General features: G+C 37.9%; 1 protein-coding gene and 1 non-coding gene across 3 annotated transcripts; one reads left to right on the forward strand and one right to left on the reverse strand.

Annotated features, from left to right (window-relative positions):
• The first annotated feature begins 72,772 nt into the window (after positions 1-72,772).
• Positions 72,773-72,899, forward strand: LOC122482355. Its single transcript, XR_006297141.1, has one exon. It is a non-coding gene; the product is annotated as a small nucleolar RNA SNORA25 (small nucleolar RNA).
• A 41,627-nt stretch (positions 72,900-114,526) lies between these two features.
• Positions 114,527-232,206, reverse strand: GRB14 (growth factor receptor bound protein 14). Of its 2 annotated transcripts, XM_043576915.1 has the most exons (14): positions 231,846-232,206; positions 230,423-230,555; positions 158,794-158,950; positions 142,377-142,498; positions 140,374-140,448; positions 137,341-137,478; positions 132,058-132,168; positions 131,771-131,866; positions 125,467-125,547; positions 120,670-120,786; positions 120,506-120,578; positions 120,258-120,345; positions 117,973-118,066; positions 114,527-116,608 (listed from the first exon to the last, which is right to left on the reverse strand). In XM_043576915.1, exons 1-14 carry the CDS (start codon positions 232,034-232,036, stop codon positions 116,462-116,464), a joined length of 1,623 nt encoding a protein of 540 aa, XP_043432850.1. In that variant the 5' UTR covers positions 232,037-232,206; the 3' UTR covers positions 114,527-116,461. The 2 variants fall into 2 exon arrangements, with proteins under 2 accessions (XP_043432850.1, XP_043432851.1); XM_043576916.1 differs by lacking the exons at positions 230,423-230,555; positions 231,846-232,206 and adding an exon at positions 177,991-178,213 and having other exon boundaries at positions 115,883-116,608.
• Between the last annotated feature and the right edge of the window lie 31,303 nt (positions 232,207-263,509).

A 263,509-nucleotide genomic window follows, 5' to 3' on the forward strand; every position in this document is an offset into this window, starting at 1 on the left:
CTGATGGGGGGGCAGAAGAATTTTCACTGTTGACAGAGGAGAGACGTCATTATGGGGCACTGCGGGTGCTGTGCTGCGTTCCTCTGTGGTTTGGACCAAGCTGCCAATGTCGGGATTAGAATCTGTGACACAGAAATGCAGCAGCAGCCGGACCTCCCTGGGATGCCCCTTCACAGGCTCCTCAACATCTCCTTCATGGGATCCAACAGTTCATTACGACTTTGTAGACTTTGTGGATCAGTCGATGAATCCTCCTGCCCTTCCCCGCCAGACTGCAATAACGTGCTGGCAGAGGCTTTTTTTTTGTTGCTTCCCTCTTGAATCCACGGCTCTTCTGAAGTTAGTATCTCGCCTATGGTAGGCCCTCACAAAAGAGTCATAGGACAAATTTTTAATAGATTTTGGATTTTTAAACATAAATTCTCCTGGAGCCAGCAGAGGTTCACTGATCCTTTGATAAAGACGTTTTTCAGGTAGAGTTCCTTTTAGTCATAGGAATAGTGTATTTAAATATTAATACTTTTCATAGGACTATTGGCTTTATCTGTGGGACTGATTTCTCGTTGTCCTACTATCTTAAACTAAAGAAGGCAAGTGGTCCCTGTTATGGAGGACGAGAGAGAAGGACAAAGATTCCCGATTAGCAAAATTAATATCCCAGATAAACAGAGAATTAAAAGCCAGATATGTAATCGGGTTCTTAAAATATTCTGTTACCTGTTCAACCACGAAGTGTGACTCCCTCTGTTACTAATAGAGTTCATCCATTAGCTCAACAATTATATTAATGGAAGCTCTATTTAAATCACATGAATGCCTAATGACTCATTTTTAAATTTACATGTATTTAAAAAGTAAATATACAGTATAGAAATGCATCTGCATGCAATTAATAAACAGCACTTAAAATTTGTATTTTCTTTTTTCATGTTAGAACATATAACATTTTTCCTATAAGAAATAAAAGCAACTCATCAGAAAATATCAAGGTTTATTTGTTAAACAAAGCACTCAGATACTAAAAAACTGAATACTTCATAAAGAAAATAGGTTGCTCTCTCCTAAAATTGCCTCTAATGTTAGCTGAATATTAATAAAATCCATAAACCATTAGTACATTATAGCTGCTTTGTTCTGAATTACATAGACCTTTTATGTTTATTCCTCAGTGAAAATGCATAAAAAAATGAAATCCACTCTAATTGTACTCTCTGAAGATAGCCGGTAAAATCATTTCTAGCAGCTATAAATCAATTGTAGTATTAAAATGACCTGCCAGGTGCATCTTCTGGGTATCAGACTAATTAAGGGAATGTATTAATTGCAACTATTCATCAACACCACCAACGTTGTTAGGTAACCCTTACAATGAATCTTTTTTTACCATATTATCTAGCAATAAAACCGCAGTTTTATAAAATGTGAAGAAAAAGAGAGAGGCAGAAAGCTGGGAAAGTGGCTTGTGCTTCTGTTCCTACATTTCAAAAAGGTCTTACAGAGTTGCAAGGGGGCTAGAATAAAATCTTCTCCTACATAAAATCTTTAACTCACTTTCCTGCTTGGTTTCAACAGTGTTTTGTTTTGTTTTGTTTTGTTTTATTATGTTTTATTTTGTAAAACACCTCTAATATGTCCTCATAAGTCAATTCTGAATTTTAAAACCCAGTTATTTTGCTGCCTTTATTTTAGCATATTATGGATATACATGTATACATGTGTGTATGTGTATATGTATCCATTTGCACATACACATATGTACGTGTATAAAGCAGCATTGCATGGTTATGTGTACATGTGTGTATGTGTGTCTGTTTATTATATACATGTATATATGTATACATATATATGTATGTGTATGTAATATATATACATATGTATACATATATATGTATGTGTATGTAATATATATACGTATATATACATACAGACACACACACATACATATTTATATCCTTTCCCAGATGGAAGTCAATTAATCTATAATGGTAATTAGTTAGAATGTTAGAAAAACGTAGACTTTGATCTTAAGTAGTAAACTGAGTAGCCTTTTGAAATTACTTTCAAATGACTGCCATATCCGTATTACATTTTCTATTCCTCAAAGGAGAGAAGAAATGGAAAATCTAGAAACTTGTTACAAAACAGGAAGTATTTTTTCTTTCTTAACGAGCCAAATCTTAGAAGGTGTTAAATGGCTCACTAGTTCTAAGACATACATTAATTCATTTTGTCATTATGGTAACATTTTTTGAGTTTGGCTTTCCTTAGTACTCTAAATAATACAAGTGACAAAATGACAAATTCCAAATAGAAGAGACTGCTATTTTCTGCTCTTCGGTGTAAATCACTTGGAGACTCTGAATTGACTGTGAATATCCCTGAAGAAACAGTTCTTAGAAGCTTGTTCCAAGTTTCCAAAAATTTGGTTCCTTTCAGATCAGGTCTTGCCAACCTGCTCCTTCTTTGGAGTTTCTCTGCAAGAAATGCGTTCCATGTTTCGAGTACTCTGAGTCCACAGGATCCAGAGTGGAAGGAGTCGTAAGGTGACCCTGCATTACACTAGCACGTGTGATCCTGGTCTAGTTCAAACAGAGAGAGACTAAGTCACCGGAAGCAATTCTCTCAACAGCACTAAGAGGAGTGTCACTAATGTCCACTGCTCCAACACAAGTTGCTTATTAGTATTTGGCCATGACCAAGTGGCCTCAGGTAATGTTGGCACCTAAAGCTTGTGCTGAGGAAGAGGGATCCTCCTCCTGCCTGGTTGGAATTGTAAGGTGGGACTGGAAATTTGTTTAACAATTGCCCTAAGTCTAAGAAGCTTCTACTACATCCCCCAAAATGAGCACCCTGGAGATTAAAACAAAAACAAGAACAAAAACTGACAGCCGCTGTTTCCAACTTTTGCTTAGATGAGTAAACTCTTCAATCCATTCATGGGGAGGAATCGTCACAAGCCCCCTATCAGTGATTAGAGTCTAAGTTTCACTCTTGCTCTCCATTTCTCAAGGAGCTGAGATAGAAGAATGGCAGGAAAACAAAACAAAACAAAACTGAAGGCTAATGGGGCAAAGTGCCCCCACAAAAGAGCAACTCAAGCCAGAAGGCCCAATAACCATCAAAAAGCCCCAGGACAGGAAGGCAATCATTTAAGTAGCTCTGCCTTCTAGAAGCAGTACTGGGTATCTGAGTCTCCAGGACCAGCTCATAAAGAGATAGTCATCTGGAGTCTAGAAGGGAGAGGGCAGAACACCGATGTGCATTTGCCAAAGGAAATGCTCAGACTTCTGTAGTTCTCTAGTGATGTACACGAGGAGAACTGAGGAGCAGTAAATCCCCTGCCCATGAACACCTGAGATGTTTCTTTTGGTTTGAACTCTCAAAGTTAGGTCTGGAAAAAGAAATGTAAAATTTTAATGCTAGTACCATTTTTGATGAATCACTACGTTAGGTGCCATGCTGAGCCCTTTGCAAACATAATCTATTTTACTCTCACTTCACCTCTCACCATCTTAAATGAAGGAGCTGAGAGTCAGTGAAGATGAATCACTGCCCCGAATCCCATAATTAGTTGCCAAACAGAATTTGAATCTAGTTCTGTTTGATGATAAACCCATGTTCTTAATCAGTAAGCTATACTATCCCTACTTATCTTCATGGAATTTGGAAGCATCTCAATGTTCAAGTCAAAGACATGAATTTCCCCAGATTCCCTTCGCCACTCTGATTTCTGTTACTCATCTAGGCCCATCAAATACCGTCCATTTGGCTATGTCTTCCAAATTTCCTATATACTCCTGGGAATACACTTTTGATCTGAACCATTTTAAATTTTGATCTCTGTCATTAAGGCAGGACTGGCAAGACTGATGCTCCCTTATGTGAAAGTTAAAATCTATTGTGCATGCCATACTCCTTCACTGAAAAAAATAAATGTAGATTTTCAGATCTTTGTTTACTCACCTGGGTTTTCACTTCATGTTATTTCAGGAAGGTTTTTTTTCCCCTTCCAAGTAACAGGGGATTAAAAAAAAAAAGATGTATTAATAATTATGATATGTAACACCTAGGAAAACCAGAAAATTTGCACAACACAGAAAAGCAAATGTGACATGCTTTTCTTTATTCAAAAGTCAGAATAGAACATACCAGAGAAGTGCATATCAGACCACAGCTATGAAATCTATACTGTCAGGACTGTAATGACAATAACCATGACTGTCGTGACAGACTGAAGAGAAATTATTGTCCATGCAATTTAAACAACTACCCCATTTTCAAATATTCTTACTTAAAACGACAAAGAAGTGTGTTATTTTGCAGATTTTACCTACAAAAAGAGTCAGTTCACTTTCTGATACTAATCAAGGAGAGTAGAACAGGGCATAATCCCAAAATCACTATGGGCTCTGAAATAAGTGCATTCGGATTTTTTTCTTTTTTTGATACGGGGATGCTGTATGAAACTCTTTTTATTTTTATCTCCCTGTTCTTGACAAGCCCAAAAAGGAGATTTATCCATTATATCTTTGTGGTTTGTGAGCACTGTACAAAATGAAATAGATCTAATTCAGAAAATGCTTATATACTATTCAATTTTCCCAGTCAGTTCCATTGGTTGACGCCTTCTTGAAATTCTCTCCATGCTAGGATAATTAACTCCCACTCAAGCTGACATTTTGTATGGCTCTTCATCTTTCTGTGTATATATCAAAGGCACGATTATCTCTGACAACATTCAAGCCTGTAAATATAATCTCATATTTGCCATGTCTCTTCTTTTACCTTTGACACAGAGTCCATCATCCATTAATTCTTCCAAATCCATCCATGGCCAGACCCTATCCTTTGCCTGTATAATATAAAACATCATTTTTCAGATATTTCTGCTTCCCCACTCTCTATCCTACAGGTAGAGGAATTTTTTTTCGTTTTTTTTGTTTGTTTGTTTTTTGGGGGTTCAAGGATTTTGATTGTGTCAGTTCACTACTCTGGTCAGCTCCCGAGCTATACATCCTCTGAAATTCAAATTGCAGTTCGAAAAGAAAGTGTAGTTTTAAGCAGTATCCTTCAGAAAAGACTTTTACAGTCTTCTCATGAAAGTCAGCTTCTTCTTGCTCATTGCTACCACTGTACCTTGTACACATCTCTATTTTATAACACTGTCCATGCTGAAGAAATACTGATTCATTATTTGATGCCCCATTAAACTGTGAGCTTCTTGAATGCAGAAATCATTGTTTATATAACATATAAATCCAGTATCTCGTATTTTGACTGGCATAGAGCAGCAGTCATTAAATGTTTTCTTGAATAGATAAATAAATACATAATTGCCATTACCCTGCCACACATACACCACTCCCCCTCTCAAGTCTATCCATCCTGCTCACTGGGTGTTGTAGGTAAGTGATGAATCACTAAATTCTACACTGGAAACTAATATGCTGTATGTTGGCAAACTGGAATTTGAATAAAAACTTGAAGATGGGGCACCTGGGTGACTCAGTTCATTAAGTGGCCGACTCTTGATTTTAGCTTAGGTCATGATTTCATGGTTCATGACTCTGAGCCCCGCATCGGGCTCTGTACTGACTGCTCAGAACCTGCTTGGGATTCCCTATCCCATTCTCTCCCTGTTTATGTACACACTTTACCTCTCTCTCTCTCTCTCTCGCAAAACAAACAAATAAAAACTGAAGACAAAAAAGGTCCTCCACGACATTAAATTAAAATATTTGCCTCCAAGTTATACCACAAATATTTCCTCTAAATTTGAATGTTTTTTTTTTCCCCTTGTCTGTCAAACCTGGCCCTTTCAAAGTGCTAGTCAGTATTAACCTTAACCCTTTAAGAAGGGTAATTATCTCACCTAACTCTACAAGGCACTTTGCAGTTTGGTTGAGGAGGAGGAAGATGATGATGATGATGAAGATGATGTTGAAAAACATTAACTATCTTTAATGCATTAACTAAGAGCCTTTATTAATTTCTGCATACCAATTATCTCTTTTCTTTACAACAGTTCTGAAATGTATGTAGTAAGTGCAACATTATTCCCATTTTACCGATGAAATAACTGAGGCTGAAAGCAGCATATATACCCTGTTGGCACCAACTTTTTGTCACTGAGCAGGACACAGTCCCGTGTTAAATGATGAGCAAAGGCTTTAGAGTCTGGGAGATCTCCCTCCAAATACTACATTAACCATTGATGACCTGCAGGACTACTTAAAGAGTCTGACCTTCACCTTTGCTAATTTATGAGAAGAGGTTAAGGAGTCCAAGAATCAAGTTTCCTTTTTCTTATACCCCAGCCACATTGTATTTTACATGCAGCCGTCAATAAATGGCGTTGATGACAATGATGTTTATAATAGTCTGTGTCTTCTACTCTCTACGTGCACAATACAAAGGAAAAGAAGTGAATTTTTTGTTTTCTTCATCACTCAAAAACACCTATCAAGCTCTCTTATACATAAGCACTATTTTGGACAGGCATTGTATTACTTAATATTTTTTAAAGTTGGAGTTCCTAGTTAATCATGCAGCAACTATCTATATAACTATATCTGCTACTACTACTAAGGAAAAATAATAAGCTGAGAAAAATATATCTGTACTATTGCCAGATGAGAGACTTTCCTCATAGAAAAGTGAGAAAAAAATAGTTTAGAAATCATAACATTATTTCCATTTCATTAGAGGAGGCTGCACCAGGGTAACAGCATTTAAAATAGTTTTCTAATGGAACCTTTTAGTATATACCTGGATGATCGTTTCTCATCCTTAAAATCACAAGGCGAGATTTGACAACCTCAATTTCTTAATGTAGCTGTTTGAAACACTCCTTTGTGACACTCCTATCTCTATGCTTAGTTAAAGCCCTCTGCAGCCTTAAAATGGGAACCAAATGTCTCCTGTCAAGAAAGAGCCTTAACACATAGTAATATAACCAAATGTTACAATTTATCTTTTGACTGCCCTGGAATTTTCCTGTCAGGGTGCTATTTCTAACTGGCCCAGTCACATCCCTTGGTTTTGCTTCTGACACAGTCAGAAGGGGCTCCTGGAAATTATTGATCAGCTGTGGCCCTGCAGTGAGAGTCTGAATGCCATTTAGTCGCATTGCTGCCAAGAAAGCGATAATGCTGCAAGTTGTCGCGAAATTCCCACCATGCTGGTTTCCTTTAGGTTCATTGATGCCTCAAAAGGAAGCCTGAAAAGCAAAGACGTGACTGATGTGGATGGCGAGAGAAGGAAACACAGGTGGGATTTGAGGGTAACATCAAGAAAACATTTGTTAAAAAACATAAAACTCTCTCGGGTGCTTGTAGGCACCCTCTCTAGCACTGCCATTTCGACAACACCCGCTCTCTGCGGTCCTTTATTCTCCGGTCTTCTCAAAGGGCTACTGAGCCCGAAGCAATAACACAACAGGGAGTACTTATGTCAGCCCCCACACGCATTTCTGTGAACTGAAATATGAGGTGTGGCTAAGTAGACCTCACGATCGCCAGGGTCCACATATTTTATCTGCGCATTCACTCCCTAGAATTGCTCTCCTATTACTGCCCTGATTGTGGCTAAAAGCAATAAATGAAAATATGCTGAAAGATGACAGTCTAAAGTCATAATAGAAATTACAGGCCCATAAAGAAGCACTGAGGTGCCTGGATGGCCATTTGACTGGGAGTACAGATGTCCTGCTCATACGTAGCAGAGCAGCCCCTCACTGGGGCCACAGAAAGTACGTTCCAGGCACGCGGAAACCTTGAAACTTTGAGCGTTGGTTTTCCTGGTAGCAACCCCCTGGCACCTCTCTTACTCGAACACGTGGAGTTACTGGGACCTCGTCTGCCACACACAGAAGTCACAACAAACTAAAGGCACTGCCCAAGCTCCCACGACATGAATAGCTAATCATTCCTTATGTCAAACCTGTAACGTTAGACCATACTGGGGGCACTGGGAATGTCGAACTGTCTCTGAAGAGGCTACGGGTCAGCCATTTGTGAACATGTTCATGAAGACTCGGTGAAGGAATGACGGTAATATTCGTAGGAAGAATAGTTCTGTTCCAAAATGTAACGATTGGTACTCTGAGGAAAATTGATTCTGTGGTCAATCCATTGGGGCGGTTCTTTAGCACATCCTGAAGATAGACAGTAACGAAGTCTTGACATGTGTTTTCCATGAAGTGCCATTCCATTTAATATTCCGGGAAACATACTTGGGAAATCGTTTGAGACGAAAGAAATTGTTGGGCCATTCATTTTTATTTGAAGTTTTCTTACCTCATTGTCATTGTCTAACAGAAATGCTAAGTTCAATCAAACTCGGATGTGCCGAGTAATATTAAGCAGCATTGTGTTCAAGGATGGCACTATTGTTTCTATAGGGTGCTCCCTCTGGAGTCCATTATCTGGATACCGTATAACTTAAGGGTCCCTTAGAACTTGAAAAACTAAATTCTTTTCCTGGAGAACAAGACAAATCCACCTCAAACTAGATGCTATTTTTATTACGAGACTTCTGTTGGATGGTGAAAAAGGATTTTTTTTTTTAATTTTACCTGCGTAGAAAAAGGAACCATGTAATTACCACTATAGCAGTATAAGCTACTATGCGAATTTATGCCCCCAAATTCTGCCCAATCTTCACCAGCAACGGTACCCCGCTTGGGCTCTTTGAAGCAAAACAAACACGCATTCAGCAAACTGCTGGTGGTACGGGAGGAGAGTTCTAGCTTATCCACTAATTTACCACATCTCTTTGATTATGTTTACTTTTTAGTGCATTGCTTTCTAGCCACCTGGATTCAAAACTTTCTTTGCGCCTTTGAACATCGATTGGTGAATTTAAAATGCCTCGAGAGTTCAGTTTCTATACTGAAGCTAAATAAGAAATTCTTCACTCTTTTCTTCTCTTATCACACTTTTTTTTTAACCTTCCTTTTGTCCTCTATCTCCTACTTATCCCTTTCACCTTTCCTCCACTTGCCTCACTCTCTTGATCCATCAGACACAGCCCAGCCATCTGTTAGCTAGACTTTAAAGTAATTTTGGACAGAAGCAAAAGGCCTTGGAATCCTTAGTAATCCGCTTCAGATCCAGCTACTGAGAGCTGGTTAGGCTCCTGAACAGCCAACAGTCTTTTCAGGCAACTACCTTGGAAATTGAAAACCTGTTAGAGCACCCACAGAATAACGTCAGCCCTGAAACAAAATCATACAAATAGAAAAGAAAATGTCCCTTCGCGTTGTTAAGTGAAGGCACTCCCAAAACAATTGGAAGGAAGATGGGCTCCAGGTGATCTCTACTGATGGGTCTCAAAGTGGCTGGTGCTTAGAAGCAGACTGGTTGTTTTGCCTGTGTTTCAGGTGTCATTAGGCCTCTGCCCAGAAGGCTGAGCCGCTTACTCTACTGCGCAAAGCTTCCTGGCTGAGAAGGAATCACAAACCTGAGATAATGCATATATGGGGGTTAATCGTGGGGTAAGCAAGCCATACATGCACAGAGCATTCTAGCCCACAACGCCTGTGTGTTGGAGGGACAGCTGCGCAAAAGGCCACAGCTGCTTCCAAGTTTACATTCTGTCCCCAGCCTCCACTCCTCCCTGGGGAAAGACCCCCCCTAAGCTCTCCCCCAGACCCCTCCTCTGACTCCCTATCCCCTGAATTACTTTCCTGCCGCCTCCTTCTCCTTTCCTCTCTTCCCCTGGTCCTGACTAAACTTGCAACAAGCCAAAATGTTTCACAGTGATCTACAAATATGCCAAATACATATGTTTGTGGAGTCCAATTTAGAAGAACTCTCTCGAGGCACCTGGGTGGCACAGTCAGTTTAAGAATCCGACTCTGGGGGCGCCTGGGTGGCGCAGTCGGTTAAGCGTCCGACTTCAGCCAGGTCACGATCTCGCGGTCCGGGAGTTCGAGCCCCGCGTCGGGCTCTGGGCGGATGGCTCAGAGCCTGGAGCCTGTTTCCGATTCTGTGTCTCCCTCTCTCTCTGCCCCTCCCCCGTTCATGCTCTGTCTCTCTCTGTCCCAAAAATAAATAAATGTTGAAAAAAAAATTAAAAAAAAAAAAAAAGAATTCGACTCTGGCTCCGGTCATGATCTCGCCGTTCGTGAATTTGAGCCCCGGGTCGGACTCCGTCAGGCATTCTGCTGAGGTTCAGAGCCTGGAGCCTGCTTCAGATTCTGTATCTCCCTCTCTCTCAGCCCCTCCCCTGCTCTGTCTCTCTCTCTCTCTCTCTCAGAAACAAATAAACATTAAAACACTTAAAAAAAAAAAAAAAGAACTTCTCTCTGCTGAGATCATCTCTGCAATGATTCCTACAATTCAACATATTCATTCCTACCTAACACAAGAGGTATTTTTAAGCAGGTCATTTTATTTTTGTTTGCCAGACTGTCACTATTAAGAGCTTCTAATGTGCCGAGCATGATGCATTTCCAAGAAATTCAAATCGCATCACCCACTGCCTCCTCTTAACATACTCTTCTCTTTCTTATCTCATCCCCTCTCCGTTCCTCACTGCACACCCTCCCAAGCCTCCCTTGTACTGCTTGTATTTTTCAAGCTCCCCTCTGAGCTGTTTTCTTCTAGTCTTCTCCAACTGAAATGGATCTCTCGCCTGGCCATTTCCGGTCATCCTGCTACCATCCCAACAATGCGTGCTGCCTTTCCTTTCCCATTTCCACCCTATTCTTCACCCTGGCTCATCCCCTGGTCCCAGGACAACCAAGTTCCCTGAGATTGGGACAAGGATCAGGGGCAGGAAATTTAACAATGGCAGAGCTGTGACAAGTTAATTCAACTCCTGCTGTTAAATTAACCAGCGTTCCAGCCGAGTTAACGCGTCACCCAGTTTCAAAAGGTTAAGCTCCAAGCTTAATCTTATTCATCATTATGAACTCTTCAAATTGGCTGAAATATTTAAAATTCAGTGAAATGAAAGGACCGCAGGAAACATTTAAGAGCCAACTGCCCGGTCTTCAAAAAATGGAGAAATAATCTACAAAGATTAGGAAAAGAAGGCTTCAGAATGGGTGAATGGAGACACTTGAGAACCAGGTTAGAGTGAATAATAAAAGGACACAGAGGACAAGGGCATCTTATCTTCCCACTATCATAAAGAGATTCAGGCGTTAGGAAGAAATTTAATGGAGCACCCTGAAAATGCTTGTCCTATCTCATCATAAGCAACAGACCAAAACTGAATGCTAATGAAAAGGGCATGTACAATCACACCTCCTGAGCTCTCTGCTTCCCTTTGGACTTTGGACACAGACGGGAGGTGGGCCACAGTGTGCCCCCCACTTATCACTGACTGAGAGAGAGATCACAGCCCCCTGAGTCCTCTCTGCTTGGGCTCCTGTGACAGCACAGAGCCCATATGAATTTTGAGAGAAGGAAATGTGCAGCAGAAAACAACACTAGAGGTGCTGAGCCTAGCACTTCTAACTTAGCAAAATGTTTAGTATACAGTAGGGCTTAATAAAGGTTAACTCAACCATTATTATTATTATTACTCTTATTATACACTTTCAATTACAAACCTCTGCAGACTTTTGAACGGCACAACAACTGGGATGGAGGAAAATGATATTCCACATGCATCTCTGTCCCCTCCCCAGTGTCTCACCGCAAGCTAAAGCGCAGGAACTCATTTAAAAGGTTCTTGCACACAGGCACGACCTCCTGCTACCAAGTCTGCACCTCAGACCTCTCTATACATATAGCCACATTTTGCCCAGGCTGGCTTCAGGGCTCAGTTTCCTCCCAAATATTTCTCAGTTCCTTCCTGCACTTTGCTCTCTACCTTTTGACGACACAGGATGGCCCGAGCAGGCCCTAGTTGGTTATTTCCCTTCTCCCAGGTCAGTTAGGCTCTGATGATGCTCTAGCAGATTAGTCTCCAGTTAACTAGTTTCCCCTGAGGGCAGGCCTTGCTAAGAAGAGCGTGCTTCCTTGCATTTGGCAATGGTTTCTTTTCCTTCCCCCTGCTGGAAGCTTCAGGGGAGGGAGTTTTCTCTGATATTTACTGTGCAAACCAGTTCCAGCTCCTGGAGGTAAATTGCACAACAATGTGCCTCTCCTCCCCTCTGAGGACTACATCCTCCTGGAGTGTGTAATCTCAGAATTGTCCACCCAGGGCCTGAGCAATTCACCAATCACAGGTCAAGTGTTCCTGTGCCTGCCCTGGCTTCTACAGATGCTTCCACTCAGCAGTCTGCTCTCCTGAGCAGAAGCCTTGACCCCTTGTGTTCACCTGCCTGTCTCTCCAACCTTGGGGGCAACCGTTTTTCCTGTGTCCTCTGCTATTTTATAGATCCAAGAAGAGATGATTTTTCTTTTTTTTTTTTTATTTTTTTAATGTTTATTTATTTTTGACAGAGAGAGAGAGAGACAGAGCATGAGCGGGGGAGGGGCAGAGAGAGAGGGAGACACAGAATCTGAAACAGGCTCCAGGCTCTGAGCTGTCAGCACAGAGCCCAATGCGGGGCTCGAGCCCACAGACCGCGAAATCATGACCCGAGCCAAAGTCAGACGCTCAACCGACTGAGCCACCAAGGCGCCCCAAGAGATGATTTTTCAATCGGTGTAGTTTTTTACTTGTTGTGGGAACAGAGTAGCAACTTTCAAACTCCTAATATGCAAACAGGAAACTGCAAATCCTTTTATTTCATTTTTATTGACCTAATTATTTAATTCCTCTGATCATTGCTTCGATGGTATCCCAGAGAACCTGTTATCATTATTATTATTTTTGGAAGTTTATGCTTTACTTTTGACCTAAGAGTTGTTTAATATGGAGTTTTCTAAATTTCTAGATGAGAAGGGCCTTTTAAAAATGTTGTCATTAAATGCCTATTTTTACTGCATTTGAACACAGAACGTTGATCACATTGTTTTTCTTTGTGGCAGTTAGTGAATTGTTTTCCTTTTCTTTTCTTTTTTTTTTTTGATTAGTATATAATCAGAGTTGGTATATAGCAAAGATTCTTGTGCACTTGAAAAGATGGTGTTTTCTCAATTTTCAGGTTCCCAACTTTAGCGTATATCCATCAAATTAAATAAAATTAATTTAAAAAGTTAATTACTATATTAATTTTGTACTTTTAGTCTTCTGTAGGTTTATGTATCTTTTACACTTAAAGGGACTATGAGTGGCACATATAAAAACTGCTTTGTTAGTGTCTTTCTTTGCATGTTCTGCAGTGGCTGTGTTATTTGGTACACATAGGTCTATAATGGTTATGTATGTATTGTGAAAGCTTCTATGTTCTCTATATGTATCGTGTAGCTTCTAGTTCTATAAAAATCCGTTCATGCCTTGTTTAATACTTTCAATCTTGAGCTCAAGTTTGTCAGATACAAAAAATGGAATCCCTGTTGTGCTTCGGTTTTCTTTGAATTTGAATAGTGGCTTAGACCAACACCATAGCCTGAGGCAAACACTCCCAAAGGGCTGGAGCAAGGGAAGAGTGAGGTGAAATAAGGAGAGAGGTAAAGCCAATAAAATCAAAATATATGCGCTTATCAAAGAGGCTATAGTTACAGATACCTGGTTCTGAACCCTACAGAACTATCTTTGGAGCCTTATGAAATTCATCCCATTACCATTCATCCAGGTCCAAGGCATGAAAGGCAGAATCGTTTATCCGTAGGTGCCCGCTGTCCCTTATTCAAGGGTGGCTCCAAGGTGTTAATTTTTGTCACTTCTGGTTTTGTTCATGACTGCTGAGTAGTTGCCTTAAGTAGCTAAGTAGCCACTGCCATGGCATCACGTAATCCCTTCTCCCGGAAGTGAGGTAGATGGCATAGGTTCAAGGTGAGGTACTATCAGGTGCAAAGCCTACTTGGAACCAGTAGCCACAGCAGTGTCTGAAGTTAGAGGAGGACTTAATAGGCTTAGGAATGGTGCACAGAAGTGTACAATATACATGGGAAGCTTTACCAATACTATTTATTTTTAGTCTTCTGAGTCACTGTGTTTCATATACATAACTTGCACATAGCAAAGTTAGGTTTTTCTTTGCAAGCCAATTTTTAAAAGGCATCTTTTTTCAATAAGTGACTAATCCCATTTAAATATATTGATATGACTGATATATTTGCTCTCAGCTCTGTCAGATAGACTGATAGACATTATGTGTACAATTAATTGCATGATAATAATTGCATTTTTCATTATGTTTTCTGTTTTCCTTGCTCTTTCTTTTTTCCACTGTTGATAGGAAGAGATGTAATTTTTTTTTCTAGTGATTAATTTTAAACTGACAGTTTTATATATTCTCCTTAGCTTTCCTTTTCCTTACTTAAGCTTCTCTGATTTGTTTTCTCAGCTTGAAATAATATTTTTTTAGTCCACAATGATAATTACATGACATTTCATTGGCTTTCCTATATGCTACTTTCTCCCTTTTCTCATTTTCTATTTAGTTGCATTATTTCTACTTTGCCAAGCACGTATAAAAATTACATACTTTTCTTCCATACTTATAGCCATCTAAATGTTTCCACTTCTCATTATCAGCCTATTTGCCAAAAATTCCCCTAGCACTGAGAGGTTAGATAAAATTTGTTCCACAGTAGTTAAGTGGAGAAGAGCTTGAAGGTATGAGAGTTTTTGAGTTTTTACCGTTTTAAACTGATTTTGCTTGAACCTAATTTTTAGAAGACAGCTTGACTGGATTTAAAGTCCTTGTCATTCTATCCTTGAGTTTCTTGAAAACATTTCTCCACTATTCATGATTTGTATGTTTGCCATCAAGAATTCCAAGGCCAAGTGAGTTTCTTTTCCTTTTTAAGTGACTTGTGTCTTCTTCTTCCTTTTCTTAAATCTTAAAGCCAGAAGAATTTCTTTTTTTTACTGTATCTTTACAGTCCAGCACTAAGGGGAGCCTGGGTGGCTCAGTAGGTTGATCGTCCAATTCTTGATTTAGATCCGGGTCATGATCTCCTGGTTGGTGAGACTGAGCCTCACGTCAGGCTCTGCATTCACACAGTGCAGAGCCTGCTTGGAATTCTCTCTCTCCCTCTCTCTCTGCCTCACCCTGCTTGCCCTCGCCCTCTGTCTCTCTTGAAATGAATAACCATTAAAAAAATTTTTTAAGTCCAGTGTTTTTACTAAAATATATTTCAGAGTAAATTTTTCCAGCACATGGAGGACTTTCTTCAATATGTAAAGTCAAGCCTTTTATTTCGGGGAAGTTTTCTTAGATTGTCATTTTAACGTTTTTATTTATTTTGGGGACAGAGAGAGACAGAGCATGAACGGGGGAGGGGCAGAGAGAGAGGGAGACACAGAATCGGAAACAGGCTCCAGGCTCCGAGCCATCCGCCCAGAGCCTGACGCGGGGCTCGAACTCACGGATTGCGAGATCGTGACCTGGCTGAAGTTGGACGCTTAACCGACTGCACCACCCAGGCGCCCCAGATTGTCATTTTAAAAATTAGTCCTGTTCCATTGTTTTGTTTTGTTTCGTTTTTCTTGGACTCCAATTATAGTAATCTTTTTTCTCTCTGATCTTTTCCCATATTTAGTATTTTTATCCTTGTGGCTTTTTTTCATTCTTATTTTCTGTATCTTTTACTGTTAACAAACATATCTAATTTCCCTTGGGCATCTTGTAATTAATTTACTACTTTACTACTGGTATGCCCGTCTTTTTCTTCAATTATTTTTTAGTTCAGTCAGCTCTTATATTATTACATGATTCTGATGTTTCTATTTTGAATTTCATGGTTGCCTTTCATATTTGCAATCATTCTAATTTATACTGGAGCATTTACTTGTTTCCATTAGCTCTTTATCTTCAAATGCTTTTTCTTCTTTTATGACCAAACCTCAAATAGATACTTTTCACATCTTCACTGCTGCCCTTCCTTTTGGGCATAGTATCTTCCCAAGACTGCCACCTCCTCTGGTCTCATATACTTTCCAAGTGCCTCCCTTTAATCTCATCTACAACTTACCACACTTCTTTACTGCATTTCCCCATTGGGAGTAGGACTCTCTTTCACCCAGGTTAAAACCTACTTGCAGTGCTCAGAGTTTTGTCCCCACAAAGATCACTTCTCACTCATCTTTCTATTCTATCTTCTTGATTTTTTCTTGAACGGTTGAGAGCCTGCTCTGCTTATTTTGAATGATTATTCACTCACTCAGTGTGAACTATAGTTTGTAGTTCTCTTTGTCTCCTGGTTAATCCTAGCCAAAGGCTACAGATAATGTTATTTATTCTCTTGTTTGTCTGCATGGTTTTGGAGGCTGTTTGGAAAGATTTCATTTCCAAATGCAGCAATTAACTTACAAGAATTACGACATACTAAGTAATATAATATGAATATTGAACTAAAATAGGTCACTTAAAAATCATTTACTGGCAGAAGAAATTATTGAATATTAATTGACTTACATTAGGACTACAAGGGGGGGGAACATCTAATATTTTGAAGTATTTTGAAAAACTGTTGAGCACCAAATTAGCTTAACATGATTACTTTTTTCCATAAGTCGCCAGACAAATTCATAAGTAAAAAAATCGTGAAACTTGGAAGTAACAATAATGTTTTAATTTCATGAAAGCCAGTAGATTAAAACAGTGCATAGTAATAGTGCATAGCTCTCATTTAATGGATTATCCATTGTTTCTATTGACGAATTTGCTCTGAGCATATGATACTGAAGAGATTAAAATTTCCCTGTATTCTTGTAAAAAAATTCCTTTGACTTATAAATAAACAAAAACCACAGGTTTACTCAAGTCTTGGTTGTATAAACAGCAGATCTACCTAAAAAAGGTCCAGCTACTACATAGAGAATGTGATCTTCAGTAAATGTACCATTAATCCATTGAGTATAAATGATGCTTTAGAGACGGCATCTAAATATAAAAGACATAGTTTCTAAATATAAAATTATACTGAGGACAAGTTACCCTATCTTTTATATCTTTTCTAAAACATTTGCCAAACAGTGATGGATTGTTGACATTTCCTAGCTAGTGTTGCTGGAGACTTGACACTCCATTTCCAGACCATGATCTGTTTGTTTCCCCTTCTCCAACCTTTTAGTACAACATACCTTGACCACACTCTGCTGTCTCATTTCCCAGCCTTTGCACAAGTAATTCTTCCTTCCTTGGAATGTCATTTCATTATTGTCCCAGTAAGATCTCATTCGCATCATTTTGGTTTAGATTTTTTTCTTTGATGATGTGTTCCATGTCTAGCACCAACATTCCAAGGTTTTGTTTCTCTACAAGACTCTTGAGACTAATTGAAGTACTGTAAAATTTTGTTGAATGTAGCTGTCTACTCTCAATATACATTTTGCTGAGAAGTACCATTTAGGCAAAATATTATATGTAAACAACATAGATTATAATTGATGTATTTATGCAAAATACATCACACATCAATGCTAAGATCTATTTATAATAACCAATACCCTTTCCTTAAGTAACACTAAGCACAAAAAAAAGAATAGAGAAAAATTGATGAGTATGTGGATATCCATGAGACTCTTAAAAATTTCACAAGAATAAAGTATTGTTGATAGGAAGTGTTCATTGCAAAGATGTAGTTGAGGGCACCGTGTCCTACAGTGGTCAGCACTAATCATTAATTTATCAATTATTTTAAAATATTATCTGTACAATGGAATACAAGATAATCTTTAATGTTCTGGGACAGATTCATATCCATTCCTTAGGCTAGGTGTTATTACCTTCTGTACCTCCCCCTCCTTCTCCCTGAGTAATTCAAGAAGCAGTGTAAGGGTTGAGAGAGTTGATCCCAATTTAAAATAATCCTTTTTTTGTGTCTTAGATCTAACATGCTTTCAAACCTCCTCATTTAATATGTGTCTCATAGGCTTTTCTCTTTGTATTGTTTTGACCATCTGCTCACACTTGCTCACACTTGGTTTCTTTTTTTTTTTTCTTTTCTTTTTTTTTTTGCAAAGATTCCTGACCACATCCCAACAAATTTACATCAAGTGTTATATAAATATGCAATAGACATAAATGGGACTAGAATCAATAGAGGCCAGTGACAAAAGTTTTCAAAATAGAGATTGGCTATCAACAGGCTTATAGGCATAATCTTGAGTCTATCAATAAACATTTAAAATCCAAATGCTCTAAACCAAGAAGGAAATCAATAATCATGGAACTGATATCTTAGAATAAGAATGTAGCTCAGAAAAAAATGGGATAGAGAGAGAGAGAGAGAGACAGAGAGACAGAGAATGTAGCTCAGGAGAATTTCCTGCTTTCAAACAGATAAATATTAGTTTCCTCATTTTCCAAATATGTCCACTAAACTTCAGACATTTATTTATTTTTTTTTAATTTTTTTTTCAACATTTATTTATTTTTGGGACAGAGAGAAAGAGCATGAACGGGGGAGGGGCAGAGAGAGAGGGAGACACAGAATCGGAAACAGGCTCCAGGCTCTGAGCCATCAGCCCAGAGCCCGACGCGGGACTCGAACTCCCGGACCGCGAGATCGTGACCTGGCTGAAGTCGGACGCTTAACCGACTGCGCCACCCAGGCGCCCCTAAACTTCAGACATTTAAATAAAATACCCAAAGTCCCACAGGTAATATTAGTAGTAGAGAAGAAATGGTCCTTTTACTCCTGTGTCTTTTTACAATATTGTGACCACTCTATCCAAATGGTCACCTTAGTTTTATACAGAAATATTTTAATAAATTTATAAAATAGTAGCATTAACTCTGCATTGTAAGTGATGCAATGAGTAAGATTAAAATTGGTCAGATAAAACTCATTTTATCAAAACATACTAAGCATATATTAATGGAGAAATAATGTCCATAATGAGAGAATTGTAAAACAAAAACTAGTTACATAAAAAGTACAAATATTATGTATGAATATGGACAATAGAGTTCAGTCAGGGGAAAGCAAAAATAGATGGAATTCAACTGTGTGGTCAAGAAAGCAAGACTTTGATCTAAAATATATTGAAGTATATGATAACTAATAACTTTAGTTAAGATTAATGTAATTAATAACTCAATAGTTGAAATGTAAAGCGCATAACTCATGATGTAAATACCTAAAAAACTAAAAAGTTAGGACTTTCTTATTTTGAGGCATATTAAGAAAGTCTTCAAGGAAAACTAACAAGGTTGGAATGTGGTTAGAAGACTAGGTTAAGGCATAGTCAATCCAAATGCAGTAAAAAAATAATGTTTTTTGTCCTTAATAATTTAAAATGTGCAATAAGCACAAAGCCTTCAAAAATTGGCAATAACTCAAGTATAATGTATAATTTCAATGAAGGAAGCATTGTTGCTGCAATAACATTTGCTTTATTGTCTCAGAACTAAACGTTAAATGGCATTACATTTAAAGAATAAAATATATTTAATTCAACTCAATAAATACTATTGTTTTGAATCAAGTTCTTAATGTCAAAGATTACCAGCTAGAATTTTTAAAGTATTATTTTTAAAACTTTTGAAGACTGAATTTTCATTTTATCATCTTTGAATAGCTTGCATAATAAGAAATGCAGTTTTACACAAATTTACCACGGACGTACAATAATGTGATGACAAGGAAATGCAGAAAGAGAAAGTCTGTTTTATTTCCTATAATGCAACCTCTACAAAATGAAAACAATGAACTCTGTCTTATGACTATTACGATCACTTTTAAATAAGTGATCTTCCTAGTCAGAGTTACTGCTAAAGAATTTATCAAAACAAGTGACTCTCTACTGAATATAGCCATGAAACCATACACTTTGGAGAGGGTCTGTAATTATTGCTTCCTTTTTAAAAAATGCGATGCCATACTTTAAAAAAGAAGAAAAGAGAGTGCTCATAATTCTCATTCTTAACACAATAGTGAAAACTCACAATTCACAGCATTATTAAGTCTATTGTTGACACTGTGTACAAGGCTGGCACTTCTCCATTTAGATTGATGTCACTTAATCCAGCACCACTGATACTTTTTAGTAATTTGCAAGAAAATATTTGAGATCTACAGCAAGACAAAAGCCTACTGTAGAAATAGAGGAAATGTGCAATAAATTAAATAACATTTCTAAGCAAAATCCAAGGGATGTTCAACTAATATGGCATTAAATTTTAAATGACAAAGGTGGATCAAACCCTGAGAGGATAGGGTTTATGTTATGATTTTAAAATATTGTCCTGAAGCAGTTTTCTAATATCACCTATGTATATAGTTTAGACTTCAAAATGATACCATTTCCTGAACTTTGTTAAGACTACCTCACTGGGACTCCTCCATCCATACACACACATTAACTAAGCGCTCTGGTAGACATGTTACCTGCTCTGGACTTGGACCTAACTCCATGCTTCTAACTCACCCTTTCTCTTCAATGTTCTTATTTAGTTTTGTAAGTACATATTTCTCTTTATTGCACATTTGGCCAGTTTAACCACACTTCCTATTATATTTCATTATTTTTAAACATGATGATTGCAACTCTTTTTTTTTTTTTTTTGTGATAAGGCTCTTTACAAATTCAAACCAAGGTCCGATCCTGGACTCATGGGATGAAAATATAAAGAGTCATGGGTTAACTCCCTAAATGACTGATTGAGTCAAAAGTGGTGCTAGAAGCAATCTGACCTTGTTCCTTAGTTCTCCCACAACTGAGTTCTAGCCAGTGATTGAACTGCTATCTGTTATCTCCAGCTTCCATAAGGAAAAAATTTCCTGTCTTTGAAGGCCAGTTTTATTTTGGAGAAAATTGTATTTCAGACATTGTTCAGAGTTGATCTTCCAGGTTTCTATTACCTCCAGATTACCAAGCATTAGCAAGACCAGCAACCCGTAACTAGATCTAGTGTTAGCTAGGCAAGAATTCGTAAGACATAAAGCCAAAGTATTAGACATAATATTGTGGGCCTGAAAGATGAGGGTGAATATTAAAATTGCCTAAGACAAACCATTCTAAATTAGTGTATTTTAGAATGGCTTCAATTTCTATGTGCTAAGCTAAAAGATTTTCATTATAAGTAAAAGGATAACTTTACTTACTAGGTGATCAGTTTCAAAACTATCCTAAGACTTATAATTTAAAACCATTGAGAAGCAACGATAATGAATATCAAACTGTATTAACAAGATGAAACATAGGACATAAAGGACCTGATATTACTTAGTCTGAAAAAGGTCCAACTAAAAGGACATAACAGTAGCTGTAATAGGTGGGGAAGGTTACTGTTCAAAGCTGGGTAGTAATCAGGTCTCTCCAGAATTCCCTGGGAATAGAATAAAAATAAACCTTAAAATATACCACGCCAGTTCTGCAATTAAGGAAAAGTGGCATACTTTTAGTGTTATTAAATACTGGAGGTGATTCAAACATATTTAGAAACAGTTTTATAAGTTTATAGAGAATATAAATTGCCTCTATTTCACATTTTATAATTTTGAATGCTTGGTGGTATACATTCTCTTGTTTGATCATCACAAGAACCTTGCAAAACAGAAAGACAAATAAATGGGTCCTCATTTATTCAAGGTAGCCCCAGTTTGAGCTTTTTATCAAGAACACATGGCCACAATGTTTCATTTTTAGCATTGCCTGAAGTGCCCCCAGTTTAGACAAAATTATATGGATATCATAGATATAACCTCCTCCACCCTATTTTACAATTTGGAAAATTCAAGATGCTCAGCTGGGATTTTAAAACTAATAAATGGTAGAACTGATATTTAATGGGAAGCTTCTAATTCTTCAATGTTGAAGGCATGGTCTAAACAGGACTAGATCATTATTAGGTGTAGTTTGATTCTTGAAAAGAGGGTTTTTTTCCTAACAGAATGACTGATAATTGATAACCAAGTTTCAAGACTCCAAGTTTTCCAAACATTCACTACAAGAAAAATTTTCCCATACCTCAAGAGTCTCAGTTATTATAGTTCATTGAAAATAGAAATAGGATATTTAGCACATTCAAGATGACCAAAAAGTCCTTGAACTATGCCCATAGGGAAGTGACCTATGATCACTGAACTAGAATCTGAGTGAATTCAGAGACTGCTTTGACTAATAGAATATAGTAGAAATATACCTGAGTAAGTTTCAAATCCAGGGCCTTAAAAGACACCATCTTGAACTTGTCTCTTGGAACATTCCCTCTCTTTAAGCCTTGGGCTGCTGCTGTGTAAACAATCCATCTACCTTGAGACCTCCATGCTAAAGCAGCCAGATATAGGTGATGTGTTCAAAAATCCCAGATGAACTGAGTCATCTAGCCATCCCTGCTTAGGACCAGAAATGTGTGTGAAACCAACCAGACTCTCCAGACCATCCCATCCAGCAGCTGAATACTACCAAGTGGCATCACTGAACATTATATAAAGCAGAAGCATGAGCCAGCTGAGCCCTGTCCAAATTACCGATTCATAAAATCATGAGATACAATAAAGCATTTCTTGTTTTAAGCTTCTAAGTTTGGGGTAATTTATTATGAAGTAATAGATAACTGGGACAGACTTTGGTACCTGAAAGTGAGGTGCTTTGTTAACAAACAAAACACACAAAATGTGTAGGATTGGCTGAAACTGGGTGGTGGGCAGGAGCTGGAAGGAACTCTTGATGAAACAACCAAGATTGGCCTTAGGGAAACTATTAGGGCTTCAAGGACAATGAGGGAAATGTTGTTGAAGGCCAGTGAAAAGGGCAGCTGAGTTATATACAGACAGAACAGTTAGCAAACTGTTGCCTGCAGCAATATGGAAAATAGAAAAGCAACCTAATGATCTCAGAAATCTTGCTAAAGAGACTTGCAGGCACAGATTCTCCTAGCTATCCACAACAAAATGAAAAATGAGAGACAAGCTTAGGAAAATTTTCTTAAGTTTTCTAGCATAATATGGAGGAAATACTCAGGATAGTCTTTCCAACACACACACACACACACACACACACACACAAACTGCTAAAAGTAGGATAGCCTCAGAGGAAGGATCCAATTCAGTTTCCTATTTAGTGAAGTAAAGTCAAGGTAACAGAGTAAAACCTTTTTTAAGACCCCAGAGAGACTTAAGATGGCATTTCATAGATGCTTTCAGCTAGACAAAATGACTTCTAAGGACAAAAAGCCTTCTTTGGCAAGACCTATAGACCTTCTCCTTTTAAATATTGGGATTCTCAGGGATTTGAGGGCCCAGGTAGAGAAGAACGTATTTTGGAGATATTTATGGGTGTGGTGTTGTCTGTTGGAACAGATTGTAGACTGATACAAGTGAAAGTCTATAAAACTTAAAAGGATTATACCACTTGAACTGAAAAAGACAATGATATTACAGAATGGAAACAAAACAAAACAAAACAAAAACATCAGGACTCCTAACTTCCTACAGGCAGAAAGAAGGCTGAGAAAACTACCTAGCTCCAAACATCAGCTATTTATTATAGAAAGGAAAGATAATGCCAATGTCAGACCAAAAGGTGAGAAGACATAGCCAATAGTCATAGGGAATCATTTCTATGGAGCAGTTCTGGGCTCTGATTTTTTTAAGTATGGCAACATGTATGTGATTGGCTTTCAGAATTGCTATGGACTGGAGATCTCCATAACTTCTTGCTTTTCCCCTTTTTGAACAGGAATGTCTATTGCTGTTATCCTGTTCCTAGCTCACTGTTGTACCTTGGGTGTGGGAAACACATAACTCATATATTGTGCAAAGATGAAGATCAAGAGAAACCATACATGAAAAACTGTGCACCAGGAGCCTAATGTACACCTGGATTTGATTTAGAAAAGTGACAACTTGGACTTTGAGATAATAGTGAAATAGGATAAGAGTTTGTGGGATTTAGAGAAAGTGAGTTTATTTTCCATGGGGAAGAAATAGAAACAATTTGTGGTTCAGGGTAGATTGTGGTGAATTAAAAATGGCTGCATATTCTTTGAAACTCTTCCCATTGAGAGTTGGCCCATCATTCTTCTCTTTAAATTAAGTGAGCTCTACTATTTTGTTGACTGAGAATTCTGCAGAAGTCACACTCTGCCATTTCAGTTCAGTAAACCTCTTCAACTCAATAGAGACATTTATAAAAAACCTACAACTAGCATCATACGTGGTGGTGAAAGACTAGATATTTTTCTCCTAAGATGAAGAGGAAAGCAAGAATGTCCTTTCTTGCCACTCTTATTCAACGTTATGTTGAAAATTTTAACTAGTACAATAAGACAAGAAAAATAAATGAAAATAAGAAATAAACTGATGACACAATTTCTTTGTAGAAAACCCTGAAAACCTGCAAAAAAAACCAAGCCCTTGGAACTAATCAGTGAGTACAGCAAGTTCAAAAGATACAAGGTCAATATATGGGCCAATTACTTTCATTTATACCAACAATGAACAATTACAATTAGAAGTATAAAACAATATTATTTATAATGGTATGGACAAATAAAATACTTACGCACAAATAAAAAATGATGTCCAGAGTTGGTATGTGGAAAACTCCAAACACCAATGAAAGAAATGAAATATATTCTAAAAATGATATTCCATGGTCATGTATTAAAAGCTATAAGGCTTCTCTAGATATCCTTTTCTTTTTTATTGAGGTACTGACATTGAACATATTAGTTTCAGGTATATAACATAGCAACTTGACATTTGTATGCATTGTAAAATGATCACTACAATAATTCTAGTCACCTTACAAAGTTAATACAATGTTATTGGCCATGTTCTCCATGCTGTACATCACATCCCCATGACTTATTTATTTTATGATTGGAAGTTTGTACTTCTTAATCCCTTCACCCATTTCTCTCTCCTCAACACCCCTTCCCAACTCTGTACTTATGAGTCCGAGTTTTGTTTTGTTTTGTTTGATTTTTTTAGATTCCATATATAAGTGAAATCACATAGTATTTGTCTCTCTCTGACTTATTTCACATAGCAAAATCCACTTATGTTGTCACAAGTGGCAAAATTTTATTCTTTTTTATGGCTGAGTAGTAGTAGTAGTAGTAGTAATGTGTACCTATATATAATTTTCTTTTGATAGATACCCAGTAGAGGAATTGCTGGATCATGTGGAGGGTCTATCTTTACTTTTTTGAGAAAACTCTATACTGTTTTCCATAGTGGCGGTAACAATTTACATTCCCACAATAGTACCGAGAAGTTCTCTTTTCTCCACTTCCTTGTCAACACTTTATTTCCTATCATTTTGATGATAGACTTTGTGACAAGTGTAAGGTGATGTCTCATCATGGTGTTCATTTGCATTTCCCTGCTGGTTAATGATGAGAATATTTTCATATGCCTGTTGGTTATCTGTACATTTTCTTTGGAAAAATGTCTACTTAGATCCTCTGCTTATTTTTTTGACTGGGTTTTTTTTTAGTTATTACGTTGTTGGAGTTCCTTATATATTGTGAATTTTGCATAGACCTTTTAACAATATTAATTCTTCCAATCCATGCACATAGAATATCTTTCCATTTGTTTGTGCCTTTTTCAAGTTTTTCCATTAATATCTTATGGTTTGCATTGTATAACCTTTCACCTCTTTGGTTAAATTCATTTCTAGTTATTTTATTCTTTTTGCTGTGGTTGTAAGTAGTATTGTTTTCTTGATTTTCTGATAGTTTGTTATTATTGTATAGAAACACAACAGATTTTATATATTAACTTTGTATCCTACAACTTTACTGAATTTACTGATCAGTTCTAACAGCATTTTGGCAGAGGCTTTAGGGATTTTTATATATATTATTGTGTCATCTGCAAATAGTGATAATTTGATTTTTTTCTTTCCAGTTTGTATGCCTTTTATTTATTTTCACTGCCAAATTGCTGTGGCTAGAAGTTTCAATATTATGTTGAATAAAAAGTGGGGAGAGTGAGCATCTTTCTCTTGGTCTTGATCTTAGAGGAAAAGCTTTCAGCTATACTCACTGTTGAGTGTAGCATTAGTTGTGGGCGTGTCATATACGGCCTTTATTATATTAAGGTACACTTCCTCTGTATCTACTTCATTGAGAGTTTTTACCTTAAATAGAAGTTTAATTTCGCCAAATGACTTTTCTGCATCTATTCAGATGATCATATGACTTTTATCTTTCATTTTGTTAATTTGATATACCACAATTGATTTCTTAAGGCTGACCAATCCTTGCATCCCTGGAATAAATCATACTTAATTGTGCTGTATGATCATATTAATGTATTGTTGAACTTGATTTGTTAATATTTTGTTAAGGATTTTTGCATCTATGTTCAACAGGGTTACTAGCTATAATGTGTGTGTGGCAGGGAGTGTCCTTGTCTGGTTTTAGTATCAGGGTAATGCTGGCCTCATAAAATGAGATTGAAAGTTTTCCCTTCTCTTCCACTTTTTGGAAGAGTGTGGGGTAGTATGGTCCCTTTGATATTTTTTGTAAAGCCAGTTTAGCAATGATGAATTCCTTTGGTTCTTTAGTTTTTCTTGTCTGGAAAACTCTTTACCTCTGCTTCAAATATGAATGATAACCTTGCCAGGTAGGGTATTCTTAGTTAAAATGTGGGGTTTTTTTGTTTTTTGTTTGTTGTTGTTGTTGTTGTTTTAGCAAAAATGAACTATTGGGACTTCATCAAGATAAAAAGCTTCTGCACTGCGAAGGAAACAATCAACAAAACTAAAAGGCAACTTGCGGAATGGGAAAAGATATTTGCAAATGACATATCGGATAAAGGGTTAGTACCCAAAATCTATAAAGAACTTACCAAACTCAATGCCCAAAAAACAAATAATCCAGTGAGGAAATGGGCAGAAGACATGAATAGACACTTACAGAGAAGACATCCAGAGGGCCAACAGACACATGAAAAGATGCTCATCACTCATCACCAGAGAAATACAAAATCAAAGCCACACTGAGATATCACTTCACACTGCTCAGAGTAGCTAAAATTAACAACTCAGGAAGCTACAGATGCTGGTGAGGATGTGGAGAAACGGGAACCCTCTTGCACTGTTGGTGGGAATGCAAACTGGTGCAGCTGCTCTGGAAAACAGTGTGAAGTTTCCTCAAAAAATTAAAAATAGAACTATCCTATGACCCAGCAATAGCACTACTAGGAATTTACCCAAGGGATACAGGAGTGCCGATGCATTGGGGCACGTGTACCCCACTGTTTATAGCAGTGCTTTCACAATAGCCAAATTATGAAAAGAGCCTAAATGTCCATCAACTGATGAATGGATAAAGAAGATGTGGTTCATATATAATATACAATAAACTATGTAAAAAAAAGAGTTTTTTTGTTTATTCTTTGGATTTTTTTTTTTTATTTTAGCACTTTGTATATATGATGCCACTCCCTTCTAGTTTACAAAGTTTCTGCAAGAAATCTGCTAATAGCCTTTGGGGTTTCCCCTTTTACATGATGGCGTTGTTTTTCTCTTGCTGCTTTTAAGATTCTGTCTTTAAAGACACAATTAAGATGTTTTGACATCTTAATTTAATGTGTCTTGGTGTGGCTCTTTTCGGGTTATTTTATTTGGAGCACTCATGACCTGGATGTCTGTTTCCATCCCTAGGTTAGAGAAATTCTCAGCCATTATTGTTTCATAACTTCTTTTACCCTTTGTTTCTCTCTTCTCCTTCTGGGACCCCTATGATGTGAAAATTATCCCATTTGATGTTGTTCTAGAGGTCTCTTAAGTTAGCTTCCTTTTTTGTTATTGTTGTGCTGTTTGGGTGAGTTCCATTGCTTTATCTCCCAGCATGCTGATTCCTTCTTCCACTGCATCTATTCTGCTCTTAGACCCTCCAGTTTATCTTAGAGTTCAGTTATTATAATCTTTAGCTCTGTGACTTCTGATACCTTCTTATGTTTTCTATCTCTTTGTTGAAGTTCTCACTGTGTTCATCCATTCTTCTATTGAGGTCAGTGCATATCTTTACGACCATTACTATGAGTTCTTTATCAGGTAGATTACTTATATTTGATCTTATATCATTAAGATCTATTTTTGAGGTTTTGTCTTATTCTTTTTTTCTTTTAAATATTTCTGTTTCATCATTTTGCTTGACTCTTTGTATTTGTTTCTATATTAGGTGAAATAGTTACCTCTCTCAGGCTTGAAGGAGTAGCCTTGTTTGGTGATATATTCAAACTTGTCCTAGCTTTTGGTTGTCTCTCAAACCTTTGTGATTGTCTAAACTGCTTGATTTATTCTTGTTATGGCCCCATTGTTTTAGGGTGTGCTAAGACCTGTTGGTGTTCTAAGGGGAGGAACCTCATTTAGCACCTAGTTCCATGCTGATTGGAAGCCAGACCCTCAGGCAACAGCTTTTAGAGTATGCAAGTATGTTCAGTCCTTTGGGGCCACAGTTATAATCCTTGCTGTCCTCTAAACCAGGAGATCTGGAGGGGTTACCTAGTCAACAGTTGCAAAAATTGGGGTTCCAGATAAGTATATAAGCTCCTTTCTGAGAAGTCTCATCAAGCTGCAGCGAGGCGAAGCAAGTATATCTCCCTGCTTCTGTTCCCTGGGAACACTTCCTTAGTCTCTAGATGTGTGGGAAACCTGAAACCTCTTCCTTAGGCTTTACCTTTAGGCTAAGTAAATAAGCCTTTTTCACAGGAAGACTGGGGCTCTCTTTCAGTCTTCTGTTGTGCAGTGCCCTGGGGGTAGTGGTCTGACAAAAAGTCTTTTCAATTGTTCCAGTCCTGAGGAATTCTAGAATGCCAGCCCTCTTGGCCACCAGGGCTGGGCAATCAAGGGGCATATCCTGAGTGGATTGCACATGCCCCCTGGCTTTAGTAAGGTAGCAAGAAAGTGTATTGGTAGGGTATTCTCATCAGCTTCAATAAAAGTAGGAATAGGATGTTTTGACTGAAACCAAACAGGCTACCTCAATGCAACAGGAGAGTGACTTGCCTGTGCACATTTGCCAGCTTTTGGATGGGAGGTAGAAAATGCCATGACTGCTCTTACCCACCAGCCCCAGTCAGGGGCAGGGAAATGTCATAAGCACCTGCATGTGCAGACTTTAGGTAGGAAATGGGAAAACTCTGCAACCATTGTTCTTACCTATCGCAGCCAGGGAGCGGGGGCTCCCTGCAACTACTTCCCCTCTCTAGCTCAGCAAGTGCTGCAGCTGTTGCTCCACCCATCCCAGCAAGAGACAGGAGTGTGCCTCCCCTGAGTTTACGCACCTGTGTTAGAAAACTATGTGGAGAATGGAACAAAGATGTCCACCAGCACCTCCATCTCCAGGAAGTATCTCCACTGTTCCCACCCCTCCAACTGATGACCCTAGATCAGCAAATTCATCTCCCCTATCTATAATTGAGGCATTTTTCAAACTGCTGGCTTTTTGCTAAGTCTCTGAGTGAGCGAGACTGAACACAAACCCTCCAGAAGGGAAATCCCACCTATTATTATAGTATTTGAGACTCCCAGGTATCAGCTCTGCTGATTTTCCAAGCTACAGGTTGGTGGGCTTGTCTTTCCACTGCAGATCTCAGGCACCAGGGTGCCCAATGTGAGGCACCAAATTCTTGTTCCTGGGGAGAAGTACCTGTCTGGTGATATCCCTCCTTATAACATGTGCTACACTGGGGGCGGGATTTTTTACAAGGCCATTTCTCTGCCTCTCCCACTCATCTTCGGGTGGTCTTTTTATCCTTTGTTGTGGAGAGCAGTTTATCTACCTTTCAGATCTTTTTCATAAGGAAATAATCCATTTGGCTATACATTTGTGTTTCTATTAGAAAAGCTGACTTTCTGTTGCCATCCTAGACCCCTTCCTTATAGATATTCTTTATCAAATTGAAAAAGTTCCCCTTCTACTATAATTTACGGAAAGTTTTAAATTGTGAAAGATGTTGGATTTTTTCAAATGCTTTTTGTGCATCTATTGGCATAATAACGTAATTTTTCTTCTCTAGCCTATTGATTTGATAGATTATGTTAACTTTTTTTAATGTTGAACCACACTTGCATACTTGGTATAAATTCTCCTTGGCCATAGTGTATAATTCTTTCTATGCATGGTTGGATTTTATTTGCTAACACTTTGTTGAGAATTTTTGCATCTATGTTCATAAGAGATGGTCTATAGTTTTATTTTCTTGTAATATCTTTGTCTGATTTTACTATTAGTGTAATGCTAGCTAATAGGATGAATTAGGAAGTATTCCTTCTGCTCCTATATTCTAAAAGAGATTGAAGATAAATAGTATAACATCTTCTTAAATGTTTTGTAGAACTCACCAGTAATCCCATCTGGGTCTGGTGCTTTTTGTTGGAAAGACTATCAATCATTGATTCAATTTACTTAATTGGTATAGGCCTATCCAGATTATGCATTTCTTCTTGTGTGAGTTCTGGCAGAGTGTGTGCTTTAAGGAATTAATTCATTTCATATAGGCTATTAAATTTGTGGGCATTGAGTTGTTCATAGTATTATTTTATTATCCCTCTAATGTTCATGGCATCTGTAGTGATGTCCCCTCTTTCATTTTTGACGATAGTAATTTTTGTCTTCTCTTGTTTTTTTCTTAGTTACCCTAGCTAGAGGCTTACTGATTTCATTAATCTTTTCAAAGTACCAGCTTTAGTTCTATTGACTTTTCTCTATTGATTTTCTGTTTTCAATTTCATTGATCTGCTCTAATTTTTCTTATATGTTGTATTCTGCTTATTTTGGCTTTACTTTACTCTTTCTGGTTTTCTAAGGTGGATGATTAGATGATTTATTTTAGATTTTCCTTCTTTTCTAATGAATATATTCATTACTATATATTTTCTGTAAGTACTTTTGTTGCATCCCCCAAATTCTGATAAGTTGTGTTTCCATTTTCATTTACTTCAAAATTTTTTAAACTTCTCTTGAGATTTCTTCTCTAACCCTTGTTTTCAAAGTTCATTTTTGTGCATTTGGATATTTAATTTTTCCATTACCGTTGGTTAAAAAATTATTATTTCAGGAGGCTCAGCCGGTTAAGCATCCAACTTCAGCTCAGGTCATGATCTCACAGTTCGTGAATTAGAGCCCCACATCAGGCTCTGGGCTGACAGATCACAGCCTGGAGCCTGCTTTGGGTTCTGTGTCTTCCTCTCTCTCTGCTCCTCCCCTGCTCACTCTCTGTCTCTCTCTCAAAAATAAACATTAAAAAAAACAACTTAAAAAAATTCTTTCTTCCTTATCAAATTTGTTGAAAATAAATTGGCCATATTAGTATGAGTAGATTTCTGGATACTCTATTTTTTTTTCATTGCTTTATGTGTCTATCTTAATGCCAATACATACCGTGTTGGTTAATATAGCTTTATAGCCTACATTAAGTTCAATTCACACATTCCAGATTCTCAAATCTTGCTCTTATTTGAAATGAACTTTTATTTAAGGTGGGTTTACATTTACAGAATTATTAAGAAGATAGTATAGAGAGTTCCCATATATTTCATGCTTAGTCTCTTCTTTTATTAACATCTGATATTAGCATGGTATATTTGTTGTAATTAATGAAATAATATTGACACTTTAGAATTAAATAATATTTATGCTTTATTCAAATTTCTCAGTTTTCCATAATACCTTTTTTTTTGTATTATAGGAACTAACCCAGGGCATCACATTGCATTTAGTAGCCATCTCTCCTACAGCTAACATCATACTTAATGGTGACAAAATTTTAAACTTTCCCAGTAAGTTCAGGAAAAAGCAAAGATTTTCCCTCTCAACACTGCTTTACAACATTTTACTAGACATCCTAGAAGATGCAATAAGACAAGATAAGGAAATGGAAGGTACATGGATTAGGAATTGGATTTTATCAAAATTCAAATTTTCTACTCTGTGAGAGACCAGATCAAGAGACCTTGAAAAGACAAGTCACAGACTGGGACAAAATGTATGGGAAAGATACTTCTGATAAGGGACTGTTGTCCAAAATACACAAAGAACTTTTAAAATTCAACAATAAGAAAACAAATGACCTTAACAGACACCTCACCAAAGATATACAGATAACAAATAAGCATATGAAAAGGTGCTCCACTTCATATGTCATCATTAGGGAAATGCAAACTAAAACAAACATTACTTATCTATTAGAATGGCCAAAATCCAGAACACTGACATCACCAAATGCTGTTAGGCATTTGAAGCAACAAGAATTCTTGTTGTAATTTATTGTAGTAATTTATTACTAGTATTGCAGTAATTTATTACTAGTAGGAATGCAAAATCATATAGCCACTTTAGAAGACAATTTGGTAATTTCCCACAAAACACAAAACTAAACATACTCTCACCATACGATCCAGCAGTCACACTCCTTTAGTATTTACCCAAAGGAATAGAAAACTTCTGTCCACACAAAAATCTGCACATGGATGTTTATAACAGCTTTGTTCATAATTGCCAAATCTTGGAAGCAACCAAGATGTCTTTCAGTAAGTAAATGGATAAATAAATTCTGGTATGTTTAGACAATGGAATATTATTCAGTGCTAAAAAGAAATGAGCTATCAAGCTATAAACAGACATGGAGGAAACACAAATGTGCATTACTAAGTGAAAGAAGCCAATCTGAAAAGGCCACATCTTCTATGATTCCAGATATATGACAGTATGGAAAAGCTGAACTATGGAGACAGTAAAAAAAAAAAAAAAATAGTGTTTGTCAGGGGTTAGGGAGAGGTAGGGATGAAAGGCAGAGCACAGAGGATTTTTAGGGCAGTGAAACCTCTCTGTATGGTACCATAATGGTTGCTATATGCCATTATAGATTTGTCAAAATCCATAAAATAACAATACCAAGAGTAAACCCTCATGTAAACTATGATCTTTGGGTGATAATGATGTGTCAGTATAGATTTATAAGTTGTAACAGCCGTACCAACTCTGGTGAGGAATGTTGATAATGGAACAGGCTCTGCATATATGAGAGCATGGTGTATATGGGAAATCTTGTACCTTCCTCTCAATTTTTCTGTGAACCTAAAAGTGCTATTAAAAAAAATCTTAGGAAAAAACAAAAAACTCCACCCTTACTTCATTCACAACTCTAACAAAGTCAACTTGAAATTAATCCCAGTCCTAAACATACAAGCTTGAACTATTAATATTCTAAGATATAATACAGACAAAATATGTGGTTTTAAGCATTATAGGAAGATAGAATGATACTGATCTCTGTAGAGACACATTTAGAGAGAGACAAATAAATTTGGCAAATTGTTAACAACTGAATAATCAAAGTGAAGGGTATGTGAGTGTTCTTTTCACTATTCTTGAAACTTTCCTGTAGGCTTGAGAGTTGGAGAAGAAGATAATAACAGAGTCAACTGAAACTGAAAAATGGAAAACACTACATTATACTCTGGACTACTCCACATGCCGTGAAATAATTAAATTTAACTCTATTAAACATCCCATCTTTAGCAACAAATGACTTTAAAATAAAACAAAAGAAAGCGGCAATCAGACAAATACACAAGAGACTAGAGTCAGATGAAGACTGAATAACAATTTGTTGAATTTAGCAACATGAAGGACATTGGTGGCTTTGCCAAAAGTAGTTTCAATTGGGTATTAGGAGTGAAAACCTAATTTAATTGAGGGGGGGGGCGTGTAAATATCTGTTAGAGAAATAAAAGCAGCCTTGTAATAAACCCTTTTGTAATAAACCAAAGATAGATGCAGGGAACTGCTTCTTTTTTTACAGGAGAAAAGTAGGAGGAAATGGGTTCAGAGGTAAACAGAGTTTTAGGTTATGGTGGGAAAGTGATGGATTTTACATCTATTAGTTTCTGTTTTTTCAATGAGAAATAAAGTAAGATCTCCATCGGAAATTTAGGCTGGGGAAATTGGGAGGCTTAAAGAGTTGGAACATAAACTTCTAGAGCATCATAGTAGGGTTTCTGTGCTACAATTAATGTCCATTTAAGGAGGAATTTGTGTTCACACAATATTCATAGCTACATATGAATCATTGTTAATTGGGTAGCAGCACTATTTTCTGTGCATTTATCAAAGAGAAATAAAAACTATGTTCACTCAAAAACAAACAAACAAACAAAAAACGTACACAAATTGTTAGAGCAGCTTTATTCCTAATTACTAAAACTCAGAAACAACTCATATGTCCTTTAGCTGGCCACTGCATGAGATACATCCAAATAACAGAATACTCCGCCACCATAAGAGAGGAACAAAGTAATGATTGGTATATGTGGCAACGTGCATGAATCTCAAATGTATTATGCTAAGTGGAAGAAACCAGATTCAAAGGAATGCGCAATGCCTGATTCCATGTATATGATATTCTGGAAAGACATAGTTACAGGGTACACAAAACAGACCAGTAGTTGCCTAGGGTCTGGAGTAAAGGAGGAGCAGATGACAAAGGGTACAAGGGAATTTCTTGGAGTGATGAAATTGTTCTATATCGTGATTGCATTGGTAGCTACATGACTGTAGGTGGTTGTCAAATCTCATTGAACTGTACACTAAAAGGGAAGAACTTTACTGGATGTAAATTAAACCTCTTTTTTTTTTTTTTTTGATTAGTTGATAGCAGGTGTGGAGGCTTGGACTTCTGACATTGTCTGAGGTAAACAATTAAAAAACAATGATGAAAGTGGTCTTAACAGTCTCTCAGAGTAGAAATTCCCAACTGACGTAGCAAGAATAGGTTTCAGCTATACCAGGAATCCTTGTCTCTTAGCGCTGAGGGCAGCTGAGCAGGTCCTGGGCCCCAAAGTGCCTAAACTAGACATTACAGCTAGAAGCAGCCTCAACTGTTTACCCCATTGGGCTGTATTATTATATTATTATTGTCTGTGCTTTCTATGTTGTGGAGAATTGTGGGAAGCACTGTCATGGAGGAAGATGGCCCTCCTTAGAGGGAGATGGTGTTGTAGTCTGACTACTTCACTCAGTGGTATGATAGCTTCTAAGAGAGTAGCGCCTCAGTGATTAGGGAGTGCTGCCCACTCCACACTCCTTACAGAAATCTGGTGGAGCCAGAAGAAATCACCGCTACTGTTAGAGACTACACACAAAATAACAACATGAGAAAAGCTCCATCACAAAACTTAAAGGATGCAGTCAAAGCCGTGGTTAGAATTAATGACCCTAAAATGTTCTCATTATTTAATAAGGAAGACAAAAACTCAATGAACTTAGCATTTAATTCAATGGCATGGGCTGGGAGGTTGAGGGACAAAATAAATGTAATTTCACAATAAACAAAAGAAGGTCATTTAATAAAGCAGAAATGTATCCATTTGAAAAACGAAAACTTGACATTGAAGATCTCCCACACACAAATGAGCAGGCAAATGAAAGAAAAAATACTCCCCCCAATCAGAAAATAAATTAACTACAGTTAGAGCAATAAATAAAAATATGAAATTTTCTATAAAAACAATTAAGTTCCGAAGAAAATTTTTAAAAACTACTAAAATCTAAGGACACAAACCTAAATAAACCAATAACCTCTAAAGAAATGAGGTAAGGTGCCAAAAATTAAACTCAACTTTCTCAAGCTACATGAGCTTTTCAAGAACATAGAAAAATTCTATCAGGACTATCTAGTAATAAGGGGAAATTCTCCTCTTCTTTTCCATATTTCCCAAATATGGTCAACATGCATTACTACTGTATTCAAAAACTAAACTCCAAATTTTATTTTTTTAAAGAAATAGTCCAGACTAACTTTCTGTTACTATTACTAATTAATTCCTTTTGGATTTGAATCTGGTAATCCTGACACTTCAATAAATTAAAATGAAAGCCCACATTTTAAAAGTTCATCCTCATTTTTCCAATTTTTTAAAATATCTTCTCAGTGGATACATGCACAATTTGTTAAGGAGTATACTTGGTTGGGAGTAGAGAATGAGTTTAAGTACATTTTCAACTAATGGAACTTCCGAAAACTTGAGTGACCACATGTGGAGATAAAGTGCAGGAATTCTCAAACAGATCCATTCAAAGACCTGCCTCCAAGTTCTCCTGCCATCACTTAACCGTTGCATTAAAAAAACGTTGAGATGACTAGAAGTGTTGACTTACAAATTCTTTTGCAATCTAAGTTGTATTTTTGTAGGACTAAAAGAGCTCCCAAGTTTCTGACAACTAGTGGGAAATTTATTTTTTCTTTAAACAAAATAAAAGTTTTAGGAAAAGATCCTGCTACATTTGCCCCCTCTATGCTGACAGACAAGCCTCTCGTTGTCATCAGTGGGGAACACAGAAACATTATATGACAGAGAAAATAATTTTGAGTCTGTATGGTGACTGTGAAGAAAGAATGAGGATGGTAAGAAGCCATTCTTTCAACAGAAGAAAAAGGAAGAAAAACACAATAGCATGAGGAAAGAGAAAAAGTTGGAATCACCTAAAAGCATCCTCGGTTTTATTTCTTTTCTTCTCTCTGAGAGACTTCAAAGTTATCTAAGACAACAAATACATTCAAGGAAAAACGGACTCCAAAGATGTCTGCAGGTATTGAAGGGGAGAGATACAAACCACAGTAGAGGGAGTAAGGAAGTAACACACAGAGAATCCTCACATCTTTAGCAAATATGAAGTGAGGGACACACAGGAGGGAATGAAGTTTCAGGAACATGAGGAATTTCAATGACCAGACACCGTTTACTGAATAAGTATCCATCATATGTTCTTTACGTCAATTAAATTCTTTCCTGTGATGGCAAAGTAGTGCCAGAAGAATGTCGGTTCATAGCTGTCCGTTTTTCAGATAGGCCTAGAGTTTCTGACTGGAGTCAGAATTAGGGAAATCAGAAAAAAAAAAAAGTACCTATAACTTTGTTTCTGGAAGTCACAAGGAGCAAACTGACATAGACTTATGGATATGGAACTTGATTTTTAGCACACACTATGTTAAAATATTTCATATATATGCTATATATATTGCTTTAAAAATATTAAAAGGAAAATATGTTAGAATCATATGGGGAAAAACAACACAAGCGTGGCCAGATATCACATATAAGAGGAGACCATTTAGAAACTTTTCAAAGTAAGTGCTAATATAAGTTGAGATTTAACCATAATCTCTTTCAGGAAATGGCAAGCAAATGTGATTCTGTAACTACTGTGAGAAATATATACGAAACCGTAAAACACAAAGATAGGTCAAAATATTGGAAACAAGGAGGTTCCTAATTTTTTAAGCAGGGGAGTTTATGGGTTTATTCATTCATGAAATATATATTGAGCACATAATACATATTAGGTTTTTAAAAAATTTTTTTTACATTTATTTATTTTTTGAGACACAGAGAGAGACAGAGCACAAGTTGGGGAGGGGCAGAGAGAGGAGGAGACACAGGATTGGAAGTAGGCTCCAGGCTCTGAGCTGTCAGCACAGAGCCAGACGCAGCGCTTGAACTCACACACCTTGAGATCATGACCTGAGCCGAAGTCGGACGCTTAACCGACTGAGCCACCCAGGCGCCCCACATATTAGTTTTTCTGATAGCTGTGGCAAACAGACAAAGACAGTAGTCTCTTTAGTAGGGGAAAATTAAGACAATCCACTAAGGTTGAAAATAAAATCCTAGACTTTTTCTTCCATATTTTTTTAGCTAGAAATGAGAAAGACACGAAACTGTACTATGGTTTAACATACGGATTGGCAAGGCCATCCTCACTAAGCTCAGTTGTGAGAACATCATATATACTGTATGGTTTATCAAGATATCCTTATGGCAAGTGGAAGTTCAATAAGACAAGTGGCCTTTGCTCATATTTGAACTATTGCAGTTTAATTGCACCAGTTAAGCAGATTTACAGATTACATTGATCAGTTTTAATGAAATTCACCCTCACAAAATGAAGTGAAACTTCACCCTCACAAAATGAACAAGAAATTCAGAAAGACTCTTACAAAGGAGCCATGGATCAAAGGCAATTCTATTAACACAAGTACACCTAAACATTTAGAAAATGGCAGCGCTAAGATCTCTCTTCCCCCTTGGGCAAATTTCTTATCAGCTATTTATGAGTTAAAAGTCAATGACCATCTCATCAGATCTAATACAATCATGCTGCTATCACTCAACTATTATAATTGGCAGTATTAATATTGACTATAATTACTAAAATTAAACGAGAAAAAAATTTCACACCGAAAGAAAAAGGAAATAAATAAAGTAAGCTGCATCCAAATTCATTCTTTTTCAATTCCTATAATTGGTTAAGTTTTGTAATATAGTCATATTTGTATATGATTATATTTATATTTTAATATAAGAACATAATTTATGCACAATTAAGCATATATACGGGTACAGATTCATAAAAATATTTTGCTGCAAGGGGTGCACTATCAAAAACATTTGAAAGCCATCGATCTGGAAGATACAAATTCTACAAATAATAGATCTGTGAGGCTAATATCGATGATCAGGAACATTCTAAAAGAGGTATTCTGAGCGAACATTTGAAAAGAAATGTAAATATAATGAAAAGCGTGTAGTGATCATCAGGAACCACGAATGACTTTTGTAAAAATAACTTGCACCACGGACTTGATTTGTGTTTTTAATAATGTCACTCTGACATTATGGAGTACATACTACCATCTCGATTTGAGCAAAGTACTTAGAAAAAAAATCAAGATGTGAAAAAATAATATAATTTAGATGACACATGCTAGGAGGAATAGCTAATATGATAGATAACCAGAATAATCTTTTCAGCTCACTTCTGCTAGTACCACAAGTCCAAAGTCTTTTAGATTGCTCTGAGAATGAGATCTGCAATCCATCAATCCTACCACCTTCCACTGCCCCCACTCTGCCCTGATGCCCTCACTACTCTCCTTAGCCAGTTTAAATTCCATGATTCATTCATTACAACCATTCTCTTGCCTAGACTCTTAGCTCTCTTGCCTCTCCCTGGCTTCCTTGACTGAACTTCTACCCTCTACAGCTAACCCTATGCCTGAATTGAAACATGACTGCAGCTAAAGTAGTTACAGCCAGGCTATCTAATCTCACTTTAAGTTCATGAGCAAGTAGCCCTTAATACCAGCCAGGATTATATTTCCCTTGTCCATTCCTACTCTGCCCCTAACAAGTGTTTTACAAAGATTTTTGTTTTCCAACATCAGTGCTGTCTCTTCCATCCTCACTATGACTTTGCTTTTAATTTCATTGAGAAAAGTGAAGCCATTGCAGCCACCCACCTGTATCTGAGCCCATCACTTCTACCCACCCTTCTGCTAACATGGAGAATGGCCTAGGTTCCTAGCTATAGCCTATCAAGATTTATGAAGGATGTGAGCTTTTACTCTACCTGCAAGCTTAAAAGTTAGCTTGCCACAGTTTCATGGGTGATACCAAAAGTCATGAGAGTCCTGGGTTGGATACAAAGGATGGTTCATTACTCATGGAAATCACAGTAGTAAAAGTATGGTTATTTGTCTGTAATGGTTCCTGTGATGTGATTTTCTGTGTTAACTTGGCTGGCCCATGGGTGTCCAGATGCTATGGATGAACGCTTGTGTTCCCCTAAAATGCGTATGTTGAAACCCTAATTTCCAATATAATGGTATTTAGAGGTGGGGCCTTTGGGAGGTAATCAGGGTTAGATTATATTATTGGGATGGGGTCCTCAAAATATAATTAATGCACTTATAAAAAGATGAGGAGACGGGCACCTGGGTGGCTCAGTCAGTTAAGTGTTGGACTTAAGCCCAGATCATGATCTCCCAGTTTGTGAATTCAAGCCCTACACCAGGCACTCTGCTGTCAGCACAGAGCCCTCTTTGATTCTCTGTCACCCTTTTTCCCTGCCCCTTCCCTACTTGCATGCTCTTTCTCTCTCACACAAATAAATATTTGGAAAAAAAAAAAAAAAGAGGAGATACAGGCCTCAAACCTCCACCCCTATCTCTCCAAGTACCCAGCAAGGAAGACCAGGAAGAGAGCCCTCCAAGAATTTGACTATGCTCACACCCTAATCTGAGACTTTCAGCCTCCAGAACTGGGTAAGAAATAAATATGTGCTGTTTAAGCCAGAAAATCTACAGCATTCTTTTATAGGAGCCTGAGCTATAACAGATATTTGGTTATGCATGATTTCTGGGTGTGTCTGTGAGGGTGTTACTGAATGAGATTAACACTTAAATCTATAGATTGACTAAAGCAAAATGACCTCTCCAAAATGGGTCGGCTTCATCCAGTCACTGAGGACCTGAACAGAATAAAAAGGCTGAGTAAGAAAGAAGTTTCTCTCTCTGCCTAATTTTGAGTGTGGACATTGGGCTTCTCCTACCTGTACACTCAGACTTGGACTGGAATTTATACCATCAGCTCTTCTGGTCCTCAGGCCTTCAGACTCAGACTATAACTATACCTAGTTCTCCTGTGTCTCTAGTTCGCTAGCTGCAGATCTTGAACTTCTCAACCACCATCAACCACGTGAGCCAATTTCTTAGAGTAAGTCTTTATATATGTATATGGAAAATCTCTTCGGTTCTTTTTCTCTGGAAAACCCAAATCAATAATGTTCCCTAAGTCTTAATTCCCACAGGCAATGTTATGATGATCAAGGAACATCTGCCCCTGTAGTCAGTTGCATTACAGAAGAAGAACTCTGAGCTTAGGAAACCCAGATATTTTATAATGGGATGAGACATTATCTTCATTGTACTGGACAGAAGCAAACCCATCTTCTCTCTAAAGGAGATAGATTCTATCTCCAGTTACCAAGGCTATTTGCCAAACAAACAGCCTTGAAAAGATAGTGTAGAACAAAAAGGCAATAAGTGCCTTTGCTAACAAGACACAGAAATGCCAGAGACACATGAAGAAATGTCTTTTAACACGGCCACCCCCTCTACTTCCTTGTCTATTGAAGTCTGTCCCTTCTTGCCTACTTAAAAATGTTGCTCTAGCAATTTCCCCATCTCTCTCCTGGGGATCTATTTTTCCTTTTTCTATTAGCTTTTTCCCATCTACATAAGTTTTTTCCAGCCTCAAAAAAAAAAAAAAAAAACACACACACACACAAAAACCTCATTTTCGTTTCATTTACCATCCCCATTTTTCTCCTTTCTCCGTAGCAGATCTCAGGGGGGGGAATAACTGTTTATTTTCACTTCCCCCATGTGATCTTCTTCTATTGTCTCCAAATCTCATTCTAATTAAACTTTTCCTTCCCATCACTCCCACCACCACCACCCCCGCTTTGTCAAGATCACTAATGACTTTTATGTTGCTCAATCTGTTTGTTGGTTATCAATTCTCATCTTGACCCATGAGAGCATTTGAAAGAATTGTGTTCTCTCTCCTTTTTGAACACAGTCCTCGCTAGATTTTCGGGAAACTACCCACACCACATCAGCTTTTCCACCGTTCACTGACCACTCCGTATTTTCCTTTACTGGTTTCACATCACCTCTCCAAAGTCTAAATGCTGAAGTTCCCTGGCTCAGTCCTTGGATCACTTCTATATTCTCTCTACACTCATTCTCTTGATAATTACATAGTTCATTGGTTTTACTATAGGCTATTGACTCTCAAAGTTGTATTTCTGGTCCATATCTTTTCCCAGAACTCCAGAGTTATATGTCAAACTGCCTAGTTAGCATTTTTTCTTGAATATTCACTTGGTCTCTAAAATTTTAAAGCTCCTGATATTTTCTCCTTAACTCGCTCTTCTTCCCCATTTAAGTAAATGGCAACCATTCTTTTAGTTGCTCAGGCCCCAAATCCTAAAGTCACCCAAGACTTTCTTTCATATTCTGCATCCAATCCTTCAGCTAATCCTGCCTGTTCTACTTTCTTCTTCTTTTTTTAATGTTTATCTATTTATTTTTGAGGTTGAGAGAGAGACAAAGAGAGAGGGAGACACTGTCAACGCAGAGCCCAACATGGGGGTTGAACCCAGGAACTGTGAGATCATGACCTGAGTCAAAATCAAGAGTCAGATGCTTAACCGACTGAGCCACCCAGGTGCCCTAGCCTGTTCTACTTTCAAAATGATCTAGAAGGAAGTGATTTTCACCGTTTCCTTTGCTACCATCCTGGTCTAAACCACCAATATCTGCAATAGCAACTTCCCTTCCCTCAAAAGAAAACAAAACAAAATAAAAACAACAACAAAACAAAAACAAAAACAAAAAACTCACCCTGTCTTTTTCCTTTTGCTTATGAGCAGCTTTGGTCTATTCTCCATGAAGCAGCCAAAATTACCCCGTTATAAGTCACTCATGTCATTCCTCTACTCAAAATCCTCCAGGGGTCTTCCAAAGTAAGATGCCAAATTTATTGCAGTGACATATAAAACTACCATTTTTTCTCTGATCTCATCCTAATGTCCCCCTTGCTAATTCCACTTGTCTTCCTCCTGTTCCTTGAACACACCAGGCATACTTTCCCCTCCAGACATCTCCTATCCCTTCTACCTGATATAATCAATCCCAAAAGGCCAAATGGTTCATTGTTGCCTTTACTTGGTGAGACTTATTTGACCACCCATCCTAAATTTGTAACACCTTTCTTCTTCCCTCAGATTTCTGATCTTCCTTTCCTTTACATGCTTTCCTTAGCATTTAAAATCATTAACATTCTATATATCTCATGCATTTGTCCTATTCGTTGCCTACCCCCCCCACCTGAATGTCAGTTTCAGTGGAGCTGAGATTTGTGCCAATTTTGTTCATTCCTCTATGCTTAGCACTTACAATAGGGCTTGTAACATGGATGACACCCAATATTTATTTGAAAAATGGATTAATAAGTCATCCAAGGAGACAGAATTCAACAACCAGAGATGAGTTAGATTTACATGCAGGAAGCATAAATGAACCTAGAGCTACGGGAAAGAAGCCAATCACAAATGGACAAATACTGCATGTTTCCACTGATATGAAGTATCTAAAATAGTCAAACTCATAGAAGCAGACAGTAGAATGGTGGAAAGTCTCAGTTATACAGATGAAAAACTTTTAGAAATCAGCCAAACAACAAAGAGCCTATATTAACAATACTGTGAAATGTGCTTAAAAGTTTTAGAGCGTTGATCTCATGTTTGGTGTTCTTACTACAAAAACAAAAGCAAAACAAAACCCAAAAAAAGGGACATAAGGGCATTTTGCAGGTGATGCTGTTTATTAACTTGATTGTGGTGATGTTTTAATAGGTCTGTGCATATATCTGGACTCATTAAATTGTAAACAGTAAATATATGCAGTTTGGGGGCACTTGGGGGGGCAGTCGTGGGATCGAGCCCCCTTGTCAGGTTCCAAGCTGTGCTGAGCATGAAGCCTGCTTAAGATCCTCTCCCTCTCTTTCTATGCCTCCCCCGCTCGCTCACGTGTGCACATGAACTCTCTCTCTCTTCTAAAAAAATAAATATATGCAGTGTTTTTGTATATCAAATATATCTCAATAACGTTGTTAATAAAACCAATAATAAAAATAAATGAAGGAGGACTTTAATTTGGCCCCTCTTGCAATTTCCCACACATATTATGTTGTTTGGAGCTCAGTACCTATGCATGTCATTTTTCTTCTACCTTACATTTCTTTCCTCCTCACCGTGCACTTCAGTTATCAGTTGTTCAGTGAAGCCTCTCCTGTTACAAGACCCCTCCTTTAAACCTATTAAACCTACTTCTGTGCTGCTTCTGTAATATGTTCATACTTCTGTTGTTGGCCCGATTACATTGTGTTGTAACTCTTTGAGTCTTTCTCCTTATAGCCTGTGAGCTACTAGGTGTTTGGATCCACGGGCATGATTTGCTGTATTTGACACCCCCACATCCATGTTATACAACTGATTTTCAAATGTAATTGAATGTGTTTCCAAAAAAGTCTAGAATGATCTAATTTTCCAAAAGCATTAGTATGAGGCAAACTTGTCATCAGTAGATATCCATTATCCCAATCATGAAAAGTGGATCTCAAATATTGTGACAAAAACACGGCCACATGAGAACGTGAGCCTCCCTCACTGGGTGTGTGTCTGGGCAGAGCCTGGATCATCGGTGCTCAAGAGCCCTTGTGAAAGATATTCTCTAATCACACTGGAAGTTACACTAGAAGAGCCCTCAGAACCTGAGAAAATCATTCTCTGATCAAAGGAAACCATTCTCTGATTTTTCCGCATTTTTGTGTAATTTGTAGCAGTCTTCGAGGTTTTTAGCATACTGTATGGTCCTATCTCATGCAGTCCGATTTGGATATATTTTAAACGTGAAATGCAAAATCAAATATAAATCTGTAGTGAACACATTTGTTCAAGTAATCTGAATCATTTTATAGTGAAAACATATTTTCAATTAAAGGCCTCCATCTATTTTCATATACTTTTTATATTTGTAAGCTTAGGTTTTAAGCCACACAAAAATATTTTGCAGTTCAAAAATGTTATTAGCAGTGATATTTTTACTTCGATGTTTACTCCTTATTTCCTTTTCTCTCCCCCTCCCTTTTTTAAAATCTTAATTTTAAATAGTTGTACTTCTGTGCAACTTTTTTTATGATTTTAAGGTGTTTAGAATTTAGAGCCGTTTATATTTAATACTGAATTTTATTTTTTTAAAGGTATATTTAATCATTACAGTGTTAATGTTTCAAGAGCAACAACTTAATTTCAAAATACCTTCGTGACTACCAAAAGCATAAAAAATGTGCTTCTACTGATACTTTTACTATACATACATTTCACAAAGTAGTTCTTACCTTTTTTTATACTTTATCCTAAAAACAAAACCAAACCTAGAAATGACAGATGTTATCTTCATTCTATAATGAGCATTCTAGCACAAAAAGGTTTAAATGACTTGTCCAAGATCATATAGCAAGTCATGGCAGATTTAGAAGTAGAATTTTCTCCTGATTTTAGCCTTGATCTCAAACCGACGTGTCTAACTTCCATAGATGGATACTTCTTAATTATCTTTTAAATTCTTCAAGACAGAAAGGACAATTTGCTTTTGTTTCCTAAATTAAGCAAAGAAAATATATTTCATATTTCTTGAATTTATTATTTATTCATAATTTACTATTTATCTAAAAGGGCAGAATCAATTCTTAGAATACAGTATTTAGTGGGGCACTTGGGTGGCTCAGTTGGTTAAGCATCCGACTTCGGCTCAGGTCACGATCTCACGGTTCATGTGTTCAAGCCTCGCATCAGGCTTTGTGCTGACAGCTCAGACCCTGGAGCCTGCTTCGGATTCTGTGTGTGTGTGTGTGTGTGTGTGTGTGTGTGTGTGCTTGTGTCTGCCCCTCCCCCGTTTGTGCTCTGTCTTTCAAAAATAAATAAATGTCAAAAAAAATTTTAAGAATACAGTATTTGGTACCTGAATTGCAGTTACCCCACTAATATTTTTTTCCTGTAAGTCTCTCTTACCCTGGCCCTCATCTCCAGAATAGTGCTTTCACATATGAGTTCCCATCTGGCAGGAGACCTCTTCTGCTCTTGATTTTAAAGTAATCTGACATAATTTAAAATCATTCAAATTCCAAAAAGCACATTTGGTTTTTGGCTACATTTTTTTGTTCCTTGTAATGCAGAAGTTTGATGTCTTATTTCTTTTACTATAAAATGAGTTACTCTCTGTACATCAGTCACCATTAGCAAGAAAGTCACAAAAATGTGCCATGACTCTAAGTTGCTAGTACAATAAGTCTTCTCTGAGGGATGACATTTGAAGTCCAGGAACCTGCAGAAACCAAGAAAATATTCCTTCAAAGTACACCTTGTGATTTCAAATTCCTTTTGCTATGCTTATGATAAATCCATAATTTTTCTACTTGTATTTGCATCACGCTAATAATAGCTTTTCTTTGTTAATCACATAGTAGAAATAAAGATAGTGACAGCAAAAAAATGAGAATTTGAAACCTGAAATCTGTATATACTGTCATTCATTAAATTGAAATCTCATAAGGTATATACATAGCTATTTGAGGAAAATAGTATGGAAAATGTGAATTAGCCTCAGTAATTTTCAAGGACATATTGTGTGTATATATGTAATATTCTCCTTATCAATAAAAATTGTGCACTGTCTAGGACATACATATGATCTCTTTCAGCTTTTTCTTCTTTATTTTAGGTCTATATAATACCTGATAAAGGGAATAAAATACCTTCTCTCCAGAAGGCAGAGAATAGTTTCCAAGAAAACAAAAATGGTAGATGATAATCCCCAACCATTTGGTAGGAATCTTAATTGTTGCCATGTTAGCCTTCAGTCTCTGAGAGATAAATGAAGACAGAGATGGAGATACATCAAAAAGTGGCCTCATATCTGTCGGGTAAATTTCTACTAAGATTTTCAATAATTGTAATAAGCCCTCAGTCAGCTTCTTAAATGGAAATAACCATTCATGAGACAAGTCAAGTTGGAGCATATTACAGAAACTGTCAAGACATTATCCAAATGAATCAAGCAAAGACTTCTGGTCCTGAACCTGAAGGGAACACATATCTACACCTATGTGGCTAGATATGCTTTAATGATACAAATTACTAAACATTCTAGAGAACCATTAAAGATTACTTAAAGGAAATCACGTCCTTATCCATCTAGCCCCTGAAGTTATAATTTATGTTCATATTAGAATTCATATTCAGAATAACGTTCAATCTATCCAATGGGCAATCCATCCAAACAGGCCCTGTACATGCAGAGAAAAGGGAAGGAAAAAGGGAGTGAGGAAGAGAGAGAAGGAAGCATGGAAAGAAGGAAATGACTGGCAAAATCTCATACTTCCGTAAGCCTGTCTAGAAAGATTATACAACTGAGCTCTAGTATATCTTTTGGTTGTTGTTAAGATTATTTACTTATTTATTTATTTATTTTTTCAACGTTTATTTATTTTTGGGACAGAGAGAGACAGAGCATGAACGGGGGAGGGGCAGAGAGAGAGGGAGACACAGAATCGGAAACAGGCTCCAGGCTCCGAGCCATCAGCCCAGAGCCAGACGCGGGGCTCGAACTCCCGGACCGCGAGATCGTGACCTGGCTGAAGTCGGACGCTTAACCGACAGCGCCACCCAGGCGCCCCTATTTATTTATTTTTAAAGAAAGAGAGAGAGCATGAGCATGAGCAGTGGAGGGGCAGAGAGAGAGGGAGAGAGAGAGAAAGAATCCCAGGTAGGCTCCACATTGTCAGTGCAGAGCCGGTCTAAGGGTTCAAATTCACAAACCATGAGATCATGACCCGATGGGAAATCCAGAGTCAGAGACTTAACTGTGCCACCCAGGCACCCCCATAGTATTCCTAAACTGAAATGTGATTATCAACAAAATAGAAAGCACAGTCATGTGAGTAAGATCTTTGCATGGGAAACGCAACTCAATAGAGTTTTCTTCTTGTAAGCTTATATATATAAATTCGTTATAATATCAAGTTTAGAAAAAATATACAGTTCTCTCAAAATCTTTTGAAAATTTCAGCTTGCTTCCCCATTTATAAAATAATTAACTTCAAGGCGACTGGGTGGCTCAGTCGGTTAAGTGTCCGACTTCGGCTCAGGTCATGATCTAGCAGTTGGTGAGTTCAAGCACTGCATAGGGCTCTGTGCTGATGGCTCAGAGCCTGGAGCCTGCTTTGGATTCTGTGTCTCCCTCTCTCTCTGTTCCTCCTTCGCTTGCACTCTGTCTCTCTGTCTGTCTCTCTCTCTCTCAAAAATAAAGATTTTTAAAAAGTTAAAAAAAAACAACAATTGAGTTCAAAATTCTTGGAGCTTAAAAGAATTCTCAAAATGTTCACTGAACACGAAATATGCACAACGTACATATGCACATATACGACGCATCCCAGATTTGTAAATTATATAGAAGTAGGTGTATGGCAATATCATATAATTGACAATGCAGAATATGTAGATAGTACACAGTTTTCAATTCCTCATGTAACTATGTAAAAGAAATCTAGATTACCAAAGTGACATTTATATGTTGTTTGTGTTTCTTTTTTTTTTTCAACATTTATTTTTGGGACAGAGAGAGACAGAGCATGAACGGGGGAGGGGCAGAGAGAGGGGGAGACAGAATCGGAAACAGGCTCCAGGCTCTGAGCCATCAGCCCAGAGCCCGACGCGGGGCTCGAACTCACGGACTGCGAGATCGTGACCTGGCTGAAGTCGGACGCTTAACCGACTGCGCCACCCAGGCGCCCCATATGTTGTTTGTGTTTCAAGAGTGATGGAAACTGGAAAAGAAATGATGCATTTCTTGGATGTCTAAATCACCCAAAACATACCTTTCTTGTGGTGCATTGTGGCCTGAGTGAGGATGGATATATCCTTAGCTTTGTAGATGTTTGCTAATTTCCCTAGGTTCATTCCTTTCTGTTTTTTTCTGACACTTGCTTTGCACTCTTGTTCCCTCTCCTTCTCCCTCTCCCTCGCTCTCCTTCTCCCTCTCCTCTAATTAGGCCACCTCTTTCTTCCTCTCATTCTTGCTCTAAATATACTTGCTAAGTCCATCGCTGCAATCGCCTCTTTTCCACGTTATCTTTTTTTAGGCACAATGCCAGTGCCATTTTTCTTGTGATTTGTGAAAGTCTTTCTTTCCTCTGTCCCTGCCCAGGCCTCCTACCCCCTGCCTAAGCTTTTCCTTTTTCCTTTATTATCTACTATACTCTCTGTTATATTTCTAGCCCTTAAAGTTCACAGGGCTCATGAGAAAAGAAAACTACAGCTGTGGTGAAACAACAGAGGTTTGTCCAAAACTACCCTTGGTTATTTAGATCTAGTTTACAGTGTTGCCTCCAAACAACAGCTTAATTGCAGGAATTTTGGAGGGGAAAAAAAAATCCTGCAAAAATCAAGCCAAAGCCTTGGAAAAAGCATTTGTCATCTGTTTCCTCTCAGGTCTTAGGGCCCTCTACTTCTCCCTGCCCCTGCATCTGTATGATGAAACAAGACATATCTGCATTTTCCCCTTGTTTACTCAGAACTGGACCAAACAGTTTCTTCTGTTCACCCAGCTACAATGACCTCTCAATAATAATATGGCACAGAATACACTCCATCTTAAACTGTAAGTGGTGAGTGTAAGAATATACATTTGATTCGAGTAGGAGGTTTGCAGTCTTATCCAAAACACTGAGGAAGGCAATCTAGTTCCTGATGCCCAGCTCTTAGCAACATGCAGAGAATATCCCAAGCTAAAGAAATTCCCGAAGGAAAATTGTAGACTATAATCGCCAGTTTGGCCTTCTACATTTGAATCACTCCTTTGCTTAGTTATGCAGTGATTTTAAAGTCCTTCATTTCACCAGTGTTTTTTATGCATTTTTTTTTCCTCTAACATCCTTTCACGTTTATTTTTATGACTAGTTTAGTTGCCGAAAATCATTGCCCTTACTCTGTAGGCACAAGATGCCAGGTGAATTTGCCCCAGTATGGATCAGCATTTTTATTTGCAATTCATGAGTAAATACTTTTTTACATGCACTGAGAAAAGAATAAATATAGGTAAAGTCTTACAGAGAAATTGATCATTACAAATGTAATTGGATAGCTTGCCTTTCTGTTTTACTTCACATGCATCTGCAATAGGTCTCCTGAGCTGCTGACCTATAGAGAAAAAATTTCTGATTATAACTGGAAACATTAAGAAAATCCTATATTTGCAAAATTAAAATTATCAAAATGATAGTACTAGGAATACCAAATTAAGTTCCCTGGAAGTGACAGCCAGAAGTTGACAGTACAGAGGCATGTAATGGAACTGAACGTCTATACAAAATCCTTTCGCAAAACCATGCCTGAATTAGTCTTGGGGGGAAAGCAGGAGTGTAAAAAATATACGGATTCTAAATAGATGATTAGGAAATTAAAAATGAACAGGATAGAGGGAAAATGAAGAGAAGAAAAGCAAAAAGCAGGGATGCTGCTATTTAATTAACACTGATGTATAGCCATGAATACAGTGTAGATAGAAATTCATACTCTAAGAATCTTTTCAAGAGAAATACTGCTGTGATAAGAGAAAAGGAAGCATTAACACTGACCAGCTTTTGAGCAGTGATATTTTTCCCTATGAAGGTCTGTGAAAATTGCACTGTACTAGTAATATTTAATTGTAGCATAAAAATTAAACACCATTTACTTGATATAAAATAGGGATAGTATGTAAATTAAGTAAGTTTCAATTCATGTCTTCTTACTCACATCTGTTGGCAGTTTAAATAGTTTTAGTGTCATTAATTGTTATAAAAGTGCAAGATTTGCTGTATGCTTGCCACTTAGGACCAAAGGCACAAAAGTCTAATTGAACTAAGTAATTAGTAATTTGTCATTTCCTATTGTCAGCAATTACTTTCCATTAGAAATCCTCACTGAAAATTCTAATTTGAAGTGAGGTTTGCATTTTATTGCTGTCCATCCAAATTAGTTTAAAATTGACAGCTACATTTTCATTTAAAATTTTAAAGATATTAAATATGCTTGAAGAAACTGAAGCATACTCAGCTCCACACAAGCCTCTGTGCACAGGTGTGTATGTGTGCGGGTGCACACGCACACGCGCACACACGCGCGTAAACACCACACACACACACACACACACACACACACAAAAGGACACAGCCGACACCAAAGGAGGTGCATTTTATTTTCCCCAGAAAGGACTTGCTGTGCAAATAGCGCATCATTGTTGTTTCTGTGAAATTCCGGGTTTCTGATTCTGGCCTTTGCCCGCAGACCCCTGCAGTGGGGCTCTCACCTGCCCACAGATGGACCGGGAAACGACACACTATTAGACTTCTTTCTGGGGTTCTGAGCTCCCTCTAGGATATGGCTGTTGGATGGTTTTCCATTTGTTCTGTCTTCGTGCTCTACTAGCCAATCAGCACCTTCTCTTCCTTATGTTCTGAGCACCTTATAAAGCGAAGGGGGAATCTAACCCTCAAAAATACTACTAAGGAGGTAATTTATAATTAGCATGGGTCCGCTGATGTACTTTAAACTGAGGGCAACTGGGGAGTCAAAGCTCACCCTTGGTTTCCTTTGTAAAAGTTTGAGCACTGCATGTTATCCCAACTAGATAGTCCTCCTGTATTAAAACTTAACGAGTCTGTTTCCCTTGGAGTACAGCTGGATGTCTTTAACGAAGAGACTGGTTTCCAATTGTTAAAATTAAAACTATAGAAATAAATTTCACATATTTTTCTCTCTGCCCCAGTATTAAAATCCTGAAACTGTGCAATGAATCTTTAACTAAAAGCCTCGAGTTGAAAGACCTATACGCAAGGGCCCAGGGTTTTAGGTGAGGCTACCAAAAGTTGCTTGGGGAAAAGCATGTTCACATGTTTATCGTGATAAAGATGGCAATGTCCATGAAGAAGAGATTTGATTTTTGAACTGAAGTTACAGTCGCATTAAAGGGCAAAAGACAATGAAGTTTCACAATTACATGTCCAATAATTTAATAACTAATAAGGGGGGGGGTATTGAATGCATCTCTGTGTTAATTAACTGAAGTGTGTGGTTTACTAATTTCTTTTTCCTAGGTTACATACAGGCTAAAATTGACTTGTAATACTGAAAATGGTAACGAATTTCTCTCATTTTTAAAAATGACATTCTAATCATTACTCTAAATTCATATATTTTCACAGAACAAATTTTCCACTGTTACCCCTTTGGTGACTAACTAGATATATCACACATCTGTAACACTTAAGTGAACATTAATTAGTGCTAATTTACAATCAAATTCCAATGGAGTAGCAAATTATGCTTTCTTGAATATCAAAAGTCTTTATCATGACCATTATGATGAAGAATGCCGGAACATCTTAATTATTCCTGCTTATAAATAATGTTTTCCACAAATCTTCAAAATGCGCAGGAATGCTCTAGAAAGCAAAAACAAAAACAAAAAAAAAACAAAAAAAACAAAAACAACCCCCCCACCACCAATTAGTCTCATTATAATTTGGTTTTAACTTTGTGCTAATTCAATTCATTTCAACATACATTTGCTCTCTTTTCTTCATCATAATAGAAGAGATTGTGTGCAAGTTCAAGAGCAGATTTTTTCCATTGGGCGTGTTGTTTGAGACCTACTGAAATAGATCGAAGAAATTTTACTGTATTGCCACAAGATTTTGCTACATAAATCCAAGATTGTCTATAATATCCCAGTTTTATGTGAACCAAGAATTAAACTGTGAAATATTTGCCTTCCTACATGTGTTATGTATCATGTCTCAATAGATTCCCATAGTTGTAAAGCAATAGGCTTCACAGAAGAAAAATAAGCAACAGACACTAACACACTCTTAGTCGGCTCATTCTAGAATTGTGTATAATTGCCAATAAGGCACTGAAGAAAAGAGAGAATTAAATTAAAAGTTCAATAAACGCTGATCAATATGCTTGTAAATACCAAGTCTATAAAATGATCTTCCTTTTAAATGTAGTTATACCACAGCTACATGTTCTGTATTTTGGAATTCAGTTGACCATTTTTAAATCTAGTTAAATTTGTTTCTAATAGAAACGTGCCATAAACCTAAGACTGCCCGGCAAGGATTTTTGTTTTTTTTTTAAATAAAGAAAGAAAACGGTAGCCTGGTTTCTTAAACTATTGCTGTCTCTGGGTTTAGCATTAGCCCACAATCAGCTGAATAAAGAAGTCATCTCCGTCTAAGATGTAAATAAATCACAAGCCTCAGTTACTTTACCACTAGCTGTTTGTCATTCAGGAAAATAATGGTTAATCAATGTCTAATCAATGAAGATGTGTAACATATTAGTTTGCAGTCCTTCATCATCCTATTTTCTTCAATTGCCTGGGGGTTTGTGTTCAGTACTTACAGAATCGATTACAATTGAGAGTGATCATTCAGCTCATGTTGAGAGCTGTCAGCTGCGCTTTCCACGAGGCAGTTTTACTCTTGTGTTTAATATGAGATGCTAATATTTAGCTGCGTCTGACAAACTAGGTTCCATGGTGGAACATTTTATGAGAAGTGCTTAAGTAACTAATTGTATCACTACATGTCACTTGATGAAACTAAACTTTTCCTGACTTCACAATAATCATAAGCATTACTGGCTTGCTGTGGAAAATTAAAGGGAAATAGCTGCCTGCTTGAGTCTGATCATGCCTGCAGGGAAGGTCTAAGGAAGGCAACTACCAATGACGCCTTTATAAATAACCACCAGGAGGGTGGGGGCAGGGGGAGGAGATGATCCTTCAATTTTCATATAAAGCAACGTTTTCTGACATAAAGATGGTGTATCCTCATGTGCAGACATCCTCGAATGGCTACAATTTTCCTCAAACACCAGGAGAAAAGTTGGACGGGCAGTCTCTTGATGCTCTTGTTTTAAGAAACAACCTTTTGTGGCTATGTACGTTTAAAGTCCAAAGAATATGTAATTGCCTGACAAGCCCGTTTTCCTTGCCATTTATACAAATGTATCACCAACCTATGCATCCTGAAGAAAGACTGGGAGAGTATTAAAAAGGGTGGGAGAGCAGAATCTTGATTTCATTTCAACAACAAATAATTATCAAGTTAGGGAGCTTTTCGCTTTAATTACGCTTTTGTGATTTGCCTTGCGAGTTGTGCTGATGATATTCACAGAGCCCAGTGTTAAAAACTAATAACAATATAGTAGCTCATTAGAAACATTTTGGGATCCTGATAGTATTGATTCAAGGAACAAGTTCAGGTGTCTTATTGTTACAATCAGTTACAACAGCTCCCTCTAGTGCCCAGCGTTTGGAAGAACCTTGTGGAAAGAGGAAAAACCATTCTCCTGCAGTTCAAGCTCATTGACACTTGCTTTATAGCCAATATTAAGAAACTTTAAAAAGTATATCCATCATCACAAGTGACCTAGATGTGCTCTTAAACTTAAAAATGTTTTAATATAATTCTGTGATCAAGCATACCAGAGAAATTTAAAATGATCTAAGATTTTTTTAAGTTATAATAGTGCATTAACTTTATTAGAGTATTGCTTCAGTGATACATTGTCAGGTTTTATGGATATTTCGGGATATGTTTTAATTGTTTAAATTGCTGGGATAACTGACTTAACTAATGACAACACCTTAAAGAGAAAGGTTGTTTCACACTCGATGCCATAAATGTTCAATGAAATATTGAACTTCCATTGTTTCCAGTAACAGTGGGGAGAAAAAAACTTTATATTGCTCTGAATCCAAATGTTTAATGAATCTGACTTGTTTTTAAAAGTAGCTAATTTTGAGGCCGAGCAATAAAGATCCCATCAAAGATTAAATAATCATTTTGTTTTGTCTTAGTTTTAAGCCCCTTCATTTCACAAATAAATCCCATTATAGTTATAAGTACACTGGACTGCTGGAAAAAATGAAAGAATATCTGCAAAATGGAGGTTTCTATTCTGAAATAGAATTTCATGGTCATGAAGAACAGATACAGGGAAGATATGTGTATTCCATTTGAAAGAATGGATATAGCTTTCTGAGTTGATAAACTAAATGTATAGAGAAGGAATTAGAACTCATGAATTTATACTAATATTTTATGCAGGCATAAACCTTATTCTTATAAACAAATCACTTAGCTAACCTGACCTAAACACACACACGCACACACACACACACACACACACCTCACTTTTTAAGTGAGTTAAAACTGTGTGTGTGTGTGTGTGCGTGTGTGTGCACGCGCGCACGCGCGCATGCACGCGTGTGCACGCTTGGAAATATGATAAGGAGAGACTGAGGACACAATTGCTAGAAGCACTCAATCCCAGAAAGATTCCCAACCACAAAAATGCTAGAATTTTATCAAAATATGCATGATGGTGTTTTTCCTCTATGTCCAAATTCCTTTTTTTTTTTTTTTCAACGTTTTTTATTTATTTTTGGGACAGAGAGAGACAGAGCATGAACGGGGGAGGGGCAGAGAGAGAGGGAGACACAGAATCGGAAACAGGCTCCAGGCTCCGAGCCATCAGCCCAGAGCCTGACGCGGGGCTCGAACTCACGGACCGCGAGATTGTGACCTGGCTGAAGTCGGACGCTTAACCGACTGCGCCACCCAGGCGCCCCTGTCCAAATTCCTTATTAAGAAACTGTTCATACATTTACGTCCTGAGGTACTTCAGCAAACTTTACAGGATTATTTCTTACACATATTTCTAGTGATAATTAGAATATTTTAAAAGAAAAAAAAAACTAGCATTTATGCAGTGCCTAATATATATCAGTCTTCAGGCTGGGCATAAACATATGTGTTACCACATAGAATCAATCAAATTCTGTAGTAAACTTGGTCAATATTTTCCAGAATTTACTCTTTTTCCTATCATTCACATTCACTCAGAATATGAGAAACCTTGTTAGCTGGATGTCTTCTAAACTGGGCTCACATAGCTGTGCAAATATTTGTAATCTTCTTAAATTACACTTTACCATCAGCAGTTCCTAAATCGAGCACACACACCATAAAAGGCCAACCAACAAAGTATGTAAAAGATCTTCATCTATCTCTTTGCACAGCTACCAGGGGAGGTGAGCTAGCCCCACGAATGTCTGCACTTTGATACGAGAGCTGTGATGATGATGAAAAGTTAATAGATTTTTATCTATATCAACCTGATGATCATAGACCTTGTTATTTTTATTATTTTTTTTAAGAAGGGGATTGGTGCTGCATGAATATGAAGGCATATATTCACAGCATTTCTTAGATTTATAGGTACAGGGGCTACAAAGCCTTCTCTCCTTTCTGAGGTAGATAAATTGAGTTCCATGCAGTTTACTATGTAGGGGTCTTTCAAATGAGACCACAAAATCTTAAATCCTTACTCTCCTGTGTGGACATTAAAGATCCCATAATACTTTTCATAAGAGTAGGGGCTTGTCACCATGCCAGTGGGCAAATTCCTGGGACCTACCTTAAAGTCCAACAGCCAGGTTCTCTCCACAGGATATTAGAGTATTAGGTACCCTGCAAAAGTTCAGTATATTTATTCAATTTATTAGAAATGTTATCCTAATGGTTCTGAAAATCTCTCTGTCTCTCTTTTTTTTTTTTTTTGTAAAAAGGAATCAAAGGTCTCCTTAGGCAGAGTTACAGTAATGTTTGTTACATGAAATCAAACTTCGTTCCAAAATATTTGATTAGTCCCTTTTGAACACAAATGCCTACAGTATTAATTTTATTTAAAAAACAAAAACAACCAATATATAATAAAAAAAATCTTATAATCCGTGATCCATGCTTTCTGATACAGGTAATGTAAAATAAATGATATAATCTACAAAACAATGACAAATGAAAAACTTAGAAAAGGTTACGGTTTGACAAGGTAACATTTTTGAAATCTGGACACCAATCAAATTGATGTAACTCTCTGTGATGCAACAGTCTGTGACACTAAAGTCTTTACCACTGTCTAAAACATATAGAAGAGCCTATTGTGATTGCTTAATGTCAGCTTTTGTTCATAAGCTCTTTCATAAAACTGAAACCAGGAAAATGATTTAAAGCAGTTCAATTTGTCTATTTACCTTAATCTTTAACTATTCCCATATGTCTGGCTACATGATGTATGACTCTTCATAAACCAATTTTTCAAAGATATACACGACAGAAAAAAGTCAGGCTCCTAACCTTTTATGTGCTGAACTTTTATAGAGCTCTAGAAAACAAAATGCTTTTAGGTTTCAGAAGGCGGGGGGGTGGGGGGAGCGTGAAAGATTATTTTCTTTCTCTCTCTTCTCAGTAAATATTTGCATTGGTGAAAGCAGAGCATGAACTAATTTCTACGTATGAGAAAAGGCTTTTTGATGGTCCCACCCAGAAGCATAATGGTAAAGGTCTGAGTTTAAGAAAAGAGCTACTTAAAAAATGATGACCCATAAACTAAGATCATTAAGCTCTTATAAATCCTGCAGTTGAGGTAGGATTATTGTGCTAGGTATAATACCATTTAGCAGGGGAAGTAGAAAATAAATGAAGATCAGAGATCTCTCAGCATAAGGAGGCTGGATTAGGATCTGAATGGAACTGCTTTCGCTTCAATCTTAGGAAAAATAGTAATTGGAAAAATTAGTCAGCGTTGAAATAGAATGTTCTAGTTTTTAAAAAATCACAAAAGCATCAAATCAATTTTACTTAACTTACATGCCTTTATAAAGATGGAAATGAGGAAAAATTGTACCCTTTTGCTCTGTCATGTAAACACTATTTACTGAGCACCTCCCGTATGCCTGGACCTAAACAAACAGCTATGAAAAGGCAAACTCACAGCCCTGTACTCTGGCAGCCTGTAATTTATTTTTAAACTAGAAAACCAGCTTCTGGATTATTACTATTAGGTTGTGATTATGAGTCAGAGTAACAGCGAAGTTTCTCTGGTACTTTTAGTTCTTAACCCTCTTGAGCTCAGTCCTTATGCAAATTTTGTTCTAAAGCCTGTGTTATTTTCAAGGTACACTATAACTTCCCAGCTGATCTACCCAAATTAGAAAATATAGTCTTCTCTCACAAAAAAAGGCACAAAACATTAGAATTCTTGTGATGAATACAGAATACAGGGCAGAATTCAGAGAGTTAGCAATTGTTACACAACAACGGTGAGCCCAGCCCAATTCCAGGAACTTTGCAGATTTTTACCACAAAGATGTATTCACATCTTTCGTCAACAGAAGATCAGGTAAATCCTTTTATAGAAGAGTATAGTTGTTACCTTAAAACAGAAGAAAATGAAATAGAAAAACCCACCAATCATTACAACGAACTCCTGTTTCATTGTGTGCAATAATCAACTTATAATATTACTTCTCCACCTGTAATTAGAGAAATAGCACTTGTCTTACACAGAAGTTGTACTAATTGATAAGCCATAAGATGTAACGCAAGTTCCTAAAAAAGTAACTTTTAGACTGAAAAAGGGTAAGCCTGTCAATGTGGGGGAAAAAATAACATTCGAATTATCGTCACCATCATCAAAGCACTATTGAAGTTTAACATAAAATCTGCATGACAAAAATCAATAGGATGCAAGTATACAGTTTATTAAAGAATTTTATTCTCAGAAACATCACAGGATGATTCTATGATTGTCCATGCCATTTGGCCAAATAACCATAAAAGTCAAACTAAGTTTTTAGTACCAGCTTCTAGAGCACATGGAATTTATGTCTTAACTTATACATTTAATAACCCTATGTGAAATACTAAAAGCATATGTTTATGCATGTGTTATGTGCATGCAGACATTATTTATATATATGCAGTATTTACTATTATACATATATTTGCAGTTCTTAACGTGCAATTGTAGCTCTCCTTCTAATTGGAAAATGAGAAGTCTAAAACTTACAAAATACGTGCTAGGGTGTATGTGATGTGAGAATGTGTGTTCTCAATTTACTAACACTGTGAAAAGGAACTCAGTGCGTGTGTGAAAAAGACAAGAAATTTCTGCGTTCCCAAAGTAAGTGTATTCCAAAATAAGTTATTATCTTTTTTCTGCTGGTGGAGTCCTAATTCCTAATCTTCTCCTGATTTCAGAATAACAAAGGTACCATCTTGAAGCAGTTTGGAATAACTGCACAAAGGAAGGCACCTAATAATTAGAGAATCAAAGTTAACATGCATTTTAACGAACATATACTGGCAATTGTCACAATGTAGGAAAAAGCAAACATATCAGTATATTTGGTGGAAGGCTCTGGTCTGTTTGCCTAGAAATCCTGTCACTGATTCTTAATCTACTGGTAAGTAGATTAAGAAAAAATGATTTAATAAAGAAATCAGACAGACATCACAAGGTGTGTGTTTACATGTGGCTGTTTGTTGTTTAACATCAGGAGATTTTAGAAGGATGGAATAGGAGAGCATTTAATACTCACGCAAATAGAAATACTAGTACATAACTTTAAAACGTTAGGTTATTTTTAAAGCCTTAAAATATTATGTTAAGTTATTTTAAAAATAATTTCAGACACATGTAACCTACAGTGAAAATGGTTAGACTTTCTACTTACCTCGTTTAAACTAATACATTTAAAATCAACCATTCCACAAAAAAAAAAACCCTCATTTAAAACAGTTTTTTTTTTCAATTCCAGCTTTTTTTCTAATGGTTCTTTTTAAAACTTCAAGTATGCTTGAGAAACTGACTGTGGATCATGTATACAATGTAGGGTCAATGCTGTATTGAATTTCCAGACCATTTTCAGACTACCTTCTGGCAATGGAAGCATTTTGACCACTGACACTCCCTATGGGTATATCTGACTATCCTGGTACAATGCACCATTCCCCATTATTGAATCTACAACAAACTGCTGTAGGTTATTCATTGATTGAGTGTTTAAGTATATTCTTTAGGAGCAAATAGAGAACTAATCTGTAAGCAATCACATAAAATAAAAAATCAGCAGAATTCCTGCTTCAAAGATGCTCTGAGCTTGAGTACTTAATTATGTGCATCCTTTGATTATATCGTGTCACATTCAATAAAGATGTATAGGAATTCTATTTCTTTATATCACTGTAGATTCTTCTCAGTGCTTTGTTGTACCATGCAAGGAAATTAAGAAAGCCCCTTTCGAACCAACCATACCAAGTTAAAGTGTATCCAGTCTCTTTTTACACTATTTTTCCCCCTGGATCAATCATAATATTCACCAGGAGGTTTAGTCAACCAATAAAGATGCTAACAGTGATGCCATAATTTTATAATACACATTCACCTGAATATAGGGTGGACTGTTTTCGGCCTCAAGACACACATGTGTACGGGTGCACGAGTCTGTATTCATCTTAGCTGGACTGTATTTTAAAAATGAGTTTAAGGAGTCTGCAGTCTTCTTAAACAAGTCAGAACTTGAGAGTGTGCTTGGTGGCATGTGTGAGGGAGCAGACAGCTCTGCATCCATTCACACGGTCCCTCTGTCAGTGTGTATTTAGGACAGCTTTCTAACGTGAAATCAGCTCAGCTTCAGAGTCGATTTCAGGGGTTTTGAAAGAGACCGAGAGCAAGAATACCTCAACTCCTTGAAATTCATCTGCTATTCCTCTTCTCTGAAAACCTGAATATGTTTTCTTAGTTCTCAGAGAAGTGACGTTTTGAGGACGTTATCTGCCATATCAAACTGGTTGCTTTTTGTTGGAGTTGGGCTTGGTAGGCTTGTGATATTTTAACAAACATTTAGAAAGGTTTAAGAATAAAGTAAGATATTCAAAAGATACATGCTTTCAAAAAACAACATAGGAACAGGCGTATTTTAACACCTGGCCTTAAAAAAAAGTGGTGAGAAAATGCAGTGGGAATATTTTTTTACAGTCATATATCATGTGAAGTTTTATTTTATTCTTTTGTAAAACACACTTTGGGTTGGTTCGGTTTTATTTGCTTTGTTCTGTTCTGTTGCAAGCAAAGCTCTCATTGACGCCATCATCTGCACAACAGAGGAAAGCGAAGCTCCAGGTATTAATATCAATAAGCAAAATCACAATCTCATCTCCATTCTTTTTCTGAAATGCAATAGCCGCACCACCTCGATGTTGATGCTTTTTTACTTAACTATTTCCACTTGAACAGCGGCATAGAACTTACCTAGGAGAAGCTATCACGTTGCTGCCTTACTAATGAAAGAGTGCAGTGAAATCTAGAGTTTATTCCAACCAAGGAAATGCTTGGGAATTCTGAGACATTACTAAATGTGGAAACCGTTTATTTTAATAAAACATTTCAATAATATCGCTTTAAAGTGGGAAATAACCAGGGGATAAAAACAATTTTAAAATACAGGCAAACAACAAAAACAGAAAATGCAATCTCTATGGTCAGTGTCACATTACTACTCACTGCTCTGCTCAAGTTTATAGAGTTCTTCAAGTGTAACAATTAATGACCCAGGTCAGTCAATCTATGCGATTGTGCTGCAGGGACCTGTATGTGTAAGGGAAGGTGGCCCATTCACAAAGGACTTTGCACTGTGAAATGAGGACATACAAATGGAAGTTGGTTGCTTATAAAGAAAATATTTTGATGATGAGGGAGGTCGAAACAGACAGATATCGCTTCCCTAGAGTTATTTCCCCTAAATTATGAACAATTTTAAAAGGCTTATTTTTTAAAAAGAGGGGAGGAAATTCAATGCAAAGATTTTTTACCATATTTTTACCGTATCATGGAAAGTTTTATTTTATTCTTTTGTAAATTACACTTTGGATTAGTGAGGTATTATAATGATAACACTTCCCAACTGGAAGTCAAGTTATTACTTTTACATATAATACTTTTATTGTATGGAATATATCAACTACATATTTTATATTCTTAAAAATGCATATAGTTAACCAAGATATGCAAAAGGGCATTGGGGAATATTTTTGTAATTTTTAATAGAATGATTTTGATTCCTGCAGGGAAATGATTTTCTTTCTTTTTTTTAAGTTTGTTTGTTTATTTTTTATTTATTTTGAGAGAGAAAGAGATTGCCTGCGGGAGGAGCAGCGAGAGAGAATCCCAAGCTGGCTCCACACTGTCAGCATGGAGCCCCACGTAGGGCTCAATGCCACCAACAGAACTGGGACATCATGACTTGAGTGAGATGAAAAGTCAGATGCTTAACCAACTGAGCTATCCAGGCACCCTAGAAATGCCTTGCTTCACTTTGAGAAAGACTTATGGTTCACCAATATAGAAATGAACGTATCAAACAAATAAAAAAAAAATTCACCAGTGAATCCCAATGAACAGCATCCTACTGGTATTTTTGCTAACACTCTCTTTATATACTTATATTAAATTATTACCTTTTTTGCATGTATATAGTCCTTGTAAACTCTAATGGTCTTAAAGACTTGAGCCCTAAAAAAAAAAAAGACTCGAACCTTATTTCATTCAAAGCCAAATTCAAGTGGCAAATTTGCAATGAGTATTTGTGGGGGAAAAAAGAATAGGGAAAAAAAAGAAAGGGAAAAATATGGAAGGATGGACAGACTTGAATAAGAAAGCTAAATAGTAGGAAAACCCAAAAGAAAATGAATGGTATAAAATATGTAATAGTATTTAGTTAAGCAGCCTCTGTTATCTGACATGGAACAACATTAATCTGTAATTAAGTAACACAGACATAAATATGGTTGCCAGGCTGACAATCCATTATTGAGAATTTCAACGTGGATTTTTTTTTAGTATGTAAAGCCACCTTACTTCATTATGATTCTCCAAGGACAGCTTTTGTGAAGGTGAGTTTGTTTTTGTCTCAAATAAAGAGACAACATTCCACCCATTGCTGCCTTGTTTCTGCACCACATTGTCATAACTAAGCTGCCCTCTGTGACAGCCACACAAGAACACCCAAGGGTATTCTAATGAACCATCAACAATGGCCCTGTTAAAAACCACTGGACAACAGCAGCAGCCAGCCACACACCTGTGCTCAGAATCCTGCTACCTGGGAAGACTCTACTCTACAACAAGTCTCAGACCAACCTCTAGTCTGAGGGAGAGTTGCAAACGTGGCCAGTTTCTGCAAACAGAGGCCATAGCACGCTCTCCAAGAACAATTTTCACACGTATGCACTACAGAGAGGATTACTCTTTGTTACTTCAGTGAATGCGGTCGTGCTCATGCATTCGTTTTTGAACTACAAAGAATGGCAGGCTCTTCCTAAAGTACTTTTGAAATTTTAAAACTTTGATTTCATTGTCCGAAATTGGAGTCCTATGTGTTGTACTTCTGTAGTGGTAAGCAATCCATTTTCTTCCCAAAGCTGACATGGATTTCAATCCTACCAACCATACTACATGCTTTACTTTATGGTCTAGAACAGCCATCTTTCATTTGGCATAGGTTCTGAATGCATTGCCTAAAACTGTATGTTGTATCAGTTTTAAGTTTTACAAGCTAATAAAAATCAATTCCAGTGTCCTATTATACAGTCAATTTATTATTATGGTAAAAAAGTGAAGATACTACAAAAAATAAAAAGTACGTTAAAGGCTTGAGAAACAATTTTGGAATAATCTTAGCAATGCAGGGAAGGGAGAAAAGATATGAAACTTGCTTAATGCTATGAAAGAACAGCAGAGTCGTGTTTAATTGTATGTCTGAAAAGAGAACGAGGAATATATTTAATTTCTTTTCAATTTGCTAGTTACAGTAATTTTTAGACAGATTGGATAATTTGTAAAATGAAATAATTTATTAAATACTACGATTTATGTAGGTCAGTTATGTGTGACTTAAGAACTGAGCGTATCTTGTCTTTTTCGGTATCAAGTCCTCATGTCATGCAGATGCTCTGTATCTCTTTGAATACCGTTGACTTTATTTGAGTTGAATGGGGCTTTGTGTAGCTCTCATCCAGCTCACAGATGATGGTGATGCAAGCTAAAAATAGTGAACAATATGTTGAGAATTTGTTTGTGAAGGGAGGCAGAAGCTGAGAGTAAACGATTAGCCAAATAAGCTTTAAGCTTAACTGAGGGAACAGTACTAAAAGATTTCATGAAGGTTTATTCGGTATTGACATATACATGTATTTCCCCTCTCGGCTGGAATGACTCCAAAAGGGCTGTCATGGTTGGTCGAGTAAATAATACATGCTTTAAAAACAATTATAAATCTGTATTCACCTGATGGACTTTGTATTCATTCCAGTCAATTGGGCATATAATACTCATTTAAAAAATAAGTACATATAATGCATTAAAAACTGCTTAAACGCCCATTTAACCGGAGGGGCCAAAACAGCTCTAAAATGGAGCATGTGATTAACACTAATGGAAGCTATGCATATGTAATGAGAGGAGAACCCCAAACCCTTTTAAAGAGGGTATGACAAGAGAATGACAGCTGGGAAATACTAAGATCTAAGGCCGCTATTGCTTCTGAAAGCAACTCTGTCCTCAAAGCAACCAATAACTCTCAGGGTGGTGAATCTTGGGGTCCAAGGCAATAAATGCACCTGTATTTTAGGCAAAACAATGCTAAAGGGAACAGCAGTAAAGGCCTGATGGTTAATAATGTAGTGCTATAATTGGGTTGCCTCTCTGTACGCAGCTATTCACTGATGACAGCTCCTCCCACTTCAAGATCTTACCTGAGATTCCTTCTTTATAATGTCAAAGACAAGGAAAACCTAGCAAAGTTTTTAATGAGCATAATGTGGAAATCATTTCCTCATACTTTAGACTCACAATGTTTTCTTTTTTAAAAAAGAATGAAGGACATATGCAACAGTTGGCGTAAAAGCAAATGATTCTGACTTACTTCTCTTTCGGTTGGGGTTTTAAGACAGTATTTACCAATTGGCCACATAGATGGTGAGATTTAGGAAGCAATCAAAAATCGCCTGTCAGCCAATTGCTTCCCCATTAGCCTGAAAAAAAAATAATAAAAAGGTTTGAAATTATCTTTAGAGGTGGTTTGTAGGGTGGTTAAGATGATGGAAAATCCTTCCTAAATTACAAACACAGTATCTGGAGATAATGTGCATTAATCCAGGAGTGCTCTCCAGCCCCTGAGTTAACTTCATAGGTAAACCACCCCTGGCCTAGGGAAACAGAGGGTTCTATATGACACAGGAGGGAGCAGTCTGTTCTATGGGACACAGGAGGGAGCAGTCTGATGGGAGGAAAGGTACAAAACATGTATAGTGTACTTAGAGGTAAAAGGGAGGGCTGTGTGCAATCAATGGAGAGAATGAAAGCGTGCAGCTGCCTCAAGGAGCCCTGGAAGCAAGACCTCAGTGTCTTCATCTGTTACTTTGCTGATCATTTGCAATATAGTATCTCACTGGTAACTGCTAGAAATCTGCCCCAGCCTCAGTCTCTTTTCCATTTCCAGTATTAAATTGCAATAGTTTGAATGTTGCTGGAATGTGATTGCTTCGAGGGTAGGGGCGTCTAATGTGTATAGTATCTAGGTATTATTACACATACCAAGAAAAATGCCTAAAATACAAGAGATGCTCACTATCTGTGGAACAAATTAACTGAATGAATAAACGAGTAAACACAGTGATGCTTGCAGAGGCACGGGATCAGAAATGAAGTTCCAAGTCAAATGAGCTGGTTTCCTATTTAGTCTTATCTTCCAAGATATAATGAAGATAATTTCAGCTATGAACAGGTGTTCTGAACAGATAAAAGCTTTGACAAAAGGGCATACAGAGTAGAGGATAAGTAAAACAGCTAGCAGCAAGGGGAGAAGGAAGAAGACAAGACAAAAACAAAAACAGCCTTGGGAATGTCTTGGGAGTACCATTAATAGAGGAACACAAAAGTGAAGATCCATAAAAGAAAGGTTCCTTAGAGATTCTTGAATCTAGTTCTAATCTCTGCAAAGGCTGCCATGTTATGTTTACTGTTCTTCATTCCCATGAGATACACGCTACCTTCCTTACTGCCAGGTGTAGTCTCACAATAAATCCCCATAACCTGAGCCTGGCAGACTCAAGGTCCCAATCCTCTGAGAGTCACAAAATATTGGATCCCATGCAAGAGGGCAAAGGGTCTCCTTCCAAACTCTGTGCCCACTTTATTACCTAAAGACAACACAGTCCTGAAGAATCCTGCCACTTCTGCTTCTCTCTATACAGTTCCCTAAACCCTGTCCCAGGGATGTGAGTTGGCAGGTGGATTAGAAATGTGACTCCATTTCATTTTCCGTCCTCCTCCATCCTCCCTATGTCACACACGAAATCTCCCGTTTACCAGTAAGAAAATAAAACTCCCAAATGAAAGGAAACAAATAAATACTAAGGAAGTAAACGGGAAAGGGAACTACAATAAAATAAAAATAGCCTGCCAAAAAGTGCTATTACACAAGTATTGTCAGGAAGTCCTCACCACCACCCCCATGTATCTAAGATGAAGTTACCCTCACGTTTGATACATGGAAACAGAGGCTAACTTGAGAGAGTAAGTAATTTGCCCAAGAATGTATTGAATACCTGCAGTGCATTACCACTAGAAACCCAGGTATCAACCAGAAGATATGGCCCCTCTCCTTCTGGAGCTATTGTGTAGAGGGGATGAAAAAACAAATATGAAATTAAATACCGTGGGGGGTGTGCAACAGAACACCTAACAAAGATCTGGGGGTTAGAGAAACTGGCGGATACATTGAAATGTAAAAGATGAATTGGACTCAGCCAAGTAAGACGACAGTGAAGACAGACCATGTAAAAAAATGATATCTACACAAGACCAGAGATAAGATGAACAAAATTGTAAGGGGTGGAAAGTTGCAAAAAAATGATACTAAAGAAATCAATGGAGACTGGCTCATGTAGGACATTGGAGGCCATGGAAAGGAATTTGGACATTATCGTGGGGACAATGGAAAACCATTAAAGAGGGCTAACAAGTGTGATATATGATCAGATTTGTGTTTCTGAAAGATTTCTCGTACTGCAGTGGAAACCAATGAATTAGGAAAACATAAAGGGAAATTATTTAGGTTGAAATACATGAATTATGAATATATGAAGGTGTTGGGTTTTTTTTGTCTAACAAAAATGCCAATTTCCTATGGTTCAGCCTAATGGTTAGGCAGATGTTATTTGCACCAAAGCAATGAGAGAGAGCATAGAAAAATGTAGACGCTTTCCTTACCCTCTGTAGCTATTTTTGAGAAGACGAATATAACATCTGCAGATTGATCAGATATGGCAAAAAGGGAGAAAGAGAGGCATCAAGAGTGACCCTCCCCCAAAGTTTCTAAATATAGCAACTGAATAGATAATGATGGTGCATCTGTCTCTCTAGGAAAAGGGGTGAACAGAACTGGAAGAGAGAGACAAATAAATGGATCCGTTGGAAGAAGTTACTTATTCCCAGAACACACCGTGCAGAGAGTAGAAGGCATGGCTTAAAATAAAAATTCTAATTTTAACAAAATGAAAATGAGGAGTTAAAAAAGGATGATCTTGCGAACAGATCTACCAATACTTATATTTAAGAAATAAAACCTTAATCTAACTTCGCAATCCCTATCTTTCTGTAAAATAGATACTGCTCTCAACCCATTAAAAAAAATAGGCTCTTATTTTTGCATAGATTCATAATCTGACCTTCTCCAGGTTGCCAAAGCCTAAGAAATAGCTCCAAGACTGTAGATTAACCTTTATAGGGTGTACTTGACATGAATTTTTAAGAGATATAGTGACTTCAAATAAATGATCCCAACACAAATTCAAGATTCAATCAGCATTAATGGTGGTATTAGAAATGATAACTTCAATTATAAGCATAATGCATTTTCCTTTGGGAGATCAATTTATGTAGAGTAGGTACTTGGAGTTTGCCCTGGTACAGCCATACTTCAAACCTGCTTGTGACCAAGAAAAGACATTTGTGCTAGTTTGATTTTAGATAATAGCAAATGCTTTAAAAAATTAATGGTATGTAACACATTTTCCAGAAAGTTATTTTTTCCAATCATCTGAGAAAAGGGGTGTGGGCTGAAATTAAAATAGATAAAATATGAAATTAATAAAAGAAATCTACAGTTTTGTCCTCCTGTGAATTTTATATTCAACCTATGGTTTTAAAAGAAGTAGCTATAAAATATCGCACTACATAAAAATAAAATAAGCAATTTTATCTCAGTATTATTTTTTATCATTTCACTCTTTGAATAAAAAAGGTAGCTCTTGAAGGAAATATATGACTAAACTATTAGGGAATTTAAGAATGTTGACAGCTATTTTTAAAATAAAGATTAGGAGAGTTCTCCTGAAAATGGAAACAAAAGTATGTATAACACCAAAATTACCTAAACTAGGGGTTCCTGGGTGGCTCAGTCGGTGGAGTGTCTGACTTCAGCTCAGGTCGTGATCTCACAGCTCGTGGGTTCGAGCCCCACATCAGGCTCTGTGCTGACAGCTCAGAGCCTGGAATCTGCTTCAGATTCTGTGTCTCCCTCTCTCTCTGTCTCTCTGTCTCAAAAATAAACTTAAAAAAAAATAATAATAAAACAAAATTACCTAAACTGAAACTCAGAAAAATTTCTGAGGTAATTTAGAGAAAACTATGAGAAGATTTCCTGGAGATACTGACAAAGTAGAGTAGAAAGACATACATTTCTTAAAGTGGTATACCATTAAATATATGGATTGATGTCCATTTGCAAATCTATAAAGTACATGAAATTCATGTAATTAGAAATTCTTTTTAAACTATACAGCCCCTTGTGGCACCTGGGTGGCTCAGTCTGTTAGCATCCGACTCTTGGTTTTGGCTCAGGTCATGACCTCACTGTTCATGAGACTGAGCCTCGGGTCAGGCTCTGCACTGACAGCGTGGAGCCTGCTTGGGATTCTCTCTCTCTCTCTCTCTCTCTCTCTCTCTCTTTCTGACCCTTGCCCCCAACTTGTCATGCTCTCTCTCTGTCTCTCTAAAAATAAATTAAAAAAACAATAAAAAATAAACCATATAGCGCTAAAGTATGAATAATTATAGATAGCAATCGCTGACAGCTTTTTATATGCCACATAAAATATATCAGATGTGTTAAGAACCATTAGGTAAATACAATTATGAGTCCAATTTTACAGATGAATAAACATACTTGGAATTTAAATTACTCACCTGAGTTCTTTGGACTAAGGAATGGTGAAGCCAGACCTCGATCTACAACCTGTATGCTTCTCAAGCATGAGCTTAACTCCAGTATGCTCTATATTGCCTGATAGCAACGGGCAAGGTGACCTGACACCATTATATTTATTTTATATCAGTGTATCTTTTCATTGGCAATATGTAACTAATGGAGGACATGGCACCAAGAATTGAAAACGGGGGACTGTGTGTGCGAATATCCAGTTACCCTTCTGCCTGCTCATTGAGTTTATAACAACTGAGCCATTTATCTACTCAGTTTTCCATCTGTAAAATGATAATTAGACTAGATTAAACCAGTACATAATTCTGAACGAGTGGTATTTTTGATGTTGTTATTGGTTCATCATATAATGTTGTGATTCATCATATACTGTTAAGTACTTAAACAAGAGACCCTCCATAAAAACTCACTTTTAGGGGCGCCTGGGTGGCGCAGTCGGTTAAGCATCCGACTTCAGCCAGGTCACGATCTCACGGTCCGTGAGTTCGAGCCCCGCGTCAGGCTGTGGGCTGATGGCTCAGAGCCTGGAGCCTGTTTCCGATTCTGTGTCTCCCTCTCTCTCTGCCCCTCCCCCGTTCATGCTCTGTCTCTCTCTGTCCCAAAAATAAATAAACGTTGAAAAAAAAATTAAAAAAAACCTCACTTTTAAATAGTTAGGTACAGTGTTCATTAATTCATCGAACACATACTTGTTATACATTTAAAACACTTTGGTCGTTGGAGAAAAATAAAAGTCAAAGGCAGTCTGCTTTCCATGATACAACAATCTACTCGGAAACTGTTCATTAATTCATCCAACCCATACTTGTTATACATTTAAAACACTTTGGTTGTTGGAGAAAAATAAAAGTCAAAGGCAGTCTATGCTTTCCATGATATAACAATCTACTTGAAAAGATATGAAACACATGTAACCAGCGCAAAATTGCTAAGCAATATAAAACCAGTGCAAAATAATATAGAAAAATCATTCACATAAGTAATGAGGAGATGTGGAATAAAGGCACGATCTGTGTGCACAGGTATAACTAGAAAGACAATTGAAAGGATGGGTTTTGACCCAGAACATCAAAGAAGTGATGAAGATGGATGTCCAGAGAGAAAACGTAGGAAAGCACGAGAATGTACATCTGAGGCTGATAAGGTTGTAGTAGAAACAAGAACCGGAAAGTTGAGGGAGGGTGTTTGACAGATGGCCTCAAAGATCATACAACACGGATTCAAATGAAAATAAAAACAACTTTGTTTTGATGTGGTTCTTCATATTGCTTTTGCAATTTGGAAAACAAAAATTCTAATGCTAATATACTCTTTGACCAAAGTGTTTGCCTAAAAGATCTGTCAAATCAGATCTTTTATTCCATAAATTCCAAATTTTATTCCATAAATTACTCTATGAGCTTCACTCTAAACAAATTAAATGAGAAAACCAAACTCAAATATTTCCAATGCAAGTTGAAAGGTGGTTGTTCTTAGCCCCCAATTTTTTTTTTAATTTTTCAATGTTTATTTATTTTTGGGAGAAAGAGACAGAGCATGAGCGGAGGAGGGGCAGAGGGAGAAGGAGACACAGAATCCAAAGCAGGTCCAGGCTCTGAGCTGTCAGCACAGAGCCTGACGTGGGGCTTGAACTCATGAACCGCGGGATCATGACCTGAGCTGAAGTTGGATGCTTAACCGACTGAGCCACCAGGTGCCCCCCTAATTTTCTTTTAAAAAATATACATCTATATTCTTTAGATTTTCTTCCACCTCTTTTTAATGTCTTAGTGGCAGTTGTGTCTAATGCCCCTTGTGTAACTTGTAATGCTTTCTGCAAAATTCAGCAATTCAGTCTGGAGCCAAAGAAATAAAATCTTGATGACTTTTGAAGAGTTTAAGTTTAATGCATGAAAAATTACCTTGATGAGCCATGTCTATTCTTATTGGCTGACTGTTTGCTTTTGCTTGAAGAAAGTAGAGGGAGTTTGATGTGAAACCAAGACTCAATGGATCATGTTGTATGGTTTGTTTTTTAATCACTGAATTCAAGGAGAAGCTAGAATTTCATTTTGACTGATTACATTGTTGTACATGCTATCAAATAATAGCCAAACAAGAGAGGACATTAATGTGCATGATAAACAGAAATGAACATCATCCTTCTTCTTTGGATTATGTCAACAAAACAAGTGACTATTCCATGGTTCAGAAACAATATAAACACATTTTTAATAGAAATCTACATATAACTGTCATGAGTGTCTTTCCAAATAAGAATACTGTGGGCAGCTACTCAACATCGAGATGTGCATTACATTGGGAAACTTGTAATTGTTCTCTCAGAATATGCTACAAACACTGCAATGTTTAATCAATTAATCATGCAGCTACTGTTTTGCAAAGCTTCTGCCAGGTGAGCTGTGAGTGTATCTGCACAGTGTACATGAACTAAGAATGTGAACACGGGGAAAAAAATGCCATAAAAAAAACCCAACAAACAAAACCCGCTTTCCCTTGTTCAAAGTAACAACAGCAAAGCCAGTTGAAACTCTGGACTAAGAATATTCACACATGGCCCGAGAGAGTAAATGGTATGCCCTAACAATGATATTATTTAATATCTAATAAAAATACTGCCCACATTTTTTTCAATGGGTAAAAATAATATCTAATATCCATTGAGCAACTGTTACATTCCAGACACCAATGCCAAGTACTTTACGTAGAACTTCTTTGTTCCCACTATTACACGTTGCAGTGGTTTTCCACTGGAAATATTTTGATCCCATGGGACATTTTGCAATGTCTGGAGTCATTTTTGGTTGTCAGCACTTGAAGGGGAGGGGTTGTGATATTAGCATCTAGTTATCTAAATAGGCTTCCATGCACGGCAGCACCCACAACAAAGAATTATGCAGTCCAATATGTCAATAGTGCCAAAGTTGAGAAACCCTGCCCTACTTTCATCTCCTCTTGACAGATGAGAAAAAGGAGGCTTAAAGAGGTTAAATAAATTGCCAAATAAGCCAATAAGTGGCTGAGGTGGGACTCAAAGCCAGCACTGTTTGACACCAAAACCCACACCCTCACCACCACGTCACACTCTTGCTGCACTGTAGCTCGTTGGAAAATCATATGCCTCATTGTACACAATGTCGCAGTGCTTTGAATCAGAGGTCTGGAGGTCCTCGGTTTGGGTGTAGATAAGGCTGCTCTCTATCTCCTTGATCTTCACCAGTCATTCCAATTCTTATCCATAATCGGAGAGCCCACACCTAGAGTTTTTCTAAATGCTTCCCCTAACTTTATATGATTCTACCCCGGAGCCTTCTAGCAAGGTGGCCTGACTGACTCTCTATCTCTCCACTGGGTGTTAGTTTAGCCTCCCTTAGGCTTTGCCTTTATCCCGTTCTCTGCTTCTCAGTAAATAGAATTCCCTGGAGTGACCCCTGCTGACATCGCCATCTTCTTTGCGGATAGAGTCCTGCCTCCACTGATGCCATGGATGACATTTTCCACCTCTACACAAGAACACAAACACCACTGGGGAGGTAAGCAGGATTTGGTATTGCCCTTTCCCTCCAACTGTCTGTGGAGCATCAGACATTCCTTAGGGAAGCCACTGAGAGTTGACTCTCTCCCACTCTGAAGTAGTAAAGATTCCTAGGGGAGGGAATCGCAGTCTGACCTCCAAACCAAATTGCTGAAGACCCAATGTATGTTGCTCACTTACCTTCATGCACCCCAGAGACCAATCTGAAACAGCCCAAACAAAGCTAGCAAGCAGCAAGAAGCTAGATTCTCCATGCCCTGGGTCACTGTATCTTCACACCCATTACAGAAGTAACACACATGCCCCCAAAATAGCAGCTTCACTAAACCACAGTATCAGGAGCTGTAATTTGTCTCTAAAAATAGATTTGAAATAAAAGAAACAATGCTTCCTATTATATGCCCTTTTGAAGGACCAGATTTGTTTCTACAGAAAATGAGATACAGAAGAACATGTAAGAATGGACGAAGATATCAAACAGAACTGCCCACTAAAGTGGATTTCATTCCAAAGAATATACAAATGTGACTGCCAATAGGATTTCTGATTCTCAAATTCTGCCTATGCCATACAAAGGTGAGGGGTCTTTCTGCCCCAGTTTATATAGAGATCATTTCAAAGAGGGCTTTTGGAGCTGTGAAACCAAGAGCTCTTAACTCTATGACTAAAGGTTGAAGGTCTCCATAGGATGCCATAGTCATTAAATAGCGCTGTTTTTCTGAGGAAATATAAGATGTAGCCACTCCTATAATCATAAAAGTTCATGGTAGTTCATTCATAATAACCCATGATTGGTGATCCGGGAGAGTAAGCATGTTCCAAAGTTAAATAATATATCATCACTTTCATGCCCCATTACACATACCAATAGTGGATAGGCAGAAGATGGCTGTATCACCATACCTAGATAATTGGGGTTCACATCAGAACCTAAACATTAACAGTTTCTTATCTGTTTCTCTAAGTCACTTCTCAGATGTGCTAACAAAGACCAAAATTGTCCAATGTGGATCACACTTTCCTGTTGGAGGAGGTCATTGAGAAGGCATGACCCCTGGCTGACATTTGACCTGGTTCCAGGCAATAAGAGCAGAGGCTCCCCCGCCTCCCCTTTCCTTGGAAGGTATGTTCCACCCACTGTTCCCACACTAGGAGCCACTACAAGGATGCAGCCTTGAGAGTAATGTGTTATTGAGACCATCTGGACTGTGTACATGACTGAATCCCATTAAGGCCTCTATAAAAATAAATTATGATTCTGCAAGGTGGGTACAAAGATCTCATTTTGCACAGCCCAAGGCAAGCATCAAATGGAAGTTCCCTTACTTCTTAAAACTGCCACCTATCAATCCAGAGAGGCCTGCCTCTGTCTTCGTCCTTGCCTTGCTCTCCACATTCCGAATTTCAGGGGCCAGCTCTGAATTTCACCTGGGGAACTCCTGAGGTTGAGAACCAACATTCCATTATAGCCACCAAGTCAGCTTCTCCCTGCTCATGGCTCTAAGGATGATTAAAGTCCAAGTAGCAGAATGAGACAGAAACAGAAACCCCACAATATCCAGAAACTTGACATTTTCAGTGAAGAAGTACAAAAGAACTGCATCTTAATTATCCATGGCATGAAATCCCCCTTATCCACCCCCCAACCTGCTTGGCTTGGCAGAATTTCTGCTTTATCCCTTCCTGGGGGAGCCCAGGACTGCTCCCTGGAAAGGCCAGCACAGTTCAGAAACACAGGGACAGTTCCCAACAGAAACACAAGCAGGATGATGAGAAGCCCACCTCCAGCCATGTGGTTCCTGGTGTTCAGGTCAGCAGGCTTCCCTGCCTTCCACACACCACATGGTGTTTGGGGGACCAGCACTATAATGCTGAGTGCACTATTTACTGGTTAGATTCTAAGTGGTCTTCCCACTAACTGAAGGCTAATCAAATGCCTTAGAAATAAAGCACTGTGTCCTTCTGCTCTTTAAGCTTCAGATACTGCAGATATGGAGTCAGCTGCTTTGATGGAGACTTGGGCTAATTTGATTCTATCACTATTTTCTGGCCATCTCGTTATTGTGCTCCCACCCCTATCTAGTATCTTACCTGAGCACACGTGCGCACACACACACACACACACACACTCACCCCTTTTCTTTTACTCCATCTATCTCCAAGTGTTTAAGTGGGATGAAAGTGTGCTGGCTAAACCAGGCTGGGGCTGGGACAGCTCAGGCTGTCACAGAGCTATCTCCCCCTGACATATAAGTCGGCCAAATTGCCACAGCCAAGTAGCAATCATCTGTCTGTTCCCTTGTCTCCTCGGAGCAGAGGCTGATGTTCAGGGTGGTTTTAGAATATGGACAGGGGTCTCCACAGCCAGGGAAAGACATCTGACACCTTCCCCTCCCATCCCCCAACCCGTGTTCTGCAGCTGTGACTCCTCTAAGGCTTGAATGCAGGTCTCCAGAGGTGGAGGCAGCATGGATTAGCCATGCCTTGCCCACAGCGCAGTATAATATTAATTAGTCACCTTCCTTATTATTCAGTCAAAATATCCCAGACTGAAATAAATTACATTCTTAGCACATCTTTCACACCCCTGGATCAAGTCTTGCAAGGGTTTTCTTTTATTATTTATAAGATCATGTGCTGTCTTCCTGCGGAAAATGAGATGGTCTGCATGAGGAAAAAGGTAAAAGAAATGCAGAGAAATGAAACAATCAGATATTCCCTAATGATATTTAAAAATAGAAAATTTGCTACTGTTACATACAGCATGTTCCATCTTTTGAGATTTAATGGCTCTCTTGTGGTTTAATGGAGAATTACTTTCAGTAATTGATTATTAAAATTTAAAATTGCTAACCATCTTCATTATTAGATGAGCGAACATGTTATCCTTGTAATTAAAAAAGCCCGAGACTCACTTTCATCCTGTTGACAGAGCGGGCAGACCGTCTCCGCACTCAGACTTGATGGTTTCAGGCTTCTTGTTTGACAAAAATAGCCAGCCAGTCATTTGATGATGAAAATGCAGAACATCCACAGAGACTGAGCAGAAAATATAATGAACAAAAAATAAAATAATAAAAAGCCCTACAAGCTAATTAAAGTTTTCAGTCCCGACTCATTAAATGCTCTGCATCACTTATGTGAGATTTCAGTGTGCTGTGCTCAGGTAGCACGGGGCACTGTCACGTTACTGCAGCCTTCCTCGACATGCCTTCAGAAAGCCTAACAACCTTTCCTTCTCCACCTGCGACAGCGCCTGCCCTCTCGCCTCTCACCTCAACACGTTACCATTACAAGTTGTGGGTTTCGGCGACATGCCACACAGATGGGGTACTGGGAAAATGCACTGAGATTTCCTGCTCTCTCTCCAATGTGTTCGGGGTATTTCTAGACTGGCACAGAGTGCTCCGAGGATGATGCACTCTGCTGAGTCCAAACAGTGGTACCCCACCAAGTGGGACTTGACCGAGTCCTACATCCTAAGAGAGAAGGCTTTATCAGTCAGTTATCCACACACTGGAGGATGTGTGAGGTGAGAGATTTGCCTTTTTTATGGGACTTGCATCTCTTTCCACGTTTTCATCATAGTAGAGTGCTCATTTTGAGAAGGCAGCCCTTAGTGATCACCACAAGGAAATCTTATAACTGTCAACAGAAGAGCCCATCAGAGGGGACGTTGTTCACAACTCAAGCATTAGACAGGTGTCAGTCTTCAGGAGAGGAGAATCCATCAGGCTTGAGAAGCACAAATGTGAGTGCATCAAAGATTTTTGTACATGAAGATTTATTCTTAAAATGAAGGAAAGCCATCTGAATATCAGCATTCCTATACAGTGTCCATTGCTTAGCTCATAAAATCCATGACCAAATGTCAGGTTTTGTGTTTTTTTTTAAATTGACTGATCGATGACTTGCCAATATTTTCTTAAGATTCAGACCCTCAAGGATGTCCTCTCTGCTTCAACCCAGCCAACCTTGATTATTCCTTAACACAAATTACCACCCTACCCTTTGTCCACACTCATGACTATGATGTCACTGGTCAATATTTAGACTCTGCTGTAAAACTGTTCTCATGTACTTGTCCTTGTGTTTGTCTTCCCAATTAGATTACATGAGCCTCAAGGGTAAGAGCAATTTCTTTTATTTCTTTTGCTATTTTCACTTACCTGCATAGCCTTTTACGTGACGTCCAGCTCAGCAGACATCAGGTATACCACTCATCTTATTTGCTTTCTGGGTTAGATATGAGAATTTGACCAGAAGTTGAGATATCTAACACTAATTAACTGTAATCCTGAATTTACAATTCAGTCTTTTTCAACCACGAAACAATTTTCTCAATTCTCCCACCAATGTTACATGGCTAGGTGTATCCTAGATGCATGTGAGATAAGCAAATTAATTACATACAATGAGCATTAGAGCTTAATTCTCAAAACTTCTTGAGAAAGACTGGTCAAGATTGGTTTTCCAGATTACCCACAGTAAGATCACAAGGTCTAATAAGACAATTCCTTTACTCTTCCATAGTCTTTCTGGCTTTGATGGTGTAATGACTTCCCTTTTGGAATGTAAAGAGCCAACCAATTTTTAAGGCTGTCTCATGTGAGAACACCTCATAATCGCTTTGGTATGCCCAAGCACCATGGTACCTTATTTGTGTTAATGACACATACTTTCACCCTCTATTAGGTTATATGCATTCTGGTAATATAATTCACATGTAAACATTTTTCTATCCTTCACAGCACTTTGTACCTTTTAATGTGTGAGAGATTACAGTACATATTAATTAACTAACCAAATGAATGAGTAGATGAAACCAAGAGAATGCACTACTCCTGGATTTTTTTTCCATTTCCTAAAGTTCTTTCTTAAATTTATTTATTTATTTATTTATTTATTTATTTATTTATTTATTTAATGTTTATTAATTTTTGAGAGAGGGGAGGAGCAGAGACAGAGGTACAGAGTTTCCAATGTGGGCTCTGCACCGACAGCAGAGAGAGCCCGACGCAGGGCTTGAACTCACAAACCGTGAGATCATAACCTGGCCAAAGTCAGACGCTTAACTGACTGAGCCACCCTGGCTCTTAAATTTAAATATGAATGAAAGTAGCTACCCAATACTAGTGTACTGATTAAAGATCTACAGAAATTTCTTCCTCATATGGGCCTCAAAGACTTAAGTCCACAAACTTCATCTCAGTTGCCAGTGATTCCTTAGTGTCAGTTTCTCAGGCATCACCTCGGAGTCATCCTGGGCTTCTCTCTTTCTCTCACACTCCTTATTTGATCCATCAACAGAAAGTGTCAGCTCTTCTGTTGGAACAGATCCAGACCATCGCTCACCGTCTCTACCACTACCACCTGTTCCAAGATGCCATCACCTATGCCCTAGATTATTCTATTTGCCCCCGGCAGCTCTGTTTACCACCAGAGATGTTCTGTTCAACGTCATTTGGTTCAAGTCGTTTGTCTGCCCACACCCTCCAATGATTCCTGATTTCATTACAATGGCCTACCAAATCCTACAGCGTCTGCCTGCCTCTCCTCAACTTTCATCTCATCTTCCACAACCCTCCGCTCCCTGGCTGTCACCAGGCATTTTGGCATTCTTGCTCTTTCTCCAACCAGGCACTCTCCAGCCTCAAGAAATGCCCTGCAGTTACTCCTCCTTCATCCTGAATTACTTTGCGCCAACAGAGATGGGAACGGGACCTTGCTCACTTTCTTCAGATTGCAGTCCATATGACACTGCCCTATTAAGACCTTCAGAGAGGTTTAAATCTACAACTAGTTTAACCCAGTTAATTTATCAAGGCAGTTTTAAAGTGGAGAAATTACAAAGATTGCAAACTGTTGATGGAATATCATCGTCGCAGGGGAAAATCAAACACGGGCACAGTTTGGGTGCATGATGTGGGCACATGATGGAGGAATGCTGTGGCTTTCTGCCAGGGGACCACTGAAAATGCATTTCCCGCTGTAGTTTCTTTCTATCTCATCCCTTTATCTTCTACGGAAGGCGAGGATGCCTAAGAAGGGGTCCCACAAGGTTATTGACTACCAATTGAAATGGCTTAGACCATCCAAATTAGCTTCGAACATTGATTCTATTGAGCCTGTTTTTCTATATGGAACAGGGCTCTTGAAGGAAGAAGGAAAGGAATGCAAAAAGTAAAAGAAAGAAAGATATTCTCATTGACTACTTTGTAATCAGACAAATCAGGCTGATGCCAAAAATTCAAAGATTTCACCCACACTTTTGTTTTTGTTTGTGCTCTTATCTTTTTTTTTCAATGGTTCATCTCACACATTATAATGTCCTGGCAGCAATATAGCTGATAACAGCCTGTTGGCATTAAAACAATTTCTGGAATATATTTCAGTTTTTGCCAAATTCTTACGACCTAACACGTTATGGAACCTGGACCAAAGCTAATTTTTGTGGTGGAAGGAAAGACGTTGTAACTTTCCCTGATGAGAGGTTTCATATGTTTTTTTTTTTAAAGGGTTACCCAAGGATCCCTGAAAATTGGATCTGGATGGAATGTTGGCTGAGCCACCCCTTTATTTTAAAGATAAGGGTGGAAAGACTTGGTGAGATTAAATGATTTGCCCAAGGCATAAGATTTGTTACCAACAAGCTGGGAATAAAACTCCATCTTCTTGGCATTCGTTGTTCCTTCTGCCTTGCTGTGTTTGTACCTTTTTGATGATTGTGCCATTCTGGCACTCACAAGGAAAATCAACTAATGTCAGCTGTGCCACAAAGGAAGTTGTAATCCAAAAGTTGAAACCAAATAGATAACATGAAAATAAACATAGTCATAATTATGATGAAATATAATTTTTTAGTTTACAATTTATAATCTTCAAAGTATTTTCATATCTACTGTCTCATTTTATCCTCAAAGGAACATTGTACAAATTATATAATAGGAAACATTGCATGAATATTAATAGATAACATTTGAATACTCCCATGAGCTCCTTGCAGAATGGTCAGGAGAGAGAAGTCACTGTGGTTTCTTACATGTATGAATGAGATGGTTCTTTCGCCATACATGCTGGAAGCCACTAAATTAGTTTTGTGGATCAACTTTTATATCTTTTGTGGCTATAGATACATCTATATCTATCTATAGACATATACACACATGCATATAAGTATGTGTATATATACATATACATGTGTGTATAATATATATATTTATATACGGATACATATAGATGCATATAATTTCTCTTCGCTGTTCTTACAGTCATATTTGGACTCCACTAATGCTCCTTGCTATATTCCGTGTGTCAGCACTGACGAAAGCCGTCTCGGGTCTGTGGAAATGGCAGAGAGTGAATAATTAAGATCAGGCATCAAGACATTGACATGTCATTCACTGGTAACACAGAGGGACGGGATGCCAATAGTACTTTCTAAATATGCCACCAAGGGAGGGATTTCCTAGATCCTTAATAGAATTGGCCCCCATGCATAATGGATACTACCAGCCAGTACCTGCTTTCCACTGCAGAGCTTATGTCAAAATTATGAAGGGAAAAGGGAAGAAAAGGATATTGTTCATTTGCTTATGGAGAGACAACTGTCTATTTTGTGAAATTTGAATGGAGTCAGGCAGGGCCTCTGGCCAAAAGTATATCCCTCAATGCTTGTCACACTGCCTGAAATCCCACCATTATCGACTCAGTCCTTTGTGTCTTGAATCTTTTTCAGGCCTTAAGCAAACCCATTAAAATGCATATACTCTTAAAAGGGCCACAATATTCGCACAGATTAGGCCCTTAATTAATGGAGCTCAGGGTAAGCCAGGGATAAGGAGAGTGACAGTAGAGGAGTGTTTTTAAAATAATACAACACAAATGTATTTCCAGATATGGAAGACTTGCCCGGGGCCATTATACCTATCAGAATGTTGAGTGGGACTTTTCTGTTTGCCTCCAAATGGGCACTCGGGTCCACAGTTCAAAATAACAGACAAAAAATGCTCAAATTGTAAAGGGAATCACCAACAATCGGGGCCAGGGAGTCTGATCCCAGCACTGCAGGAGTTTGGCACGCTTAACAAATAACTGGAACCTGGCTTTTAGAAGGGGACCCAAAGCAGATCCCTTATAAAATTTTAAGCCTGTTTACCTTACTGGTAGGGGGGAAGGTCCTGGGTTTTTGAAAACTTACCTTAGGTCTGAGATATTGCATACCTACCAACAAGTTACAAAAGCTGCTTACACAATGGTGTAACCCCCCTCCCTTTTTTTCTTTTTTTTTCTCCTCATAAAAGTCAATGTCATGATAGATTCACCACCAGGGAAGACCTAATTCTAACTGACTCAGTATCATTGATGCTCAGTTTCCTAAAGTCTACTCGGTGTAACTAACATGTAAGAGCTTAGATGATAGTCAGTTAAATAATTTTCTGTGAGATTAAGAAGGGAAGGTGGAAAAACACTATGACAACCCCACGAGGGGGGACCGGCAGCAACGTGCTCACGAGAGCGGCTGTGACCACCACCCATCCCACACTGCCCCACGCACGCCAGTCCACTGTGCTTTCCAGGACAAGCCAAAAAACAGCGCCCTTTCGTTTTATGTCATCTGTTCATTTAATGACTGTTAAGTAGGGAGGAAAGGGTCACCCAGATCCTAGGAAACTGTACTTATGATTGGATAACACCTCAGCCAGGTTTGAAACACCTCATAATGTCACAGAGTAAAAGGGAGGGGGTAGAGAAAATCCAAAATGCAATGGAACCTAACACGTATTCTTTCTGGCAACCCCCCCTCAGTCAGACGGAGCTGAGATGCATCCTGAGAAGCAGCAGCTCGTTGGAAGAGATGTTCTACGACCCCGAAGGGGACAGTACTGCCACTAGGGACAGATTCTACAAACCTAGATAGACAGAGTGGGGAAAGGCTCTATTTGCTCAGTGGACTTTCCTGACACTTCCATAAATGTCAATAAACACCAGTCTGAGGAGTAGATGATGTTCCAATATATTCTGGTATAAAAGTTGTAACCAGAAGAGTCTTAAAATAAGAGTGCTGGAGGGAAGCGTGGAAGTCTGTTGAGGAAGACCAGGCCATTCTCGAAGGCAGCATGTAGCTGCAGAGGGGGCTTGAATCCCCCGGAGCCCATCAAATCATCTGTTTCATTGACACAATTATTAAATCATTGATTAGTGTGCTGAGTGGTCGGTATCGCTTGTCTTTATTACAGGTGAATTGTAGCCATTGCCAGCTGTTTCCACGGCAAGTTCTTCAGCTACAGAAAAGCTGGCATTGTGCCCAGACGCAGCCTGGGAGCCCCACGGCTTCAAAGTGTTTTTTCTTTCCCCCAGCCAGTGCTTCCCCCTGTCATTACATGGCTTCCCTGTGCTCTCATCATGCCAACAATAGAATCCATAAAACCAAACACAGAAACAAAGAGGTAACTTATTGGCAACTAATGAAACACAGAGAGATTGTTCGAGCAGGGTAAATGCGAGAAGCCTTTGAACCAGTTTAAACGATCTGCTTGTGTTCCATCGCCCCATGGTTAACGCAGGCGTGAAGGCAAGGGTCTCAGTCTCCTAAAAATTACCCCCATCGTTGCCTTAAAGGCCTGCTCTCTCGTTGCTTCTCATCTCAAACTCTTTTTTGGAGTACTGATTTGCTTTCCGGCCACTTGTCCAACTTCTACCCATCTATCAGGGCTGGTTTGTCTCCCAGATTTCTAAGAAACTTTCCCTGACCACGCAGACTCAGCTGAGTTTTCCTTTCTTCTCACTCCTCCATTAACTTAGGTGTGTGCCAGCAGGTGCTGGGGCAAATATGGGAAATTTCGAGAACGTATGGTACATCACAAAAAAACCAAGGCACTCCATTCCTCTGATCCGATATGTCCTGTCTCAGAAACTCTCTCCTTTTTTAAGTTTTTTTAAATGTGTATTTATTTTTGACAGAGAGAGAGAGAGAGAGAGAGAGACAGAGCGTGAGCGGGGGAGGGGCAAAGAGAGAGGGAGACAGAATCTGAAGCAGGCTCTAAGCTGTCAGCACAGAGCCCGACGCGGGGCTTGAACCCACAGACCGAAAGATCATGACCTGAGCTGAAGTCAGACACTCAACCTACTGAGCCACCCAGGCACCCCAGAAACTCTCTTAATCAACACTCCAATTAGCTCCGTCAATTCCTCAGCATCAGCAGGTGAGATGAAACCTATTTGCCATCCTTGGTGCTGAGAAAATAGGACAGACCTTGTGTCAGATGAACCAGGATTCAAACCTCTGATAGGAGCTTTACTAGATATGCAACAATGGTATCTTTTTTTTAATGCCTTGAGACATTAAGAGTTATGCCCAGTGCCTGGTACAGTATGCATCTGACATACAAATATTTCCTAATCCCATCTTCTCTGTCAAGTAGACTGTAAGTTCCTTGAGAACCAGGCTACAGAAGTTTCTCTATGCTAAGGCTAACGCAGTCTACATAAACTGTAATTTGGGGACCTTTTTCCTGAAACAGTAGGCATGTAGACTAGAAGACATTTAGGTAATTTTCTGAATGGAAAGTGGGGATTACTGAGCTAACACATTCAGGTAGTTGGTTCCGGCATTCTCTGTAGATTCTATATTATGAAAAAGCTATAGAATTAAGTAAGGTCCTATCCATTGTGGGCCCAGATATATCACAACTTTATCATCCGCTTACAGATTCCTGTCTGAGAATTCTGATGCATTCTTTTAATGCCAGGAGATGAGCATCCCGGTTTGATCAGGCCCAGCTTTGACAAGTGGTAAGTGAGAACACATCTACCACAGTTAGCTGATGCCTTCTGCCAAACTGTGTTTGAGAACCATTTTGAAAGGGGATTGGAGTTAGCACAGATATCAGGTTGTTCTCCTTCAGAGAAGAACGAACTTATCACGGATTTGAAATTGCACAGAGCAGCAGGATTTTTTTTTTTTTTTTTACTGCTTTCCTGCCAACTCCCACACGGTGTGTCATTAAACGGGCAGGTTACTGTATATGGTCCAAAATATATTAGAGATCAATGCCTTTAGTTCAAACTCTGTCTTTTGAAATCCAGCTTGTGAGACAAATAACATTTCAAAATTTCCAAGTTAAAAGTCCCCCTTGTTTCAACATATAGTAAATGCAAAACCGCCAGTCACTGAGAAACAAATAGATTAAATAATCCTAGAATCATAGAATTTTCAGGGCTGGTAGGGACCTCAGAGATCATCCAGTCCAACCCCCATCATTTTAACAGATGAGGAGACTGATGTTAGTGGAGGATTATAGCCTCAGGGTAAAACAGAGTTCATTAACTATCTTAGAAAGGACTTATTTTTGTTGTTAGGATAAATGATTCAGTGATTCCAGTTTAATATCTCCTTTATTCAGAAAGTTTACCATTCGCCTTCTCTTTTGTCCGTGTAACCATGACAATTGCTGGGAGTAATGTAGCTATCAGTGTAAAAATAGCTTCATTAGCATCAACAAGGAGCTCGCCAATCAGCTTGGACCTATGAAAAGGCTGATAACCACCTTTCCTGTCTCCCTGTTTGCAGCACACGTGCTCTCCTCACTCCTTGCTTAGTCTTGGCTTTTCCCTCTTCTGAGGCTCTGTTCGTCACAGTTTGACAGCTGGGATTTACAAGTGGAATCCTACCTGGGAAAGCCCTGTTCTCAAGCTGGCTCAACTGGATCTTGCCCTGGGATTTCTGGCCTGCCTCTGCTTTCGAGAACCCCTAATGTCAGTCTAAAGTGAAAAAAAAAAAAAAGAAAGCAAGCAAGCAAGCAAGAAAGAAAGAAAGAAAGAAAGAAAGAAAAAAAAAGTGAACATTCTCCCTCTGTGTATACAACAGAGAGCAGAGAAAAGTTAGATATAATTTAGGAATGGACACAGTCGTTAACAGGAATTCTTTAGAGAGGGTTTGGTGTTTGTTTTGGGTTCTTCATTTCATTTTTCTGCTGCCACTCCTCACCCCACCATGAGCGATTTGATGATTTATACTAATTTCTATAGGTTTGTATGAAATAGACAATTTTGTCAACGTATTTTCATCGCATACATCCCTCCCCCACCCCCCCCAAAAAATGTAAACTGGGACACAAAATTAGCAAAGGGTAGAGAGGGGCTTTAGACTCATTTTAGGTCATTGGTGAAATTCATTTTGGCTATATTTCACTAAAAGAAAACTAAACTGAGTTGTCCAGTTGAACCACATGGAAGGAGGCGACACTGATGGCATGGAGCTCAGCAAACTGCGTAGAGATTAAAAGGTTATGAAATATGCCATTGTCTTAAAAGTAGATAAATGGATCAATGGAGCAGAATGGAGAGTCCAGAAATAAACCCATACATATATGATCAATTGATTTCTGGCAAAGGTGCAAAGGCAATTCAGTGCAGAAAAAAGGAGTGTTTTCAGCAGATGGTACTGGGGCAACCAAATATTCGTATCCCAAAAGATGAACGTTGATCTCCATCTTTCACCACATTGCGTAAAAATTTTTACGCAAAACAGATCATAGACCAAAGGGTGGAACATAAACCTATAAAATTTCTAGACAGAAACACAGGGAACAGTTTGAAAACTTGAGTTAGGCAAAGATCCATAAAAGATAAAATTGACAAATTAGACTTCATTAAAATTAAGAGCTTCCCTTTAAGACGCTGTAAAGGGAATGAAAAGACAACCACAGACAGGGAAAAAATATTTACAAAGCACATTTCTGATACAGGATTTCTTTCAAAATATCTAAATCACCCTCAAGATTCAATAACAAGAAAACAGTTCAATATAAAAAGGGGAGCAAAATATTTACATCGCCACTTCATCAAAGAGATTATTAAGGATGTCAGAGAAGCACATGACAATCATTACAGAAATTGAAATCAGAATGAGGTACCACTATATCACTCTTTAAATGGCTGAAATGAAAAAACATTGACCATACCCAGTGCTAGTAAAAATATAGAGCAACTAGAACTCTCATATACTGAGAAAGATAATATGAAATGGCACAACCTCTAAGGAAACAATTTGGTAATTAGCTTAAAAGTTGAACATACCTTTACCATGAGATCTAGCCATTGTGCTCCTCGATATTTCCCCCAAGAGAAATGAAAGCATATGTCCGTACAAAGACTTATATTTTTTAATGGTCATAACAAAGGTCTTTGTAATAGCCCAAACTGGAAACAATCCAAGTGTTCATCGACAGGTGAATTGATTTAAAAAACTTGTGTTAGGGGCGCCTGGGTGGTGCAGTCGGTTGAGCGTCCGACTTCAGCCAGGTCACGATCTCGCGGTCCGGGAGTTCGAGCCCCACGTCGGGCTCTGGGCTGATGGCTCAGAGCCTGGAGCCTGTTTCCGATTCTGTGTCTCCCTCTCTCTCTGCCCCTCGCCCGTTCATGCTCTGTCTCTCTCTGTCCCAAAAATAAATAAACGTTGAAAAAAAAATTAAAAAAAAAAAACTTGTGTTATATCTGTAAAAAAGAATATTACTCAGCAAGAAAAAAGAATAAATTACTGATGTATACAATAAGGTGGATGCTGTCCGGGGAGAAAAATATCTTCATTGGGGTCAAAATGCTTCTGTTGAAATAAGACTTAAAATACTTATGTTGAGTGAAAGAAACCAGATCAAAACAACACCAAAAAAGAAAGAGTACCTATTGTATGATTCCATTTATATAAGATCCTAGAAAATGCAAATTAATCTGCAGTGACAAACAGCAGATCACTGGCTGTTGGGGATGGGGAGGAAGTTTGGTGGGGGTAGAGGGTGGGAGGGTAATGGAAGGGAATACAAAAGGGCACAAGGAAACTTTTGGGGTTGATGGATATGCTTATTATTCTGATTGTGATGAAGGTTTTATGAGTGTAAACAAATCTCAAAATGCATCTAATTTTACAGTTGTTAAAAAGGAGAGGTAATAAAAATAAATCTACCATGGACAAATTTATTGATACGATTCTCTTTAATGATTATAGAATGCCACTTTTGAATACATGAGTCAAGAAGAAGTGTATGAAGGAAACATGGCTAAAGAATCTTGAGTGTAAGGGTCATGTAATATCACCAGTTTAGGTATCTGAGATCCCTTATTTCAGCTTAATTTGGGAAACGCAGCTTCTGAAGGCAGCAATCTTTCCAACTGTTCATTTCTTTTTTATTTTTAATTTTCTTTCCTTTTTTGTGTTTTATTTATTTTTGAGATACTGTAAGCAGGGGAGGGGCAGAGAGAGGGGGACAGAGGATCTGAAGCAGGCTCTGTGCTGACAGCAGCAAGCCTAATGTGGGGCTCGAACTCACGAACCGCAAGAACATGACCTGGGCCAAAGTTGGAAGCTCAACCTACTGAGCCAGCTAGATGCCCTTCCAATTGTTTCTTTCTTTAATTTATCCTCACCACTTAAGCATTATCCTCCACTTGCATTTTACCAAGCACTTTACATGAATTTTCTCATTTAACCCTCCCAGCAAGTGTTACTGTACCCATTCCACAGATGAGGAAACTGGGGCTTGAGTAGTTAAGTAACAGACTCAAAGTTATACAACCAGTAAATGTTTGGTGGAACCAGGATTCAGAAGCAAGTCGATTATAAAACCCCATGCCCTAAAAAGTTGTTACTTATACAAAAGATAGGAGGGGTATGTTGGGTGTGAAAATAACATCGAGTTATTTTCACTCAATTAACCTATACCCTTAAAGGGCTACCTCGCTCAAGTTTACAATCTCTTCTTCACACAGTTCAACAAAATATATCCTACTCTAAAATCCTTAGCAGAGTTGACACTTCAGGGCATGGGTAGACTGGGGAAAAGCTTGCTTCTCCCTGATAACAGAATTGAATGATCTATGAAATAGTGAATGAAGGGAAGTAGAGATAAGTAAATACAGATTAGTAAGATAGAGAGGAGACCTAGAACCACTGAAGGATTTCATGTACAGCTGCGCAGTTTGTTCACTGTACAAAGGCATGTGGCTGAAGAGGTAAATGGGAATTTGCACCCCGACTTCATTCACCAAGCCTGGGCTTGTGTCCTCACCAGGGCTTCACTGACAGAGGAAAGGAACTTTAAAAAACATTTACACAAAGCTGCAACATGAGTTAAGAGTGGCCTTGATAAACAGATTTCCTTTGTTTGTCTTTTGTTCTTTTACTCTCTTCCAAACTCATGGCATTTTATTACCGCTCTGGATTTTGCATTATTCATGTCAAATAATCTGCTAAATAATATGTCCTAGAAGGCACGATCCGAGTCAAGGTAGCCCACATAAAAAAGAAAAAATAATGGCATAAATGATAAATGAAATAAAGATTTTTAAAGAAATTTTATGGTATTTAATTAATCTACCAGTTTTACTAAGTTGCTTTCAAGTGAAATGGCTCTTTACCAGCGCCTTTTGAAAAGGTTAGAAGTGAATTCCCTGAGCTACAATCATTAGCATATAGATGTCTCTAAGTGTTAATTTCTGTTTTCACTGAATGAATGTAATTTAAAATGAGGCCCTTTCAAATCAGTTAACTTCGGCCATTTGAGAAAGATAAGAAAAATGGACTCAAGCATGAACCCCCAGCAGAACCTGCTTCTTTGGGATAAGTACTACATGCCACAGCCACGCGCTACTTTGGGAAATTACAGACCTGTTCAAAAAGAGAAAGAGGGTTTGAGGTGAGCAGGTTAAAAGGACCCCAAACATTTGCTTTCGATTTAGCTAATCAAGAAGAGGAAATTGAAAATGAATGAGGAAATCAATTTTGAAAAATATGGAGTTGTGTCTCTCTGGAAAAACCCAGGAACGTTGCTGAAGGAATCCTTCAACATCACCTTTTTATTTGTGCCCAGCACCTGGCACACGGAAGCTATGCAGCACATTTTTGGTGAGTTGGGTTGTGTTATCTTACGCGGAAATGTACGTCTAATAATGATCTCGGAGATCATTTAGTCCTTTATTTTACTCATAGTCCTCTTACAACCCCTTCTTTTTCTAGCGATAACTCTAAAAGGTAGAAATCGGATCCCGTCAGTCCTGCACTTAACGACACTCCAGCGATTCCCTTGCTTTTTCTTAGAATAAAATTCAAACTCTTTTGCACGGCCCATCAGACCCTCTATGATCTGTCTTTGTGGCCTGCCCTCACTCTCATCCTCACCGGGCCGGCCACACTGGTTTCCCAAAGTCTCTCACACACAGCTCTGTGCTACCTGGAGTCCTACTCTAACCCCTGTCTGAATGGAACGCTCTTCTTCCAACTCTGTGGCGGGCAACTCATCACCATTCCTCTAGGCCTCAGGTCAAATGTCACATGCTTCAGGAAGCCAGCCCCAACCCCCAGTGGGTCTACATCTCATCACTCTCCTTCTATTATTATGCTTTTCCAAATCTGACATTGCAGTTCTTACTTAGTGGCTGTCTTTCTTGCATGTATATAAGGGCTTTGTGAGAGTCGGGAGTTTGTCTCTTTTATTCAAAGCAACATCCCTAGTGCCAGCACACTAGGCACAGTGCCCAATTCTTTCTGGAGATCAAAGAACACTTTCTGACTTAATCAATGAGCGAACAGCAGACAGGTAGATTTACCAGCCCTACTCTAGATTTTTGCAATGGCATGCAGACCTAAATATACACAAAGCCCATTGTCTATACAGAACAGGTTAAATTAGAAAGCCTAGAATCACTGCCTTCAAAGTGCTATTTTAAAAAGCCAACTAGGGGTGCTGGGTGGCTCAGTCAGTTAAGCGTGGCTCAGGTCACGATCTCGCGGTTTCTGAGTTTGAGCCCCATGTCGGGCTCGGTGCTAACAGCTCAGAGCCTGGAGCCTGCTACAGGTTCTGTGTCTCCTCCTGTCTCTGCCGCTCCCATGCTCATGCTCTGTCTCTCAATAATAAACAAACGTTAAAAAGTTATTTTAAGAAAAAGCCAAATACTACCCGTACCCCTCATAGCACTTAGCACACAGTGCTGATCTCTCTACCACGCTTCCGACACTCATTATTCTGCCATAGCAAGGAGAAAAAAGTGAGTCTTAAATTGAGAGATCCTCATGAACATATGAAGTTACTGGTTTGGGGCTCCAATTTGTGTGGCTGGGTGGTCTAATCGATCTCTAGGAGACTAGAGGAGAGCTGCTGACTCCTCCATTCACTCATTCTTCATTCAACAAGTGCTCCGGGAGACCTACCCACACACTCTCTTCTAGACAGTCAGCTGAGCGCTGCCTGTGCAGAGACACAAAGTAGATTAAGGTCCCTCTTGGCGTTTGGTTTTAGGGAAGATGGTGGGGGAGCCATCTCTCAGACACTACTTCAAAGGACAACTTCAAGATGACAAGAGAGCGTTCATGCACACATCTGGAGGAAAAGTGTTCTGGGTAGAGAGAACAGCATGTGCTGCAACCCCAATGTGGGGAAACCAGGAGCACCGAGGAACTTAAAGAGGCCCCTGGGCCTGGGAACATACTGAGAAGAGGAGTGGATGACATTTTGAAGGGAAGCAGTGTCTGCATCATGGAGGACCTTGTAGGTCACAGCAATAACTCTCACAGTGCATTGGACAATGGAAAGCTATTGAAGGCGTTCAAATAGAAGCATGATGGGCTGTATTGTCATTTTAAAATATTATTCTGACTGATGTGTGGAAAAAGATCGGTTGGACACTTATAAGTGTCTCTCCCTCACGTGGTAAAATTGTCTGACGAAATCTTGCCTTAACTAACAGGACCTCACCCAGTACTCTCAGAAAATTCCACCGGCTGTGTCTCACTTATCTGGGTATCGGATCGCACCATCATACTCAGCATAACATGTAAGTACCCCGGGACACTGATGCTGGGAATATTGGGGAGTCCTTGTGCTTTGACACTGGAGCTGTAATGGGTTTCCTTGGGAACAACTTCATTCTGTTGAGAAGAGGTCATTCCTTTTTGGCTTGCTCGCTCGCATGTTTGTTTGTTTACATAGGTTCTAGTTATATAACTAAAGGTCATATTTTTTTAAATTTTTTTAACGTTTATTTATTTTTGAGACAGGGAGAGACACAGCATGAACAGGGGAGGGTCAGAGAGAGAGGGAGACACAGAATCCGAAGCAGGCTCCAGGCTCTGAGCTGTCAGCACAGAGCCCGACGCGGGGCTCGAACTCACTGACCGTGAGATCATGACCTGAGCCGAAGTCGGCCGCTTAACCGACTGAGCCACCCAGGCGACCCTCTAAAGGTCATATTTTTAAAGGCAGAAACTTCAGAACTATGACTCCTACCTCCCACTGTAGTGCTAAGCCAGCTCTCCCAAACCTTATTGACAAAGATGCTGTGTGGGCCATATCTCTGCACATGCAGACACACACACAGACCCACTAGGGGTGATGGATGAAGGGAACCAAGAGTTTTGTAGTTTTGTTTTCCTTTTTTCTAGGGCAAAAGTAGAATAATACCTTGAAGGTCATGTAGCAACTCAGTGGCTCAGATCACCACTCTACAATAGCTTCTTCCCTCTGCTTCAGGAAGCTATTTAAAGGACTCAATTCTCTCGATGTCCATCCTTCCTTCAGTTCAGAAAACACCGGTGCATTAAAAAACATATCTATTCTCTGTGCCCTAAATAATATCCTAGGTAGCCTGACTTGATATGTGAATGGAGATATGATGACAAATGCATTACCAAGAAGGACCCTAAACTGAAGATATCAAAGCCCATATTCCTCAAGAAGGGTGACTTCTCCGTATTGAAGGTTAAGCTCTGGAGTTCACAAAATAAATGTGTCACTAGTTGGTAAATTCAGAATACCGTCTGGCTCATTTGTGCCCTCAAAGCCCTATTTATGCAACAAATATTCATCTGCCACTATGATGGTGATAAATTTAGAAGACACAGCTAATAATTATCGTAACAGCTCATCTATTTTGAGCAACTATGTGTTTAACATATTTAATCCCCCTAATGTATCATTATGACAAAGCAACTGTTATTATACCCATTTTACAGATTAGAAAAACTGAGTTCCAGTAGGTAAATAATTTGCCAAGGTCACATTTTGAGTAAGTGACAGACCTACGATTCAAATTCTGGTCTGTCCAAGTCCAGGTCTAAACTCTCAGTTCTATGTAATGCTACTTAGTGCCACTAAGAATCTCACAGTAGGAGACCCAAAGCAAAATCTATTAATATTCACCTTGGAAAGTGTTGTTTGTAGTGGTGCTGTGGGTACTCAGAAAAAAAGGTAGAAGTAGAGTTTTAAGAGTAAATGAAGTGTACCCTGAATCTGTGTTGCCAGTATAATACAGAGATTATAATATCATTCCCTGGAGATACATTGCCTGACTTTTAATCTGCTTCTTGTGTTCTTGTTTCAGTTATTTAACATTTCAGGGTCTCGGTTTCCCCATCTGTTACATGGGGATGATAATACTACATACTTTATCAGGTCAGTAGGAGGGTTTGATGAGCAAAGTGGTTCCATGTGTTTAGAACAGCGTTGGACAAATAGCGTGCACCAAATGTTGCTAATTCTTATTTTTCTCAAAGAAAACGTAGGAGGTAATCAGTGTGGTTCAGGTGGTGGAAGAGAGAGCATTTTAAGCTGAAGGAACATGTGCAAAGACCTATAAGCAACAAAGACCTATAAGCAAAACAGTGTGACAGAGTCAAAGCATTTTGAGGGCTCTGTCGCTTAGAACTTCCATGTGTGCAGGAAGGAGGCATTATCACATGACAGGAGAGGGAGGCATGCGCCATGACATTAAAATGATCTTGCATGTAATATTTGAATGAGAGAAGAACTTGTATTCGGTTGTCTTCGGTAAAATGGAAGAATTTGACGAAATGTAACCCTTTGCAGCCATAATAATTACCAATTCTTACAATACCATTTTGAAGTTCTTGTGGAATTCATTCTTGCTTTTTTTTTTAATCTAGCTAGCCACCTGACATTCTTTTTTTAAGCTATTTTTTTTTCGACATTTATTTTTGGGACAGAGAGAGACAGAGCATGAACGGGGGTGGGGCAGAGAGAGAGGGAGACACAGAATCGGAAACAGGCTCCAGGCTCTGCGCCATCATCAGCCCAGAGCCCGACGCGGGGCTCGAACTCCCGGACCGCGAGATCGTGACCTGGCTGAAGTCGGACGTTTAACCGACTGCGCCACCCAGGCGCCCCGCCACCTGACATTCTTAAAACAGAATCCTTACCAGCTGATGTAAATTCCTGACTTACGTTTAATGCCATCAAGTCGAGTGGTGCCCATATCCCTGTAAATAGACAATCTTGAAATTTTGGTAATTTGTGTATTTTGGTCAAATTTTGGATTAATTTAAACTTCTTACCTAGATAGTATCAATCCTTTCATGGAATCTTTTTTTCTTTTTTTTTTTTTTAATAAACAAGTCTATGAAAAAATATATAAATCTTCAGAAAGAATAACATAGAGAAACACTAGGGACACAAAATAGTAACATTCGTTAATGCCACACAGTAATATTTATCTAACAAATGTATGCAGCATGCTTGACATTTCCTATGGTATCAATGTTTCTTAGTTATTTTTTTTCACTTATGGTAGCATAAGTGCATTTGAGTAGTAAATATGTTTTGTGCCTAAAACGTCCACATTCCTAAAAACATATACACCTTGCTTTTTAATACCTTCTTGATACATTTTTTGGAGATGGCTCCAGAGCCCAATATCCATCTAAAGGTCTGCTATTAGGGAAATCATTTGTTTCCAGTCAGTCCAATAGCTGCATAAATAGGAATTGCCATTGTTCTGTAGATCACAGCATTATGTTATTTATAAAGTGCCGCTGTGGAATAGAGTGTTACCATCCATCAGGATCCAATCAGCAAGGAAGCTGGCAGGGGGAAGTGGGGTGTGTAAGAATGCATTGGCACAGACTATTTAAACAGGCAGATTCTGGAGGTTGAACCTGGCAGTGGTTTTTGAAACTAATTTATTTGTTATTTGCGGGAAAGGGTTACCACTTTGAAACATACTCGAAAAGTTTCCAATTTCAGGACATGGAAGAGTCAAACACTGCAACTAGCATTCTCATGTGATTTCCTCCCAATACCCCCTTCCCCCCATCCACATAACTGATAAGATGTCATTTCATTCCTTGCCATGGTTACATTTTTTTGCTCATTCCCTATTTCTGTTTTTAAAATTGAATCCTCTCCGAATTCTTTTCCATTTTTAAACACCACCTGCTCTTCTTTCTGAAGTACCTCCAAAACAGGTTCACATCTCTTGAGAGTCCCATTAGATTTGGAAGTGATATATACGTGCTGTTAGTGGCTCAGCATTAAAGGCTAGGGTAGGTACTAGTTCGTTATTCTCCTATATTAGTATTATGTAGACAAGGTCAAAATGCCATGGGCATCTATAAATTCAATGCAATTCCGATCAAAAGCACAGTAGGATTTTTCATACACTTTGGCAAAATGATTTTTAAATTCATATATGGGAATCAAGCTCTAAACCTAGCTAAACGTGTTTGGGGGAAAAAAGCAAAGAACAAAGAGGTCTTGTTCAACTAAAAATAAATATTTTTATATAAAGTCATGGTAATTAATATAATGAGGTCACAGGGTAGAAAAGGGCAAATCGATCAATGGAACTGAATAAGAATCCCAGAATCAGAAGTGTGCATACAGGTGAATTTGTTAAATGGTAAAATATGCATTGAAAACACATCATCAAAAACAAACTATTCCAAAAAATGATATCTGGACATTAGCTTCACTTATTAAACAATAATAAAAAAAAATAAAATCAGACTCAACAAAAAAACATACTCGGACATAAATTCCAAGAGAATTAAAACTTACATAGAAAAAAATAGGATATAAAAAATAACATCTTGTGTCCTTAAGATGTTAAATAATCACGGGGCGCCTGGGTGGCGCAGTCGGTTAAGCGTCCGACTTCAGCCAGGTCACGATCTCGCGGTCCGTGAGTTCGAGCCCCGCGTCAGGCTCTGGGCTGATGGCTCAGAGCCTGGAGCCTGTTTCCGATTCTGTGTCTCCCTCTCTCTCTGCCCCTCCCCTGCTCATGCTCTGTCTCTCTCTGTCCCCAAAATAAATAAACGTTGAAAAAAAAATTAAAAAAAAAAGATGTTAAACAATCAGGAGTTATAAAAGAATAGATGAATTAGTTTTGCCAGATCAAAATTAATACCTCTGTGTACTAAAAACATCATAAACAAAGGATAAAAAGAAACCACACGCTGGGGGAAGACATTTGAAATACATATCAAAAGGCATGAGAATCCAGAAAATTAAAAAAAGAAAGAAGAAAAAAGAAAAAAAAAACCTCTCACATGTGATAAAAACACAACCAAATAGTAAAATGAGCTAAAGATGTGAACAAATACCAAAAAAAGAAAACTTGAATTGCCAATTAACACAACCATTTGGAAAAATGTTGACACATACCAGTATTATTAAAATACTATTTCATACCAATCAGTGTGGCAAAAACAAAAATTAAGTCTGTAACACTAAGTGTTGGTGAGGATTTAGGTAGCCCATTAATTGCTGCTGGGGGTATAAATCATCAGGATCAATTATGAAAGCATTGTGGCAGTACCTTGTAATAAAGAAAACGTACAACACTTAAAATCCTGCAGTTCAATTCCTGGGTATATATCTAACAACAACATAAACTACACAAACAAAACCCTCATAAGGGGACACAAATTAAAATATTTTTGCAGCATTATTTGTAATAGTGAAAACTTTGAAACAACCAAAAAAAAATAGCGTGTAGAGAAATGGATACATTTTGGTATAAACTTTAAAAGCAGTAAAAGTGAAATACACATACACATAGCTAGATAAAATGATATATACCATGATGATAGATAGATCAATAGATTAACATGGATCGATCTCAAAATATAACGTGTAGGTTTTTTTTTATAAAGAAAGCTATAGAACAATATGTATAGGCTGATAACATTATGTAATTTTTTCAAACACATAAGCTGAAAATAGCATATCTTGTTTATGATTATATATGCAGTAAAAGTATAAAAAATACATGTACAATTTGTGAATGTAATTACCTTTGGGGACAAAAGGGAGGGACTATAATGTTTTATTTATTTAAAAAGTATGAAGCAAATATGACAAAATATTATTCATTAATTCGGGATGGGAGTGTTGTCTCCCATGGAAAAATAAAGCTATAAGGAGGGGCTATGTAATATTTCTGCTTCCTACACACTCAAAGAGTTAATGTCATATCTCATTTCACACAAGTTTACCTTCCTGAACTTGAGTTATGGTTATTTTTCACATTAATATTGGAATAAATTTTACTTTAAACAACTTAAAATATCTACATTTAAGAAGCAACTGACTCCTGAGCTTACACAGACATAAACTGGTGGGGAAGATTTAGGTATTTGGAATCACTAACAGTTTTATTAGAACTGCAGGCAAAAATCAGGAGGGGCTCTCACTTGGAATCCTCCTTCCCCTCCCAGTCAGCCACAGAGCTCTGATATTCCACCAACCGTTATTTCCTCCTGACCACCCTCGTTCTTGTCCTCTCATTGCCTTCTTTTCTACTATCAGGGGTAGCTATACCTATTAATATTTTAATATACATGGAATTTTTAACACCTTTCTAATCTAACAGGACATCCAGCTAAGATGCAGAAAGTTTTGATAAGAAGAATGGGAATGAGAAATACCCTGTGTCAGAGCATTTACTAATTAATTTGGACTAAGTTTGGATTAGTGGAGAACAACTCCAAAACAACTTCAAAAGTCTCGATAGTTCTTCGCTAAACTATCTGGAAGATGTTACCTTCTCGGTACCATTGTTGGGTCAACAGCAAATAAAGGCACACAAGCTTTTCACCATCATACCATCTATTGTCCAGGAAAAGTTACAGCGCCCAGGAACCCCAGGGATTTGTTTTTCATTTGCCTGGACGGGGAGAAAATGGAATGTTGGTGACCACTTAGCAAAACCTACCAAGGCGTAGGCCACCATTAAGGCTGGGGCCTAAAGAGGACAGTCAAAAAGGACAGTCAATGCAAGGTTGGAAGGAGGGGTGAGAGGTACAGAGAAGTAGACTTCCCAATCCCTACCTAAAAATATCTCTTAATAGATCCAAATAGTTGTTTGACATATAGAAATTGGGGGGGGGGGGGGGGAGGAGTTTTAGCCTAATGCTTTTAATGTAGACGTGAGTGTAATACGTGCAAGATGCCCTGAATCAGAAACACAGGACGGGCTCATTCAGGACTTTCCCGTGTTTAGAGACAATTCAAGCAAGGTCTCTTCTATTTTGCTGATGCCTGCAATTGACAAATAGGTGCTAGGTCTTTAATGATTTAATATGCTTGTGAGAAAACACAATAAGCAAAGAGGAGTAGTTCATTCCCATTCTTTTACTTTTGTGGATTGGATCCAACATAAGAAAATGAAAATTTGTTGATGTTCCAGAAATACTTTGAGCTGATCTTTAAAAATGTTTTAAGGGCATTTTATTATCTTCAATGAAGCTAGAGCTTTGTGCAATTACACCTAAAATTAATCTCATTAGGATGAGTGTCTTTACCAAATTTATTTATTATACTATGGCCTCCCTAATATATTTGATTCTCTTCTGGCCATCATTTAATTGTAATTATCTGTGCTGGCAGTTCTCTAAGTGAAGTTGTATACTAGATATTTTTTTACGTCCAAGGCAATTTAATGCCAAAATGTATCCATGTTCTGTAACAAGAAATTCTAAACAAATCTTACAGAGCTTGTCTGCTTCTTTTATCTTTTGTAAAAACTATCGGTAGTTGCAAAAAATAACATAATCTTCCTCAAGCATGGTATTTAATTATTGGCTCATAATATTATTAAGTTCAATGCAGCAACTATAATGAGTTTGTGTTCAATTCCGCATTCAGAATCAAGATCTAGGGATTAAGTAATCTTCTTACATTCGTATTCATAACCAAAATCCAAAAGCACTATCTCCATTTGATAAGATGTAAAACCTCAAGGAAATTGCTATGGTCAGCCAGATCTGTAGTTCTAATTTTGATGGTAGAGATAATATGATAAACTTCTGTATGATTTTTTTTTCTTACAGTTCATTTAGACCTACTGCATTTCTTTGCAGGCATGTCTCTGATAGCAAAGCCAGAAGTTGTTTTTCTCCCCCTCATCTTTCCCTTTTTTTTTTTGACAAAGAAAGAAAACAGAGTCAGCGAGTAATCCTTCTCTTAGAACAAGAGCAGCAGAGCCTTTTCAAGAACCTTCATTATTTTATGTAGTAAATGTTCACAGCTCTCAAATTTATTGGCATAGCTGTCAACATGTATATTCAGTTTGATAATAATGTTCCAGCTTAACGAGGCCTCTTGGAATTATTTATTATTAAATTTCATTACTTTCTGCAAATGTTCATGCTGATTAAGCCCACCCTTTCAGGCTCTACCACACTTAGACCAATCATAGTGTGACGAGAGCTAACGTGCTTTCCACAGGACCTGTCTTGTCGAATCTTTAAATATAATTTAATGAAATGTCTGTTGACGTAACTTTGGAAAGTGGAAAAACTCATTTATAAAATCAACCAACCATACCCGAAGAACATTTGCACTCTCTGACATGACAAGAATTACTTCAACATTTTGGACTGTTTTTGAATGGAAAGAATTGCCACGTGTGGCATTTGCCAAATATTCTGTCCATTTTACAGAATGCTACAAACGCAGCTCATCTTTCCTGGAGAACATCACTCCCAAGGCTCAGCTCCCCATAAAAAAATGCTTTGAAAAGTGTACAATGACATAGAAATATATTATGATATCATCTTTACGGATGTTGACAGTCAGAATAGATCTTGCCAAACTCTTGATGATTTTGAAAGGTAATAGGTAAATGCCATAGGAATATACCATATATTATCAATACTGCCATAGGAGGAGGTCTAGAGAGTAATTTTATGCACAGAATGGAGGAGGCCTGCACATGAAATATACATGTGCCCACATACACATCCCCACAAACTTATGTGATATATGTAATTTCCAACATGGAATATGAAAATGTTCAATGCAATAAGAATGAGAGGTGCGGCAACAACAGAAAGAGTGTGGAGCCATTAAAATCTTCATGGGCAAGCTGTGGGGTAAGAATATTCTATTTTGAAAAGAATGACAGTCCAAATCAGGTTGAATTTGGGGTGCTCCCATAGTACCTTTGACTTCTGTTTCTGCACGAACCACATCTTTATACTTGTTCATTACTGATTTGTCCTTCTCACTTTTCCTGAGTTCTTTGGGGTCAATGACCTAGCCTTTTTTCAGGTTTCATTTCCTTAGAACCTAGAAGAGTACCTAAAACATCAGAGGTGATCAGTAAATGTTAAGGAGATGAATTAAAAATATAGAAAACAATTATGGCCAAAAAACAACTTTGGAAATTTCCTTACATACAAATTCGTTTAAAATTATTTTCGTATTCCTAAAAATAAAGGCGGTACTGATGAAGATGGAGACAGAAATGTGTTTTCTAAAATTCTGAAAGATTATTTTATCATCTTTCTTTCTGATATGGTTTGGTTGGAAATGTATCCCTTATTCAAATCAGCAAATATTTGAATGTCTACCTTACTAGGTAGCATCAAGATGATAGAAAGTAATATATGAAATACATTCCCTACTCATGAGGACACATCGTTTGTTTCAAATGCATGCTAATTTTACAAAGCCCATTTCAACATATCCTCAGAAGTGTAAAATTTTGAGAGAACTGCGTGCTGTGAGAATCGAATATTTTTCTCTTGGAAGAGTTCATGGAAAAGGCGTATTTCAAGTTGCGCTTTGAAGTGCAGCAAGATGGTGAATAAGTGAAGGAGGCCTTGGGCGAAAATAAAAGTCTGCTTCTAGGGGAGTAGATATGAAAAGGAGGCCATGAGAGCCTGCCCCAAACAAACAATGATCAGCAAAAGTAGAACCCAGAAAGGTTTTGGAGACAACAGTTTCCCATTTAAGACAATTTGGAATGTAGGACATTAGGAGATTATGATAAAGAATGAAATAATCAAGAAATGGGCTTCCAGGTGATTCAAACAATAACAGTCATTTATCCTTTCAACCAAACTTTACTGAATGATTTTTATGTTCACATAGAGAAGGGGAAAGAAAAGGATTTTAGAAATAGTATTTTTTTAAATGGCACTTGTTGAGCTATTTTGTGCCAGGCCCAGTGATTTGCATATATTATCTCAAGCTTTATGGTAATTCCTTTCGCAAAAGGAAAGTGAAGTACAGAGAAGTTATCTGTCCCAAAGTCACAGAGCTATTAAGTGTACTTGAATCTTTCTGTGCCAAATACCTATGGTCTTTTCATTCCCGATCCCCTGCCCCTTATAGTCTGACATAAAAGACAGACAGAGAGAGAGAGAGAGAGAGAGAGAGAGAGAGAGAGAAAGGGAAATAGGACCATTAAATAGCAGGTGAAAAAGCAAGACACAGAGGCAATTGCAAAATGGAAGAGTTTAATCAAACTCCTGGACAAAACAAACACGCAAAAGAATGCTGGAGAAACAGGAAACAAACTATTTCACTGACAAACTTACACATCCATACATATGTCTACAAATCCAGAGTCTCAGTTAATCATTTAAGCTATTTTGAATCACCTGACAACTGCTATTTTATTCACCTACAATGTTTACCCACAGATATAATTGTGTCATGCTGAGTTTGGGATGATGTTAGAGCACATAACTCAGCGACAATTGGAGTTATACGAATAATCTTCAGAAAAATCTCTCCAACAGACGCAGGACTGATAATCGCCCTCAAACAGGTGGTGTCCAGGACCTACCATAAGAAGAATTGATCAATCCCAGAGTTAAATCCAGACTCTTGACATGGTCTTCAGCCTAATGTTTGCATTCACCATGATTTTTCCATCTCTAACTTAAGGTCCAAAATCTCTTCTTCAGTTTCCTGTCTTTTATGATAATGCACCAAAATTAAACAATAAACATGAATGTTCTATGGGAATCTGACTCCATAGTCTCCAAAAAGTAAGTAACTAGATTCAATCCTATGGGGCACTGGAAGAGGCTTGGCAGGTACTTTCTGCCGAGGAACATAGTACTTTGGCATCAGTGGTGTGTGTTCACGCTGCCAGTCCTTTAATCAACCCGTGGAACATATTCGATGCAATGCCTGGGCAACGCCTGGCCTTAGAAAGCATGGCGGCAGGAGCATCTGCTGAAAGAGCCATGTTGAAAAAGATCTTAGGCCTCTGAATCAGATGCTCTATGGTTTGAAAGCAAGATCCAGTACTTTATTTCTCCTCCTTCTCTTCTGTGACATCAGACTAGCAGAAGTTCCCATCTGGGTTTTTTTCAATGATTTCAATGAGGTAAACCATGAAAGAGCTTATGATTGTACCTGATACTTAGCAGAGCTCCTGCAAATAATAGTTATTCCTGATAGTGTTTGATTTGCCTTGTAACATAGCTAAGAAAGCAGAAGCATGAAGAGTTTAAATGTCTTTTCTGCTATCATACAGTGAAAAGACCTGGACTGACTCCAAATTTGTGTTCATAGCTGAGAAGAATCTCTGATCTGGAGAAAAATGCATTTTAAAAACATGAATTTAGGGGTCAGAGTTGCTAGGGCAATTTCATAATTTTATAATTAACTAAAAATAGCTTTATTATGTGCCAAGGGATCTCAACAGCAGTCCCAATTTGATCCGGACATCTACGCTTCACTGCTTATACTTCACAACAAACCTTCAAATTGGAAAATTCACTGAAGTAATTAAGATTTTTAATTGGAAGAAAAAGTATACAATTTGCAAAATGTATATAATTAGCCCTCAGACCACTTACTGATCCAACACATAATTTCCCAAACAATTGCACAATTCTATACATAGTCTTTGCTAAAAATGGAACCATATTATTAAAACAAAACAGCCAGAATTAACTTATAGGGTAAATGTGTCCTGATCGAATTATATTCCTACTTCTTGGCATTTAACCCAATTCCCTTTAATGTTTCACTTCTTTCTTTAATGCTTTCAAGCTTGTTTTTTTATTAATTATACAAATCATTAGTATTAAAAGACAATATAACGGTTTCAAGAAGTAGCTTCACAGACTATCTGCATATTTAATCAACTGCCTCTAAATTTTTAATCATTTGAGTCCAGGTTCTTGTCTTGAAGCTTAACTTGGTAACAAACCTACCAACTGGTAGAACTAATTGGTACAGAATCAGTCAATAATTTATAAGGAAAGGAAAAAAATATTGGATGTTACGAAGGTATAAGACCACCAGCAGCAGTTATTTCTAAGAGGGGACAGCAAAAGAGCTCTTGGTTCCACAAATTCATGGCGCACTGGTGACATCCACTGGCTGTCCTTTGACATTGTCCAGATTCTTTGGATTTTTAATCTAAGACTGGGGGTGAAAATCCGTGGGTTTTACATACTTATGCCTTTCTTTAGTGTTCACATTATTTGGATTAATATGTCCGTTACATTTAGGACATCATGGGTTCTAATTTTTAAAAGCTTGAAATTCAATAATCCATGAGAATCACTCTGTATATTTTGAGTTAGAGGACACTGATGAAGCTCCTTACCTCTGTGAGTTTGAAAGAAGACAAACTAAAACATAGTGACAGGAGAAAATATCTTCACCTGTTGTATGATCGGTAAATATCAATATTGTCATTTTATACTGAAAAGAATTTGGTAAATTGCCTTGCTGTAATTTTGAAAGCAGTGAAACATTTGACAAAGACGAGCACTAGGGAGGAATGGTCAAGTGCATTAACATAGAGCCTCTGAACGGGTAATAAGCATCAGAATCTGGATTGCTTATTACAGATGTAGATTTCTGGACTCCACTGCAGAACTGCATCAGAATCTTTGAGAAGTTTCTAATGCAGTTTGTTCAAAACTGCACTTAGAAGAACACTGCACTAAGAGAGAGACTGTCTTATTCCTAATGCTCCAATTCCATACAGCACGCAGATCATGTACTATTTTGGTCATCCTATCGGGGGCAACACGGAAAAGAGGTTCAACTTTGTCAGTGGAACAAATTCTTTTTTTTAAATTATTTTTATTTTATAGAGAAAGAGAGAGCACGAGCAGAGTAGAGGGACAGAGGAAAAGAGAGAGAATCTTAAGCAGGCTCCACAAACAGTAGGGAGCCCAGCGCCGGGGCTTGACCCCACAACCCTGGGATCATGAACTGAGCCCAAATCAAGAGTCAGACACTCAACCAATCACCGAGGCACCCCTGGAACAAATTCTGTAAATATTTTTTTTGTATTATGTTACTTTCTAAAATATGATCATCAAACCATTAAAAAAATTATTATTTTTTAATTTCTTCAAATTGTCAGGCAGGGCATATAAGACAGAAATCACTTATGATTATATACAAATAAAAGTCAGATGCCCAGAAAAAATGAGGTTAAATGGGTGGAGGATAACTAGTGTGAAACACTCAAAGGCAATGCATAATTTATACTCACTATACATATCAATGTGTTAGCAGTACTATATTAGTGGTGGTAAAATTATAGGTGATTTTTCTCTTTTTTTCCCCTACTGTCATCTGATTTTCCTCTAATGAAGTTGTGTTATTTGTGATATTTCTTTTAAGTTTAGGTAAACATCCCTTACATGTTCTGGGGAAATTATGGTTGTGCAGGAAGGAGTCAGGGGCGAATTCAGCAGTCCTATGATATTTAATCAATCGTCCTCATCACCATTATTTTCATCATCGTCCCCCTAAGTCCCATGACTAAACCTTCAATCAATCAGAAGCTCTGAGGATGATTTTAAGAATTGAATTAGTGCACAAAGAGTTTGGCTATTTACTTGGAAGCTATGATTTAATAACTTTAAGTTAATAATTGTGACTTGGGGTAAAGAACAGTTTTGAGAAAGACCAAGAAGTTAAGAGATGTAAGGGCAAGAAAGGCGAAGGCTAAGCTGTTTTCTATGAAAACCCAGGAAAAGGTATTAGAGACACGGGGTTATAAAATGGTACGAGCAGGAGAGACAGCATCTCGTACTTAGCATCTAGTACTAGCAGGAGAGACAGCATCTAGTACTTAGTTAAAAGGAAGAAAACTATTATTTTCCATTTGGGGAAGAGACTGAAAATTAACCAGGGAGCTTGCAATTCTGGGTAAGTTATTTCTTTTTACTGTAGTAAAATGTCATAATGTTACAATGCATAGCAACACCGAAAAAAGGAATGTCCTTTCAGAAAACATGCTCAACAACCTGCAGGCTCCCAAGGCCCTGGGTAGGATTCCTGTGTGTTTGGGATAATGTTGCTGTAAGAGGACTGAGAAGTTTGATGCTAAAGCTGCTTTGGAATCTTTACTAGTCCTTCAGGATAAAAGCTGAAAGTTAGCCTAGACTTGGAAGATACAAATAGGTCTCTTTTAAAAAAATTTTTTTAACGTTTATTTATTTTTGAGTGACAGAGAGAGAGAGAGGATGAGCAGAGGAAGAGCAGGGAATGGGAGACACAGAATCGGAAGCAGGCTCCAGGCTCTGAGCTGTCAGCACAGAGCCCGACGCAGGCTTTGAACTCACAAAATGTAAGATCATGACCTGAGCTGAAGTCAGACACTTAACCGACTGAGCCATCCAGGCACCCCCAACCAGGTCTCTTTTAATGAAAATTCTCTAGTTCTTTGAGTTACAAAGACCAGAGCCTACGGAGAGAGCTCAAATGCAGATTTCTCTTCTTTCCTTCAGAAATTGGCAGGCAGGCATCCCACATGTTTTGACAGAAGAGTAACATGCTCAGATTGAAACACTGGATGGACATGACACCCAATTATCCACATGTGTACCTTACTCTATAGACAAAAATGCCAGTTCACATTTAAGCAAACTGAAAAAAATAGTATAAAATGACATGCCTTTTTGACTCTAAAATTAAAAGAGATTTATCTTTCTTATTATAAAAAGTATACCCATGCATAAAAAAATTATAAAGAAAAAAAATAAAGCCAAATGTAAAGTCACCCCAAAATCTCACCAATGTTATATTGTAGGCAGAGCAGGGTCAACTACTTGCACTATCATTTTGTGAACTTCCTTCCAGCATGTGCACGTGCACGCACACACACACACACACACACACTTTTTTTTCTCAAAAATTGTGGAGGTTTTTTTTCCATATCAGTGAATATAGATAAATGATCGTTCATTATGATCATTATGACCAATCCCCTAGGTATTTCTTGTTTCCAGTTTTTCACAATTATAAATGATGCTGCAATAAACAATTACTCTTGCCCACCTTCCAATCCATTGTCTACATAACCTTAGAATAAAACCCAAATCCTTCTCCTTGGCTTCAAAGGGCCTGGATGGTCTAAACGGTACCTATCTCTCTATCTCCCCCGTTACACACCATGTTCAATCATTGTGCTTCTCAGCATGTTGTATTATATTTTGCTTTGGGATTTCACACATATTCTTTTCACTGCTTGGAAAGCTCTTCTCCACAGGATTTTTACATGGTTACTTTTTAAACTGTTTGTCTCTCCTCAAGTGATACTTCCCTACAGAGATCTTCTCTACCTATCTTATTAAACGTACAGTACCCATCCTCTTGTTCTTGTTAGTAGCTCCTTCCAAGTATCTTGAAAACATTTTTAAAATTTGCTTTCCTGTTTTTGTCTGTATTCTCAAAGAGAAGAGACACTCGACAAGATCAGTGGTTGTGTCTTTCATGTACATCAATTCATAATCAAGTATATAGTAGACACTAACAAAGTATGTATCACATGAATGAATAAGTGAACAAATGGATTGATGAGTACATGTTGATGCTCTACTTGACAAATTTTCTCCTTAGAGTAAGTTTCTAGAAATAGAATTTCCAGATAAAGGGGAATGAACATTTTCTATTTTTTTTATAAATATTGCAAAATATTATCCATCTATAAAAAGAGAAGGATATTTGTGACCACATGCGTGAACCTTGAGGACATTATGCTAAACAAAATAAGTCAGACAGAGAAAGACAAATACTGTATGATCTCACTTCTATGTGAAATCTAAAACACACACACACACACACACACACACACACACACACAAACTGAACTCCTAGATACAGAGAACAGATTGATGATTGCCAGAGGTGGGGGGTGAGGGATGGGTGAAATGGGTAAAGGTGATCAAAAAGGTACAAACTTTCAGTTATAAAATATATGTAAGTTCTGAGAATGTAATGTACAGCATGGTGACTATAGTAATGAGTAGATCTTAAAAGTTCACATTACAAGAAAAAAATTGTAACTATGTGTGATGATGAATGTTAACTAAGGTAATCGTGATTATCATTTCACAAAATATAAATATAGCAAACCATGATGTTGTACACACGTAAAACTAATAAAATGCTCTATGTCAATTATTTCTCAATTTTTTAATCACAAAAAAATATATATATCACCTAACTCTTCTACCAAAGTATGGAGTCCTCGAAATTCCCACCGGTAACACGATAGGAATGTTTAACTTCCCCCACATCCTTGACAACACTCGATACCAATCTGTTAGGAAAAGAAATAACCGATTAAAATTTAAATTTTAGTTGCTGAATGCTAATGAGACTGAATATCTTTTTATAGGTTTACTGGCTATTTTTCATAACGACCACTTGACCATTCAATAAGAGAAGAAAAATTATTATTTTTTTATTCCAATATCCACATCCTTCACTTCTTAACTATATTAATCTCTAACACTGTGAAACTTATTTTTCTAAATGTTGTATTTTTCCTGTCTTTTTATATTTAATTTTTCATGACATTTTATATAATTTTCAAAATTTTATTTTTATTATTTTTTAAGTATTTAAATTCTAGTTAGTTAACATATAGTGTAATATTTGTTGCAGGAGTAGAATTTAGTGATTCATCACTTACATATACCACCCAGAGCTCATCACAACAAGTGCCCTCCTTAGTACACATCACCATTTAGTCCATCCCTTCCTTACCTCCCTAATAACATTCATATCATAGGAGTCCCAGAAGAAGAAGGGAGGGGAAAAGGGGCAAAAGTCTTATCTGAGCAAATTACAACTGAAAACTTCCCTAATCTGGGGAAGAAAACAGACATCCAAATCCCAGAGGCACACAGAACTCCCATCAAAATCAACAAAAGCAGATCAACACCAAGACATATCACAGTAAAAATTGCAAAATACAGAGATAAGGAAAGAATCCTGAAAGCAGCAAAGGAGAAGAAATCCCTAACCTACAAAGGAAAACAAGGTTAGCAGCAGCCCAGAAACTTGGCAGGCCAGAGGGAGAGGCAGGAAGCATCGAATGTGCCCAATGGGAAAAATCTGCAGCCAAGAACCTTTATCCAGCAAGTCTGTCGTTCAGAATAGAAGAGATAAAGACTTTCCCAGTAAACAAAGACTAAAGGACTCCGTGACCACTAAACCAGCCCTGCAAGAAATATTAAAGGGGACTCTTTGAGTGGAAAAGAAAGAGCGACAGCAACAAAGGCTAAAAAAGGAACTAGAAAAAATCTCCAGAAACACCAACTTTACAGGTAATACAATGGCACTAAATTCTTATCTATCAATAACAACTCTGAATGTAGATGGACTAAATGCTCCAGTCAAAAGACATAGGGTACCAGGATGCCTATCTATTTGTTAACTGCCATTTCATTTCTTTGTTTTTTGTTCGATTGGAATGTATGTCTTACTTACTGATATATGACAACAGTATCAATATTTTATCCAAATTTTCTTTTGTTACCATGCCCTACACATAGTGGTATCCTTTTCTTTTATATAGGTTTTCATTTTGTATGTGTCAGTGCCTTTTTTTATTTCTGGCTTTAATACCATGATTAAATACAACCATGACTTTACAAAAATATTCCCCCATAATTTTTCTGATGTTTTATGATTTCATATTTTATGTTTAAAGGTTTTTGAACTATCTGAAATTTATTATGGCATAAAGAGAGCAGTAAGGAGCCATGAGATGCTAGTTGTCCCATTAAACCTAAAAAAGCAACTGTTCCCTCATTGATATCTGCTTCCATGCATATTCTTGATTCTTTCTCTGGTTTCTTATCAAAGAGATACAAATTTGCTCAATGATACTTGAGTGCAACAGACCTCATCTTCATAGAAATTCAAGGCATGGTTCTAGGCAATGAGCGTTGTGGCTTGATCTGGTGGTTAGTGCCATTTGATCCTCTAGCTAAAAATGTTGCTGTGAAATGGATCTTCTGACATCAGAAAAAAGGCCCCTTGGTGCTCTGAGAAGTCTATTCCCAACTACAGGTTCTGCCACAAAAGCCCTCATCTCTGCTGTCAGAGGTAAAATGCTTCAGTCTAGTGTCCGAGGCATCCTCCACTCACCCACCCGTCCGTGGAGCTGTAAAAGGAACACACATTTCTGCTCCTCAAGGAAAACCCCAAACAATCATCTCCTTCCTAATTTAAGCTAACCTATATTTCTCTCTCCTTTGGTTAGGCCATTTCTACTTCTTGCAACATAGAAATTCCTTTTCTCCTCTTTGGATAATCTATTTTTACTACCCTTCAATAGTCAAGATGTTAGCACCTTTTTTTTTTTTCCAGATGTGTAGGATACAATGTATAAGAGTAGCTTAGATGTTTACACTTACAAGGTTGGTCTCTGCTTCCTGAACTAATAATAGGAAAATTAGTAGCTTTCTTCTTCTCTGGTGAGGCTTCAGCAAAGACAACAAAAATAAGTGGGATTAACTAAATTATACAATGATCACATCAGTCTATTTAAAAATTATTCAATCACTGTTACTTTATGGTTTAATATCTGTTGTAGTAACTAACACCTCACCATTTTCTAAGTGTTCCTGGCTATTTCTTGTATGCTTATTCTTCCAGAGTTAAAGTAGATAGATGATAGATAGATAGATAGATAGATAGAGATACATATAGATAGAGATAGATATAGATTTTTCAAGGTCTGGAATCATTTGCTCATGATGTGTTAAAGGAACTCAGGATCTAAGAGTTCCGAAACTGATCTCATATTCAATTCCTCCTCATCATTGTACTGAGTTCATTCAACAAGTCTCTACTGAGCACTTAATATCAGCCTTAGATACTTTGCTAAATTCTGAGGCTACAACCAAGAGGAACATAGTCCTTCCTTGCCAGGAACTTACACTTAATAGAAAAAAAAATCAATGAATAATTCAACAGAGAGTGATGAGTGTTAAGATGGAAAAGTTGAAGGACTATATTGTTGGATAATTTAATCTAATCCATAGTCAAGAAAATTGTCCTGAAGAAAGTAATATTGTCACAGGAGCTCTAAAAGGGCAAAACAGTTACTTGAATTGGAGAGAAGGGTAAAAGAATGTGTTTAACATAAAGGGAATGGTATGTGCAAAAACCCGAAGTTAAAGAGAACATTTCAGAATAGAGTCTATTTCAGGGAACAGACTGTCTGGAAAATAGAATGCAAGGGAGAGTGGCTAAAGATTATGCTAGAAATACAAAGGTGAAAATATGAGAGCCTCGTAGTTATGTTAGGATTCTTTATCCAAGGGCAATAAGAAGCGATTGAAGCTTTTAAGTAGAAGAGTGCCAAGACCAGTATTTTTGAGAGATGACTGACAGTAGAGTGCAGGATGAACTTGGGGAGGGAGAGTAGGTGTGGAGAAAAATCAGAGGAAGAAACACGATTCAAGAGTCTGCTCTGGTAGTCTAGGAAAGAAAGTGGTCTAGATTTGTGTAATGGCAATGGAAGTGGAGAGAAATACACTTGGTGTTCTTTGGATGTGGAAGGTGACAGTTTCTCAGTATCTTCTAGGTTATTGTTTGGGAAACTGAATGATGGCACCATGTTTACTGAGCTGTGAGGATCTGGTAGGGACCAGGTCTTGGGGGAAGATAAAGAGATCCATGGAAATGTGGAGTTTGATGTAACTATAAGATGTGTAAAGGAAGACGTTGAATGGGTAGCTGTGTAGCAGGATTCTTGCACAGAGAGTCATGACACTGAGGCTTTTCTTTCCAGGAAGCATCTTTATTCGTGCCAGCACTGCTCGGGTGGGTTCATACCTGAACAACTGGGTTTCTGAATGCCATGTGGTGTAGTTTTTAAATATGTTTCTACTTCCTTGTCTTCCATATATGGCGACACACAAATATGTGGTCTGATTAAGTGGTCTCATGTTACAAGGTCATGAGGGATGTTGTCACGTACACGTATCGCCAGGTTGCCTTGAGGTTGTTTTTTTTTTTCCCTTTCCTTAAGGGAAGGGACCCTACCACAGCTGAATATATGGATCTAAAGTTCAGAAAGAAGGCACAGGTTTTAAAGCCACTTAGTATGTGAAGTCATGACATTAAAGGAAAGAGTCTTCAGGGACAGGGTAAAATAAGAAGGGAGGGGGTTAAGCCTAGGATCTAGCTAAGCATAGCAAAATTTAAGGGATGAGCAAAAAGGAAAATGAGTTGTAAAGAAGACCAAAAAGAGGTACCCAGAAGGATAGGAAGAATATAAGAATTCTGTGGACATGGAAACCAAAAGAAGGGAGTGATTCAAGGAGAGAGTGATAGCACCAATGTTGGTGAAAGAACACGTAAGAACGGCCTGAAAAGTTCCCCTTTCAGTGGTCCTGTGGTTTCAGTGAGGTAGAGAGAGGTCAGTGATTTTGAATAATAATAGCAAGTGAAGAAATGGTGATGTGCAAGAAGGTATATTATAAAAGACAAAGCCAGGGAGTGAGTTAGGGTTCATACTAAAGCAACCAAGGGGTGACTTAAAAAAAGACTATAAAAAGTTCAAACTATCTGTCAGCTGAGGGTAGCCTGCCTTTTCATTTTTCTATAACAAACTACCTCCCCTCAAAAGGCCACCAATGCCCAACTCAAAGTTTCTGACATTCGGTCCTATAGTTTGACTTTCCTGTTTCTGCCCCAATTTTAGTGGTGGTCCACCTTTATAAGCCACCTAAAACTTGATGTGGAGTGTAGTCATTTCTCTGGACTTTCTACAACACTCTTCCAAGTCTATTGTATGTATGGAGACTTCACACCAGGTTTGGGAAGACGGAAGTTGTTAAATTGTAGATCCACAGAGCAAGCATCCTGGAAAATATGTACTCCGTATCCATGTTCTTAAGTTCTTTTTGCCACCTGGCCTCTGGACTTCCTCAGTGACCATTTTCCTCTTCAGCTTCCAGCCTCGCACTGTCTGTTAGGTCCCTGGATTCATTCTCTTACCACCTCCTGTCTTGGCTTTCATGCCCAAATTCTTAATTTCCTGAGCAAAATGAAGTTCTTGGTATTTAACTGTTTCCTTCAGCATCAAAGCTTCAGGCCTACCTTCCTATAAAAGAAGATGTTCTAAATAAAGACAAATCCTTCTCTAAGAATTTTGATGACATCTGTTAAAATTATAACTTTTTCGGGGCGCCTGGGTGGCGCAGTCGGTTAAGCATCCGACTTCAGCCAGGTCACGATCTCGCGGTCCGTGAGTTCGAGACCCGCGTCGGGCTCTGGGCTGATGGCTCAGAGCCTGGAGCCTGTTTCCGATTCTGTGTCTCCCTCTCTCTCTGCCCCTCCCCTCTTCATGCTCTGTCTCTCTCTGTCCCAAAAATAAACGTTAAAAAATAAAATAAAATAAATTATAACTTTTTCACCATTGTAATTGTCACCGTCTTCCTACTCTCCTCGGCCCTGAACCTACTAAGCATGTTTTGACTCCTCTCTTTACTTCTTCCCCATCCTTTTCATCCCATCACTGACATCATTGATGATTCCTCCTCCATAAAATAATTTTTTTCATGTCCATGACTCTCGAGTAGGCTTTATGATTATTGCCAAGATCATTGCAAAGGGTCATCATTCTTTGGTACTCTGCCCCATCTTAGTCATCTTAAACACAGCTGCTCCTGTAATCCAGACATCATCAGGGTACTTCTATCCTCTAATTATTCATTTATTTAACAAACGTTTCTGGAAATTTCCAATACACAAGGCAAAGTAAAAGGATGAATGGAGCCCATTCCTGATTTCAACCAGGTAAAAATTTAATAGGGTGATACGTTGAGGTACCTGACTATACCTTTCTATAACTAAAATGTAAACCACTTTGCTGGGCACCGAAGCTCTCCCTAATGCTGTAACAGTTTGCCTTTCTAGTCCTATTTGCCATGACTTCCCTCTCGGTCACAATACTGTGTATACTTCAGTTACAACGAAGCTATCATTTGCTGAAAAACTTTTAAATTCAGGGGCCCCTGGCTGGCTCAGTTGGTAGAACATGTGACTTTTGATCTCGGGTTTGTAAGTTTGAGCCCCACTTTGGGTGTAGAGATTACAGAATAAAATCTTAACAAAAGACAAAAAGGAAAACTCTTAAATTCAATCTCATGCTGCCTGGCACAGCCATTCCCTCTTTGATGGCACCACACACTCCTTTCTCCAAGGTTTTGTAAATGTTAACTCCTGAAGCCTCAGGACCCATCTTACTCCTCCCATCTTCCGGCAAGTATAATCAATGTTTCTCTCCCAGTGTATTAACTGCATAATACTTACCCAGCCTGGCTTCCAGGATAGATGTTTGTCTATCTATACCCTACTCAGTTTTGCATCTCAAAAGTGTCTTTCACATAATAGGCACTCTGTACATACTGAAGTGAACTTGACAAGCACACGAGGTAAGAACACCGTTTTCAGCCTTTAATCAGATTGCTAACATGACAAGAGCTTCTGAGAGTAGCAGAATCCATGCGTGTACAAATAGGGACACATCCATTCGGTGAAACTTTATTAATCTCTCAAGGATGCACCAATGACCTAGGAGTCTTTTCATCTTCCTCCACTCAGCTGTGCATTAGCCCATTTCCTGTGCTGTCCAGGCAGGACCTCTAAAGCAAGTTTTCCATCTTCTATACTTCCCATCCTACCAATCACTTTCATTTGAGAGAAGAGAGATGGAATATCACTTTCTATTGTTAATCAGCCAAGTGGAAGAAAGCATGGGAATCTGTGAGTTCTGGTGCAGGCAGGGACAGCCCACAGAGTGCCTGTGGATGGACTGGTCACCCACACCCCCAATGTACTGTAACCATGGCTACTTCCATTAACAAAGTCTCACATGAAGGACTAAAACCAGCGCAGAGGCACAATGTATAATATATGCATAATGTGCCTTCTTGGCAGGAAGGACAATCAAGTGGTAGCATAGCAAAGGCACTCAGTGGTGGAAAGGACAATACTCCAGGGAGGTAGAATACCTAAAAGTACAATCACTAATGTAATAAAAAATATATATCAATATCTTAGATAGAATTGGATAGCTATCCACTTTACATGAATGATTTTATTTAACCGCCCCAACAATTTAAGAAGTGGTGACAATAAGGGGCGCCTGGGTGGCTCAGTCAGTTGAACGTCTGACTTTGGCTCAAGTCATGATCTCGCCAGTTGACGAGTTCGAGCCCGGCGTTGGGCTCTGTGCTGACGGCTCAGAGTCTGGAGCCTGCATCCGATTCTGTGTCTCCCTCTCTCTCAGCCCCTAACCCACTCGCATTCTGTCTCTGTCTCTTTCAAAAATAAGTAAACATTAAAACAATGTCTTTAAAAAGTGGTGATAATGATGATGGTGATCCCTTCTCTAGAAATGAAACTGATTTGACCAAGGCTGCATAGCTACTATGAAAGGGGCTGGAATTCAAATCCAAAAAGTATGACTTCATGACTATAATCTTAACTCTAGTTTCTAATGCCTTGTGTATTATGGGGATTGAATTAAGAAGTGGTGATTGTTTGGGAGGAACTGAGTGGCTCAGTCAGTTAAGCATCTGACTCCTGGTTTCAGCTCAGGTCATGATCCTATGGTTGGTGGGATCTAGTCCTATGTCCAGCTCTGTGCTGACAGCACGGAGCCTGTTTGGGATTCTCTCTTTCTCTCTCCCTCTCCCCTTCTCTCTCTCTGCCCCTTCCTCGCTTGCTCTCTCAAAATAAACTTTAAAAAAAAAAGTAGTGGTGAATTTTTTATAATTATAAAGGAAATTGACTTGGAAAGGGCTAGCCACCTGATACTCCAACTGCAGAAGCAAATACTGACGCTGGTTAGAAATTCTCTTGGATGCCCTTTCTCAAGGTGGGGGATCTCTGCCATGAACTTTGGGGTGAGTATAGTTATGTGCTTAGCCAAGAGTCTTGCTTTTCTCTGGCTCACATCTACAATTTGTGGCCTGTGGTATATGTGATTAAAGACTACACAAACAGTGTCTGAGTTCCAAGCATGCCTAATATCACAGACAGCAAAAATCTGGGAGCAGGTCAGGCAGGAGTTGATCCATCCCACAAGAGGCAGAGGCAGGTATGACAGTTTGGCTGAATGTTCAATAAATGTTACAACAACCCTGCATCTCAAGCAAATTATTCTATGCCTCCCCGGCGGGGGGGTGGGGGGGTGGGGGGGTGGGTAACACTGACTGAGAATCACCCACTGTGTTCTCTAGAGAATACGAGACAGAAAACTGGAGACCTTCCATGAGCAGAAGTCAACAAAGCCAGAAGACACAGTAGGCCATACTACAGCACCGTTTCCAACTGGGGTACATATAAAACTGTAGCTATGTTTCTATAATTAGTTTGCTTTGAAATTCTGTTTTATTTATGCATGAAAAGACATTCTGGGAAGGGGGTCCATACGTTTCATCAGGCTGCTAGACAGATCCAAGGCATAGGAAATCTTAATAATGCTGGGCAACAGAGAGGACAGCTTTGTAAATAGAGGAGCCAGCTTGAACCACCAAGTTGTAACCATTACCAAGGACAAACTTTCCTTTTCAGAGAAGCCATAATCCAGGGAATAGTCTAATGTCATTATCATAATACAACTACCATGTAGAGTTGGCATTGCTGGTGATCAAAAGCCAGTGACCCCACAGGGACACTGATTAACTGATGTTGACCACCGTAATAAAGTTAACACAAAAATCTCCATCTAATATACTCAATCAGTCAGGGATTACACCATTGTACACGTGAAGCGAGTAGCTTTTCTGGGAAAGACTCCTAATAATTTTTATCTTGTTTCACTGGGTTTCCTGAATGCTTCACAATGATTACTTAATTCTTCCATAAAAGAAAATAAAAACAACACAGTCTGCAGAGTTTCTTTCTAGGAGAGTGAAGCACACTCATTCCAACATATGAAAAGAAAAAAGAAGAAAATAGAGCTGATTTGTCCCAATCCTTATCCGAAATGGTGTAAGATAATAAAACTTGGCTGAATCAAATGAAACATAATCCAAAGATAATTCACATTTCTCGTGGAAATCCATTTTAATACTGTACTAACTCTGAATGTGTCTGATATTTTTGGATTTAATTTCGTATTAGATTTACACACATGTACACACAAACATACACATTTAAAACCCTATTTATCAGAAGGAATCACGAAAGATAATGTCTACCTTTCCTCAGTAATTTTTCTGGACTCATGCTTTAAGATCAAAGTAAGCAATTACATACAACATCTGGGCTCCACAATAAATTTAGATTATGAATGAAGTCAGAGACACAAATAACAAAGACAAGCATAGATTGGTCAATTTCTGAGAGTCTAGTCTTTAAAATAGGACATTCTCTGATACTGTAAATTTTAACTGGGTGCAAAATGAGAAAATGCATTTCAATTCAAAACACAAACTATTTTTATAAATTGGAAATAAGTCAGAAATACACAGGACTCTTCTGAAAGGTTGAAAGGGCCAGGGTGTTGACCTCTCACTCTTCCACGTAGAGATCCTGTGTGTCTTCTGAGCCCCGTGGACACCACCAGATGGCTATTTTATAACATCAGATTCATGTTCTAAGTTTCAGTGCTTTAAGAATTAGGTTTGCCTGGGCTGAAAGTAAACTGAGTATTTTCTATATTCCAGCATTTTTTTCAGTAATAATTGGCTTATTACCATTTCATAAATGTCTTCAGATGCTTTGTTGCCAAAAATATATAGCCTATATTTAAAACCAAAGTATGCATTTTGAAATGTTTTAAAACAATCATCCTAACTTTCTTACAGTGTTGTTATAGGATCAGAGGAGATGGCACATTTTGAATGATTTTAACTTGGTGTTTTTCTTTTCTTTTCTTTTTGTGAACAATGAATAGCCATCCACAAAAAGTGGGAAGAAAAGAATCACAGAATCCCAACAAAAACTTCCCAGATGGCCTCAGAGAGGCGATAAGGGAGGTAAGTGTTTCAAGTTTCCAAAGTCTTTGGTTTCCATAATGATGTTGCCAACTGAAAAGAGAGTAGACAGAGAATAGGACGAATTTGCCTATTAGGATCTTTATAGATTTTGAATCTTTGATCTCACCAGATTTGATGACAGGCCACAAAAGCATGTGCTAATTATATAAATCCCTTCCATATCCTGATCATTTTCTTTAAAAAGATAGCTCCAGTTAGTATTTAAGTGAATGAAATAAAACACAATCAATAATGTGCCACTAATAGGTACAATACCAGTGTTAAGTATTATAGGATAGTTAATGATTTAAAAACCTAATAAAAGTCATCCTGAAAAACCAACATACTTCAAAATAATTTTAAGCCGATACTTGAAAATATGATTTGATTTTAAGGTTACAATAAACTCAGAAAATATATAATTCAAAATACTTTTTAGTTTTATTAACAAGTTGTGGGTAGTTTCTTTCAATTGATAGCTCAAGATTTTATCATTCTTCTGAAGTTACAAAAAAAAGTAGTGTAATTGAAATTCAGTCTGCAAATAATTCATTCTGAACCCTCTCAGTTTTTCATACTTTGTGTTTAAGAATTCAAATGCTACTCTAATAAATGAGGACAGAAAGATGTTTAAAATATGCATATTTGACGAAAATACTATAGTTATGTAAAATCACACAAGAACACACCAAATCATTTTTTCTGAGGTTTAATTTTAACTAATGAATTTTAGATGATAAATGTAATGTCAATTCAAATCTTTGCTTATCTGCAATGCACAGCTATTTTTTGTAACTTGTAGGTGAAATAGATTCTTTTCACCATGGCAATGTTTTCTCCCTTATTTATGGTCTTTCCTTGCCTTTTCTTTTCTTTCTTTCTTTCTTTCTTTCTTTCTTTCTTTCTTTCTTTCTTTCTTTCTTTCTCTTTTATTTTTATTTTTTTGTGTCGTGAGTCCTTTTTCTTCAACAGTTTAACAAGTCACTTCTGGTTTGGCTAAAGAGCAATCCTAGCACAATAATGTTTCAACTTGCAAGGAAGAACGCCCTTATTGAGTTGATAGAACTCCACCAGCTGGATTAGGTCTGTAAATCTCGTGTGGCCATCATCCAGAGTGTGGAACAATTCACCATCGTCTTCCACCTACAGGAGGGAAAACAGGAGACTGGTAAGATGGGCAAAATACCCTCAAGGGCAATCATATTCTATTGCACACTGTGTCTTTTTATACTAAAATGGAAAAGTGGATGAAACTAAAGGTTAATGAAAAGAATGTTATGATGCGCTGACTTTCTGTTTGTAACTTCACTTGTATTTAAAAGAAATGTCATCTGATCCTAGGATCCAGAGCGTGGCTGCTCTACTTTCTACACCTCAAGTTCTCCTAACGTTCTATAGTTAGAATAGTACGACTATTGTGAATCAACAGTGAGAAGTCTGCACTATTCGGTGTAAAAGTAAACACAACATTTTAATGCTCTCATCGACAGAAATTAATTTCCATACCTGAGTGTTGTCTACCTAACAGCTTCATCTATTATCTAGAAGCAAATATTCATATAATTTCTACCAGTAAATTGATTCTGAAGCAATCAAACATTATGTGAATGGAATGACAGCTGCTTCTTCTCTTCTTCTTCTTCCTCCTCCTCCTCCTCCTCCTCCTCCTCCTCCTCCTCGTCCTCCTCCTCTGGCAGTGACGTTAAACATTAAATTAAAGAGGTCTTGTGACATTAAACAATTCATACTCACCCAAGGACAGTGAAGTTGGGAAGATACTTCATATGGAATTTGGATAATTCCAGAAAGAGGCCATTCAAAAGGAAATACTAGCAACTTAGCAATCTTAGGTAAAACGTTCCTGAAAGTAGACTGAATCTCTACTCCACACTACCTGTTTCCAACATATAGATCACATGCATATACACACGCACGCGAGCACACACACATACACACACACACACACACACACACACGGCATCAACAGAAGCAACAAAAATCCCAAAGTGAAGTGTGCTACTCAGAAGCAGAATTACAGAAAAATTTTAAATGTGCTCAGAATAGTTTAAATGTTCTCCAGTTCTGCAGCACCTGTGTACCTATCCATAATGATTAAAAGCAAAACTACAAAAACAAAACAACAACAATAACAAAAAAAGCCATGTTTGAGATAAGAAAGCAGAAAGGGTTTAAAAATAATGGTTTTTAAAGAACCACTGGTACAATTCAGAAAGAATCTCTAGTGGCCTTTTAACAATAGGTGGCATGGGGTCCATGCAATATTGGTAAATCATATTTCATGGAAAAAGGGAAATTTAATTTTTACAATTCCTGTATTTCTTATATTAATTCAGGCTCATAAAACCATTTCTGCCAAACTTAAGTCTAGTCAAAGCACAAGCTCCCTGGTTATATTTAATAAAAGATCCAAAGAAAACCAAAGTTTCCAAAAGCTTATGCATTAAGGTCATCTCTAATATACAAATGTGAAATCACAAATTACTTACTGGTATAATTTGAAAATGCTTTATTTTTTGTCCATGACTCATTGACAGTACGAAAGTTTTGGGGTTACTCTGACTATCCCGTACCAAGAAAACTCTAAGGAGAGAGAAGGAATTTCAATATGTTTCTACTTTACTCATGTATTTCATAAAAACAGAGCATGCAACAAATCTAGAAAATATATTTATAAATGTAGCCAGAGTTTTCCTTTACTGTGTATTCAATGATGGGATTATCCAACATGGTAAACAATCTGGTATAACATAATCTTGTACTATAAAACTGTCATCAGTGCTAATGTAATTCTAGTAGGATAAATACACAGTGCATTTGTCAGATTGTTTGCTCTCAATAAGCAATATAATGCTACGTTGGCATCAAAAGTTAGTACTACGTTCTTTTTCCATTGGAGGAACTGGGTATTCACACATAACACCTTTGTGCAGAGAATGGGGCATTAGCATCTTATTACTTTAACTTCTGGGTTATGTTAGTCCCTGAAAAGAGAAAATTACTTAGAAGGAAATCATTTTGAACCCCTCTCCAACACGGATCCCCCTTTTTCTTTTGATTCTGGTTCCTACTGTTACGTACACAACAGAAAGTGAGAAATGCATATATTCTAGAAAATCAATCCTGAAATCATTTATTAAATGTTGAGCAAAATGTTTTGAGTAAAAGAAACACCCAAACAACGTATACTTCAATCATCAAGAATGCAGCAGAAAAGCCTCTATAATGTCGAGCTAGAAAAAACAAGGCATGGCCTAATGGCCTAAGAGCAAATGCTGCTAGGCGTGGATTCTTATTTACTGGTGATACTGTGCAAAACCAGCTTTGTGTTAATTGTTGGCAAACAGATTGTGCAAACAATCCCCACTGGTGACTCCAATACTAATCTCCCTGTGCCTGGGCAAAGAGGCAGCCAAATTTGAGCCATCACAGATGTCTGATGAGATTATCCATTCCATTTGTACTGTGTGAGATTCCGACATTACATCACTGGGAGATGGGACAAAAGGGAGTTTCACTGGTAAATCAAGCTGTAATTCTTTCTCCATTCCCGAGCGGATCACCGCTACCATCTAGTGGACTGCCTGGCATCATCACATCTTTCCAAAGGATGTACCCCACCCCCCATGTTTCATTAAAAATTAAAAAAATAAAATAAAATAAAGATAGTATCATTCTTTATGCATTTATTTCATAAAATTTATAAAGAACTAGGCTCCGAAAGTAGGGAAATTATAATCCTTCAAAACAGTTTAATGATTCTTTGTGAATTATTTCTTTTCTTGGTCTCATCGGATTGTAATTCTGCTGATTGCTCAAATTTATATCTAAAACGACTGTGCTCCACATAGAGAAGTATATTAAAATCTTCTCTTATTTAGAGTCTAGTGAAATGCTGACTTGCTATTAATAATCTTCCATGTGAAGATGCATTTTTATCCAAATGTCAGTATTAAATCACCTTGAAATCTTGTCATCATCTTAAGCCAACCCTTGAAGATAAAAGGCCCCATCAAGCACTTGTTTAAATTGATGCTGGTTTCATTTCTAGTCCAAACCTCAATACAACCCCCTTGATTTGTACTGCATTTGAAAAGAGAATTTTGCCAGCATTACAGGAAGTATTTGAAATACTCAGTGATCGGAGAAAAAGAAAATGCTTCAGAGTGTAAATATTTCATAATACAATTTACACTTCTCCTGTATCTTCCATGGTACCCCACCCAAAAATGACATGAGAAACACTTAAGAGAAACCCTCTTCTCATAGGTTTACACTACTTTAAGCTGTTAGAACTTGGAGAAAATAGGAATGTACATGGAGAGAAAAAAAATAAAACAAGCAGTCAAAATATACACAAAAGAGTTCATATACTCTGCGTCAAACTTAAAAACATATATAACATGTAAGATAATCTCATGACACAAATCATACTTTGGAATCCTATTACATGTTCAAATCAAAACGTTGACTCCTAAGAACAAGTTCAGTTTTAACTGAGATACTGGTGTTGGCACAAAATGGGTAATATTAGCGATCATTAGTTAACTGGCAGAGCATCCTATTCACTTATCTGTTCGTTGATGCACAGATATAAGCACGCATGACATAATAGGTTTTGTATAGATAACTGCTCAGATACAACGGTAACCACCCCTACAGGACAGAATCACTTCTGTTTTATGATATGCTGAAGTCAAAACTATGTGTATTAACTAAGTAATTACCGACTATAAGAGGGATCACAGTCACTACCATTCTAAATCAAACCTACCCATCCACAAGTCCTTGCTGAATAATCAATCGCTGTGCTTCATCTCTAGAAATTTTGTGGTGAAACCACGGCTGCGACCGGTGGATGGCTGAAGAAATACAATGGTGGGGGGGGGGGGATACAGAGCTGTGTTTGAAATCCTCACAATTTAATTACATACACTTTCCACCACAGCCACTCAGTCCCCTCACCCATGTGCACGTCCACCCAGCCATTCATTCAGTCCCAGTGAACAGGCACAGACATACCCATGTTTGTGGCAGAGCTCTGGGAAGAGGCAGTAGGGCTACCATGAGTGGCCAGGCGTAAGCATCCTTTTTTCTGCACAAGGAAAGGGAAAACAGATCTCAACTTTTCGGGTAAGACAAACTCGAATCATAAATACTTTTGAAGAATGTGAAGTTATTTGTACCCTCCAAGCGAGTCCTTCTTCAACAGCGACTGAAAGGGCTTCCGTGGGATTTTCTATAACTCTGCTTTTCTGGCCTGAGAAGTCCATTGCTACTAGAGAATTCTCTGATATACTTCTCTGGGAAAAAACACATTTTTTTTTAACATTAAATTATCTTTGAAAGTTATCTTTCAGTGCTTTGCTGGCAATATGTTTCCACTCTGGAATGTGAATCCAAAGGTGGCTGGCAAGAAATTAAAAAGTTTAAAGTACATATTTAATATAAAATGGTGCTGTGAAGTATTTTGGTTAAATAAATTACATAGTTATTTGTTAAGATCACTGAATTAAATGTTGAGTAAAGAGATTAAAAGCTTTCAAAGTTAGCATGTCTTTCTCTTAAAAGAACCTTCTCTCTTCCCATTCTCTGGCAAATTCTCTGGTAAAACCCTGTTTCTGGATATTCTCTTGAGAACACCAATTTAGAAAGGAGTAACTCTTCCTGTGGCTAAAAGACCCACCACTTCAGAACTAATCTCTGTTAATGATTGGAGATTCGTCATTAGCATTTAAATGTCAACCCTATCTGCTGATGAAGCAGCTGTTTTATAAGATTCACAGTGGACAAAGGTATCTGAGAAAGAAATAGTACTCATTTTATAATGGAACAAAATACAATACATATCTTAAAAGTGTATCACATCAAGGTTCATCTTACTTAGAAAATAAAATTTAGTGGAACAATGACTCCGGTAATTCCATATTAAAATTTTTATGATTTAATATATGAACATTTTCCATCTCGTGAGGATGAACACGGAAAAATGAGACCTGCAAAAATCAGTCTGACTAAAGAAGAACTGACGTACAAGGAAGACATCTCCAAACAAACATAATTTAAATGAACAATGAAGTCTTCCTCTGGCCATTGCTTTTTGTTTTCATATTCTCTGAAGGTGAAAATGAACTATCCCAAACCTGGACTTTAGTTTTACTCTTTGTTTGGTGAGGGCTCTACTCTGCAACCAGCTTTTAAACAAGTGTGCCATCCCAAGTCGGTCGTCCTAACACGAGACAATGATCAAGAGTCTCCGTCAGTTTGCTAAGAATTCAAACTCTCCCAAAGGGGAAAAAACATTCAAGAACAGCATGGACAATGTTTAACACTGACTCCCCCTCGTTAACAGAGGAGCGAGACAAAAAATGGAGTTCTAATAGTAAAGGAAGAGCCGGTGTGCCTCTGGAGACTCGTGGCGTAAGGCCTTTTTCTAACTCCGCACATGGATCCGGCCCTTCCTAGCTTCATCTAAAAGACGGTAGTCAAATGTATGCTTGCAAGAAAACCTGGTCCACACAAAACAATGGGGGGCTCACTTATCACCGCATCATACATCTCACTTCATTAGCATTTGCTATTTCCTCTTCCAACCCTGCTGTAGTGGTCCACAATCTTATTACGGTTCATCTTTATTTCTAGAGATCCGGCATGCAATCTTTCATTTGTTCCAGAAGCCTTTGTAACTGACAGCTGCTCTTTCCAGACAGATGCCGTCTCTGTAATCTCTATCTGCTGTCACACCTTACTTTGCCCTTCTCACCCCGTGATCTTCTGTGCCGGGCTGTAGACCAGTCGGATACACTTCTGCTTTGCTGACATTAATGAAAAGCCTCCACCTGCCCAAACCACAGAGTAACTAATCTCAATCATAATGATAGCTTTATCCTTACAATATCTCTACTTCATGTGCCAAGATGGGCTGTGTAATCACAAGGTCCTGATAACATAAAAATACTGTTAGGAAAGAAAAATAAACATAACCAGTTGTTCCTGTTCTTGTGTTTTTTTTTCCTACAATACAATAGGATGAAATGTAAAACAAGATCCCATGTTCCATAATTACTTGACATTAGTAGGGAGTCTACAATACAAATAAATATTTTCATTTGCTACAATGACTACACTAGGGAAAACACAGGAATATAGCAAATGTGTTCTACTGAATAGCAGGTGGTGGATGAAAAATTAATAGTTTACCTTTGGTGGACAAAGAAATAGAAGTGAAGCAGATTCTGACTTGAACTCAAAAGGTCATTTTCAGCTCAATTTCTTTCACATAAGAAAGCAATGTTGATAACATTCAGAATCAGTGTATTTCTCAAATATTTGTCCCTTTTTCCTAGCTCTTTCTTCTGGTGGAATAAACAGGGAAGGCCCTGAAAAAGGGTCCATGATTTTAATGACATACCTCTTTTTGCAAGAAAGAAGAGGCCTGGGTACACCCTGGATTATGCAGGCCACACTTTGAGATCGGATCCAGTCACTCCTAGTCAGCCTGAGACAGAAAATGTTTTTCAGGGAGTTTACGTAGGTGGCAACTAGTCGCCACACTCTCTGTCACCCCATTTGGAAGATGTCGATAAACCTGCAGCAGAGTCCTTAGCAAGAGAGCACAGAATTCCCTGATACCATTCTCTCCTCTGCTTCATACAGACTCATAGGGCATCAGAGATGCAACCAATTCCTGAAATTATGCAATTGCCCCCCTTATTTTATACTGCAGGACACGAATGACTCAAACAAGGTCACAAAGGCAGCTCAATGTAAATGCAGTGACAGATAGGCTCTTTCCAGGGTCATTTATGTACCACAGGGTGGAAGATAGAGGGAAGAAACTCACTTTTCAATGTCTAGCTCAGGGTCAAGAGTAAGGACTAATAAGGACTTGAGTAGACCAGTTTTCCCCACCTCATCTCTCCAATCAGGGCCATACTAACAGATCCTCCTTTAAATGAATCTTTGTGCTGAAAAGAACCAAATATATTTGGCTGCCTGAAATATCTGCTGATGATGCTCATTTCAAAGGTTGATAGGGGTGGCTATTATGTGCTATATACAGCTATGATGTTCATTACGGTAGGAGAAATTTTTTTCTTACTTCCCTTCTCAAAACGTATCCCTGGAGAAGTTAAGAATAGTGTTCCTTTAACAATATAATTCAAGTATACTCGGTTTTCTGTGTTGCTCACTGAAGATAGTGCCTGGATGAAAACCAACAGAGGCAGGTGAGGGGCACTGACAGTCATTATAGAGGTCACTGATTCTTCCATGATAACCTAGAAAGGTGGGATTCTGTATAGACATCAAAGTAAACACAAATACCTCCCCAAACATCTCAGTTTCCTTTATGTAAGTTAAGAAGAACGGAGGTATAATTCTCAAGGGCTATTCTCTCTGATCTTGATAACTGCCATACAGGACAGATAGGTCCTCGCTACACAGGCCTCCTACAAAATCCCTGTCTCCAGCCAGATTCACTCAAGAAGTGTCTTTTCCTACACACTGTGTTGAAGAAGCAAAGTTATACTAACCAAGCTGTCATGTAAATATGGATCAGCAACAGGCCCACTTTCAATGGACAGAGGCAAGAGTAATACCATGCTTATGATGCTAATGACCACGATGAGACTGGAAAATGCTTTGTTTATGATAATTTTTCCCTATGATTAACAGACACTAAGCAACTGCCTCCAAATGCATGGCTGCTATTAATGTGCTCATCCTAAAAACTTTAGATACTAAAAGAAATTTAGAAGGACTTAGAAAAGGAGTAAGATCATAAAATCCATTATTCTTTCTATATATGTGGATTGAAAGATGAAGCTAAGCTGACAAACTATAAAAATACTCACCTAAAGCAACTGCTGTTATAAAAATTCATTACAGTCTTTAGTTTCTTATTTTAGGTCTTAAAAGTGATCTGATACAAAGATGAAAAGTTACTCTTCCATAACGAAAAGCAACGTAACCACAGATAGGAGTTTTTTTCCATATTAGTCTATCAGACTTAGTAATCAACATTATTTCATGCCTCATTCCTAGAATTGAGCATTTCATCTGCTACATTACATGTGTGGAAATGTGCCTTCCTTGGTCACAGTTATGAGGAGCAGATTTTTAACCTATGTGGAAATGCAGTATGTTAGCTGATTTGTAACACAGGCACATACACCCGAATTCCTAATATACTCAATATTAAGGAGCAAGAGCAAAAATAGTAGAACGTAAACTTTTAAGTTCAGAAATAAATTTCGTGTGTTAAGGCACAGTAAATTAAAATTGGGTTCTAAAGAAGGGAAAAGATGTGTCTGTGTGTATCTGCAAGTAAATATTCAAGTTGCATTTAGCATAAATCTGAGAAGTAGTGTTAGACTTTATGTAATGCAAGACCTACATTTTGGTTAGCAGTTTTTGGGTTTCCTGAAGAGCAGTTTGCTTTTCAAGGACGTAGACCTTAAAAATTTTGTTGTTAGAAAGCCAGAATGGCAAAAGAGCTCACCTGTGTGTACTTTAGCATTTAAAATTCCAAACTACTGGCAGCTTTATACTAGGCTGTGACAATTCCAGAATTAATATTAAAATAAATAAATAAACCCACAATGAAAATCAATAATTAAAGAAACATCTACAGTCTCAAGGAAAATATTCTATGAATCATATCAAAATGTAATCCTCCAATGTTGTAATGACACAGAATGACTCACATAACTCTTTCAATTTTCTTTAACATATAACATTATCTATTTTAATTGAATACTTTGTGATACTGGACTGCTGGGATTTGATCGCATAGGCTGCAATCATGTGAAATCCAAGAATAAATAATTCAATATAACATTATGTTAGATGGTGTCCTTACTTTACTTAACCAAAAGGACTTACGGTGCAAGTGTAGTGCAATGTACATCTATAATGCAATATAATTGCAAGTGAACAGAATGTAAATATAAAATATATAGATTAATAAATATGGTCCTTACCATGGGTGATATACTCTGAGAACTGCAGCCACTTCTACCTTGATATGGATGCATGTAATTCTGGTACAGCTGCATGCCATACTGCAGAACAAATAAATAAAAATGCATTCCCATCACTTTTACCACATGGGCAACTGATGAAAATTCAATACTTTAATTATAAATCATCAATATAAAAAATAAAAATTATAAGCTTTCCTTACAACAAATAGTAAAGCAACCATAATTTTGAAAGGTAAGCTTCTAGTGCCCTACAATGATACATTAAAAAGACAAGTGTTTTCTACTTGAACCCACACTTAAAGTCTAGTTCAGCAGTATAAAAATCTGAAACGGACATTCTTACTCATTATTCTTAGCACCCTAGTGCCAAAAGCATTGGAGGAGTATATCACCTAATGATAAGAAAGCTCACTTGGGAAGGATGCCACTTTATGAAACAAGGACTCTGAAAACCTTACAGGCATCGTAAGCAAAACAGGGTAAAATTCACCATAACTCTTCAATGACTGATTGACAAATTATATCATCTCTCTGGCAAATCCATAAACTTGGCTCTGTGTTAAAGATTCTTGACACTGTAGCATCCTCTAGTAACAAAACTCTTATCACATTGTTTCATTTCTGGCTCTAAATTCAGGGAAATCAAAATGGTGGGGAATCAGGCTGATCTCACACAAATGGTCACAAAATACAATGTAAGTGGCAGAACCACGGCATCTTTATCTTCAGGAGGTAGCACTGTAAGACTCGGCTGCCAGGCTACACGATTAGATTAGAAAGTGGGTCTGGGCTGTAAGTAGAATACTAGTTTAAGAAACATTAAGAACGCTAGCTGCCATGACTCCTGGGTGGCTCAGTTGGTTAAGCACACAACTCTTGATTTTAGCCTGAGTCATGATCTCAGGGTTCATGGGTGAAAGCCCCGCACTGGGCTCTGAGCTGACAGTGTGGAGCCTGCTTGGGATTCTCTGCCTCCCTCTCTCTCTGCCGCTCCCTCGCTTGCATGCTCTCTATCAAAAATAAATAAACTTAAAAAAAAAAGAATGCTAACTCCCATGGGGTGCCTGGATGGCTCAGTAAGTCAAGCAGCTGACTCTTGACCTCGGGGTTCTGAGTTCAAGCCCATGTTGGGCTCTGCACTGAGTGTAAAGCCTAGTTAAGAAAAAAAAAAAGTATGCCAACTGCTAGAACCAAACTCATCTTGGAGGGTTCACCATCTGAAACTAGAAGGTACTCCCCTAAGATTTACGCCACTTTCTTTAAAACAAAACAAAACAAAACAAAGCAAAACTACAATGGCACAGAGAGGCCTTTTCTTTTCTTTTCTCTGGCTACCCTCGACAATTCTCTCCATTTCACAGATTTGCGATGAACTTGAAAATAGGTCCTATATAAAAGATTGAGGAGACACCATGGAATCCAATCTCACCCTTAGGATGAATTCCATTTAAACATTCCAACAGAACTGTTTCTCTACTAAAGACTATTTCCGTAACAGCAATTCCAGCAAACTGGATATATTTGGTAATTAGGCAGAAATCAGAGGGCGGCTTGGAGAGTCTCTGTTTCCGAGATTTTGCTTTTAACATGAATACAAACCCACATTCATTTAAAATTCTCTACGATTATTTCTTTATCCAATTATTTCCCAACTTACAAAAATTATTTTTTAATTTACAGTTTGATTGACATTAATGGAACCTAATGAAATTTACTTTAAATCAACTCTAAACCTACCATAACTGTAAAAAGAAGACAGAGGAGCCTAATTCCTAGTCAAGTTCATTTTGGAGAATATACAATAACTTCTAACCAATATTTTCACAAGGTACACACATGCTGCTTGGTAAAAGCTTGGTAAAAGCCAGCTATCTACTAATAAGACTGTTTCCTTCAAAGATGTATTATCCCTGGTACCTGTAGTGTTAGGTAGTTGCTTCTGTGCTATTGGTCTTTAGTAGGCATTTAACTCTGGCCGAGGGATAGGGCATGAGTCACCTTAACATGTCCCTGTCCTACAAAGGGGCAGATAAGGGACCAAAATATGTTAGAAGCTGACAGAGTTCTAGTTGAAGGGAAGGGAAGAATATAACATGTAACTAGGACACTGTACATGAGCAATTCTCAGATTTTCTATGAATCTATATTTAACTGGAACTTATCCAAAGAGAATAGGAGGATCTTCCTCTGACACCACATTAACAGTTTACATGTGTATATGAAAAAAAAGGAAGGAAAATAAAATTAGGAGGCCAAATTCTTGGAGGAGGCAGTATCTAGTAAGTAGCATGTAAGGAAAATCAGGGGCCCTTTCAGTCCGATCAGCACACAGACTCATGTCTCCCTGCGTTTCCAACGAAGTCCAATGATAATCTGGAAATACAACAGACAACCAAAGGAGAAAAATCAAAAGACACCTTTAACACCAAGTGAGTCCAGGTGCACCAGCCAGGGGGATAAAACAGGTACCCACTGACGACAAGCTGCCAGGGGAAACCAACTGACTCCCCTATTAGAGCATTTCAAATATGTGTTCTGGCAAGCCCTGCCTTCCTGTATCTGGATATGTTAGAACAGATCTGTTTAACAGATCTGTAAAACAGATCATATCACTTTCCCATTTGAAACTGTTAGGTGGTTTATCATTGCCTCCAGGATAAAGGTTCTCAGTGATGCCTGCCTCCCTCTCTGCCTCATCTGGAAAAGCTTTACCACAATTGAACACACACACACTCAGGATACATATATAGTAGGCAGAATAATGGCCCCGATAGATGTCCACATTGTAATTCCTGGAGACTGTGATTAGGTCAGGTTACCTGGCAAAGAAGAATTAATGCTGCAGATAAAATTAAGGGTGCCAATCAGCTGATGCTGAAATTAGGTGAGTATCTTGGATTATCCAGGTGGATCCAATATAATCATAAGGGCCCTTATAAGTGGAAGGGGAGGCACAAAAGAGAACTGAGTCATAGCATGAAAAAGTCTTGGCTCAATATTGCTGGTTTTAATGGTAGAGAAAGGGACCATGAGCCAAGGAATCTTGGCGGCCTCTAAAGTCTGGAAAGGGCACGAGAAATGGATTCTCCCTCAGTCTCTGGAAGAGAATGTAGGCTCTCATATACCTTGTGTTTAGGACAATTAGACCCATTTCAGGCTTCCTGAATGACAGCGGTGTAGGATAATAAATTTGTGTTGTTTTAAGCCACTAAAGTGGTCATTTGTTATAGCACCCATAGAAACTAATACAATGGAGCATCTTTAAAGTGGACATTTGTGCCTTGAAAGATGGTTTAAAAAGAAATCAAATGAAAAGAAAAAGTGAAAAGGAGACAATCTTCCAGAAGCTAAGCATTCTGTATATGGAAGGATCAAAAAAAGCTTTTAATATTTTTATCAATTCTTAGACACACGTTTCTTTTCAAATTTTAACATTCATAAATTTGCCTTAACTTAACTATGGCATCTTATATTCACTGTGGACCAAGTGACTTGCCATTGCCTGAAATGTTTGGTGAGATCAAAAAATCATTTGCATCAAACCTTGCAAGGGGGATGCCACTGGCTAGAAAGACAACCCCAGGGACCATGGCAGAGCACCTATCTGAGAAGTTATTCCTCCCTGAAGCTCCTGATGGCACAGAGCTAGAGAGTTTGTATGAAATATGGGTGTCCATGCTCTGAGAAAAATGATTCAGGAAAACCAGACTTAGAATTTGAAGTTTTATAGATAGCTCACACAATTTATTTCAGGTAGATAGATAGATGTGTGTGTGTACACAAAATTGATAAAGGATGAAAATCTGCATCTATGAGTCTAAATAAATATAAAATAACTAAATGAAAATACAAATCATAAGTGATATGAAAGCATATCATAATTTTACTGGCAGAATTCTACTTATGCAAAAAAAAAAAAGGTGTATCCTAGTAAAATCAGTTGCATGTTAGAAAGACTGCTTTAAGGAAGTGGGTAAAAAAAAAAAAAAAAAAGGAAGTGGGCTTACTATCTGCTCCTGACTTGGGTATTTGACCTTGAGATCAAATTAGAAGGGAGGAAGCCTTGACTAACAAGGTTGGAAAGCATCTCCTCTACCAGCCTACCCTGATTTCCAGAGTTCTAAGGGAAGGAAAGAGAAAACCAGAGACCTCAAGGTACTTTCTCTACTGTGACTGTGATGAGTTAAAGGATTCCAAAGAATGCCAGCCTCTTCATCTATAAAAGGAGAAGACTGGATGAGGTTACTGGTTCTTAATCAGGCATACATCTGGAATTCACTCACTAAATCGGGATCCCCAAGGACGGGGCTGGGCCCATAGGACTTGACAGTGCTTCTCAGATGATTCCAATGCATATCCCAAGTTAACTAATTACTACTTCTTTGTCTGGTTTGCAACACTCTTTAAAGTTCTTTTCTTTTTTACATTTTATGACAATGAGAACATAGAAGCAATTACTTACCATGAGGGTTTCAAAGAATCAAGACTTCTAAGCTTTGTTGAAACCAAAATCATGATAGTCATTTAACGGTTGACTATTGAAAAGTCTCTTGTAATAAAGTAACTACGGTAGCTATCTGCCATAACAGCAAAAGGAAGCAAATTTCATAGTTAATCCAAAAGCTTCCTTTAAGCCATTTAAATGATGTTTCTTCCAATACCACTTCACATCCACTAGGATAATTATTTTTTTTAAAGGAAAATAACAAGTGTTAGTGAGGATATGAAGAAATTGGAATTTTCATATAGCGCAGGTGGTAAACGTTAGTCACTTTGGAAAACATTTTGGCAATTCTTCAAAAGGTTAAACAGAATTACCATATAACCAGCAATTCCACTTCCCGGTATATACCCTCAAAACTGAAAACAGGTATCCAAACAAATACATAAATACACATGTTCATAAGAGTACTATACACGATAATCAAAAGATATAACACCCAAGTATCCATTAATGGATAAATGAATAAACTGTCTTAACATATATCTATACATCTGTAAACACACACACACACACACACACACACACACACACACTGGAATATTATTCAGCCATAAGAAGGGAATCAATTATGGACATGCTATAAGGTGGATGAACTACAAAACAATATGCTAAATAAAAGAAGTCAGACACAAAAGATCAGATATTATATGATTCCATTTATATGAAATGTCCAAATAGGTAAATCCTATAGAGACAGACACAGGCATGGATGGTTGCCAGGGGCTGGGAGTCACTGCTTTACGGTTATGGAGTTTCCTTTTGAGGTGATAAAAAATTTTTGGAGCTAGACAGAGGTGGTGGTTGCACAACATTCTGAATGAACGAGATGCCATTGTATTGTTCATGTTGTTAATGTGTACACAGTAATATGTTCATAATGTTAGCATAGTTAATTAAAATAGTTAATTCAGTTACTTTTATGTTATGTGAATTTCACCTCAATTACATAAAAGAATAAAAAACATATACAATTTTATTTAAAAAGATAAAAGATAAAATTTAAAAAAGAATAAAAAATAAAATAAAAGAGCAAATAAAAAAAAGAATAAAAGATAAAACTGTTTTCCAAAACTTGTAAGACAGCTAATAATTCTGATTCTGATTATTTTGCCCTTCTTCAAAAGGAAATGGTTGATAATTTTTATAATTATGAAGTTGTGTTAAATTTACTACCATACAAGTTTTGAAATTAAATATGTTTTCTATACATTCTAGAAGAAATCACTCTATGTCTCTCTTCCCCACATAACCTTTAGAACATTCTTACTCCTTTCAAAATGGTCACTAACAAACTATGCTTATTTAGGTTACAATTTCTACTTAGCACAAAGTGGATGTTTTCATAGTATACCTACAGTAAAATTTGCATAATAATTTGAAGTAAACTATAAAACAATTTATACAACACTTAAATTAAATGTAAAACCATCACACTAAACATACTTCAGTGGGCACATTTTAAAATATATGTCACGTTGGATTGTTGGCAATACGTTGAAAATGCATACTGAGTCACGTATAGAAGTTTTAATCGGTTACACTAGCTATCTATGTAATACTCTTTAAAAAATAAAATTCAGAGCATTTGTAAAAATGGAATACTTCACACAAAAGATAAATGCATTAGGCGATTCCACTCTACTCTGCAAATGTTTATCTTTTAGATAAAAAAAATAAAATACACACATTTGGGTACATGGACTCATAGTGAGTCTTCACATTTTGAAATACAGATGTTTTCACACTTTCATGGCACTCCCAGCATTTAATAGGAATTCACGCCTGCGACGAGATTACCTTAAGCAATCTAATCGCGGTCACCCAGCACGTCCTACTCTGCTCTTCTTCTGCACAGAGCATTTTCAGGTCTCGGGGCCCTCCCGCTTTGTTAGGCTAGAAGGCCACAGCACATTGTTTATCGTTAATGCATATCTTGAAGGTAACACCTGTTGAAATAAAAGCCACTAAAATTCTCCTATATATAAGAGAAAGCTGTCTCTTTTTAAAACAAATTAAAAGAAACTCAAGCTTACCTAAAAGGCTGAGGCTTGCTTTATTCATCTATCAAAATATTAAGCCTGTACCTTAAAGCAGAATCCATAGTTAGTCGGTGCTCCGTGTTTTTTTTTGCCGGCCAGTGACACATAAATATCACTATTGCCAAATTCGCTGAAAAACTGCAAATGCCGTGGCTCCTTTAAAAAAATATATATGTGAGTGTTGAAGTGAACACATATTCTGGCACACTCTCTTTGTGTTTCTATCATGTTGCATAATTTATACCTTGGCAAAAAATATTCCAAATAATGTCACAGAAACAAAAGGGAAGAAAAATTAAGTGACTATATCCATAAAAGAACCAGAAGCTTGATACAATATTATTTGAGAAGTGGCCACTTGTTTGTAAGTTTAACTTCCAGTATACAGCAAAACATTTACCTTCCTATTTAAAGTTTTCTCTTTAGAGCCAAAGCATAAGAGACTCTTAAAAACTGAGAGCAAGCTGAGGGCTGATGGGGGTGGGAGGGAGAGGAGAGTAGGTGATGGGTACTGAAGAGGGCATCTTTTGGGATGAGCACTGGGTGTTGTATGGAAACCAATTTGACAATAAATTTCATATATTAAAAAAAATAATAATAAAGTTTTCTCTTTAACTACCATTTCAGGAATCTCAGGGAAAGAGGCAGCAAAGGATGGCTTTTGGAAATGTTTTCGTTGTCCAGGTTTCAAATAATGGTAGTTGAACAAAGGCAAGAAGCTTGGTTTGAGCTTCCACGGCAGTCAGAGAAGGAAGAGAAAGAGACAATGATTCTTGCTTTGTTTAGAAACGATCACTCCTCCTGTTTGCGTACTGCCCAGCACATCACAGTAAACAATGAAATAGGTGGCCTGACTACTTTTATGAAAAGAAGGAAGCCTGTACAGATGAGTTCAGGGAAATTACCTGGCAGTGGAATGTGTCTGATGTTCAAGGCAAAGTGGAAGGAATCATGAACAGCTATTTCTTCTCTGGGAAATCCATGAGATTTAAAGCTGGTCATGGGAAATCACTGGGTCATATTATTCTGTGACAGGTTAATAACTTGAAGAAGTGCTTAATTCTGGGGTTGAATGCATAATCTAAGCTGACCAAAATGCATTTGTTCTTTAAAATCTTGCTACTAGTAGTGTGGTCCCAGACGAGCAGCATCAGCACCACCCGGGAGCTTCTTAAAAATGTAAAATGTGTGGCCCCACCCACCACAGACCTACTGAATCACAATCTGCATTTTAACAAGGCCTCAGGTTATTCACATGCACTGAAATTTGAGAGGCAATGCTCAAAACAAAGCAAAACAGAGAAGACAGAAAACCCAGAACATTCAGCAGTTTGAGCAACCCATTCAGATCCAAATCCAAAATACTTCTAGTCATTTACCAGCAGGCTATTGCATCCCTGATGATTGGTAGAGCGAGAGTGTCTGTGTATGCCACTGTTCCTCTGTGTGTCACTGTTAGGCATTTTGATCTAATGAATGACTACAGTTCCCAACTCCATGGGAGAATAAGGCAGAAAAGAAAACTGTTGAAAGAGACCCAGCCTCGCGCCCTTGGAACAAGGGGAGAGGAAGGAGAGAGATACTCTTACTGTCATGGCTTTTAAAACGATTTTTTGATAGAAACAAATGCTAGTAAAAATGTCCGATTTCTGCGAAGAAAAGATAAAACCATCCCCCACCCACTGGCGCTGCAGAAGTCAACGTAGCTGAGTCATCTGGATGTAAGAAAAGGGCAGCTTGAGAAACCCTCGAAGGCTACAGAGGCATGATGGGTTTCATTTCTTGACAGATTTTTGCTCCATTACTGCAGACATATCAAGGTTTACAAATTGAGACCACAAGCCTGGGCTGGCCTGGTTAGCAAAGGCTACACGTGCGTGTGTATACAAGGGGAGAGTTGAAGAGGGGCATACTTAGAGGTTTCCCTAAATAAAAGTCACAGGCACATCTCCAAGGCTTGTAGCGGTGCTGAACTAACTCCCACGCAGCCCAGATCTTCAGAAATTACAATAAATCAAGACCTTCTCGCAGAAAAAGGATAGGAAATTGTATCTTTGCCAGGTAGAAATGTCGTTAGACATTAGATAACCTGCATAATTTATATTAAGGTCATAATCCTCGAGGTTACTTAATACCTTGAATTTCTTTTTTTGAGGGGAAATTTAAAATCATTTTCATGTATGGAACATGAGCTCATTAGACACAGGCCAGAGAGAAGAATATTATGTACTGATATACAGCAAAGTCAGACACTATGTTGAAAAGAGCTACAATATGGGCTGAGAACAGATGTTTGATGCTTGTGATTTTGCCCGGCCAAGGGAAAGACCATCACAAGAAAAAAGGCATGGGTCCAGTAGAAGGAATCAGAGCTGTCTTTTATATAACGGTTGGGCAGGGAAAGGAGGGGAAGGCTAAAGTAAAAATATAATGGGCAGTTGATTTTAATGAGAAACCTGTTGAAGAAGTGAGAATTTAGAAATTAAAGAAACATTATCATATCTTCCAGTGAAGGTTCACTGGAAAAAGTATGATCAACATGATTACTGGATTTAGAAGCCACTTTTCTCTGATGTTAAAAGTAAAAAAATAAATCAATAAAAAAATAGGGGCGCCTAGGTGGCTCAGTCGGTGTTCGACCCTGGCTCAGATCATGGTCTCACAGTTCATGGTTTCGAGCCCTGTGTCAGGCTCTGTGCTAACAGTGTGGAGCCTGCTTGGGATTCTCTCTCTCCCTCTGCCCCCGCCCCCCATTCATGCTTTCTGCCTCTCTCAAATTAAATGAATAAAGTTAAAAAAAAAAAGATAACCAAGCATGTATTTGTTTAAAAAACATCTTCATATATAACTTCACACTTACAAACAAAGGATAAAAAAGCAACCCCACTAAAATTTAGACCAAAGAAAATCCAAAACCTTAATTACAGAAACAGGTCATTATTTATCCTGACGTTATTTATGATAGGAAAATTTGAAAATTAGTTAAAATGTTCAAGAAAAATTAGTTTAATGCATATGTATGACAGGATGCTAGGAGTCGAATGACATACACTTAAAAATAAAATACGTCTGTAAGAGAATGTATTACTAACTTACTAAGTTAGTTGAGCCCCATTCCATCACTTAAACTTCAACAAAATACACACTCATATGCATGTACTCTTGCAAACAGCAACAAAGGAAAACCATATCTGAGGGAAAGCTCGCGAAAGTACGAAAGAATCAAGTATTACTCCTTGTGGCTCCGTATCTCCTGTTAGGACCACCACTGGTATATCTGGTCTCCCCATTAACTGTATTCTGGGCATTTCCATTTGAATGCTTCACCCTCAACACAATATATCTAGAGCTCAGATCATGATCTTACTTCTAAGATAATGTGATAGCAAACCTCCTATTCCTGTTTATTAAATCCTTGAGTGTTTCTTTATTTCCTTTTTTAAGAACATTTAAAATGCTCCCTCTCCTTGTTGTTGACATCAACAAGGTCAACAAGATCTAGCCACTTGCCATTGAATCTTGTATCCATCCCTTTCGCCACCCACACCCCCCCTACCCCCACCCCAGCTCATCATAGGCCTAGGTTAGATCCCATCAGCTCCACTCTGCATTGTTGAGTGACTAGCTAATTAGCATCTATGTGTGCCTCTAGATAATCTCTCTTTCCCTGTGTCCCCCTCCACTCTCTGCTTCCTTTGTTCCCTCCCCTTCATTCTTTCTCTCTCTCTCCCTCTCTCTGATTAAGCTCCCTATGGCCATAGTAATCTTACAACTTGATTATCTCACTCTCCTGCTCAAAAATTTTCACTGGCTTCCTATAGTGAGTTGAATGATAGTCATCCCCCTCCCCCACAAAAGATATGCCTGTGCCCCCATCCCAAAAAACTGTGAATATAACCTGATTTAGAAAAAGGGTCTTTACAGATGTAATTAAGTTAAGGATCTCAAGATGAGACAATCTCAGATTATCTGGGTGGGCCCTAAATGCAGTCACAAGTGTCCTTATAAGACATGGAGAAAGAAGAGAAGGTCACGTGAGGAGAGAGTGAGGCCTCCACAAGCAAACGTGTGCCTGCAGCCACAAGTAGCCAAGACAGAAATTTAAAGAATCACATAATGAGAGTGAGAAATAAATAATAAATGAACATTTCCAGGATAAAAGGAAAATAGAAATTTGCAGACTGAATGCATATGGTGAGAATCAAGTAAGATACATCAGAATACATGCGAATGCACCTAGAAATATGGTCGGGGAAGTTACTGAACACCAATGATTATCACAATATTTGAAAAACAGCCAGAAAAAAAATGACAGATTACCAACAAAGAATCAACAATGTTGTTTGACAACAACAGATGCATGAGAACAGAATTAAAATAGTCGCCCATGAAAACTCTCAAAAGTAGTTTTACATGAAAGATAATCAATGCATCGCATAAAATGTCAGCACTCATAAAACAAGGCATAGTCAACACTGACTAGACTACACAGAAATACAGACGATGCAGCGCTGAGCACTGTGAAATTACATGTATGAGTGATGGTGCGTGTAGGAGCACACAAGTAGGTCTATGTGACTGCACAGGTATACACACACAAGCACACAAAGGAATACATATATCCACCCTGATGGTAATGTACCTTCCTTTAGGAATCGACAATCTAGCTAAGGAGACAAAACCAACACAGACAAAGGAATTAAAGAGCAATTACAGACTCAGCTGGGTGTTACTAACTGCATCAACAACAGAAGTTCAGAAGTGGGCAAGGTCAGCAGCATAACCTGTGGTGAAAAGAAAAGATGTGCGCTACATTGGACCTCAAAATCTGCAACCGAGGATAAGGAGAAAGGGGGTGAATGTGGAGTAGAGAAGAAATGAGCACAGTATGTGGTACTGAAATAAGAGCATCTAGATTTCCGTCACGGGGCCTATGTTGAAACTAGTGTGAAACAAAGCTGAATAGTCAGTTCTTAAGTGGATTATGGCAGGGGTACCAGGGTGGCTGGGTCCGTGAAGTCTCCGACTCTTGATCTCAGCTCCAGTAATCATCTCACAGTTCGTGAGATCAAGACCTGCGTCAGGCTCCACGCTGACAGCACGGAGCCTGCTCGGGATTCCCTCCCAGTCTCTCCCTGCCCCCTCCCCTGCTCATGTTGGGAGTCTCTCTCAGTAAGTAAGTAAATAAATAAATAAACATTTTTAAAGGATAGATAAATTGTAGCAAATATTTGGAATCTATAATTACCAACTCTTGATATAAGCAGTAAAAAAAGTAAAACCCACTTTAACTTACAATTCATAACATATCATTGACATTTCAATTACCTTTGATGTCCCTTTTGTAGAAAAATATAAACCAGATCTTCTTAGAAGGAAGTAAATCTTTTTCCAGGACTTCTTTCCCTGTTCTTTTGCATGTAAGAAGCCATGGATTTCAGGATATGTGCTTGAACTCAGAAACATCTGGAAGAAAGTTAGACATTCTCATAGTATTTTTGAATCAATGATAGTGTAGCCTTATAGTAATCTTGTTAAGATTTCAAATATAACCATGTAAAATCTAACAGGGTCAATGCCACTTATACAAGCCATTATAGAAATGGCAATATAAATACAACGGAAAATAAATCAGTCTTTTGACAACCCAAGGCAAGTTCCAAATAAAAATATGTGCACAAAATATACATTCTAAGTGGTCAGTACTTAGCCAAACACCAAACTGGTAAGTTATTTAAATGTCCATCTTGAAAAGCTAGATTTTGCCTAAGAGTTAAGTCCTGATACGTTTCTGTGCTTTTCTATGCTCCTCCCTGAGAACATATCAACTTCATCATAGTCAAAATAAAGACTACAATCTTGACTTCAGTTATTCAGTTGTTAAGAAAGTTGGGCTGAGTTCACCTCCCTGATGAGGTAAAGCGAACAGTCTTTTCTTTGTCCACCAAGGTTCTCGATTGTGGATGGCTACGGCAGGTGTTTTCCAAAGAGAGCTGCAGGCACCATCTCGCAGCCCACATGCTCTTCTGCAAAGTGATCTTGCCACTGACACATGAAGAGCTGGAGTCTGTTTCTCTACCTCCTTGAATCTGGGCACAGCTTCTGACTGCTTTGACCAATGGAATACAGCAGAAGTGATAGTCAGCTAGTTCCAGTTCTGGTCCTTAACTAGTCCTTCACTAGTTAACTCTTGGAAGCTAGCTGTCACATAAGAAATGTGACTACCCCGAGATGGCTCTGCTGTGTGAGACCCAATACAACTAGGAAAGCCCTTGAGGATGAGAACCCATGTGGACAGAGAAAGAGAGAGAGGAGAGAGAGAGAGAGAGAGAGAGAGAGAGAGAGGCAGGCAGGCCAAGAAGTACCAGGGACACACAGTGAACAGCTATCTTAGAAGGGGATCCTCAAACCTCCAGAGAGCCCATGTGCCTCAGAGATGACCCACCCAGCTAAACCCTTTCCATATTCCTGACCCGCAAAATTGTTGGCAAAATGTGAGTGGGCACTTAAGCCATTAAGGTTTGGAACAGTTTGTTACACAGTAATAATGAACTGAGACAGTAGGCATGTGCTGGTTGGGAAAGCGAGAATGAAAAGGAAGAGCTCTGTATGAGTGGCTGTGCTCTGCATCCTTAATAAGACAGTGGAAATGCATTAGCATCTCATTAAAAGAAGAAAACAGAAATCCCTATGAATAAACAAATGCAAAATGGAAAAACTGAAAGAGAAATTACTAGCTAAAATGATGTGACATATTTTAAAAGGCTACTCTGGGAAATGCTGAGAATAGATATGTATGTTTTTAAGTAAATTATTAAATTTTTTAATTTAATGAGCCACAGTTATTAATTAATTGACATGCAAAACAGGCAAGTAGGTTTTTTAGTTTGAGTGCTTTCCAAGTTATTAAACTAAACCAATTAAATTTTAAAAAGGGAGTCACAGAGGTCATACTAGAAAAAGAAGAAACGTTTTAAAAGTGGAAACATTGCCTCTGTGGAGAGAAAAGGTCAGAGGCATATGCAGGACTATCTGATTCCAAAGCTATGATTTTTCTTGTTTTTATAATTTCACATTAAAGTAATATAACTATATTATAGGAGAATTGGGGAAAGGAGGTGGAATAAAAACTCCAGCCCGCCACCCTGTATCCTAAGCCAGTAGTGAAGCACTGAGAGGGCCTGAGAGCGGCGGGGGTGTGGGGGGGGGGGTCCTCAGGCATAGCTGCTGGGCCGCTGCCACTCATCCTAATATCCTGATGGGGTGTCTGTGAAACCCAGTAGCATATAAGAAGCTTTCAGGAAAATCTCTTGAGACTAATCACATTTCTAAAATATTGTGAAGAGCGAAAATGAAATATAGCCTATTAAAAGCCCATAGAAAACAGATCTGTACCACCCATTACAGTTACCAGTATATTTAAATACCAATATACTTAAAGTAGTATCTATTATGGAAATATTAAAAGTTGTCTTCTTTAATGGTCAGAAAATATTGAGTGGGTCTGAGGATGCCTGAAGGCTTAGATCAAAAGTGCCTGAAGGCTTAGATAAAAACATTGCTCAACATTAACCTGTTAACAATGGCAGAGCTTGTGATGTGAAATCTACTAATCTATGAAAAATAAAATAACTGAAATCATTCTTTTATTGTAATGAAAATATCTTTTAAAAATGATCTTGTAAAGCCACTTCCAGTTTGGCAGAAACGAGCCCAACAGATACAAAACTAAGGAGACTCTTAATTAAATAACTAGCATTCTTAATTCAGCTAAAACATTTCAGAATTCTGCTCAACATGGCTATGACACATGTCAGCATATGACACATGGCTATGACACATGTCAGCATATGATATGTATGTGTGTGTGTGTATATATATATATATATATATATATATATATATATATTTATATCTGTTTTTCTCGTTTCACTTAATTGCTGAATATTTTACCACAAATGGATTGAGAGCACTTATTATAAAAGTTAATACTAAATATCTGTCAGTAAAATGCCTACACTTTACTGAGGATTTTGATTTTTCAAAAAGACTAACATAATCTTTAAACACATCATAGAACAAATTACTCTGCAAGTTTCCTTTCATGATACACATTCCTTTCACAATTGGCCAAAACTGGGAAGAAAAATGGGGTTAGGAGGCTTTCCTGATTTAGGGAATTCTTTATTCAGATTTTGTTCTTTCCTTTCCTATTCTTTCTTTTCTTTTTAGTTTCACCTCAATCAAAAATTAATCAGTCAAGGTATACCATTTCAAAATCTGGGCATGTATAAATATGGACCTTAAAGTTCCTCTTTATCATGCTGTTACTTAACATACTTCAATGGGAATATATTTTACCTGCAAAATCTGTGTGGGGGATATTTCACCATTGGTTTCAGTTGCAAAAGACACCATATGCTCTGGAAAAAAATACTGGCAAAAAGATAGAGGTTACATTATCTCAAAAGCCATGCTAGAAAAGATTCAGTATGACCAATATAGTAAGCTAGAGCAAAAGTTCTCTAAGTCACTGTGTTGAAAATTCACCTGAAGTGTTTTGTTTTGTTTTGTTTTGTCTTGTTTTGTTTCTTTTTTAATGCCAGTCCCTGGACTCTACTTTCATGTATCTTAAGGGGAAGGTGTGGGTAGGGCCCAAAGATTAGCAAACACCCTCAGATAATGGAGATGCAGAGATCCACATACGTCAAGTTACCAAACACTGCTTTCACGATGGCAGCGTGCTTGCTCCCGTATCTCTTCCCTGAGTCCTACAGCCATTCTGGCTGGCAGGTGCTAGAGGATTCTCAACTCCATTTCACAAACTCAAGGCTCATAGAAGTAGACGGTATAACCCAGGTCACAGCCACATGTAGAGGAGCCAGGACTTACAATAGGGCCAGAGGCTAAAAGTCCAGTCCTTTCAACCTACTCTTTGTCCAACCTTGTTTAATCATAAAATTCACCTAGGACAGTTGTTTAAAACTGGAATTCCCAGGCTTCATTCCTGGGGTGTCTGATTCAGTAGGTCTGGGTAGGTCTTGGGTCCTATGCTTTTAATAAGCACTCTCTCCACCCCCAGGTAATTTTTATAATCAGACAAGTTTGGGAAAATATAGACCTCTATACTTCCTGGAAGGACAGGCCTTTACAACAGCTCTATTAACATTTGATCTAATACTGTATTCAATATTAGTTACGGCATTCCTGGCCTCTACCCGCTAACAGCCCTCCTGTCCCTCCACCCCAGTAATGACAGGCAAAAATGTCTCCAGACATTGTCAAAACACCCCCAGTTGAGAACCACTGCTCTAGGTCTACAAAATGAGTGTACAGACTTGTTTAAATAATAATAATAATAATAATAATAACAACCATAATGATATATAACCCAAAACAAGCACTAAACCATATGCCTTTATACTTTTAAATTCTTGCTTTTAACAAAGATTCACAACAAGAAAATAGTTTCCCTTCAAATTCTAATTCTATTTAATTTTTATTAGTACTCTTTTATTTTCTTTGTCAAAGATCACTCCATTATGTTTTTATTAATAGGTTCAAATAAAAGAGAACATAAGAGGTCTTTCAGGGTTTGAAAATATTCTATTATAGTATGTATCATATATTTTTCATAAAGGATCATTTCAATTCAATTATCCAAAACTTAGTGTAAAAATACGCTATAGCTGCAGAGACAAAAACAATTTAAAATAATGAGCCCAGGGGCTCTTTTGACTTCTGCAGATACCTAGTCTTCGCTAGGAATGTGACACACATTTATTTTCTTTTAAAGAGCACTATAATGAAAGAAGTATTTATTGGATAATGCTCTGGTCTTTAGCTCATTTCTACTTAGCTCAGTAATTATTGCACTGAAAAAATATTTTGGAACAGCAAGATTCATGTCAATAATTTTTGGCTGAGCTATAGCACTCCAAACAATCATCAATCTGTTTTACTTTAGAAATTTTCTTATTTAAATTTCCTACATTCTTTGAAAAGTGTTAAACTATAATATTTTGGAGCTGCTTGAGAATATCTAATAATTGATTTCCCAAATTAAATGTATATTTGTTTTCTTAAAAAGCAAGAAGAAGAAGAAATAGCTCTCCCAAACTACCTATCTGAACTTCTATGATCATACTGACTAATCATTGATAAAGTAAGAAAAAAACATAATTATGATTTTAAAGGAACAGAATTCTGACCTACAATTTACCAAATAGGAAATTACATTTTATTCATAGCTACCAAATAGGAAATTATATTTTATTCATAGTGATTCTTTTCTTCACAAAAAATAAAATAAAATTTAACAAATCCATTTATTTTCTCTAACTACTAATGGGGATTTCACTTACCATTGGGTTTTTAAAGAATTCATATTTGGCATAATTTTTTCTAAAGTATAGTTTATTTTCTTCTTCCATTCCCCAGTTAGATAGCACTTCCATCACCAGCTCGTGGTCTTCTATTGTTCTTTCTGTAAGGAATGTTTCAGTGAGTATGTCAACAGATAGATGCATGGATGGACAGATGAATGAATAGAGAGACAGACAAATAGGCAGGTAGAAAGAAATGTGTGTGGACACATGTATCCATACAAATATATAAAATATATTATGTATCTTTACTAAATACAGCAAATTTCAACTCAATTCTAGGATAGCCAGGTTGATAATATTTTCGGCAACTTTGAATTAGTAATGTTGATTTTTATACCAAAGCAGACTGTAACCTGAGGAGAAAAAATGACAAAATATCACAATGCACTTTTTGGTAATTCTCAATTCCTTTTATTGCCATGTAAATTATAATTAAGTTTGATAACAAATCTGCATTAAGAATTTAGGAGGTATTCTTTTTCTCCAGCTCATCGTGATGCCAAAATTAAAATATTTGCCTCAAGGTTGAACAATTCACCCTATTAAGAGATGAAAAATGTTGACAGGCTCAAAAATGCATTTGAGACACATAATCTGGATAGTTGAGAAAAATTAAAATAAATGCTTTAAAAGGAAAAAATTTAATGCAAGCACATACAATTTTAAGAAACCTAATTTCTAGGGGCACTTTATGCTTTCAAAACTAATGTTTAGGCAACTATATTTTGTATTAACAATGAAGATAATTAGGTAGGTGGGAAGGCACTTAGGAGGAAAGGTACTTAAATGAAATAGGCAGCGACAACTTTAAAGAGGTGAACATAACATACACAACTCGTATTTTAATAAGAAACCTGATGTCTATAGCAGTGCTATTCAAAGAGCCCCAAACTGAAAACTACCCAATGCCTATCAGCCTGAGAATGAACGAATGAATAACTTGTGTAAATTTACACAGTGACATACATACTACAACACACAACTGTATGGGTGAATTTCACAAACATGATATTAAATGAAAGAAGTCAGACACAAAGAATAGTACATAGTACATGACTACACTTACATGAAATTCGATACAGGCGAAATAAATCTGTGGTGTTAGAAATCAAGATAATAGGGATAGTGGGTGAGGGAGCAGGAGTATGACGGGAACCACTGGGTATGGGAAATACTATTTCTTGTTCTGGGTGTTGGATATCCAAGTTTATGTAACATTTGAGAGTTCATTGAGTTGTCCACATATGGCTTGTTCACTTTTCTTAAGGTATGTCATACCTCAATAACAGAAATAAAGAAACAACAATAAAGAAAAGTTACTGTGAAATTACTAATGTAAAACAGGAAGTGAAGAACAGCCAACTAAGGAATACAGAAACCCTCTGCTTTTTTTAGGTGCTTCTAGGACCTTTTTGGAAAGTATCGTGTCTCAGACATTCAACACTCAGTAGTGATCTGTGACCTACAACACCTGAACCCTTGAAAGTAAAGTCATACTTAAATGGAAGCTTATTCATCTGAAAGGAAATTCTCGTAAGAGCTCAATGAATATGGATGACTTCAAGTTAAGTGCGTATCAACACTCTGGGTTCTGTTCCTAACTCCAATGGCTCTTTTTCTGTCTCATTGACAAGCTTCCATGGTTCCTCCCTCCTAAGATGTCATCTTTGGCTCAATTTTTTTTCCCCTTTCTTAAACTAATTCACTCTCTTCTCTTCAGCCATTCCATCTGTCAAGTTCCTTGAGATGGAATCTCTGGCCACAGTTACTTTCACTCGTGCTCTAGTTCTAGCTGCTAGACTTTCCACCACCTCATACATAGTTTGTCTAAATCCAGAGTCAGTATGGTGATTCCCCCAAAATATTAATTCCAACAATGCCAATTCTGAGTATATAGCCAAAAGAAGCAAAAGCAGGGTGAGAACAGATATTTTTACACTAATGTTCACAGTAGCATCCTTCACAAGAGGTGGAAACACTCTACTGCCCACCAACAGATGAATGGATAAACACGTACTACAAACATACAATGGGATACTTAGCCTTAAAAAGGAATGACACATGCTACAACAGGGATGGACCTAAAAGATATTATATGTAAAATAAGAATACACAAGAACAGATACTGCATGATTCCATTTATAGAATGGTACAAATAGACAAATTCATAAAGATGGGAAGTAGAATGGTGGTGGCCAGGGACTAGGGAGCAAGGAGTTATTGTTTAATGGATTTGGAGTTTCACCATGAGAAGATAAAAATGTTCTGGAGAGGGACAGTGGCGATGGTTGCACAACAATATGAATGTACATAATGCCAGTGAACTACGCTCTTAAAAATGGTAACTTTTATGTTATGTACATTTTATCAAAATAAAAAAATAAACTTGAAAACAAAGTCTTCTTCTTTTTTCTCTTTCAAACTGCTTTTTCCTAAATTCTCCTATCTCCATTGTGTCTTTATATCCACTCCCATGACCTCCACTTTTGCTATCCCCAGATACCAGAGATTTTCCCTCCAAGTGTCTCTCACACAACCAACAACTCCTCACTCATTCTCATGATCACAATCCCAATTTAGACCCTCACCTTTTCTTAACTAATCTCCAAACCTCTAGTTTCTTATTTTTGTAATCCAACCTGGACACTAATACTATAACAAGCTTCATAAAACATATGTGTCAACGTGACCCTTGCTCAAAAAGCTTATCTACTTCCTACTTTCTATGGGATAAACCCATGGAGTTTAGCAGTTATACCATTCATTCATCCATCCACTTGGCAAATATTTCTTGAAGGCCTACCACGTGTCAGACATTCATCCTGGGGCTTGGAATTTTGTAGTGAATAAAACAGTCAAAAATCCCTGCCTCATGGAGTTTTCATTCTAATGAGAAGATACAGACTATAAATAAAATGCAACTCTTAAAAGGCAGGAATAAATACTACAAAGAAAAATAGAGCAGGGCATAGGAAAAGAGGAGGTCATAGGGGAAAGGAATTCATTTCAAGAGCTTGCCGGATAGATCTCACTGAGAAGGTAATATTTGAACAAAGACCCAAAGGAGCAGGGGGCATGAGCCAAGCAGACACCTACAGGAAGAACAAGAACAAAGCCTTTGAGGCAAGAGCAACGTTCCGTGTTTGAAGTACAGCAAGGAGGTTAATGCGGCTGAAGCTGAGTGAGCAAAGGGGCAAGTACTAGGAGAAGAGGTTAGAGAAGCAATGGTGATGAGCTAGAAGGAGGCCTAGGAAAGACCCTGCAGTTCATAGTGAAGCTCTGGCCTTTCCTTGGAGTTTGAGGAGAAGTCACTTTGAATAGAGAAATAACACGAACTGACTTATATTTTCATTGGATTGCATCGGCTGCAGAGGAGAGCTGATTTTAAAAGCTTCAAGGTGGGAACATCTAGGTGGCTTAGTCAGTTGAGCCGCCTGACTCTTGATTTTGGCTCAGGTCATGTCTCACAGTTGTGAGACTGAGCCCCACATAGGGCTCTGTGCTGACAGCACAGTGTATGGATCCTGCTTAGGATTCTCTCTCTCTCTCTCTCTCTCTCTCTCTCTGCCCTTCCCCCACTCACATGTGTGCTCTCTCTCACTCTATCTTTCAAAATAAATAAAAAACTTAAAAAAAAAAGACTTAAGGGTGGAAGCAGGAAGCACATTTAGTAGAATATTACAATTAATGAGGGGAGAGATGATACGGCTTGGATTAGAGTGGCAGCGGTGGAGATGTACAAAGCAGGCAGAATCTGGACATATTCTGAAGATAGAGCCAACAGGATTGGCTGACAAATCGGATAGGAAATGGAAAAGAGAGGGTAGTTAGGGGAGACACCAAGGTCCTCCACTCAAGCTCTTGGAAGGATTGTGTTGCTATCAATGAGTCTGAAAAACTATTAAGTGGGTTGGGAGAGTCAGCAGTCACTGAGATATCCCATGGGAAGTCACATCCCTAACAATCTCTCTAACCTTAATTTGGTCTCCTTCTCACACAAACCAGCTGATATTTTCAAGCTTATGAAACCCAGGTTCACATTAAAAATACTATTTGCTAGGCATGATATCCGTATTTTTTGCAACTGCACAGGAAGAAAATTTCAATGTAGTCGGCAAAATGTTTGCTTGTTTGTTTTACCAACCTGTGTTTCTTTGTACCCATTGCCTCTCTCTACCACTGAAGAAACATCGTATGTTCTGACCTCAAGCTACACTATACAGAGAGGAAAAAAAATAAAGAAACGCATTTCCTCTACTTTTGAACTTCACAACAGACCTCACCAATCTTTGACAAATATAAGTGCTTGGGGAGAATCATGTCTAGCCAATCCTTGATTGCCTCATACAAGGATCCACTTTCTATCTTCTGGGAAAGGAGCTGTAGTTAACATGTTGGTGAAGAAAAGGACGGAGTAGAGACTGTGCTAGATAATAATAAGTGGATGGTATAGGTCCCAAGTGACCCTGTATCCTGTCCCCTTCCAGAATGAGAATGCTTTCAGGGTGATGAGTCGATGGTGATAAAACACCAGATAAGTTTAACGGTGGTATGTGGCTCAAACCAGAGGGTAGCCTTAGGAGACATCTCGTTTCCAATAGAAGCCCTACGTCCAGCATGGTGGAGAAGCCATAACTGAGGGCAACATCAGGGCAGATGAGTCCATGGCATCCCACTCTGAAGAAAGAGCATGGCAGTAGCACCACATCTCCAGCAGGTACAGGGAAGAGCTAAGACAAGAGTTCAGACTTAGGGGGCTGTATGGTTCAGTCAATAAGCTTGACAGGAACAGAACATGAACAGCTGGACAAGAGTTAGGCAAACACCTGTCCTGGGACTTAATGCCTCAGCAGAAGGTTGCAGAAGTGAAAGCAGGTCTGAATTTTCAACTGAGAATATTTTAATCCCGTATGTAACTCATTTATAGAACCTGAATTTATTATTAACCCCAACAAGACTGAGAACAATCCACACAAAAAAATAAATACACAGAAGATTAAACTGTCTGCTGTGAAGAAGGCAGGAGGCTGAAAGTAAAAAAATTATTCAAATTATTGAAATAAAGGAAGTTACATTTTTGTAAGTCTCCATCTGAGACCTTTCTCCTTGCCATATTTAATTCTTTTAGTATTTTCAGTTCAGTACGCTGAACAATGGCTCCAAAGACATCTGGAACCTATAAATGTTGCCTTATATGGCAAAGTCTTTGCAGATGTCATTAACTTAAAGAGACTGAGAGGAAGAGATTATCCTGAATTATTGAGGTAGGCTCTAAATCCAGTCACAAGGATCTTTATGAGACAGCGACAGAAAGAGATGTGACCCAAACAGAAGAGGAAAGGGCAATGTGACCACAGGGGCAGACTCAAGTGACACAGCCACAAGCCAAGAACGATGGCAACCACCAGAAGATGGACGAAGCAAGGAACGGATTCCCTCTAAAGCCCCAGAAAGAGCCTGGCCCTGCCATCATCTTGATTTCAGCCCAGTGACATCAATTTTGGACTTCTCACCTCCAGAACTGTTACAGATTACATTTCTGTTGTTTGAAGCCACCAGGTCTGTGGTAAAGTAATATCACAGCTTCATGAGAGTTATATTTCCATTTTTCAGAACAGTGAACATCTCAGGATTTGAAGAGCAGCCAGGTGTCTGATCCCAAGTCAATGCCTCTCCTCTGCAAGTATTGCCTCTGCCTTCACTACAGCTCCCACTTGAGGGGCACCCCCTGCAGCCTCTGCTGGGCCTATTTATATCCTGTTCATTCTTTCCATATCAACTAATATCCTCTCTCATGTTCCTGCACCTCTCATGTTTCAGCTGGCTCAAATTCTTTTATTTTGAAATGTGTTCAATAAATATTTGCTAATTAAGTCAATAAAAAACTGCATTTTGAGTGTAAGGAGAAGGAAAATAACGGGCAATATTTCAAATCACATCAATCTTAACCTCACATGAAAGTAACATAAATCACTTGAATTTGGACTGCCCCAAAAGAAGAAATAAAACAAAAAAGGCAGAAAAGCCAAGCTGTATGTGAACAGCTATGACAAGTATGTAACGAAAAGCACTATCAAGTACTATTTGTGACCACCAACCAAGCAGTAGTCTACATGTAAACAAAGCCCAGAGTAACAATGTAGAAAGGAACAATAGAGTACAGTATTTGCAGAAAATTTCATGGAACCATAATACCAAACACGTAAGTAATGCATTACTAGCATCAGGAAAATATTCTGGTAATCTTAAGAAGAAAAATTTCTTCAAATAAAGCTAGACTAACTAGAGTATGTGAGATAGGGCAAGACATACTTTGCATTCCTTCAAAGAGGATTTCTGGGTACTCTACTGAAAATTCAGAAAACACATAAGAAAGCAGACAAAGCCCAGAGGATCAGATGCAGCTATAGGTTCTCACCTCACACACTCCCCTGGTAATGGAGATAAAACTTGCCTAGTACACAACCTGGCTTTTCAAAATCGTATTATATTAATAAGAATCTTCAATTTATATATTTGTATCCAAATTTGGATGCGCTGTCATATACCATCCTACAACCAAACCTCATTACGTTAAAGGATTAATGTTACAATAATCCAAATAACCCTAAAAGGCATAATTATCAGTTAATCACATCTTGCACAAAATTCATGGTTTCTTTTTTTCAAGGCAGACACCTAACTAAATACAAATCTTAACAGGGAGGAGCTCAACATGAAGATACAAGATGCCTAGATGGATAACTTTGAGAGGAAAACAAAAAAGCTCATAAGGGGGGGTGAAAAGTTGCGGAAGACTGGCTTTGCTTTGCTTAGGTTAGGCCTGGGACATCATTACCAAGACCTGAGAACAGAGAAAACAAAACAAGTACTGGTCCAGAGGGCTTCTAACTAACTTTCCATTGACGCTTCCTCTTTCGCGCCATTCTAAAACCAAGTGGATTTTAACCAGAGGAATGATCCCACTGAATAACTTACAATGCACGTCTTAAATATCAAAAAGAAACAAATTAATTCTGCAACTAGAAGCTCTTTGCTGCAATACTTGAGAACAATTATATTAAGAACTGTCACCCAGAATGAATCCAGAGACTTTTTGGGTTGTCTTGTGATAAATGACCCAGGTAACATTCTCATAAATTCATCATGACTCTTTTAAAGACCTTATTTTTAAAACTTCATAAATTCACCTAAAATACAAACTTCATAAATTCACCTAAAATACCATATTAAAATATACTATTAAATCTTTATGGATACAAGTCTGCTTAGAAAACTTTTTAAAGTATTTTTCAGTCACTGGAAAGTGAATGACAGGGACTACATACCATTTCTGTGTAGGTAGAAAAATAGAAGAGAAGCCCTCTTAAATAGCTTCAAAACAGCATCCAAAAAAGAGAAAAAAGGGGGAAAAGTCTCCAAACACTAAAGAAAAGCTTTCTTGAAACTAAAACAAAAGCTTCATATCACTTTAAGTTTCATTTCTGTTTCTGATAGATCTGTGAAGTGTCACAGAAATACAATGAAACATTACCAAATAATAAGTACAGAAAATCCTGTTTCTATTTAATTTCAGAAACTTTTTCTTTAAAAACAAAAAGGAAGAAGAAGAGAGGAAAGAAGTTTCTTCTGAAACTGTTGATTTCACTTCAAAGTCTTTTAAAAAAAACCTCAATCCTCCCAGAATGGAAAGTGTTCACCTGTGACCTTCTGCCTGGATTTCTTCGCTGAATCTACTGAAAGTACAGCGTAGGGCTCAAATAGAAACCTGATTCCCTACTCTTCTCATCACTTGATAAGAGAAGAAACAAAAGTGGCTTTTACCTCTAATTCTCCCAGAAAACAATTCTTTGTATACCTTTGTTACAGGAAACTCCAGGAGACAAATGATCCTTGTACTTCTCTGGGCTAGGTAGAAACTACATACATTTTGTCAATCTTATTTTCAGATAAAAATGAACAGCCTCTGACCAAGCAAAACAAAAACTGGAGAAGCAAAGAATTAAATAAGGCTCGATTCTGAAAGGTTCCTTAACCTAAGAAAACTACTTAATACCAGAGAGATCCCCTGGAAAAATTGCTACCACCATATTCAGCTCCCCAAGTACAATTATTAGGAAAATTATGACACTTAGTTTGATGGCTATAAAGGCCCTGCAGATTATTGTTCAACAAATTGAAGTAGTCTTCATATTAACTCAGACTCACCGATCACAACTTGTATTCATAGAAATCTTACTTTTCTGCAAAGCATTTGCATATACATTACCTCAAGCTGACTGGTAAATAACCGAAGAGTTTAGAAACTGCTTCCATAAATTCTAAGTTACGAAATACATCCTTTACAGACTTACAATAAATTTCCATCTGAGCACTGCATCTGATTTCTTTGGCTTCTTTTCCAAGTCTTTTCCTTCTATGTACGTTGTAATCCATCCTTTGAACTGCTTGATATAAGTACCTTATAGTTTAGTATGTTTTAGTTCAGAAACCATTTATTTGTCTTAAACCCTGGCTTACAAAGATGTATTCAGAGATCCATCTCTCATGGAACTACTGTCTATTTTTCATAATATGACCACTATTAAGATATTTGCAGAAGGGGCGCCTGGGTGGCTCAACCAGTTAAGCGTCCGACTTTGGCTCAGGTCATGATCTCGCGGTCCGTGGGTTCAAGCCCCGTGTCATACTCCATGCTGACAGCTCAGAGCCTGGAGCCTGCTTCAGATTCCATGTCTCACTCTCTCTCTACCCTTCTCCCACCCACACTCTGTCTCTCTTGCTCTCAAAAATAAATAAACATTTTAAAAATTTTTAAAAAAAAGATCGTTGCAGAAAATGTTACAGCAGCTCAGAAGATGGGTAGTTGGCTCACCTTGGAGCTTCAGGAAGATGTCTTAAATCTTTTAAAATTTCTTAAGTTTTTAAAACTGTGTTTCCTTTTTTTTTTTTTTTTTGATTCTAAAATAATACATTTCCACTGTAGTAAATTTGAAAAGCATGGGCAGCTGACAATCACAATCCATTTTTAAGCTTACCAATCAGGAATTAGCACTTAACATTTCAGTATAATCCCTTCTTGTTTTTTCCCTGGGTCCATATGAATGTATGTATATGAAATTTAGGAGACACTGTGTGTGTGTGTGTGTGTGTGTGTACATATATATATGTGTATATATGTGTATATATATGTGTATATATATACACATCCAGTCAGTCATCATTATGATTTTATATCTGCCCATATCAGTTTTCAAAGGGAGGACTCCGAAAACATGATCAAAAGCTGCATAACTTACATCCCTTGATTGCTATAACATTTTTCTAATTCATTGATATTGTAAATAACCCTGCTTGAACAGCCCTATACCTATTTCTTGGCCAAATTTGCTTGTTTTCCACACCCCAGTCCAGCATGTACTTGTGGGAACATCCCCTCCTGGGACACAATCCATCACGATCACTCCCAGTGTTTCTGGCACCACTCTGTTATTTTCAGGACTTGCAATTTCCTAAAGGATGTATAAGAAACAGTGGTGCCAGTAAGTACCTTAATTGTCTCAAGAACAGTAAGTATCCTAATTGGAACACAGAAGAGACAGACCTGTCTCCCTACCTGCTCTCAGAGGGAAGGGGCAACTCTACTTGATAAGGCTGAGCATGGGATGCCTCCTAATGCTTTTCTTTCTCTCTCTCAAACCATGGCACTACGTTAGCTGGCTGTCAGCTTGGACAACTGAGGGTTTTCATCTTGCTTTGTTTTCATAATATTTTTAGGAAATGGCTACCAGTTATACCTTACTATCATTTTTAACTAAAATTCCAAGTAAGCCTTGGAAGAGGCATAGCCAGGTAAAGACGGGTGAGAAAGAACTTGCTGAGAATCCTAACAGCACAAGCAAGGAAACCAAGGAGTGGAAACTGTAGTGTATGCGGGCGACTACAGGAACTTCTTTAATGTATAAACGTACAGGAAGAAGAAGGGGAGACACAAGGCTGGAGACAGGAGAGGTAGTCAGGTCATAGGTGTTACAAGCCCTGCAAAGGACCTTGGGCCCTAATGCATGAAGAATCAGGGCTGAATTCACAAGGATAACCTTGGTATGACCAGAGGCAAAGGGACCTGTTATAAGGCTAATATAATACCTGAAGAGAGAGATGATAAGACCTGAATGCAGGCTAGGAGAACAGCCAGAAGGAAAAATCAGCTGGACCAGGAGGCAGATTTAGTTATAACTCTTCGCTGGTTCATCTTTTTTCTTTTCTTTTCTTTTCTTTTCTTTTCTTTTCTTTTCTTTTCTTTTCTTTTCTTTTCTTTCTTCTTTCTTTTTTTGATGTTTATTTTTGAGAGAGAGAGCACAAACAGGGGAGGAGCAGAGAGAGGGAGGGAAAAGAGGATCTGAAGGTTCCACGCAGACAGCGTCGAGCTGGATGCAGGGCTTGAACTCACGAACTGGCAGCAAGCTGGATGCGGGGCTCAAACTCATGAACCGCGAGATCATGACCTGAGCCAAAGTCAAATGCTCAACTGACTGAGCCACTCAGGCGCCCTACTGGTTCATATTCTCTGCCTCCAGTCTTGGCGTGCCACCAGGACACCACGCCTCCTCAGAGCTCAGGTCAGTTTCAGCAGAGAAGGAAGCCTAGCGCCACATATCCTAAAAGCTTCACAATTATTGGCACTGGTGATAAGAGTGGTCACAATTCTGATGGCCGGTAGGTTACAAACAACGCTGAAAGTACAACCACGTTTCAGCTCCAGACAACAGGAACAATACTTGTGCTTCTTTGGTAAAAAAGAAAAAAAAAAAAAAAAAGTAAAGGAACAGCTTCAAAGCAGGCGGCTGCGAAGCTCCTTTTTACCACTGTTGTGCACTGTTTCTGTCTTAAAGAGATCACGTGGGGACAGCTGCACACATAAAAATGGTTTCATTAAAAGCCTCCAGTCATTCATTTTGCTTATTAAAGCCACTCCACAATGATATTCACAATGGAACTCTCAGCTGTCCCCAGCAATGACACTAAAATACAATTAATTCTTCTTCCCGAGGAGTCCATAGGTATGCGCTTGAGGTATTGTGTTAATTGCCACTGCTTCATACCGTGGCTTCAATTAGGAATCAAAATGGGAGCAAGACAAACATGGATCCCATTAAGTTCCAGAGGACTTAAAACTGAAGTTTCTGCCCCCGCCCCACTCCCCCCTCAGTCCACTTAACACTGATTGTAAAAGCAAAGGGCTCCATCTGGGGAACCACAGTGACATCCAGTGGCTATGAAGTAAAACACACCAGTTACAAAACGTCAACACAGAGAGAAGGGCAAACGTTTGTAGATGTACTGATGTTTTAAATTCAATGTCTATAAAACTGTGTGCAACTGGAACCTCATCATAAGATGATCCAAAATCAGGAAAATCAGAGATTCACAACAAAATGAGGATGTTTAGCTGCCTTCAATGATTTACTCTGCCTATTAAAATTCTCAGCAACATACATTAATAATTATTGCCAGAGGATATGAACTATTGATAGTGTACTCAAAGTTCCAAAAGTCATGTTACCGTTTATGCTGTATACAAATTCAAGGAGAAGTAATTTCCAACATGATCCTCTTGCTCGGCCAGAAGAAATAACTGGCTGTGCTGTAAAGTGAACAGGATAGATCGGTTTGCTCCCAATAACTTCAATACCACTTGGAAAGAAACATTTACTGAAAAATGTTCTTGAGGGTTCAAAATTTAACTTGTACTCACATCACACATGAAAGAGACACAGAGTGAGACAGAGACAAATCAACCACAGAATCCCTGGACCGGTTGTCTACTGGGATGAGGAGAGACAAACTCATTTCAATGGAAAACGCAAAGACTTTAAGAACGTAAGAGGACCTAGACTTGAGCAACATTTGACTCTGGGCAAGGTATCTCATCACTGAATCTTTGTATTCCTATATGTAAATGGAGCTTTAAAAAAAAAACATATCTTGCAGGGTCACCATGAGGCTAAGTAATATGAACATCTATCAAGATTAATATTAAACCTCTCACTCTGTGCCTTGCACATATAAGATGCACATTAATAACAGCTATCACACACATGCATTTATATTAAAAAATACTAATAAGATGGACGTTTCCTTTGCCACAGAAAATGCCACTCTGAAAACAGACTTTAGATTCCATATACATACTATACTTTGAATATCAAGTGCTCCTCCTTCTGACTTTAGTAATCTGTGGTGTGCTTTACTGGATCAGAAGCAACAACAAGAGCACATTTATTTTAACAACATAAAATGTCTCTGAAACTTTCCTAAGCTTATCTTGGTCATTAACGTGAACTAAAGTACAGAAAACCCTTAACTCTCATCCATCCTACAAGTTACAACATTCTTGCCCATGATGCATCAGGGTCTCACCAATACTACACCTCATACGTGTGTAGACAATACCGTGAAGATGGTACAGTGGGGCATGAGCAACCAGCAGAAATTACATATGCGCCAGGATCAATCCAGAAAGCCACAGTTAATTTGATGTAGAAGCAAAATAAAGTGGCTTAGCCTCTAGAAGGTTGAATTCTGGCCTTCTTACCAGTATACAGTTGACCCTTGAACCATGTGGACAACAGGGGTGCAGATCTCCCCTTGTAGTAAAAAATCTGTATGAAACTTGACTACCCCAAAACTTAATTACTAATAGCCTACTGCTGACTGGAAGACTTATTGGTAATATAAACGGTCCATGAATACTTTGAGGTTATATGTATTACATACTGTACTCTTACAATAAACTAGAGAAAAACGTTATCAAGAAAATTTATAAGGAAGAGAAAATAAATTTACAGTACTGGACCGTATTTATTAGAAAAAAATCCACATATAAGTAGATCCGTGGACTTCAAATCCACATTATTCAAGGGTCAACTGTACTTTCAAAACTAAATCAGGATCATATTTGCTCTCTGACTCCAAGACCTCCAGTCACTTTTTCTGTCACTCAATGGAAAAGTCAAGTCCCTCCGTGGCCTAAGAGACCCTACATGTGCTGGCTCTGTGGCTGCCCTACTGAAGTCCACTCCCTCACTCCCCACCTTATTCCAGAAGTGCTGGCCTCTGGCTGCTGCCTGAGCACAGTGCCACAAATATTCTCCTCCACATGATGTTATCAGGGACATCTTCCCTGATCCCTTTTTTTAAAGTGCGTCTCCTGGGGCACCTGGGTGCCTCATTCCGTTAATGACTCTTGATTTCAGCTCAGGTCATGATCTCACGGTTTGCAGGTTCGAGCCCTGCATCGGATTCTGTACTGACAGTGTGGAGCCTGCTTAGGACTCTCTGTCTCCCTCTCTTTTTTGCCCCTCTCCTGCTACTGCACACTTTCTCTCTTTCAAAGTAATAAAAATAAGAAATAAAATGCATCACCCACTCACCCCCAGCATGCTCTTTCCTTCTTCCTGCCTTCCTTTTCTCCCAGTATAGGCTTTTCAAAAGTTCCAGCTTTTCAAAAGTTCGCATTACAACACTTTGCTTTTACAAAAGACCTACATTAGTACCTGTTTTTGCCAACCTGCAGAAATCCAAAGAGGATTTTCACTTTTACATAAAAAGGTGAAAAATGAAAATACCAATCAGCATTTGCTTTGCAGCGAGCCCTTATAGAGGCAGCGTGCACCCTGGAGAGCAGCGACATGGCCCCGCCAAGCTCTTTCCAGGGACTGCACTCAGCATCTCAGCGTCAAGCCACCATAGCTTTGAACTTAGTCTGTGAGCATCTGGGCTTTATCTTGATTTATTCTGTGCATCTGTTGGCAAGATGCACCCTGAGACACCAGAAAATACTAAGAGAGATTATTTGTGGGGTCTGGGAATGCTCAAATATTGTTCCATATAAATTAATGGTAAATGCTTCTTTGCTTTATACAGTTTCAGCTTATGAAAGTTTTCAGTAAGAGCACTCTGCTTTTGGATATCAGGAGAAACCCATACTTATCATCATTTAAGGGGTTACAAATTTTAGTCATTTGCCTCTTATCTTTCTCTTCCCTCGAAAATGCCAACTCACAAGGGCAGTGGGTTTTTTCTTTTGTTTGTTCTTTTGTTTTTTTTTTTTTGTCTATCATGTTCATACTGTACCCCCACGATCTAAAGCTGGGTATAAAATAGTCAATAAATATCTGCTAAATTGTTTGAGGAAGTCAACAGGAAAAGGCAGGGAGAGTTCCTAGTTTTTGTGGAATCTGTAAAGTGAAATGAAAAAAAAAGAAAAAGAAAAATAAGAGGTATTTTTAAGTGCACACACACATACACCCCCCCCACACACAAAAAGTCTACAAAAGTAAATGCACAGTATAATTACAGATTATGTTAAAATAGAGAAATTAGACAATAATAAATAAGTGAAGAAAATAGATATTTGTTAGCTATCATCTAATGTTTCAGTGTATCCTTACAGAAATAAAGCAGCTAATAAATAAATACAGATATGGAAGATGGTAAATCTAATATGCATCAGTATTTGGAGAGCATTATGCCTGCAGCTTTTCTACTATTTAAAGATATAATCTGAGTGAAAACCAAAAGGAGGAAAAAGAACACAAGAAGGCTGTGGAACCCCATTTCTTTCCCATAATCTTTGGCCTGATGCATGGTTGACAAAGCCATGAGACAATATTCTCACATCTTTGATTTTATTTCAGCATTTCCAGAAAATAGAGTAATGGAGAAACATATTTCTATTTGATGCCTAAAATCTTAAACTTAGTATGCAACTCAAATTAATTCTCAGCGTTCCATTTGAAGCCTCAACATTAAAAGACCTGTGCGTTTTATTCCTTAATATCACTTGCTGTGGTTTCAGTGATTTACAGAGTAGATTTTTATTATTGAGTTTCAAGCTATTTGTTAGGGATAAACTGTCGTGACTATAACCAAAAAAAAAAAAATGTTTTTTAAGTTGCTCCCAAAGAAAAAATTAATAGTATAGAATACTGTAATTTCATATGCTAATTAAGAGCATACGTAAACAGGGTAAGTTTAGAATATGGCAGATGTCTATTGAGAGTCAACATCATACTTTAAGGAGATTAATGGTCATGAATAGAAGTTAAATTAGTCACAAATATCAACGCAGAAAATATATGTTGAACTTTTTCTGCCCTGGGAAGGCAATGACAGCAAGTTGCCCTGGCCCATATAGCATACCTTCAGAATTCAGGTTTTCTGTGAATTTTACCTAATATGGCCAAAAAAAAAAAAAAAAAAAAAAAAGAATTTTGCAGATGTGATTAAGGGACCTTAAAACGAAGAGATTATCCTGGATTATCCAGGTAAACTCTAAATGGTACCATTTTTATAAGACAGAGGCAGAGGGTGATTTGACACAGACAGAGGAGGAAAATCCAGTGTGACCACGAAAGTAGGGACTGAAGTGACATGGCCATAGCCGAGGAATGCCGGCCGCCACCAGAAGCCAGAAGAGTGCGGGAACAGCTGGTCTTCTACAGCCTCCAAGAGAAGTGCATCCCTGCCGATGCCTTAAGTTCAACCCGACAATACTGATTTTAGACTTCTGGCCTCCAGAGCCACAAGAATAAAGTTTGGTTGTTGTAAGTCACCAAGTGTATAGCAATGTGTTAGAGCAGCCGCAGGAAACAAATATGGAATTCAAAGAATCGGATGGCATGAACATAACAAACCCTTTTCTTTTTCACTACTTATTAGGGGAACATGTTCTTTAACACTAATACCTGTAAAAATAAGAAAATGTGAAATAAAATTGTCGCCAAATTCTGCCTCACTCCAACAGAAGAATGAAATTCTTTTAACTTGTTTTAAAAAATGGAGGAGAAAGCCCTCTACATTTTACAACACAGAGCTGCATTTCCAATTTACAAAATATTTCTGAAGATTACTCTTTATGTTTATGACTTTAAAATGTAAAAGAGTTACTTAGTTCTTCTAGAAAAATTTAGGGTTTACACATCCATAAAGAGAAGCACCAGTGTAGAAATTTCCCGTGTCTTCACTACAACCAGTTCAAAAAGTAGTTCAGATAACAGCTTATTTTATTAACTTCTCAAAAAATGTTCCCTGTGCTACCAACGAATATTATGGCATTTATCTTTCTATCAACTTGGACTCTGTGTTTTGGCTCCCAAATTTCCCTAAATCATTATTTAAACAAAGAAGTGTGCTAAATGTGTAATATTTCTACCCTTACTTTCATTTTGTGCTACATTCTTTGTGTCCCAACCACCAACACCAAAAATGAAGAAAAAGACTATTCATAATTCTCTTCTATTTTTCTACATCTGAAGAAACTCTTTGCCATATGATTGAAGCTATAAGGAACAGAAAAGCAAGGATATGGACTACGGTTCTGTATCCTTACCTAGACCTATGTGAGGCAGATGCTCAAAAAGGGTCCAGCTGTGGTCATCAATGTAATGATTCTTCAGGATCAACAGCTGGCAAACATCTCGGGCAGTTATGTCACTGGGTACCTCTACAGCCCTGCTGGTTTCATCTTCACTGTATACTTTAATTACCTGTGTAGGTAGAAATAAGAAAATGAGCTAAAATAGTCTATTAAAAAATATCACTCTAATAAGTCGTCAAACTTATTGGCTGAGCTAATTACAAAGTCCTTATATGGATTCTTGTACATTTAATTTTCTAAAACACTGAAAAAATGTTGCCTATCCAAAACTTGTTCATAACATGTCAAATCACTATGTCTGACAACTTCTACTCTCTTCTCTTCAGTGTCTAAAGTAGAGGACGTTCAGTGACCATTTGCTGTCATTTCTCTACCACTCTGGTCTATTAAAAAGCTATATATCCCTTAACAATACTTAAAATTTTCCATTGCATATTTAAATCCTGTAATCCAAGTAACATGGGCTATTCATTCCCAGATATATACAGGTAGTAAAAGCAGTAAGTAAATCAGCCTTTATGGAAAGATGTCTCTATTTTCAGGTTCTTAAAACTTGGGCAAAGACTGGCTAGATGTGTACCAAATCATTTTTCCCCCTTGCAATTAGTTGTATCCATGGGATTGAGTTTTAGTCAATGGAATGTAAGCACATTCCATGTTGCACTTTCAGGCCTCATCCATAAAAATCTCCCACATATTGTCCCCCATTGTTAGGCCACCCTCCCACTGAATGGAAATGACTACAAGGACCTAAAGGGAAGAAAAGCCATAGGACAAAAAGAGCCTTTATCCCACCATGACCACACGAAAGGTGCCCAACTAAGAACACCCGTATGGAACTTTGACATGAGCAAGAAATAAACTTTTATTGTGTTCACTTACTGTGAATTTGTATTTATATATCACAGCAGCTAATGTTACTCTAAATTATACAGAATTAGAGAGAATTTCATATACAACACTCCCCTTAACATTTACCAAGTTGTGCTCTGTGTTAGAATTTCCATTATTAACTATGGTATGGTTGTATATTAATTAAATTAATTATAAGAAGATAAACACCTATGATAATAGTATAGTAAGATCAACATTTACACACACAAGTGGGAAATGGTATGAAAATTCACTGTAAGAAATACGCTTGTTACAAAAATAGACATTTCAACATTTTTAGTAATTCAAACAAATGCAAATAAAAATGATTTATCAATTTTGTCCTACCAATTTTTTTTTACTGTTTATTTATTTATTTTGAGAGAGAGCACATGCGCACAAGCAGGGGAGGGGCAGAGAGAGAAAAGAGAGAATCCCAAGCAGGATCTGCCCTGTCAACGCAGAGCCCGATGCAGGGTTTGGTCTCACGAACTGTGAGATTATGACCTGAGCCAAAATCAAGAGTTTCATGCATAACTGACTGAGCCACTCAGGTGCCCTTGTCCTACCTTTTTTTTTTTTTAAATTACACTTAATTACAGTGTGATGAAATACTTGCTCTCTTACAGTGATAGGAGTGATATAACTGGTAAAACTATTTTGTACACCTATTGGAAAGTATTCAAAAGCATTAAAAGGTCCATTCCGTTGACTCAGTAATTTCCCTTATGTAAACCATCTCAGTAAATCTGTCCTAAATGTGGAAAATGGCTTTAAGCATAGACATACCCAGCAAAGCGTTACATATAATTCTATTAATCTAAATATTCAACTACAAAAGAATGGTAAATGGCAGTACTTTCATAGAATGGAATATTATATAATGTCTCAGCATGTTATTCAAGGAAATGATATAGGAACTTTAAAAAATTCTTAGGTAAACGAAAATCATGACACTGAAGTATACTTTATGCATAGTACAGTGCAAATTTCCTTGGTAGACTGGCTACCAGGTACCTACCTGTCTTCTCTAACAATATTCTGGTTACCTTTTAGAGCACACTCCCTCCCTCACCATCGGTCCTTGTGACCCCTGCAGCTCTCCCTCCAGCTCAGCCATGGAGACCTAGAGCTGCAGGGACAGGCTTACCAGAGCCGGCTGTTAAACACTCAGGAGCTGCAAGTCAGGCATCCAGCTTGAAATCAGCCGTGGTAGGAGCATGTATACAAAAACATGTCTTACCACACCGGTTCATACCACTGCCTCAGATCCGGATAGATAGTATCCAGACTGATCCACCAGCACCCAGAATCCCTCTGGCAACAGTTATTACTTCAGAGAAGGGCGTATGACCTCATCAGAGCCAGTCAGAGCCAATCTGGATGTCTGTTCACATAACCGTAGAGTGGACCCTCTTTTCTATTGGGCAGACGTAGGATGAAGCTGTTGTTGTTCACAAAGAGAAAGAGTGTGGGAAAATGAGGCCCACATGGAGTAAGCCACGCTAAGAGATGAAAATAATCTTGAGAATATCTCAGAGCCCCTGGAACAAGTGAGTTTGATTTCTTTGTGTTTTTATATGTGCCGTGTCTACTGGTAACACCTACCTACTTTTCTCCCTTGCTCTAGCCATGGACCCCCTCCAGGTCAATCTCCATACTGCTGGCAGAAGAAACTTGCTTATTGCCAATCCAATCAGGTCATTCTGCTACTAAGATTCTTCAGTGGCTCCTTGTTGTCCCAACTCAAGCAGCTCATCATATTTACTAAGACCCCTTATAAGGTGCACATCCTTTGCTAAGTGTTTTAATATAAGGCTGTCTGTCACAGACAGAGACTGTTGTTCATTTCAGAGAGCTTAAAGTCTAGTAGGAAAAGCAGTATTTAAAAAATACTAATTACCAACGAGAGCATAAAAGTATGGCATATTACTAATCATAAAATGGGGCTTAGGTTAGGGTGAGAGACCTGGAAGGTATCTGTGAAAAAGTGATAATGTAAGCCAAGACTTGAAGAGTGGGCTAGAGCCAGGCCAAGAGAAGGTGAGAGCATTTCGGCTAAGGGAACAGAAGTCCCTTGGGTAAGAAGGAATTTGGCAAGTTCTAAAGACTGAGAGGAGTCAGGGATGGCAGGAGCAGCAAAGAGGAAGGAAACTGAGGTGATGGGCAGGATGGTAGTAATAGGGATGTATCGTCCTAAGTTCAGAATTGACTTAAGAACCATCGAGCTTTTAAGTCATAAACAAACCCATGGACACGGATACGCCTGGCGAGGGAGAAAAGGAAAAACAAAAGAAAAAGAGAATCTAGGACTGAACCCTGAGAAGTACCAATACTAATGGTGACTTAGAGGCAAGAAAGTCTGAAAGATAACATGAGGTAGAAAGGGACCCAGGAAAGTGGAAACACATGTTATAAAGCCCAAACTCTAGGATGCACACAACATGTACATTCTCCAGGAAACCAGCCTATATTACAGGTCATTCTACGATCCTAGCCAAATAGGTCAGGTACTTGTAAGCTGTTCTTTTTTAGTTGCATGTGAGGTACCCTCTAACTGGGATCAACACTCCAACCACCAACAACGTACCTTATTTGGCAAATTCCTACTTACTGTTTGGCCCCAGTTTCCATGGCACTTCCTCCAGAACGTCTTCCCTGACTGCCCAAGCCTTTGTAATTTATATTACTCTTTTACATACTCTTATTTTATAATTTTCTATTTGCAGGCCCTTCTCCTCAATTGTACTAATAAATTTCTTCAAGGAAAATCTCTGTTTATTTACCATTTGACATCATATTTCAGGTACCTGGCCCAAGGCAGCGTATGTATGGCTTAATAAAGATCTTCGGAACAAATGAACTTTGTACCCCTGAAAAGCCAAAGCGTTTTGACATAGTAAGTACTCAATACCTATTTATAAACTTTAATTTAAAAATATTTTGTCACAAAGTGTATGATTATTAAATCGTAATGCTCAGTAAATTCAAATTCTTCTCAATGATCCACAGATATACATGTTTCCTTACAAATAGTCCTAGGTAAGAATTGACTCAATATCGCTGTTTGTGGGCAGTTCTGAGTTTCGCAGTCATTGAGGTTGCTACATAAGGTCATATGAGAAAGGTCGTGAAAATACATCACCAAGATCAGATGCAACTGTTTGACCTTTCACATCAATTCACTCGCTTTCTGGTTAACACATGTGGTTCACAAAGATCCCAAGATCTGCCTATAATCTCCGTGTTTCCCCTGACTGCAAGCAGGGAGGCTAGTGTTCTTAAGGGCGTGTCCTGAGGACCTGTATCTGTGACAGACAACCGGTGGGATTCGAAGGGATGCTGTCCACTGCACCTCCACGTGCTCTGGCTGACGCTGACTGGGTCAGGCCCTGCTGCATGCTCCTGACAAAGACGCCCACCCTTGAGAGGAAAAGAGGATCCAACCCTGTGACTGCTCCTTCATGTGCCACGATGATGAGCCACTGTCTCAGTTCCCTCAGAGGCCAGCTGGCAAATCTCACGTCAGGAGATGGGGGGCAAATGGGAATGACATGGAGGTCGCTGGGAAGGCTTCCCGACTACCCATGTTTTCTTACAGAAAACTCCCATCACCTGGGCTAACAGAAGTATGCCTCTTACTTTTCATGCTCTATTTTTTCTTATCTACTATATTTTTATATTAAAGGAAATAAATTTAAAAAAAAAACTGGAGACATTCTGAAGCCTAAGCCAAATTCAAGTAGTGGGCAAGAACTGAACAAGAGGCGAAGGAAAAGGCATCTAACCAATTAGGAAATGCCATTATTTTCTTCAGACTATATTACTGCAAATTTGAAAGAAACAGGTTGCCAAGAATCAAGACACATAAATTTAGAAGCGCTAGGCCAACTCAAATTTTTAGAAGAGGTGCATGTACTCATTTTAAAATAAATAATACCCACTGGAAAAAAAGCTTGGTACTTTTGTTCGAGTTCCATTTTTTTTTAAATTTTTTTTTTTCAACGTTTATTTGTTTTTGGGACAGAGAGAGAGCATGAACGGGGGAGGGGCAGAGAGAGAGGGAGACACAGAATCGGAAACAGGCTCCAGGCTCTGAGCCATCAGCCCAGAGCCCGACGCGGGGCTCGAACTCACGGACCGCGAGATCGTGACCTGGCTGAAGTCGGACGCTTAACCGACTGTGCCACCCAGGCGCCCCTCGAGTTCCATTTTAAATTTGTATTTTTTAACTCTTATTTAATTGACATTTATCCAAAGTACACATTTACCTAAGAATGATAAAATTATATTTTAATTGATATTCCACAGGAATAAATTCCTGTCATCTCTCAAATCTACTCAATAATTGTGAAAAATTCTTTATACCACAAAGGGGTGTCTTGGTTAAAAGTCTCACTTTATGAGTATTTATTTCTCCTTAAAATATACGAAAAAGGAAATGCTAATCTAATAAGCCTTAACTCTCTACTAGAGTTGAATATGCCTCTTGCTAAAAGTATTACTACACAAAACTGTCCTATGTAAGGAAAAAAGTCAAATCATCTGAAAACCTACATGACTAGAATGGATTAAAACTAAGTTAAAAACTTTTGTGATTAGGTAAAAACAAGTAGCAGGGCTGTTCTTAAGAATTATTAGAGCAACATAATGGCATCCTGTTTCCTCTACACGCTGAGTGGTAACAAAGAAATTTTAAAATCATATAATTACGCTACTTAATAAAGGGATATTATAATTTCAAGTTCCGTGATCTAAATTCCCAGCTTGCTTTATAAAGTGAAAAACAGGGAGAAAAATATTATTCATACTAATTGATCATTTGAAATTATATAGCAGCAGGAAGAAATCCTGCCTGACACTAAAAAAGTATAAGAACTTTCTTTGTTGCATCAATGACCAGATAGATACTTGACTAGCAAGAGAGACATGCACTGATAAGGCCTGTCTTATTATAACATCCCAGCAGCATAAACAGAGCGAATGCCCAAGGACAGCCAACAGGGTACACACAGGCTGTGTTTAGGAAGCCTTGCCCGGTCACTGTAATCCTGACAGTCAGAGCAACCTTGGCCTTTGGAGTGGTTTACAGTTTGAAAAACTTCTCTGGGAGCATATGGCAACTAGTGAAATAGTACCACACAGGAAAAGTAGCCCCCGCAGGGGATATGCTGAAATGTGGCTGAAGCAGATCTCTGTTTTGGCTGACATCCTCCTTATCAAGACAGTTCATACACTTTATACTTCAACTCCCCTGACTGCCCTCCATAAAAGTAAGTGGAGGCAAAAGATTAAAAAATTAACATAACCCATTTTCAAAGCGGTAGACACAACAACATTCAAATATACAGGGATGGCAAGAAATGGTTAACTTTTTAGAAGAAAGCTTGAGGCCCCTAAAGACTCAAGACTAAAAGATATAAAATATTTAAAAATCAAACAACAGCCATTTCTGAAAAAATAAAGGGATCAAATTTGAAAGTCAATCCGATATGTATCACCTTGCCTCCAAAGCACACATGGTAATCATCTGCTACAATCACTGGAAATTCTGATTCTCAGAGCAGATTATTCATAAAGCCTTAGGAAAGCTCTAGGCAAGGCCCCAACGGGCAGCCGTTCTGCTCCTCCCTGCAGACCCCAGGAATGTGACGGTATGGTATAGATAGTCCTTTCTCAGCCCGGATTCATCCTAGAATATCTGAGACAAACTCAGGACTGCCATCTGGTCATGCGGCAATGTTACAGAGCAGAAGGGAGCACTGGTGAGGAATTAATACAGGGTAGCTTTCCCCCATGTATCCTTGTTTTTTTTTCAGAGGAGGGGGATGGAAGGTGGGATAATCACTCAGCAGGTAAAAAATAAGCATGGATTATGCATAAATACATGACCAAAAATCCACAGAATGAAGTGAGAAAAAATTTTTAAATAAAGAAAGAAAATAAGAAGAAAGAGCAAAAGAGGAAGAAAAAAAAAGATCATTGGGGCATGGTTATCTCTTGTGCCAAAGTTTTTATTTTGGGAAAATTTAAATTTAACTTTTAAATTAACTACATTTAAATGCTACATTTAATATTTAATTAGACACTGACTCTTATTAATTACTATTTAATTTACAATAACTTAAACATCACATTTAAATACTAAGACCTTACCATAAAGAAAGTATATAACTTCTAAAAAGAAACATTAATTTATCCATTGTATCCATTAATTATCTATTTTGTTTACATATGGTTAATAGAAAGTAAGAAACAAGGCCGTTAGAGGTGTGACCTCAACTAGGTCCCAAGGAAAGTTTATTTTCTATAGCTCTTTAAAAGTTTATCATCCAAGTGCAATAGGATTATAAAGCTATCTTTTAATGTTTCCATTTTTTACTCTATTATTTTTAACAGATAGGCAATGTACCTAAATCATAAGAAATATTTTTATATCAAGGTCAGAGTGGCCCTGGATTTTTACATTCTTCTACATAAGGAATGCAGTGTCCTAAGATAAGAGAAGACAGTCTCAGATATTTTGAATTAAGTAACTCACTGTGTTCCCTTGAAGGAAATGGAAAATAATATATTCAGTATTACTTATTCCAAATCTCTAACAAAATGGCATACTTTAAAAAACAAAAACTGTTCAAAAGGCCCTAACAGCTCAAGGAAAGCTACTGCTTCTTTATGGCCACTCTGTTTTATTTTTCTAATTGTCAAATATTTATTAAGAGCAAAAGAGTACATGGCTTAGAGAAGTCAGGTAGTAGGATGTCTTCAATTCTCTCCATTAAAAAAGATATTCAATAACACATTTTACTTGAGCATGAGCAGCACATGTTCAATTAGTTATAAGATATTAACTCAAAATACGTATTGTCACCAATATCAGAATTACAGAAACTGACTGGCATAAACTTGTCTATTCCATACCCTTGTGGCTCCTTTCAGATCTACGCCCTATAATCCTTTCCTTCTTCTCTAACTCCAAACATATTATTTTGTTTTTCTCAGTTTCTTGAAACAACCGTGCTCCTTCCCGACACGGGACCTTTGCATATGCTACTAGAGCTGCTTTGTACACTATCTCCCCACCTTCTGCTTTCCATCCCTCACATGAGCCATTATTTCTGCGGGGAAGTTTCAATGACCCTCTCAGTTTAGGTCCAGGCCCTTCGTGCCATGTATGCATGTGCACAACCACGTGATTACTATCCATCAACCTCCACTGCTCAGAATGCTGCATGACAGCAGGGATGATGTCACTGTTTTCTTCCCCTTGTGTCTCTAGCAATTAGAACAGTACCTGGCACACAGCTGATAATCAAAACTATTCTTATAGTGAAAAATGAAGCCATCATGCATAGCCCTGCAGGAGACAACATTAGGCATTCCAAAACAGTAGCTTTGAAACCTCATAGGGTTTGAAAACCTCCAGGGGAGAAAAAATACCCGGAGACCAAAGAGAAAACACAAGCAAAGCTTTCATGAAATCTGTGAACTGAATAAAGGTGGAGAAGGTGACTTCTGTGGCCCATTTCAATTCTGGTATTCTATGAGAATTCAAAAAAAAAAAAAAAGGTCAGAGGACCTCTGGGCAGGACAAATATTAAATATTAGGAGTAAAGACACCAAGGACTGAAGAAGCAAAAAACACGCATGCAACAAGAGACAGACCGCTTTGCCAAGAGCAGAGGCACGAAGTTATGAGGAGCGGGTGAGGAAGCTCAAGTGTCAGGAGGCATGTTCGAGAAGGCTCTTCACCCAGCACTGCGGACCACAGGTTTCCATCGGTGCAAACCAGCAGGGAGCCCATCACGGAAGGGAGCAGTTTTCAGATCCACAAATGACAGAATGCCTTTTCCCAATGGTTGGAAATACAGAATTAAGTTTTAAATGAAAGTTCACAAGAACATGTGTACAAATTGGTAACAGAATAATGGCAAACAACCACACGATCACCTAACCATTTAGGAACCAGTTCAGCGACGAGTAACAGAACATCTACCCTATGAGGGTTTATTAACCAAACTGAGGCAGACGGTTCCAAGTTCCATGAGGCAGATCCATCAAGTCACCAGTGACTGAGCCAGGCTCCTTCCCTGAGTCCACAGTCCTCTAGGTCACAAGCTGGATCACACCCACCCACACCATCTCTGTAAAAACTCTGAACTTGTCTACATTTGTATGCGATTTCATCTCAGTGGGGAAATCACAGGGCCTGATTGGATAAACACATAAACGAATTCAGAGTTAAAGGACCTGTGTTGCTGGGGTGCCTGTGTGGCTCAGTCGGTTAAGTGTGCCAACTCTTGATTTTGGCTCAGGTCACGATCTCACGGTTCCTGAGATCAAGATCTGAGTCAGGCTGTGCATTGACAGCATGGAGCCTCCTTGGGATTCTCTCTCTCCTCCTCTGTCTGCCCCTCACCTGCTTGTGCACACACACTCTCTCATTCTCAAAATAAATAAACTTTTTTAAAAAATGGCCTGTGTTACTGGAGATACATGTAGAACTTCCAGAAGTTCTGGATATAAATTCAAAATATACGGATGAAGATGTATGATGTATGAATTTGTTTCCCATCCAGCATCAAGCCAAAGGGGCCCGGCGTGGAAATGCCCCAAAGTTGACATTGCAGGGGACTGAGCACTGCCACACCTGACAGATTAGAACAGTAACACTGTCACATCATGGCCTGGCCAGTCTCCCATCCAGGAGAAGAGACCCAGTGTGCAGGCCAAGGGGCACGCAGAAAGTCTCCCTGATACCCCTCTACCCTCTCTGAGACTCCAACTCTGTTCTTGACCCTTTCTGCCCTTCTTCTCAGGCCAAGAGCCCTACAGGTTGCTCCTTCTCTTCTCCCTCATGGGTAGCCAGAAAGACTCAAGTGGGGGTTCAGTTTTGCGATTAAACAACTGGAAGCCCTTTCAGTGTGCTCTGTTATGTGGCAGGGGGAAAAGGCAAAAGAAACAGCTCCAATTTCATTATAAAAGAAGGCAAACACTAAAAATAAAGTCTAAAGATGTCCTAAACCACGCACACACACATCTACATATGCATATATGCGTGTTATTTTAGGACCTAAATCCAATACGAATAAAGAGGGTCAAATCCCAAATCCCACACTAATGTTTCCAGTGACTTCATCAAAAGAGTGTTCTCTGAAGCCTCAGTGTTTTTAAAACTCATGTAATTCCTGTGAAGATGCCAGTGCTGACTAATTCGTCTTTGAAGTAAAAGAAAAACCTTCACAAGTGCTAATGCTTATTCATATTTAAAGCAGAAAACCACTGGTCATGCTTATGTTGGACAAAATGTTATTCCAGTATCTCGTTTCAGGGTTTAAGCAATCATTTATTCCCAGAATACCCATAAGACATGTCTAGGCAAAAAAGTGAAAAAACAGTTTCACACAGTGAGAAGGACAAGTTGGGAAGGGGTGGAAAAAGTGTTAAGAAAAGAAAGGGGGAAACATGAAGAGTAGAAAGAGAATGTTTATTAGTGCCCAGAACACTGGACTTTTTATTGCAATTCTTGGGTCGTCTGGCATCAGTTGAAGCACTTTCAGGAACTGCCTTATTTTACTAATTTTTAAAAGCACATCTCCTCACATTTAACTTGTCTGAAACTTGGATGTAACTTACCATCAGTGGTCTGTCATAGTTTCATTGGAAACATAGAACATAATGATGCTTCTTGTAACTTAAGGTGCCATAGGATCAATGAAATATGCTATGCTGTCTTTCTGGGACATTTGGGAGATATTATTGTATAAGCTTATAATAGCACACAAAGTATCACTTTCTAGACTTAACACTCCCATGCTGTGTCAGCACTAGGAGCAAGTGATTTATAACCATTTTTGTAATTTTACCTTTCCTTCACTTTGCTAAATATTTATTTTATATCAGTAAAAACTTGTATAAAGCACATTTGTGTACAAGAAATACAGCCAGTGCTGCTTGAATCATAAAATATGAAAGGTCAAGAGGACTCTTGGACAACATCCACTGACATCCTCTCATTTTACAAACAAAGAAGCCGAGACTGAAGAAGGTCTGACTTGCTTGGGATGCTAGCTGTTCCCCGGCACAGCCAGCCAGAGTCCCTTCTCTGGGCTCCGACCTGCCTCGGTTCTTGCCACTCTGCTCCTCCAACTTCCATGTGGCTGTAAGCCGCTGCTTCTACACGCCATCTCAGATAAAGTGTTAGATAACTAAAAACCACAATATAAAAATGCACGTATGTGCCAAAGCACCTTGCTTTTGGAATATCAAGACAGGTTGTTCCTTGTTTCACTTTTCTCCATATTAACTTGCCGGAAATCTGCATGTCCTGAAACAGCCAGCAGAGGGAGTCTTTACTTCTCAGCGTGTACAAATAGAGAAAATAACGATGTTTTGAAAATTACAACTTTAACATTCTTAACCCTGTGCAGGTACTATCATGATTACAAGCTTTTAAAATGTTTAAAGCTATTTTTAAATATTCTTAACAATTGGGATTTTTCAGATCAATCGTGTACATCCTAACTTCAATAAGGATTTTTTGGAATATATGTATACACACACACACACACACACACACACCATACACACACACACACACACACACACACACACACACACACACACACTGTATATCAAGTCACCTCAGCAAGAATCCTTCCTGGAACTCAAGCTGGAGTTAGTCTAGTACTTAGAATGGTAATTTCAAAACATTTCTTTGAATCTTGATAGAACTACCCAAACTAATTTCTCTTCTCAAACTATAAAATCCCTGAAATTTTCACTAATATAACTGAATGTATACGTCTAACCGTACATGGCCGACTAGGAAGCATTTATAATCACTTTCTAACAATGGTGTTTTTGCCAAAGATGATTTTTGAATTCCTCTTCTTTAGGAACAGTCTGAAGAGCAACCGTTTTTGATATCTTACAGGGGTAGAAAATCTTGACCCTACCCTCTCAGGGAGTTTAATATCTGAAATTACCAAAAGCCTTGCTTCTTTCTTCTGCCAAAAAGAGATTCTTATTTTCTAGACTTGGCTTCCGGTGCTGGGGAACAGTCAGGAGAGCCAGCCCTGAGACTGCCCCCACCCAGGCAAGGGTCTGAGACTATTAATGAGCCTATTTTTAATCTGCCTTCCTTGCCAAATGTGGACCAGGCACTGTGGTTCACAGAACAATGTGGGTCATGGACCTCATTCATATGGAGGTTCAGTCCAGGTGTTCATGGTGATGGTGGACTTTGCAGTCCGCTCTGTGATCAGATCCTCAACCACCAGGTTACGAGTTAGATTCCTCATACTACAAATTGGCAAACTGCTGGCAAACTGATAGGGCTCAATTAATATAAGTGATTTTTATTGTAAATTTTTGAAAGCAAATAAGGCATTCAGTAAGTCTCAGAGGCTTCTCCAGTACTATTGAGCACTGAGGAACTCTGACATAGGGTTTAGTTGCTACACCTTTAGGGCAAGATTGAGTACACAACCAGATAAAATGACAAGAGGAAGAAGAGAGATAGGCAGAAAGGTGAGACTGGTCCAACCAAAGGACTGCAAGAGAGGGCAGAGAGCTCTTAGCAGCAGATGGAAAAGGCCCCGCCGCAAGTGAGCCCACGCAGCTGGGAGAGGTGGCCTCCTGCATGCACGGAGCTGGCCTGGAACTCAGTCCTGCCTGGTCACGGACCAGACGTGTGCTGTGGGCAGCACTTACACTGGCCAAGCCTCACACTCCTCGTCCCAAACTGGAATTGTCCACCAATCCTGTAGGGTTCTTATGAGGACTAAAGAGAATGTGTAATCAGTGCTGGACACGTTAGAGCTGTTTTCATTTTATGGGTGTGTGTCGAGGGCAGTGAGTGCACAGAGTTGCCCCCAGCAGCAAGCTGGAGCTGGATAAAGGTAATGACGATGCAGGGTGGACTCTGAGTGGCTTTTCACAAGGTATGAAACCAGGGGAAAAGGAAGTGAATGCAACAGGGTCGCGAATGTAGAGAAGGAAATGCCAATAACAGGTGAGTATTCAAACAGTCCAATTCTATTTTTTCAAACGTTGTGTTTATTCAACTAACAGTAATTATATACCAATGTTGTACCTGCCCCATGTTGGGCACTTGAGTCCAGTGATGATCAAAAGTGACACTGCCTCTGCCATCATGTAGCTAACATTCCAGCAACATCACTTTTATCTACTGAGACAAATGTCTCTATATTAGGCACAATTTTACCGCTTTCAAATACATAACCCAGAAGTTCCTGCCTAATATTCCCCAGGACAGTGAAAAGAGAAATAATCGAACCTATCTAATTATATTTAAATCTATGGTCCCAGCTTAGAAGTAAAAATTGTCAGCATATAATAGTTGGATTATTATTTTTTTAATTCAGTTACAGCCCACCTAAAGTTACAGTAAAAGAGCTGAGGGAACCAGCATGTGAAACACACATTGCCTTCCTCTCCCTGGCTGTAATATATCAAGGACAACTACTTTTTGTTTGATTCATTTACTACAAGGATAACTACCTTAATAGGACAGGGCACAAAACAATTTATGCTCATTGTAATAGTGAGATTTTAAACTGTTTATGAAACTAGTAAAACATGCCATTTCACAGATGGGGGTGGGGAAGAAACTCACATTTTTTCGAGCTTCTACTACATGTCAAGTATTTCTAAATATTTATCCAACTGCTCTGTGAGGAAACATCCTCATCCCCAGGACAGAGAAAATGATCCTCAGAAAAGTTTCAAGGAAGGCACCCAAAGTCGCACCACTGGTCAGTGACAGAGCTGAGCTCGAACTCAGAGCTGCCTGGCTCTAAAACACACCAACACTCTCTACTGTAGCTCACTTCCTAAAAACTCACTTCTCAGGAAAGGAAACATTTTGTGAAAACACAAAATCCATTTGTCTCTGTGGTACCCTTCCTAGGTGGATATGCAACAAAGGTACCCTGTATACAACAAAAAGGGCAGAAGAAAGGGTGAGGTTTAGCAAGAATGAGAACTCCGTGTAGACAGAAATAATACTGTACTGGTTATCACTTCACAACCTTACCTTCCAACCAAGGAAGCCAGCCGTCTGTGGGTCTCCATTACCCTCCCCTGCTCAGGAAATCTACTCTCTCCCCCACTTACTATACCTTCTACTACCCCCATACAAGTAACAGAATACATTTGTTCAAAAAGCATAACCATAGAGACAGGCGCCTGGCTGGCTCAGTCAGTGGAGCATGAGACTCTTGATCTCGGGGTTGTAAGTTTGAGCCCCATGTAGGGTGTAGGGATTATTAAAAATAAAATCTTTAGAACAAACAAACAAAAAAGCAAAGCCATATTTTTTACCTGAAAACACAATAAGAAAAATCCAAGGTAGAAATATTTATTGAATGTCTAATATGTTGGAGGCACTTGTGGTGGGGATAGCTAGCTGCCCACCAAGAATCACTGTTCCCCTCTCCCTTCCTGAAGAGTCCTGATTCTAACGAGAAGAACAGTGTGTGGAGCTCAAGGCCTCCACTTCTTGGCTCCCCCTGTATCCAGGACTGACCACATGACAGAATCTTGGCCAGTAAGATGAAGCAGAAGCTCCTGGTTACCTCAGGGTGGCAGTTAACATCTGACAGAGGAGGCCAGCACGCCCTTGGTGCTTCCCATTCTGTATGCCAGGAATGTGAGCAGGATGACTGGAGATTTGCATTCCTCTTTCCATAAAAGGAAAAGAGACCCACACTAAGGAAGATACAACAGAAAGCAAGAAGAAGTTTGGTTGCCTGAGGACACTGTGGGGCTGCTACATTAGTTTTAGACTGAGTCTTCTGGTAAAGTGAAAGAAAAATAAATCTCCTCCCGGTTTAATGCACTGTCATTTCAGTTTTCTGGGTATGTGAAATAGAAATTCAGCTCGTAACTGACAAAGCACTTTATTTAAGGAGTCTCTTAAATTTTTAAAATCTAGTGGTAACACAAAAACAAAAACAACAACAACAACAACAAATTTTGAAAAGCAGATAGTACAAGACCTATACATTAACACACACACACACACACACACACACACACACACACACACACGGTAACACAGAGAACACTGAAAGTCAACTCTAAATAGCCAGAAAGCAGAAGATACATAACTGTGGATGGCTAATGAGACTTCAGTATCATAAAAGATGATACTAAAATTGATGTCACATGGCAGTACATACTGGATTGGGAAGTAAGCAACAAAGGCATGTCCACTGATCCTGAATCAAGACACCACCAAGATAGATGTGCTGAGAAAGTCTTAAAAGCTTGAGCTGGGACACAGACAACAAACAGCCTTTGGGAAAGCAAACAGAATCCTGGAGTTGTCTATAGGCCACAGAGCACAAAACTGGGGGCAGAAGTACAGAAGGACAAACATCAAACACTGTTTGGAGCACAAGGAAGAAAGCCATGTACTGAGTGGAGGCTTCACAGGAAGCTGGGGAAGAAGCCACGGGGCACACGAGCCCTGAAGCTCAGTGAATGCTACACACATTTGGGCTGATTCTGTATATATTTAAAAGTTTCTGGGCAAAATAGTGATATGATAATCTGTATTCTTTCACTTTTTACAAAACTATTTTTAGAAAGTCATAGCAATGATTCTAACTGTATGAGGAAGGAAATGAATATAACATAAACTATTCTCTTGTATAGACAGAGAATTGAATCTTTGGATAAATGGCGCTGCTCCATATTATACTCATGAATTTCAGATTTTCAAAAGGATTTGAATCTTAAGGAAAATATATTCAAGAAATTATCCCTTCTTTCTCTGAGACTTCAGAAGATGCTTTAGGATCTTGTGTGCTTACGAACATCTCATAATTGTGGTATGGATAAATAATGGAGAAATGCTTGTAAACATAATTCACAAAACTCTATAAATCTGATAGAGGCTTAGAACATGACTACCCATAAAATCAGAAAATGGACATCTGGCCTTCTGATCTTGAAGGCTCTCTATAAAAAGAATAGGAATTTTATATTACACTTAATATATATTTTACAATGCTTGAGTCTTTTGTTAATTCTCTAGGACCTTAAAATAGTTTCTTGATGTACTGTACCAATCTAGAGCTCTGGGTATAAATGCTCATTCTCTCTCTCTCTCTCTCTCTCTCTCTCTCTCTCTCTCTCTCTCAGACACACACACACACACACACACACACACACACACACACACACTCTTTGCTGCTGACAATTGCTTTCTGAATAAAATGTTTTCTACACTAGAACATATGGGAGTTGGTGGAGGTGCAGAGGGAGATGAAAGGATTTGCCTAAGCTAATTCCAGACTACAAGTTGAATGGCAATTATACACCCCATAAGGCAATTTCATTAACATATTAATTTCAGGAGGTAACACATATCTAGGAGAAACACACTGAAGTCACAAGACCTAGATTCTATTTCTAGCTTTGCCATTGACCTTCTGAGTGACCTTGCATAAGTCACTCAACACCCAAGAGACTCAGACTTCTCTCATCAGAAAAAAAAAAGATATAACCTAGTAGTTCCCTGAGAAAAATGCTATGAGGTAAAATATGCATTCAGAGCATTTGGTGAGGATGTAACCATTTCTGAGAGATACTATGAACCCTTCTTCACTAGAACCTTGGTGAACCAGAATCAAGGAAATAAGACCCTAATAGAATTGGAGGACACAAAAAATATCTTTCCTAAAATTCACTTGATAGAGAATCTATCAAAAATCCCTGTCCCTCAAAGATCAAAGTGTATTTGATCTTCTACAAAAAAAAAAAAAAAAAAAAAAAAAAGACCCATACATACTGTGTTACGGGCCATGTTTAAAGTTCAAGTTCCCAGCCACTCTCAGGAGAATCTTAAGGCCATTTAGATCACATACACAGACTGATAACAAAATTATTCCCTAGTGCTATTAAGCATTTTCAGAAATGCCCTCAGCCTTTCAAATGATCAGGATTCCAACTGGCAAATTATTTTTCAAGAGCCACTCATTCAGGATGAGCAAACTTTACGGCAAACTTACGCAAAAGGCACTTGCTGCCTTGTTAGGAAAACAAGAAGCTGTCCCCCAAACACTCTGAGAAATGCTGGTACCAATTTGTAAGATCACCTTAAATTATGGTGCATATGGAAAATGACAAGTTAATTACAAGTATGGAATAACTTTCAATCTTGGGGAAAAAAAACTCATGGTGTAACCAGAGCAGATGGATGTTTTCTAGTCATAAAAATGCCCAATTCCTAAAGTAAGAGATGTTAAGATTTTCGGGACAGTCTTCTAGATAAGGGGCCTTCTAGGGGTTAAAATGCCAGGACAAAGAAATAGCGTAAGTACCTTCAGCAAATGGTGATGTCCTAAATTACGTGGAAATTTAATATGTGTACTAGCTGGAAAGGAATAACATGGACTTGGGCACAATTACTTATGTAATTATTATAATAAAAACCTGACAAGCAGCTTATTATAAGAGACCAAGAGAAATCACAATGATGTGACCATCGGCAGCTCAGACTTAACACCAATTATAATCACAGCTTTCCAGAATATTCTTGTTCTGCTATTTACCAGTCAGTACTGGATTTTCTAGCCGAGTTTTATTCATACGAAGTGCCCTGGATTAAGTGCTCAAAGTCCTTGAAAATGACAGCATCTTTTTCTAATGTTTTAATACTCTAAAAAAAAAATAAATGGTTTAAATATTTTAACTATGAAAATACAAAATATATTATTTGATTCACAGAATTACAGACACAGGTAAGACTGCAGAAAGCTTTTAATGAAAATCCCTCAGCTATTATGTTACAGGTGAAGAAGTAATGACCGTGAGCTTAAGTGACTTGCCCAAGGTCATGCAGCTAGTAAACAGACAGCTCAGGTAGTATGCTTCCTACCACACCAGCATGTCATCCAAAAGAACATGATGGAAGCTTCTTGGTATATCAATTGGATCAAGAACTCAGACATAAGAACACACATTTGATACATATTAGCATACTTTTCACATTCCAGTGAGTCAGGGAATCTATATATACAGTCACTATTAATGCTAAGTCTAAATCAAAATAAAGATTCAAGCTCAAAGCAAAGTATTTTCAATTAAATTTGCTCAAGATGAGAGAAAAAGACATGAAGAAAGATAAAGAACAAATGTTGGCAAAATTACCATATACAATTCCAATGCCAAATAAAATGTCCCTAGTGAATAAATGGTTGACTGTGTAAGAAAATAAACTGAAAACCTAAAAATTAAAAACAATAAAAAAGATACTTTTCTTTTTTTAAAAAAACACCTTAATTGTTACATTTGTCATATTTAAACAAATTAAACCATGACCTTTGACTTACGGAATACACTAATAGCTAACTAACAGTTAACTATTAAAAGTCAGGTACGGAAATAAACATTAGTTTCTAGCGTCACCAAAACCATTCAGAAAGCATATCGCCAAAAATGTGGGTTGGTGCTTTTGTTTTCTATACTGGAGATTTGATTCTTTAAGGATTTAAATGCATTGTTCTTATTTGGTGTATTTACCAGAAAAGTTTAGTATTATAAATACTACATCGCATGTTATACTTATCATTACCTTATAAAATACGATGCTGCAAGTAAGACATGGAAATAAACTTTACAAAAAACCAAAAGATCCAATATTTTCATACACAGGATTGATTGCATTAATAATTAACAGAAACCTCTTTCACAAGGGAATATAATGGAAAGTTTTTCTTAAGCAAATAGGCAGCAACTCAATAGAAATTGGTAGAAACCAGAGGCTAATAAACCGGTGCCATATGGTTAAACAGTGAAACAATTATATAGTCCATTCAACAATGAAGATGGATGTATTATGAATTATAGGGAAACAAAGAAACTGCTTCTCAGTACACAAATACAAAACATAATAGCTAGCAGATTTTCTACTGAACTAAAGGCAAAGAGGCCTGAAGTTACAGAAGGAAAAAAAAAAAGCAAAAGCTTCAAATACTCTCTAAATCACAATGCCCTGAAATCGAGACCAAACTGCTTTTCCATGGAGTTTTTTTTTTTTTTTTACCACAGAGACATTCTAGCACAGCATTTTCCCCCTTTTGTCTAATTTCAATAATATACCCTTTAATTACCTCTAGCCTCAATGAATGACAATCTCTCTCAGGATATGTAACTAAAGTTTCCAACATATTAATAAACACACGGTAGCAGAAAGAAAGAAAAACAGCAAAACGAAAAAAAAAGGCAAAAGAAGTCACATACCCTTTTCTGTAGGACTATTGGCGTTATTGCAGGCAGAGTGACTCTTCTCGCACTCAGACTCATGCCTGCTCTTCGTAGAATGATCCCCTCTTGTAGACCATGGACGAAATGAAAGAAATCTTTTACAGTTACTACTGGGAATCTCAGGGCTCAGTGCAAAGAAACTAGGAAAGTAATAAATGTCACTCTGCTTATGTGATTCCAATCTACCCAAAGCCAATTAAGGATGGCCGTGGGACAGGACAAGGCAGCAACCAATCAAAGCCGGGAAAACTCCGCCTTTGTCCTTGGAAACACATTCTGATACTTTTGTTTATGATATTTAAAGAACCAGATTAACAGGCATCTAGTTCACTTAACTTTTTTTTCCAAAACAGTGCAATTTAATGCCATCTTTGTTGACTAAGCAGTTATGTCTTTAGTTTACTAAAACATTTCAACATATGGCAGATAAGAAACTGTTTACATTGGTCTATTTAAAGAACTTAAATATGCAGATGAACTTAATTTACTTGTGCAACTCATAAATTTGATAAATGGGTCGATTGCTACATATTATATAAAGCACAAAAAATCCTGAGGTTAGAATTGGTCCCAAAGTATTAATTTACGTGTTATATAAAAGGTTATTAATATTCATTGATGCATTTCATTTCTTTAACAGCTAAAATTTTTGTATTATGGGCTTTTCAACTATCCTTGAGGTTACACACTTAAGTATTTCTGTTAAATATTACCGTAACAATCAACCTAAAAATAATGCTAAATTTAAAAAGGGCATTAAACCACAATATATGAATTGCAAATGCTTATCAGTTTTTAAAAAGCACAGACCTGTGTAACCTAGCATATTTCATTCAATTAAAAGTATTTAAACAATAACCATTGCTCAATGCAAATTCAAAATTTTAACAGGCATTTTGCCTTTTTTCTTAAAATAATTGAAAAGTAGAACATCTGGGGGGATTGGAGGAGTGTCAAAGTAAAATCATTGGTGGCTAACAAGAACGTTTTCAATGAAGTCTAAATGAAGATTAAAAGAAACACTCAAAATGATAAAAAGTATCACAGTATTCAAACTAATCAGAACTACTGTAATTATAAGATCCCTGCTGTACTGATGACTTAACAAGCATCTACTCTGTGTTCTTCAACTGTGACACACGGAATAACCCACTGTATTCGGTACAAGGGAAACTCCTTGTAATTGCTAGATTACAAGGTGGCTGTTGTATAGTAACAAGGCAAAATGGAAGATTCTAGGCATCTCAGACACAAACTTTCCATTTCATTATCTGGACTGCTACTAAGCAGGGTTCACTTTACTGCTTTATTTTGGGTGTGTTTTATATGCACAGTGATCTCCTGTTCCTGAAAAGAAAAAGAGACACTACAAACTCTAGGGTTCCCTACTTTGAATTTCAAAACCTACATAGATCCCTCACAATGGTAGCTAGGGAGGGAAATCCACTTAATATAAAAAGTCACAGGTGGATCTAATTTGGAGCATTCATTTGATCCTTATCCAATTAGGTTTATCGTGGCCTTTTAAAATAAAAAAATATCATTAAAAATCTAGTAATACTAGGATAGGAGTCACCATTTGTAAAGTGAAAGATTCTGGTTTAACCTTGAGTCACTTTTTTGGCAGGCCAGCAGTAACAGAGCCCACAGTAACTACGTAATGTCAAGATTATTATCTATAGTATTTGGCTTTTTCTTTCTCCTTTTCTCAATTTAGTCTTTGAATATTGCAAAGATGTGTTATCTCTGGTCTCAAAAAAGGAATTCCACCATCATCAAAGCAGTTCATGTCCCTATATAATGAGGCAAAGTACCCACTATATGTTAGGCAGCGTGTTAGGTGGTAGGACCATATTGTTGAGTAAGACATGGTCACTATCTCAAAGTGCGATAGAGATCATACATTTTTAAATTAAAATAAAATCATACCCAGTACTGGGTTAGGTGAGTCTAATGGTGATGAGACGTCAAGTATCAAGGATGCGCCAAGGTAGAAGAAACTATATGCATCATAGGTGAGATTACCACTTCGAGGAAGAAATGACATTTTCTTTGAAAAGTGATTAGGAGAAAAGAATACGTAGAACTTGATAGCTGATAGGGATACAAAGTGAGGTTCTCAAAGCACAGTCTGCATTTTGAGGTCTAGGTGAGTGGGAAGTCAAAGATGCTGTTTCACTTGACACTATAGAGCTTTTTAAACACTAAAAAAATCCTTCAAGTCAAAATGATGTCCAGGATCTATATTTATTGCAGTGCAATATACCTATAAGGGCTTAAAAAAACACTTGACAGACAACTCGTGTGATAGGTCATCTCTTTGGAACACTCGAAAATTGAAGTTTAAAAAATTCCAGTGAAAACCATGAAGAGCAAAGTGTGGCATTTTGTGACTCTATGTTGCCAAAAAGGTCATTGTCTTTGAAAAATGAAACTTACATACACTTTTTCCTCGTCAATAGGCAAAAAGACTAATGAGATGACATTCACACTTAAGACAGGCAGAGTCTCCTTTTTCAGTGATCCTTTCCAAGTGTTCATATTGACTGTGTTTTATCTTACTTCTTACTTATTATAGACACTGACTCAAAATTTAACTTTAGCCTATGCCTTTTTTACCATTATTATAAATGACTTTCACACTCACTAACCTTGTCACCTGACCCTTAGTTTTTTTCAGCTTCTGCAAAATGAGGATAAAAACCCATGGCCAACAATTTTAGAACTGCTGTGAGGGTCAAGGAAACCAAGCTTGTGTGGGCCTGGAAGAGACCGAGGCAGCTGCTGAAAATGCTTTGCTGTCACAGAGAAAGGGGCCTAAGATGCCCCTTTTCCTTACACTGTGGCTCAGGTCCTTATTTCCAAAGCTGAAATTTGATAAAACAGGATTTTGAGCTTAATACAGCAGGATCCACAACGAAATATATAGGACAGCACTGCACATTACTTTGGTTCTTGCTCAGTATTTTGATAGCAATAGAGTACATTTTGCCCCTCAAAAGATGCATATCAAGGTTTCAATGTGGATTAAGAATACCAAAAAATAACTATTATTATGATTATTAATACAATATATGTGAGCACCTAATATGAACCAGGCACTGAGCTAGTTTTCATTGAATCCTTATAACAACTCTATGAGGTAGGCACTAGCTAGTCAATAGATGAGGAAACAAAGGCCAGAAGAACAGATAGCTAAGAAATGGTTTCAGATATAAGTACATATTGCAAAAGAACCCGCCCAGGTTCACAAAGTGCGTAAGTCAATGAGCCACGGTGAAACCCAGATCTGGCCTTCTCCAGGACACCCCACTATTCCACGCTACAATATTCTTTCCCACATTGTACTATATAATTTGATATAATATTAGCATAAAATATCACCATACAGTCCTTGTTTCTGATGTACCTAAGCATGTGTTATCTTTACTAAGTCAATAAATATGTGTGAAGGGCCTTACTAGGTGTAAAATACTATGCTATTTGCTGTGGGGAATTCAAAGTTGATAGCTCCTGATTCCTGCTTACCAAAGGAGCTGACCCATGACAACATGTAAACCATCAGTCAGTGTAGTGTACAAGGTAGGATCGGAGCAGAAGAGGATTCTATACAGGTACCAGCCAACCTCTAGGTTCCCAGCCTTTCCGACTTCTCCCACTCAACATAAACAAAGCTTCCTGTAGCTCCCAAAAGCACATTCTGTATGTCTACCTCTTTGTTCCTAACGTTTGCTCACTAAACCCCACCAATCTTTCAAGGCCCATGACGAGACATACCTCTTCAGAAAGTGTCACTGATCCTGTTCTTTCGAACATCTCTCTTTTTTTTTCCCCCCACAAGTTTACCTTAGAATTGACCGGTGGAGAAGAAGGGAGACACAATACACACACATAAGTTACCTATTAAGGATTAGGAACTTTACATATGTTATTTTATTTTATTGTGACAACCCGGTAAAGCAAGTATTGTTTAATCCTGTTTTACAGATTCCAACCATATCCATCTTTTCCATCCTCTCTCTTTACCTTTTGTCATACACTAATTGAGTCAAGCTACTATTTCTTATGTGTGTGCACTCTCTATCATTTAGAATGTGGGCTCCTGGGAGGTAAGAACAGGTCTAATTTACCATCATGTTGACTTACCCAGTGGTTTTATACCAAAAAAATCAAATGCTATAAGCCAGAAGAATGGCTCTTGATTAGTAAGTGCTACAAATACTTCTTTGGCCAAGAAATCAACCAATCACCTGCTTTACACAAAACATAACTTGCTCTGCCCCTTCGTCTTCCCCCTCTACATTGTGCTATGGTGCCTCCCATTCTGGGGCAGCTCATTGCCTCTCCAGGTTCATCATCTCCCACAAAATCTCAGATCAATACTCACCCCTCCAAGAAGTCATTCCCCCATCTAAATTATACTACTCCTTATTTTGTACATTTAAAAAAACTTTTTTTAGTGTTTATTTCTGAGAGAGAGAGAGAGACGTTTATTCATTTTTGACACAGAGAGGGACAGAGAGACAGAGCATGAGTGGGGGAGGGGCAAAGAGACACAGAATCCGAAGCAAGCTCCAGGCTCTGAGCTGTCAGCACAGAGCCCAATGCCGGGGCTCAAACTCACGAACCACGAGATCATGACCTGAGCCAAAGTGGGATGCTTAACCAACTGAGCTACCCAGGCACCCCTGCACATTTTTAAAAATTAAACTTTTCTATTGCTCATGTCTTACTCTGCACAGACTAATCCATTGTTTTAATAGCTAATAAATCCTTCCATAGGCCGTGGTTTTCTGCCTAATAAAAATACAGTCCTTAAGGGTGGGGCCCAGTCTCTTATTTCTTCTGCTGCTCCCAGAATACCTAGCAGAGTGCGTTCTGTACACAGTAGGCATTATGTTCAGTCACAATCAATGTGGAAAGACTAGTCGCTCCGGTTACATAGTGGACAAGCCTCCTTTCTCGTCTTAACAATTGCTAGCCTTATGATTTATTCTGAACAAAAGCACACAGTCTTCTTCACAGGAACATTTGGATATTCTTTTGCTACCTGACATAGTTCTACTAGTGGTCAGTAACGTAAACACTACATTTAACTGCTGTCCTAAGAACACCAATTTCAGATAAATCTTAAAATGTTTTATGATAGCAATTAATGGTCTAGATATTTAGACATAAACTCAGTACCTCAAGTTCTACCAGCTTATCTTACTCTACTAAAGGGCTTTGCTTCCCTGTGTATGTGACATGGCATCGGGCTTCTCACTTGATGAGGCTGATCTGATCTACCTCTATCCTATTTCTCCCTCTACTCTGACAGCTATTTCCTTCTATCAGGAATGGCTAGGATTTCTCACTGATTTAAAATCTGATAGAAAATTTCTTCTTTAAAAGAAATTACTGGATGAGTTATAAGCCCTAGTGATTATAAATATTACCAAACCAAGTTTCATTCAAAGCATTTTAAAAGTGCCTATGCATTCTATAACTGACATAGTTTCTAGGAGCACTATGCCCGCCTACTAAGGGACTACGGTCTACAGGAGGGCAGATGGACACTTAAAAATAATTTCAATAAAGTGTTAAGTTCTGTAAATGACTATAAATAAAGTGGTGGAACTATAAAAGTAAAAGAGCTTAACTTCACCATGAGACAGCAGACATGTTAACACTGAGTGAGAAAAAGATTCCAGAATGAAGGTAATTCCAGGTAAACAAAAACATACACAAAGATGAATCTGGAGAAACATGGAGGGAAGAGCCAGACAAGAATGGTCATTCTATGTCACGTGGAAGAATCTGACTCTCATCTGCAAAGGTAGCAATATTTGCTAAGATGTGAATTTACCTCAGAGTAGAAGATGAAGTGTGCTATTTCTGAGAATCCTAACTAGAAGTTAGGAAAACAGTGAGACGGATCTAAGTGAGTTCAAGAGAGAAATGGAAATTACCAAATTAGAAAGGAGTCAAGATTTCAAAGATGACAAGGAGGTAAAAACAGCAGGATCAAGTGGCCAAATACATACAAAAGTCATTAATTGTTTCTTATATATGAGCTTACAATATAAGTTTTAATTAACAAAAGCATAGGCTATAAAAAAGATAAACATCCTGTCTATGCCCTTCGTATTTCATATATTTTAAGGTTTTCTGAAGAAAAATAGTCTTTGAAATTTTGGAGAGATAAGATCAAGAGCAAGCTGAAACAGAAAACCAGCACCTACCTCTCTTCATGCTCCCAAAACCTTAAATTGACAAGAAGAAGGAAGAGGAGCAAGAAAAAAAGAAGTATTTCCTTGGTAAGAAAAAAGAAATCCTATTTTTTTAAACGATTCTGGGATATAAGAAAGGTACTTCAATCGGCCGTGCATTAAAAGAATTTCTAGAAGCAGGGTGCCTGGGTGGCTCAGTCGGGTAAGCATCCGACTTCAGCTCAGGTCATGATCTTGCAGTTTGTGAGTTCGAGCCCCGTGTCGGGCTCTGTGCTGACAGCTCAGAGCCTGGAGCCTGCTTCAGATTCTGTCTCTCTCTCTCTCTCTCTCTCTCTCAAAAATAAATATAATTTAAAAAAATTTAATTTAAAATTAAAATATAATTAATTAATATAATTAAATATAATTAAATAAATTAATTAAATTTAAATTTAATTAAAATTAAAATTAAATATAATTTAAAAAGAAAAAGAACTTCTAGAAACTAGAAGGTCACTGGGATGAGAGTGATAAGAACACATGCAATTACAGCAGGAATTCATGTATCAGAGAAATGATGGTGAAGAAATTAAGTTTAGAGTGTATATATATATTTTTTTAAATAGAAGTTTATTATAAATACTACGTAAATACTGAAGAGTAAAGGAATGAAGAATCTGAGGCAACCAAAACTTCCCCAAAAAGAAAAAAAAAAAAAAAGGAAACATCTAAATGAGTAATTCCACATTAATAAACAGACAACCAAGGATTACTAAACATTTGAAGAAAATAGACAACAGGGAAAAAGATAAAAATATGAACAAAAAAATAAACCCCTTCTCAAAATATCAGCAATAATTGAGAAGAAAATTAGAATTTTAAGTCTAATCAGACTCCTTAGATCAGGTGAAGATTCAAGGTGCTACACCACTGATAAAATAGAATGCTGTGTTAACAGGAGAGATCAAAGAACCACAGACCATTCCTAGATATTATAAATAGTATGGAAATACAGTAACATATTAATATAATAAAACTAAAAACTATTAAGTGGCATGGAAGATAAAGTTGAGAGAGAGTCTCCTATAATGTAAAGGTCAAAGAAAAGAAGAAAAAGGAAAAAACAAAACAAAACATCAAGGAACAACCCAGAAAGATAAACACAAATAAAATATGAGTCACAGAAAGAGTAAAAAAAAAAAGTGTAAGAAATAAGAAAAAGGCAGAAGTTCCCTGAGCTAATGAAAGTTATAAACAATTAAACTAAAAAGACCCACAGAAGGCTAAGTGATTTCAATGAAAAAGGAATCACGTTAGATAAATAGTGGGAAATGGGACAATTCCAAAGAGAAAAGATAAAATTCCTAATGCTTCCTGAGAGAAGAATTCATATTTACTTGCAGTTGTGAATATCAGACTGGTATCAGAACATAATCCTATTTATCATCAATATCCTCCATGAACATAAGCACAAAAATCCTCAAAAAAATAATAAAAACCAGGGCACCTATAATCAGTGAAGTGCGTGACTCCTGATCTTGGGGTTGTGAGTTCGAGCCCCATGGTGTGTGCAGAGATAACTTAAAAAACAAATAAAGACTTTTTTTTTTTTAAGGCAGAGAAAAATAATAAAAACCAAAGGAAGTCAGAAATCCATCTTTGCAGGGAACATCATGCCTCTGTAGCAGTGGAAATAATGAAATTAAGAAAATTTCAGGGGCACCTGCGTGGCTCAGTCAGTTAAGCGTCTGACTCTTGGTTTCAGCTCAGGTCATGATCTCCCAGTTCGTGAGTTTGAGTCTCATATTGGGCTCTGTGCTAACAGTGCAGAGCCTGCTTGGGATTTTCTCCCTCCCTCTCTCTCTGCCCCTCCCCCACTTGTGCATGTTCTCTCTCTCTCTCTCTCGCTCTCTCAAATTAAATAAACTTTAAAAAAATTATACTTTCCCATTTCCATTAACGTAGAAGAATTAAAGACTGAAAAAAAAATCATACACAGAAATGAAAAAGGTTCTTAGTTTAGTACTTGGACCTTGACTTTCCTTCTCATAAATATGTTCCAAGAACCACCCATTCCTTGAAGATGAACAATATAATGGAACCACTGCTGAATCCATACAAGCATCCTAATAATGGAGAGAAAGGAGAAAAGGTACAGGAAAAACAAATGGCAGAAGACTGCTTGCAAGAAAAGTTCTGCCAAATTTCAGATAAAACTTGAGAGCATAAATTTAAACCAAGAGTAAAAAGGAATGAAGCAAAATCATGTATGTTCACCCACAAACCAGAAAATTAAAAGCAACAGGGAATAAACACCACAACAATAAGAGGAGATGAAACATTGGCTGGCAGAGCTCAAGAGATTTAACTGCTATGTACTGAAATCTACAGTGAGATCAGAGGTAAGGTAAACAGATGACAGATACAAGAAGAGCAGCCAAAGAGAGAAGAGAAACTGTTTTAAATTTAAGAAGCATTAGAAACAGAGATCTAAAGACAAGTTAAGGAGATCTCCACACCTATAACTAGAATCTCCATAGAAGAAAATCAAAATCATCGAAAAGAATACATTCATGAAGATAAAATATAAGAAATGTTTTTTTAATAAAACACCTATTGAAAGGGCGTACTTCCCCCAAGAAACACCTTTTAACAGTAAACAGTAAGATACCTTATCAAAGTTACTGGACTTCAATGTAAAGAATCCTTGGACATCAAGACAAAAAAAGCTCTAGTAGCTGTAAGGGGGGGATCCACCAGGTGAGTATTTATCCACAACAGCCAAAAACACGCTTAGGTGGACCCCACTGCCTCTGGTCACACCACTGGATAGAGTAATGCCTGTGAAATCCTTGAGCAGAGAAATATAAATGAGATTTTAAAATCTAGCCAAACTCATTCATTATAAAGGCAACAGCGAATGTTCAAAAGTTTTGAACATATGCAAACACATAAAATCGTGTTCCCATGGGATTTTGTTGAGGAATTTACTAGAAGATAAACTGTAGTCATCCAAGAGATGGCTGGAAAAATCAGAGTAAAAGGACTATAATAAATACCAAAACTACTTATGGGACTAAATCACTATGTCATTATGTTGCTATAATAAAATACAAGCAGTATAAGCCGTAACAATGCAGAAACCATAAAACAAACAAAAAAAAAGATGAAAGTCGAAGGAGGAAAAACATGGAATGTTACTCAGATCAAAAGATATTATTTAAAACTGATAAACCACAAAAGAATTTAAGTAAATTATTTTATAATGCTAAAATCAGCTGGTAGAAAAGGGAAGAGGAAGAGGAAAAATATTATGTTTATTATCGCTCCTTACAGAGGATTAATAAATAAATCCTTAAATAAATAAGAGGATTAAGGTTTTTTATGTTGTTGCAGTCATGACAACAGAAACATAAACCTTTCTAATTAAAAGAACACAATGCTAAAAAGGCAGAACACATTGTGAATTCTTTTCCAAAAGCTGTAAGTTTTAAAATATAATATAAAATAAAATAACAGTATTCATACTAAACTTTTATGTTATCTCAGTATTTAATACAGCCAAACTTACTCACTGAAAGGAAAAAAAACACTTTGCATTTGAATTATTAAGCAGATTCCACTCTATTCTGTGGGAGGAAGATCGGTATAACTAACTGAGTTTGAAAACAAAAGAATGGGTGGAGAGAAAGGGGAAAAAAGGAGAGAAGAAGGGGTGGAGAAAGAACACAGAGAGGCAGATAGGGAGGGAAGGAAAGAAAGAACACAGTGGTCGATATCATGCAAGACTGAACCCAGGACAGCACTAAAAAAGCAATGAAGATGACTTCATAATGCTGAATGATGTGAATCACAATAAAATATGTTGATTATATCTAACTGTCATATAATACACACTTGTAAAGCATACAGTAAAGGAACTATAAGGAAAATCAGATAGAAACATTATTAACCAACCCTCTCAAACCATGAAGAACAAGCAGAATTTTTTTTTTTTTTTAAGTAGGCTCCATGCCCAACGTGGGGCTTGAACAGTCACATGCTCTACCGACTGAGCCAGCCAGGTGCCCCAAAGAACAAGCAGATTAAAAAGTAGCTATAAATATAAAAAATAGAAATAGGCTAATATAATTAATAATATAGATTTGACTGTCACATATTGAATTCTCAGATTAAATCAGAGATTGTAACTTCTCTTTAAGAAAGTGATTTTAAAAATAAAAATTTGGTCACATTTTAGGTCACAGATAAAACCCCCCAAGATTTTAACACTGGAAAGAGTGCAGACAACAATTTCTGATCACAATACAGCAACATGAAAATTACTACTAAATCTGGGATTAGGGAGCATCTAAAAATTTTAAGACTCTTCACATAACTAAGAAATAACAGAAGTGGCAGAATATCTGTATAGTAGTAATAAGGAATACAATGGAAACACTATAAATCACATCTTATACTGCTAAAACGGTTCCCATATTGTAATTCACAGCCTTAAACAACATTTCTATCAATAAACAAGAATGGAAACAAATTCATTAGCATCCAAAAATTAGACTATATCATTAAATTAAACCTGAGCAAAGCAGAAGGAATAAACTAATAAAGACAAAGGGAGAAAGTAAACTGGTAGAACTAATAAACAAGATCTGTTCTTTGGGGACAAAAATAAAATAGATAGTTAGGGAAACAAATCTAGGAGATAAAATAAAGTACCAACATATAAAAGAAGAAATAATACCAGAGAAATAAAGAATTAAAAGAATATTGAGAAACTACTTTTTCCATTTTATGAAATGATTAATTCTCCAGGGCAGTATAATCTACATATATTGAATCCAAAAAAACCCAGACAATTTGAAGACATCAGTCACCATAGAAGAAAGCTGTCAAAGAGCCACCATCCCAAAGGGTGGGCCAGTCCCAGACAGTTTTTTTCACAGATAAATTCCATGTAACTTTTAACAAAGAGATAATTTCCTATGCTAGTCAAACTGTTTCAGAGTAAAGAAAATGTGCAATTATAACCAAGGAAGTTAGAAGAACAAGATCAGTGAGGAGTGTCTTTTCATACCTGATATACCCGATATAATATAAAGCTGCAGTCATCCATTTCTTAAAAAGGCACTGACACATCCATGTGTATATGCAACAGCTGGTGTTGAAAATCAATGGAGAAAGGGTAAGACATTCAAAAAAGATTGTGCGCATTTGAGTAAACTAAGGGTACAGGTTTCTTTACCTAACCTGATATACTAAAATGGACTCCAAAATTAGAGCATTAAGAGAAATTTCTAAAAATTAACTAATTCATAAACATGATGGAAGAAATAACCAAAAAAATGGTTTAATAATCTTGTGGTGGGAAAAGCCTTACTGAGTAAGACCTCCAAGTCCTAAAAAAGGTTAACACATTTAACTCACAAATATTTGTAATGTTTATGGCATAAAAGACATACATAAAACTCAAGTGCAAGGCATAGACTGAGGGTATGTATGTGCAACATACTTAAGAGAGGACAAATATCCAGAATACACAAAGAGTTCCTAAAAATTAACTGAAAAACAAAGAAACAAACCCCCAAATGAACTATGGGCAGAAATGGACACACAATTTAAACACACATAAACATATTATACCACTGAATATAAAAACTTGAAAAGATATTTCTACTAATAAGAGATATGTGTGTTAAAATAAGGCATTTTCAGTACTGGACAAAAATTTAAGATGGATAATGTCAAATAATACTGACACCAGTGTTAGGAAAAGAGTGGTACTCTGAAACACTAATGAAAGAATAAATGACAACAAACTTTTAGGGAAGGAAATTTGACAGCATCTACAAAAATCCTAAGAAGCCACAACCTTTGATATAAGTACTCTTTTTCTTGTTCTCTACCATCAAAGTAGCCTAAATATTCATAAAGGGATGTTTATAAATATATAAATGAAGGATGTTCACTCATCACTGTTTAGTAGAAAAAAAATAGAAACAATTTATATATTGAAAATGGTTACATATTAATGAAATACATTGCATTCAGACTATGGAATTCTAGATAGCAACTGATAGTAGTAAGGTATGGATTAACAATAAAGATTGTAAAATCATACTGTTGAATTTTTTAAATTACACAACAATAATTTAGTATGACCCTATTTGTGTAAAAACAAAGAAAATACCTAAAGTTTTATATACACCCACTAAGTATAAGAACGTAGAAAAACAACTTAGAAGAATCCATGCCAAATTTTTAACAATGTGATCTCAAGGGAGGAAACTGAAATTAAGGAGAGATAGGATCATGAGTAGTTATTTTTAATGCATTTATTTTTATAATTATTTACTATTCCTGCAAAATCAAAATACAAAAAGCTATAAGGGGCGCCTGGATGGCTCAGTCAGTTGAGCGTCTGACTTTGGCTCAGGTCATGATCTCACAGTTCGTGGGTTTGAGCCCTGCATCAGGATCTGTGCTGACAGGTCAGAGCCTAGAGCCTGCTTGGGGTTCTGTGTCTCCCTCTCTCTCTGCCCCTCCCCCGCTCATGCTCTTTCTCTGTCAAAAATAAATAAACATTAAAAAAAAAAAGCTATAAGATTCCTCAAGTTAAAGGTCAAGTATTTAATAAAAGTAGAATGCCATGAGCTCTGAACTGCTCAGATACTGCCAATGGCTCCTTAAGAATCTTTACGGTATTCTTTACTTTGGCAAGAATTTCTGGTATTGACATTTAATACATTCTATGGATATAATACCCATTTCTTTAAAATACATTTATTTAAGGGGTGCCTGGCTGGCTCCGTCAGAAGAACATTCGACTCTTGACCTCAGTGTCATGAGTTTGAGCCCCACTTTGGGTGGAGAGATTATTTAAATAAATATTTAAAATTTTTAAAAAATAGGGATGCCTGGGTGGCTCAGTCAGTTAGGCGGCCAACTTTGGCTCAGGTCTTGATCTCACAGCTCATGAGTTCGAGCCCAGCTTCAGGCTCTCTGCTGTCAGTGCAAAGCCTGCTTCAGATCCTCTGTCACCCCCTCTCTCTGACCCTCCCCAGCTCATGCTTGCCCTCTCTCAAAAGTAAACATTAAAAAATTTTTTATTTAAAAAAATTAAAAATAAATTAAAAATAAAATAAATAAAATAAAGCATATTGTATTTAAGAAATACATATTATTTATACAATCAGCAAATATTAGAATTGTCTATGAGATCATCTTGTATAACTTAGTTCCCAGGAATCCTTTCTAAACTCCTCTGGTAAAATGATCATTCAGCACACCGTGAAAACCTCCAACTACAGAAAGATAATAACCACTGTGTGTTGAAATCTTTGTATCCCTGTACCCACTGGGTTCCCAGCAGGTTATTAGCTATTAGCTAAATGAAGGAGTGCTCTAGTTTTTTGGGTGGTACTTTCTTCTGGTACAGATCTTCAGGTACAGATCTCCTGTCTCTTTTCTGCCTTGGAGCAAGTGAAACAAACTTGATTTTAAAGAGCAAACAGTGAACATCAGCCACAAAATATATTTCCACTACAGACACAGAACTACCTATATCTTGCACCTTCTAGCTACCTTCTAGCTTTCTCATTAAATTAGAAACTGGTCCCTTCTACCTTCTAAAGACTATCTCTTTGTCTCCTGTGACAGGCTGAATAATGCTCCTCACAGCCGAAACAGTCCATAATCTAATCCCTGGAAGCTGTGTATGTTATCTTACATGGTAAAAAGCATTTTGCAGAGGTGATTAAATTAACAAACTTGATAAGGGAAGATTATCCTGAATTATCCAGGTGGCCCCAAGGTATTCACAAGGGTCCTTATAAGAAGGAGGCAGGAGGGTCAGAGCTAGGGAAGGCTATGCGTCAGCAGAAGCAGAGAGAAAGTGAATCAGATGTAAAAGCACAAGCAGGGGTCAGAACGATGCAGGATCAAGAGCCCAGGAATGCAGGTGGCCTCTAGATGCTAGAAAAGGCCAGGAAATGGGGTCTCCAAAAAGAAAAAGGCCCTGCTGACACCCTGGCTTCATATTTCTGAAATTGTGTGCTGCTTGAAGCTACTAAATTTGTTGTAATTTGTTACAGCAAAGTAGGAAACTAATACATCCCTCTTTCCCTGCCAGCTTCTTAGGAGCCTTACTTGATAGTCTCTTCTCTCTTTTAGTATTTAAGCTTTTCTCACCCAAATTCCTCTCATTGGCTTTTAAACATATTGAAGCTCTCAGATTTAAAGACAAAGGATGCTAAAGTTTCCCTCCAGCTAAAGCAGCTACCTTTTCTTTCTTTTACCAACAAAGTTCTCCAAATCTAATCTAAGGGCTCTACTCTGAAGGTCCTAACCCACCCTGTCACCAATGATCTCCTTGAAGCTAAGGAAAACAGACTTTTTTCATCCTCCATTCTATTTACCCTTCAGTAACATGTGGACAGTCTTGGCAAGCTTCTCCCTGTTGTCTCTCCTTCGGCCAGCTTATTCGAACCAAAACCTTCAATTACCACATTATAGGAAGATACTCACTAACTTCCATCTCTTGCTCAGATATCTCTGTGAAGCAGTATACCCATATATTTAATTGGCTGTGTAATATCCCCATTTGAATGACTCAAATGCACCTTGAACTCAGAAAATCCAAATCAAACTCATGATGTCACTGTCTACCACCCAAAGCTGATCCTCTTCTAGTATTTCCAGCTCAGTCAATGACATCACCATCAGCCATCTAGGTTCATAAGTCAGGAATTTGGTAGCAATTCTGACATGCCCCACTATTCACGTCCTATATCCATTTTTTTCACCAAGTCCTGCTAATTTTACTTCCTAAGTATCTTCAAAATCAATCTATTTATTTTTATCTCTGATAACACACTCTAGGAATGAAGTGGAAGCTTCTGATCTCCATGACCACATACCTCTCCTTCCAAATGGTCACTGGAATAGTTAATGGGAGAACAGAATTCTGAGTGCTTATAAAAAGATTCTCCTTCCTTAACAATTTCACCATGACTATCTGTCCGAGCCCCTCAAAATTAATATCTTTATGCCCTTTTCCCTGTTCATGTCAGTCACTCAAACCAGAACTCCTAGGTCATCCATTCTTGGGCCCCATATTCTCTACTTAGGATATGTACATCACCTCCTCTCATCTCATCACCCACATTTCCCCAATTACTAAAATCCTTTACCATTCCTCTGGATCTCACAGTTAATCAGGAACAAAATCCCATAAAATCCAACCTTGTCTCTCAATTTCTCCTTCTTCTAACTGCAACTGATTATCAGTGAAGATCACTGTTCCATACTTCCCAATGGCCCTGTTTCCATAACTTCTTCTTGTTCCTCATTGCTCTTTTTTAGACACATCTCCCTTCCTCTTTTCTAAATTTGCCTAGCTTTAAATCTTTTATCATTAAACTATACCACCCATGACTCCTCCTTATAGCAGTTATCTTTGGCCATCTGAGCTACTCTCACTAATGTATTGAGGTTATTCATCTGATCAGAGAATAGAGTGAATATTCTCAGGGAGATTGTGACTTCATCTAGAACTTGTTCAATTTTTCATACACAATGTCCAACATTTGATAAGAAGCCCACTGACATCCAAAGTGACAGGGACAGGGTGGAACAGGAGGGAAACAGACCATGGAAAAAGACCTAGACATTGAAGTGACAAGATATGGACTTCAAAATAATTGCAACTAATGTTTTTAAGAAAATAGAAGACAAAAAATGGAGAATATATAAGAGAACTCAAATCTGCAAAACTGAATGAAATAAATATTGTGAAAAATTCTAAACATTTGTTTTAAAACACGGATATTTTAAAAAAATATTGAAAAGGACAATAATGGAATTAAAAACTCAAAATGGCCTTAAGAGCAGGTTGGATATAGCCAAAAAGATCAGTGAACTAGAATATCTCAGTAAAAATACTGACTGATACAGGAAGAGCAAAGTAGGAGGAAAAAAGAGCTTTAGGTATGTATGAGGCAAGGAAAAAAGCTCATAATGGCTTCTAACAAAGAACTAGAAAAACAATATTTAAAGAACTTTCTTTACACTGTCAAAATACTCCAAAACTGGAGGGCATGGGTGGCTCAGTCAGTTAAGCATCTTGACTTCAGCTCAGGTCATGATCTCTCAGTTCATGAGTTCAAGTCCCATGTCAGGCTCTGTGCTGACAGCTCAGAGCCTGGAGCCTCCTTCAGATTCTGTGTCTCCCTCTCTCTCTGCTCCTTCCTCACTCATGCTCTGTCCCTCTCTGTCTCTCCAAAATAAATAAATGTTAAAATTTTTTTTTTAAATAATTGCAGAATGCAAGGAAGAACAATGGAAAAGTAAACATATTGGTAATTCAAAATGAGTTCTGAATGAACATATCAATAAATTTAAAACACGTGCAGAATTTAAATATATGCCAATATTAGCACAAAGGGTGCAAGGACAATATAGAGTTATGTGATCTGGGGCACCTGGCTGGCTCAGTCAAAAGGGCATGCAACTCATGATGTCAGTGTAATGAGCTCAAGTCCCAGTGTTAGGTGTAGAGATTACTTAAAAAAATAAAACTTAAAAAAAAAAAAATAGAGCTAAGTGGTCCAAGTAGCGGTGCCAGTACCACTTTTGTAAACCAAGGATGCATGTTATAAAGTCAAGGGCAGTCACCAAAGGACCTGCAAAATAGTATAAAACTACAAAATAATAGAGTGAAATGTGAAATCGTTAAATAATGCAAAAACATTGATTAGTCCAAAAGAAGGCAGAAAAGGAAAACTAAAAAACATAAAATAGGCGGGAAAAATGGTGAAAGGGTATACAATAACCATTTGAAGCAGTAAAACATTGTACTCATTTTTACATTAAAGTTGAGATAATTTCTTCATCTAGTTTTCTAATTAGAAAAACATTCTAGGTAAGTTGAATGAAGTAGAATTTTTCTTAGTTGAGAGTGTCTCCTTTACTAGTGCTGAAAATCATACTCCTTTTGTCTTCCTATAAATCTAACACAATTAGTTAATCTCCTATGCACTTAGGCATCAAATCTAATTCTGTGTTAACATCCGGAGTTTAGAATGGATTACATTGGATTCAATTTATAAACTACAAAAGGTTTAACCCAATTTCAATTTCCATCATATTTTCATTATAAACAGGAAATTTTTATTTGGCCCAATAATCCAAGAGTTTTATTCTACCTTTCTGATTGTGACAGAGATTCTCTGCAATGTGATAAAATAACATTTATGAGACTGGCACTAATACTAATGTTGTGATGTCAGATTTAAAGTTAATCCTTAATTTCTTAGGGAATTTGTATCTACTCAAAAGCTTTGTTTAAAGAGTGAAACCACAGGGAGCTTCCCTCCTCTTGCTAGATCTGATGCTGCCTGATTCATGAGTTATTTAATAAAGCCAATTTGATCTTCAATCAATTAATCAATAATGAAAGGTGAAACCAGAGAGTACTACATCTCTGGGTTATATTGAGATAACCTGTATTTGAACCCTCTTAATGATGTTATGACGTCAAGTAAGGTACTTAACTTCCCATGCTCAGTCTCCTTCTGGTGATAGTACACGGAAATATACGCATTATACATATTAGCTGCTAGTATCGTTGTATGTTGTTATTAGCATTATGTTGGAAGACTTAAGTTTTTGTCCCCCGTCCTCTTTGTCCCTCGTCCTCTACCACTCTCAGAGCATCTATCCTTACCTGCAAAAGACATTTTTACAAAGTGGGCATTAAGTATTTTTTTCACTTATAAGGGGGAAAAAACATCAATGCAAACTTGAAAACACTCATTTCCTGAAAGAAACTAAAATATTTGTCCACTTGTCAAAGAAGTAAATCCTTTTTACTAGGAGTAAATCCCTACAATTTAAAAGTCTTTTTCAGGAGACTTAAGTATTGTTCTCTTAAGTATCATCATTATCGCAAAAATACACAGGAATACATTGACTTGCCACAATTCAATGTCACCCTGATGAATGAGACACAAAAATAAAGCTTCTTCTCCCAAATATAAATCACACCACAAACTGCCATATAATGTCTTGCCCTATTCCTCTTCTTCATATCCATCAAGAAATTTCTAGTGCCTTTATAAAAGCTACACCTTTCTTACAGGGAAAGTCACAACTTCAAGACCAAGATATTTCATGATCTTCAATTTCATCACTGGAAAAGAAGCAAAAGAAGGAATGAATGCATCTTAAAAAATTTTTTAATGTTTATTCATTTTTGAAAGACAGAGAGAGACAGAGCACAAGCAGGGGTGGGGCAGAGAGAGAGGGGGACACAGAATCCTAAGCAGGCTCCAGGCTCTGAGCTGTCAGCACAGATCCTGATGCGGGGCTCGACTCATGAACCGCGAGATCATGACCTGAGCCGAAGTCAGATGCTCAACAGACTGAGCCACCCAGGGGCCCTAGGAATGAATGCATTTTAAAAGAGACCCTTAACTCTAAGATTTATTACCATGGATCCCAAGTAACAAGTCAGTTTATTTTCAAACTATTTCTGCAGGCAAAACAGGTTAGATGGTATAAGAAATTTCATTAAAACGTGTAAAGTTTTCAGTCACAGCTGTATTATATTTGACTTTCATTTTTCTTCATTTAAACTCTTAAATGTATAAGACTAAAAGCTAAGTATTTCTCAAATATCTGACAGTATTCCTGTGTCATTAGCAAAGTGCTTATAGCTATTCATAAAAATCAAAAAGCAGTCACAGAGACAACATAAAAGCTTCTAACCAAAATAGTCAACAAAGCACAATGTTGGTCCCTAGTCAGCTCCACTAAAATAAACAAAACGCTCCAAATTTACTTTGCTCCATGTAAAACATTACAACGTAACACGACTGCAACGCATCCATTCACTTACTCATTCAACCCTATTTACTGGGCACAAATTACAAATGAAGCACCGTTAGACCTTAGCAGATCACACAGGAGTGTGACATAGTTCCTACCTAAAATCACTTCAATGCAGTATGTTAGATGCTATAAAGGATGCACAAGTCACGTGCTTTAGGCCACACAGAGAAGAACATGAGGTACAGAAACTGGAGGGAGCTTTGTCAAGGAAGAGGCTGTAGGCCTGGACCTTAAAAGAGGACTTCCCTGGAATAAACGGGTGGCAGGGAGAATTCACACTCAATAGGACAGCATGGGATAGATCTGGGAAACAGAGTGATATATTTTGATTAAACTAAAGGAATATGTACAGAATAGGAGGATATAAGATTGGAAAGTTTCCCTGGAGCCAATCTTTTGGACAACTTGAATATTAAGTGTTAAAAGTCTGATGTTAATTTCATAGGCAATAGAATCCAATGAAGATTTTTAAGGTGTGTGACATGACCAAAGCTGTTCTCCTGGGAAGACTAATCTGGCAGCCATTCATCAGACGAACTCATATGGAAATACCATAGGTCCCCTATTTTCTTTTATAGACTTTTACCTTCTAACAGACTCTTGGTGTCGCCTTCCATTTAACATTCTAGCTCCATTTCCGTATGTACTTTGACTCTTCTCTTTGTGCTGACCTCTGTATTTGCCATATAACACAGGCTACAGTATTCAAAGAAACCTTCAGAAATTAGCCAGTGCTACCTTGAGGAAGACCAGAGTCATGTCCAATAACCTTCATGCTAAAAACAGCCCAGACATCACTTAAGAGCCAGAAGTCTATATTTAGATTCAAATGCCTCGATCAAAATGATAAGCTTAGAGGAGCAAGCCATCTGAAGGAGAAAGAATAATTACCATATTGGGTACAGGCCTCCTGGGGATTATGATTTCCACTTTATAATAATGCAATTGATGATCAAAGATGTTAGAGGTTAACTCACTCAAAACCACAAGGCTGACATAATGCTTGGCAAAATTTGGACCCAGAAGGGGAAAACAGAAGAGAGAAAATAATGAAACACATAATGTTCTCTTAGCTGAATAAATGACTGTAGGCTTGGGATTAAATGAGCCTACCAAGTATAGAGCAAAACAGTGTTTTCTGAAGATAATTTTAACATATTTTAATGAAATATCATAATCCCAGCAATAAGAGAGAAACTGCAAAGCTTCCAGAGAGAAGATTAAAAAACCAATAAACAAATCAAAGCAAACAATCTTACTTACAAATAAACAGGAATCAGATTGGCAACAAGCTTTTTATCTTAAAAACGAGATGCTGAATGACAGTGGATTAATGCCCTCCAAGTTCTGAGAGCAAAATTATTTTGAACCTAGAAAGTTATAACTAGCCAAATTATTAACATTGAGGGTTAAGAGAAGACATCCTCAATAATGGAGTCCCTTTCTCCAGTAATTATAGATAAACACCCTTTTTGTTCATTATCTCATGTGCACTACTCTGTTCAAGACAGTTTTTACCCATAAAAAAGTGGGGGGGGGGGCTTAGTGTTTAAAAAAGTTAGTTTAGTGGAACACTGTATTCCCCGAACATGCTACTCCAATATTTTTATAGATGAGATATTTTTAATACTGGAACTGACATAATAATGTAATATTGTTTATATTACCAACTCTCATGTCACAAACTAACAAAAAACTTTACTGACAATAAAAAAAAGGAAGGGGAACCTCTGGGTGGCTCAGTTGGTTAAGCATCCAACTCCTGGTTTCAGCTCTGGTCACAACTTCACTGTTCATAGGTTCGAGCCCAGCTTGGACAGTCAATGAATTGAAACTCCAATAAATACTTTGAGGCAAAGATCTTTACTCATTTTTATTTTCCCTAGTTCAAAGTCTGCTAACCTTACAAATCAGAAACTGACAATTGGAATTATCTTCCAAAGCAAATTTTCATTCTAGATATCAGAACCATTATGAAGAATACTGCCCCTGACATGAACGTTTTCTCACAGAAGTAAAAATACTGCATCAGCTAGGGAGTGATGTGGGATCACTGCAGACAACATCGGAAGGAAGTGAGCACTCAACGGGTCTTTTCAAATACAGTGTCACGGCTACTTCTGCTATTAACCTCCAGTTCCAAAGACAGTCCTCAGCATTTGTTTAAAACTTCACCCCTATTCATTCCGATCCTTCCACATTAGAACCTCAGTGGCAATCAAAATATTTCTTAAGCCAAATGAGATGGTCAACTTTCTCATCAATTGTTCACACAGAAATAAATCTATGTTTCCGGTCTTCACATATTCTCTAAAGGTAAGAAGATTTAAACCTAGAGCCACTTTTAAAAAATATTATGCCACAAGGAGAACTGCTTTTATTATTTAAATGATCCACTTAACGGTTTTATAAAGATAAGAAAACTACTGACAATGCCCAGACAAGGGTGGGCAGGAAATGCAGAAATGTTGCCAACGTACCTCATCTTAACAGCAGCATCCTTATGTGCTCTCATTAGACTCTCCTGAGCAGATTGAGTAGAACTACTGAATTAAATAAAGGCCAAAGAATTTTTCTACTCAAATCAACAGACCATCTGGTCTGCTATGCTGTTTCTGCCAGTGGTCACAGCAGAAACTTTGAGAAAGCAAATGTGGACATCATTACAGAGTTGTATGTAGGCGGAAAGAGAAAAGCATTCTTCACTGTGATTGTGGGAGAATATGCATTTTGCGACTGCAAGTTCAAATATTTATGAGGAGTGACTATGTGATAATGATACTGATTTAGCAAATATACCAGAATATATAGACACAGCAAATGGGTGAGAGCCTTCAAAAGTGACAGTCTCAGAAGTTATTCAGGTAAACCTCACCATGTGGAGCTTCATTCCAAATTGTTTAAAATAAACTTTTTTTTTTTTAATTTCCAGCCACCTTTATCCATTGGACAGTTTATTAACAGACAAGAGACCATGATTTTCTGGCCTAAATGGGAGGAGTTGCAGGCTATTTTAAGGAACATGGTTCTAAAAGTCAAAGCAGGAGTTTTGAAAATTCAGCTTGCTGCAGGGAAAGCTATTTTGAGAAAAAGACGGTTTGCTTAAACTTCTCATTAGACACCTTTATTAAAATTCCCAACTCAGATAAATCATTCCAAAAATTTCTTTTGGAGAGCATCCATTTAAAGGCACATATTAGCGGCATGACAAAATTGATGAGGCAGAAGTGTGTGTGGAATGAACACAGCACAGTATATAGAAATCTTTCCTGAAATCAATGCATACACTTACAGACATTTTACAGGAGCTGGAATAGAAGACTGTACTCAAATGCTATTCATAACGATTTGTGGTTATTGTTGCTTTTGCTTTCACAATACTACCCTAGTAGGACGTATTTAGTTCAAATTATCGCTATAATGATACCTTGCCCTTGGAAAAAATACTATCCTAGTTAAAATACTCTACTTGCAGTTCCGCAGAAAATGTGACAGAAAAAAGTTTTCAGACATCCTATATCCTTATTGTAACAATGCTCCTGTCCACAAGCAGTTTTTATATTCTTCCTAGGAAATACCAAAATGTTCGGGTCCAGCAAGAAACTCAGAGCCTCATGAACTTCATATATTTGCTAGTGTGGGTGCTAGCATTGGCTTTAACAACTTTCTCAAAATCGGATAGTCACAAGGATGAAGATCAGTCACCAATGGGAATGCTTAAAAGATGGTTATCAATTTCCAAGAATAAGCTAGTTGTTCCAAAACTACCCAGCAGTAACACTACCACTAGAATCAATGTTGCCTCCCAGTGAACTGAATGAGACCCCACTCTTTCAGATGTATCAATTCTGGAATAAAATAAATGAACTGCATGACCTTAAACCATGACAAATGAAGCTAAATCCAATAGTTTGGGGGGGGGGGGAGGGGGTGCATGGAACTATTATTGCATTAACTATTATTGGATTATAATCTAGTGTAAATTGACATTTAATTTATGCTCTACATCCAGCACATGGCACCTTGACACTAGATGAATCCTGTAAGACTAACATGTGTCTTTTACAGCAGTTTCATGTGAACACACATACTTGGTTATGAAACTCTTTGATTATGCTTTGTAGAAGTAATTTTGCTTTCTAAAAGTTCCGCAATTTCATAATCATATTCTTCACTATGTGAAAAGAAAGTATTAACTCCATTATTTGCTATTGAAAGTGCTCTAAAAACACAACTACACTGGTTCTATTCTAATCCACATTTGCAAAATGGCCTCTTGATTTATTCTGTGAACAGCTACATCATATATGTAATAAAATGGCAATGCTTGGCTGTAATCCTATATCAATTATGTAGTTTGTTAACCTAGTAAAATTATTTGGCCTAATGAATTTCTATCAGCGCTAAGAAATTGCTTTCAGCTCTAATATTAGGCTGATTAGAGATAATACACAGAAATGTCTGTGTATTTAATTGAGAGTTCCTCTCAAACTCAGCAGTTAATGAGATAAATTGGCACTTAAAAATACTCTTCCACATCCGTCTTCTGTGCAGAATACAGACTTTCTAAGACCGGGGATGGAAGAAAAGTGCACAGGGAAATTACACTAGCATTGGCATCTCACTGAGGTGACTTCCACTTCAGGAAGTAAGGGGTTTTGACTAAGGTATTGCACTGAAAGTATCTACAGAGCGACAACAGTCTTGGAATGTTTCAAGACTTAAGTAAATAAATAAGTAAAATAATTTCCCCTTCCCATCAACCCTGACATCAATAATAACCACAAGGGAGTCTTGGGCCCAGGCTGGTATCTTAACAGTACTAATACTCCTCAATAAAAGAAGGAATGAGAAAAGACTATCCTGCCCAGGTCCAACTGGGTCCTATACCGCCCACCCTGTCATTTTGCTAATTTTTGGAGCATTAGGATATATGAAGGCCTAGTGTCCTCCAGTCCTCTGGGCTATTGGTCTGAAGGCCAAAGGTTCCCAAAGGCCTCAGGTCGGTTTAATTCCCTGTCATTCCTCACTAATCCTCAGAAACTACTTCCTGATCCCACTGCCTTCTCCAAAGCAGTATCCATTATTCTGGGCAACTGAGCGGACATGCTTGATAAGCTTGGCCCAGAGCCTCTGTTTCATAGGCTACTGATCTCAGTGAGGCCTTTGGGACCCAATGCTGAACAAGCCAGCTCTGACTTGGAGGTCCTGCCTCTTGGACACCGCCAACCTGGAATCCAAGCAGGTGGCTGGCACCAGCCCCTAGACACACTGTGTTCATGCAGCCCTCATCTTCACAGTCTGGCATTTGTGTGCATAGCAACCTGCTAACGATCTGAGAAATTAAAGGAAGAGTGGCACCTGCATTCAGGGACTCTGTGGAAAGATCAGAAAACATGAGTTCTATTCTCGCCTCTATTCCACTTGATAAATGATTATGGCCAAGTACTGGCAAGTAATTTAATTCACTTTGGTCTCAGTCTCTCTCTATATTTTTTGACGTTTATTTATTTTTGAGCGACGGAGAGACAGAGTGTGAGCAGGGCAGAGGCAGAGAAAGAGGGAGACACAGAATCTGAGGGAGGCTCCAGGCTCTGAGCTGTCAGCACCAAGCCCGATGCAGGGCTCGAACTCATGGACCTCCAGATCATGACCTGAGCCGAAGTCAGACGCTTAACCAACTGAGCGACCCAGGCACCCCTCAGTCTCTACATTTGTAAAATAAGAAAACAAATCATTAATAGGGACCCTCTACTGCTAAAAGCTTATGATTTTAGATCAATCAATACACAGTATTTGATCAAAAATTTTTAAATTATGTTTAGATGCATTAAAAAGTTAGAAAAAGATGAGGTACCCAAGATGTCAGCAAGAGCTATTTCTAAGCAATGAGATTGTGCTTTTAGTTTTTGGTCAGTGGTTTTAACTCTATCTTTGGTACATAGTTTCTAGTTTTCCATAATATTCAATAGTTTGTTTAAATGTAAACACTTATTTAGAATTTAAAATATAAAATAAAATTGTATTATTTTCCAACTAAAAATTGATATGTATGATCAGTCAGGTAGGATTCTTCTAAATCACTAAACTTTTTTGTATTGTTTTATGCTGTTTTAGCAAAGTTTTCTCATTTATATATACACAAAGCCTTTTGGAACTATTTATTGGCATGTAAATTAACTGAATTTGAAACAGAAAAGTCTTTGAGTAAATGTTTTTGTAGAACATAGTTATAGATGCTTGGAAAATGATTTCCTTGAAGGCAGCATCCTCATTTTGAATCACCCAACGCATATCCATTGCTGAATATACAGGAATAAACCAAAAGTCATAGAAACCTTTTAATAGTCTCAAGACTATCAAAAATTTCAAGATGTGTACAGATATGTAAACTCTTTTAGAAGTGGCAAAATTTTCTGATGCAAACTTTACTATTCACTACAGATATTTTGGGAGGTGTATGGTAAGACTAACTCTCTTCTCTTTGCTTACTTTGCAAGTGCTTTGTATGTAGTTGAGCACTATACTCTATGAACTGTTTCTTCTATATGTGGAAATATTCCTTGGTTTATGAAAGTCAGCTTAAATACCCACCTCTATTTTTCTTATTTCCTTTCAGCACTGTGCTGCCTCTCTCTCACTGCATATCAACTCTGCCTCTATACTCCTCCTTGATCTGTTATTCTCCAATCTTTTGTATTTCCTGGTGATAAGCCTTGAGTTTCATAAAAATGTCTTTGCAACCGTGTAAGAACCAATCCTAAATCATAAATTAATACAAATCCCTTTATGTTATATAGTTTGTACCTTTAATGTACTTTCATGTAAAGATATCCAGAGAAACAGTTAAGCCAAAAACCAAAGTAAATAGAGTAAGTGTGTATGTGTATATACATATATATAACTATACAACTATATATAATGATTAATATTTACATAAATGAGTACAGAGGAATGTACAAAAAACATTGATAAAAGTGGATCTCTGTAGGGACTGGGGGAGACATCATGAGCCAATGAATCCAAGGATGGGAGCAAGATTTCCCAATGAGTAATGTTAACATAATGTGGAGTATATGTTATACTGAATAAATGAAAGAAAAAATGTGTTTTCAATGTACTTAAAGTTTCAAGACTGTAGAACAACGCATCATCTCCTACTTGGCAAGCCTTCCCAAACAAGAACAATGAACACAAACACTATGGCCATTGACAAAGAGACTAGGAAGCAAATCTAATCATGAACTTTAATATATGAAAACATAAAATGTCTGAAAAAATGGCAGATGACTTAGGAGTATGGAAGGAGGTCAAACCTGAGGGCAAAAGCAAAGATAAGCAATCAAAAATGTCCTGCAAACTCTGAAATATTCAGCATTAGAAATATAAGCCATGTACATAGGATATGTTATTATTAGATATTTAAAAAAAAAAAAAAAAAGGTCATGGCCTACAAGTCTGTATAAAGGGTCTTTACACTCCCAAGTCCTCCCTCCAAGAGATGGAGTGGGAAGAGACAGTAGGCAGGGGAAACGTTGTCAGAGAACAGATCATAGAAGACCTTGTAAGCAATAGAAAAGAGCTCAGGCTCTATTTTATAGGCAGTGGACAGTCATTCAAGAATTAACGTAGAAGAGTGTCAAGTCCAGATTTAGGATTTTAGAAAGAGTGCTCTAGCACCAACAAAAAGAAAAAAAGGATATGATCTTGGAGACCAGTTGATGGCATTTAGAGACTACTGAAATAGTGCAGAATAAGATCAGGAGTCTAGGAGCACCAGGGTGGCTTAGTCAGTTAAGCGTCTAACTCTTGATTTCTGCTCAGGTCATGATCTGATCAGTTCATGGGATTGAGCCCTGAGTTGGGCTCCGTGCTGGCAGTGCAGAGCTGCTTGGTATTCTCTCTCTTTCTCTCTCTTTGTCTTTCCCCCCCTCTCTCAAAATAAATTATTTTTGGGGCGCCTGGGTGGCTCAGTCGGTTGAGCATCCGACTTCGGCTCAGGTCATGATCTCACAGTCTGTGAGTTCAAGCCCCGCATCGGGCTCTGTGCTGATGGCTCGGAGCCTGGAGCCTGCTTCCGATTCTGTGTCTCCTTCTCTCTCTGCCCCTTCCCTGCTCATGCTCTGTCTCTCTCTGTCTCAAAATAAATAAAAACATTAAAAAAAACTATTTTTTTTAAATCATGAGTCTAATTAGAATATGCTTAGTAGAAAATATAAACAAAGGCTGCATTCTCTGTTTGATACACCCACATAATAAACTTCCAACTTGGAGTACACAGTAGGTACTCCACTCCATGCACAATTGCAGATAAATTTTTGCAAACATGAGTGATTAAGCTGTGATAGAAAGACACAGCAACACTTTTAACAAAATCTATAACATTAATAAGTCAAGTTTTAGGAAAACAAATTGAGTTACGTTTCATCTTTTGAAATACTGAATTTCCAACGAATTTGTACCCCAACAAAAGTCTGAAGAATCCTGCACCTTATCATAAAGAACATAATTAACACCTCTCAAATGATTAAAATGTCAGCTTTCTTTAAAGGAAAAAAAAAGACTAAGAATTAATGAAGATCCTTCATAAAAAGTTTCCTCATGTATTAAGCTAAGTTTCTCTTAAAATTACCATTAGGGATTCTCTCAGTGCTGTGTTTTCCTTCTTGATTATTTAAGGAATTATTTAAAGTACATTTAGTCTAAGAAGATAAAAATAGCAAATAGTTTAGAATGGCTAGAGCAAAAAAACTGATAAATACACAAAGATAACATTTGGTGGAATAATATGTTCTTCAAGTTGGGACTTTTTGGCATCTCCCTTTTACACTTCAAGTCAGGTTCAAGGAAACATAAAATACAAAAATTATCTTGAACTTTTCAACACAATTTTTGTCTTATCCTGAGGAAAGGTGGAACTGTCACAGTGCAAATTATTCTGCTTGAGTAAAGAACTAGGGTTCACTTGTCATCAAAAACACAGCTGAAAAAAAAAATGTTTCCTAGCTCTCGTCTTTAATCCTTCAAATAAACTACAAACCTTGATTTACTTAATCTTACTCTAAGGAATAGAAGTAATGTCAGATAGTCCCCTTATTATTAGTGAATTAACTACACCACGTTAATGGCTTTACATAGCTCCACTGTTTGATGGCATCGAAACAAAAGAGCCAAACAGAACATCAGTGAAAGTAAAAAATACTGGTGAAAGAGAAAAACAAAGGCAAAATTTGACTTTAAAATATCATATATACTGGGGCACCTGGGTGGCTCAGTCAGTTGAGCATCGATTTCGGCTCAGGTCATGATCTCACGGTTCAGTTCGTGAGTTTGAGCCCCACGTCGGGCTCTGTGCTGGCAGCTCAGAGCCTGGAACCTGCTTCGGATTCTGTGTCTCCCTCTCTCTCTCTGCCCCTATCCTGCTCATGCTCTGTCTCTCTGTCTCTCAAAAATAAATAAAACATTTAAAATATCATATATACTTTCATTAAACACACGGGCTAGAAATGTGGATAACATGCATATACCCACAGGATTTAAAATAATCTTCATCAGTGCCTTTAACCCTCTTCCATAGCACAGGTATATATAATCATAGAGAGAGATAATAACTGTGATTGTGATCTTTAATTTTTATTCATTTACACAATAAATATTGCTAAGAATATCAAAATTATGTGAAAAGGGATTGTAGAGAAAAATTAGCTGTAGTCCCTCTTACCAAGGGCTTATAATCTAGGAGAAATACCCATAATTTGTCTTAATTATATAAGCTGTAAAGGTGTTACTTACTTTCCCTAAATCTAAAAATAAACTAAAGGATTTAATTTAACTATACTAACAATTCTCAAGGCATAAAAGAAATTAGGTTGACTTTTAAGAGAAATAAGACAATGGGTGGAGAGGAAGGATGGAAGGGTGGATGAGTAGATGGATGGAAGAAAGAAAGGACAGAAGGAGGAAGGAAGGAAGGAAGGAAGGAAAGAAGGGAAAAAGAGAAGGAGGAAGGGAGAGAGAGAGGGATGGGTAAGAGGAGGGTGGGGAGAGAGGGGAAAGAGGTAAAGGAAAATGACAAGAGAAGAGAAAGCAAAAGAACAGAAAATTAAAGAAAATAGGAAAGTATAAAAAAATAGAGAGACTTTATTCTGTTGTCTATTGAGTTGAAGAATTGACGCCTTGAAAGGAGGAAGTTACTGGGAAGGATGGAAATGAAAGCAAGTACATACCAGTCTCTAGGGTACTTGGAAGAAAGAGGGGAGGGTAATCACAGAAGCGTACCTGAATTAAAAAATTTAACCAGCATCCGGAACCATGTTCCCTTTCTACTCCTCATCACCAAGTATAGCACACTCTCCAACTGCATGCAGTCCCCAGACCATTCTCTCCTTTATTGTTAGTCATAAGAAGACATCTGCCACAAGCCGGTGCTAAGAGTAAGGTAAAGTGCTCACTCCCACTGCTCATAGAAAGAGTAGACCCGGTTCCTCTGCCAAAGACAAATAAAGGGGGAGACTGGACTGAGATTCACAGATAGCAAGCTGGAATTTGCAAACACTGTCCCACAGAAAAATGATAAATAAGGTGATTATTTAAAACTTAGGCACATGATATATCAAAGTGAATTTTTTAAATCATTGCTTCTATGGAAAAATACATTCAGAAGAATGAAACTGGACCACTTTCTTGCACCATACACAAAAATAAATTTAAATGGATAAAATACCTAAATGTAAGACAGGAAACCACCAAAATCCTACAGGAGAAAACATGTAGCAACCTCTCTGACCTTGGCCACAGCAACTTCTTGCTAGCATGTCTCCAGAGGCAAGGGAAACAAATGCAAAAATGCACCCCATCAAGATAAAAAAACTTCTGTACTGCAAAGGAAACAATCAACCAAACCAAAAAGCAGCTGACAGAATGGGAAAAGATATTTGCAAATGACATATCAAATAAAGGGTTAGTATCCAAAATCTCTAAAGAACTTATCAAACTCAACACCAAAAATAATAATAATAATAATAATAATAATAATAATAGTAATAATCCAGTAAAGAAATGGGCAGAGGACACGAATAGACTCTTTTCCAAAGAAGACATCCAGATGGCTCAACATCACTCATGGAAAGATGCTCAACATCACTCATCATCAGGGAAATACAAATTAAAACCACACTGAGATACCACTTCCCACCTGTCAGAATGGCTAACATGAACAACTCAGGCAACAACAGATGTTGGTAAGGATGCAGAGAAAGTGAAACCCTCTTACACTGTTGGTGGGAATGCAAATTGGTGTAGCCACTCTGGAAAACAGTTTTGAGGTTCCTCAAAAAGTTAAAAATAGAAGTACCCTAGTACCCAGCACTTGCACTACTAGGTATTTATCCAAAGGATACAAAAATTCTGATTAGAAGGGGCACATGCACCCCAATGTTTATAGCAGTACTATCGACAATAGCCAAAGTATGGAAAGAGCCCAAATGTCCATCGACTGATGAATGGATAAAGAAGATGTGGTGTATGTATATATATATATATATATATATATATATATATATACACACACATACACACACACACACATACACATATATATGTATGTATATATATACACACATACACACACAATGGAATACTACTCAGCGATGAAAAAAGAATGAAATCTTGCCATTTGCAACAACATGGATGGAACCGGAGGGTATTATGCTAAACAAAACAAGTGAGTCAGAGAAAGACAAATATCATATGATCTCACTCATATGTGGGATTTAAGAAACAAAACAAACATAGGGGAAGGGAAGGAAAAATAAAACAAGGTAAAAACAAAGGAGGCAAACCATAAAAGACTCTTAAATATAGAGAAAAAACTAAAGGTTGCTGGAGTGGAGGTGGGTGGGAGGATGGGTTAAATGGGTGCTAGGCATTAAGGAGGGCACTTTTCAGGATGAATACTGGGTGTTATATGTAAGTGATGAATCACTAAACTCTACTCCTGAAACCAATACTACACTATATGTTAACTGACTTGAATCTACAAAAAAAAAAAACCAAAAAAAACAAAACAAAAAACAAAACAAAACAAAAAAAACCCCACTTTACCATGACCCTAAAAAACAAAAAAAAAAATGCATTCAAAGTTTCCAAAATTACCAATGAATTTTTGAAATACAAAATGCATAAATATTGAAATTTCCTATATAGGAAATGAGCATTCATTATTTGTGTGCATGCTTATTTTTCTAGTATTATTTACTATATTTGAATATTAAGTAAAACAGACATTTATACTAGAATGTAACTTTTTATCATAGCAGTTAAGTAGTAAAGAATAATTAGACTGAGTATTTCTGAAATGAATACTGTTTTGGGGTCCTTTTAGAGGTTGTAAAACCTCTGTCATGGTAGCATTCTGTCGATGACCTCAGGGCTGTATCTATAGGTCTTTACTGACCAGTTCGGAAGTGTAAAATTAATGATCTTATAGAGTCCTCCAGAGGCAAGAACAACAAAGACAGATTAGAGTACTGTGACCATAACTGTCTGGATGACCTTGAAGTGAAAATGTCACTTCACCTCTCTGGAATGCAGTTTTTCCCTACCAAGGGGAATGGTTAAATAAGATATCCTCCAAGGTTCCTTCCAGTTGCCACCATCTGTTCTCTCTGGTGCTCTGCCTTGTTCTGGCTATCCTATGGCTGCATAACACATTGCCCCAAACACAGTGACTTTAAACAATAGCCCTTTGTTATAGCTCATGCTTTTGTGAATCAGGAAGGCAGGGCTTAGCTAAGTAATTCTTCAGTTCTACACTGTGTCAAAGTATTCAGCTGGGGCTAGTCTGGAGGATCCAAGGTTACCTCACTCTCATGTGTAGCATCTTAGCAAGGATGGTTGTATAGATGGGCTTAATTGAGACTACTGATCAGAGAGGCTACACATAGCTTCTCCAGCATGGTGGTCCCAATAAAGTCATACAAGGCTCATATAAGAAAGATCAGGTTTCCCAAAGAGACTATTCTAAGAAACAGGTAATGGAAGCTGCCAGTCTCTTAAAACCTTGGACCAGAAACTGTCACAGTGTCACCTCCATTATATTATAAGTCAAATACTCAGACCCCTCCAAGATTCTAGAGGATGAGACAAGAATGTGAAGTGTAGCAAAGAATCTATAGCCATCTTTAATCCATCATAGTCTGTATCTACGAGTTGACACCAGCGGTGACACTCATTACTCTGTCCAAAGTTTCACAGTAGAAACTGAAGATAAAAAAAAAGAATAGTCTCTGCCTGCAAAAAAGATTACAATTTGACAAAAATAACGGCGAAGAAGACATTCCATTTCTGTTTAACATAATTCGAGTTGATTTATTCTATTGTTGCTAATAGAGCATTAATTGGTAAAAGAATGTATGGGAAAATGCCATATAAAACAGAATATCAAATTATAAACAAAAGTATCTATATATGCACTAAGTCTAGAAGGAAAGAGAAAAAGAATTTTAGGATATGGGACTCATTTCCAATTTTTAATCATATAATATGGACGGAATGACATATATCTTCCATTCTTAGGCAAAATATTACAGAATTCTATTCAACAAACAATCTGTAGGAGACATCTGTCAATTCTAGTTTTATAATCAACTAACCCTTCAGCATATCAGACTCTTAATTCTTACAACTAAAAATAAAAACCCAACCTATAAAAGATGGTAGCTAGAGCCACTGTTCAAATCATAATGTGAAAATGTGAAAAGAAACCAGAATTGTTTAAATACATAATTAAAATATTTTTTTCATGTAATTAACTTATAAAAACTACCAATCACATGGCCCCTTCTAAAACAGATCATTTGTTTCAACAAATGATACTTCTCTAATAGTCTAAATGAAATAAATTTACGATGCAAAATAGAAAATGTGCAGAACAGGGGCGCCTGGGTGGCGCAGTCGGTTGAGCGTCTGACTTCAGCCAGGTCACGATCTCGCGGTCCGTGAGTTCGAGCCCCGCGTCAGGCTCTGGGCTGATGGCTCAGAGCCTGGAGCCTGTTTCCGATTCTGTGTCTCCCTCTCTCTGACCCTCCCCCGTTCATGCTCTGTTTCTCTCTGTCCCCAAAATAAATAAACGTTGAAAAAAAAATTAAAAAAAAGAAATGTGCAGAACAGAAAAATTCATATTAAAACAATCAGTCACAGGTTCTTTGGGTCATCTAAAGCATGCCCCCTCTGCTGTCTGTATTTAGAAGTAACTACAGACAAGAATCTATTTCAACAGCGCCCCCGAGTGTGGTCTACTTGAACAAACACTTTTACAGTCATGGAGCCCTGACAATTCCCATTGCCATAGAGGTTCTTTATTAAACAACAAACACATCTTTTTTAAAACATTTTTAAAAATGTTTTCGTATAGTCGACATACAATGTTGCATTAGTTTCAGGTATATAATACAGTGATTCAACATCTCTATCCATTCTGCTATGCATGCCACACCCCTTCCCTCTGGCAATCATCGATTTGTTCCGTGTTTATAGGTCTGATTCTGCTTTTTGTTTGTTTATTCATTTATTTTGTGGGTTTTTTAAGATTCTACTTTTGAGTAAAATCATATGGTATTTGTCTTTCTCAATCTGACTTATTTCACTTAGCATAATACCCTCTAGGTCCATCCATGTTGTCATAAATGGCAAGATCACATTTTCTTTTTATGGCTGCGTAATATTCCACTATATATGATATATACACCACATCTTCTGTGTCTATTCATCTATTGATGGGCATTTAGGTTACTTCCGAATCTTGGCTATTGTAAATAATGCTGCAACAGACATAAGGGTGCTTATATCTTTTCAAAATAGAAATACTTTATTTTTAAAGGTAATACGATTTAAAATTCAAGCAAAAACTAAATCTAAACCCAATCTAGATCGACAGAAATAGACTCCCCAAGGGTGAGGCCCAGGAATCTGTACTTATATCAAATCATCTAGGTATGTGTCATTCCTGCTGAGGTTTGAGAATTGCCACCCTAAAGCATTTTATATAAAAAAAAACTTTTCTAAGGTTAAAGGGTAATCATATTGCTAAGTGAAGGATTGCTAACTTCTTTTTATTAAAAGGAATTTAATTCAATCTCAAAATATCTGAATCTTTTTTTAATCTGTTCTTCAAACACCAGTAATCTATGCACCGATGTTTACAGCCCTGCATTTATTGTAATGATGGGCGTCTGACTTGCTGATGGTGACATATCTGGCAGGACAGTTTCACTTCCAAATCTCTGCAGGTGACCTGGCTTCTGTCCAAGGGGAAAAAAAGGTTGAGAAAATACCTTCCTCTCCACTTCATCTACTTTGTCCAATTGTTCGCTAGGCCACAAGGCAGGTTTTTTACTAACCTAAATCTCAATTAAATCCCAGGCAAGTATCTGTCATTGAAAATTAATTTAACACCCCAGAGTACAGCTAAGCTCTTTCAGTCAGAATATACCCTGATTTTCAAATGATCCAATTTCCCTGGTAGTTTCTAAAAATCATTCAAAATCCTACAAATTAAAAAATAATAATAGGGATTTCTGACATTTCCTGAAACAATAATAAAAAGGATTTTTGGTATTTCCTGAAAGCAATACACCAATACCACAAGAAAAACGCTGGAGGTAAAGGAAGATCAGAATATATTATGGTTGAGACTCATGTGCAGTTTAAAACTTTTTTTTTAGTTTTTTTATTGCTTATTATTTTTGAGAGAGAGAGAGACAGAAAGCAAGCAAGGAAGGGGCAGAGAGAGAGGGAGACACAGAATCGGAAGCAGGCTCCAGGCTCTGAGCACCCAGGACAGAGCCTGACGTGGGGCTCAAACCCACAGACCGTGAGATCATGACCTGGGCTGTAGTTAGCCGCCCAACCGACTGAGCCACCCAGGCACCCCTCAAGTGCAGTTTAAAACACTCTTTATTACTGTCACAACTCATGTTTCACTGTATAAAAATCTGTGGTACACAAAGGGGGTATTTTATATATACAGTTTTTACATAGAATTCTACCTATCAATTTTGTGTTAGGTACTCAGGGCTAGAACTGAAATCTGAAAATTTGGGCTCAAGGGGCACCTGAGTCACTCAGTCGGTTGAGCACTGGACCTCAGCTCAGGTCATGATCTCATGGTTCATGGGTTCGAGCCCTGCATCGGGCTCTGTGCTGTATCTCAGAGCCTGGAGCCTGCTTCAGATTCTGTGTCTCCCTCTCTCTCTGTTCCTCCCCTACTTGTGCTGTTTCTCTGTGTCTCTCTAAAATAAGTAAATAAATGTTTAAAAAAAAATTTTGAAACTGTGGGTTCAAGTCCTGTCTCTGTCATGCACCACAGTATGATTTAACTCTTGATCTCTGACCCTATCTCTTTCCATCTTTAGAACTAAATAAAACTCACTCATATACTTACAACAGCCATTTATAAAAGGATAAAAATTATAACATGTTTGAACGTACCTTGCGAACCGTATCATCACTGAAATAAAGGAAGTTTATATGCACCCTTAGAAACCAGTATAAGAGAAAAGAAGTTGGACTGCCTTACAACTGCATGGGCTTCCACAATCCAGGATACAGTCTTCACAGTTTTGATGAATTGTTTTTCTCAAAGAAGGAAAAAGCATTCCTATATTTAAAGTTTGCGTGATTACCACAATTTTATATACCTGGAAATAAGCTAATCAAGTCTGAGCTAATGCTGAGTGAAAGGAACCTTTGGAACGACGTAGAATTAGTTAGGTTCCATCAAGCACAATGGTGACGCCATATAAGAGTTAGGTCTCAGCAATGCCTACCTCTAGAACTGTACCCTTTAATATTATTCATAGTATGGGCCTAATCTATTAAAAAACATTCTTTTTGTTTTGTTTTGTTTTCCAATGTTTTTTAAAGTTAAAAAAAAAAGAAGGAAGGAAGGAAGGAAGGAAGGAAGGAAAAAAGGGTTTCCAGGATTCTGTATATCTCACCATCATAGGGCAGTCTGAGTTTAGATCCTGCCTCTGTCACTTCCCAGCTATGTAATTTTGATCAAATATTATCATATTTCTTAAACCTAAATGTCCTCCACTTTAAGGTGGATATGATGATAATGTCTACCTCACTGATATATTGGGAAAAGGGGATGTTATAAAACTTACTATCTTCTTAGCACAGCACCTGGTACATAGCAAGAGCTGAATAAATATTACTGATAATACTAATAATCACTAAGTTCTTACTACTTAAGTAAGCCTCCATACTGATAGGACAAAGGAATTTCTAGAACTGAAGATATCTTGATGTCTAAAGAATAACTGAGAAATGCCTCATGATGCCCTGACAGACAAGATGGAGTAAGGCCGGAATGATAACATAAATTATACAGTTGAGGGGCGCCTGAGTGGCTCAGTCAGTTATGCATCCAACTTCGGCTCAGGTCATGATCTCATGGCTTGTGAGTTTGAGCCCCGTGTCAGGCTCTGTACCAACAGCTCAGAGCCTGGAGCCTGCTTCAGAATCTGTGTCTCCCTCTCTCTCTCTGCCCCTCCCCTCCTCATGCTCTGTCTCTCTCTGTCTCTCAATAATAAACATTAAAAAAAAACCTTTTTTTTAATTATACAGTTGACCCTTGAATGATGCAGGCATTAAGGACACCAACCCTCCACACAGTCAAAAATCCATGTGCAACTTTTGACTCTCCTAAAACTTAACTATTGCTAGCCTACTGTTAACCAGAAGATTTATCTGTAACATAAACAGTTGATGAACACATATTTTATAGATGTATTATGTGCTATGAAGCTCACAATAAAGTAAGTTAGAGAAAAGAAAATGTTTTTAAGAAAATCATACGTAAAAGAAAATACATTTGGGGCGCCTGGGTGGCTCAGTCGGTTAAGCGTCCGACTTCAGCTCAGGTCACAATCTCGCGGTCCGTGAGTTCGAGCCCCGCATCGGGCTCTGGGCTGATGACTCAGAGCCTGGAGCCTGCTTCCGATTCTGTGTCTCCCTCTCTCTCTGTCCCTCCCCCGTTCATGCTTTGTCTCTCTCTGTCTCAAAAATAAATAAATGTTAATTTTTTTTTTTTAAAAAAGAAAATACATTTGTAGTATTGTATTATATTTATCAAAAAAAAAAAAAAAGCCTGGGTGGCTCAGTCAGTTAAGCATCTGTCTTCAGCTCAGGTCATTCATGATCTCACAGTCTGTGAGTTTGAGCCCCATGTCGGGCTCTGTGTTGACAGCTCAGGGCCTGGAGCCTGCTTCAGATTCTGTGTCTCCCTCTCTCTCTGCCTCTCCCCTGCTCGTGCTCTGTCTCTTTCTCTCTCAAAAATAAAAATAAACATTAAAAAAAAAATCCTTGGGTAAGTTGGACCCACACGGTTCAAACCCATGTTGTTCAAGAGTAGACTGTATATATACCAAACACAATGACTAGTACAAAGAAGACACTCAATAAATATTGGTTGAATGGTTTAGCAACATGTTAAGAAAACTCAAAGTATTGACTAATCCACTAGTATCCTTGAGGGCAGGTTAAGGTGGCAAGTTTCATTGCTCATTCTCGAATGAAGATATTAATGTCATCTATTCCGATGTGATATGAAGCAAAGCTGAGAGGGACAATTACTGTAATAAAAGAACACAATTAGATAATATCTTGACATGTTGGGATAATGGATCAAAATTAAGAATTAAATAGGGAAAGGTAAAATCCTACAAAAAATAAAACAATTACATTTTATTCTAACAAATTATATACAACTTTGGTTTACGTGCAGTTCATAAGAGGGCATTTGTATAGGGATTTTACTGCTCACCAGCAAAATAAACTTATCATCATTAAAAATGCTCAAGGAGACTATATGAATGATCATCTATCAGATATTTTAGAAATGAATCCTACTTTGGGTAAAAGTGCCATCCGAACCATATACTCATTCAAGTATTTACAGTGGACCTATGATGTGGCAGGCGCGATGCTAAGGTCTGGAAATGCGCTGATGTCCAAGGCAGACTTGGCTCTTGCTGCCACTAGAGAAGCTTCCTGGAGAGCAGAACACTGATAAGTAAACAGACTGATAATGCAACAGAACTGACCTGGGAGATTTTCTCAAAGCAGGGCACCTAACACAGAATAAAGTCAAGAGTTGTTTTTCCAAGAGGACTTTGTAACCAATCAGATGAGGAGAGGAATAGTGAGGGGACTAAGAACTAAGATTTTTGATTTATAGTATGAGTAGACTATGCCACTCCCAATGAAGGAAGACACAGAAGGAACATGTTGAAGAGGAAAAGTATTAATTCAGTTTGGAATATGCAAAGTTTGAGATGTCGATAGACTGTATAACTGAAGATATCCAGCAGACAGTCCAGGATAAATAGTCTGGATTTATATGTATATATTGCAGTTGAAGCCATGGGAGGAGATGAGATTACCCAAGCAATAAAATGAAACTAAAAAGAAAACAAAAAGTTCTAGGTTAAAACCCGAAGGAAACCAACACTGAGATCCTACGACAGAGGCCTATTAAAGGTAGAAGTCAAGAAAATTTACAAGAAGTGAACAGTAGTTAAAAATGCCCCAAACTGCTGGGATATCAAAATAAGCACTAACGAAGGTCTTCAGAATAGGGTGGTCTTCAGAGACTTCAGTGAGAGCCACTTTCTGCCAAGCTGCCAGAAAGTACAATAGAAAACACACTCAAATGTTTAACAACCCAATCTCCTCAATATTCATGATACAGGTACCAATGAAATCAGAGAAGCTTTAGGGAGAAAGCAGTTTGGTTAGAGAAGTGCTGGGAAGGAAAAGACAGTTGATAACCAAACCTCCTGAGGATTACAAAAAGTCACTTGCCACAACAACTGAAAAGAACATTAGTGTTTTTCAAATTTTTCCACCAGAACCACTAAAGGTGCAAAAGAAAGCAACTTACACAGCCCTTGCCATCTCTGGGTAGGCAATGACTCTGAGGTATTAACTTTGTTCTTAAAAATTCACATAAATTGTGCATTCTGCTCATAAAAACAGGAGGGTTGATTTTAATATAAGAATATTTCCCCCTATTTTCAATTAAAATGATCGTTCCAAAAAGGTGTTCCATGTTTATCATGCAACTTCCCATATGGCCCTCCCACAGTCCTCACACACCCCATATGCATACACGCATCATATACTCCCACTTTGAGAAATATGGAGGAGGTGCTTCATTCCACAAGAGTGACATCCTATGGAAATCTCTGCAGAAAGCATCTGCCAGAGACCAAGTCCCATGAACTGCTACAAGACCTGTAAACACTTCTTCCTTTCATTTTTCTTAAAAATACCCTCTTCAACCTTCAAAGTATGTTTCAGACATCCTGGAATTTGATGGCTACGACAATGTTGAAGGGACTTGAATAATACATCCTCTTCATCTTCCTTAACTAATGAGTCATTTATCAAGTACCCTGTACATGGAGGTTGACCCAATGCCTTCAAATATTTAGTCACTTTTCTCTAAACCTTTCCCATATATTTCCCAAGGTGCAGACATGGTTTTGTAAAGAGGCCCTTATGCTTTTGGGACAAAGACAGGTTCAGCCTAAATGAGGTCATTAAAACAAAACATCAAGTTCCCAGTGCCCTGAGATTCCAAGCCAATGACCTACAGAGTGTTCCAGCTGATCTTAATTTCCCTGGCACAGCACAGTAAGAGTACTGTAATATAATGCAAAATGTCTCTAAAGAGAAACTAGATACTGGCTCAAGTCTTGCCAATACACAGTTAAATAATACCAAAGTGCTCCTTTCATCTGAATACTGGGCTTCACACACATATGTCACCCTTCCCAAGAATGAAAGTAATCTTCCACTATGAATGTGGGTTGATTGAAAAGCTTTTACTGGACTCAGCCCCATAAAGTATACGTGCTTTTTAACTGGCGCACATGGGCTGGTTGAGACTGAAAACGCTCACAAGGGGACCAAACAGACAAAGAACAGAACTTATTCTGAGCACGGGTAATCCAAATTTAGAATGTGCTAAGAGTGGTAAATCAATACTCAAACGTTTATCCTGATTCAGACCTTGTTAACATCTAACAATATCGGACCCCTCCCAGTTACAAAAGTTCACTTTTCTAAGTTTCCTTGCAAATTCTTTATCCATTATATTGAAGTATTAGTACGTTCCCAAATATTCCCTCACTCCTTCACTTAATAATAACCACCTCTTCTGTGTCTTCCCCATTCATTAATTCATGAATTTATTCTTTGACCCAGCAAAATTTATTGAAGGCCTATTAAGTGCCAGGCATTGTTCTATCTGCTGGAGATGGAACACATAAAATGAAGTCTCTTACAGGGACTTGTTCTAGTGGGAAAAGACCGAGAATAAACACATATATGTGTGAACATATAAAATGCCAGATGCTAAGTTCCAGAGAGAAAAAGTAAGTTGGGTAAGGGAGAAAAGACAGTGCAGATGTGGTAGAAAGCAATGTCAATCTTTGAATTTCATCTGAGCTAAAAATTCATTCTTTTTTAATGTTTATTTTATTTTTGAGAGACAGAGTGTGAGCGGGGGAGGGGCAGAGAGAGAGGGACACAGAATCCGAAAGAGGCTCCACGTTCTTAGGTGTCAGCACAGAGCCCGACACGGGACTCAAACCCATGAACAGTGAGCTCATGACCTGAGCCAAAGTCAGATGCTCAACCAACTGAGCCACCCCGGGGGCCCTAAAATTCATTTTTAATGATACATCATCCAACAAATCAATTAGGGCTTTTATAATGTAACTGAAAACAATGAATTGAAAACTATCGGACTTGAAAAAGATTCATTATTAATCAGATTCATTCCCTTTCTCAATTTCTAAATAGTTTATCAATCAATGAGATTACCCAAGATTAATGATATGTTACTTTCTCACTTAAATTGTTAAAACTAATATACTCAGAAAAATTTGGGGCGAAAGTGCTAATTTTATTATACCTTGGCCAATCAAACATAACAGTGAGGCTTTTGCATGACTTCTTTCCAGTTTTTTAAATAAAAATGCCATTATCTGGGGCGCCTGGGTGGCGCAGTCGGTTAAGCGTCCGACTTCAGCCAGGTCACGATCTCGCGGTCCGTGAGTTCGAGCCCCGCGTCAGGCTCTGGGTTGATGGCTCAGAGCCTGGAGCCTGTTTCCGATTCTGTGTCTCCCTCTCTCTCTGCCCCTCCCCTGTTCATGCTCTGTCTCTCTCTGTCCCAAAAATAAATAAACGTTGAAAAAAAAAATTAAAAAAAAAAAATGCCATTATCTTATAATGTGCTTTAAATACATTTTCATCAAAAGTTTAGGGCTGTAAATTTAGTTTATTCAATTTAAGGAAAATGTCAACCATATAATTGGAAAAGATAGTCGTCACTCTCAAATCAGTCAGCCAAATCAGACTTATATTCTATCAGATAAAATCCAACTTTATTTTTCAACTCAAATAAAGGTATCAATATGCATTCTGAGAAAAAAATATTAAAAAAACACTGAAAATTAATTATAGATTATATCTTATAAAAGAAATAGCTGAATACAGTCAAAATTAAAATATAGAACTAAGAGCTCTAAGTGTATGATAAAGTGCTAAGAACATGGAATTCTCTGGTAATTGTGTTAAGTGTATATTCTACCTTTTTAGCTTTGGGATGTAATTAAATAAAAACAGGTATAAAATTAGCAATAGCTCCATTAATTGTAATATTCATCATGATAAATATTTCTTATGATTTTAATGAAAACAAATGATGTATATACACTAAAAAATTAGTCTAACAGCCAGTGTATTTGTTATTAAAAGAAAGTGGAAAATATTCAAGTATTTTATGATAGAGGCACCTGTGTGGCTCAGTTGGGTAAGGGACCAACTCTTGGTTTTGGTTCGTGATCTCTCACCATGTGTGGGATCAAGCGCAAAGCCTGCTTGGGATTCTCTCTCTCTCTCTCTCTCTCTCTCTCTCTCTCTCTCTCTCTCTCTCAAAATAAATAAACTTTTTAAAAAAATCCTTGAAAATAAAAAAGTGAAAATTGTTATCAGTCCCATCACACAATCATATATCTGAATTCAGAACATTTCACCACTACCCCAATTCCTCATTTCCCACCATGTCTCTCCTTAACAGAAATTGATTTAAGACACAAAAAGACAGGAGCTCTTTCTGATTTGTGATGCTTTGATTAATTATTAAAGGAAGCTTTCCCTATGTGTGATGCCCTGGAGGTTTACATGCCCCAGGGTAATACACCAGGTGAAAATGTTATTATGAACACAGGTGGGTTCTCAGAAAGGTAAGTTTTAAGAAGTACATATGGAAGATGAGGATCCAGTAACTAATTCTCTTAACTCTATGAGTTTGCACATCCCTTGGTAAATTTTATACATTCAAGGGGTACATGTCTCTGCATTTCTACATCATGAGCACTGGCCCAAGTCATCCACCAGTGATATAAATGTTAATAATTAAAACATCTGCTAATACCTACTACCCCTTGTTCTGACAGACTCATATTATATGCCAAATTGGTATTTCCACTTAATTTTTTCTAACGTGGGCATTTTTAACACACAGTAAGCTGGAAGAAAGTATACTGCAATCCACCAAATACTTTTTACTTACAATCTCATTAAATAAGAATGTACCAAATCAGAAATATATCCATAAATTTTGTTACATATGACCAAAATTTCCTATGTGTAACTATTAATAGAATTAGAAAATTTTTTAAATTTGATGAAGAGGAGGAAGATAATCGATCACCACTAGAATAAATACGTCAAATACAATTTGTTAAAATGTATCTGAACTATTTGTCTTTAATAATCCATTTACTCATTCGTTCTTTTAATGAAAGAACCCAAGAACTAGGAATGTAAGATATTCCATCTGGAAGGAAAAACAATAAATAATTAGACCAAATAGATAAATGCAACAATTCATATTATGTCAAGTAAAGCCAATGAAATGCACTGGAAAATGTGGTGGGGTGGTGGGGGAAAATAAAATAAAAAAACAAGTGTGAAGGAACACTTTAGATAGTCCAGTCAAAAAGGCCTCCTTGATAAGTCATTTTATATTGAGACCTACCTAAAGAATAAAGAGGAGTCAGCTATGTAAAGAGCCAGGAAGAGAGGTTCCAAGCAGAAAAAAACAGTAAGGCCAAAGACTCTGAGGTAGAATAAAAGATGCCATATTCACAAACAGGTAGGAAGGTCCCTGTGCCGTGGCCGCAATATAATCAACAAAATGTAGAATGCAGATGAGATTTAAGAGGTAGACAGAAGTCAAATCATGTAGAATCCTGTAGGCCAAGGTACAAAATTGAATTTCATGCTAATCTATCACAAAGTTTTCAATGAAGCAGTGACATGATATGATCTACATTCTTTTGAGAGAGAGAGAGAAAGAGAGCGTGCAGGGGAGGGGGCAGAAGGAGTGGGGGAGTAGGAGAGGGAGAGAGAGACCTAAGCAAACTCCATACTCAGCGTGGAGCCTGACACGGGACTCAATTCTACAACCCTGGGATCATGACCTGAACCAAAATCAAGAGTCAGACGTTAACCAACTGAGCCACCCAGGTGCCCCAGTGTGATCCACATCTCTAAGAGATCACTTCTAACAAATGTATGAAGAATGTACCCAGATAGACTAAAATAGAAGCACAAAGGCCATTTATGAGCCTCCAGTATGTGAGAAGACAGTGGCTGAAGCTGGGATGGCAACAGTGAAGATGGAAAGAAGTTCATGGATTCAAGTATATTTTGGGAAATATGTAGCAGTACTTGACATAAGACCAGAAAGAGGTCTCCTTGATTTTGGCTTGAGCAACCAAATGGATTACTTGAGGGAGGAGCAAGAGGAACCTGGAGAAGGACTTAAAGGTTACGACCACCTCAACCCTTCAAGCCAAGCAGAACCAGGTACATTGGACCTATGCCACCCTCAAATGTTTCACATCTCATTTCATATCCTTATTTCTAAGTTTCAATATAACTTCACCACCCAACTTGGAGCCTCTCAGATATGGCCCCTTCTGACTCTGTTTCTACTATTTGGAGCTTGACTTTGACGTGCAATTTCCAGTTTAGCTAGCCCCTCCTGCCCCTATCATTTCTATAAAGGTGGCTCCTGTGCTCCTTGTCCCATGACAGCCAATGTAATCTATATCACAGGAGGTGTGGTGACCATGTGGGAAGATCTGAACAAAGGCTGACGGGAAACTTCTGGGGCCAGTGGGACCAAAGGAACCTCCTAAGACTCCTGTATCTACTACAAGGAGTCATCCTGTACTTTAAGAGCCACCAGAATCATTTGCTCTAGGAATAGAATAAAAGGGTAGCACTCACAAAGCCCAGAAAGTATGGGCAATAGGCTTATATCACATCACTGAGCAGCAGCAGGCTATTATTAAAAACTAGGTTTGCAGGTTTCTGGTCCAATATTTTTAATCATGTCATACTGTCTCCTATCTTTCCACAGAAACAATATTAAAAATGGCACCCAGGATGCTGTAAATGTTCCATACTTTGGAACTATTATGGGTTAAAAATTGTTACTGACTCCCTAACAACCTCACCACCACATGTAACATTACATCTACAGACAAATATATGTGAATAAACAGCCCACTTATAAATGAGCTTTTGGAATAGGTACATGCATTGGTAAACTAGTTAAGAATATTAATCCTCCCAGGGCACCTGGCTGCTCAGTTGGTAGAACATGCAACTTATGATCTTGGGGTTTAAGTTTGAGCCCCACATTGGGTGTAGCGATTACTTCAAAATAAAATCTTTAAAAAAAAAGAATACTAATATTCCTATTTATGTTTATTTTCTCTGTGGCTTTGAAAAAATGCTAAATGAGTGGAGCCAAAGGGAAGGAAAAGAAGTAAAAGATGCTCTCCCTATATCAGTTCTCCTACTTCTCTCCTAAATTGATTCTGAAAGGCTCCCTTGCCTTGGTAAAGACTTGTGGCCATTTCCGGGTTCTCCACTGAGCTATCCCTTAAACGGAGTGCCAAAAGGACAATGCCCAAGTCTGCCTATCCCTGCTCAAATACACATCAGTGTATTCTTACACAATGGAATTTCTCACTCTTCTATATAAGCTGACATGTTTAAAAGCAACATCCACAAGACTGCAGAAAGCTTTTTTATATTAATTAAGATCCACATTTATATTGAACCATGAATGGCTCCAATTTTCCTTCTGTTGACAGAACATAATATATGCCCCTAGGGAAAAATAAACCAGAAGCTGAGCTTTCAGAGAAGTGAAAAATAAGACCCATATTGCAGATAAAGGTTGGATTGCAAATGTACCCTGCAATTTCACCAAAAATTAGAGGCAACCTTCAAACTGGAAATAAAACCTTGACAAGCAGATCTGCTAGGAGATTTAAGTTTTAAAATAGGAAGAGACAGCTGTCTTCTGTTATAAATGAAAGTAACTAGCATGAAGTAGGGAGAATCCTGTGTCGGTAGCTCCTGTCATCAGAGGCTAAAATGCAAGCACAAGACAATGGCCAAGCAAGATAAGCATAACTCAAGGGTGGCATGAACTGAAACCACGGCCAAGTAAATATGCTTCAACTGAATTAAGTGAACTGAAGGAAAGAAGCAGACGCTGTAAATTGTCTAGGTCAGTTAGCCAAATGAACAGGTAAATCACCATATATCATAAGGATACAGTAAGAATTTGATTTTGTGTCCACTGTTTTTTTGTTTGAGGTCTTGTTTTCCCTGGGGCACTAGCTGTCCACTGTTTTTCTCCCACCTTCATATGCCATACCCATTGAAGGTGGACTTCTTGCCCACAAAACTGTTCCCACAAACTGCTGAGCAGTGGTCCACGTTCTTGTGTCCCTTTGGCCACAGCTGACTGAATAAAGAGCTGGGCACACTGGGCTAACAGCTTTCTCCAGATGTAGACTCCAGTCACTTACCAAGTGCTAAACCACAAATGGGAGGAAAGATTTATTCCAAAGAGATGGCCATTTGGGGCCATGTGCACTGATGTGCCATCAAGACAAGCAAGATTGCAGAGAAATGTGAGAGGAAATGGACATAGAAGAAGCAGAGGTTATGTGCTGTATTTGTGGAAGAACAGAAGAGAGAGAATGGAGAAAGTGTCTGCCTTGATTTTTGCTGACTTTCTACTCCCCGATTCTGATCTCTCATGAGATCAGTGAACTTTTGGCCTGCAGATACTATAACATAACCTTTCAGGCTAGTTCATGTGAGGCTGTTTCCTCCAAACAATCAATACCTGGATAAAATAACAACTAAAGTCCATTTGTAATATTCCTACTTTTTCTCAACTAAATGAAATTGTCCACAATTTTGAAAGGTCAGATTGCCCGACAGTCTAAAAGTGACAGGGAATAAGAATACCCGTGATTTTCCAAATATATGTCAAAGAGAAGAAAAAAAAAGCCAAATCCTTATGTCCTTCACCAGGACATTATTATTCAGTGGGTTTTATAAAAGGCCTGAGTATCAACATTTTTAACAAGCATCCCTGCTGATTCTGAGGAAGGTGGTCCAGTGACTACCCTTTGAGAAGCACTGCTCTAAAGCCTGCTTCAGATTTGCTACAAAGATCTGTGTACTTTCAAATTCCTCCCAAGAAAAATGATATTCATCAAGTGCCAACATTCAGAAGTAGCAAATTGCTGTTGGAAAGACATATTTGCTTGAAACCCTAATAGGAGCAAGTATTGTTTCTATTATTTTTTTCTGCATATAGAAGATATTTGCATTTCATTTCACATTAAATGGGATTTTGTAAAATGGCCTGGGGGTACCTAAATACACTTATGATGCTGTTTCCATCTGAAAATGAATTTAAATTTCCAAAGAGCTAATTTAAGGACTTTTGAAATATAACCAGTTTATAATTTGGAGATTTCATGTGTCATTCCAACTGAGACGATTAGATTATGAATGGTTTTAAATGATACCAAGGAATTATTGTTATTTTTGTTAGCGAATAATGGCATTTTGATTATATAGAAAATGTACTTTTCAGAGATGCATACAAAACTAGGTGGGGATTCAATGAGAGGATGTTCAGGATTTATAATAAAGACGATAAAAAATTCAAAAAGAAATAGATGAAGTAAATGAAGCAAAATCTTTATAATTATTGAATGTGGAAAATGGGAATATGAGAGTATAACTTATTGCTCTCTACTTCCGTGAATATTGGAGAAATGAGTATAGAAGAGTGTGGTTAATGTAGCAGCCACACCAAGATTCCTACAAGAACTATGCAAATTGGGTTAATTACTCGCATCACAAAGGAGTGACATCAGAGACCCTATAATTTGGGAAGAGATGAACTTGTCTTTTGATAGTCCCTGATATGAGAGAGAAAAAAGAAATCAAAGGCAGAACACATGGAAAAGTAATTTCTTAATTATTTGAAAGATATTTTTTGTTTTTCTCAGATGTACAAAAAGGCTTAACTCAATACAGAATAGATCAGAAACAGTTTGGTAAGGTGCAAAAACATTCACAACCAATATTCTTTTTGATCTCCCTTTATTTCAACTGTGGGAGCATGGGCAAATCATTTCTGGTTTTTGCACTTTTTAAAAAATCATAAAATGTGGATATCAGACCACTTCTTGGCACTCTTCTGTGGACTGTAAACTACATACAAAAGCTGGTTATTAGTAATACCAATAAATCCTAGTTGGTGATAAGCCAATTATTTGATCATATCAAGTAAGACGGAAAAGAAAGCTAGAGGATAAAAACACAAAGAAATAGTTATAGTTGAAGAAGGAAAAAACAAAAATCTAGGTCCTTAAATGAGTATTAACCAATGGTACCGTCACCCCTGCTCTGGTATTATGAGCGATTATAACCAACAACACTGGCATGTTTATTCCTTGTGCTACTCTTATGGTCCTCGATTTCTGCGGAAATTGTGCCTTCCTAGAAAAAGACCTCAAGAAATGCAATTGTTGGTCCTTGCTGTGTACTGTGAGCCACACAGCATTTCTTAGCCTCAATTTACTAATCTGTCCACTAGATGATCTCAAAGTTCTCTTCCAGCTCAAACATTCCATAACACAGTTTTTCATAGGTGTCTTTTTATCTTTAAAATCTTCAGATACTTTATGTTGAATAAGTTATACTACAAAGTCCTGGGAAGCAATTAACCAGGCCTGCTACACAAGCTGAGTATGAGCAGAATAATTACCTGACAGTAGACAAACCCAAGACAAGAACTAATTTTTCTGTAAGGGCTAATGATCTCTTATTATTTCCCTTTCTACAAACAATAAGTGCTAAGGGATGATTTCCTGGTAAATTTCAATCAGAAATAGAAGAGGGCGCCTGGGTGGCTCAGTCAGTTAAGCCTCTGACACTTGATTCAGGCCAAGGTCATGATCTCAGGGTTCAGGGGATCCAGCTCCACGTCAGGCTCTGTACTGACAGCATGGAACTTGTTTGGGATTCTCACTCCCTCTCTCTCTGCCCCTCCCCCACTCATGTACACATGTGTGTGCGTGCATGCTCTCTCTCTCTCAAAATAAATACACAGGGGCACCTGGGTGGCTCAGTCGGTTGAGCGTCTGACTTCTGCTCAGGTCATGATCTCATAGCTCATGAGTTCAAGCCCCGCATCGGGCTCTGTGCTGACAGCTCAGAGCCTGGAGCCTGATTCAGAATCTGTGTCTGCCTCTCTCTCTCTGCCTCTCCCCCGCTCATGCTCACTCTCTCTCTCTCCCAAAAATAAATAAATGCTTAAAAAAATTAATAAATAAATAAGTATACATTAAAAAAAGAAATAGAAGAAAAAGAGAAATTTAAACCATAAGTTAAGTCACTTTTAATATAAAGTTTAAATTACAAGTAATTTTTCTGGACTATGTATATAAAGGAATCTGCTTTATTGATAAACACAAGGAAATATGCCCAGGCAATATATCTGAACAGCATTATAAAAAGAAGGAGAGAGAATAAAGAATCCATATTCTATCTCATTCCAGCTCTTATTTTACAATAAAAATACTGAAAGGCTACAGTATTGTATACTTTGAGACATTTTATTATCAAACAGAGATAAAGCATATCCTATTTGGGCTTCAATACACTTTACCATTTATGCATTATGTAGGTGTCTCAAATTGTTAAAAAAAAAGTATATATATATATATATGTGTGTGTGTGTGTGTGTGTACACACACACACACACACATATATATACACATATATATGTGTATATACACATATATATACACACACACACACACACACACACATATATATATATATATATATATATATATATATATATACAGTGTGTAAAATGATTTTTGACTCTGGTTTTGAAAGACCACATGAAATTTAACATTTCTAGTCTAGATTCTTTCAAACTTTCTGGTCAATTATTCGTAAGTAACAAGCGCAATCCTTCACTTTTTCTACAGGGAGAAAAGAATTGCTAAAATGAGTGGCAACGGTAAGCCAAACAAATGAAAGAGAAAATATTAAGAGAAGAGACCCAGGGCTCCTGCAATGTGTCAACCGTAAATAACAGTCAATGGAAACCTACCACATCCAGTCATTTACATCATCTCAAGTGAAGGTCAGAGATAATCAGGCCAGAAATACCATCTAGTAAAAGGGTAATCTGTGTCACAAAGATATTGAGCTTGGGGAATTACTGACATAGAGTCATCTGTTCCCAAAGCAACATTCAGTCCAAAGAACTGAGCATATACAAAGGAATAAAAACAAAGGATCCGTTCTAAATCCAAAGTGTAGGTGGAAAACATAAAAGAATGTAAAAAGAAACCTTCCTCTTCCCCAACTTTGGGACATCCTTCTCTTCAGAGAGATCCCAACCCTTGAGCAAAGGAAGAGATCAGCATGCTGGGCCCTTCTCAGGTGGGAACACCTCTCTGGGACTGGTCTCCAGGAGTCGGGCCAGAACGCTCTGTTCATGAAACAGCACAGCTGTCTGTGTGGGTGCAGTGCTCTCTCAGAAGGTCACTGTGGAAACAGGACACAAGGCCAGAGCAGGAAACCAGCCGAAGTCAATAGTAACATAGCACCCTTTTCCCATTTTGCAATTTGCTAAACCTGATCCAAAAAAATATTGTCATTCACCAAGACAAGATGTCTTACCCTACGATGATAACTGCATACACTTAGGGCACACCCTGACCTGACCCTAACACCTGTACCCATGCTCTCTTTTTTTTTCTCCCTCTATTAATATATTTCCTCTTTATTCAAAACAAACCTTGCCCCATCAACATCTCTCAGACACAGGCATTCTCCCAGCATTAATTCTCAAAATTAAAGTGAGAGTAAGCCCAGACCTCTCCCTCTCTATTCCCCTTCTTCTGTTCAACTCCAAAGTCATAACCCAACCTCAAATCCAAGCCCCATCATGGTAAACACCCTTTGCATGACATTTTTGCTTAGCTCAGTCCCCCAGGGCCTAGACTGGTGCAAGAAACACAGAGGGCCCTCTATTAATAGGGAAATAACCTATCAAATTCCCTAGCTATTATGTCACCATCGGGCGTTTCCTTTTCCCATTCTGGATCCCACAGGCAATCCAGAATCAATTTTTCCACCATCATGACACACGGTCAAATCTATCACCCATCTTCCCATCTTATATCCTGACCTGAAAGCCAAGCTCTTAAAAGGCCCAGATATTTCAGGGGGGGGGGGGCTGTTTTTCTCTTGGGCTCTGACTTTAAAACTCATCCTGATAATAAAGCTCTCGAGAATCTCCTCCTTGTTCATCTCCTCATCCAAAGTCACAGTCCCGCCCACTTAAGGACTTGCCTCCCCCATCAAAGTCTCTAATTGAGAACATACCTCTGCTCCGGGAATATTTACTCCCACTTTCTCCAGTCCTTTTCCAAAAAGCACATGCACCAATTAAACTTCAAACCGCCCCCATCAAAAAAAAAAAATTATATATATATATATATATATATATATATATATATATGCCTTGTTATACCAGACTTCCATCAAAACCCAACAGTCCATGGAATGCTTCCCTACTGTCTCTATTATCGCTTTATGTTATCAAGAACTCATCTATTTCCTAGGGTATTTCCTTCACTCCTAAAACTGTAAACATACATTACTGAACCCATCACAGGAAGTAAAAGTGCAGAAAAAAAGGAAAGAGAACAATAGATGCAGGGAAATGGTCAACTGTCTTTTCTCCACTTACTATCCGTCTCCTCACTGCAAACATCTGACTGTTTAAATTTATTGCTTCTATCCCTGCAAGAACAAGGTACATTTTGCCTAGTGAAGCCTCTCTTTGTTTTGCTAATTCAAAATTGGGAGGGAGTATATTAAGAAGAGACGGGATTATTCTAGGAAACATTGATTTTTTTTTTTTTCCAAATGTATAGTCATTAAGGATCTCTCTCCATAGTTGTTTGGTCCTGGAAATCTAATTTGCCTAAGTCAGTCTCAAACTAGAAACTGAAAAGGAAAGCAAAATCATATAAAATAAAGTCCATCTTCTGGGGCGCCTGGGTGGTTCAATCGGTTAAGCGTCCGACTAAGGTCCAGTGTTGTTCTTGGGTTCGAGCCCTGCATAGGGCTCTGTGCTGACAGCTCAGAGCCTAGAGCCTGCTTTGGATTCTGCATCTCCTTCTCTCTCTGCCCCTCCCCTGCTCGTGCTCTGTGTGTGTCTCTCTCTCTCAAAAATAAACAAACATTAAAATAAATAAGTAAATTAAAAAAAAAGTCCATCTTCTAATTATTACTAAGAAGTCATCATCTGCCTTCTGCACCCAGAAGCCTCCAAACTGAGGAATTCACTGGTTCACTGAGGAGTCCACAGATTCACTATCCCACTCTCCTTTAGTAAGTGAGGTTGCTTGGGTTGCAAACTGGAAGATTATGGAAGGTATTAAAGAAATCAACCAATCTGTTTCTTATCCCAATACCATTGCCTTCCTCCAATTTCTGACTAAAAATTGATAATCTATTATCATATATAACTCTCCCCAGCTACCCTGTAAATAATAACAGCTCCCAGACTCTGTACTTTATATATATTCTCTCATTTAACCCATCCTAAAAGCTCAGTAGGTAACTTTTAACATGCCCATTATATAGCTGTGAAAACTAAGGCCTTAAAGGAAAATGATGCCAAAAACTTTGTCAGCCAATAGTCATTTAAAATAGACCATACTAATCCTTTGTTAATATTACAAATTACTGAATACCTTAAAAACTGTATGGATTTAGAGCTCCTAAGATTTTTGAATTAAACATTTTTAAATGCATACCTGTTTTTTCCTTGAATTTGCTTTGGGAAACAGGCCTGCTGACAACACAGATGTAAATGGAGAACAGCATAGCTCAGGAAAAGGGTTTGGAATAGATGGCATTTCCAGAACATCAAGATCTTTCTTTTTTCTCCTACACCAAGAGAACATAGGATGTAATTTACATAAAGCGGAATGAATGTAAAATTTAATTGCTGACAGGATTAAGAAGTTACGGCCAACATGTACCACTCTGTGATAACACTAATATTATATAAAATGTACAGCAAAGATCTGTGATGTACTTTCTGTGGGTCAAAATAAAATATGTTAATTGATATAAATGAATTTTCTATAGTATTCCTATCGGGTTTTTTTTTTGGCCTTAAAAAAAATTACCAGGCATAGAAAGCCTATTTCCAGCACTTTTGATAATTTTCCTGAGGCTGAAATACTATATAATTATTGATGCAAAAACCATCCTGAGAAGTTAGACATTTTTATGCATCCATTAAATTGACCAAGTCTACAAACATTTAGTGAATTCATCCCTATGCTATTTCACTAATCACTTTTGGAAGTTATGGTTTATTAATTATAGCTGTGGTTCATCTCACTTCAAATTTCATTCACAATGTTGCCCACACACAGTCTGTTGATTTTTCAAGTGCTTATAGATACTAAACCGCAAGGCAGTGTTTTTGAAGAGGTAAGTGAATAGAACTCGCTAGTATAAATGTACTCTAGTCCACTGCGGAGTAATTTTAACTTCAGTGAAGTTGAAGCACTTGGAAAATCTGGGGGGAGAAGTACCATTTAAATGTATGAATATAAAGGACTACAGATTTTTGTATTGTTGCAGTCTTTTTCTTTCCTGAAGTATGTGCAAAACTGTGAACTCTAAAGGCACTTAGTGCTGAATGCTATGGAGATTGGGAAACCTTTTAAAGCCTCTATTCTTTCCTGCTGAACAGCAAGACTGCTCAAATGTCAATCCGTGCTTTGCCTCTCCAGGGTCGCTGTAAGATTCTATGTGGGAGGTGAATTCATTTATGCTCCGATTTTTTAAACATATAAAATAAAAAGGATTAGGGGTTTGTTTGTTTTGTTTTGTTTTGTTTTGTTTTGTTTTGTTTTGGTTTTCAGTGCAGGGCCACGAAGAAAGGAAGTGGGGTGGCCAGCCTGGCCTCCTAGTTCACACCGATGGGCAGAGGTGAGAGAGACCAGGAGCTCTCAATGAAACGGTGATGCTATTTATAAGGCGCTGGGAGATCGCAATGTCCTGCCGAGCCGGTAGAAGCCAGCTTAAAGGGAATTGTCTTCAGAGACTTTCACAAACTTGGCCCAGCTCTGGGCACATGGCTCACCCCCTAGGACCGCCTCCTCAGCCCCTCGCCGGCTGCCAACCCAGGACACTCCCCCGCGCCCTCGGAGGGCTGCCTACCTGTCTGCAGCACAGCCGCGGGTCCCGTCCGGAGGGGGCAGGAGCGCCCGCGCTTGCAACCAGGGGGCAGGCGCCAGGTCGCGGGCGTCGCCCCTCCCCTGGGCAGCGCCGCACACCTGGGCGGTCAGCGGCGAGTCCCGGGCAGCCGCCCTACCCGCGGCGCTCTGCCCATCTTGCAGGGAAGTGGTCATTGTCGTCGGCCGGGGGTCTCGGGTGTCACGGGAGACCCGGCGCTGGGGGAGAGGGAGGCCGGGCGGCGGGAGGCGAGGCGGCTGCTTGGCAGCCCGAGCGCGCTGCAGGTGCGGTGGCCTCGCCGCCTGCGCTCCGGGCCCGGGCGGCTCAGACGCGCGGCCGAGCAGTCGGCGAGGCGGCGGGGGAGGGGAGGGGGCGGAGGAGGAGGGTGGGGAGAGGGGAGGAGCGGCCGATGGGTGGGGGCCGCGGGCGGCGGGGCGAGGCGCGGAGGGGGCGGGGAGGGCGCCGGGCGCCGGGCGGGCCCCGCACCCGGTCCGGGACGCTCCGGGGCGCTGGCAGAGGTCCCGCGGCCCGCACTCGGCCCTCGGCTGCCCGCGCGCGAGGCCCGGCCGCCACCTCCCCAGGTGGGCGCCCGAGCGCGAGGCTGAGCCCAGGGTCAGGGCGGGCCCGCGCCGCTGGAGGCGGGGACCCATGTGAGCCGGCGCTCCCGCGGGGCTTGCCCGGCGGAGCGCAGGCGGGGCCGGGGTCTTGGAGGCGCTGACCCCCAGACCCTTCCTTTCTTCCTGCTCTGAGATTACCTAAACTGTAGCTGGGCCGCCATGACAGGCCCCACCGTGCCAGGAGGCCAGGGGCCATGGGGCTAGGTTTGCCCCAGTCCTTCCCGCACGTGCCTGTCTTCCACTCCTGCAGCCCTAGACGGGGCGGGGGGAGAGGGGTGGCTGAGGGAGCAGAGAGTACAGTCGGCGCAGCAAAGGAAACTACTGAGGTGTTTGAGAATTCTTAGTAAGGCATGGATAATCTTGAGGGTGTCTTGGGAATTAGAAAAAATATTAATTTTCTTTTAATAAGAGCAGCCCTCGGTTTCTGAGTCTCCCCTCTGCCTTGTCCTAGTCCATCTTCGCGACAGCTTCACGAATTCGATGTTTACCCCATTTTACAGGTAAGGAAAGTGGGGCGCAATAGCTTGTGCAACATAACGCTAAAAATCGGTGCAGTTAAGCTTCCAACTCAGAAGATCCCTTCTCAAAAACCCAGACTATGCGAAATGGTACAGTAGTGCCCCCTTCTGTGATTTAGCTTTCCTTCCTTTCAGTTACCTGTGGCCAACCTCCCTTTAGAATAGATGACCATCCTTTTGTGATAGAGTCAGAAAGTAGCTTCCTCTCAACGCTCATTCACCTCGCTTCATCTCGTCAGGTAGGCATTTTAACATCTCACATCGTCACAGGAAGAAGGGTGAATACAGTACAATAAGATATTTTGAGAGAGGCTACATTTACATAACCTTTATTATAGTATATTGTTATAATCGTTCTATTTTATTATTAGTTATGATTGCTATTCTCTTACTGTGCCTAATTTATAAACTAAAATTTGTCATCAGTATGTATGTGTAGGAAAAAACATAGCATTTACAGTGTATAATATATGCATATAATATGTATTATATAACATACATATATGTATATAATGTATAATACATAATACATATATTTATATTATAAATATAATACATTATATTACATACCTAATTAGTATAGGTGATTCATGGTGGTATTACCCATGGTTTCAGGTATCCACTGGAAGTCTTGAAACATATTTCTGACATTAAGGGTGGACTATTGTAATTACATTAGGCTCACCCTCTGAAATTCAGCAATCCTATTCTGAAATTCTGGGTGCTGCTCTATTTCTGTTCTTCCCGTAAATTCCACCATCCCAGTGAACTGTTGAGGATTTCCAAATGTTTTACACACTCTTTGTTCTTTGACCAAATTAGGTAACATCTGTCCCTGGCATTTGTTTCACCAGGTTTTCTTAACCTCTACAACCCCTGCCCAGGGAAAGGCAAACACTGCCTCCTGAAGAAGTGGGCAAAACCCTCTCCTCCATACACACACACACACACACCATAACACCAACCACTGCTAACAGCCAGGGATCACTAACTCCCAGCTTGTGAGGAAACCCAGAGTACTCTGTGGAGGCAGGAAATCTTTGAGTCGAAGAGCTTATGGAATCCAAGTTCTTCATTTTTCTGATGTCAAAATTAAGACCCAATAAAGAGCAGTATTGATACTAGTCACAGAAGTGAGTGTGGTCTCCAGGATATTATATACAATGCAATAGCCATGCAAGAACAAAACGTTAGTCTCCTGAGGGATAAAATTAATAATACTGGGGCGCCTGGGTGGCGCAGTTGGTTAAGCGTCCGACTTCAGCCAGGTCACGATCTCGCGGTCCGTGAGTTCGAGCCCCACGACGGGCTCTGGGCTGATGGCTCAGAGCCTGGAGCCTGTTTCCGATTCTGTGTCTCCCTCTCTCTCTGCCCCTCCCCTGTTCATGCTCTGTCTCTCTCTGTCCCAAAAATAAATAAACGTTGAAAAAAAATTTTTTTTAGAAATAATACTAATCATGATGAAAGCTAATATGTATTGATGCTGTGTGCCAGGTAAAGCCCTAACTCACATCCAGTTCCCTCCTGAATATGGTCTGGATTCTATGTGTGGGTTTTAAAAGAGTTTCATGTAAAAGAAACAGATATATTGAGGACATTCCAGCAAAATAAAAAAGAGGTTATGGGGGCACCTGGGTGGCTCAGTGGGTTAAGCATCCGACTTCAGCTCTGGTCATGATCTCGCCGTTTGTGAGTTCAGATCAGGCTCTCATCTGCCAGCACAGAGCCCACTTTGGATCCTCTGTCTCCCTCTCTGCTCCTGTCCCACTCAGGCAGGTGCACGTGCTCTCTCTTTCTCAAAAATAAACCTGAAAAAAAAATGTTTTTAAAGAGGTTATGTATTTGAAGATAACTTGAACTAAATACATTTAGAAGGAGTACCTGGGTGGCTCAGTCAGTTAAGCGTTGGACTTTGGCTTGGGTCATGATCTCATGGTTAGTGGGCTCAAGCCCTGAGTTGGGCTCTGTGCTGACAGCTCAGAGCCTGGAACCTGCTTCAGATGCTGTGTCTCCTGGTCTCTCTCTGCCCCTCCCCCACGTGTGTGTGTGTGTGTGTGTGTGTGTGTGTGTGTGCGCGTGCACACGCTCGCTCTCTCAAAAATAAACTTTTTGAAAAAAGAATTTAATGTTTATTTATTTTTGAGAGAGAGAAAGCACGTGGGCATGAGTGGGGGAGGAGCAGAGATCGAAGGAGACACAGAAGCTGAAGCAGGCTCCAGGCTCCAAGCTGTCAGCACAGAGCCAGACTAGGGGCTCAAACTCACAAACCGGGAAGTCGGACGCTCAACCGACTGAACCACCCAGGCGCCTCTAAATAAAGTTTTTAAAAAGCCATAATTTTTTTTTCTTTTTTTTCTCCTTCTCCTCTGTCTCCTCCTCATTCACCTCCTCTTCCTTCTTCATCATCATCATCATTATATTCATCCAAAACTCTTACAGGCAGCCATTTCTCCTCTAAAATGGTATACTTTGAGCATCTAACAGGAGGGTGAATCAGTGGTTGGAGTTTATTCCTGGCCTACTTTCAACAACTCTCTCTTTCTCTCTCTCTCTCTCTCTCTCTCTCTCTCTCTCTCTCTCTCTCACACACACACACACACACACACACACACACACACACACACAAGCAAGCTGTCTTTTGTGAGAGAAAAGGTTAGGTGGAAACTTTATACCTTTGGAATCACTAGAAATACTATTTCCCAATAGTGTATCCTGCTCTATTTCCCAGTATAAATGTTTAACCTTAAGGAAGAGTGTTCATTTGTTGGAATGAGATCTCAATTGTGTCTCCCCTCTCTGGGCATTTTCTCATTTAGTGAAAATCTAGGGAGTATCCATTTGCAGGTTTTATGTGCCTTCTCTAATCCCCATGGAAAAAATTATAATACCTGCAGTCATTAGGGGCAAGAACAAAAAGAACAAGTCTCTGAGGAATGCGAACCTAAATAGTTGTGTCTCATAGGTTGGTATAAAATATTGAATTTACTCCTAGATACCTTGAGGCTCTGTACCAAGAAGTATTAGAATTAGTTCATTCACATTTTTGAAGCAAGCCAACAAAAGAACAAGTTTTTCTATCAAAGAGGTTTACAAAAAAAATGATTCTAAATAAAGAACTGTGCAATATAAAAGCAGAAAACTATCAGACCTAGTACAGCCTGAGAGAATACAGAGGCATTTTTTTTAATCAAAAGGGAAGTTTAAAGAGGAAATTTTGCTTCCCATAACTGACAAATATTTCTGAAACAAGAGGCAGATATGTTGGTACCAAGATTTCTGAAACAGCAAAGCAGATACCTTGGTACCAAAAAGCAAATCCTCCCCTGAGTGGCTGCTGTCCTTTTTGACTTGAGCCTGTAAAATTGCAAAGGAAACAGTTTGTCTCCTGGGCCCCTCCCTGACTGCAAGTCTTGTCTGTCCCTTTGCACCTCCCTTTCCTGTCTCTCCCTAAGGATCCTAGCCTTTCTACCCTTCAAGGAAAATGTGTCATCCTCGCTTTACTCTCTCCCTTATTCATCAAATCAAATTTCTGAGGTCTTTATGGCGGGAAAGATAACATACATACAGAAAAGAAGCTCAAAGACAAAATTGTATGATGACTGATCACAAGGCAAACACTAATGTCAGGTCATGAATTGCCTTGTCAGTTCTCTAAAAGCCCCTCCCTGCTATCAGATTTTCATGGTAATCAACTCCTAGTTTAACCATAAGTATCCACCCCTAAGCACAATAAAGTAGGTTGTCTGTTTTTGACCTTTATATAAATGGAATCATATTGTATGACCCTTTCATGCTTGACTTGGTTCTCTTAAGGTATTATTCACAACGTTCTTTTTCAAGTCGCTGTGGCTCTTTCATTCTTCTGTGAAATTCTTCTATTTACATTCTTGCATGTAAATACCACAGTTTATTTATCCATTCCATACCTGATTCCATACTGATAAGCGTTTGGACTATTTCCAGCTTTTGACTATTATTAATGCCGCTGCAATGGATCTTTTGTATCCATCTCTTGATGCACATGTGTATGCATTTCAGGATGGTATATATGCTGGAGTGTCATTGTGAGGTCATGGTATGTGTATGTTCAGCTTTAGTAGATATGGTTTCTTAAATTAATTGTGCCAACTTCACCACCAGCAGCAATGCATAAATTTCCCCAGTTCTTCACATCCTTGAGGATTGGAATATGATTAGAATTTTCACAGTAGACATTCTAGTTGAGTATATAGCTGTAGGTCATGGTGGAATTTGACCTTTCTTGATGAATGATGAGGTTGAGTACTTTTTTCAGGTGATTATTTGCCATTTGGACATCCTCTGTTGATAAGTACCAATTCAAGTCTCCTGCCCATTTTTTTTAAGTTTTATTTATTTTAATTATTTTTTTTATTTTGAGATAGAGAGAGAGAGAGAGAGAGAGAGTACACACACCAGGAAGGGGCAGAGAGAGAGGGAGGAGAGAATTTCAAGCAGCCTCCACACTGTCAGCACAGAGCCCAACTCGAGACTCAATCTCAGGAATCATGAGATCATGACCTGAGCTGAAATCAAGAGTCAGATGTTTAACTGACGGAGCCAGCCATCCAGTGCCCCGCTCCTGCCCATTTTTATGTTGTTGTCTGTTTCTTATTCTTTTACAAAAGCTCTTCATATATTCTAGTTACCAGCTCTTTGTTACGTTTTGTAAGTGTGTTCCTCCATTCTGTGTCTTATATCTTATACCTCTTAATGGTATCTTTTGACAAATTGAAGTTCTTAAGTAGAATATAGCCAATTTTTATGATTATATGTTTATATCCTGTTAGAATTTTTCTGTGTATATTCCAGAAATTTATTGCTTTGCCTTTCACATTTAAATCTGTGATCCACCGAGACAGCTATTTTTATCCTAGGGTATGAAAGTGTGAAGGTGTAAAGATTGTTTTATTTTTTTCTGTATAAACAGGTAATTTTTACAGCTTCATTCTTGAAAGGATTATCCGGTCCTCACAAATTTCCAATGCCTCTTGTGTCATAATTTAATTGTCCACTTATCCATGGATCTTTTCTGGGCCCTCTCTTCTACTCCACTGATTTATTTGTCAATATTTATGCCAAAATCTCATTGCCTTAATTACTACAATTTACAAAACCTCTTAATTTTCAGGAAAGCAAGGAATTTTATTTTGCTTCTCAATTTATTAACTTTAGAATTATCTTTATAAGTTTTACAAAGAGCTACAGGGATTTTGATTGGATTGCAATAAATCGGTAAATTGGTTTAGAGAGAAATACTATTTTTATGAGACTAACGTTCTCAAGCCATGAAATTTGTGTCTTTCCATTTGGTTATACCTTTAATTTGTTTCAATGATGTTTTGTTTTTCTGCATAGATACTTTGCACATACTGTTAGACATGTTCTTAGATATTTGATATTTTTACTAATTTGATGCCTTTTTAAAATTTAGTTTTCTATGATTTGTTGTGATGAGAAAAACAACTGATTTCTGTGTATTGATCTTTTTATCCATATAATTACTTTCATGCATTAGTTTTTTTTTTTTTTTCAACGTTTATTTTTCGGACAGAGAGAGACAGAGCATGAACGGGGGAGGGGCAGAGAGAGAGGGAGACACAGAATCGGAAACAGGCTCCAGGCTCCGAGCCATCAGCCCAGAGCCTGACGCGGGGCTCGAACTCACGGACCGCGAGATCGTGACCTGGCTGAAGTCGGACGCTTAACCGACTGCGCCACCCAGGCGCCCCTATGCATTAGTTTTGAAAATTTAGTTGAAAACAGTTTTAGGTTTTCAATATACATGACCATATATTATTTATGAACAATGACAATTTATTTATGTCTTTCTAATTTTCATATCTTTTATGTCTTTTTCTAGCCTTACCACATTGCTTAGGAATCTGAATACAATGTTGAATATGAGTGGTGATAGCATAGATTTTAGTTTTACTCTTGATCTCAAAGGAGTAGATATTACATAAAATATTGTCATACTTTTGTCATAGATATCCTTTATCAGGTAAAGGAGGAAGGCTCCCTCATATTGGTGTTTGCTAAAAAATTTTTTATCAAGAGTGGATATTGAATATTATGAAACAGCTTTTCTGCATCTACTGTATTGATGGTTTTCCTCCTTGGAATAGAACCTCCTTGGTTCTATTAATTATGTTGATTTTTTAAATTATAAACTAAATTTACATTCATAGAATAAACCCTATTCATTCTTGCTTACATATTTTTGATGTTTGCTGATATTTTGTTTACAGTTTTTGCAACTATGTTCATGAGTCAGGTTGGCCTGTACTTTTTTTTTCTCATGTTCTTATGAGGTTCTGGTATAGGGTTGTGATGACCTCAGAGATAGGAAATGCTTTTTGTTTTTCTTTCTTTATAAAGAGTGAATATAACATTGGTGTTATTTGTTCATTTATTATTGATATAATTTACTTGAAAGCCATGTGATCCTGTGGTTTCCTTTGTGGGAAAATTTTTAATAAATGACTCAACATCTTTAATATTTACAAGGCTATTCTGAATTCGTTTTACTTCTAGTGTTGATTTTGACAAGTCGTATTTTCTATGAATCTATCTTGTTCATCTAAATTTTCAAATATTATAGCAGAAAACTGTTCATATTTCCCTTTTAGCTTTCTAATACTTAAAAGATTTATTGTTTGGCCCTATTCCTCATTCCTAACATTGAATATTTGTGCCTTCTCTTTGTTTTTTTCCTTGATTATATAGACTAGAATTTATCAATTTCAAAGCTTTTCAGGAATAATCTTATAGTTTGTTTGTGTTCTATAAAAAAACAATATAGAATAAAAATAAGCAATATAAGCAATACAATTGTTTATTTCTATTTTTATCTTTCCTATGTTCCTCCTTCTACTTTCTTTGGTTTTATTGGCTGTTCTTGTTTTTTTCTCTACATTTTTGACATTGATGTGTATAGCTCATTGATGTTTAGCTTTTCATATTTTTTATATTCACATTTAAAGACATATTTCCTTCTAGGTATGCCATAGTTGTATCTCTGAAACTTTACTCAGCTATATTTTCATTATTATTCAGTTCAAAATGTTTATATTTCCATTGTGGTAGAGATTTTTCTAGATATCTTTTTATTTTGTTTTTTTTTCTAATATAGTTTAATTACCTTGTCACAGAATATACTCTATACAATTTCAATCCTTTGAAATTTGTTGAAACTTGCTTTATGGCCCAACATATGGTCAATATTTTGTGTATGATTGAGAAGGTGTTTTCTGCAGTTCTTGGATTTGTGTGTGTGTGTGTGTGTGTGTATACGTTATATATATATGTGTTATATATATATATAACATATATATGTGTTATATATATGTATATATATATACATGTATATATACATATATATGTATGTATATACATGTGTGTTATATATAACACCTATATATAACATGTCAGCTCAAACATGTCAGCCATGTTGTTTAGATTCTCTGTTTTTGTACTGATTTTTTGTTTGTTCTGTCCTTTTCTGAGAGATGTTATACTACAATTTCCCAATTCTGATTGTGAATTTTTAAATTTATTTTTACTCTGTACTTGCTATTGTTGCTATGTTTTAAGTCTGTATTTTTAGAAGTTAGTTTTCATATGTTATTTTGCAAATTTAGAATAATTAGACCTTCTTGGTAAATCAAAGCAATTAATATTTTGAGATGGCCTCCTTCACCTCTAGTAACTTTTCTGCCTTCAAGTCTTCATCTGATGTTAATACAGTTTGGCTGATGCTTTATGGTACATCGTTTTCCCATACTTTGTGTCAACATTTTTTTAACTTCCATGTTTTAAAAGTGTCTTTTGTAAATAACGTATGATTAGGACTTTTTGTTCATTTGGTTTTTATCCAATCACATGGTCATTGCTCTTAATTGAAACATTTAAACATTTTGAGTTAAATCCCTGTCCCATTGAGTGCTAGCTCCTTATCTTACCATTTCTGTGCCCCTTTACCCCTGTTCACTTATCTTGTTTTAGACTATTGCATATTAGTTCATCTTTTCCCCTTTGTTTCTCCATCCCATCAGATCCACTTCCATCCTTTTCCACCTGCCCTGGGCTGCAGGAAGGTCAGTTTTATGGAAGACTTAAAGGTGCTTCCTTGCTTTCTGACTTCTGGTTGGTTTTGTTCGATGGAAGGCACCAGCAGGAGATTTGTTCTCTTTTTTCCTTATCTACCAAGTTGCACAGTTGCTCTCCTGCATGCAGTCTACTGCTTTTGAAGGTGTTACCTGACCCTCTTCACAGGATCATATGGAAATTTCAGTCTGGGAGAACTGTGCAAATGCTGATACTCTGGCTACTGCTACTGTTGTGAGTAACAAACTGTCCTTTGTCTCTGACCCAGGAATCTTGTGCCTTCAGCCAGCATCCTTGAAACTACAGTAGAATAATTTTTCATCTTGCAAGTTGGTCAAGTAAAGTCTCAGACTCTTCACAGTTCTTGACACGATTGGGTTCTGTGCTATCTCCTTTTATTGTATTTTGTTTTGTTTAAACTTGTTCACATCTTTATAAGGTGCTCCTTCTATTAAACTCGCTTCAAATTACCTGGCTTGAGTATACTGTTTCCTGCTTTATTAAGTTGGAAGTAATGTACATTTTTGATATTCTTTTAGTGATTGTATCAGAGCTTACAACATATATCCTTCATTTACCAAAATATATTTATTTCATTTTGTTATCTTTCCAGACAATGTAAGGATCTTAGAACAATTTATGTCTATTTACCCTCCTCTCAACTTTTATGCCACTGTTTTGTATACAAATCTCTGCCTGTATTCATCTGCTTTGTGTCTCCATAGGGCATCATTAACATTATTTGACACAGTCAATACTCATTTGTTTTTACTCATATATTTACCTTATTGTTGGGTCTGCATTCTATCTGAAATCATCAAACTAAACCTACAATTTCTTCTACTGATGAGTCTGTTGGTGATTATCTGTTTTGTTTGTCTGAAAATGTTTTTACTTCACCTTCACTTTTCTACATATAACAACTATGTTGGAATACAGTTCATATACCATATAATTTACCACTTCAAAGTACAATTCAATGCCTTTTAATATATACAAAGATCTGTGCAACCAACATTACAGTCAAGTTGAGAACGTTTTTATCAACCCCAAAGAGAAACCCATACCCATTAGCAGTCACTCTGCATTTTATCCATGCATCCCAGGGAATCACTATTCTACTTTTTGTCTCTATAGATTTTTTACTCTGAACATTTCATATAAAAGGAATCATACCATATGTGGTCTTTTATGACTGGCTTCATTCACTTAGCGTAAGTTTTCAGGGTTCATACATGTGGGAACAAGTATCAGTACTCCATTCCTTTTTAATTGAGGAATAATGTTCTGTCATATGTAGGTACATTTTATTTATCCATTAATCAGTTGATATTTGGATTTTTTCACTTTTTGACTATTGTGAATAGTGCCACAATGAATATTTGTGTACAAGTTTTTGTGTGGATGTATGTTTTCATTTCTCTTTGTAACTGCAGAGCCATATGATAACTCCATGTGTAATCACTTGAGGAACTGCCAGAATATTTTCCAAACTGTCTGTACCACTTTACTTTCATACCAAGAATGTACAAGGGTTCCATTTTTTTTTTGCCCATTCTAACACTTGTTATCATCAGTCTTTTCAGTATAGCCATTCCAATGGGCACCACATAATACCTCATTATGGTTTGGGATTTGCATTTCCCAGGGGGCTAACAATGTTGAACATCCTTTCATGTGCCTACTACCTATTTGTATCTCTTCATTGGTGATATGCCTATTCAGATCCTTTCCCCACTTTTGAATTGAATTATTTGTCTTTTTATTATCCAGTTATAAAAAAATTTTACATATTTTGCATACATGTTTGTTATATTTATGATTTGCAAGTATTTTCTTCCATTTTGTGACTTTTCCCTTTTTTGATGATGTCTTTGAATCACAAAGTTTTAAATTTTGTTTATTTTTTTCTTGTGATACATGTGCTTTTGGTGTCATATCTAAGGAGACCGAGGTCACAAAGATGTATTCTTACATTTTCTTCTAAGAGTTATAGAGTTCTTGCCTTTATATTTAAGTCTATAATACATGTTACATATGACATGAGAAAGGAGTCCAACTTTATGATTTTACATTAGTATATCCAGTTGTTTCCAGCATTATTTATTGAAAGGACTAATTTTTTTCCTTGAACTGTCTTGGGATTCCTGTCAAAAATTAATTGATCATGAATATGAGGGCTTATTTCTGGACTTTCAGTTCTATTTCATTGTTCTACAAGTTTTTGTTATGCCACTACTACACGGTTTTCATTATTGTAGATTTGTAGTAAGTTTTGAAATTGGGAATTATAAGTCCTCCAAACTTGTTCTTTTTCTTAAGGATTTTTTAAGCTATTCTGTGTCCCTTGAATTTCCTCTTGAATTTTAAAATCAGCTTGTCAGTTTCTACAAAGGAGACAGCTGAGGTCTTCATAGGGATTGCACTGAATCTCTGGTTCAATTTGGGGAGTATTATCTTCTTAAAAAATAATATTAAGTCTTTCAGTCCATGAACGTGAGCTATCTTTCCATTTGTTTAGGTCTTCTTTGGTTTCTTACAACCATGTTTTATAGTTTTCCAATTATAAATGCTATATGACTTTTCTTGAATTTATTACTCAGCACTTTGTCTTTTTGTTGCTAAATGTAAATGGAATTATTTTCTTCATTTCATTTTTGGATTTTTCATTCCTAGTTTTTATAAATTAATTTATATAAATTAATTTTTGTATATTGATCTGGTATCCTGCAACCTCGTGAAACTCATTTATTAGTTCTAATAGTTTTGGGGTGTTTTCGTTGTTGTTCTTAGTGGGTTCCTTAGGATTTTCCGTATATAAGTTCATGTCATTCGCAAATACAGATAGCTTTAGTTCTTCATTTCCAATCTGAGTACCTTTTATTTTGTCTTTCTTCCTCTTGCCTCTCTTTTCTTTTCTTTCATTTTTTCTTCCTCTTCCTCTTCCTCTCCTTTTCATTCCTCTTCTTCTTCCTCTTCTTCTTCTTCTGTTTTTTCTTTTATTTAATTGTCCTGACTAGAACTTCTAGTATAATGTTGAATAGAAGTAGTGAGGACAAATATTCTTGTCTTGTTTATCATCTTAAGTGGGAAATGTTCAGTCTTTTAGCCTTAAGTATGATGTTAGCTGTCAGTTGTCATAAGTGCCTTTTATCACTTGAAAAAGTTCACTTCCAGTCCTAGTCTTTGAGTGTTTTTATTATGAAGAAGCATAGGATTTGTTTAATATTCTTTTCTGCTCACCTTCCTATTTAAAGTATGTCATGTTGGCTATAGAATTCTTGGTTGGCCTACTTTCTTACGGGACTTTGAATGTATCCTTCCATTGCTCCAGCTTAATTATTTATATTGAGAAATCAACTCAGTTGAATTGTCAGTTATTTTAAAAGTAATGTGACTTCTATCCACCCTCCCCATTACTCTTAAGATTTTCTTTTATTCTTGGTTTTCAGCAATTTCACTGTAATGTACTTAGACAAGGATTTTTTTTTATTTATTTCTCTTGCAGTTTGTAAGTGGTCTTGAATTTGTGACATAATATTTTTTGTCAGTTTGGAAATGTTTCCAGACATTCTCTCTTTAAAAAGTGCTTCTTCCCCTTTCTTGCTTTTCTCCCTTTCTGGTATTATAATTGTACATACCTTAGACCTTATCATTGTGCTGTCTTGATCTTTTATGTATTACCAACATTTTTATTTCCCTGTACTTTATTCTAAGTATTTTTTTTCATGACAGCTGAGTCCAAGATATTAATGAACTCACCCATTCATACATAATTTTGGTTATTCTATTTTTAGTGTCTAAATACCCAATGAAATTCTCAATCTTGTCTTTTATCTCCTTGAAAATAATAGGTGTTATTTCAAATATGTGTTTGATAATGCCAATATTTGAAGCCCCTGTGTTTCGCTATTGTGCACTGTTTCTGTTATATTTTATTCATGCCTTATTGTCTCTTTGTGCACCTGGTTATTTACTTGTATTGCTTTCCTGACATTGATTTGCACAAGAACTTGTAGAAATAATTGAAGGCTTGGAATGATGCTAGTAGCTTCCTTTAGAAAGAATTATATTTGCTTCTTCCTGGATGCTGAAAGAACTAGCATTCTGGAGTTACCTCATCTGGAGATGACTCAAAGCTGAGCTCTAGGTCTCCTAAAGACTTACCTACTGTGATTCTCTATCACTGCTACAGTACATCTTCTTGGTGACTCATCCCATATCAAAGGGTTGAGTCTTTGGTTAAGACTCCTTTCTCCACTTCTATAGTGCCCTATTGTCTTAGCCCTCGAGAGAGCATAAAAAGTTGCTCAGCCTTTCCCCTATCCTCTACAATTGCTTCATTTGACGAACCATCTTTATCAGTTCTTAGCCTATTAAAATAGGACTTTTGTAGCCACACACACTTAATGCTAGCTATACTAGCAAAGCAGTTCATAAATTATGGGAAAGTCTTCATTATCTATCTGAATTAAAAGCCACACAGTTTTTCAGTTTTTCTTTTAGAAAAGAAAGTCTACCCCTGGGTGTAAGTTCTTTTAAGATAGAGGGTGCTACTGTGGCCAGCTAGTGTTGGACTTATTTCATAGGAAGACAATCTGTTGGAGACCCCATCATCTTCTGGTAAGTGGCCTTCTGCCACAAGTGGCTATTTTAAATAATCTTTGTACCTAATTAAAAATAAGTTTCTAAGAACAATAATTGAGTTGACATGGAAAGCTACCTGTACTTCTTATGAACTTATTCATTCATCTCCTACCACAGCCTTCAGATGTTCAACCTGATTTATGTAAAAATTTTGGCATGCTTATAAGTGCCTATAATGTCCCAATTAAGTCCCATTACTAAAAATGTTTCAGCAAATTTGTGATATGCCTGCCTGTGTTGCTCTTGCTTTGCAGGAAGAAATTTGGAGCTCCAAAACTATCAGTCTGACACTTTTATGAGCCACATTCAGTATAATATCATTTTTTTTTTCAAAATGGAAAAGAAAACCACAACAGTTCTCCAAGGAGCATACTTTATTCTCCAGGGTTGGAAGCATGACTTTTAGTGAATGCCTATCAGCACACCTGTGCATGTCTGTCTTTATTAGATCAAAAATGTGTACTCTCTAAGACTTCTGAGCTCCGGATGACTCACAGAGATTCTGCCACCAATTTTTTAAATGCAAGTGTAAAGTGCAGCTATTTTATATTTCAATGTTTATTACTTTCAGTGGCTGGGTATAGTTCCTTTCTCATTGTTATTATTTTTTAAATGTAAACAAATTAGATGTCTCTAGTTTAAACATCAGTGCCAGTAAGGCAAAGACTAGCCTTTGAAGGAATGTCTTAAATGAGCATCAGGATTAGATGAAAGAAAGAAAGAAAGAAAGAAAGAAAGAAAGAAAGAAAGAGAAAAGAAAGAAAAGAAGTAATGGAGAAAAAGGAGAAAGGGAGGAGGGAAAGAAGAAAGGGAGGTGCAACATAAAATATAAATGAAAATTGGGGCGCCTGGGTGGCTCAGTTGGTTGAGCATCCGACTTCGGCTCAGGTCATGATCTCGCAGTTCGTGAGTTCAAGCCCCACAACAGGCTCTGCGCTGACAGCTCAGAGCCTGTAGCCTGCTTCAGATTCTGTGTCCCCCTCTCTCTCCGTCCCACCCCTGCTTGTGCTCTGTCTCTCTCTGTCTTTCAAAAATGAATAAACATTTTAAAAATTAAAAAATATATATGTATATATGTATACACATACATGTATATACATATGTATATACACACATATATATGTATATATACATATGTATATACATATATATACACACACACATATATATATATGAAAATTTACTTAAGGAACATTCCTCAGGAGTTGAAATCTCAGGTAATGATTTTTAAAGCAGCAAGACACCATAGATTTTGGCCTAAGGAAATCTGATTGTAAGGAAATGCTGATATATCCTTAATTTCCTAAAGATTCTCTTTTTGCTCACGGTCCTAAGGAACTTGGATTTTCCAAGAAAATTAGAATATACCTGCAAAATTCAAATGCTTGTGTAAGAAAGCTCAGTATCCTATTATATATAGTCCATTTACAATATTCTGCATTCTGTGTGCAAATTCTTCCTTTGGTTTTAGTTTACATTCCTTTCCTTATTCTCAGCATTGGCTTTGACTTCTTTTTGTATATTTTGGTTGTTTCTGTTATTTTTCATGTTATCTTTCTGTGTGTGTGCAGGCCACATCAGATGTTTTTGGAATGAACCTAGTGATGGAGAGATGAATATATAATAATAACAGTTAACAGCTTATAATGATTACTATGTACTGTATACTTTTGTGAAGGGCTAAATGACCTGCAAACTGGGTATGGACAAAACCAGAGAAACATTATTTTATTAAGGCCATTTTAATTCTATATTTTCCCTTCTACTTGTGCCTAGCCACTATGTCATAGGGATCTCTCTTTTCTTGGGCACTCAAATACCAAAGGAAAGGAGGAAGCTAGAGATAAGATTTCAACCTCTCTTCTAATGCTAACCTAGTACCACGTAGGTCTCATGCCATCTAAGGCCTGCTTCACATTTTCTCTTCTAATGCCCAGATGTTTCTCTCATAAGAGGGTTTACCCAATGTGTAGATGATGCCTGGATAGTATGCCCTTTCTTTAAGGATAAGATGGGTCATTTGTTCCTTTCTTAAGCATTGATGTAGAATGTATTGTCTAATGGGGATGGCTTTCTAATAGTATGCCAAACCAGGTCTTGTCTAAGCCTGACAAGAAATTTAGGTAATAGATTAGCAAGCACATGGTTTTACAGGAGTACAACTGACAACTTAGAAAGAGGTGTGAGAATGGTGACATTTCTTTTGGCTTGATACTGAAATCTAGTTTTTGTCTGTGAGCTGCCACCTAATGACAGATACTCAGTTGAGTTCATTCTTTCTTATCTACTGATTTATCTTTGACACATGAGGATTCATAAGTCTTGCTCAAAATTTAGTTCATTATTCTCTCCTTTTCTCTCATCATTACCCCCAGCCTCACAATGCCTTGTGCAGAGATCTGTAGCAAGCATTTCCATCCCTACCTTTAGAATCCATAAGAATATTTCAGAACCTTGTCTGCAAATTCTTTAGGAAGCTGAGGAAAATGGGAGAGAAGTATCATTCTGGGGTCTCTCTTGGACTTGATATCCCAGGTGCCATCTCTCCAGACACATGTATGAAGAAAGAAAGTCTGTCTTCCTGTTTGAGAGGTTGTCCCATCTGGCTATCAGAGCCCAAGACCATCAAATATTTGAGTCTTTTCCCCTTCTCATTCTGATTCCATGCAGCTACCTGGTTAGACCATGTCAAGTAGTCAGTTTGTTTGGCAGTTGCATTTTCAGTATAAATAAGAAATTGTTATACTGATTTTATATGTCAGTGTTAAGGTTATTTTTAGCAAGAGTCATATTTACTAATCCGATCAATTTCAAGTCATTTCTCCAAAGTAGAAGACTAGACTCTGGACTGAGGTGAAGACTCTAGGACTGTTAGCTCCATGAAGGCAGGGACTGTATTTATCTTGTCCATCACCCTCTATTTTAAAGTGCCTGGCCCTTAGTTGGCATTTAATATATCTGAATGAGCGAAGTCTACCTTCTTAGGCTACTGAGAAGTAACTACCCAATTGGTTTCGCTCTTGGTGGCATCAATCATATCACACAAGGTTTCTTTTGAACTGCTTAGTAAGCTGTAGTACTGTTATTTTATAGAAGTTAAAACCAAGAATTAAAGTAGTTAAATAAGTTTCCTATTATCACAAAGCTCAAGAATGACTTTGGAACCTTGATGTAGAGAGGTTCAAAGCCCATACCCTTTCTATTACATCATGGAGCTCATAGGAATAAATCAAGCTAAATAAATCAGAGATCACAGCTAAGCTGGAGCTATTGGGTAAAGCTTCTTGGAAAAGATTTAATTTGAACCAGGATTTAAAGGTTATTCAGTACTCCAGCCTAGAGACAGGATACACAATATCAGCAAAGGTAAAGGAGCAAGATATTGCATGTTATACTCAAGAAACATTAATAAAATTCAACTTTAGTGTATAAGCTATAAGCTATAAGATGATGGGCAATTGATCTGTAAAAGTGTGACACATCATTAAATTCTGAAATATCAGATGAAGGAATTTGAACATCCTTCTGAAAGTAGTCAGAAGCAAACAAAGGTTTGTTTGTTTTAATTTTATTTATTTATTTATTCATTCATTCATTCATTCATAATTTTTGAAAGAGAGAGAGACAGAATGTGAGCAGGGGAGGGGGAGAAGCAGAGCGAGAGAGGGAGGTACAGAATCCAAGGTAGGCTTCAGGCTCTGGGCTGTAGGCCCAGAGCCCGATGCGGGGCTCGAACTCACAAGCTGTGAGATCATGACCTGAGACGAAGTTGGTCACCCAACAGACTGAGCCACCCAGGCCCCCCACAAACAAAGGTTTTTAAAGAAGATATGGAACATGATTAAAGTCATGCTTTAGAATGATGGATGATTCAAGTTGACATGTTCCTCAACTGGAAGTGAGGAGACTAGTTAAGATGTTATTAAAAGTAATGCATGCAATGATCGTGGGGGATGGGACAGTAAGAGGGGAGACAGGATTCAAAAAGCTGAGTCTCAAGACAACATAGGTAGGGAAATTGAGTGAACATTAACAGAAACAGAGGAGTTAAACTGACGATGTAGAAAGACCATGCGTTTGGTTTTGGAGCTACTACGTTTGTATAGCTTGTAGTATATCCAGATATAAGTGCACAGCAGAAAGCTGGAATGTGAGGCTGCTTGGAAAGTCTCGGCCAGGGTCAACTATTTGGGATTCTTCCACAGAGAGGCAATAATTGAAATCATAGGGTAGATGAGATTATCAGAGGCAAGGTTATGAAAAGTAAAGAGTAAAGACTTGAACTAACCTCAGTCAGGAACATTTCGGGTGCAGAAGGAGGAAGAAGAAGCCTCAAAGTAGACAGAGAAGGCGCGGTCAAAGAGGTAAGTAGTTATTACTTCCCTCAGGGGGTTATTTCTGCTGGTTTCAAGACTGAGAACTACTGTCTTAGTTTAATGATAGAAAATGATGAAAATAGCTAGGAGGAAGTAAGCTGGTAAATATGGATTAGGCCAAGGCAAATTTGATGAGCTGAACAGAATTTTTTTGTGGCCATTTACTGAAAAAAATTCTTTTACAATGCTACTTAAAACTGCCTTATTTTCCCAAATTTTCTCCCATTATTTTGAATGAAAGTAATAGGCAATACTAATGGATAATGGATTCATAGTAAATTCTTAAAATATTCAGGAATATTCTTCTGAGCCAAGTTTTGATTCAAATGTGAGATGAATTACTAGCAATTGATGTTATAGCAGACTTTGAAATGAAAATAGTCAATTAAATGACTTTATCTCAGCTATTAATGTACTCTTTTTCTAATATTTGTCTCTGAAATGCTAATCCCTCTTTGCCCTCTGGTTTCCTATCTACAGTAAGTTAGATAATGTCATTTTCCTTTTTAAAATTTCCAGTTTGACATAAGTAACATTTGTTTCTTTGTCCTTTCATAATGCTAAAGCCACAGAAATGCTATTCTATCTTCAGATATTTTTGGCTGCTAAACACACAACATATTTCTACCGTTTCAGTATGCAATACTCTTATAGAAGCAAACAAAAAAGTAAAAAAAAAAATAACTTTATTGTTCAAGATCAAAACGTGTTTGCTCAGTCTTAAGAATGTGCATATTTCATAGTTTTCTGAATGTATTTTGCTAATTTAGCCTTGTTCATTTTGAATAATAAAAGCTTTGGCAAATTGCTTTTTAATTGCAGAAAGAATTTTTATTCTTTTTAATTAATCTCTATTAGTAATTTCAACTGATATGAGAAGCCCTGAGAAGAATCTGTATAAATGCATAGACTATTTAGAAGTTGTAATCTCTGTGTTTGTTTGTTGTTATTTCTAAAGAGCATTTTGATTGGCAGAAAATAAGAAATCTATGTCATGATAAATATGTTAGGAGAAGACAACTAGAATAAAATTTAAAAAAAAGAAAAGAAAAGAAAAAGAAATACCCAATGGCAATTTAACAGAGTGGTCTCCAGAGTCTAATAATCCGTATTGCAAGGTGAAAACATCAAGCCTCCTATTTGTAATTATTTCTCACCTAAGAAATAGAAAAGAGGTTAAGCTGTACTAATCTTTCATATAGATATTTACACAGGGAGGCATGGATCATACACTGTGTGGAAGGTATACCAAGAGTACATTGTATCAGTTAAAGCTCTTTGGGAATTCCTCCATCACTGTTGGAGTCCCTGTCAGTATTTTGCTATGTATTGCAATTTCCTTATTCCATTAAGTGAACTTTAAAATTTATTATTTTAAAGATTATAACCTTTAAATGCTTAATAATGAGGAAGATAATGAGCACAAAATCGTTTTGTCATACAAAGAAGTTCACTGGTTGTCTTGTTGAGGCACTTGAAATGGATGTTGAATTAAAAGGTGGATTACATGTTTTTTCATTTACAAATTAGATGAGTGCTCCAAATTTGCTAAACTTTGCTGCAGTGATAGGTGGGCCTCAACAGAATGCTACCTTGTAGATACTGTTTGAAAAAAGGAATGTTTTCATTCATCCCATCAAGATAAAGTCGATGTTTTAATAATGAGTGATTCACTGTGTCTCATTAATATAGCAAAAGCATTTTAAAAATAAATCTTCAGAGATGTTTCCATTGTGATTTTGCCGCATTTTAACAGCAGATGTAAATATGGCTTCTATAAATACTCTCAAAACTGCTTCTTAATTAAAAAAAAAAACTAACATTTTTTATCTGTTTAAAAAAATCTCCTAAATGATGATTTCAGTGTATCTTGAACACATTGCTAAAAAAAGTATGACAATGCAACAACTTCTGATGAGGTTTCGAAAACAAATCATTGGTACCCAAGAAAGTACCCAGTTGCCAAATTTCAACAGAATGTTTGCATAATTGGCAGATGAGACTGAAAAACAAGGATCAGAGTTTCCTAAGTGCTTCCCTTGATGTACTCATTCCATTGGAACATACAGATTTTTTTGTGGTATCTTTTTCACCTATGTTAGTCCTTAAAACCAGGTTTAAAAAAGCTGAAACTTGGGGCACCTGGGTGGCTCAGTCCGTTGAGAATCCACATCTTGATTTCAGCTCAGGGCATGATCCCAGGGTCATGGGATAGAGCCTTGTGTCAGACTCCTTGCTGAGCCTGGAGCCTGCTTAGGGTTCTCTCTCCTTCTGCCCCTCTCTGTTACTAGTGTTCTCTCTCTCTCTCTAAAATAAAATTAATTAATTAATTAAAAGCTGAAGTTTTGACTCTCAGATCACTAAATGTAAAAGTAAGAATTTCACAGAAATTAAGCGTAGTCCCTTATATTGTTTTCACTAAAAACAATTATCAATAACTTTAAGAACAAACATTAAAAAAAAACATTTTATATATCATCAATAACTTTAAAAATTATTTGATCATGATTTCATCTCCAGTCCAGCCCTTAATCTATCCATTTATATAACTATGTATATGTTGCATTTCATACAATAGTACATTAGTAGATACGTACATATTTTATAAATTAATATATATCTATGGGATACACAAGATCTTTTCACTATTAGGGGTTTACTATTCAAATAGTTTAGAGTTCACTAAATCAAGAAGCTAGAATGAACAAAATAAAATATTTTTCCATCAGAGTAATAATTATATTGAAGATTAAAGAGTTCCTTAGTATCTATTACCATGTAAGTTATCAGTGAGAGCCATGTTATTACCTTCATGAGCCCTACACACTTTGTCTTCATGGGCCTTTTCTTCCATAAAAAATACTTAAAATTTTATCACTGTGTTGGTATAAAGATGAATATATTATCATTATGTATTTTCTCTAACCTAAAAGTTCATTTTTTTCTTTTGATTTTAAGATAAACTAACACATTTTTATGAGCCCCTAAAAGTATGAATGGCCCTAGGTACTGTGCCACATTGATAAGTTGGCTCCGGCACCAACTCCGTAAGAGAGGAAATAGAGCTTCTCATATTTAAATTTTAGTTTCATACCTCGTACGCTCTTAGTTGCAAAATAGCCACACATCAGGAACGGTTACACTTTTTGAGAAAGGGCTAATGTGCCACGTGGTATGTATTTTCTCCAAATAATCCCTCGAAGACTTCAAGTCTCCCTGCGTGACGATGGTGGATTCCTCAGAATGGCAGTTGGAATGAGAGAAAGGAGAGAATGTGGGCCTGAAGCTGTAACCTAGGGGCAGGCGGACGACGGAGGCAGAATATGTGCAGAACCGCCAGAACTGGTACGGCAAGAAGGGAGGGGGCCAGTGTTCAGTCAGATTCAACTCTGAACCCCTTCCCTTGACCTACAGGTCTGATCCACCCAATCTTTCCTGTCTCATCATATCCCACGTTGCTTCTTTGTCATGCTTCCATCATGCTGGCCTTCCTGATGTCCTCAAACACAAACATACTAGCTCACTCCAGCCTCAGGGTAAAGCTACTCCCTTGTGTCATTTAGGCCTCTGCTGCATATCATCACCCCAGACAATCTTTTCTGACCACCCCTTTCCCTACTACTCTTACATCATCCTACTGGTTTTGTTTTTTTTTTTCATTGTACTTACCACTGTCTGAATCTGTCTTGATCATTTATTCATTTGTTTATTGTCGACTACCCCAAATGAAATAAAAGAGGACAAGTCTGTCTGGATCACCTGTAGCCCATCAGTGCCTAGAACAATGCCTAGCCTTCAAGAAATACATATGGAATGAATAAGTTGAGCTCAATGTAACAGCTATCTCAATCCCTCCCTCTACTTCCATTCAAGCAGCTCAGTTCATGGCACCGCCTACAGTGTGACCTTTCCTTTTTAGGAATGCCACCGTTTTAGAAACGCAACACTTAGTTTAACATAATGTATCTGAAAATTACAATCATAACAGTTACAGGATAGCATAGTGCACAATGAGGCAGCTGAAAAAAGCCTCCTCAAACACCTTAAATATTTGTATTTACTGGTGCTAATGTAATTCACATGAGTAGGTTATCACACAATTATTAGCTGCCTAAAACTCCCTGTTGTTACATAAAATATCTTGTACTGTGTCTATCACTTAGGTGACAGTTTGGGTGAAATGGATAATACAGACAGTGTACCCAGTGATCATGGGTGCCTCTACTTCTCACAGTGGAGGCAATAGCAGAGAATGCAATGCCTCATGTTTAAATGTGAACAGCATCATCTTTAGAGCCTCTTTCTCCAGCCGTCTAGAGTTATTCCCAAGTAGGGAAGTTTTTAAGGGTTTCATTCTGCATGGGACAGTTGAGGTAAGCCTACTGCCAAATGGTCACTAACTGGTAATCCTCAGTTTTAAAATTAAACTACAGAAGATGATTTTTGAGTTCCCCACCTCCCTTCCGCAAGTACTAATTTTTACTTCAGTCATGAGTCCTCCTTCTGGAATCTCTTCAATTTTCTTTTCTTCCTTATCAGACTGCATTGCCCATCTATCCACACACACACTCACAAACCAGTCAACCAGGCGGTATTTATTTACTGCTGATGGTGTGCTCAGTACTGTGTCAGAGCTATAGAGATATGGCGGTGAAGTGTAAAAAAAGTCATTGCTGCCCTTGGAGAACGTATATGGTCCAGATAAGAGACAAAATTACTAGGCATAAAAAAGCATCGATGGATGTTAGCTAGACTTATTGTGGTGATCATTTCACAATACATACATATATTGGATCATTATGTAGTACACCTGAAACTAATATAATGTTACATGTCAGTTATCTCTCTCTACATATATATGTGTGTGTGCGTGTATAATTTTTATATATGTGTATATGTATATATATAATGGTAAAATAAAATAGAAACAAAATAAACAAAAAGCATCAAAAAGCACTGAATCTTAGAGGACAAAATACAACTATAGGAAGTGGACCTAGAGCTCATTCTTCAAGCAAAGAGAGAAGGGCATTTGAGGCAAATGGATAAAAGGCATAAATAAAGGATGAGTACGGCTTGTTTGTGGATTTTGAGGAGACTGATCAAAATGGACTCTATGTTAGGGGGAAAAAAGTGGGAAATGCGGTTAGTTAGCAAATGAGAACATATCATCAAGACGTTGAATGCTAGACACAAGCATTTAGATTTGTTTGAGTGGAAAACTTGGAATTATATTTACTCTCATCTGTCTCCTCATGTCCCAAATTTGTAGAGAAAATAAAAGACTTCTTTTTGTTGAATTATTCCTTCCTGGAAGTCTTCTATTTGTAGTAATGACAGTCAAAACCCTCTGAAGGTATGTTAAGAATAGTGGCTGAAGCCTCGAGCTGGGATTTTTAGCATTTATATGTTTTTTTCATAAGGCACTTTTGCTATTTTTAAACTTAAATAATTTGGTTTGGAGGAATGAGAGAAATGGTCTTTAATGAGAGGTGACTTTTTTGTGACAGCAAACGGATTTTTCATTTCAGCTGGTCTTACCATACACTTTCTTAAGTATCATAAGCTGTTTTTGGTTTGTCTCAGAATCTGTAATAAGAACATATTAAATTCAGCTAGGTAATACATGCCCTAAATTTTAATATTTTTAACATAAGCCTTATTTCTGTCACCTTGTGACCTAAATTATTGTTAAAGGAAAGAAGAAAATTTGTGGAGCATGTATTATGAACCCAGTACTCAGTACTTTGGTCCGGATGGACCAAGATAAATTTCTGTAAAAAATTTGCTGTCAAGGCCCAGTAGTTGAACCAAAGATTTATTTCCATCATGGGTTGGCAGAGGTCCTGTTCTGATAGTTGCTCAGAGACCCAAGCTGACAGAAGCTTCATTATTTGCAGCTCCACCATCTGGAACACATGGTCTCCCTGCTCCTAGCATCAGGGGAAAAGAGCATGGAAGATGGCAGACTGCCTCTTATGTGCTGTGACCCACTGGCCAGAACTAGTCACATGACTGCACCTAAGTGCAGGGAGTCTGGGAAATATAGTCTCCCAAGCCTCCAGGACAGGTCGGAGAACCAGAATTTGGTGGACACTAGTCAGTTCTGCTGTGGCCAGGCAGTGGGCCCATGCATTTCATATGTCTTATTTAATCTTCGCCATAGCTTGAAGGAGTAGTATGATCTTCATTTTTGCAGATGAAGAAAACCAAAGCAGTGTTGTGAGGTGAAAAGAGATTTGGGTCAGAGGTCCTGGGTTGGGATCTCAGCTCTGTTATGCATGGAGTTTTAAGACAAATCAGCTTATGTCTCACTCCTTCTGCACAATTAAATTGTGCATAGCACAAGTGGATGGTTTTCCTGACCTGTTGCTGCCTTCCTGTAGGAATCTGCACCACTCTGTCATCACAGTTATAGTGGTACATTTCTTCAAGGAAAGGGCGGTTCTTACAGTTGTGTGCCTTGTACGGTGTCCAGTAGCAGGCACCTGATGACTCCCTAGTATTTTCTGAGGAAATAAATTTAAACACTTAATTTTTGGTCATCTGTTGGGTTAAGATGTCAATGAAAATGGAGATGTTGATAATGACATGAAGTAACTTGCCGTGCTCCAGAAAAGCATAGCCAAAAAGAAGTATTTTTTACAAATTTCTTGTATGTTGTTTTTTGTTGTCGTTGTCATTGAAGTAGGCTTCAGGCCCAGCACAGAGCCCAACACAGGGCTTCAACTCATGACCCTGAGATCAGGACCTGAGCTGAGGTCAAGCGTCAGATGCTTAACTGACTGAGCCAACCAGGCACCCCTACAAATTCCATGATTTTTTAAAATCTGTAACAATATTACTTAATATTACATAGCAGTAGACTACATATAAAGCTCACAGACATATTTTTTTCTACTTTATTGATTTCTGAGGGTTTCTGTAACAAAGTGCCACAAATCACGGGGCTGAAAAACAACAGAAATTAACTGCCTTAGGATTCTGGAGGCTAGAAGTCAACAAGATTACGGGAGCATCTGAGGACTGCCAGGGAGAATCTGACCCATGCCTCTCTTCCTGGCTTCTGGTGATGGCTGCCAATCCTTGCTGTCCCTTGGTTTATAGATGCATCGTTACAATCTCTGCCTCCTTCTTCACATGACCTTTTCCCTGTGCGCTCGTCTCCTCTCTTCTTACAAGGGCACCAGTCATACCGTATTAGGGCCCACCCTGATGATCTGCTCTTAACTTGATTACATCTTCAGAGACCCTATTTTGAAATAAGGTCATGTCCAAGGTACTGGGGATTAGGGCTTCAACATATCCTTTTAGGGGAACATAGTTCAACCCATAACAACTACGAGCAGTATTTTTTAAATATTTGAGCCGACATTGATAAGATCAGTAGGCTTCAAATAACATCTGGATTTCTACTTCTCTTGAAAAATCCAAAGACCTTGAAAGAGAACATCTAACTTCCCCTATGGATCATCTTTCCCTTCATGCGGGGCCTGCGCTCTCCAGTTTTTCCACACTCCCCACTGATGACTAATGTCTCCCTGGCCAAGTTTCATTTTCAGTGCTGAACATGAATTATGACAGAATTCTTATACTCAGCCCCCTTTATCTACTTCATTGCCTCTCTGGCCCTGATGATTTATGATTTTGTAACTTCTGTTATGAAAAAAAATTCAGCTCTACAGACAGACACAAAAGTTTGCTAAATTCATTTTATTCTATAGTTCTTTCTTTAAGATGCACAATATTATTTATTACCCAAAATAATTTATTCATGGAAAATTGTTTCAGAATGACTTATTTAAAGAGTCTGGAATATAATAAGATATAACCCATGAGAAATGAGAAGATAGTGTCAAAGGAGAAAATAAGGTCAACAATCACTTTTCAACAAAAGCAGCTGAAACGGTGCTGGCAATAATTAAAAGAAAGAGACATAAAAAATGAATTGTATTATATGACCCACCCGTAGGCAAGATAAAAAGATGCTGTGTTCAGAAAAAAAAAAAAAGATTTTCATACGATTAAAAGTCATAACAGTCAACTTTTAAGAAATACACAAAGAGAATTTATAAGCAAGCAGAGAAAATCCCTGAGGGGACTCGTGAAATGAGCATAAAATGTTCATTCTTTCTCAAAATTGTTGTTTTATTTATTACTAAATGAAAGTAGCAACTCTATGCAGTATTCAAGGACAATGGACTTAACAAAAGGGAGCAACAGTAGATCTTTAGACCTAAATAGATGTGAGTGTCCCTCAATCATTAAATTTTATGTGTTTAAAACTCATTTCGTCTTCATTTTTCACTTCCTCCACCAAATTCAAACGTGCTTCTCCTTTTGGATTCCCCGTGTTAAAAAACAGCCCTTTTTTCGGTCACCTAAGCCAAAAACATCCCTGGACGCCTCATCCTTGACCCTCAACTGCATGCCATCAGGGATGGAATGTCATTTTTTACCTCGTAAATATATTGGGAGAAATCTCTTTCTTTTTTTCCATCCTCGCTGCTCCGGCCTTCGTGAGGCTGTCTCTACACGTACCTTTCACAAAACTGAGCTATGAATAACCAGGTGGGCACATTAAAGTAACGTGGGTCCTTGTCAACCTCCTCCATGTGGACTATTGCACTTCCTGGAAATCGGTCTCCTGCCACGTGCCTCCCCCAATTTGCTGTCTTTTTTCTGCACCTACACCATGGCCATTCACACTTCCTTGTCCTACAGACAAACCCCTTTGCTCAAATGCATTTAATACCTCCCTTTTTGCCTTCTGTTACTCATCCCTCAACTCCATCTCACTTGCTTTGTGGGGTCTGCCTGGTTGAGTTAGTTTCCTTCTGTGCTTTTCTGGTGCCTCTCTGTTTACATCTCAATGTACATGCTCCTCAACCCCAGCTGCTGGGTCAGCAGTCTCCACAGCCTGGGAGCTTGTGAGAAATGCAGCATCTGGGGCTCCACATAACCTGCATTTTAAGGAGATCCCCAGGTGATTCTTATGCACATGGAGGTTTGAACTGTGGCGCTAGCGATATTATCAGAGGTTTGCAATTCTGTCTTTTATATTGAATTCTTAGCTCCTCTAGGTGACAGCCACACCTTGTGTCTTTTGTATCCCCTAACAAAGTGACAGTGTATGCTGAGCACTTCCGGTACACAAATGAGTGAAGGAGAAAATGGAAACAGATGGTTCAGAGGCCATTGGAGTGGTTGTGGCAAAACCGGGACACCCTGGCACTTCTGTTAAATCAGATCCTTTCTACCAGCCATGCTGTGCCACTTAAAAAGTCTTCTCTATTCTAAGCCTAAAAGGTGTTGAAGGACACCCTTACAGTCACAAGGCTATTGTAAGTGGCAAAGAGGACTCCAGAACACAAGTTTTTCTCTTGACACTTGGTTAAAGATCTTTGTGTCATTTGGTCTCTATCTGTCAGAACAAATGCGAAACACATTCATTGAACTTCTGTTCTCACAATTCAAGTTTCAAAGAGCATCTGCCATAATGAATAAAAATATATTTGCATCTCCCCCAGTGTGCTTTGAGTCAGTCGGTCCTGGGTTAGAGTCCAGTAAGTCAAACTCACTGAACGTCATGTTTATCTCAAAGTTAAGAGAGAGGCCCTACCTAGCTACAAAACAGAACAAAACAAAAAGGTAAGAAACAATTTTAAGTAGAAATATGATTAGTCGATTATCAATTTGATTTCTTTTTCTACCTGGTGCAACAATATGTAGCTTGTAACATTAAGCATATCTTTACAAAATGCATAATGGGGCGCCTGAATGGCTCAGTCGGTTAAGCATCCAGCTTCGGCTCAGGTCATGATCTTGCAGTTCATGAGTTCGAGCCCTGCGTCAGACTCTGTGCTGATGCTTGAGAGCCTGGAGCCTGCTTCGGATTCTGTGTCTCCCTCTCTCTCTCTGCCCCTTCCCTGCTCGTTCTCTCTCTCTCTCTCTCTCTCTCTCTCTCTGTCTTTCAAAAATAAATAAACATTAAATTTTTTTTTTTTAATTAAAATGAACGAGGGGCGCCTGGGTGGCTCAGTCGGTTAAGTGGCCAACTTCGGCCCAGGTCATGATCTCGCGGTCCGTGAGTTCGAGCCCCGCGTCGGGCTCTGTGCTGATAGCTCAGAGCCTGGAGCCTGTTTCAGATTCTGTGTCTCCCTCTCTCTGACCCTCCCCCATTCATGCTTTGTCTCTCTCTGTCTCAAAAATAAATAAACATTAAAAAAATAAAATAAAATAAAATAAAATGAACGATATATAGTCATTTCAAGCTTCCATTTTGAAGGAGACATATTTTACTCCAAATGCCACATTTACTTATATATTTCCAGAGAGTCTGAATATTTGGGGAAGGAAACAAATAGGATGATTATGTAATTGCCACCAATATGTTTTGCTTTGCTTTGTTTTCAAGTAACAACCGTATTACACCATAAGTGGCCCATTTAGTGACAAAGGCAACAGATATCTGTTGCATGTGCTGCATGTGCCGGGCACTGTCACAGGCTCTCCCCTCAGAAAATTCTGCCTCCACAAATCTTGTGGGCTCAGGAGGGGAGATAGCTAAAGAAGCAAGTGGTCACCATGGGCTTTAATGAAGGCAGAAGCAAACACAGTAACTACAGGGAATCCGGGCAGAAAGAGCACGTGGTCCAGGCTCGGGAGACCAGGAAAGCCTTCGCAAAGAGGATGACTACGAAGCCAAGTCCCAAAGAAGAATGGAATTTAACCAGGCAAATTACGTGGGGCGAGACTCGCCAGACAGAAGGACAGCTGCATGTGCAAAGGCCCACGTCCAAGAGAACGAATGGAAGGTTGGATATAGCTGCAAGTAGTTCGGTATGGCTAGAGCTGGGTGTTATTGGTGCCAGGGACGGCATGATTTGTGGAGTGATGAAGGTTAGTGCCAGACAGGAAAGCAAGGGCAAAATCATGAGGGGTGCTGAATATCGTACAAAGGAATTCGAATGTCACTTGAAATAAGAGTAATATGTAACGCTTTTCTAGTGCTTATATGGGTGCCACATTGCTCTAAACTTATGTCATTTCTTCACAACTGGTGTATGCCCTAGATGCCCTCCTGGTTTTATAGGTAATAAACCTGAGGCACAGAGACTAAAAGTACTTTCCCAAAGTTGCACAGCTAGGCAGTAATGGGGCTGGGCTCCTAAAGGCAATGGGAAGGGGCATGATGTAATTTTTGTTTTGTAAAGATCATTCTAGTTGAGGGTGAAGAAACAATTTAAGAGGACAGTTGAGTAGTCCAACTTAGCTGAAAACCTGAGCTAAGTTGAGGCAATGGGGAAGGAAGGGAGTGGATAAGTAGAGAGATGCTCAGGGGCTAGGGTAGGACTCAGTGATGGGTCACTAAGATGTGAGACCAAGTATGTGAGCAAATAGGCTTCTCCACAGAGGATATGAGTACCAGATTTTAGGACATGTACAATCAAATACACATTTCCCATGACTATATTTGTAATTAAAATGACTAAAATAAACATCAACTAATCTCTAACTGATGACACATAAGTTAATTTGAATAGTGGCATCATTTAAATGAAGAAATTGGAAGACCTGAGTTTCACTTTATAAAACAATACTACATCATCTAACTACGGTGTTACTTCATTCTTCTCTCTCTCCCTCTCTTTTTTCCCTGCCAATTCTGATTCCCCAGCAGAAAAGCCTCGTCTGTGACTGTATTCTTCCAATGTTAACAGGAACTCAAAATTCAGGTAATTTTGCTGCAGGTTTCAGTCCATCCTTGATAACTCAGATTTCAGGTTGTGAGTGCCTTTTTTTGATCCATTTATCTGATTTTCCTGCTTCATACACCAACATCTACACTTGGGCTTTGCTCCCTACAATGCCTGCCATTCACGTGTCTTTGAACACTGGCCTCTCCAGCTCAGGAGCCCTATTACCAGCTGCCAAACCAATCTATTAGCTCATTAAAGTGTTGATGCTTAGTGGTCTCCTCTTCTGAAAAAAATTTTTTTGGTAAGATTAGCAATTTTATGGTAAAACTAACATCTTTCAGGGGCACCTGGGTGGCTCAGTCAGTTATGTGTTAACTTCAGCTCAGATCATAATCTCACGGTTCGTGGGCTCGACCCCCACATTGGGCTCTGTGCTGACAGCTCAGAGCCTGGAGCCTGCTTCGCATTCTGTTTCTCTCTCTCTCTCTCTCTCTCTCTGCCTCTCCCCCGCTCACTCTCTGTCTCTCTGTTTCTCTCTTTCTCTCAAAAATAAACATTAAAAATTTTAAAAAAACTAACATCTTTCAAATACTTTGTTGCTTATGAATCTTACAATCTGTATTAAAATGTCAACTAATTCATATTCTTTAGCCGTGTCCAACAGTCTAGTTCATCTTTTAAAAGGCATTTTTGAACTTTTAGAACTTCTGCCATTTATTTTCATGATATGCCTGTCCTTTTCCCTTGGCTGTATAACCATTCTTTCAACTATCTTTCAGTATCATACCTCCAGCTCCTTACCTTTAAAACAATTATCCTTGTGTGTTCATATTTCAGGTTTTTCCCCCAACTTATAGTCCTGCCTGTGCTTTCAGTTCCAATCTTCCCAATTCTGTCCAGTTCCACTGGGGCCAGTGTTCAGGGCCAATGTTATAAATAGCCATTAATCCCCATTTTAGATTAAATTATTATTAGAACAGCCAAAATTATGAGAGTGTATAGGCGTATTTTAAAGATAATCCATAAGTAAAAGGAGAGGGAAGAAATTTTTGTATTAACGAAAGGACAGAGGAACTGAAGTTGCATTTCTAAAAACCTAAAACACAGAAACATAGAAGATGACGCCTTTCATCGGGGCAAGAATAAAAAAGAAGCTAACATATTCTTTGCTTTCATTTATCTCCCTGGTATAAATAATATCTGCTATCATTTATTTCTGTGATATAAATAACAAGAAAATAGAAAATCAAAGCAAAGTTTGAATAATACAGGATCAGGGACAAAATGGCTGCTTGACAATTAACAAAGGATACTGGATTTTGAATGCATTATAAGTACAGAAGGAGGAAAAAAAGAAAAGAAAAGAAAGATAAACTTTTTCAGGAGAGATAAAAAGTAAAAGTAAATTAGAATGATTGCAATGCCACTATCTTTGGATCTTTACCATCCACATTTTAGAAATCATTCCATTGGTGGATTTTTGTTGTTTAACCTGCATCTGATTTCACAGTTTGCTGCGGGGTCAGCAAACTACAGCCGGCAGGCCCACAAGCTGAAAATGCTTTTCGTATTAAATGGTTGAACAGAATCATAAGAATAACATTTCATGACACATAAAATTAGGTGGAATTTAAAATTCAGTGACCATAAAATCTTATTGGA

Source organism: Prionailurus bengalensis, chromosome C1 (assembly GCF_016509475.1).
Source record: "Prionailurus bengalensis isolate Pbe53 chromosome C1, Fcat_Pben_1.1_paternal_pri, whole genome shotgun sequence".
NCBI lineage: Eukaryota > Metazoa > Chordata > Mammalia > Carnivora > Felidae > Prionailurus > Prionailurus bengalensis.

Coding starts and splice junctions, on each gene's coding strand:
- GRB14 (XM_043576915.1), bottom strand. CDS start 232,036: ATGACCACTTCCCTGCAAGATGGGCAGAGCGCCGCGGGTAGGGCGGCT. Junction 230,556..231,845: donor CGCGGCTGTGCTGCAGACAG/GTAGGCAGCCCT, acceptor CTCTTGGTGTAG/GAGAAAAAAGAAAGATCTTG. Junction 120,579..120,669: donor AAGAAGGACTCGCTTGGAGG/GTACAAATAACT, acceptor TTCCTTGTGCAG/AAAAAAGGATGCTTACGCCT.